The sequence below is a fragment of the Anabrus simplex genome, chromosome 8, assembly GCF_040414725.1.
Source record: "Anabrus simplex isolate iqAnaSimp1 chromosome 8, ASM4041472v1, whole genome shotgun sequence".
Lineage (NCBI taxonomy): Eukaryota > Metazoa > Arthropoda > Insecta > Orthoptera > Tettigoniidae > Anabrus > Anabrus simplex.
The window spans coordinates 205,973,394-206,244,047 of NC_090272.1; the positions used below are offsets into that span (position 1 = coordinate 205,973,394).

At 39.2% G+C, this 270,654-nt stretch overlaps 2 protein-coding genes across 4 annotated transcripts; both read left to right on the top strand.

The window, feature by feature from the left end:
* The first annotated feature begins 15,671 nt into the window (after positions 1–15,671).
* On the top strand, positions 15,672–47,499 carry LOC136878698 (DNA oxidative demethylase ALKBH2). 2 transcript variants are annotated; one of them, XR_010860833.2, is made up of 6 exons: positions 15,672–15,818; positions 15,924–16,125; positions 22,356–22,498; positions 34,214–34,386; positions 43,393–43,986; positions 47,169–47,499. XR_010860833.2 is itself a non-coding variant. In XM_067152123.2 (5 exons), exons 1-5 carry the CDS (start codon positions 15,793–15,795, stop codon positions 43,527–43,529), a joined length of 681 nt encoding a protein of 226 aa, XP_067008224.1. In that variant the 5' UTR covers positions 15,672–15,792; the 3' UTR covers positions 43,530–47,499. The 2 variants fall into 2 exon arrangements, 1 of the variants encoding a protein (XP_067008224.1); XM_067152123.2 differs by having other exon boundaries at positions 43,393–47,499.
* A 28,056-nt stretch (positions 47,500–75,555) lies between these two features.
* On the top strand, positions 75,556–225,732 carry LOC136878982 (rab5 GDP/GTP exchange factor). 2 transcript variants are annotated; one of them, XM_067152643.2, is made up of 11 exons: positions 75,556–75,868; positions 91,287–91,496; positions 102,145–102,272; positions 157,158–157,412; positions 157,611–157,740; positions 163,383–163,480; positions 178,102–178,358; positions 190,204–190,335; positions 199,490–199,600; positions 204,826–204,957; positions 224,741–225,732. In XM_067152643.2, the coding sequence occupies exons 2-11, from the start codon at positions 91,315–91,317 to the stop codon at positions 225,449–225,451; spliced, it is 2,136 nt and encodes a 711-aa protein (XP_067008744.2). In that variant the 5' UTR covers positions 75,556–75,868; positions 91,287–91,314; the 3' UTR covers positions 225,452–225,732. The 2 variants fall into 2 exon arrangements, with proteins under 2 accessions (XP_067008744.2, XP_067008743.2); XM_067152642.2 differs by having other exon boundaries at positions 75,556–75,780.
* Positions 225,733–270,654: the final 44,922 nt, after the last annotated feature.

The following is a 270,654-nucleotide window of genomic DNA, read 5'->3' on the forward strand; positions in this document are numbered from 1 at the left end:
TGCCTCTAAAATTCCCCGCAGACTACCAAATATTTGACTAAAAAGTAAGGTTGCCCGGCGCATGCTATGACAAATTCCAACTGCGTGCTTTTCTTATTATCACCGAATGAGAACAGACATGATGCGATCTCTATTGGAGACAATAGGAAACTTGTCTTCATCACAGTTGGCTCGGCGAATAATAATGGGTTTCGTAGGCTTACTTATTAAAAACAAAATACAAATATAATGTGGATAATCAGGCTGTTATTCTATACAACTGACCACGATGTACTGTATTCACAATGCAGTGGCGTATACTGAGGGCTACCAAGGCTATCAGTGAAGCCCAAGCCTCAAATGAGAACGATGGAAATCTAAATCTTATTATAATGTAAGCATCTGACACATTCTTCCATTTACAAAACTTGAAAGCATTGAGAAAGAACGTCGCTCGTATTTCTGAGAGCAAGGCATCGGAGACTAACATCGCAGCCCAGGCCTTCGGCCCACTCCTCTCGACCCGCCGCGCGAGGCTTGCTGGAAGAACGTCGCTCGTATTTCTGAGATGGTGATGGTGGTGATTATTGTTTTAAGAGGAAGTACAACTAGGCAACCATCCTCTATATAACACTAATCAGAGAGAAAAAAATGGAAGGGGTCCGACACTTCGAAAAATGAAGATATCGGCCAAAGGAAGACAAGGGCCACGAAGGGCGTGAAAATGAAAGACTCCCTAGCCCTCGCAAACCTAATAGCGTCGGGGTCGGAAAAGAACAAGAGTTGACCAAGAGAGGTCGGATAGGATAATTGAAAGTGAGGAACCTGGCACAAGTAAGTGGAAGCAATGACAGGACTCAGCTAAGGGCCCCGTGGTTGCCAACCCACGCTCCAAAGTTCAGAGCCCCTGAGGCCCCTTTTAGTCGCCTCTTACGACAGGCAGGGGATACCGTGGGTGTTATTCTACCGCCCCCACTCACAGGGGGATGTATTTCTGAGAGCAACGCATCGGAGACCAACATCGCAGCCCAGGCCTTCGGCCCACTCCCCTCGACCCGCAGCGAAGGCGATTGTCGGAACGGTGCGGGGAACGAGGGGATCCTAACCTTGAGCTGGGCTAGGCTTCGGTCCGTCAAATCGCCGCCGCTAACGAGAGAGACAGCGGTGGAAAGAGAAGGCCCAAAGACTCAAAGTTCTCCGGAAGTGTCCGAATTGATGGGATTCACCCATGTGCTACAGTATCACGAGTTTGTTTTTGCATGTGCAGGACATCTTATGGGTTGCTTACAGTTGGAAATTATTGGTATATTTCAGTTGATCTCAGAACAATATTTTAGTTTATCTGAAGTTATAGTGTTTAACGTGACTGTGCCCTTGTGATGTTACTTCTGTGAAATGGCTGAACCGTGTGTAAGTTGGATAAACCATTCTCGCAACTGAAATATGAAGATAAATTGCTGATAATTAAAATAATGTAAGCCTACCCCACCTCTTACTCAGTTACAGTGTGAACAGGAGGAGAAAAACAAGAATCCATACAAAGGGTATTTCAACGTAAATAAGTATGAAAAGTATTTGTGGTTATGTGGCTCATGCGAACTTCACAAACTTTATTGTTGGCCATGCTTATTGTTTGCAACTGAGATTAATAATAATAATAATAATAATAATAATAATAATAATAATAATAATAATAATGTCCGCCTCTGTGGTGTAGTGGTTAGTGTGTTTAGCTGCCACCCCCGGAGACCCGAGTTCGAATCCAGACTCTGCCACGAAATTTGAAAAGTGGTACGAGGGCTGGAACGGGGTCCACTCAGCCTCGGGAGGTCAAATAAGTAGAGGAGGGTTCGATTCCTACCTAGCCATCCTCGAAGTGGTTTTCCATGGTTTCCCACTTCTCCTCCTGGCAAATGCCGGATGGAACCTAACTTAAGGCCACGACCGCTTCTTCCCTCTTCCTTGTCTATCCCTTACGATCTTCCCATCCCCCACAAGGTCCCAGTTCAGCATAGCAGGCAAGGCAGCCTGGACGAGGTACTGGTCCTCCTTCCCAGTTGTATCCCACCGACCCAAAGTCTCACGTTCCAGGACACTGGCCTTGAGTGTAGAGGTGGGATATCTCGCTGAGTACGAGGGAAAACTAACCCTGGAGGACAAACGAATTAAGAAATAATAATAATAATAATAATAATAATAATAATAATACATAGCCTCTGGAAAGGCTTGATGGTGAGCTGATGAAATGAATGGTGAAGACGTCATAAGTACCCAGTCCCCGAGCTAGGGGAATTAAGAGTACGAGGAGGCTGATTCTTTAGCTACCATCTACAATAGCAGAGGCTAGGACTTGTGAACCATCCTTAACACAGCAGGCTACTCCGATGGCTATTAACTGCAGCTCAAAACCCTTAAGGCTTGACGTTCACTAAACCAACTATCGAAAATGGGTAACCTAAGTCTAGTGATAGCCCATGTCTTGATGGCAGCATACGCCACTGTCACAATGGCAGCTAACCTCCAACTGAGCGCGCGAGTCAACACAGCGCCATCTTATAACAGAGTATACGTGCGACGTCACATATTTAGCACAGATTTTGCCTCACTTTGAAGCCATATTTCATTTAAAAAACTACGATTCAGGTTTCTTTTCTGCAATAGGTATCCTCCCATCTGTCAATTGAGATATTAAACATAATCGTAAGTATTCTCGGCGATATACGCGTTCGAGCCAAACACTAAAAGCGTCTTAAAAGTTTTATTTCCATGTACCCGTTGTCGAGGAGCATAATTCTACGTTAGAAAGGTCGTATTTCTCAGATTTACACAGTCTCCGATGTCATTCTTGTATACGAGTAAGAATAATTCTAGGGGCGGGTTGGTACGCCACTGGTAAGCATTTCCCCCTGTGGGTGGGGGCGGTAGAATAATACCCACGGTATCCCCTGCCTGTCGTAAGAGGCGACTAAAAGGGGCCCCAAGGGCTCTGAACTTTGTAGCTTGGGTTGGTGACCACGGGGCCCTTAGCTGAGTCCTGGCATTGCTTCCACTTACTTGTGCCAGGCTCCTCACTTTCATCTATCCTATCCGACCTCACTTGGTCAACTCTTGTTCTTTTCCGACCGCGACGTTATTAGGTAGAAGTATGCAGTCGGTCGGTCAGTCAGTCAGCAGTATCTAAAGATTGTTGGTTACAAGGATAATGTCCAGATAGAGGAGGTGACTGACACTAAAGAAGTAAATTTACCTATGCTAACAATGACACAATAAGATACAAAAGTTAAAAACTAGAAAAGCGGCTGGATTTTTTTTTTTTTTTTTTTTTTTTTTTTTTGCTAGTTGCTTTACGTCGCACCGACACAGATAGGTCTTATGGCGACGATGGGACAGGGAGGGGCTAGGAGTGGGAAGGGAGCGGCCGTGGCCTTAATTAAGGTACAGCCCCAGCAGTTGCCTGGTGTGAAAATGGGAAACCACGAAAAATCATCTTCAGGGCTGCCGACGGTGGGGTTCGAACCCACTATCTCCCGAATACTGGATACTGGGCGCACTTAAGCGACTGCAGCTATCGAGCTCGGTGCGGCTGGAATTGATAAGATTTCTGGGGATATACTAAAGACAACGGGTTGGGATATAGTACCATATCTGAAGTACTTATTTGATTAATGTTTGCATGAAGGAGCTATTCCAAATGAATGGAGAGTTGCTATAGTAGCCCCTGTGTATAAAGAAAAGGGTGATAGACATAAAGCTGAAAATTACAGGCCATTCAGTTTGACACGCATTGCATGTAAGCTTTGGGAAACCATTCTTTCTGATTATATTAAACATGTTTGCGAAATTAATAACTGGTTCGATAGAAGGCAGTTCGGGTTTAGGAAAGGTTATTCCACTGAAGCTCAACTTGTAGGATTCGAGCAAGATATGGCAGATATCTTGGATTCAGGAAGTCAAATGGACTATATCGCGATTGACTTATCTAAGGGATTTGACAGGGTGGATCATGGGAGACTACTGGTAAAAATGAGTGCAACTGGATTAACAAAAGAGTGACTGAATGGGTTGCTATAGTTCTAGAAAATAGATCTTAGAGAATTAGAATAGGCGAAGCTTTACTGACCCTGTTATAATTAAGAGGGGAATTCCTCAATGCAGTATTATTGGACTTTTATGTTTTCTTATTTATACAAATGATACGAGTAAAGAAGTGGAATGAGAGAGAAGGCCTTTTTGGGGATGATGTTATTCTGTATAGAGTAATAAATAAGTTACAAGATTGTGAGCAACTGCAAAATGACCTCGACAACGTTGTGAGATGGACAACAGGCAATGGTATGATGATAAACGGGGTTAAAAGTCAGGCTGTGAGTTACAAAAATAGGGAAAGTTCCCTCAGTTTTAATTACTGTGTTGATGGGGTGAAAGTTCTTTATAGGGATCACTGTAAGTACCTAATATAAGAAAAGATCTTCACTGGGGTAATCACATAAATGGGATTGTAAATAAAGGGTACATATCTCTACACATGGTTATGAGAGCATTAAGGGGTTGTAGTAAGGACGTAAAGGAAAGGGCATATAAATCTCTGGCAAGACTCCAAATATAGTATGGTTCCAGTGTATGGGACCCTCACCAGAATTACTGATTAAAGAACTGGAAAAAAATCCAAAGAAAAGCAGCTCGATTTGTTCTGGATGATTTCCGATAAAAGAGTAGCTTTACAAGAATGTTGCGAAGTTTGAGCTGGGAAGACTTGGGAGAAAGAAGACGAGCTGATCGACTAAGTGGTATGTTCCGAGCTACACGAAGAAATGAGTACTGTCCTATCCGGCAACAGGAGACTGGACCTGGAGCTAAGCACGCTTTCACAATAGACCCCAGGCTGCGAATCGTGGAAGCCTTTCTTCCAGGGTCCTTCATGGTCTGAACAAAGATGCTTTACTTTGCTTTGCTTGTGAACATCATTGCGTCAATCCGGTCTTTTTCAACCCCCTCTAGCTATTCGTGTGACTGACATGGTTCACCGCATACCATACTTGATTCGGGTTGCACTTCTGTTGCTAAAAGTAAATCTCTAGGTGGCTTTCGTATATCGCTTAAGGCGCAGGACATGCCAAGAGCATTAGCGAGCATTTCGTTCTTTGAACACAAGCTCAACCTACCTATTATGGAGGCCTAGCGCTGCGCAACAGCATGAGTTTTTATGTAAACCCTTGGCGCCAGGATGAGTTTCTAATACACAGTCTTGTTTCTACTTCTTTGGAAGTCTGTTTTCATCACGTTTCTCAATTCCATCTCCTTGCTGTTCAATTTTACGGATTGATTGCCATGTACTTTTATGTATAATTTGTTACCATCTTTAAAAGGTAAGGAATTAATTGCATCCACTCACTCTCATAGTGAGCGCGTGATACAACTGGAAAACCTGTATTAAAGTATTCGATCCCGGGCTACGATGATTCCCAGCATCTATCTTGAGTGTGGTATTTCTCCAGCTGTTTCCATATAAATGGTGGAGCAGTATTCTAAGTTCTGTATTAATTGTAGGACCAGTCGACTTGTTAACTACGTTGGTTCGCCGTATTCTTATACTATTATTACTAGAAAATGTACCCGCGCTTCGCACGGTATTCTACAATGTATACTGATACGTAAATTACCGTTCATGCAATGAGTAAGTTTATATTAAATTACAATTCTCTTAGCGTTATCCGAGAAACAGAATGTGGAGGTCCTCATACGTTGTTTCCGATGTAAGGCGCGCGTTGGGGAGTTTGATAACAATAGCAGGTCACATTTCCTACTGCCATTCACAATCAAGTTTGAGGGTTTCTACTATAATGGCAGGCTCACTTGCTACTGCCATTCACAATCGAGTTGGGGAGTTCTCATTATAATGAGAGGACCATTTTTCTAATGCCAGTCACGATCGAGAAATACCACTCTATCTAACGTATAAGGCATCGAGATACGATAAAAAGTCATTGAACCAAAGTTGTACATCTCAACAAATTGAGTGGTGATTGTGCTATCTGCTTTGTGATACGACTTACCGTTTAGCACCACTTACCCCGAAACGAAGGTCTGCACCGTCATTAAAATTGCCTCCATATTCCGATATTTTTAGGGGCCAAAATGTTACACCTTTGAACAGCTTGCAATTTTTCCTCAAAGGAAAGAGTGCCCAGGTTTCGGGATTAGCACTCGCATACATACAGAAAAATTAAGAAAGAAAATAGTACAGTTAAGAAAGTTGACATTCATTGAAAACAGGATGATAACCGAAGACAGCCGGATAGGACAAATATGTAAATACCAAGTGGGTTTATTGGAAAAATGAAATGCCCTTAACTAAATTGTTATGATATGAGTTACGAATTTGAGAAAGCGGCAACAGAGGAGAAATTTAGGTGCAGGGATTATTAGGTAATCAGATAAGAAGATGACTTATGTTGTTATTATTTAAGCTTATAGAGGCAAGATAGAGAAAATAAATTAAAGCGGAAGAGAAATACAGCAAAACTTGTAGCAAATGCCAGAAAACACCTTACGGTGTGAATTAATGGGTTACACTCCGCGATACTGTTGAAATATTGACAGCCACCTTTAGTGCTATTCGAAGACGATTGTAACCTACAACGGTATTCCGAAAATATCCCGCAAAATGGCAGCTTGACGTCTCCCTCGCCTTCTATCCAAGGAACAAGCACGAGTTTACAGGCATTGTGACGAAAATGGCATTACGATACTTCCCTGCTGGCCAGCAGCCAGAAATGTTGCCATGGTAACTGATAGGTTCGTTGCCTGTCTGCGAGGGTGTCCGTCACTCAACGCAGAGCACGAAACCCACAGAAAATAGTAATTTTCTCCGTCATTTGAAGAGTTAGCGAAATGATAGGGATAACAAAAATATTTAAATTGAAGGGAGCCTGCCTGGTGCCCATGATCGTTAAGGCGTTGAAGTCTAAATGGTCTGACACCGTGGTTAGCCGGTTCGAGTCCCGTTGGTCGAAAACATGCTCACCATCAGAATGTTGGCCGGCAGGATAGGGGAGGTGGTGGTATACAATTTCTAATCACTAATCGCGTGCCAAAAGCCTGGATTAAATTCCAAACCTCTCCGTAGTGCTCATATGGAGTGAGGGCATATGACGCTGTTGATGGTGATTCGTCCGTCGGATGCGGACGTTAAGCCTTGAGCAGACCCCTTGGTGCTCTTCAACGGGAATAGGCTATGTGCCGGCACCGGGTTTTACCCTCTCCCTTTCTACTATCATATATCACGTCATTCATTTCATCTCATTAACTCCTCCGATGAGGCTGACGTCAGGAAGGGCATCCGATCATAAAAACACGCCGCGACAGACAGATTCATCTCACCTCGTACCCGACCCGCCAAGCTTGGTAAGTTCGTTTGTTCCTTTTATCTTTTTTGTAACTGAACTACGATCGCCTTTCATTGTAGCATTTATAGGCCTATTAATTTACGTATTGTGGAAAGTTAATTTTGTTGCAATGCTATATTAGTCGTGAACTTTCAATAATTTATGTTACTAAAATATAGATAATCATTTTATTACTGAACGAGGAGTTAGAACGCCGATAGTCTCTTGTCGCAGAGTGGATGAAAATTAAAAATCGGTAATTTGAACTCTGATTCAATTACCGCGAAAATAGATATTTACAACTGAAATAGTTTATTTCTGTCTGTCTTTCTTTCTTTCTTTCTTTCTTAATGTGTTTACCCTCGAGGGTAGGTTTTTCCTCGGACTCAGCGAAGGATCCCACCTCTCCCGTGTCAAGGGCAGTGTCCTGGAGCGTGAGACTTTGGGCCGGGGAATACAACCGGGGAGGAGGACTAGTACCTTTCCCAGACAGCCTCACCTTCTATGCTGAACAGGGGCCTCGTGAAGGCATGGGAAGATTGGAAGGGACAGGCAAATAAGAGGGAAGGAAGTGGCGTCTTTAAGTTAGGTACCATCTCGGCATTTCCCTGAGGAGAAGCGGGAAACCACAGAAAAGCACTTCGAGGATGGCTGAGGTGGGAATTTTACTTTTTTGCTAGCGGCTTTACGTCGCACCGACACAGATAGGTCTTATGGCGACGATGGGATAGGAAAGGTCTAAGAGTTGGAAGGAAGGTACAGCCCCAGCATTTGCCTGGTGAAAAAATGGGAAACCACGGGAAACCATCTTCATGGCTGCCGACAGTGGAATTCGAACCCACTATCTCCCGGATGGAAGCTCACAGCTGCGCGCCCCTAACCGCACGGCCAACTCGCCCGGTGATGTGGGAATCGAACCCACCTCTACTCAGTTGACCTCCCAAGGCTTAGTGGACCCCGTTCCAGCCCTCGTGCCACTTTTCCAATTTCGTGGCAGAGCCGGGAATCGAACCCGAGCCTACGCTGGTGGCGGCTAATCACGCTAACTACTACACCACAGAAGCAGACTACAACTGAATTTTAATTTTTTTAAATCGTGAGTAACTTTCACCAGCGCTATGTGTAGGCTCTAGTAAACTCTATTACGCTTCCGCTATGCCTTCGCGCAACATAGGGTGAAGATCGAATGTGGTGCAGCTGGGACGATATCACAGCGTGTTTAACAGGGCTACAAAGACTATCTTTACAAGACCAGGCCAGTGGAAAGACCGTTGGTCTGGATCGGTGAGGTCCGATTTGTACCCGTTGTGCTGACGGGGATTGGGGGGTGGGGGGAGACAAGCAAAGAGAGTCTGGGATGCGTAAGCTCTAGCATCCCATCTAGAGTTTTGCTAAATTGTGACAAAAAGTAAGTTTATGGGCGTATGCCACGACAATTTCAAATCACGCGGTTTTCTAATTTTCTACGAGGGTGGCAGCCTTGTGGGCACACTTGATGCAGAATCTATTGCAGGCAACAGAAAATATTCTTCATGACAGCTGACCCGGGTGACCAAAGCAGGCGAATAGCAACATATAAAATGTTCACAAATCTGAGATTTATAGTGCCTCCGTTTTAATTTTTCTATATAAGTAAGAATACTGCTGGAGGCAGCTTGGTGAGTTTCTGGCAAGCATGTAGGAAGGATCTCTCCTCTATGCTACTCAGGTATCGTTTCGCGTCATTTTCATGATTTTTTCACCCGGTGAACTCGACAGAAAACTGCCAGATTATAACTGAACATTTTGAGGACACACTTCCATGTAAATTACGAATTCTCTTGATCCTACTTTAAAGTTTTGTACTTCTAGAAACATCACCTCTAATAGTCTTTCTCTTTTTTTAATGAAACAAATGCATGTTTATACTGTCTGACTCGGCTGAATGGTCAGCGTACTAGCCTTAGGTTCACAGGGTCCCGGGTTCGATTCCCGGTCGGGTCGGGGATTTTAACTTTAATTCTAATGGCTCCGGGGCTGGGTGTGTGTGGCGTATTCAACATTAGAAATCATCGCAGATATGCACGTCGCCTAATAGGCTGTCTACGAGAAAAAGACCCGCACCAGGCCTCTCCAGAGGCCATACGCCATTATTATGTTTATATTAAGCATTATTGCCTATTAGCCCAGCTTTAGGAACATAAGAACATTGTAATTTAAGTAAAGTTTATTAGTTTTCAGATCAAATGTGAAAAAATACCATATAGATCAACATAGAAATACTGCGATGCATTTGACACGAGTACAGAAAACGTTGTCATCGCAGCTTTTCTACCAGTCCACTGTGAACAGCGACCAACAACAATTTTCTATAGACCTGTGCACTGCAATGATGGGAGCTAATATCCCCCTTGCATAAACTGGAGCATATTCAGACTGCAACAAGCTGCCGGGAGCAATCACCGAGTAGGAGACGAGTGGCTTTCCCCCGATGGAGTCATTTAAGGTTGTGGAAGAAGTCAGGAGAAATGTTGACCGAACCTCTGAGAAGGTAGCCGCTGTCAGCAAAAAGTTCCATAAGAGTCCTGCAGCAGAGTCCATGATGGAAAACGACGGTAAAAGTAGCCAGGGTGCTACGAGGTGAGGTAGATGAAGCAGTTGAACTAAAACCAGATGAAGTGGCTTCATTGAAGTTTTGTCCAATCACTTCCTATGATGATAAGAGATTTATTTCTCTTAAATATTCTGCCGGAAAGGAGAACAACATTGTTACCCGAAAACATTGAAACGTTGCTTGTTGTAAATTCATTTTATAGTAATTGAGCGTGTTATTGAATTATAAGTATTTTTTCATGCCTATTTTGTTGCCTATTTTACACGTTAGTGCCTATTTACATGCCTATTTTGGCTAATTTACGAGCCTATATGCCTGCCTATTTTAACTGTTTTTAGTGCCTACAATTCTCGTCTCTACTGATGACGTAGGCAACGGTCTGACATTAACGATTAACCTACCAAAACACACAAGTTAAGCCCGCCAAACACTAGCAACTGTGTTGTATCGTTCACTGACAATGTCGACATTATTTTGTGCCTGAAAAAGGAAATTTTCGACTCGCGTTGCTTTTCTTATTTAATCAAAAGAAAAAAGCTGTGGAAAGTCACCGTTTGCTGGTAGAAACATATTCTTACATCAGACTTTGCTGTCGACACTGTCGGCCATTTGCTGGCAGTTCCACCTGCTGGACACTTAAGAAAGAAAAAAAAAGTTGAATGTAGTTATGTATTAAGTACCTATGATGTGATGCAGGCTGTATAAAGAAGTGTTTTAACATAAAATTCAGTGCAGAACAAATTGTAAGACTTCCTTTAAAATATGTAATGGTATTACACAACACATATGGTGAACATGTGAGACATGATTTCGACAAATCGCTTCTCCAAGAAGACCATGCTCTGTGTCTGGTGGGACCAGAGCAGTATTGTGTATTATGAACTCTTGATACCCGGCGAAACCGTTAATGCACAACGCTATCTCCATCAAATGTCCGGCTCCATGGCTAAAAAATGGTTAACGTGCTGGTCTTTGGTCAAAGGGGTCCCGGGTTCGATTCCCGGCAGGGTCCGGAATTTTAACAATTGGTTATTTCCCCTGACACGAGAACTGGATGTATGTGCCGTCTTCATCATCATTTCATCCTCATCACGACGCGTAGGTCGCCTACGGGAGTCAAATCAAAAGAACTGCACCTGGCCTCTTCGGAGGCCACACGCCGTTAACATTATTACCGCCATCAAATGATTAATTTAAATCACGCATTGATGAAACACGATCGGAATGGGCCAGAAGACATGGCAAAGTGATTTTATTACACGACAATGCGCCATCTCACACAGCAAAACCAGTGAAAGACGCCTTGAAATCGCTTGGATGGGACATTCCGCACGCGCCGTACCCTACCCGAACCTGGCGCCATCTATCACCTCATCGCATCAATGGGGCACGCGCTCGCAGAGCAGCACTTCCGCAATTTACAATACAATACAATGGATTTATTTTGTCTGGCAAGATTAAGGCCATTAGGCCCTCTCTTCCATCTAACCAGAAAATACAGTATCTACATGTGCAAATTAAAATAAATAGACTTAGGCCTACAATTGAAACATCTTTCAACTACTAAACAATGCAATATTATGATGAAAATCAAAAAATTAAAAATAGGAAAAATAGGAAAATGATGATGATGATGATGATTATTATTATTATTATTATTATTATTATTATTATTATTATTATTATTATTATTATTATTATTATTATTATTATTATTATTATTATTATTTACACAATTATGACATGATTACCTCATTTCAATTAACCTTGATAATAACAGTGAGATTATATAAAGTCTATAGTTTGAGGAAGGCTAAATCTACAAAATTTCCATAACATACAAATAACAATATAGGACTTCATCTATTACTTACTAGGTACCGGTGACAAAGTTGCCTAAAACTAGCAGGTGAGGCTCCTCTAACAGAGACGGGTAGTGTATTCCACTGTTGTGCCAAAGAAATAACAAATGAGTTTGTGTATCGTATGGTGCGGTGAGGTGGAATAGATAAGAGTGTATCAGATTTTGACCGTGTTCCGAAACTGTGATTGGATGAGAGGTGGTGAAATTTACTGTACAAGTAGGGAGGTGAGCATGAGGAGAGTATTTGATGAAGAAGGCATAAAGCATGAAGATTACGGCGCTGTTTGAGTTTTAGCCAACCGAGTTCATCGTAGGCGGGTGTAACATGGTCAAAGTAACGTAGGTCACATATGTAGCGAATACAGGCGTTTTGCGCGCGTTGTAGTTTGTCGTTAAGAGTAGCAGTCAGATCGTTGTACACAGTGTCACAGTAGTCGAAATGAAGTAATACAAAAGAGTGCAAATGAGGCGTTCTTTTAATACTCGAGAAAATATGTTGCGGAATCTTCTAAGTGAGTTAAGTGTCGCAAATACTTTCCTGGAGATGCTGGAAGTTGGAAATGGTTCGACGAATGGTTTATCGCAAAAGACAAGCAGAGTTTCTGGCATGGTATGTATAACTTACCTGAAAGATGGGCGAATCGTGTAGAAGCCGATGGGCCAATATTTTGAATAAACAAAAAATGAATTTCCCTTAAAAATTACGTGTTTTCTTTGCCACAAAAAACGGTAAAAATGTATGCATACACCTGGTATGTTCCAGAGTTAACTCTGCCAGTAGCCTGGTCATCTTAGCCCTAAAAGGTAATACCACAAACGTGGTTTACAAAGAGATTCTGGGACAAGCGAAACGCAATTTTTCGGTGAGATTTTATACATACTTTAGGGATTTTCAGATGATGCGTTAGTGCAGTACTGAGGAACGATTAATTTTATCAAATTACGAAATTCTAGCGAGCGAAGCCGCGGATAACAGCTAGTCTTATTTATAAATTTACTAGCCGTAGTGAATTTTGGTGTAGGGAATTTACGTAGAATAAAGAGAAAAATCTCTTGCTTAAGTAGGCCTAGTTGAAAATGCCTTTGACCATTTGGCAACACTGGTACAATTCAGTGCTCGCTGTATTAGTGAGGATGTATTCTTTACTCCCTGAGTGAGGAGCATTACTGCCAATCGTAGCTGAATTCTGCTACATGTAACGAAATTGGACGGTTTTTATTCCCCAAATCAAAGTGTAAGATTGCTCCATACTCATCTCATCAGTCACTACTAGTCATCACACGGTCACAAGTCGTAGGTATCGGGCATGATTTCATTTGATTACACGATGAGCGATACAGCCAATGACCAAGCAATAGAGGGAGTATGGGTGTAAAATTTCGCACGAGGAAAAAATGTTGAGGAAACAGTTCTTTTTTCCAAATGAAATGGAAATGGCGTATGGCTTTTAGTGCCGTGAGTGTCCGAGTACATGTTCGGCTCACCAGGTGCAGGTCTTTTGATTTGACTCCCGTAGGTGACCTGCGCATCGTGATGAGGATGATATGATGATGAAGACGACGGCACATACACCCAGCCCCAGTGCCAGCGAATTAACCAATGATGGTTGAAATTCCTGACCCAGCCGAGAATCGAACTCGGGACCCCTGTGACCAAAGACCAACATGCGGGAATCTTTCCAAATGATAAGCGAGTATTTGCCCCAATGTGTCCTCTTGAATTCCAACTTTAGGGGAATGTCGGGATGTATCGGACAGTTTAACTTTTCTGCCATAATTGTTTTATGGAATACGAAAAAAAGCATGCATGCATTTTATAAGCATCGATATTCTTATATTAACGTACTCACTAGAATATGTTAAATCACAATTAAAAACACGGACAATATTAACTGCTACGGGGTTACCCGTGTACCAGCAGAGGTGAAAGAAGGTGCCGGGATGAATAGGTCTAACTACAAAGTCAAAGTTAATGTAAAATTTTAACAAAGGTTATATTTTCGAAAAACAACAAAACTTTAACAACTTTTCACTTAGTGAAATAACAATGACATATCAGCTACCATGACAAAGTTTAGGCAAAGCAAGAAAACTCAAACTTTAGTGACTGTTTAGTAACCAGGGCTTCCAGCCCATCGCTTTACATTACCTGAGCTCTCAGCTCAACTTTACAAAATATTACAATTTTACACAAGGGCAGAAATCCCCTAATACACGGAGTACTTGCTCCCAATTTACAATATCAAGCCTCCCAGAGGCATTCTTACAATACTTGAAAAGAGCTGACGTGCTCTCAGTATTCCCAGCCTACTCAAGGCAACACCATGTGAAAGCATAACAATCACTGGCCTTACAAGGCACTACTTACAAATAGCAATCTTATTACACAGGGGTATCTAGTACGCAACCTACGGGGCCTTAGTAAAAAAAGAACAGGTTCAATAAACGGTCCGAGTACAACAGGAATGGAGTCGGAGATTGAGCTCCACAAAAAATTTACAGACCTATAGGGCACTTGGCCAACGAAACAGGGGCTAATCCCAATCTACTGAGGTAGCGCGGATGGAAATCACTTTAATACATTGCAGAAACAAATGCGGTACCTCAAACCAAGATGAAGGGGAGCTCGAGAGGGTATATCACTCTTATCCCCGGATTACAGTTAAAGATTTATTAAATTTTACATGAGCCGAACGGAGAATTACATTTTAAGAAAGATGGTTACATAGTTAAAGTTTCGAACCTTTCCCTCGGGTTAAACTGCGGAGCTAGCAAAAGTGAAGGTGTTAAGTGGCCATACCTTGTCGGAGTACTGCTGCCTGATGAAAGAGGCGCCTCCCGCCCCCTGCTTGACACACACACTTAGTTAGATGACGATGAAAAAATGGCCAAGAGACGAGAAAATCTGCAGTTTATAAACCCTCGGGGAAAGTTTGAGACTTTTCACGAATAAAACAGCCACACCCTCACAATGTTATTGGTGGATGAAAACTTTACACTCAATATCGAAGAAGAAATACGGGATTGGTTGAAAATAAATTACAGAAATTCTTGATTGGCTAAATTCAAAACTGGCGGAAAGACAAGATAAATATTGCCAACCCAAAGATGAATGAACAAAATTTAGTAAGAAAAAACTTATGAATATACAAAATTTCTTCAGAAAGGTTTTTTCACTTCGCACCCAGGCTGCATGATCATAGTTTTCTAGCAGTGACATCTATGAGAGAATGTCCAAACTTCTTGATGAACGGAAAACAAAACAAATTGAAATTCACACAGTACTGGAAACTTCACAATAACAAAATTACGCCAAAGTTTAGTGGTGCCATCTTCAGAGAAAATTTATTAGTTGGTCCAGTTTCAAGTTCACTGTTTCTCCTGTAGAGGAGTTCTTTAAGGCGCAAGATTTAAATGTGCGGCGTAGAGGTCTACCTTCCGGTACATTAACAATTTATGAGGTCATTACACTTTCGTAGGTTTTTTTTTTTTTTTTACGAAAAGAGATATTTTCACATTCAAAATACAAACAAATTAACGTTTAGCCATGTTGAAAACATCGCACTCATTAGCGTTGAATATTCTTGATGAACCAAACAAATATTTTGTCATAAGATCTGGTACTCAGCCGTCCTCAAACGGAGGTCCTGGTGCCTCTTCATAAAATAAAAAAAAGGACTTTCCTGCCATCATTTAGTTTTATTAAACCTACGTTCATCTCTCAATTCCTCAGCAAATCGCTTGTAAAAAAAGATTGACCGTCCGATACCACCCTCGGAGTAGGTAACCGTGGAGTAGATTGGTTGGCTACACTGGCGGGGAGCGAAATATTATTGCTAGTTGCGGCGAGTTGTGAATGAACGGAAAAAAAAAGACTTGAGGTTGTGACTAGTGATTTATTTTAAAGAGAGAATACGCGCTAAGGTTGTCGCATCGTAGGATAGTGCAGTACCGGTATAAGTCACAAACTTATGGACACGAAAACGTCCTCAATCCGGTACTCTGCTTGTATACAGTGTTAAAATGTTACAAATATATTCTGTTTTATAGGTTATATTTGGGAGGTTAACAAGTCTGACCAAGTTTTTTTCTCTATTTGCAGTGCTATTGATGCTATTGACAAGTTCGGCCTTAGGTGGCAGAAGCTGTCGGCTGAGGGTTTGAACCTAGACTACACTATAGTTCTTCCACGGCTTGTAGCGGACAAAGTACTGAAGGAACTTGAAGCCGATATAGAATATTTCACCGGTGATTTGGCCCGGGTTTTTGTATTCGGCAAGTGGCATCCTATACCGCGGCAACAGGTAGGTCTCATGAAAGGATTTTCTTCCTTTTTCCTTATACAGTGGATCTATTTATAGAGAGACGACAGATTAATCACTACACTGACACTCACCTGCTTATGTTCAAGAGGAGAAGCACAGAGATGAGTTGGTAAAAACAGCTACTCGGAATCCTCTACACTAATGACCTAAACACGATACGGTAGGTTAGGAAATTAGAGAGTGGAAATTAGTATTGTAAATATCCGAGGACTAGTGCTGTACCGTACTACTGAAGAAGTTATAGAAGTCCGAGATGGTAAAATCAGGCCTACTGGTGTGCAAGGATAGGATGGGAAGATTCTGTATCTTAGGCTTAAGACGGAAACGAGATTGTTAATAGAAGTATTATGCAGGGGAAAATGTGATAAGAGAAAGTTAAGTTCTTGGGATGATAAAAGAAATAAATATTAATTTGTGATGAGGGAGTGGATAAAATAAGACCAGCAGCATCAGGCGGTATTAATCCAGCCCGGGGGCCACTACATTTCTAATGTTATAAGTGAGTGGAAATTAATGCAATCTTACGTGGAGAGCGTCTGAGAGGAGAGATGTGTTCATTGCGATGTCCAGGAACCCACCAACCCGCCCCAAGAAGTACATTTACTTTCATAACCTAATTAAGATTATTACACGCCATATTCATTTCTCAAGTAGCTTCTTGTATTCCTATTGGCCAATGTAAAGTGGCACGTGACCTAATTAAGATTATTACACGCCATATTCATTTCTCAAGTAGCTTCTTGTATTCCTATTGGCCAATGTAAAGTGGCACGTGACCTAATTAAGATTATTACACGCCATATTCATTTCTCAAGTAGCGTCTTGTATTCCTATTGGCCAATGTAAAGTGGCACGTGATCTCCTTCCCATGAAGGAAGTTAATCATAATGCGTTACCAACTGCAGCACAATAAAAGCGCAAGTGGCCGCGCTCACGAAACTAGAAGCCTAGGGCCGCTTCGCGGCTTCTAACCGTCCAGACCAATGGTCTTGTCCACGGCAAGAATTCTAATTATCCAGACCAATGGTCTTGTCCACGGCAAGAATCCTAACTATCCAGACCAATGGTCTTGTCCACGGCAAGAATCCTAACTGTCCAGACCAGTCGTCTTTCCTCACGAAACTAGAGGCCTAGGGCCGCTTCGCGGCTTCTAACCGTCCAGACCAATGGTCTTGTCCACGGCAAGAATCCTAACTATCCAGACCAATGGTCTTGTCCACAGCACGAATCCAAAATGTCCAGACCAATCGTCTTTCCTCACGAAACTAGGGGCCTAATGCCGCTTCGCGACTACTAACCGTCCAAATCAATGGTCTTGTCCATAGCAAGAATCCTAACTATGCAGACCAATGGTACAGAGGTTGGCAGCATGAGCACTGCTAGAGAACATCCTTTCCGAGTAGGCCGCGAGCGAGGAAACAAACGACAATTCCTACGCGTGAGTGGCCCCCGGGCTGGACTAATGATGCATCAGGCATTGGCAGCTATCTAGAGGTCATCGAACAAGGAGTGAGGCTTCAGGGTCAAGTTGGGGAAGTGGGCGCCACTATAGGAGAAGATTACTACCTCTGCAGCACTGCTAACCTGTGGGCTGAGGACAGTACAGCACTGAAATATCTAATGTTGCAGGGCTAATATTAAACGATATATATGCTTACATAATTATACAGCGTCTTCCGTTTTACTTGGCTCCGCAGCACTACTCAGAGCAATATATCTCTCGGCAGATGAGTCACCCAGCTATCGCCTTCCGTGCGTGTTCCCCTGACACACGGAGCAAGCCATAAAAAGACCCTGTATTATTTACATACTGTTTAAAAGGCTCCACACCGCTTACTTCCCTTTTACTGTCACCATATCTTCGCCATAATCATCTTCACTGCTGTTGCTGCTGCTGACATCACCTACATAATATCCAGTCTGCCATGCTTGTCAGTGGTTCCAGAGACAAATAATCATTGTCAACCTTTTCTTTTATTAACTTAATACAGTTGTCTGTTTTGAAAGTAGTTTTATGTATAGCTCTACAATCCTCAGTAGTTGCCCAAACCATCTTGTTTAGATCAGGATGCTACGGGAAAGTTTTACCAGTAACTTGCTGTGACCATTTTCTGATAATAGGACATCATTTTTGTACGTTTTAGTGCTGCTTTTCCTAAATTTGATTAGTTGATAAGCGTTCTGGTTTGAGCATCTTAAATTTGTCAGATGGTACATTATTTTCTCTAAGCCAGGAAATCATGTCTTTGCTGAGGTGTTGGAGCTGGATTCAATTGTTTATTGTGGTACGACACATTATTAATGACAACCACGTTCTTGAGAGGGACTTTGATGATCAGTATTTCTTTTAATTATCTTTCGTAGTTAGCACAATTCATAGCATCATGGCAGTCACTACTCTTCTGCTCAAATTTACAAGTTAATAGTCATTCTTGACAAAACCTTGTTTGCTCCTGGAATGCACATTGATGGTATATTGACCCCTCGATGTCAGAGTATGTAAACCAACATTTGATTTATTATAATTATGAAAATTATCAGACCATGAGTGTGGTTTTGTGTGTGAAGAGAGTGCAAATGTTTTGTCTGTATATACTATTGTTCTTTTGTCTTTCCAATATAGCTTTATTGCTCTCAGATAGTTCAGTCTCTATCTCTACTGTCAGATTTTACATAGGGCCTACATACATTATCATTATAGACTGTTATGCCTTTCAGCATTCAGTCTGCAAGCCTCTGTGAATTTACCAAACGTCGCCACAATCCTCGATTTGCAACTAGTGTTGTGGCCTCATTTAGTTCTATACCTCTTATCTTGAAATCTTTAGAAACCGAGTCTAACCATCGTCATCTTGGTCTGCCTCTACTTCTCTTACCCCCCATAACAGAGTCCAGTATTCTCCTAGGTAACCTATCCTCCTCCATTCGCCTCACATGACCCCATTACCGAAGCCAGTTTATGCGTACAGCTTCATCCATCAAGTTCATTCCTAAATTAGCCTTTATCTCCTCATTCCGAGTACCCTCCTGCCATTGTTCCCACCTGTTTGTACCAGCAATCATTCTTGCTACTTTTGCTACTTTCATGTCTGTTACTTCTAACTTATGAATAAGATATCCTGAGTCCACCCAGCTTTCGCTCCCGTAAAGCAAATTTGGTCTGAAAACAGACCGATGTAAAGATAGTTTCGTCTGGGAGCTGACTTCCTTCTTAAAGAATACTCTACTACGGTAGTTTTCCGTTTACTTCGATTTCCTTTGTTCCTGGATGCCCTAGTAAAGCGCAACTCCAATGGGACTCTGAGTCATGCAGTATACAGGAAACCCACACACACAGACAGGTACCTACACGCCTCGTCTCATCATTACCCATCACAAAAGCAGGCTGTCCTAACATCACTGGTGAACAGGGCCATAGCAATATCAAACGCAGAGCACCTCAAGGAAGAGAAAGAACACTTTATGAGAACCCTCAAGAAAAACGGCTCCTCGCTCAATAACATCCGACGAGTCTTTAAAAATCAGAAGAGAACAAAGAAAAGGCCGCCGTAGGAGAAAACAACGGGAAAGAAGAACTGACCCACCCGTAACAGCGATACTGCCATACATTAAAAATACTACAGACAGGATCGGCAAGATACTGGACAAATACGGCATAAAAACCATTTATAAACCTCACCGGAAGCTAGCCCGTTATCTAGCACCAGTAAAAGACACAATAGAATTACAGGCTCCTGGAGTATATCACATTGAATGTAGCTGCGGAGCTTGTTATGTTGGTGAAACAAAACGTCTGATCTCCACCCGCCTAAAAGAACATATCAGTCACACCCAGAACCAAAACACAGATATTTCAGTGGTAGCCAAGCATTCCTATGAAACAAGGCACGCAATATCATTTGATAAGACCAAGATCCTAGCAGCTATCCCTTGGAATCTAGAAAGGAAAATCGGCGAGGCTATCCAAATCAAGAAACATCCGAACAACATAAATTTAGAAGAAGGATATAAAATCAGTAATTCTTGGATGCCTATCATTCATAGTTTAAGACATACAGACCACAACATAAACACACGGGCCGAAACCCCATTACATAACAGCGCGGGCAAGCCCCCACTACCTGGCTCTGACACATACCTTCCAGAACGCTCACGAGACAGCCAGGGCTTACGTCAGCCAGAAAGACTAGGATATAAAAGGCCAAGGTCAGGGTCACTCTAGTAGTGTAAATTGCTGCCTGGGAGACTGATTACCTCGGATCGAGTAGGGGTATTTCAGTCGCCTTGACAAAGAATACTGCAATGTATTTGAAACGTCGGCAAACTGTATGTGATGTACAGACAACTACAACACGGTTCAACCCAGAAATTAGATTAAATAATTCTTCACACCGTGGAAGCTTCGCCTCTAAGATAGGGTGAGCAAAGTTGCATTTCAAGTTGTTTATTTTGGCACTTACTTCCCACAGCTCTTCAGGCTATATTTTAGAGCATTATTTTAGCCGTGTTTATCAGTCTCTAGCCATGAACTGTTTGAGAGTGCGCAGTGTTCATTTTCTAAACCTATCTGCAGCTATTAACTTCATCATCTGTGAACTAGTCTTCATGTTTTCTACAAAGTGTTGTGCTGGACAATCCTTCCTGTCATGCACCTGGTCCCCCGTCCTGTTTCCCTCCTTCAGTTAGGGTTCTACTGTATGTCTTGTTAGATTATTCAGATCTGTGTGTGATTGCACTTGTCTTCTTTGTAAGGCGATCTTGTAATTTAAACTTCGAATACTGTGTTTATGGGAATTATCCCCATTTTTCAATATTTAAATGTGGCTCAAATTCCTCATTGATAACTCCTGTTGTTGTTGTTGTTGTTGTCATTGTTGTTGGTACTTGGGACTATTCTTTACTTATTTATTATCCTGTACCTACTACGAAGACCCTGAAATACCTAGTCGTTTCCCTAATCCGTGGTGTATATTGTTGTCAGTATTTTATTACAAAATATAACTGGCACCGTGACAAGAGATACTAAACTATCAATCTTCCCCGTCCACTGAAAAATAGCCAGCTACCTACCCCACCTTCGACATAGCTCAACCTTGAAGTTTAACCACTGATTGGACTAACTCTATCAGTAAATGTTCAGAAAATCAGGGAACTGGTCAGTCAGCAGCAAGAGTCTGCAGTACAGTTTATAGGGTTAGGCCTATTATACTGTTAATTTGTACACTTTTTAGCAAGTTGCCAAATAGTGTTGTACCTTACTATGATTGTGATTAACTTTCACATAATTATACCAACTTTTATGCGTTTTAAAGACAAGTTATCTCATTTCAGAACCCTTAGTAGAAATCAGCACCAGTATTCAGGCATGTGTAATTTGCAGGGTATTTACAAATGCAAAAAGCATTGAAAGCCCCGAATCCTATATTACAGTAGAAGAGCTAAAATTTCTAAACACAGCAAAGGTAAAAGCACTCGGTCTAAACACAATGTAAATGGTGGTAAATTAATAAACACGCCTGAACCTTCAAAGAATAAGGGTATCAGGAAAAGAAAGGAAAGGGCCACAAAGGGCATGAAAATTAAAGACATCCTAGGCCTCGCAAACCTAATACCGCCAGGAGTAGAAGAGAACAAGAGTTGACCAAGGGAGGTCAGAAGTGAGGAGCTAAGCACAAGTAAATGGAAGCAGCTGGGTAACTATGATCACCAACCTACTCCCCCAAGTTGAGAACCCTGGAGATTCCCCTTTCATTTGCCTCCAACAACAGGCAAGGGATATCGTGGATGTATTCCCCTACCCGTGCGTGTGTGTGTTCAAAATATCCGCACATTATGATTTTGAGGTAACTTCAAAAAACGTTGAGATTACCTCTTGATTTACACTTTGTTTCATAAAGTTAAGCCAAAACGAGACTCTAGATATATCAGCATGACAACGTTAAAAGTCTACTGAGGTTTAAAAAGGTTTAGTTCATAAGTTTAACATATACGCTCAAATAATCTCCAGTGTAACTTGATAATGGAATTCATTTTTATCAGATTTGTAGGAAAGTGCCTTATTTTCCATACAAACATTTTTCATTTACCTTCATATTATATTTGTTAATTCTTTGTCACAACAGCATTTGTGATCACTTAACAATCTATATTTTAAAATTCCTCTTGCAATCTTCTCTTTTTTGCACTCAGTCATACATTTTTATTTTCAGGTAGCATTTGGTGATGAAGGATTAACATACACGTTCTCCGGTAACACAGTACCAGCTCGACCATGGCCGCCTCTGATAAGACAGCTTCGGGACATGGTTCAGCGGATTACAGGTGTTCCTTTCAACTTTGTGTTGGTAAACAGGTATGATCTAACTTCTGTATGTCAGTTGTATATCTGTTGTCACTTCATGTGATAGATAGGGTTGTTTGATAGGACTGCTGCCAAGTTGGAGATGGGATAGAGGACTCCCCTCTGCTAGGCAACATTGTCAAGGACAGAATGGTTTTCTTGTTTGTCAAGTCGTCATTCCAGAGGCTGGTTGAATCATGAAGAAGACACCACCATGTGGCTAAGGAAATCTCGGAAGACTCGAAATGGTAATGAGGCTTTCTAACCGAGGTGAGGAGTGATTTAGTTCGTTATTGCTTTTGTTTGCACAGAGCCAGATAGTGATGTTGCAGAAACACAGATTATCTGTCATCAAAACTTCTAAAGCAGCCTTGTCCTACATGAATTATATCAGCACCCTCCATACCTCAGCAGCTTCCCTACTATCACAGCTGTGGACTGAGACCATGAAAGCTACGATTGAAGACATGCCCAGAAAAATGGGTTAACCCTCAAAATTAAAATATTTGGGTTATGTGCTGCCATCTGTTGTTGGATACGAGAGCTGTCTTTTGTGATATTGGGCTGTCCTCCAGGGATCATATTAGGTTAAATACAAAAGGCGAAAGTTCTTGTGTTTCTGGATTTGCTCTGTATGTAATGTCAAGAACGGGCTAACCCACTGCTGCAACTGACATCCCTTGTAGTGGCAAATAGTGGAACTAGTGCACAAGCATGGTAGCCAACACTGTGTAATATGTTCTAAAAGATTAAGTATATTCAAGAATGGCTCTTATAATTAAATAATAGTTTTACAAAACACAGTTATTTTAGCAAGATAAATATAATCCACTAATTTGAAGGATCTAGTAAGTAGTTAGCCGTATCAATATTATAGTGCCTAAACTGTGTTTACATCGGCACACTGTATTGAAAACATAAACAGAAACAATGGCGGTGGTAGAAGAGGGAAGCGTGGACGAAGGTGTGAAAATTAGTGGAAATTATCGCAAAAGGAAGAATAATTCAGAAAACTGGTGCATACATGTCAACCCTTTAGATTTACCCGAAAACTTTCCGTTTTTTAACTCGTCTTCCGATTTTCTGATTTGTTTTTAATTCTTCCCATTTTTGACTAATATAACCTCGAGTACGGTCAATACTCTTCCCCTAGGATAAAGGAAAAATTCTTGTGTGCTGGAGGAGGAGTTCTGTGCGTTTCAAGAGAAAGTGTCTGGTGAACTGAAAGACATAAAAAAGAATATTTTAAAAATAGAGCAAAAGCTGGATGATCAAAGTGAACGCATTGACGAAGCAGAGCAATATAGCCGCCGAAACTGTCTAATTTTGCATGGCGTCCCGGAAGCACCAGGTGAAAACGTGTACACTAAAGTATTATCAACTATTAAAGAAAAACTGGATATCGAGCTTAATATGTCAGACATTGACCGTTGCCATCGCCTAGGTGTTCCGAAGTGAGCAACGGCTGTTGTGGTTGCCATGCGTAAACGCCCTTTGATTATTAATTTCCTGCGGTACCAGGATCGTAACCGCATCTGGAGGGCTAAACGTCAGCTAAAAGGCACGCACCTTCTTCTGACGGAATCGCTCACAGGTACGAGGAAAAACATCTTAAATCGCGCACGTGATCACTTTGGCTTAAGTTGTGTCTGGAGCCAGGACGGTCGCATTGTTGTGCTATGTGACAATGGACGAAAAGTGTTTGTTACTACAATGGTACAACTTGCTAGTTTAATATAAAACACGAGTGAGCATTGATAACTGGCTTGTTACTGTGATGCCATTAACGCGTAATGTTGTAGTTTTAAGTAAATGTGCGTGTGAGTGAATGTGATTGTACCCCTGGAAGTACTTGTGGAGAAGACAAGGTAAGTAAGCAGAAGTATTTTCTAGACAATGGCTAGTCACAATACAAGTGTTATTTCTACTGATTGTAGTGCCCTTGATGTTAGTGACCCGCTCCCACCCCCACCCCAATCTCCCCTCTCACCCTACCCTTCAACAACGTCAGCGGGAAACATTCTCAGGGAAAGTCTTGCAAGCTATCGGCGAGCCCTAACGCGCAATCGTTAATTGCTCACATTGATGAAATACAATCCCTCTTTCATGATAGTAATACCTTGCACTGCATATGTGTAACTGAGACTTGGTTACAACCCTTACTAAACTCAGGCCTTGTTGAATTAAATAACATGACTATTCATCGTCTAGACTGAAGAAAACATATAGGGGAAGGGTGTGCTATTTACTGTTGTAATGATCTCAAAAGTAAAATAGTCCCTACTTCAGACCAGACAATTCCCAATTGATCTGAGTTTATGTTTGTTGAAGTTTCAGCTAACAATCAAAAAGTACTGATCGGAGTAGTTTATAAACCCCCAGACGTAAGACATATATTGGATCTTGAACTTTGCTTAGCCCAGTTAATTCCACTGTACAAAAATATAATTATACTGGGAGATTTTAATACAAATCTGCTGACTGCGACAAATGACTCCTTACATTTACAAAATATGTTCTTTAGCTTAGACCTAAACATCCTACCTCTAAATGCTACTAATCATCTACATACAGCAAAACGGGAGGACTCATACTTTGATTAACTTGATCATAACCAACAATCCTCAGAAGTTTTAAATCGCGGACAGCTTCCAGTGCCAGGTATTTCTACCCATGATCTAATATATGTCTGCTATTCATTAAAGATGCCAAAATATGAACCCAAATATATAACACGTAGGGATATAAAAAATCTGGACAAGGAAAGAATACAACATGAAGCATATTATCTGCCGTGGAATGATATTTTACACGTGGATGATATTGACGTAAAAATAAATAAATTATCTGATCTGGTGTTAGAACTGTATGACAGATTTGCTCCCAAGAAAGAGATCTGGGTAACTTGACCACCTTCACCGTGGATGACTAGTGAGATTAAATCAGAAATGGCAAAGCGTGACTCATGGTACAGAAGGTTTAAACGAACGGGTAATGCTAATGACTTTGAAAATTACCACGTTCTCCGCAACAGGGTTAAACAGTTAATCAGAAACAGTAAATATAAACACATATGTCAAGTATCGAAATGCAAGAACTCGAAAGAAATATGGAAACAATTACGAACGATGGGTATAGGTCGAAAGTTATTAAAGCAGGCGCCGAATGTATCCCTTGATGACTTAAATTTACACTTTACGTTGGCCGAATCCACTGTAACAGCAAATAATAATAATAATAATAATAATAATGTTTCTTCTATGCCAATTCAGGATACATTTGTGTTTAAAGAGGTTGGTATAAATGACGTAAAGGAGTTATATTGTATTCTCTCAAATCAAATGCTGCTGGACACGATGGCATACCTCTGTCTTTCTCCAAATATATCATTGGCGCCATTCTGCTGATCGTAACACACATTATTAACTACTGTTTAACCCAAGGAATTTTCCCTACGGCGTGGAAGGATGCCTTCGTCATCCCAATCCCGAAAAAGGATGGACCCAGTATTCCTTCAGATTACCGACCAGTTTCTATCCTACCACCCCTGTCCAAAGTGCTGGAATGCCTGGTACATGAGCAAATCCTGACGTACTTACATAAATATGCTTTACTTGACTCTTACCAATCAGGCTTTAAGAAAAAAACATAGTACCATGACAGCTCTGCTGAAAGTGACAGACCGGGCGAGTTGGCCGTGCGCGTAGAGGCGCGCGGCTGTGAGCTTGCATCCAGGAGATAGTAGGTTCGAATCCCACTATCGGCAGCCCTGAAGATGGTTTTCCGTGGTTTCCCATTTTCACACCAGGCAAATGCTGGGGCTGTACCTTAATTAAGGCCACGGCCGCTTCCTTCCAACTCCTAGGCCATTCCTATCCCATCGTCGCCATAAGACCTATCTGTGTCGGTGCGACGTAAAACCCCTAGCAAAAAAAAAAAAAAAAAAGTGACAGATGACATTAGATATGCAATGGACAACAAACAAGTGAAAACACTTACTCTTCTAGATTTCAGTAGTGCATTTGATACTGTCGATCCTAGGTTGCTTCTTCCCAAATTACAGTCCTTGAACTTTAGCCAGAAAGTGCTGCAATTTTTCTATTCTTACCTCACGAACCATCAGCAGTGTGTGGTTGCAAATAGTAATAAATCAACGTGGCAAACAAAAAATATTGGTGTCCCACAAGGGTCAGTTCTTGGCCCTCTCCTGTTCACTTTATATATAAATGATATCACCAGATCAATTAAGCACTGCAAGTACCATCTTTATGCTGATGATCTGCAAATTTATTACCACACTAGAACTAATAATATACAACAAGCAATGTATGTATGTTCAGTCTTCAGCCCTAAGGTTGGTTGGATCCTCAACAGGTCTGCCATCAGCTGTCATAGATGGCGTAGGCATCACTGGAGAGGCGTACTAGGGAAATGAGGAGTGAGGTAGTTTCCCGTTGCTTTCCTCACTGAGCCAGAAGTTGCTACTACATATCAGTCTGCGAAGCCCACTGAAATGCATGCACCAACCGACTCTATGAGCAACATTTTCACACCATTCATAGCAGGGACTGGCTGCACAAGGAGAATGGCATTACTAGCATCGCTCATACCTCAGTCACTTTCATATTGTCTTAGCCAAGGATAAGACTCATTCAAATACTCTTGTGTACCAGGTACTTTCGGAAGGCATCCCTGCTTATCTCTCCAGCAATTTTCGTTACCTTGGTTCTTTACATCTCCATGATACTCGCTCAGTGTCCCTCCCAGAAATACCTGTCCACCGAACAACCACATACCATCGATCATTTACTATCACCGCTTCAGGATGGTGGAACGCTCTTCCCAAGGACGTCAAGGATGCTGCATCAAAAAGCATATTTAAAATCTCTTACCAGCAGTTGCTTGTTAAGTGCTTCCAGCAAGGTACGTGTATGAGTGGAACGAGTGATTGTGTGTGAAAATGATATGAGATTATTGTACAATAAAATATCCAGTTAATATGATAATTTAAATTATATTAAGAGCATCCGTACTGTATTTACGAAGTAGAAGTAGCCTAAACATAGCTAGTAGTAACTACAGTATTGAACTTAGACTAGTATTGCAAGGGTACAATTAGTTAGATTTCATTTAATATTTTTATTAAGCTTACTAGTATTTTGATATTAGTATTTCTTCCGTTGTGTATTGAAATGAGTATTTTTTCAAATCTGTATTATTTAGGCAGTTCCTTTTTCTTTTTTCTTTGCTTGTATATATTCATATTCTTGTCTTAAAAATTAGTGTTATTGTAGTTCTTAGTATTTTAAGTTAATCAGTCATCGTTAACAAATAATAATATGTGTGTGGTTAAGTGTAAGAAAGGGCCAAGAGCCCTAACTTCGCCACAGAAAATAAAGGCTGTTATCTATCTATCTATCTATCTATCTATCTATCTATCTAATTTACCCAACCTCATTTTCAAGCATATTTATTTGATGCTTTATTTTGTGAGTGTATCGTCCGTCGCCTTTGTGTATCATGTTTCCTGCTTGCTGCAGCAGCATGTATGCTTTACGGCTGGGGATTTGGGACGGCAATCGTTCTACAAGCAAGAGAGGTTAGCGTGCGCTAGCGACTCAGTTAATCGGGACGAAAGAATTAGTTTTTTATTGTGTGGTTCACGTAATTTCGTTTGAGTTGTAGGCCACGTGTTTTTACTGGCGGTTCTGTGTTTTTTCCCGTGTCAGAGTCGTATGTTAATAATGTATGAGACATACCGATCTGTTTTGTACGTGGTAGTTTCGCGTATTTCAGTGCGTTTTTGTACATTCTTACTTCATAATTTTAATGAGTTGAATGTATTTCGAGGAGTTATGTCGGTGACAGTTTCTGGTATTTTCTCTTCTTATGGCCAGAAAACATGACAAACGTTATCTCTGTAAATTTCCATTCATTTTACAGTCTAATAAAGGAAATTATTATGCGTTCTGTTGCGTGTGTTGGTGTGATATAAATACAGTGGAACCTCAATATCTCGAATCACCTCAGGAGATAAATTTTAATTTCATTTATCGAAATTTTGAGATATAGAAAATACCATTTTTGAGCATGTACAGGACATAATTGAATCATATGTATCTGTGGGCTTTTACTGAATGTTATTATATACTAAAGAAACTCTATTTTACAGCATCACATTAATTATAACACATTTTATAGTAACTTTTTAGAAGACAGGATACACTACATACCGTAGTGAAACAAGAAACATAGCTCCATTAACACGTTTGGAAAAGTGCAAATACATGTTATAAATAAACTATAACATTTTTGTATTGAAAAGGTGGACCGTTTTAAGTTTTCCTATCATCCATTCTCAGTTCAATACGGACAAAAATGAAATTCTTAGGATTAAATGAAGCAGCCAACCAGGCAAAGTTGTTAGCCTATCATTACTTGGGCTTAAAAATCAAAATCAAAATTGTGAAAATAGGCAAGGATATAGCATTTATCAAACAGTGCATTGCACAGAATTTAACCCCTAATTTTTTAAAAAGCGTCACGAAACAACGTTTTGTTGCTCCCCATCAACAAGATGTTCAGGTTAGGACAAACAAACTTTGGTTAGAAAATGAAATAAAATTTCTCTATAAGAAAAAGTCGTTTTTAAATCATCGCTTATATGAAACTCACTTAGAGGCAGCCACCTTACTCTCAAATGCTCAGTGGAATCTTTTTCAAGACGAAGTCCAAATCAAGTTGTTCAATATTTTGTCCAAAAAACAGATAACACTAGAGAAAAAACTTGTAGCACTTAAAAATAAGGTAAAACACAGCAACTCCCCTCCAAAACCTAACAGCAAGCCTAACCTCGCTAATGACACTCTACAACAATTCCACCCACCAGTTATTAATCTTTCCACCACCAACTTAGATGAGGACGATATAAGAATTCTTTCGAAAGGTCCAAAGCACAACTGGCCTTGTTTCAACTCGGCCCTTACAGTCTCCAAACTCGTACTTGAATCAGAAGTTGCTATCAGCAATATGCCATATGAACTACAAGACGAACTCAGAATGGACATAAAAAAACAATTAAACAAAAGTTTTTTCTCAAAAAATTCGCACTGCGACCCCTATCACCAAAATCAACAAAGACTCCCTCACTGAAAGAAAACAAATTCTCAATCTTAAAAAGAAAGTCAAAGACAACCACCTCATCATCACAAAGGCCGACAAAGGCAACACAACAGTCATTATGGATAAAACAGATTACATTCAAAAAACCAAAACTTTCTTAGATAATGACTCCTTTTCGATTGTTAAGAAGGACCCAACACAATCAATTCAAAGGCAATTGAAACAAATTCTAAAGGGCACATCTTTTCTCCTCACTGAGCAAGAAAAACAAAAGTTAATTACTATGAACCCAGGCCTACCAACAGCTAAAGCACTACCCAAAATCCACAAAACCGGTGTCCCTATTCGACCCATAATAAACTACAGACCAAGCCCCTTATATAAATTATCTCATTTTATCCAACAATTTCTTAATAAACATTATAAATTCTCATCAAATAAATCCATCAGGAACACTGTAGAATTAGTGAACAAACTAAACAGTTTCAAGCTTCCACCATATCATTCAATGCACTCCTTTGATATAGTCAACATGTATCCCAGTATAAACACCAACTCATTATTCCCGATCATCGAAAAGAACTTAATTGCTAACAATCAACTAAGTAAACTAGAAGTTCAAGACTTTATGACCATATTAAGATTACTAATTAACAATAACTACTTCACATTCGATAAGATCATTTACAAACAAGATGGTTTGGCTATGGGTTCACCAGCCTCAGGAATTTTAGCAGAGATCTACCTTGATTTCCTAGAGCACACCTCCATCGACAATAACATCAAATTTGCTAATATCCAATTCTGGGCTAGGTACGTAGATGACACATTTATAATCCTAGATGAACGCTCCACCCTCAAAAACCTTAATAACATTGATCATGACATTAAATTTACCTTAGAATCAGAGACAAACAACTCCATCAACTTCCTAGACCTAACAATCAATAGGCACCCCTCTTCGTTCACATATAGTATCTATAGAAAGCCCACTCAAACGGCCACTACTATAAGAAATGACTCACTACACCCCCAAACACACAAAGCGGCTACATATAATAGCTTAGTAGACCGAGCATTCAAAATTCCGATGTCAAGAAAAAACTTAAATAAAGAATTGAACACCATTCGCTCTATAGCAAAATTCAATGGATATAATGAATCCTTTATTGAAAGAATAAGCAATAAATTCAGACACCGCCCCCAAACCACCCTAATAAAAGACAATACTAGCACTGCCACGTTTTCCACATTTACCTTCAATAAAGAAATTTACAACGTCACTAACGTTTTTAAAAAACACAACGTTAAAATAGCCTTTCGTACTAATAATAGAAGCACAGAGATCCTACACAACTCTTCATCAATAAATAAAAGTAGTCCTTTTTCAAAATCAGGTGTATATAGGTTTTCTTGCCAAGACTGCAAAAGTTCTTACCTAGGGCAAACAGGACGCAGCTTTAAAATCAGATATGCAGAACATGTCAATGCCATAAAACACAACCGTTTTTCCGTGGTCGGCCTACATATAAAAGAATTTAAGCACAACTTTACTGAAATAAATCAAGATCTTGAGGTATTAGATATTCTAAACAAAGGTTCTTTCCTAGACGTCACTGAAAACCTCTCTATTCATTTAGACCAATATTTCAATCCCAACCTAAACTTAAATGACATCTCAGAGAAACCAAAGATCCTATTCGACTTTCTCATTGAATTTTTCAAAAACATGAATATCCCGAAAAACAGATCTGTCTTTCAGATTATGCATAATACTTTGTCACGCCACACACTTTCACCACATCACCCTCTATACTTCCCCTCCTTCCACTCCTCCTCCCCTACCGCTCCTCCCCTACCGCTCCTCCCCTCTCCCCTCCTAATCCAACAATGGCCGCTCCCCAGACCTAAACTATCCAACACGCTCTGTTCCTCTTCATCTCACGCCATAGCTTTACCGCCTCATGTCCCGCAATAAACATCATAGAAACCTGCCCCCACCCTACACGTAACGCTGCAACAATACACCACAAATTCTGGCACAGTCAACCTCCAAATTCTCAACAACGTATTCCTTAATACCTATTTTACATTCTTGTCGAGCTGAATACCGGACCTGTGAAGATTACAAGATTATTTTGTGCATCTACAGAATGGTGTGTTAATGAAGCTATGTAATATAGAGAGAGAGACTTTCAAAGGTGGTTAAATGAAGAAGTTATATCATGTTCAAGATCATGCTTCCACATCTCTGCACAGTATTTAAAATACAATTTACCGTTGGTCTTTTATAGCTATTGTTGAGAGTTAAGGAGAATTTCCTGTTGTGTATGTTTATCAGGAACTCAAGTGAGACTTCATTAGTTAGTCGGAACATAGAAAGAATGAAGAACTCTTCTCAGAAGAACTCTTAAGGTTTCACCTTACTTTTTCCTGCCTGCTGGCTCTTTAGAAATGTGTGCGCGTGCGTTTTGTATTCAGGAATCATTCAAGGCAAATATTTTCGCACTGCAAGTTGTGTGGTTAAGCTTATTTTTAATATGTATAACTTTTGCTTTCTCAACGTTGCATTTGTTTCTACATTCGTCCCTGTTTTTATCTCCTCGTAAGATGTGTATTGTTTAATGTAACACCTTGTGTAAAAAATGGGGTTAAATGAAGGAGTTATATCATGTTCAAGATCATGCTTTCACGTCTCTGCACAATATTTAAAATGAAATTTACCGTTGGTCTTTATAGCTATTGTTGAGAGTGAAGGAGAATTTCCTGCTGTGTATGTTTATCAGGAACTCAAGGGAGGCTTCATTAGTTAGTTGGAACATAGAAAAAATGATGAAATCTTCTCAGAAGAACTCTTAAGGTTTCACTTTACTTTTTCCTGCCTGCTGGCTCTTCAGAAATGGTGCATGTGTGTTTTGTATTCAGGAATCATTCAAGACGAATATTTTCGCACTACAAGATGTGTGGTTAAGGTTATTTTTAATATGTATAACTTTCCCTGTTTTTATCTCCTTGTAAGATGTGTATTGTTTAATGTAACGCCTTGTGTAATATAAATGCCTACATGCTGGCCTATTTTCCACATTTTGGCTGATGATGACGCAAAACAGCGTTGAAACTAGTTCCAAGTGCAAATACATGTTATAAATAAACTATAACATTTTTGTATTGAAAAGGTGGACCGTTTTAAGTTTTCCTATCATCCATTCTCAGTTCAATACAGACAAAAATGAAATTCTTAGGTTTAAATATTTCAAGATTATGTAGAGAAATGATAACCTCCTCGCTAAAAATTTACATGGGAATAGCCTTTCCGAAATTTAACTAGACACGAGAAATTATAAAGTATCCTCTGAAATCAGTGGCATACTCTGCCATATCTTGAGGTGTATCACATTCTCTCTTAATTTCAATATATAACATTAAAATTAAGTGATCGTTTACTTCAGCTTTCATTTCTAACAAGTTAACAACTGCTGTCAGTCATGTTATTTATGCATTTTACGAAAATTCATTTTGAGTTTTCTTTAGAGAACAGCAGACCAGGCGAGTTGGCCGTACGGTTAGGAGCATGCAGCTGTGAGCTTGCATCTGGGAGATAGTGGGTTTGAATCCCACTGTCGGCAGCCCTGAAGGTGGTTTTCCATGGTTTCCCATTTTCACACTAGGCAAATGCTGGGGCTGTACCTTAATTAAGGCCACGGCCGCTTCCTTCCCATTCCTAGGCCTTTCCCATCCCATCGTCGCCGTAAGACCTATCTGTGTCGGTGCAACGCAAAAAAGAAAAGAGAAGAGCAGTCGACTGGTATTACCAATTGACTCTGACATCTCCTTTGAATGTCGACGAGAGAGCTCACAAGTGTACGTAGCGTGAAAACTATACCAAAGATGTTCGATCACTTGCAACATCATCGCTGGGGTGCATAAATATCGGTAACTAAAAAATCGCGCACACTTAATCGCTTGTAATAATGGATGCGTCAGTGATAGGGCTCCTGCTGTAACCAAAGGATAGTACACAGTATAATATAGGAATTTTGAAGGGACAGACCAAAACTGCCGTTATAACAGGGTTCTCTTTATATGCCGTACTCGCTATAGCAGACTTCTACTGTATCTGACAAAAATGAAAGCACAGAAGGTCGTGGTCAAGCTCCACATCTAACTTATTCATACACTGCTGTTCACTGCTCCCTCTTCCCACTCTGACCTGCCGTTAGGTTAATACTGTTATGTTTTCTTATTGATATTCCTATCTTGTATAATCATTGTATTTTGCAGATGTAGCTTATATATTTATTTATTTATTTATATACTTCACACTAACACAATAAATTAATAGTTCAGCTTATATTAATCTATATTTTATAATGGTTGTCCCGGTCTAGGAAGCCAAGAATAATGGCCAAGAGGATTTGTCGTGCTGACCACACGGCACCTCATAATCTGCAGGCCTTTGGGCTGAGCAGCGGTCGCTTGGTAGGCCTTTGGGGCTGTTGAGCTATGTAGTTTGGTTTACAGTGGTTGTAGTGTAATTTAATAGATGTCAATAGGACCTTTCCAATGGTAAAAGAAAAGGTATAGTTCATGTAACTATTTGTTTAGGTATCGTGATGGAAATGATCACATGGGAGAACATAGAGATGATGAGAAGGAGCTAGATTGTGACGCACCTATTGCATCACTGTCATTGGGTCAGAGACGAGAGTTTGTACTTCGACACCGTGATGCCCGCGATGCTAGGACACCAGGAAGTGCCAAAAGGAATATTCCCCCTTGTGAGTATAAATTATTTTTGTTCATTATTTAGAGACTGTGGACTAATCTATCATTGGCGCTCTCTCTCTCTCTCTTATTCATACCAACCGTTCCTTTTTGTCATTTACACTTTTTCTTTCTCTCTCTCTTTTTGGCTGTGGAGAACATTTTTACTGACACATGCAGATATTTTTAACATAAGACTGAAAATGTCTTTACTTACTATCTGCGTCTGACAAGAAGTCGCGGTAACTTGTAGGTACGGCACAAGTAACAGATACTACACTCTTAGCTACAAACATTAGTCATGACAGACAATGACAGGTCTTTGAATCAATGATATTCCTTATTTAACTATTCATTATGCAGTACTTGTTAAAGTACAGTGAGTTTCTCTGATCGGTTGGCTGGCAGGTGTGCCCAGCTTATCTGCCCCCCGTTGACAATTTATTTTCTATTTATGGTCAGTTGACATGTAACACATTAATTTATTTTTTTGACATAGAAAACGTCTTTAATTTTCTTGGTATACTTTGCCCTGTTTAGAATTTTGAAAGTCACAGGGGAATGTGTAGTAAGTTTGGCATTGTAACCTTGCAACTATAAAATAATGATGGCTAAATAGTTCATGCACAGTTAGGAAGGTGAAGGATGAAAATATTATTTGAAATTAGAGTATCAGTAATCGGTGACATCATGTTTTGCCATTTTGTGTTGAAATTGATATTGCTGCGATACAGTAAAATTAGTATAGTTCGTGACTCTGTGGTGTTAGAATATTGCAGGTGGTATCATTACATTTGTCTCATAGAACACTGTCTTGCTAGCTGCCGTTGATTAGCAGAACTTCCATAAGTTAGTGACCAGGTCCGTTGAAAAGTTGAGAATTGTATAAAAATCTTCAGTCTAAATGGATCAGAAAACTCTGTAAATGCATTCAGGGGAACAGAGGGAAGCCTGAGGAATTGACTAAGCCCAAGAAGCCTGAAGCAGAAAGTGTCAGAAAGTGCCACCAGTGCAAGAAAGTGGAGTTACCCATGCAGCGGGATGAACAGCCTGGAAATTTGTACTGCACCTGAGGAGCCTGTGGACTAGGTCCGACCACCATCTTTTGAAAGGAATCTCCATTAGAATTAAAGCTTTCGGTATTCTTCAGTAGATAAGGTCCCGTTTTCCTATTCCGAGCCAAGTGTTCAAATCTCCCTCAATCAGTACACTGAAGCTACCGGCTACCGGCACTGTGTGTCAAATATCATTTAGAATCAAATTTTAACATGTGAAAAACTTTTACAAGAAAGTGATGGACAGTTTTATGGAAAAATAGTGTGTATTGTTATCAGTGTATTTTCGAACATTTCATAAAGGACATGGGTTCGTCCATTTTAAATTATTAGACAGTAATAATTATGTATCTTAATTAGTTACAAGAGGCTATGGCCGAAGAAGTCTTAAATTAGACGAAACATGTACCAAAGAATGTATAATATATTTTTATATTGAATGTGTTCTCACTTGTAAAGTGAAGTGTTGATTGGGTGGATCATTAAACCTAATACTAATTCTTAACTAAGCTGTATTAATACGGATCTATATGATGAAGTTTGTAAATTGCAGCAAAACCATGTGTCGACCAGAGCTCGCCACACGAGTGTTAGCGCTGAACGGCGGCTGTCAACCTGTTGTCGATACGCGAACGGAAAGAGTGAAGGATAGTTTACTGCAGGGTTCAATTCTTGTTCCTCTATCTTTCAGTATCTATACTACAGATCTGCCAGTTACCAATTCTAGAAAGTTTATATACTGGGTGGTTCACCAGCCCCTTATTTTATCAGAGATAGGCAACCCAAATAACGCGTATAACCAAAAGATCCTTATAATTCATTTTTATGAACACCCAATAACTTGAAATTTCTCCTTATGGTCGATAAGGCTCTCCTCTACCCATGTGTCATCACTGTAAATTGATCCATGGACCTAGCATAGGAGAAACTACTATGAACAATTCCGCACCAAATACTAAGGACCACTCTGCAAACGTGGATCTCTTTTTTTTTTAACATAATATAGCGCTTCTCTGGACTCCTAGGCCTCCACGCGCAACAATTACCTAGTTCCAAAAAACTGAAGAGCCTTTCCAACATCCATGTGTTTTGACGTCTATGAATACCTTAAAAAATGACGTAACTTCTTTGAATTTACAACAGCAAACACAAGAAGCCAGCATTCAACTGATAATTCTTCTTTATAACATCTTTTAGTGCACACTGGACTTTTAATGCTATACGGTGCACTGAACTTTATTCATAAATAAACAACATAACTTCCGCTCAGTGCTTCGTCAATTGGAAGAGTTATTATTTTTAATATATTGCTGTTCAATATCCCACATGGTATGTACTTTTAAAAAGACTGTACTTGTGTTTACATTGTTTATTTTTTCTTCGATATTTACGCTTTAATTTACTTCAGGCTGATGATGACCTATTAATAATAATAATGTTACTTGCTTTACGTCCCACTAACTACTTTTACGGTCTTTGGAGACGCCGAGGTGCCGGAATTTAGTCCCGCAGGAGTTCTTTTACGTGCCAGTAAATCTACCGACACGAGGCTGTCGTATTTGAGCACCTTCAAATACCACCGGACTGAGCCAGGATCGAACCTGCCAAGTTGGGGTTAGAAGGCCAGCGCCTTAACCGTCTGAGCCACTCAGCCCGGCGATGATGACCTATTACTAGGTCGAAACTAGTCCCTATGTAATTTAGGCCCGGTTTCATCAACGTGGGTTAAATATTCTCTAACCCTGGGTTTGTTAACTTAATATTTTAACTCATTCTTACAAGTCACGCGTTTCACCGAGCTATTCCGGCAGAGGGTTAACTAACACCGCGTTAACCCTCACAGGAAACAGCTGTCCTAATAATCAAGGAGGCAGTGACTAAAAATCGGAGATCATGAACACACTTCTTGCGTGGTTCTTTTGTTTATTTCTTGCGCTGTATTTCATTTTCTTCCTCAGGTCCGTGGTAGATATTATTCTTTCGTGATCTTGAACGAAAAATGGAAGAAGTGCAGAAGAGAAATAGTGGCACGAATTTTTTTGCTTTAGAAAAATCATTACTTATTGAATTAGCCACCGAGTATCGAAGTATTATAGAATGCAAGAAGATTGACGGTATACAATTAAAAGAAAAGGAGGATACAAGGGAAAGAATAACAGGAGAATTTAATAATATTGCCCACGTTACAGTGCGATCTATGAAAAACTAAAACAGTTCTATAAAAATTTTAGCTTTTCTGTGCCAAGAGTTGTTTTGAAAGTTGGCACACCTTCACAGCAATAACACACACGAAAGTAATGCATTTCTGTATAACCACTACGTAATACACAGTATAATGTTCATAAGTGTTGTACTATTGAAGTGGTGGTGTGCGGTTGCATTCCTATATGCCACTGAAGTGCTGTCGTTACCAATGTGAAGAATGATGTCATTCTCAGTTCCAACATTCGTGTTCCTTCTCCTTCCTGTGAGATACTTATGCAGAGTCAAGTCCTGTGGGGGAAGTTAATCTCGGGTCTCCACAGCAGTATTGTGTAATACCGCTGTTGGTATATTACGGTCAATGTAGTTTCTAGTTTAGTTCGCAAGCCCAAGTTTGTTTCGATCAGCTGTGTATTCTAACCTCTCGCGAACTTCATCGACGAATTTACTGACGACGGTTTTTGAAGTCTATCTCTTCAGAAATTGTTCCTCAGATAGATTTTCAAAGTCTTTCCTTCTTATTATAGGCCTATTTCTGTTAGGAACACCGTTTAACAAATCTAAATAAAGCAACTCTGCATCAAATGCATGATTTACTGTGGCCATGTTGCTTTTAACCTCGAATAAACAGTTTAACCCAGGTGAAAGGAGGGGTTAACTTAACTCCGGTCTTAACCTAGAGTTAAAAATTAACCCTCCTTGATGAAAAGGAATGAACAGTCAAACTCAGAGTTAAAACTGTGTAACTCGGGGTTAAGGCTTAACCCACGGTGATGAAACCGGCCCTTAAACTATTTACATTTTGTATTGAAAAGGTGGACCCAAAATAATATATTAATTTACTCTATTGTAATCACAGTTCAATACGGATCTATCATTATGAAACTTATTTCTTTTAATATTAATGACATAGTAATCAGGGAAATGCAAGGTGCATAAAAACTAGAATTCTCTTAGCCCATCACAATATCCCTCAGAGATTCTAACACTGAAGAAGCTATCATCTTTCTGAATACTCTGGATATCCCTCTTTAATATTGTAGTCTGCTGAGATATTACAAGAATTCTTGGGACCCATAACCCATATGTTAACACTAATCAGAAGAGAAAAGGAAAGTGGTCCAATTCTTTGAAGAATGAAGGAATCGGCAAACAAAAGGGAAGGGCCACAAACAAGAAGAAAACAAATGACATCATTGGCCCTGTGAACCTAATACTGCCAGATTTGAAAGAGAACAACAGTTGACCAAAGAGGGAATATTGCAGTCTGTAGTGCACAGTGCATGTACTCACAGGTCAGGTCAACTTCCAGTACTCTTCAATATCCATAAACCCCATCTCCAAAGCAAAACCACTTTGAAGAAGGAATGGTAAAAACACTTTGACAATCCAAAGCTGCCCACGCATCAGGATTGCAATCTCTAGAACTCGGGGAGATTAAAATAAATTTTTCATGGATACTGGGCAAGAGATTGGTTTAGACTCGTTCAATGTGAATCAATCTTAGTATGAAAAGTGGGCTCTTTAAAACCCTGCCAAGAAAGGTGTTGTCTTCACTTTTCTGAATTAGAAACAACATGACACATGCCAGTCTTGGCTCCATAAATGGAGGAAAATTTAGATCCCTACTGTAATTGTGACAGCATCCCTCAGAAATTCTAACACTAGAGAAACTATCAATTTTTTGAATACTCTGGATATCCCTCATATAAGTGTTGAAAGCGATTGCAGTTACTCTTGAACTGACTTGCTAGGCTTAATGTTAGAGAAGATTTTCTGGCAGGGTTATCTCCCTTAGCCTTTAGTAGTTCCCTGCCACATCTGCAAGGCACCAGCTTCCAGTCGAATTTGTATCATTGCCTACACAGTGGCTCAACAAGCCCCTTAAGGGTGAACTCCTGCCCATAGCCATTGGTTCTCCCTTGTTTGTCAGGTTTGGTAACAGCCACCCAACTCTCGGTCAGACAGTCGCAAGTAGTACCGTCTACTGTCGCATGCGGTAGCGGAATGTAGCTCTCCTGATCTGTTTATGGTTTTCCTTGACATTGAAAAGGCAGATGACAGCATTGCCAGAGAGAAGACATTGGAATGCCTGAGAAAAAGGAATGTGCCAGAGGGACTGGTGAGGAAAGTTCAGATGCTGTATGAGAACTGTTCCAGCTGTGTGTGATTGGGTAATGGTCATTTATACTGGTTCAAGACCGGAAGTGGAGTCCAGCAAGGCAGTGCACTATCCCCATTATTGTTTATCACCATCATGAATGACATGATGAAAAATATCAAGAAAACCTCTGGTGAACTAAATGCAATGGCTTTTGCTGATGATGTAATGATCTGGGGAGAAACTGAGGAATAAGTACAGTTGAGACTCAATGAATGGAAGGTTAAGTTCCAGGAGTTCAATCTCAAGATAAGTGAACTCAAAACAGTACTGAGGTTACATCGCGCATTCCTATATATGAAATGTCACTGTAAATTTGTCACAAATGGAACATAATAATTGATTTTACTTAAATGAAGTGAAAAATCTGCGGTAAATTAAGAAATACCATCGTTATTAGAGAAATACATAAGGCTTGTTGACAGGACTCCTTTATGTCATATTCCGCTGCTGGCGCCGTCTTTTGTTAATTTCTTGAGGTCCAGGGCTAGCACCGAGGAATGGGAGTGCTATGTCTGTGGATTCTCATTATCTTTGTCCATATGACTAGAGCGGCCAGTTCAAACAGCAAAATAGAGGTCAACTGCATTCACGATGTTATTTCGTTCTTCAGTGAGGCAAATGACCATGTTATAGTGATGTGACTGGAACTCTACGGAAAAACAACTAAGGACACATTCAACAACTTGGTGCTGCACATTACAGAGAAATATCGTAAGTACCACAAAAATGATTTTTGTTGAAAGAAAAATAGCATGATCCCTGGACCAATAAATCACTAGTCCACAGAATTCTTCTTACTGTATATACATTGGTCATAGCTTTTTGTCGCCTATTAAATCTTGCATATCGCGATACAATTCAGGAAATGATGTCATTGACAACTGAAGCAATGAAACGAAAGCAAATCAGTGAACACAGACATCACACACGAAATTGTTGAAAGTGTAACACAAACAAAAGACATACATGTGTTACTGTGAGCGTAGCACCAAAAGTACTTGTGAGGTAGTAAAGTAGGTATACATAATATTCTCCAAAAATAAAATATTTCTTAATTTACCGCAGATTTTAGACTTCAACTGTGTAAAAGCAATTATTATGTTCCATTTGTGATAAATTTTACAGTGACATTTCGTAGATAGGAATGCGTGACGTAACCCAGTACTGATAGCAATAAACAGAGAGGGACGATCAGCGAACATCATGCTAGGAAACCATCCTCTAGAAAGTGTGGAAAGCTTTACATACCTCGGCAGTGTAATATGTCGAGATACACAAGCCACAAAAGAGGTGGCAAATAGAGTGCAGAAGAGCTCTCACTTTTACCAGCAAGTACGAACACTCCCCTGGGATCCCAAAGTACCAACGGAATTGAAGCTGGTGATGTTCAACCAGTACTTCATACCAATCTTAACCTATGGTATGGAAACCTGCATCCTCGCTAAGAAAGACTCATCAAGTTTGCAGGCATCCAAGATGAAGTTCCTTAGGTCAACAATTCAAAAAACCTAACTGGACAAGTTAAGGAATGATGTGATTAGAAAGGAACCTGGGATTGTTACGTCATTGTTAGATCGGATCAGGATGTCCAGACTGAGGTGGTTTGGGCATGTAATGAGGATGGAGCCAACAAGGACAGCATATGTTGGCTAGGTTTGTTAATCAACTTGCTGATGCTAATTTGTAAATACTGTATTATACTGGGTAAATTGGCCGTGGGTTAGGGGCACGCAGTTGTGAGCTTGCATCCAGGATATAGTGGGTTCGAGACCCACTGCCGGCAGCCTTGAAGTTGGTTTTCCATGATTTCCCATTTTCACACCAGGCAAATGCTGGGGCTGTACCTTCATTAAGGCCACAGCTGCTTCCTTCCCAGTCCGAGCCTTTTCCTATCCCATCGTCGCCATAAGACCTTTCTGTGTCGGTGCGATTTAAAAGAAATTGTAAAAAAAAAGGAAAAACTGTATTATTTCATACTGCAGTTATAGTGTATTTAAATACTGCATATCCTTATTTCTGACAAAATAATAAAAGAAATAAGTCATACATATTACTTGGGAGCCTGATCACAGATACAATGCCTGATAGAGGATTAGGAGCCTCAAACTTCTATTTATCCCTGACACTCTGTTGAAGAATTACTTGAAGACTCTAAATTCTCATAACTTAATGGTTTTCTTTACATATGTCCCCTGGCATAAAGCTGAGAGGGCGGTAGAGGTACGGGTACTATAATTACCTCATCCAGTAGAAGTTAGACACTTAAATATACTGTAGTACTTTTTGTGAACTCTTCAGGACTTGTACCAGAAATTGCAGGATTCCTTGCTACAATTCAGAATTAGATGGTAGCCATTGCAAACTACAGAAGTTCAGTATCAGAGAAATAATTACATACGATACAGCATACAGACAGCCACAGTGTAGTTTGTTAAACTGTCAGAGTTGGCCAGTTTCGATTACATCCAAAGTCACAGTTTAGGATGCTATACTTCCCAGATGTTTGTGGGGTGGAGTACCCAGGCTATGTTTTGGTCTTGACTAGTGCTTTAAAGCTTGATGCCCATTTTGTTATTTTGTTGCCAACTGTTAATCCTATTAAAAATCCCTCCCAAAGTTGCCAGGATTCAAATTCTGAACGTTCGAGTTGGGAGTTAAGTGGCTAGATCGTCATGCCAGTACACCTCCCAAAACATCTTGAACATAACTTTACAAATTATTTCCTCTAAAATGAATCCAGAAAAATTATTGATGTCATTAGAGACTAAACAGTTTTGCCAGTTAACTGGGTATCTTCTTCATACATAAGCCATACAACACTTGTATTTATTGATCTTGTGATACTGTCAAATAAGCACAAAAAATTCTGATGGCTTCACAGAACAAAAGGTCAAAATTGTAGTGAGTTAGTCAAAAGGAATTAAGATGTTACAGCAAGAAAAGATTACTAAATTAACCCCATGGCACTACAGCCCTTGAAGGACCTTGGCCTACCAAGCGACCGCTGCTCAGCCTGAAGGCCTGCAGATTACGAGGTGTCGTGTGGTCAGCATGACAAATCCTCTTGGCCGTTGTTCTTGGCTTTCTAGACCGGGAGGAAAAGATTACAGATTTCCTATTTATCCTTTCAACAGAAGTCAACAACTTTTTATATTAACGTAGCAACTTTGGATCTTCAAATTGAGACATTTTCAACGAAGTACAATAGATCATACTAATCATTGGTGCAACCATTTATTTTCTGAACTTTTCAAGTACATAGCATAAAATATTCACCTTGTTGGAAAATGCTATTATTTGGTATACATAAATAAATAAATAAATTGGCGAATGACCTAGATGTTAGGCTCCTTTAAACAATTATCAAAATAAATATGAATGAATAAAAATGTTGAATTTGCTTGTAATGAAGAATGCTGATAACTACAGCATTTGTATTGATGTGTGATATTGTTAGAATAACAGTAATTGTTGCCTCTGTTGGAGTATGTTATGATGATGTCAGGTGAAGTGGTCTTGACTTCTAGTCATTGTCTATATGGACTTGTTTATTCTTCCCTTTTTGGTGATGTTTATCTTTTGTTTGTCTTGTATTTCAGACAAGGTGATGCTGGAGCATGGAAGTCTTCTTCTGATGAATCCTCCAACCAATCAATTATGGTATCACTCATTGCCACGCCGTAAGAGCTGCATGGGAGTTCGGATCAATCTCACTTTCCGAAAGTTTGTTACTTGACTCAATGAAAGGAAGCGGTCTGAATATTTGTTAAAGTTCTTGAACAGTTATTTCTAATAAATTCTTGGAAACTTTGTCAGAATCATTAAATTGTCAATTTTACATCATTTACTCATTTACTGGCAAAAGAAAAAGGGAAATCCTTCAAAATTGTAACCAAAATTTAATGCCGAAACAAATTTAGATATTCATGGTATTGCATAAGAGTTTGTTATGATGTGATTTTAAAGAAACCTGATGTAGCCAAAAATATTTTGTTTCAGTCATATTGTTCATTATTTCTAAATGTTGACATGACTGACAGAAAAGTAACTAGTCACATTATGCTGTGTAGGAAACTCCCATCGCTGAATTCATGACACTCGAGCTTCTTCTCTTGTTCCTGCACCTGTCTACATACTGTGTGTCAGCAGCTTCAGCATCAGTTCAGAAGTATTGCAGCTTATTGGAAATTAATGTATGCTATGCACTTCAAGTAACTTTTACTGTCAGTTTGTAAGGTTATATTCATTATTAAGAGTTTGTTAAGCTATTGGAATATGTAGCCATATTCCATTTAAAATTTGTCTTCTCCCCACTGGTGGTGGGCATACAATGTCCTCTTCAATTTGATGCCACTTCAAACTCTCTTGAAGACTTTCATGCTTCACTAGCTTCTTCCTCCTCTGATCTTTTCCATGTCTTCTTCTCAATGCTCCATGGAGATTCTAGTCTATTGTATGTTTTTTGTAAAGGACAATTGTACTACTTACCATGTGTTTAAATTACTTTCCCTACTTCATTTCAATCTTGATTGGAGCTGAAAACTATTCTAATTTCTTTGTTTAATGTAATTTCTGGATGATTTATGTTTGTTCTGTGTTTCTTTGTAAACCATACATTGATATTAAAAATGCGTATTTGTGTCCTTTTGAAAATATCATATACGGCTGTTGGAAATTTAATAGTGGCAACACTGCTGTAGAGACGCCAAATAGCTGCAGCACAAGGGATCAGTGTCTCAGTATTTTAAGGTTAGTTGAGGTTGGATGATTAATGTCATGAAGAGACGTGGACTTTCTCTTTGACAAAGAACATCATTATGCCAAAGAATGTAGAATGATTTCAATCAAAAATCATTGATTTTCATCACTTCATGATTGGGAAATGGAAAGTGATGAAATATTTGCTTTCCCAAATACAAAACGCAGATCAGATACCAAACAGTTTCGATATGCCACAAAGTTGAATAGTGGATAAGAAACAAAGATCAAGTGTTATCATACGCACTATTGGAAGTGAAGAACAGTGTACTGCATTGCTTGCTGTAATAGGTGATGGCAGAAAGTTTGTACATTATGTCATTCTGAAATGAAAAACAATGCTGAAACTTTAAGGGATCCACATTTGTATCAAAAAAAAAAAAGCATGGATGGACACGTCATTTACACAAGATTAGGTACGAATAGTTTGGGGAAATCGAGCGAGGATTTTGCTTCAATGTCCAGCCCTCAGTTTTGTTGGACAGTTGCCGAGGCAACCTGATGGAAGATGCTAAGAGATTACTGGAAATCATTTACATGGATTTGGCAGTGATTCATGGTAGTTTAATATCGGTACTTCGACCATTGGTGGTTTTGATAAATAAACCATTCCGGGGCAATGTGCGGAAGCTCTTATCAGTGCTGGATGGCAGGAAGTCTGCACGAACTTACTCCATTGGGCAAGATTTGAAAACCACCTATGGAATTCCTTTGTGAGTTGGTATTGCACATTTGGGCCATACTTTCTTCAAAGGTGATTGAAAATAGCTTCAAGAAAATGGCAATCTCGAATACGTTAGATGGGAGTGAAGGTGACTTCTTACGGAGAGATGTGAGCATTGATAGCAGCAGCAACTCTTCCTGCAGTGCCAGTAGCAATGCCGAAGATAGTTGCCTATAAATAGTAAAACAATTTTCCTTTTTGCTGGTGTGTTATTACTTTGTGTAATTGTCACTTTAGTTAATTCATATTTATTTCTCCTCATGTTGTATTATCAGCTTGTAACAAGAAGGCTTCAGGTTGTAAAGGGTGCAGTAGAAATAGCTGATGAAATTCAAAAGTAAATAACTCAGCAATGCAACAAGCCATTCACAAATTTGCTGCATAGTTTAAAAGAGAAGTGTTTGCCATTTATTTCACATACAGCAGATTGGAGCGAACTAACACCTGTATTGGCCACGGCTCTTAAGCAGGTGTTAATGTCACGGTGCGCACGGCCTTGGACTTGGAGAACACGTGCATCGCCTTGTCCGGGCTAGTCAGTCAGTCAGTTGCTAGCATGGCGTAGAATGGTTAGCATTGAGTTTTCGTGATTGAGACTTATTTAAAAAATGCCAACTCTGTTACCACAACTCAGTGTTTATTTTGTAGACACTTTGTGTTAGGTTGACATGGGAAAGTTCCAAGCAGGAATACCATTCTGTTATGGGAGAATAGTTTGAGGAAAAAGTGATTTGAGTGTTAAAACAAAGCTGTCTGGTAGGCCTCATAGCGTCCGAATACCAGATTAATTACATGTAACACCAGAGACCGTCCGTGCAGTGAGACACCGTTATGCAATCTTCTCAACGTTCAGTCCATAGGCATGCAGGTGGTATGAGACTCTCGGATCATACCGTAAGGAGGATTTTACATGCAGAGGTGAAGTTCCATCCAAACAAAATGGTGGTTGTTCCAGAAACGCAGTAAACATGATTGGGCCAAATGCAGAGCGTGTTGTGAGACTATCCTTGAAGCTGTGGCAGCTGACACCAGTGTCCTGGCAAGTGATGGAGCGCACTTTCATTTGTCAGGCTACGTTAATAAACAAAATTTGTGGTACTGGTCCTCAACCAATCCTAAATGGATCCATTCCACAGTGAACGTGTTTGTTTGGTGCGCTGCCGCTGATTTCGGAATTGTAGGCCCATACTTTTTTGAAGAGGAGGACAGAACTGTCACAGTAACATCTGATCGTTACGTACAGCTGTTATGCAATTTCCTGCAACCAACATTCAACGATTTAGGGAATCCTGCTGTGTAATTCCAACAAGATGGTGCCACTGCACACAGCCAGGGCATCGATGGGCTTCCTCAGAGAAATGTTTCCAGGACATCGATCTCCTTACAGGATGACATTCCATGGCCAGCCTGTTCACCCGATCTCGCCCTTTGTGATTTCTTTCACTGGGGATACCTTATGAATCGTGCTTTCCGACGTAAGCCGCAAACACTACATGACCTGAGAGCTGCCATCCGTGAAGAAATCAAGGCAATACCACAAGACATGCTCAAGCGAGTCATGCGGAACTGCAGGGAGAAGTTTCAGAGGTACATCGAAAAGAATGGTTGGCATTTGGATGACATTATTTTCAAAACCTAGTGTGTGGGTATATGTATGTGACATAAATGGCAAACACTACTCTTTTAATCTGCGCGGTAAATTCATGAATGGCTTGTTGCATAGTTGAGTTATTTACATTTGAAATTTGTCAGCTATTTCTGCCACACCCTTGTATTACCAGCTTCCAACGGGAAGAATATTTTCCAAGATCCATACTTCAGATCTGTATCTCTATCTTGCCTGATGTACTATATTTGGCTTATTCTTATTCTTGCTCTATCACTCTTACACAGAGAGCTTCTTTAGGCTGTGGATCTTTGACCTCCATCCACCTCTTGCACCTCTTGGAGACACAAGAGATCCTTGTCGCTTTTGGGGTACTCCTTACATCTGTATTCTGATCCACTTTGATGCCTCATAGAAGCTATCATTACAGTGGGTGCACCACACCCACAGGCATTTTAAACCTAACTGCCAGGTTTCAGTGAGGCTGCTCCTAACCTAGAGAAATCTGTTTGACAGTTCAGAAGAAAACTTATGCTGTAATTTTAAGCCAAATGACAATAACTGCAATTGAGTTGAACTGATTTTGTGTATTGTAGGCCTGTATTTGATGTATTTTTTAAATGTAAATAAATTGTAAATATTTTTTTCTATATTTGAATTCCTTGATTAATTCAAACACCCAAATTTTTTGTCAAAAATTGTGTTTATTTTATGTGAGAAAATACACTATTTAACCGTGGCAATGTAGGAAGAATCAAGACATTGCAGAGGCTGGGATTACAACCAGGTGCTTATAATAAATGGTCAATGCAAGACAGTCTGCTGCAGCTGAATTCTCAAGGAGAAAATCAAAAGAGAAGCTCACCAGAGGGGAATATCCAAGAAAAAGGGCTTGAATCGGAAGAGAAAGCTGAGGAATATGGATATGTTCGGTTCTAGTACTCCAGATCTGAGGTAAAACATGATGTGACCTATCTAGAATCTTTGATTCAAGTTTTTTGGTAACATAACTTTTTACTGATTTGATGTACCTTTTCTCCTAAACTATCCAAGATACAGTGATAGACATTGATATGTGGCTATAAAATGTTATTTTGAATCATTTTTTGAAGCAAATTTCCATTAAACAGAATAGAATGATTTAAAAATATTATTTCCCATTAGGTTTAAAGGGCTGTAAAAAGGAAATACAAAACAATATCAAAAGTCTATTCCATGGCTATTTTTAGACCTTTCTGTAGATCTTTTATGCAAAATTTTGTAACCTACCATATGATAGTTTTTCCAAACAGGTACATTTTGATGTTACCACTTTATCCGAAAAAAGTATGTGTGTACATACGTTTAGCTGAAGGTCTATGAAACTGACAATCATGAAAACTGCCGCGTAACTGCAGAACACACTTGTACATATGCATGCCAAATTTCACTATGGGTATTTCAAAAATTGTGGGTGAAGAGGAAGGCATATTTTTTTTAATAGAGTGCAGTTTTGCATATGTTCTCCCTCCCTCCATAACAAAATCTTAATAATAATGTTATTTACTTTACGTCCCACTAACTACGTTTACGGTCCTTGGAGACACCGAGGTGCCGGAATTTAGTCCCGCAGGAGTTCTTTTATGTGCCAGTAAATCTACCGACTCGAGGCTGTCGTATTTGAGCATCTTCAAATACCACCGGACTGAGCCAGGATCGAACCTGCCAAGTTGGGGTTAGAAGGCCAGCGCCGTAACTGTCTGATCCACTCAGCCCGGCTAACAAAATCTTAATGATCAAATACTGTTCATTATGCAAACAGTAGAACATGTACAAAAAGAGATAAACAATGAAGGATCTCTGTGGCACATACAGCCCATTAAGGGCATAAGTCTGCCAACTGCTACATAACCAGATGGTCTGCAGATCCACTGTCTTCAAATCAGACAGCTGCTCACTTGATGACACAAGCCTAAATGAACCCTGTTCCAGCTTTCAGTCCAGGATTAAAATGATTAAAATTCTTGGATGAGTTGGGAATCTAACACAGGTTAGGGGTGCGCAACTGTGAGCTTGCATCCGGGAGATAGTGAGTTCGAACCCCACTGTCGGCAGCCCTGTAGATGGTTTTCTATGGTTTCCCGTTTTCACACCAGGCAAATGCTGGGGCTGTACCTTAATTAAGGCCACAGCGACTTCCTTCACGCTCCTAGGCCTTTCCTATTCCATTGTCGCCATTAGATCTATCTGTGTTGGTGTGACGTAAAACAAATTTTTAAAAAATGTTTTATTTCGATTCAGCCAGCTACGGACCACATTATTTCAACTGTTAGCTTCCATGGTTTTTAACCTTTGCCCATTATTCCCGCATTCCTTTCTGGTGAGTTTCCTTTCCGCTTCTTGCCTATTTTGAGTTTGGGCTTCTTCTGGAAGCCAGTGTCCTCCAAGTTTCTTTCGAAGATGATTACATTTTAGCGTGTCATCATGTGTGATCTCCAGTTCTTGTAAGTCATTTTCTTTTATATTTCGTTTGGGCCGGCTGAGGATCACGGTGCTTGTGCATTACCTGTGTTATTGTTGTTGTTTTCTATTTTTCCCACTTCTGGTGTTCTTAATGGTAGGTTTGGCTGCTGCCTTCTTCTTGGTACCTTGACCTTTTATGTTTACCCACTATGTCTTCATCTTCCTGCTGAACTCTATTTTGCGTTCCTCGGACCATTTCCTAGTCTCATTTTGGTTAGCTTCTGGAAGGATGTTCGGAAGAGTCTCGTTTTGATAATTGAACAGTAGTTGCATCTGTTAATTATGATGGCATTATTAATATTAAGTTCTGCCAGATCATTTCATTCTCTACCTGATGTTCAGTTGCATTTGGTGGCATTGCTACCCAAGCCTAGTGACCTTCTGAATGTCTTCATTTATGAATACTGAGCTCGATAGCTGCAGTCGCTTAAGTGCGGCCAGTATCCATTATTCGGGAGATAGTAGGTTCGAACCCCACTATTGGCAGCCCTGAATATGGTTTTCCGTGGTTTCCCATTTTCACACCAGGCAAATGCTGGGGCTGTACCTAAATTAAGGCCACGGCCACTTCCTTCCCACGCCTAGCCCTTTCCTGTCCCATCATTGCCATAAGATATATCTGTGTCGGTGCAACGTAAAGCAACTAGCAAAAAAAAAAAAAAAAAAAAACAACATAATTTATGAATCCCTCAAATCCCTATTCAGTACTTTCCATAAGTTTCTAAACCTGAGCTCGATAGTTTCAGTTGCTTCAGTGCAGCCAGTATTCGGGAGATAGTGGGTTCAAACCGTACTGTCAGCAGCCCTGAAGATGGTTTTCCGTAGTTTCTCATTTTCACACCAGGCAAATGCTGGGGCTGTACCTTAATTAAGGCCATGGCCGCTTCCTTCCTAGCCCTTTCCTGTCCCATCGCTGGCATAAGACCTATCTGTGTCGATGCAACATAAAACAACTTGTAAAAAAAGTTTCTAAAACCACTATTTTCTCCAGTTTGATGTAAGGTGTTCTTAGCTGGTGAGGTGCATCATACAGCTGGTAGGTAATTTGTTCTAGTGTTCCTACCACTATTGAAACAATGACAAATCTGTCTTGATGCCAGATCTATCTTAACTTCATTGATCAGGTGCAGGTGCTTGTGGACTTTTCTCCTGGTATTCTTTTGGATGTTCTCATGAGCTGGGATTGCAAAGTTGGTCATATAGGTGACTTATGATTCCTTGTCTATCACTACAATACTGTATCAGGTTGATTGTGACTCAGTCTATCAGTCCGTACTTTCCTTTTCCAGCACACTTTCCACTCCTGATTATCTTAAACAGGTTGCAGATGGTATGCTATAGTAGAATGTATTGTTGGCGTTAAGACCTTTGCCCAGACATAATCATCCAGCTCCACCCAGGTTGGGATGTGTACCTTCCCACTGTCCTTTATTCAACCACCATTCTTCCTCCTTAACTGTGTTCCAATCCAGGTTTCTTATATACTATTCTTCGTTTTCAATCACCGTAGTATGGGTCTCCCTCTTGCCCTCCCTTTCTCTATTTGGGCCTCTTATCTGCTTTAGCATCTTTTCCTCTTCCATCTTCTTAACATGCCCAATTCGTCTAAAGTTCACCCCTCTCCATTCTATTGAAAAAGCCTTTCCACTCCGATTTCCATCCTGACATCTTTTTTATTTACATTTTTACAATTTGCTTTACATCGTATCAACACAGATAGGTCTTATGAAGACTATAAAGTCCTTATTTTTTTACTCTGTCCTTTCTTGTCTTTCCTATCATACGTCTTTAAAATTTTATTTCACTGGCCTGGATTTTATTCTCCGGTATTTGTCAATGTCCATGTCTCTGTTACAACTGTCAGTATTGGGCAGTAGTACATCTTATACATCACCTCTTTACACTTCATTGGTACTTTCTTCCTCCACATCAGGTTTTTCACACTCTGGTAGAATGCAGTTCCCTGTTGAATCCTTTTACTAATCTCCATATCCAGCTTTGGATCCTGCATCAGTCACTTTGCAAGAACTTGAAACTCTCCACAATTTCAAGGTTTTGTCCTATTACTTTTATAATTTCTTTCTCTTCCCTTTCTCTAGCAACACCATTATCTCGCTTTTCTCCACACTGATTTTCATTCCATAATTTTCAATAATCTCACTCAAAATGTTGAGTTGCCTGTGTACTTCCTCTCTATTTGCTTCCCACACCACAATATCATCTGCAAGCAGTATTACTTTCAGTTCCCTGTTCCCATATTTTACCTTTGTCTCTTTCATTGTTCTGTCCAGAACCATTATGAATAACAGTGGTGACAGTACTCTTCCTTGTTGTAGTCCAGTTTCATTCCAAAACCACTCTGTTCTCTCTACATGTGTCTGAATACTATTGCAATATTTTTTGTACATTACTTGCTCATATTTTATCATTTGTTTTCCCAAATACTTTTGGACTTATACACATAAAATTACAATTATAAAATAAAAAAATGAAAACTATCAAATCCTATTCTCTATGTATTGTATACTGAATAGTAGAATCTTAAAGAGGCTTTGTTATGAAAAAGAACAAAATTAACAGTGCTAGAGTCAAGAATGAAGCCCTGTAAAATCACAGTGGCCTGCTAAGATGTAAACTCATTACCGAAATCAACTATTTTGGAATGAAAATTTGTTTTTATATTCTTTGCAATGCATCCTTTAATTTGTACAGTATTTCTTGTAAGTTGAAAACTTGGTTTGCTTGTGGTCATATTATGTTAACAGCAACAAGGGGAGGATCAGACCTTCAAGACACCGACATTAGCGAGGAATTAGCATGATAATTAATACTGAAATGCATACTTTCAAATTATGTAATTTATTATCATATTTTTGTCATTTGTCACCCTCTGGTGAGATGAAGTTGAATAAAATTCCACCCTCCCCACACACGTGTAGAGGACCCAGAGGACAATATAATGCACAGGCCAGGGTTGCCAACGTCAGTGGTTTCTCACGGAATCTGGTGGTTTTCTATAGCTCACGGTAGGGAAAAAACTGAGTCAGTGGGAAATTTTCAAGGGTTATGAATTTCATGTTGCTGGTACGTATTGAACTGAGATTACATATAAATTATAAACAGAAAAGTTTTCCACCTATTCAATACTTTTAATACTTAGTTATATTTACAATGCGTGTATTTACATTACATGGGACTAGTTTCAACCCTACTCGGGGTCATCATCAGCCATATTTAAACAATACACAATATTTGACAAAATCCTAAAACATGTTTCTAAGCAGTAAGAACATTATGAATATATAACTAACACTATGATGTGTGGTTGAATTAGGTGAAGTGCTATAGTGCTCAAAATGTTGCAAATGAAACTGAAATATTACGAGTGACATAGGTGAGCAATATATAATACAGGTACACCAAACACGTTAAAAAGTCTGGGAATAAAAGTGCAAATGAGATGCTCTATGTTGTAGACAATACTTGCCGTGGTAAGTTCACGATGATATAACCCTATGTCACTTGTAATATTTTACTTTCATTTGGAACATTTTGAGCACCATAGCACTTCGCCTAATTCAACCACACATCATAGTGTTAAATATATACCGGTATTCATAATGTTCTTACTACTTAGAAACATGTTTTAGGATTTTGTCAAATATTGTGTATTGTTTAAATATGGCTGATGATGACCCCGAGTAGGGTTGAAACTAGTCCCATGTAATGTAAATACACGCATTGTAAATATAACTAAGTAATGAAGGTATTGAATAGGTGGAAAACTTTTCTGTTTATAATTTATATGTAGGTGAGAAATTTGGTGGGTTTTGCAGTGATTTAAAAATGTGTTTGATATTTATGATTGTTGAGATTTTTTTGTCGCTTGGGTTAATGCATAATGTAGTACATGAACATGACAAGAGATCACGTGACATTTGAAATGGAGCAAATAGCTATGAATTACTAGAGCGGGATATTATGTAGCATTGTGAAATGTCCGTGGGGGAGTCCACTCGCCCAGGTAAGTTCATGATGATATAACCCATTGCTTCATCATAGTGTGAAATCAGTTCGATGACCAGCACCCTACGGGAAGGAAGTGCCATTATTCTAAATATATGCTTTTCGAAGAAATGGGGAAAACAAAATCCCCCTTATATACAAAAGTTCTGATTGGAGTGGAAAAATGATCCGGAAATCAAAAACTAGATTTTAGAAGTGCCAGGTGACAATACAGTGGCTCATTGTCATTCTTGTGCAACTAATTTGAAAGCAAGATAGGTTGACCTTGTTCACCATAAAAAACTAAAAAACATATGCGTGTCGTCGAACCGTTTCACACTCAGTCACAAAGAAAAGTTGTGTTCCCGAGTACAAGTGTTGATTTAAATAAAGCAAGAGCTGAAGCTGGATGTGCTTTATTTAGTGTGTGTCACTGTGTGATCTGGAGTGTAGATCATCTTAGTGATTTGTGTAACAGGTGTTTCTAAGTGGTTCATTTAAGTTAGAGTTACATCATACAAAATGCAATGTGTTGATAATCAACCTCTTGCATCCTTACTTCCGGAAGGAACTTGAAAAAAGATATTGCAGAAAGTCCTTACAGTTTGTTAGTTAACAAATCGAAGGATGTAGGGGTGAACAAACAGTTAGGGTTGTGCATCATTTATTTTTCCGAGACTCAAAAGGGGATAGTATCGACGTTCTTGGGTTTGTATGAGTTAGGCTCAGATGATGCAGAGTCAATTGTGAAAGTAATAAAATTAGCTATAGTTGATTATGGACTGAATCTACAGATTTTTAGAGGCCTGGGAATAGATAACACTTCTGTCAATGTAGGGATAAACAATGGGATATTCCAGAAACTTAAAACAGATGTAGGTCATCTTATTCTGGTTAAATGTGTATGCTATTTTTTACTACTGGCTGTGTCTGCTGCACCTACTGAAACTTTACCTAGAACCTTAGAATTTATGATAAGTGAATCATACAATATTGGTTTCCCAAGTCAGGTGCATGTCAGAAATTATATAAGACCCTGTTCAGAACAGTAAACCCACTCAAACTTATTCAGGTCTCTAAGACAATGTGGCTTTCTTTTGAATTGGCTGTGAAACTTCTTCTTCCTCAATATTTGGAACTAAAAGCTCATTTTCAAACTGTCAGAAATAATGGAAAGTGCTACACAGGAGAGATGTTGTATCAGATGTACAAAGATGAGATTGATGAATTTTATTTGTTACTCTTAAAACCAGTGTTAAGTGAGGTACAACATGTTAATAAAGCTTTCCAGGCTCAGGCTGCCGATCCCAGCAACTGCTTGAAGATATCATCATTTTAACTCAGGGTTTGGCCAAGAGAGTACTCCTCCCTGCCTGTAGAGCAGATTTGTTAAGGGAAAACATAACAAAATTTCTTGATCCTAAGCCATATTTGGGTTACAAGGCAGGAAAGAAAGTGGAAGAACTAAAAAAATTGGGAATAGTGTCACAGGAATAGAAGCTGGGTTGAGAGAAAGATATGTGAATTTTTTAGTAACTCTTGTATCACAGCTGCATCAGCGCCTGCCATCAAATGTTGAAAGTGTTTAAAGAGACAATAGTCCCCCTTTTGGAACTAATGCACTTTTTCTCTTGAAGACACATCGAAAATTGAACTACAGTGGACTAAATTAACTTTGATTGGAAGGACATTAACAGTTCTGCAGCATTTTGGACCGAAGTGTCACAGTATAAAGATGCGAGTGGCAAAAATCCTTTTAGTGAATTTAGTAATATTGCCAGGTGTTTGTTTGTACTGCCTTGGTCAAATGCCGAAGTAGAGCGCATTCAGTCAGCTAAATTTATTGAAGACGGGGCTTAGAAATAGGATAGAGAATACGATAATTAATGCTATTCTGACTATCCGTGCTGCCTTAAGAAGACTAGGGAATTGCTGTCATGATTATGAACTTCCTGACAATGTGTTAAAAGTTGTAGCTAATATGACTAGAGCTACATATACTACAGACGTTGATCCTGTTAGTGAAAATGATAGCGATGAAAACGAGGATGAAGAAATGACATTATTGTATCAAAGGTAATTCTAGAGTATAGGTATGTTGCTACTTTCTCTTGCTGTGAAAATGACTAAACATTTGAGGTGCTATTAGCAATGTGACAGACAGTACTTTTGTTGTAACATTTTTTTTTAGTATAAATATTTCCTAATGAAGTCTACACACTATAGTTTTACTAGCAGTATATTATTATTGTACTGTGTTATGACAATTGAGTTACATATTCATAGAAATATTTTTGCTACAAACAGTATTTATGCTAAATAAAAGAGTTGCTGTAAGAAAAATATTGATGCGTTTTTAAAGGGAACTTCATTAATTTCAGTGGTTTTTGGTGGGATTTTACAGTCAGTTTGGAGGTTTTTGGAATAATGTCATTGGCAACCCTGGCACAGGCAGTACTTTGCACCTCTCAACCTCTCAAGCTTTTTTGAGAAAATCAAGGAGTTTTACAAGATGAAAATTTAAAAAAATTAAATTTGAATATTTGAAAAGTGTTTTCTTAATATTGTGTAATATTATATAGTAGATTTATAATGAATAATGAAATATTATGCACATTGTAATGCAAATTATAATTACAGGGTCTTGGTACATTTACTGTTAAAATTATTGATCCTCAATGTACATCTCTTTGTCAACCATGTGATGTTTAGTTTTCACACACATTAAAAGTTTAAAATGTAATCAAACAACTGGAAAACTGTGCATATTTGATTGAAATTGGACAAAAAATTTCATCTTGTGAAGATGCTACCGATTTTATATCATCAGTTGTCTCTGCTGATATTAAAATAATTATATTGAAATACACATGGTTTGCATCAAAATGTCTGACAATAGGGAAGTTTTCTGGAATGTGAATGAAAACACTATGTACATGTGAGAATACTGCTTTTATTAAAGGCAGTGTATGTCGTCAAAATTTATGTTTTATTTGTTTGTACTATGAATATCGTCCAACAAAATGTATATATATTTTTACAATTTACTTCACATTGCACTGACACACATAGGCTTGATGGTGACTATGGGGTAGGAAAGGGCTAGGAGTAGGCAAGAAGCGACCATGGCCTTAATTAAGGTTCAGCCCTGCCATGTGCCTGGTCTGAAAATGAGAAACCATGGAAAACTATTTTCAGTGCTCCCGACAGTGGGGTTTGAACCCACTATCTCCCAAATTCAAGCTGATAACTATGTGACCCAAACCATGCAGCCACTTGCTCAGTAATTGAATTATTCCAAGGCAATTAATGTAAGCTTAATCACAATCTTTTGTCATTATTTGTTGTATAAGAGGTTAATTTTGGATTTTGAATACATATTAAAAAGCAATTGCAAAAATAAGAAACTGGCCTTATATTGTATGTAAATTTCCATTGTTCATTGTAAAACTGATGTCAGATGTTACAGGATATTAACAAAAACTTGTGATTTCCATATAAATTTAACTTTAAAAAATACGTTCTTAATTCTTGAAATTTTTCTCTCTTTACTTTCTCGAAAAAACTTGAGAGATGCACTGTACTACCTGTACACTATATTGTTTTAAGGATTCTGTATACTTGTGCCCTGAAGGTCTGATCCTCTCTTTGCAACTGGAAAGAAAAGTTTGCCACCGATATGGTCAGGGGTGTCAGCAAAGCAAGTATAGTGCTTTGTTTTCTTTCTCTGGGCTGTGTTTTTAAATTATACATATTTTACTGAACTGTTTGTTGGCTTGTAATTTGGGAATGTGGAATGTAATAATCTGGGAGTTAAAGAGTTAAATTTTGTTTTTTCATCAGTTGTATACCTATTAGTTTTAATTCTGATCCTCTTTGCTAGCAGTGCTCTTTGTGTTTTGCTGCAGCTTATTTAACAGATAAGATTATATTTTCCTTTAAATGGAACCATTCCTGATATGAGATAAGCTTTGAGTGTAACATTAACTCCAGACTTTGATACATTAGTCACTGCTATTATTTATTTTTACTGGAACTCTGAAGCTGTAGGACATTTAGTATTAGTGAGTTCTGGAAAAACGCTATTGCTCTTGAGATTCATCTAGTGTGCTGTTATACAGTTTTTAGCTGAAACTAGTTATTTAATTCTTAATCACATATAAAGAAGAGATAATTAAGGTCAGTGAGCATTTCCAGTGTATAGACTATTAATTTTATCATGGATATTAGAACATCAAAATGGTGACAGCAAGTATGAGGAGAAAAACAGTAGTATCATCTGCCCCATCTTCAATGTCAGAGAAAGAGAAAGAGTTCTGACTTCAAAGAATGAAGGTATCAGCTAAGGAAAGATGCTATGGAGGAGTCCACTATTACTGACACTCTGTTCCACACTCTTAAAACCAATCAATACAGTATAACACAAAACTTGTCCAAAATTCAGAAAATTAGTGATAACTAGAGATGAGCTTAACAGATATTTCAGAATATCGGTGTCAGGCATATCTGTGACACAACAATATTTGTGACTTTTATCTGTGATTCAGTCACAGTAAGCACGAGCATATGGTTATCGTCACGGATCATGGTTGGAGATGAGCTTAAATGATATTTCAGAATATCTGTGACCGGCGTATCTGTGATACAAAAATATCTGACTTTTATCTGTGATTCAGTCACAGGAAGCACGAACATATGATTATTGTCACGGTCACTCTTTGGTCGCAGGCAGCCAGTATGGAAATACTTGTAGTTGATATGATGACAAAGTCGGGTAGTATTTTTTGGAAGATCCGGGACATTAGAAGTGGGAGAAATAATATTCACATTTATAATTTGAAATTTTAACAATGCATAGGAAAAAGGTTGTTAACATGATGCACAATAAATTAACAAGCAGATTGTGATTACCGTGTCATGTCTCTGGGATACCAGTTATTTATAGTACTTAAAGTAGGTTTAAGAGTAAAAAGACTGAAAATAATAAATTTATGAACTTAATACAATCAGACTTAAAGTAAATACTGTGTCATGACTTTAATATTTTCTGGGATCATGGTACTAACTTTGCTATTTTTAAACAGTACCACACTATTTTGTACACATAGCCTTAAATCTACAAACATTACAAATTCAGCACCATGATTATTTTGAAAATCGGACAAGTACTTCTCTAAAAAACATTATGTATTCAAACATGCCTCATTTGCCAGCTGAGGACTAATCTGTTTGATTCGCGCTACGTATGAAACATGAGCTAGCTATTGACATATAGAGTTGCTAGACTGGTATTCTTTCCACTGTGCTCATAAATACACCATGATAAAATGTATTTATAATAAAAATCTTCCGGGCTATTATGCCATGGTCCACTCCTCTCGTTTCGTCCAGACGTTCCGACTACTGCTGCGGTAGTCATCTTCTGTGGCGTTGTGTAGGTACTCTCTCCTGTATCCGGTTGGCGACTACACGATGCCACAGAAGATGACTACCGCAGCAGTGGTCGAAACGTCTGGACGAAATGAGAGGAGTGGACCACAGCATAATAGCCCAGAAGATTTTTATTATATTGACACTGGCCGTGAAAGCCATCATACTTTGATAAAATGTATGATTTAACACCTTTAATATCGCCTTAGGTAACTGGTAAATGAAAAACGGATATAGACCTTGAGCTACAGTGGATAACATAGCCCAGTGAGCATGATATTTTGCCACAGACACTTCCGTGACAGCATATCTGATATTTCAGTGACAGAAAAATATCGGTGACAAAGTAACAGGCTGTGATTTATCGACCATCTGTAGTGATAACACGGAATCTACATATACAGTATTAGACACAGGAAACAAATACACTAATATGAACATACATACATTTTTCTTTCTCTTCCTGTTCTTTCTGACTTTTCCCAATTATTTGGAGTCAATGTTGGCCGGATGCTATTCCCGATGCCAACCTTCTGCTGACAATATATTCACTATTGTTTGTTTGTATGGTGACTGGAAATGTGATGTGTTGTGTGTATATGAATGTACATTCACTGAGTAAGTTAACCATGCAGTTAGGGTAGGATAGCTGTGAGCTTGCATTCAGGAGATAGTGGGTTCGAACCCCACTGTCTGGAACCCTGAAGATGGTTTTCCATGATTTTCCATGGTTTCCCATTTTCACACCAGGAAAATGCTGGGGCTATACCTTAAGGCCATGGTCGCTTTCTTCCCATTCCTAGCCCTTTCCGATTTGATCATCGCTGTAAGACCTAACTGTATCCTTGCGACGGAATGCCAATTGGAAAAAAAGAACGGAAGGTATTTAATAAGATGAGCAAAAGCGCCCATCCTGGTCCATAACTTGACAAGGGCTTGCTCTCTCCTGATGGGAGGTGGTGTGAGGCTGCTAATTACAGGTAGCCATCGGACTGGATGGAAACCAGTGTGCCAGAGATGATACTCATTGGGTGGTGTGAATAAAAATGAGCCTAAGCGAGTGAGCGTGTGATCGCTGAGTGCCTGAGTGTCTCCCTGTCGATGAGCTTCCACTCCGCATTTGCGGTGAATAAAAATATAGAGCAGAAGCACAGCGTACACTCGAGTGTCTTGAGCAACCACTCAGTGTCACTGATCAAGGTCATGCACGTGCCATTATATATAACACCTTAGACTGTGATAACACTTCGATGACTTCCGGGTAGTTCAATGCTTAAGATGGCAGATGACATTGTGGAATTCCAGTCTGCTTTTATCTCCATTTTAAAGAAACATACAATTATGCTTTCAAAGTCACAGTTGCCGGATAAGAAGCACAAGAAAACAAGTACAAAAAATGCAGTTCAGTGTGAACTACTCGCTAAATTTAACTTAAAGATTTCTGTCCAACAACTGTATGATTGGCTGAATGGTCAGCATTGAGGCCTTCGGTTCAGAGGGTCCCGGCTGGGTCAGGGATTTTAATCGCCTCTGATTAATTCGTCTGGTCCGGAGACTGGGTGTTTGTGTTTGTCCCAACACTTTCCTCTTCATATTCGTACAACACACTACGTTACCAAGCATCACAGAAACATGCAATAGTGATTACATCCCTCCATCTAGGGTTGGCATTAGGAAGAGCATTTGGCCATAAAACAGGGCCAAATCAACAAGTGCGACACAATTCGCACCTAGGACCCCACAGAGATGGAAAAAGCGGTAGAAGGAGAAGAAGAATTTCAGTCCAACAACTGTTGGTAAAATATTACAAAACATGAAAACAAGACTGAAATATAAAGTAGAATTAAAGCGTACAGGAAACAAATGCATATCATTAAAATAATGGGAGAAGCGCCTGATGAATCTGATGCAGGGGGGGATAACCCTACCATCGGCCGTCTGAAAGGTAGGAAATCGTAGCCTGAATATTAAGACCTTAATAAATCGAGGAAAATGGTAGGCCTATGACGTAAATAACAAACATTAATTATGATGAAAATAATAATATATTGACAATTGAATGAAATTTTTAAGGAGCGAGATCTGCAGGATCCCCACTGTCAGCAGCCTTGAAGATGGTTTTCCGTGATTTTCCATTTTCACACTAGGCAAATGCTGGGGTTGTACATTAATTAAGGCCACGGCCACTCCCTTCCTACTCCTACGCCATTCCTATCCCTTCATCGCCATAAGACCTATCTGTGTCGGCGTGACGTAAGCAAGTTGTAGAATCTGCAGAAGTTGTCATCCCTTCGACTTCCTACATAGGTGTCATAACTCTGCAAACATCGGAGTTCCTCCAAATTCGGGAGTCATAGACAGAGAGTCAGGCTGTGATACATCTACACTGGTTGAATTCTTCCTTTCCATTGCAAGTGGCCTGTACATTAATGCTAGGGACGCCTTTGCTGTAAATGTAGTCATTCTCATGAACATGTGGCTTCTGAATTTGTACATGAGTACAGTGTACAGTTCCGACAGCATAAGGGAAGCTCAAACGTTCTTGCCACTTAGCCCGTGCTTCCTGCATCTAAGCAACATTTGTTGGAATTTTATCTAATAATCTGCTTTCATTTCTGTTCAAGTCAAAACCTGCAAAAATGTTTTTGACACAGTTCTCCGAGATGTCTTTACCAACTCCACTCTGAAACCCAGGGTCACCAACATAACGCAAGAAGATTTACATTTTTTCTTCATTTGTTAGTGCACCACTTCTTGTTTCTTTGGAGTGCCCAAGGAAATGCTCCGCTTACCATTCACCATGCTCCTTGAAAATCCACAGCCTGTTTCCAATCATCTGACCGGGTCAGGAATGGAATGGATGAAGCAGTGAAGATAGAATCGTGCCAGCTGCCAAAGCCTGTCGCACTCCTCTGAGGCAATGATTAATGACTGACAGATGAAATGTAATGATATTGGAGAGTTGCTGGAATGAAAGATGACAGGAAAAACTGGAGTACCCGGAGAAAAACCTGTCCCGCCTTCACTTTGTCCAGCACAAATTCCACATGGAATGGCTGAGATTAGAACCACGGAACCCAAAGGTGAAAGGCCGACACGCTACCGTCTGAGCCACGTAGGCTCTTCAGCATGCTCCTCACTGGACTTTTATAACAATCTGTAATCAGGTTGAGATGATTCTCAGTGAAGTTTATATAATTTTCTTTTCAGATTAACCACCACCATTACCTCTGCCATGCTATTGAACTTGACACTATCATTTGGAGTCATCTACTGAGTTAGCTCAATGAAACATGAGCAGGCGCTTACCAGAAAGAGTGCCTGCTTTATCTTTATTCACCCGAAATCTGGAGCGCCCACTTTGCTACTCGAGCGACTGGAGTGTGCTCAAGGTCTGCTGTGAGTGACTGCTTCTGACAGGTGGTTTTTATTCACCTCATTGCGAGTGCCTGCTCTTAATTCGCGAGTAAAGAGTGCATGCTCATTTTTATTCACATCGCCCATTGTCTGTCAGAGTTGCAACTGTTCAACCACAAACCCATGCAGTATCCAGCAGGAGAATAAACCAGGGCTAAGGCAGTTGTTCTTAGCTTCAGCACTCTACAATGTCCCAGACAGCCTGCTCAATAAATTATTGTTGCTCTTCAGTAGTGTGTGATGTAATGATAAAAGTGCATTTAGACTGAACCACTTCTTATGTGCACAAGACACATGCGCATGTGATGGTCCATAGTAGGGCATACATTGAATCTATGCAAAAGGACCCATATGTGCAGACGGAAGAATGTGAAACTGTCTTCCCATTTCAGAAGGAAAGACATGTGCAACTGCTGTGGACCTTCCACAGTTCTGTCTACTTGTATGTTCAGGAAATACAATACCTGTTTATTTTTTACAGTAGATTCCAGTGTTTTCTAACTTTACCAGGATGGCAGACTGATCTAATAAAAATAATATAGATTTTTTTGAAGATAGCCAATCATTTTGTTGTTTTTGGATGGCTACCTCAAAGGACTATAAAGATAAGAGTGGAATGGAGTGACTGGCTGCAGTATGAAGAAAGAACAATGAAAGCAACCCTGAGCAAAATATACTGTAAATTCCTCAATTGTACTTTTGATGGGTGCTAAATGAATATCAATTAAAGAAGAAAAAGAAGTGTGAATTCAGGCTTGTGATGTTCCAAAGCCTTCCTGGTTCCCTTACAAGTCACTTCTCTTCATTGTGGATGGTAAAGAAACAAGGTGGTGGTGGTTATTGTTTTAAAAGGAAGTACAACTGTGTAACCATCTGCTATTAACACTAATCAGAGAGAGAAAATTGAAGGGGTCCTACACTTTGAAAAATGAAGGTATCGGCCAAAGAAAGACAAGGACCACAAAGGTTGTGGAAATGAAGTTAAGAGCCAATAATGACAAGCAGGGAATACTGTGGGTGTTGCTTTACCCCCCCACCACCACCACCACCACAGGGGGGGGGGGGAAAGAAACAAGATAAAGAAGAGAAACTTGCTATGCCAGAACCAGTCTTGATACCACTGGTGCAACTCCTCTGTTTTTTGTATTTTGACTTAGTAACAGTCATGATATGCTTGGCCCCATGGTGTAGGGATAACGTGCCTGCCTCTTACCTGGAGGCCCCGGGTTCGATTCCCGGCCAGGTCAGGAATTTTTACCTCGATCTGAGGGCTGGTTCGAGGTCCACTCAGCCTACGTGATTAGAATTGAGGAGCTATCTGACGGTGCGATAGCGGCCCTGGTCTAGAAAGCCAAGAATAACGGCTGAGAGGATTTGTGTGCTGACCACACGACACCTCATAATCTGCAGGCCTTCGGGCTGAGCAGCGGTCACTTGGTAGGCCAAGGCCCTTCAAGGGCTGTAGTGCCATGGGGTTTTAATAGTCATGATATGAAGAATTCCAAAGCCACTTGCATACATATAGGTGAAATGGGTGAAGTTCTTAAAGAATGTATCACGTTCCATCTCCACCTTCTCTTCTTTCCGTCTTCTGCCGCTTTTCCCAGACTGTGGGGTCTCGGGTGCGAACTGTGTTGCACATGTGGATTTAGTCCTTTTTTACAGCCTGATGCCAACCCTATATGGAGGGATGTAATTGCTGTTGCATTTTCCATGGTGGTTGGTAACATGGTATGTTGTCTGAACAGTGGTGGTGGTGGTGGTGGTGGTGGTGATTATTGTTTTAAGAGGAAGCACAACTAGGCAACCATCCTCTATATAACACTAAACTGATAAAAAAATTGAAGGGACCCAACACTTCGAAGGTATCGGCCAAAGAAAGGCAAGGGCTACAAAGGGCATGAAAATGGAAGACTGCCTAGGCCTCAATACCTAACACCGTCGGGGTCGGAAAAGAACAAGAGTTGACCAAGGGAGGTCAGATAGGGCAAATGAAAGGGAGGAGCCTGGCACAAGTAAGTGGAAGCAATGCCAGGACTCAGCCTAGGGCGCCGTGGTCGCCAACCTACACTCCCAAGTTGAGACCTTGGAGCCCCTTTAAGTCACCACTTACGACAGGCAGGGGATACTGTGTGTGTTATTCCACCACCCGCACCGACAGGGGGATGTCTGAACATGAAGAGAAGAATGTTGAGACAAACAAAAAAATAGTCCCTGACCCAGAAGAATTAATCAGACGTGATGAAATTAAATGGCACATGGTTTTTAGTGCCGGGAGTGTCCGAGGACAAGTTTGGCTCACCAGATGCTGGTCTTTTGATTTGGCTCCCGTAGGCAACCTGTGCATCGTGATGAGGATGAAATGATGTTGAAGACGTCACAAATTAGCAGCTGCTAATATTAATTTATGACAAAGATGGAATTGAAGCAAGAAACATGAGTCTATAAACTTCATGGTTTTGATCCATATTGAATTGTGATCAAAATAATAATTATTAAATTTATATCATAATGGTCCACCTTTTCAATACTATAATATGCATTATTTTTGAATTACTAAACCAAGGACAGTTTTGTCCTTGGTTGGCCATCTTCAGCCTTAATGTGATACATCTAATAACTAAACAAATGTACAAACACACAATTGACATAAAAACAAATGTACAAAAATACAATTGACATTAAAATCTGAGATGAACTATGTGTAAAATTTGAAAAAAATGTCAAATGAAGATGGCCAGCCAAGGCTGAAACTAGTCCCTAGTTTAGTAATGTAATTAAAAAATATTTCATATTATAGTATTGAAAAGGTGGACCATATTGATATTAATTTAATAACAAAACATGAGTGCTGGGTTAATTGATACCTCTCATATCACAGATTACATATTTGTGTGATAGAGAAGGTAGAGATGGGTCCGACTCCTTGGCTGAATGGTCAGCATGAAATAAGTTTCATGGTTACAAGCCTGTATTGACGGTGATCAATTATATTGTATAAATATTTTGAGAGGTTCACCTTTTTTCCGTACTAAAAACAATGCATTCATTTATTAAAATAAATCTCTTCTTGTGGGACAACTTAAGCTACTTAATGAGTAAGAACAATTCCAAAAACACAAAAGATATACTTTGAATAAAATTATAGGACACAAGATAATGCACTATCTGTCCATTTTATAGTCTTAACAACATGTCACAATAATATAGGCTATCTCACATTTAAAAAGTCTTTGATAACACGATTCTTGATGTCGAAGGACAGTCAAGTAAGCTTATGTACCTAGGGCAAATATGTTATTAGCATAATTGCTCTTGAAGTACAATTAAATATTAAAAACGTATGTTTATGTGAGTTGATATTTTAAAAATACAGCAGTATGTTCTTAAACAAGTGATGTGTTACATTTTTATGTTCTTTGTTGGACCAGCATAAACTCCTCTAAAAAATTCAACACAGGAAGTTCCTGCAGAATGAAACTGGTGAAAAGTATATCTAATGTATATGCCAGCCAGCACAAGGAGACCGGTGGGGAAACTTCTCCTCTTTCATGCAATAATAACATACCACATTATGCATCTTTTATGACACAAGATAATGCATTGTCTGTCCATTTTATAGTTTTAAAAACATATCACAATAATCACAATAATGTATAAATATAGAAGAACAAATTTTGTCTGTACATTGCTCAGAATTTAAAGAGAATGGTATTTCTTTATCAGTCATGTCCACAGTAACAAGGAAATGCACTTTTTAAATTTTCTGTCAACTATGTACTGTATGTATGTACGGGCATCACGAGAAAATGGCTGAAGAAAATTTAATGAAAATCGGTATGTAAAGTCGGGGAATAAGGCACTACAACCTAGGCTATAAATAAGTTTATTCACGTTGAATGAAAGGATAGTTTACGGGAAGGCCTAAAAATTAATTTTCAAATATCCATGTTATTAATAGTCCTATCGATAAATATTACATAACTAAAGTTGTATAGAATTACATTTCTGATCATTTATGTCTGATACATTTTTACCGTACCGGCTATGATAACAGAGATATTAATGAATTTCGATTTTTGTTGCTAAGTCCATACCAACAACGAACCATGAGAAAACGGATGAACAGAATTTAATAAAAATTGGTATGTAAAGTCAGGGAATAAGGCACTACAGTGTAGGCTATAAGTACTTTTATTCACTCTGGATGAAATGGTAGTTTAGGGGGAGATGCCTAAAATTGAATTTAAATACCTATGTTATTGGTCCTATCGAAAAGTACTACATAACACAAGTAACAACTTCCGATCATTTATGTCTTATACCAACAGTTTCACCATACCGAATATGATAACAGAATTCATAAATTTAGACTTTTGTTTTTAGTCCATATCAATGCCAGGCATTGCTAACATGGAAATATTGTTCAATCATGTCAACTGGTGATGGTTTTTTTCACGATTGTCTTACAGTGTAAAACTGTGTGGTCATAGGTCCATATGGACAATGAAAATCGTGAAAATTACTATTAAAAATGAGAAAAAGAATCATAAAGGAACTATTGCGTGAAGGATAAGACAAGAGGATGTCGTGAAAAAAGGAAGGACTTCCTTTACACTAGACATATCCTACCATCACAGACTCGGAAGAAAACTAAATATGAAGGCCTACATATTGAAAGCTCATAAAACTGATTAACAGTAACATTACATTGACCATTGTAGTGATGTGGTTAGTCTCTTCTGCTGCCACTGATCTCTGATAGATGGGATTACTGTTGCGTCCCAAGTAAAACAGCATGCCTGAGTGGTGGTGGTGATGATTGTTTTAAGAGGAAGTACAAAGCATGCCTGAATATTGGTGGAAGGTAGCTGGGGAGTTAGAGAACTTTGCACATGCTATATGATTGTTCCATCAATGACAGGTACTACAGCTAGTATAGGCTATCACACATTAAAAAGTCTCAGAAAACATTATGCTTGATTACAAATAATCAAATTATTCTTGATGTCGAAGGACATGTGGAACAGAAGCTGGCCATGCAGTGTAGAGGTAGCTTGCTTTCCTCTTATCTAGAGACCCTGGGTTCGATTCATGGCCAGGCCAGGGATTTTTACCAGAATTTGAAGGCTGGTCCGACGTCTGCTCAGTCTATGTGATTACAATTGAGGAGCTATGATAGCGAAATAGCGACCCTGGTCTAGAAAGCCAAGAATAAAGGCTAAAAGGATTCGTTGTGCCGACTGCATGATATTTTGTCATCTGCAGGGCTGAGCAGTGGTTGTTTGGTAGGCCATGGCCCATTGAGGCTGTTGCGCCATGGTTTTTATTTTTATATGGGACAGACAGTTGTAGTTCAAGTTGAAGATAATTAAGTGGAAGAGATTGTCTGTTGGCAGTGCAAGTGAAATTTGCTCAGTGTAGCTGTATCTTGTGCTTTGTGAATAAATAAATAAATAAATAAATAAATAAATAAATAAATAAATAAAAATTAACTGAGAAAGCCTTGGAAAATTCGAGGGGATTTGTACTAGAGGGGCAGAAATAATTAAGACCATCCAATATGTAGATATATGGCAGTGCTGGCAGAAATGGAAGAACTACTGCAAGTTATGATGGAAGGTATTGTAAGAGAGGTGTAAGAATTTGCAATAAAGCAGAACATTGACAAGACAAAAGGGTTCATATTTGGAAAGGAAGTGGATTCTGTCAATGTATTACTGGATGGAATGCTGGTGGAACCAGTTATATTGTTTCAGTATGTAGAAAGTGTGGTGACTTGGAATGGAAGCTGTGTTGAGGAAATAAGAATCAGAATTTCTGTAGGAAAGAGAGGTTATAGAAGGGTAAAAGTTTGCTGATGGCCAGGAGCATCCCAATTGAATTAAGAAAGTAATTTGCTAAGTGTTTTCTGAGGAGTGCAGTGTCTTATGGCTCTGAAATGTGGACAGTCAAAAAGAAAGAAGAGAAGTACCTGGGAAGATTAGAAATATGGTTATGGAGAAGAGTGGAATAGAATGAGAAAATACTTGGGAGGGCAAGAGGGAAAAGGAACCTGATGTGGATGATAAAGAAGATGAAAGCACCTTGGCTGGGCTACACACTACAAAGAAATTGTCTACTGCAGAGGATGCTGGAGGTGAAGATAGATGGAAAGAGAGGAGGAAATAGGAAAAGGTTTGGAATGCAAACAGATGTGAAGAAAGGAAGAAGTTACTTACAAATGAAGGAAGATGCTCCAGACCAAGGAGAATGGAAGATGTGCAGTTGATACCTGTGTGAGGACAGAGTTAAAGAAGAAGAAGGTTACAGTATTTACGTTATTACAAACAGTTTCTAAGAATGAGCGATATAGATGATATTGAAATTGCAGCAAATACTGCCCTTGAATTTTTTATACTAGCAAAATCATGTATTAGGTATGAAATGTAATAAATACTGTTGTGCTGTATGTACAGTATATAACTATTGATTTTATATATGTGAACTTTTTTTTTTTTGCTAGTGGCTTTACGTTGCACCGACAGATAGGTCTTATTTACATGTAATTTTAAGATAGGTCTTATGGCGACGGTGGGATAGGAAAGGCCTAGGAGTTGGAAGGAAGCGGCCGTGGCCTTAATTAAGGTACAGCCCTAGCATTTGCCTGGTGTGAAAATGGGAAACCACAGAAAACCATCTTCAGGGCTGCTGACAGTGGGATTCGAACCTACTATCTCCCGGATACAAGCTCACAGCTGTGCGCCCCTAACCGCACGGCCAGTGTGAACTGTTACTGCACCACAATGGTTAGATAAAGCAACAATGGTGTAAAGTAAGCCATTAACTTAAAACAATTTTTAAATGGTATGACAGTAAAGTAGATAAATAAGAATTTAATTCCATTGCTACTTGGGTGCAGTGTTGCTGAGAGAATTTTGTAAAAAGTTGTAATTTTCCAAACCAGTATGGCAGCTATCATTCTGCTGTTGTGTCTTTGCTTAAAAGTAAGTTTTATTGATAAACTACCTGGTGTAGACCCAGAGATGTCTTTGATCAGTCCTTCGTAATAATATCTTTCTTTCTTTCTTTCTTTCTTTCTTTCTTTCTTTCTTTCTTTCTTTCTTTCCCTTATGTTTCCTTTTTAAACCTCTCCATTGATGTTTAGTTTCTACTTTTCTGTGACTGACTTTCTTATTTGTTATAATTTTTAAGGTGATATTTACTGTAACTGAATTATACACACTTATATGATCACGTACTCTATTTATAACACAAAATGCAAAAGAACAACCAGTTTATTAGGCTTATTTTTTCTCTCAAAATGGTACTCATGTCCTTAAAAATAATTACAATACACCAAAAATTCTAGAAATAAGAAACCTAGTAACGCAAATCAAGTTTATTTTTGCTTCATTTCTACTTGTTAATCAACACGTTAGAACCAATCACAAAAAAAACACCAAGTTTAGCTAGTTGTTTGCAAAATTAAAATATTGTGATGAATACAAACATTAAAATACAGTTTAATGACCTCTGTCTCTCACATTGAGGAGCTTAAGACACTCACGTTCATAAGCAGAACACGTTGAAAGACTAGAGATCCATCCATCCATTATCTTAAGGCTAAGCCTTGTCGCTGCAGCCACATCCCACGGTCTTCAGCAGTCCTTTTCATCGTGACATACAGTAGGAAGCAAAACCCAGCTGAGTGATTGTGTTCCTAAGGTATGAGAGACGCAGTCTTCCTCTCAACTTCTTCCCTAGGACCTTTCCTTCGGAGACATTCTGGAGAAACGTGTTATGTTGTAGGACATATCCAAGAAATTTAGCTTTCTTCTGCTCTATTGAATAAATTAAGGAAGTTCATATTCACAGGACATGTTCAGAAGCATGTTCTGCAGAAACGATTAGCATTTCAGTCACCTAGGTTCAGCATGTGTCCTGTTGCCTAGTAGGGCACTGGGTCCTCTATGGGCACTGATAACTTGTTCCATGAATGATGGCATCGTGCGTATAAGGCGCGAATGGCGTCCTGGGGTATAGCCATCCATGCTGCATTCACCTGGTTCCACAGTTCATCATTGGTGGTTGGCAATGGGTCACAGCATCGCACCCATCGTTTCTCCATATCCCACACATTTTAGATTGGCGACAAGTCCGGTGATCGGGCAGGCCAAGGCAACAGTGCGACATCCTGTGACAAAAAGGAGGCACGTGTTTGTGCAGCAAAATGTAGTCTCGCATTGTCCTGCTGAAATATGGCGTCTGGTGTGTCATGCAGAAAGGGTATGGCTATGGGTCAAAGGATGTCATTCACGTATGTCAAACTCGTCACAGTGCCCTGGACACGCACCAACTGTGATTTGAGGTTGTACCCAATATCACCCCACACCATAAGGCCTTGAGTTGGTGCTGTATGTCGTGTGCGAATGCAGTCAGTGTGATACCTCTCACCCTGTCTGGGGCGAACCAAAGTGCGGCCATCATTTTCAAACAAACAGAACCTGGATTCATCCAAAGACACTATCTGCTGCCATTCCTGTCCCCAGTGATGTCGTTCCTTGCACCATTGCAGTCTAGCCTGTTTATGCACATTAGTCAAAGGTAGGCGGAGAAGTGGACGACACGCTGTTAACCCAGACTGTAATAAATGGCGACAGACTGTCACTCCAATAGTGTACGATGTGTTACACTGTTCCACTGTTGCGCCAGAGCCAAGAGGATGCAGATCTGTCCTGCAATGCCATTCGAATGAGGTGTCGATCTTCTTTTGGGGGGGTGTTCTGTGTGGTGCGACCAGACTCATCTCGTCGTGGTTTACGCCCTTCTGTGAACCGTTCTGTACACACCCGTTGCACTGCTGACACACTTTGTCCCACACAAGCAGCAATTTCCCGGATAGTTGCATCACTTTTCTTCATGCCTATTACGCGCCCTCTTTCAAACTCGCTCATTTGATGGTGCGGTTCCCGCATACATCTGCGAGGCATCCTGCACGTCTGCTCAAGTCACACTGATCCATTACATTTGGTTTATAGCGACAATGAGAACCGCAGGCACATTTTACCAGTCGGCGGTGGTGCACCGAGATATCGATGTGGACTTTGAACCTGAGGGCTGACGTGGTTCAAATGCTAATCATTTCTTCAGAACATACTAATGCACATGTCCTGTGAATAAGAACTTCCTATTCTAGTCTTTCAAGGTGTTCTGGTTTTTATGAACATGAGTGTAACTCCCAACACAGAGAACATTCACAGTGATAAAATGGAGCAGATGTTAACACAACTATTGCAAGAAGATACACAAACATGTACCAATTGCATTTTGGTGGATGATATTTAAAATGGAATTACCTTGCTGTTCAGTCTGAAGGACTGGGAGTTCCTAATGGAGAGTTAAGACTGCACTTTTGAAGAAAATAAAACAGAATTACCTATCCTTAAAAATTAGTAGTAGAGTTCTGTTTATAATTTGAAATTCATTCCACTAGAGAAGCACAAACATGAAAGAAACATTAGACAAAGTGTTACAAAGTTTGTTTCTTCATTTAAGAAGTGCTATATCATTTAAACCCAAAACGTATGAAAAGGGAATTTGTTTATTCATAAATATCTGTGCACAAAACATCACCCAGATTTTTTAAGAGTTTGATGAAAACTAAGTATTCTTGTATACCAAAGCAAGAAGTGAGGAGTTGACCTGTAGATATGCCAATCTTTATCATTCTTGACTTCTGTCATTCTGGTTTCAAAGTATTTAGATTCAGAAGAAAATAAAATTGTCAAAAAGGAATTGTATTTAATCACTTGGCAACAGTCAACAATATTTGGAGGACAACACAATTAAAGAAGCAATGAATTATTTCTAAGCTGATTTCATGGTTATTCTTCTGATTAAACTATACTAAAACAATGAATCTCGACTGTCTCTTGATAGGGCTATGCTAATTAATGCTCTACTATTTTCTGTAATTTTTTAATATACATTTTTTTGATAACTAGTTTTACAGATCAATACAATAATTTAAAAAAATAAATTACCTCATTGTTGTGCTCCCTGCCATTAATACGACCTTTTTTAGGAAGTGATCTATATATAATGGAAATCAATGTTCATCTCTTTGTATGGTTATGAGAGAGTTTAGGGGTTGTAGTAAAGATTTGAAGGAGAGGGCATTTAAATCTCAATTAGAGTATGGTTCCAGTGTATGAGACTCACACCAGGATTATGTGATGCGAGAACTGGAAAAGATCCACAATAAATGTATTGATCGGTGGAACATTTTTCTTATCTATTACAGGAAAGACAAGGACCATGAAGAGCGTGAAAATTAAAGACTCACAAACCTCATACTGTCAGGGTCAGAAGAGAACTAGTGTTAGCCAAGGAAGGTCAGATAGGAAAGATGGAGTGAGGAGCCTCCCATAAGTCAGTGGAACTAATGCCAAACTCATCTAGGGGACCATGATCCTTAAATTATAGCCCCTGGGGTTCGCCTTTAATTGCCTTTTACGTCAGGCAGTAGATTTCGTGTATGTATTTTACTACATCCACCAAAGGGGGTCTGAAGATGGTTTTCCATGATTTCCAATTTTTACACCAGGCAAATGGAGAAGCTGCATCAAAATTAAGGCCATGAGCACGACTTTCCCAACTCTGCCTCTTTCCCAATCGCGTGTCACCAGAAACCTTCTGTGTGTTATTGCACTGTTAAACCACTGGCTTATTATTTCCTCAGTTTTTCCTCCCTGACTACCATTTTTCTCTCTTGACTACTAGCATTATGCTTACAAGGGTCAATTCTTTCAAGACCCTACCCTTTTTTGCCAATACCTTCATCTTTCAAAAGATTTCTTCTCTTCTGGTTTGTGTTAAGTAGTGGTGGTGATAGTGATTATTGCTTTAAGGAGAAGTACAGGTAGATAACCATCCCCTCTTATCACTAATCAGAAGTAAGAGTATATAGAAGAGGTCGGATCCTATGAAGAATGGAAAGACCTCTGGAGGGCATGAAAATCAAAAACTCCTTAGGCCTTGCAAATCTAATACCATCAAGGTCAGAAGAGAACAATATTTGACCAAGGGAAGTCTGATAGGAGAGATGAAAGCAAGGAGACTGGCATAAGGAAGTGGAAACAATACCAGACTCACAAGGGGAGATCATGATGTCCGCATCACCAATTTTGTTCAAACTTTGTAAGTTGGTGGTACTACATCACAAAAATACACTGGTAAAGTAGTAGTGCGCAACTCTCAAAAATTTCTAGAAAAAAAGCAATTTTGAAACTGTCAAAAAAAGTTACGAGAGGTTTAGCATGCCACATACCATCAAGCAGAGACTGTGGCGCGGTGGTCGAGTGGTTAAGGTTCATTACAAGTAATGAAAATCATTGCGAATCCATATTGAAAGTAATGAGTTGTATTGAATAGGTGGAAGAGAAATAAATTTCTTACATTTATCATTTCAGTTATGAAGATGGTGAGTTCAAGTCATGCTGCTACCAGTGTTTTACCCCCCACCCTTTTACCCCTTTTTTTCATCTATTACAAATTTATTTTCTTCTATTATTGTCAAAAAAATTTAAAATTTTCTCTTCAATAATTCGGCCTCTTCTGTAATCTCTACAGAGTTGCCGGAATCCAGTAAGCGATTTATACAAAGAAGGTGCTCGATGTAAGCCATGGTTCAACTGTTTATTTGTTTTTTGCTCTCCCAGGAACTTTTTTTTTTTTTGCTATTGGCTTTACGTCGCCCCGACACAGATAGGTCTTATGGCGACGATGGAAAAGGAAAGGACTAGGACTGGGAAGGAAGCGGCTGTGGCCTTAATTAAGGTACAGCCCCAGCTTTCGCCTGGTCTGAAACTAGTTTGCACTTCATGTAGCTTCACATTCAAAAACACTTCTGTTCAAACATAATTCAACATGCGAGATCTCCATGCCGATCGAACTTATGATGAGCACGTCTGGTTACATCGCACACAACTGTTACACGACACAATGCGATCAGACAGTGACTAACTGCTGCTCTCATTTGCAACACGAGGATAAAGGGGATCAGGAAATGTCAGGAAAAAAGAGTTGAAATGAGTGTGACTCGAACTTGCCATTTTCATCACTGAAGTGGAGAACCTTAACCACTCCACCACCGTGCCACAGACTCACGCTTGATGGTAGCTGGCATGCTAAATCTCTCGTAACTTTTCTCAACATTTTCAAACTTGCTTTTTTTTTTTTTTTTTGAAATTTTTGAGAGTTGCACACTACTACTTTGCCAGTGTGTTTTTGTGATTTAGTACTACCAACCTACAAAGTTTGAACAAAATTGGTGATGCAGACATTGTGACCTTCCCTTGTCAGCTGGGGGCCTCATGGTCACCAACCCCTGCTTTCAAGTTAAGAGTCTCTGGGGCCCCTTTTACTCTCCTCTTACAAGCAGGAGATTCCGTGGATATACTAAAACATCACCGCCCACATGGGGTCCAACCCTTCAGAGAAGAAGGTATCAGCATAAGTAATGTATGGGCCACAAAGGGCATGTGACCTCTGGAGAGGCCTGGTGTAGGTCTTTTAAGCTGATCTGCATGTCTATGAGGATGTTGCCTACCTAGGTTGAATTCTAATGTTGCAAAGATGGCACAAACATCCAGCTCCTGAGCCAGAGGAATTAACCAATGAAAGTAAAAATCCACGACCGGACTGAATATCGATCCTGGGGCATCTCGGACCCAAAGTCAGCATATTAACCATTTAGCCATGGAGCCAGATAGTAATATAGTGCAAGTACTGTACAATGAATGCCAAACACAACTAGGGAGCCAGTGGTCAACCACCTATGCTCTCAAGATAATAGCCCCTGATAATTCCCTTTTCAGTCGCCTCTCATAACTGGCAGGGGATACTGTAGATACATTCTACCGTCCTCACCACAGTGGTGGTGGGGACTCCGTATGAAAAGTGCCGGTTATTATTTTAAGAGGAACAACAACTTGGCAACCATCCTCCCTTTACACTAATCAGGGGTAAAAAGGAAGAGTTTCGATCCTTCGAAGAATGAAGGTATCAGCAAAAAAAGAAGGTAAAATGATGAATGGCGTTATAACGAAAAACACCCCCTCGCAAAACTCATAATCAGGAAAGAAAGAATGAAAGAACAAGGGATGACCAACTCCATAGGTTCATATCGAGAGCATCATAAACCAGAGAGTAATCGATATCTCAATGTCTATGTTCTATCGATAATTTCAATACAATCGATGTCTCATGCGGTATACTGCGTACCAACTTCGGTCGATTGTGTCAGGTTTGGGTCGATATTTATTACGAATTGTAGTGAGTTCTTTACCTTTCTTAAAAATACATATTGATTGTTTTTGTCACGAAACGAAGACAAAGAGAGTGATTGGACTGTTTTATGGACGAAGGATTCATCACCTGGAACTGGTCGACATACATAACTAATTTGAAATCATGTCAAATCGATACTGACTGAAGTGAACATCAATATTAATAGGTGTGTTTTAAAATGGGATCGGTGGTGAGAAATTAACTATTATAAAGGCAAGTCACCGTTGATTATTTTGAGTATGTCATTTAATTATTCACTGAAATTACGATTAACGTTTCAGAGGAGTATTTTCTTACGTTTGTTCGTATATATTTACTTTAATGCTTTTCTAAATAGGTTGGTCAATTCTAACCTAACTTCTCTTCAGAGTTCCATGCAAATGTAATTTAAACTAGAGATACAATGATGAAAACAACACCAATTACTTTTCATTTTTCTGTTATTAGAATATTGATTTATTGACTTAACAGCTGGATGAACGTGTTGTTTATCAGAATTGAAGAGTAAAATAAAAGGAGGGAGGGGTGACCTTAGGACGTTTCACCTGGTTAATTAGTGCTGTTTCATGGTTCTTTGATTCATCACTTAGACTCCGCTTCTAATTTGTGTTGATGACAGCGTTGCTGTTGTTTAGTAGATTGAAGAAGTGAAGACCAGAAGAATTGAACCTTTGTTGTTATTAGACTATTGTGTTATAAAGCAAAATAATTAACTTACAACTCCTGATTAATGACGTCTTTTACATTTTTTACATGATAAAATGAATACATGTGGTCTCGTCAAATCAAAACTAAGTGTCTTCTTTTCTTTTTATCACTGTATGGTGTGCAGTGGATGGGTTTAGTGAGTAAAAGTTTAACTCCATCTTTTGAAGTTTCTAACATAATGAGTTGAATTTTAAAGAAGTAATGGAAACAAATGTATTTAATGAGACCAGGCTTTGTCACCAATAAATTATTTTCTTGCAGTTACTTTTGGTAGTGATGGTAATAGTCTTATTGATTTGCCTCTTTTGACAGCCAACAGCCTCTGTTATTAACCCTGACAGTAACACGTCTATAAATATCGCTTTAGTTACACCACACGTCTCGAAGACGTGCCACTCAAAGTCTATTATTTAAAGTTACGTTTCAGTAGGCGTTATGCTCTAGAAATAGTTCGCACCAATTGCAAGTTTTATTGAATTTGATCATTTTAGTTTACAAGGAAATGGAGCGACTGAAAAAAAAAAAGAATTGTTGCAGCTAGCATATCTATATTACCATTTTATATTGAACAATTTAAAAACTTTTCGTTGTAAGAAGTGACTACAATAAAAAGTCTGAATTTGATATGGGCAAATGAGAAAAAACTTGCTAGATGGCGTTCATTCGCACAACACGTCAGAAAGTCGTATGGTGTAATTGTCAGGGTTAATTCAACAGTTCCTAACTTATGAGGGTGTAATAATCGAGTGGCATAGTCACCGTTTCTCACCAGGGTGGCTGCAGTTTGAATCCTGGCCAATGTGTGTGGAATTTTTAAAATGAAGAGGCAGTTCCGTTTGGTCGATATCACATTTCCAATTTCTTTGAAATCATTTAAGAAAAGGCTAGGAAATAACAGATAGGGTACCTACTACCTGGGCAACTGCCCTAACTGCAGATCAGTATTGACTGATTGAACAGTTTCATAAAGCTACAAGCTTGCTTCTAAGAGTTTTGAACTCCATAAAGGGGGTATCAGAGAAGACTGCATAGCTGGGCCTTAGACGGGAAAATGAAGCAAGCAAGTTTGCAGTTCCTTGTGACAGTTGAAATTATTATAGGCATGGGACCTCCAGTTTTACGTGAAATCTGAACCACAAAGGCATGACTTTCCATCACAACAAAATCCCATTTGCATTGGCTGGGATTCCAACTGTGGACGCCTTGTTGAGAGCCAGTGATGATGTCGCTCAGAGTCATGCTCTCATAGGAAAATTAAATTACAATAATAATGACTGGATCTCTGTGGGGTGGTTTGTGGCTGCGGTTTTATTAATTTTGTCCAGCAACAGCAGATAAGTCATGAGAGATCTTTTACATGCCAACATCGTATTACATGGAGTGTCCAATGAACCTTTTTTCTACCGGGCGAGTTGGCCTTGTGGTTAGGGGCGCGCGGCTATGAGCTCGCATCTGGGAGATTGTGGGTTCAAATCCCACTGTCGGCAGCCCTGAAGATGATTTTCCATGGTTTCCCATTTCCACACCAGGCAAATGCTGGAGCTGTACCGCAATTAAGGCCACGGCTGTTTCCTTCCTACCGAGCTCGATAGCTGCAGTCGCTTAAGTGCGGCCAGTATCCAGTAATCGGGAGATCGTGGGTTCGAGCTCCACTGTCGGCAGCCCTGAAGATGGTTTTCCGTGGTTTCCCATTTTCACACCAGGCAAATGCTGGGGCTGTACCTTAATTAAGGCCACGGCCGCTTCCTTCCACTTCCTAGGCCTTTCCTATCCCATCGTCGCCATAAGACATATCTGTGTCGGTGCAACGTAAAGCAAGTAGCAAAAAAAAAAAAAGTTTCCTTCTTATTCCTAGGCCTTTCCTGTCTCATCGTCGCCATAAGACCTATCTATGTTGGTGCGCTATAAAGCAGATACCGGTAGCAAAAAAGGAACCTTTTTCTGCCCTTCAAAAATTGGATTACCTCTGCCAGGTTTGAACCCACAATCTTGGGATCCATAGGCTGATACTCGGCCACTGATCTACAGAGGGATTTGTTATGTTATGAAATGGATGGCATTAATCCTCACGAATCTAATACCATCTGGGTAAGGTAGGAAAAATAAAAGAGAGGAGTCTTCTGCAAATGGAAACGATGCCAGTCACAGTTGGGATTTCATAGTCATCATACCTTGCCATATCTGAAAAGTTGTATGGGAACTCTACTCATAAGGAAACTGTACTGTAACAAATCACACTGTGGATCAGCGGTAGAGTGTTAGCCTCGAGATTCCAAAATCGTGGGTTCAAGCCTGGGAGAGATAGTCTGATTTTTGAAGGGCGGAGAAAAGTCCATTTGGCTCTCCAACTAGTTTGATATCAGACTGTAAAAGATCTTTGTTTACATATTTGGTGTTTACCTGACAGAATTAAAATTCGGCCACAGATCGCTCAAGCGAGATCTGTTTCTCTGCTCTGTTAAAGTATTTTTTTTTTTTTTTTACAAGTTGCTTTACGTCGCACGGACACAGATATGTCTTATGGCGACAATGGGAGAGGAAAGGGCTAGGAGTGGGAAGTGGCCGTGGCCTTAATTAAGGTACAGTCCCAGCATTTGCTTGGCGTGAAAATGGGAAACCACGGAAAACCATCTTCAGGGCTGCCGACAGTGGGGTTCGAACCCACTATCTCTCGAATACTGGACACTGGCCGCACTTAAGCGACTGTAGCTATCGAGCTCGGTTTAAAGTAAATTAGAACGTCGAATTTGATATGCAGACAGCCTCGATGACATCAAATCAAAATTCCTATACGCAGTAATTGAGGCCATATTATTATTGTTGTTATTATTATTATTATTATTATTATTAGTGAATTCTCCCAGTATTGGAAGACGTTAAGCAAATAACTCAGTCAGTTTTTCTGTGGGTTCTTCTTTTTCCAATAGGTTTTTTAATTCTTTCCGAGAAGGCTTGCTGTGATATAGCTTTTCAGTTGTTTACTTTTTGTCTAAAAATGTCTCTTTCTAGGATGTCTGTTGAACTTATGTTTGCATTTTTTAGGTCCTTTCGAAGTTCGTTAAGCCAGGGTGTTGAGTTCTTAAGCGAGGTTACATAATCTATTATGCGTTTTGTCAATCGAATTTCTGGTAATCCGGTCCGATGGCCAAGGAATTTCATTTGTCTTTTCCTAATGTCAATTTCAATGTTTGAGAACTTTTCTGTTGTTTTGATTGATTGTAATTGTCTTGGGTGTATCTTGCTCCTAAGATTTTCCCAATGATCTTTCTTTCTTCTTTTTTGATTTCTTCAAGTTCTTGTTTACTGTTGAATGCCAGTGTTTCACTTACATAAAGGAATGTTGGTTTTATGACTGTGTTGTAATGCTGAATTTTTGTATGTCTTGACATGGATTTTTTTGTTGTAGATGTTTTGGACTACCCTAATGCTCTTTTATTTTTTTGTGAATGAGTTTGTTGTGAGATTTTTTCAAGGCCTGCTGGTTCGAGAAATTCTCCAAAGTATTTAAAGTAAGGGACGCTGTCCGTTGTACCAAATTTTGCTCTCAGGCTCTTGATATCTGTCTTTGAACACAAGAATTTAGTTTTTCTCGAACGATATCTGAAACCCCACCTTTTCTGCACTTTCTTTAAGTATCTCAAGCTGTTTAACAGCAGTTTCCTCATCTTCTGTTAGTATAGACAGATCATCTCCAAAAGCGAGCGATGATATATAAAGGTTATATTTGGGAAAGCCCAGTCAGATTGGCTTCCAAAACTTACATTTCTTGAATTCTTTCTCTCATTCTTCCATAACCTTGTCTAGGACGACGTTGAACAGAATAGCAGAGAGTGCATCACCTTGTCTCACACCTGTTGGAGTCCGCCTCCGTAGCGTAACGGTTAGTGTTATTAGCTGCCATGCTCGGGGGCCCGCGTTCGATTCCCGGTACTGCCAGAAATTTAAGAATGGCAGGAGAGCTGCTATGGGGTTGAAATGGTACACGCTGCTCACCTCCAGTGGAGGTGTGCATGAAAAGAGCTGCACCACCTCGGGATGAGGACACGAGTTTACTTACTTGCACCTGTTGGAATGTCGAAGGGTTCTGAGATTTCCCCCATAAATTTCACTTTAGATTTTGTGTTGGTCAGTGCTTGTTTTATGAGTCCTCAAGTTTTGGGATCTAGTCCCCTCTCTTCAAGAATTGAGGGCCTGTCGATTGAATCGTAAGCCTTTTTGAAATCTACAAATGTGCATACAAGGGTTATTTTTCTGAGAGCTCGCATTTTGAATATGGTTTTGAGGTTAAAAATTTGTTGCTGGGTTGCGTTCGATCTGAGCCACGATAATAATAACTATAACACCTGCACACAAGTATAGATGAGGAAGGAGCCTCTACCATAATCTAATATAAAACAACTCATGAATGACCAGGACCTCATCATCTGCTTTTAGCTTAAAGAGCAAGACTCCACTTACAGCAGAGCTGCACATATCTACCTTTATCCACATAACCGGATCTTGTTAACAACGAAAGTATTTTATTATATGTACACATGAAGACATCTTTTAAGCACTAATAGGTTACTTTGAAAGACACACATCATTACCTACAATCGCAAGCACCAATTGATGCACAACTATGGATAAAAACTTTGACACAAGAGTCAAATGAAGAGATACGCAATACACGCATATTCAAACCTATGAAGTGTTTTTACACATGTTGTTTTAATATATTTTAATATGTTCAGTGTATTTTAATGTGTGTATTGTATTTGTACATACAACTTAGATTTAAGCATTAGAATAAGTTGCATAGTCAAATTCCAAGTCTTAAAGAAGACAATTTAATACCCATGTACCAAATGATAACGCATATTCAATTTTACATTTAGTATGCCCAATTTGGACACATTCAGATATGATGTTTCCTCATGGCATCTCCCTTTAGAAATAGTTATGTCAATTATTGCCTAACATAGCCTATATGTAAAGGTACAAACTATGTTCGGCTGATGATGACCAGATAGGTCAAAACCAGTACTGTAAGATAATTTTTTTTTTTTTTTTTACAATAAACAGTAAAAATAAAACACTACAACACAGTTATACAACCGGAAGCTACATATGCAGCAGAAACACTCTTTTACCTGAATAAACAATCAAAGACTGACAGACTTCAGAAAATTGAAAGGAGGATTGGAAGAACCTGTATCAACAAAAAATATCAGAAAGATGGACAGTGGCGGTTAATACCTAACAAAGTCGTGTACAAAGAGCTAGAACCCATTACAGATACTATGCGTAAGAGGAGACTGGGATTCTTTGGACATATCATGAGGATGCAGGACTCGAGACTTCTGAAACAACTAGTACAACACAATCTTGTCTCAAAAAATACCACAACAGGATGTAAATGGATCAGAGAAGTAAGAGAGGATCTGAAGGAAATAGGCCTTACAACAGAAGACACCAAAAATAAGATAAAATTGAATACAAAACTCAAGAATACAAACCTCCGCTTTACCCTTACACAAAACAAACCAACAACACGCACATTTTCAACTGAGGAAAGGGCACGAAGATCGGAGCGTCTGAAGAAGTACTGGGAGGACCGCAAAGCCCGAACAATCCCTTCAAAGAGACCTGAACGACGGACTGACTAAAGTGATCCTATGTGGTCATAAAAGAAGAAGAAGAAGAAACAGTATTGATAAGGTGGAAACCCTTTCTTATCTGTATATGTGTAATCTGTCAATATGGACATGAAACTCATAAATCATGATGGGGGGTCCTAACCGGCTTGCTGGCGGACTTGAGCAAAATAAAATAGCTCTCACGGACCAAACACACAACCATCTGTTTGTGGGGATGCAGATGAAGAATACACCCACGGTATCCCCTGCCTAGAGTAAGAGGCGACTACAAGGGGCAATCAAGGGATGATTAAGAACCATGTGACTACTTGTGATTAGTACCATCACACGGGGAACACCATGGGCCGCCTTTACTTGCGAGTAGTACCACTATGTTTGGTACACAGTAGGTTTGTGATTAATAGCAGCAGAGAGTGGTTCACAGTGGGTTTACAGTACCTGTGATTAGTACCACTATATGCGGAACGACACAGGCTTATGTTGCCTGTGATTAGTACCATTATGTGAGAAACACCACGTGTCAGGGTGTTGACTGTAATTAGTGTTATCGTGGTTTGGTGGATCAGCAGAGGTGAAAGAAGGTGCTGGGATGCATAGGTCTCAATCTACGAAATTAAAGTTAATTTAAAATTTAACAAGGTTATATTTTCTTTTTAAGATCAAGAAATAACAAATATAACAGGTACTTAGTAGCCTAGCAACAAATCGAGAATGTACAATTACAGTGGTTACAGGATTTGGGCTCTGAGAGCCAGACACACAATTCTTGAGCTATAAGCCCAACTTGACCCATGTACAAGATTCAACAAAGGGGCAGAAGATCCCAATCATGCCCAGGAGCTCTTGCTCCCAATTACTCAGTAAAGCCTCCTCGAGGCACGCAGAAACAAATTTTTTTTTGGAAGAGCAACCTGCTCTCAAAGTTCCAGCCTATCAAAGGCCACACCAAATTCCACCTTCAAGCTGTCCTCCAAGGACATAGACACAGGGGTAAAAATACCCAACCTCCTGAGGCCTATTCACCAAAGAAACAGGACAATTACATGGCCCCAAAATACAAACTTGAGTGGAGGCGTAACTTGCACTCCGAATATACTTTTAAAAACTATTTGGCTCTAGGCCGCTTATGCAAGGGCTAATCCCATACTACAGAGGTGACTTATATAAAAATTTTATATTACATTAGGAAGGGAAGAAACGGTTGTGAAAATAAGTTCACCTCAAAGCAATAGGAGTGGGAGCTCGAGAGGGTTAAGCACTCTCTATCCCAATATGTAGTTTAAAGAGAGAGAATTTTTACCAAGTGTCTTTTACATGTTAGAGGAAAGTTACATGGTAAAGGCTTCGAACCTGCCCCGAGAGTTAGACTGCTGAGCTAGCAAGAAAAGAAGTTATTAAAAGGCCATTACCTTATTGAAGAACTGCTGCCCGACGAAAGAGGCGCTTCCCGCCCCCTGCTACATAATTTACACTATGATAGATGTTACTGAAGTGGCCCGGAGACCCGAAAATCAGCAGTTTATATACCCTCGTGGAACATTCGAGACCTTTCAAGAATAAGAACACCCGCCCACAAGTTTTTTATTGGACGGCCAAAAGATTACATGTCAAAACTGAAGAAGAAAACCAGGATTGGTGGGAAATTAATTACAGAAATTTGCAATTGGCCTATTTCAAAACTGGCGGAAAGAAAGGGTTAACATTGCCAACTTAAACAATGGCAGAAAGAAATTTAATAAGGAACAAACTTATAAATACTAAATTTCTTCAAAAAAAGGTTCCTACACTTCGCACTAGAGTGCACAATTGTAGTTCTTAAGAGGTGCCATCTAGAAGAGAATGTTCACACTTCTTGCTACAGGGAAAACAAAATACATCGAAAACAACACAGTTCAGAACACTTCAAAATTTACAAGTAGGGACATCTTCTGAGAAACTTGAGAATTAACACAGTAGTTAAAGTTCAGGCTTCCTCCAGTAGAGGAGTTTCAACTGGCGCAATGTTTGAATTAGCGGCGTGGAGGTGTACCGCCCGGTACAATTAGTACCCAACATGCGAGGAACACCACGGGAATACCGGCACCCGCGATTAGTACACCTATGTGAGGAACACCATGGGTTTGTGTTACCTATTAGTGGTGCCATTATGTGAGGAATACCATAGGTCTGCGTTACCTGTGCGACGTACATTACTTGTGAGTAGTACTATAATGTGTGAAGCACTGTGAGGTTGTTACTTTTGATTAGTACCGCTACATGTGAAATACCATAGTTCTACTTTACTGTGATAAGTACCATTATGAGGGGCCGTTGACCTGGATTTTGCACCCCTTTAGACAACAAGCATCATCGATTCAGGATTGTGCTTTGGAAGCAGTCCTTTAATCAGTAATACTATTCTTTTAAGATAGATTGTGGGTTGGATCCACTGATTGTTTTAAGTTCATAATCATTGTTCATCGTTGTCTTTTTGAATTCTAGTCAATGGATCGATTTTAGAATAATTTTTAACTTTCAGTATTGTGATTATTTTAAATTCATATTCATCCATTCATTCATTCATCATCACATTTTGAATTCTGGTCATTGGATGAATTTTGGACTGTGAAATTGTCATTACATTTTGTACCATTAAAGGCCAATGACCTAGATGTTAGGCCCCTTTAAACAACAAACATCATCATCATCACCTTAGTGTGGTATCTATATTTCCTACAGCTCCCTATGTGGATCAGTGGTGGTGTCGGCCTCTGGATCCCAAGATAGCGGGTTCAAACCTGGTAGATGTAGTCGGATTTTTGAAAGGCAGAAAAAAGTACATTCAACACTCCATGTTATACAATGTCGGTATGTAAAAGATCTCTGTTGACACATGTGTGTTTACCCAACAAAATTCATTAAAACTTCGCCTTAGACGTCCAAGAGAGATTCGGTTTACTCTGTTATCTAGTAGGCCTAGAGCAAAATAGAATGTCGAAATTGATGAGTAAGCAGCCAGATGGCGTCAAATTAAAATGCTAGCACATGTTAGCTGAGACCATATGATTATTAATTTTTATATTTCCTACAAACATCAGTATCTTTACACTTTTCTTTTCACTCTTCCTGCATATCTGCCTTGCACTTTCTGTCTACTTCATTGTTCAGTCACGTGTAGGCTACTCCATCTTCACTATTTACAATCTTGCACTTTGTTAGTTCATCAATCAAATCCAATATCTCATATGACTTTATTAATTCCTACTTGATATTACTTTCTTCCTATCTTCTCACCTTCCCTTTCTCTCCCTCTCTACTTTCATTATAAATGAACTACCAGTAGCTGTTGAGTACCTGTCACTGATTGTTAATTTGTGTAACTGAAATGGCAAGACCTTCACGAATAGCCTGCAATCTTAATCCATGTTCTTTGTTTCCAGAGATTTAATATCTTTTTTTTTTTTTACAGTTTCTTTTATATCACACTGACGCAGATAGGTCTTATGGCGACGATGGGATAGGAATGGCCTAGGAGTGGGAAGGAAGCAGCCGTAGCCTTAAGGTACAGCCCCAGCATTTTCCTGGTGTGAAAATGGGAAACCACTGAAAACCATCTTCAGGGCTGTCAAGAGTGGGGCTCGAACCCACTATCTCCCGGAAGCAAGTTCACAGCTGCGCGCCCCTAACTGCACGGCGAGCTTGCCTAGTTCCAGAGATCTAGCTAAAGCATGATGTTTTCTGTCTTGCAAAAATTTTATGAAACTTTCTTCTACAATTTCCAAAGACCTGTTCAGTGTGTGTCATTCCTGATGTAACATCAAACAATTCTCAGTCGTAATGAGAAGATAAACTAAACAAAAATCAAAATAAGGTCTTGTTACAGACAAATCAAATCGAGAAAAACACTAAACCTGGTCATATAAAATGTTTGGGGCATAAGTCATTGCAACTGGTTTTTTCTTCACATATGCACGGTACTAGAATTTATAATACTGAGTGTGTTGGCCATGCGGTTAGGGCCACAAAGCTGTGAGTTTGCATTTGGGGGGATAGTGGTTTCAAATCCCATCATCGGCAGCCCTGAAAATGGTTTTCTGTGATTTCCCATTTTCTCACCAGACAAATGCTGGGGCTGTACCTTAAATTAGTCCATGAACGTTACCTTACCAATCCTAGCCTTTTCCCATCCTTCCATCGCCGAAAACTTGCGATGTTATAAAAAACTAAACTGTGAAGCAGTGATTTTTCTGGAAAAGGACTTTATGGAAAGTTGCCGATAAACTATTCAGCTCATTAAACGACCCCTAAATAATTTCCAAAACCATTTAAAATACAATAATTAAATAATAATAATAATAATAATAAAGCTACAAGTACAGTTCCACTTAAGCTATTGATGTCACCGGAACATAACATAATTGAAAGTTACCGACAAACTAGCCAGCTGGTCTCACGACAGTGACACTGCATTGCACCACCTTGGACTCTTTGCTGTAGTGGCAAAGAGATAAAAATTGCTGTGGAAGCACTTCATGAAGATCAAGTTATGATATAATTTTTTCATGTATAATCTGTTAATATATGATTTCTTGTTTAGGTATTTTTTAAATTTGTTAAACTGAATTAGTTTTCAAGGGCTGGAGAACCTCACAGTTATAAATTAACCAAGTCAAAGTGTGTTGGACAGGTACCATGCACAGGGCGATGGATGGGTGCACAATGGATGTGACGAGGTAAGGATAGCGTGTGTATATCAAACTGGCCATTTGTCGGGGTTGCAATGCCAAAGAATGTCATAGAGAGCATGAGGAAGCAGCAAGGAATGACGCCCTTCCATATTGAACCTTTGCGAGATGAGCAGTAGCATTTCCACGTGAAGCAATGGTCCGGAAGACCTGTTAGTGTCTGGACTGATGTATCGCATGCAGTAATTACCCAGTGCAGGGATGTGAACAAAAGATGGGCAGTACTTGAGTTACAGGCCAAAACAGGCATCGAAGAAAGAACCATCCAAAGAATTTTACGGGAAGATCATCTGCGTAAAATTACATTGTGCCACATGCACTCACTTACATGCAAAGGTGGACACAGTATGCCATATAGCACTTGGTATAGCAGGAAGCGAGCAAATGGTGGAGAGAACAGTGACCGTGGATGAATTTTGAGCCAGAGCTCAAATGCAAGTCTCCAGAATGGCAGCATGCAGGATCACCTCAAAGGCAGAAGTTCCAGCAAAAACCTTCCCCCATGAAGCTGATGGTCATTATGGTTTATGACATCAGAGGCGTGATTGTGTGTCATTTTGTTCCACGTGGCATAATGGTGACACCAACGTACTACAGAACCTTCCTGCAGAGACTTACGTCTCTTCTCAACAATGTCATCCTCCATGACAACATTGCTCTGTATGCAACAGAGGTTGTACTGAGGAAACTTCAGCTTTGGGGTGGGGGGCAGGGTGGAAAGTAACGGAATACCTGCCATACTCACCAGACCTGTCCCCTTGTAATTTTTACCTCTTTCTCAATGTGAAAGAACCATTGCATGCGAGACGGTTTAGGGCACAAGAAAACATTGCCAATGTTGTGAAACATGATGTAAAATTCACACATGGTGAGGCGACTGGTATCTGGTGTCTCCTGCATTATTGGCAACATGTTGTGGACAATCTACGGGACTACTTTGAGGGTTTGCAGTAAATGTTACTGTACTCTCTGAAAAAAATAAACATTATGTAGCACAATGATTTTATGGCTGACTGTTTTCTTGCTTCATATCCTACACCTGGTAAACCTGCTCGGCATTATACATACATTCCATAACACTTTACGCTTCCCACTCCCATCTGTATATTTCCATTTATCTGGTAGATCCTGCATTTGTGTGAAAAATAATAGTTGCCATGACTATTACGACTCTTGTAACACCACGATTGGCAAGAATCGGCACTACTGGAGCCTTGAAGCAGTATATCCACCACAAAAACTGAAGTATCACAACAACGTGTGATGCAAGAGTTACAGAGGTACAGGTGTAAAGAAATAAAATTGAAAAATCTCAGTGAAACAATGATCAGAAAAGATAAAATGTCACAATTAATGCACATATGAAGGATATTAACCCACCGTTGGTTGCAGGGTGAGCACCGCCCTCACCTTCATTTTCAAATATCTTTGGAATCAGCAGTTATTGGGCTAGAAACCTGAACCCCAACCTACCTTCCCTTTACAGTGTAACAAGCAATTAAACACACATTGTTAGAGACCAAGTGAGAAACAATTACCTGCAGACAGCCACATTCAGTGTTGTGTCTCTTAAGTGAGCGCAGCGCTCACCCGCGACCAATCGTGTTACATTGCTAGCAAGCTCTGCTCTTGGTTAGAACTGATTAATTAGTTGGTTTATTGGTCAGTAGTATGAATATTCAAGAAAGTGATATACGCAGATGTCTTCAGGATTCATCTGATGATGATGATGATGTCACAATGCCAGATTCTGATGATAATTTTTCTCATGTGAATATGAGTCATGAGACTGCTTACTCCGATAATGAAGCTCCACAAGAAAGCAACCACGATAGTGTGAGTGAAGTTTCGGCGGATGAAGACGCCTTTGATTTTAATTTAAATCCTGGGCCACAGTATATAGGACGTTACAAGACTACTTGGAAAATGTATGCTCCCCCAAGAAACAGGCAGTGGAAAAAAACGTAACATTGTTCTCCATCCACCAGGTGTTAAAAGTGCAGGGAAGGTTGCAAATACTATTATGGACTGCTGAAAGTTGTTCTTTCCTGATGGAATGCTAGAGTGTAAACTGTATAGAGGATAATATCTTTTGTTTATTTCCACCTATTCAATACATTACAAGATGTTGGCATTTATGTTAAAACATTTTTCAGATGAGACATGTTTCGCCTCCTACTGTGAGGCATCTTCAGTCATTATCAAAAAAACCTTATTATTTTACCAGGCATCTGGTTAAAGATATTCTAAAATGTGTTTGATGATTATAAGAGAGATAAGATTTACATTTGTTATAAACATGTTCATGAAGTAACTAAAAATCCAATATAATGATAAAAACATATGTAGTTCTTTGTTGAATAGGACTTCGTTCAATTGTACTATAGTAAAAAAGGTGGCTTGAGGCCGTAATCATTAATAGATGTCTAATACATAGTGGAAGGCATAAAATATCAGTTCTATGAGAATATACATTACATTCAAATGATACTAAAAACTGGTGGATTCATAGGTAGTACATATAAAATGTTCAATGAAATAACTAAAGATCTAATATAGTGATAAATATAGTGATATTTTGTCTTTATCACTATATTAGATCTTTAGTTATTTCATTGAACATTCAGTTCAAACAGCTTTATATTTTGCACAGCGAACAGAAAGCACGATAGTACCAAACACAGATGGCTATTGTTAGCAAGAACCCAACAGTGGACCTGGGCATGGTTTTGGTGACCTGCAGGGGGAATTGCTGAACTCTTTGTTTCCCTATCGTTGAGAAGTGGTATTCTTGAGGTTAAAATATTATTTCTTAGCTCCTGCTTCATAGATTTAAAGAAAAAACAAGTGTAGGGAAATTCAGGAAGTGTCTTACTTTAATATTGCCAAGTTTCATACAAAATGGATTAGTTTTTACATGTATTCAGCTTAAAGAAAACGACAGACAGACCAACTGACAGGACTTTCAGAAATTGTGGATATTTTCTTTGCTTCGTGGTTTGGATACCATCGCCTATGAACATTGCTTCATGTGATCAAAGTACCAGTGCTGGAAAATTCGGTCTTTTACTGTACTGTTGGAGGAACCACCAGCAGAATTTTTGTCATGTGGGAAAATCCAATCCGTAGGTTGCAGGGTTGCTTTAGGGGATATGAATACAGTTGGAATTCTCGCCAATTTAATCAGATACTGATGTGAGGAAAATTAATCTGTCTACCTAAGCTCCTTGTGTTGATCGTATGCAGTTAATTTCATGCTGATCTGAATTGAAAAGCAATTACAAGTAGAAAAGGCAACTACTGGGTGAGTTGGCCGTGCGGTCAGAGGCGCACGTCTGTGAGCTTGCATCCGGGAGATAGTGGGTTCGAATCCCACTGTTGGCAGCCCTGAAGATGGTTTTCTGTGGTTTCCCGTTTTCACACCAGGCAAATGCTGGGGCTGCACTTTAATTAAGTTTAATTAAGTCCACGACTGCTTCCTTCTAACTCCTAGGCCTTTCCTATCACATCGTCGCCATAAGACCTATCTGTGTCGGCGCAACATAAAGCCACTAGCATAGCCTATATATCAGAAAAGGCAACTGCTCAAATGGTTCATTTGAGCAGTTGCTTTTTCTACTTGTCCTTGTGCTGATCCAAGGATTCTGGTCTTCAGCTTCAACATTATCAGGGATAGTCCTTCTTGACTGTCCTCGGGTGCCAGGTGTAGTTGTTAACTTGCCATGTTCATGTAGGCAGCGACGGACACTTTAGAATGTTTTTCTACTGGTGCATTGGTGATTCAAATATAATTTTTTAGATGCAGCATGCCTCCACCACATTGCCATCCACCAAACCATACACAAAATGCATGTCTGCATACTCGGCATTGGAATACCTGTACATTGTCTGGTAAATGCAGCAGAATGAATAACTGCACTCACATAAAGCACAACTTCAGTAGCAGCTAAGAAACTTAAGAATCGTGTGAACAACATCCACTTTTCTACGGTACATCAGCAGCAGCAAACAATCATCCAAACCATCTCTAGAAATATATACTGTATGTTGTCACCATTGGAAACCATCATAAACTGAATCCATTTGTGTGTGTTAACAGATTCTGTTAAGCGTTGGTCCTTTTAGTCACAATTAGTTATACGTACTGTACATTATTAGGTGTTTAGACCATTAAATGCCAGTAAACAACATTCCAGCTCATGGCATTTGAGGGTTCGATATCTTGGAAAGTACAAATTTCTGGACCCATGTTTATATACTCTATTTTACCTTCTCTATCTTCAAACCAACCCTGAAATTATAAAGTGTGAAACATTCTGTATATAAGAATTGTATTCTTATTTTATGAGTAAGATTTCTGGCACTTGGGTATTTGGGCACTTTTTTTTTTTCTACTTTGAACAACGATATGACTCTAATATGCAACCATTCAAATTACTCTATAGGCAGGTTGGAGATTTGTGTATGAAAATGAATAATTTGAAAGAAAGAAGAATCATAATAGAAATATATTACAGATAGATTTTTATCTTGGTATAGAGGAGGTGAAGTACATCCCTCTGTACCTTTTGATGTGTTAAGTAAAGAGATTGTTAAAAACTGTACTGAGGCAAAGAAAACTAATTATTCTCCTTTAATCACTTTGCAGGTTTTCTGTGAAGAACTAGACTACTAAAATGTATGCTACCAAAACTCCAACACTCCGTATTGATGAAGCTGACCTGAAATGTAAGAATGGTTGTGGCTATTATGGAAATGCTGAATGGGCTGGTTACTGTTCTAAATGTAATCGAGAATTACTACAGCGAGAAAGGAAAAAGAAGGGTAGTGGTTACTCTTCCATGCACCGTGTGGATAGGTAAGTAATAGTCTGGTTTCTGGTAGTAATTTTGTTGTGTATTTGTACTGGTTGGGGTCTGGCACCCTTGCTGAATGGTCAGTGTAATGGCCTTTGGTCCAGAAGGCCCCGGATTTGATTCCCATTTGGTTTTGGAATTTTAACTTTGTTAAATCAGTGGGATACGGTGTAGGAGGGATACTGACTTGAGGGTAATCGGGGATTTAAATGAGACGATGGAATGGGTATGTGGGAAATTGGGAGTCTGATTTTTGGGTAAGAGATAGGGATCTACACTCAGATGGCCTTCGCCTGAACCACAGTCGTACATATAGGCTAAGTAAGTTAGGGGGTTTGTTTAGAAGAGTCATAGGGAGGTATATTCAGGGAAGAGGGTGGGCTAGGGAGGGATGATGAGAGTACCTATAGAAAGTTGAGTAAGGTTGACCTATAAAGTTGTTAGTGTTGAACTGTAGGAATATTGTAAATAAAGGTATAGTGAGTAATTTAACAGATACTGTATATATATTTACCGCATATTGTGTGATGCCGACACTGATGCGGAATTATGAAATAAGATAATCAGCTATGTAGGGAACAACACAGAAAGGAACATTATTGTTGCGGGAGATTTCAGTTTACCAAATTTTACCTGGGAAGGAATGACAGAAAGCACAGCCAACAAATGATGAATAAGTTAACCTGGGAAGGATAGCTGAATTAGAAAGTGATAGAACCAACTAGAAGGAAAATTATTTTAGATGTGATGCTGATAAAGCTAGATGAACTCCGTAGTGAAACTGCAGTGATATATTGTATAAGTGATCGTGAAGCTGTTTTTGTCATAAAAATGAATTCAATGGAAAGGAAGGTTGTAAAAGTAGGACTACTAGGCAATACTATATGGTTGATAAGCTTCCATAGGTGCACATAGTTCTGAGGTTCACTCGGCATACACCAAAATAACAGGTTAATTCATGGGGCAAAAGCGGCCAGGCATAGAGCTTACCACTCTATCCCACCAAATGCTGAAGTTACGGTAATGAAAGCCTTTACCTTCCACCCCTCAAAGGGCCTCCATGGCCTGTTTGAAGATGTCTTTCCTTTTATATGGTTGATAAGAGATACATAGGGACTTTTTGGAAAGTAATTATGATCAGTGGAAAATGGTAAATTAACATTTAAACAGTCTAAGGGATTTGCCTTTAAAGGTAAAAATCCACAGCCTGTTTCCAATCATTCAACTGGGTCAGGAATGGAATGAATGAAGTCTCCATCTGACGGTGAGGAGAGGAATTGTGCCGGATGCCAAAGCCTGTCGCTCTCCTCTGGGGCAATGAATAATGACTGCCAGATGAAATTAAATGATACTGGCGAGTGTTGTTGGAATGAAAGATGACAGGGAAAACCGGAGTATCCGGAGAAAAATCTGTCCCACTTCTGCTTTGTCCAGCACAAATCTCACATCAAGTTACCAGGATTTGAACAACGGAACTCAGTGGTGAGAGGCCGCCTGAGTCACGGAGGCTTCCCACTCACTTTATTATAACAAAGAAATAAAGAGTTTAAGGAGAAGGTGCAAGTTAGAAAGGAATAGAGTTAGGATTGGTTGTGGAAGTAAGGAGAGGTTGAAGGAACTTACTAGGAAATTGAATTGAGGAAGGAAGTCAGTTAAGGATATCACGATGGCAAATAATTATAATATTGGCAGTCATATGAATTCTATGGAACAGTGGAAAGGTACTTTAAGGCAGAAACAGGTTCCAGGAAGGACATTCCAGGGATCATTGATGAACAAGAAGAGTGTATATCTGAGGACTTAGAGAAGGCACAAGTATTCAGTGAGCAGTATGTAAAAGAAGTAAGTATAAATAACCACCTAATCGATACTTTATTAATGCCTCAGGCAAAATTGAATAAAATTAAAACTTACAGGACATGTTTCGACCACTTAGTGGTCCTCTTCAGCTGTATAAATAAAGAACTGAAAAGAAAAACATTATGACAATAAGCACAAATAAAAGTTCTTTGGAGACTCCTTTGATAAAAATGGAGGTCATCAGAATAGGTCATCTTGCCTCTCGTTCTTGTTTGGAAAAGATGTTTATTCTGCGCTGTCTAGAGGGTCTGTCTTTGAGCGTGACCTGGTGAAGTAACGATGTGATACAGTTTGACAGTTCATGGAAAGCTCTGGAGAGAAGGGAAGTAGAGTTTTATAGTCATCTAAAATAACATGTGAGGGAGGAGGGAGATTGGGCTGTGCTTCTGCGATGTCGTGTTTGATTATATCTCTTGTTCGTCTAGTCTGTTTCATGTCTACCCATTCTAAGTATTTGCTAATATTCTCATATAAGATGTTTTTATGCTCGTTGTTTTCATTGAGATTCTCTTCACCGTTTTCCAATTTATCAAGAACGATGTGGATGTTTTCCAGGTTGTTCATAAGATTACCTTTATTAATCATACAGATAATTTGAAGGTCCTGTTTTATATTGGTGAATTTGTGGTTGGACTCTTTCATATGGGATCCCATGGCAGAGAATCTTTTGTATCTTTCAGCATTGACGTGTTCTTGATATCTAATTGAGAAGTTCCTTCCAGATTGTCCCACGTAAGTTTTTTTACATTGAGCACAAGTCAGCTTATAAATACCCGATTCCTGGAATTCGTCATCTTTAAGTTTATTAGCTTTATTATGATTAAAGAATCTATGTTTCGTGTTGTTGTTTGTAGAGAAGGCTACCTTGGTATTGTGTTTCTTGAATAAGTTGGTGATTTCGTAAATCTTCGGGTTATTAAAGGTGAATTTTACATATCCTTTTTATTTTTCTGAATGCTGTTTAAGTTTAATTTGTTGTTGGTATTTGCATTTAGTGATGATTTTATTGATGAATTTCAAACTGAAACCATTATGTAGAGCCTGTTGACGAATGAAAGAAAGTTCCTTTTTTCTGTCTGTTTCTGTTAGCGGAATTTCGAAGGCTCTGTTGACGAAACTATAATAAGCTGATTTCTTTTGCGAGATGGGATGTAAAGAATCACTTTTGATTGTAGTCGGGGTAAAAGTGGGTTTCCTGTATATTTTAAATTGGAAATGGTTGTCTTTACGAATTGTTTGGATATCCAGAAAATTGAGTATGCCTTTCTCTTCTTCTTCAGCTGTAAATTTTATGTTTGTTCTAAATTATTCAAAGTATTAAGGATACTGTGACTATCGTTTATTTCCTTGTTAATTATGGCATAGGTATCATCAACATATCGAAGCCAGAGATCGAGTCCTTTAATGTGACCTACTATCTGAGTGTGTTCCAAAAAGTCGAGGTAAATGTTAGCTAAAATTCCAGAAGCCGGCGCTCCCATTGGAAGTCCATCCTGCTGATATATTTTATTATTAAAAGAGAAGAAATTGTGGTTCAAAACGAATTCCAAGATAGTTATGAAGTTTTCTATTTCAGGTATACTGATACGTTTGTGAATTAATAAATTCGTCTTTATAATCTCAATGGTGTTCTTAATAGGAACGTTCGTGTACATGTCCTTGATGTCGAAGGAACTTGTTACATGAGATGAAGTTAACTTGAAATCTTTAATAGCAATGCAGAACTCTTTGGAGTTTTTTATCGAAGATTTGGTATAAAATACGTAGTTATGAGTTAAGAACCTATACCTCAGTATAGCTCATGAAAGACAAGTTGCAAGAATGTGACTCGGCAAAAATTGGCACCGTGGTCTCGATCAGCCATATAACATCCTTCCCATGCCAGTCATTAGTCGCGAATAATTTATTTCTTTTATTCGTATTAATAATGTACCTATTCTTGTTTGTATCGGATATTGTTAAGTGCATGCAGTATCTTAGAAGGATTTGCGAATTTGTTTTCACTTGTGATTCGCGTGTGATTTTTGTAGTACGGTATTACATTTTACGAGGGCTGTGTGCAGCAGTTATATTGCATCAGCTGTTATTGAAGCAGTAGAGTGCTTGCAGCATAGATAAGGCAATGCTCACAGGTTTTACGAACTGTCAATTTAGAAGAAAGCTGTGCGGAATTTAGGACTATTTAAAAGATTTTTACAATATCCTTATCTTTCTTCTTTTTTCAGCTAACAATATCTTCATCAAAGCCAAGGAAATCTTTGTTTAATGAAAGGTGGCTGCTTGATGGTACTTTCAGAACATGGTTGAAACCCATGCCTCAAAACAAATTTTCAGCATATTGCATAATATTGTAATCTGCATAATATGTAAAACATCATTCACTGTTAGCAACATGGGGAAGCAGGCATTAAAAAGTCACATGGGAGGAAAGATGCATGCCAGTAGTGTCAAGTTCAGCCAGTTCTCGTCATCCCTTTCAAGTTATTTTAAAAAGGAACATTCGAATAGTGAAGTAACAAGAAACTTAAACTCAGTAGATATTACCTGGCCGCGCACAAGTTGCCCTCTGCCTGCCACAGCTACTACAACGAACTTTATCACATATGACTCCACTTCTTCTTCTTCCATTAAAGAAGGTTCACCAGAGGTGAGATGTCTACAGAATTATCTTTCAAGAGAGCAAGTAACCAAAACTGAGATTATGTGGTGCATGCATACTGTCATGCAACACCATTCTTTACATGCCAGTGAAGCTAGTGTACGTTTGTTTCCAGTAATGTTTCCAGACTCTGAAACAACTTCGAAAGTTCAACTGCACAGAACAAAAGTTCCGTATAGAATCACACATTTCACCGTTGGGTTTGACGAGTCACTGAATAAAGTTTCTCAGATGGACCAAATGGATCTTGTACGGTATTTCATTGTTTCAATCCTGATACTAATGAAGTATGCACTTCTTATTTTGATTCCATGTTTCTTGGTCACTCTACCTCCTCAGATTTTCTAAATGGTTTTTTGCAAGCACAGCAAGGAATCTATCAAAAAAAAAAAAAAAAAATTTAAATGAATGGTCCAAATGATGATAAAAAGTTCCTTCAGAATTTTGGTAATTTATTAAATGATGATCTAGATGCTCCTATTTTGTTGAATATTGGATCTTGTGGCTTCCATACTGTGAACAATTCATATAAAATAGCAGTAAATGAAATCCTAAAAGTTTCAGTCAGATCTTCCATTTGCATCACTCCTTTATGAATCTTTTATTGATGATAAATGTCATGACAAGGTTTGTTAAGTCTGAGTTGCTGCAGTCTTCAGAAAATGTCCTAAAACAAATTTAGACAGTAAAGAAAATCTTCTGCCTGCATCTAAAACTGACATAGGTTCTGCTGCTAAAGCAGCATTTCGTGGCAGTCCTGGATTAAATGATAGAGATATGTTAGTGTTTCGCACAGATTGTCTAAGAGGAATGGTAGCTTTATGCAAGAAGTTACTGGAAAGGTCACCGCTGGCATATCATAGTAATCATCATCTGCAGTTTCCAGCTGTTGGCCGGGTCTGCTCACCACTGGCATATAAACTGACTAAATTAATTTCTTGTTTCGATCTAAGTGTAACCAAGTAACCTCTAAGCAGCAGGCTGCTAAGGATAGCTTTAAATGCCTTTGTTGAAACAAATGATCCTGTGTAATGAAGCCGATCATGTACAAAGGGGGTTCACTTCTGTTTGTGAGAATGATACTTTGAAGGAAGAAGTGAATTCTTTGACTTCGAAAGACGGGAGGTTAGATCACTTTTGGCTTCACACTGTTTTTCCAACAGTAAATTTGAAAACAGTAAAGTTGGCTTCATTTCTCAAAATGATACTAATATTGTTTCATGGAAATGCTTCACTTGAACGTGGTTTTCCTTTTAATAAAGAAATGATAGTCGAGAACATGCTACAAGTATCCCTTGTAGCACAAAGAATAATACATGATGCTATCCCAAACACTGGTGGAATTGAAAAGGTCTCCATTAATAAGAATATGCTCCATGCTGCAAGGAGTGCTCATGCGTTGTATGTTCAAAATCTAAAGGAGAAACGTGAAGCATTGGAAGTAGAAGATTCTTTGCACAAAAAAAAAAAGAAGAAGAAGAGGAGAAAGGCCGCTTTGTTGCTGAAAGAATTATAAGAAAAGAAGCGGAGGGTGACGGCAGAAGCTCGACAGTCGTTGGTGGCTATGAAAAAATTTCTTCGTTGAAGCAGTGATGGTAGTACATTTTTAAAAAAAACTTAATTTAATTAGACTAAATTAAACTTCCAAGTTTTGAAATTTAATATGCACATTAATTGCTTTTTTAAATGTATTTTAATAGTACTGATACTTCCATTATAATTTTGTTTTTTGTTATTTTCTGTCAGGGAAAAGACTGGTTTTTATGTCTGGAAAACAGGGAAATGTCAGGGAATTTTAAAATCTGGATTTGGTGGACACCCTGATAGAACACTACCCATATTGATATTTGTATAATTTAACTCAGATTGTTTACAACACACTTTGGGAATAAAACTAGGAAAAATTTAAACTAGCCACTAATAAACTAATAAAATCTGAAAGAGGAAATCTGTCTGATGGTTGACAGTTTTAATTTTGAGTTTGAACCACTGCCGTCTCAATCCTATACACTGCCTGCTCTATGCTATGCGGTTAACATGCTTCTCAGCGTGAGCTCTTAGTGTCACAAACCTCCACTAGGAGCGCCAGCTACCGCACCCAACTTATCTCCGTACCCACGTTATGTTCCAAGTGCGTTTGCATCGAGCATTTATGTGGGTGTCTCTGGTTGTAAAATGATGAATTGTTGTGTTCCTCTCTGTATATCATAGCAAGAAGTCCAAATTATTCAGGTGTGAGGATTCCTGAAATCCCTCCAAGTAAAGAACTTTGGGAAAATTGGTTTAACGCTATCAAGGCAAGGATCAACCAAGGGTGGTATATGGATTCAATCCGATTATTCTCGTGTTTGTAGCATGAATTTTACAGATGGAGATAAAAGATAAAACTAAAATTATACCCATTACTTTCACACCAGAAAAATAGCTCCACAAAAGACCAGACAGCGACAAGATATTTCTTCGGAAGAAATCTATGATGAAACAAGCTCTTCAACCGCAGGAAATACGTTGGAGGACGAGTACGAAATTCATGTGAACAACGGTGTATCAATTCAGGTCAAAACTCAAACGAGTAAGAATGACAGCAGTGATCAGAAAATCAGACATTAGAGGCTCCGGTCGAGAATTCTGAGACTGCGATAACAGCTGATGACTAACCATAATGAAGTTAAAAGTCTGCAGAGGAAATTGGAAGACAACCCATAAAATGATCGTCTGAATAAATTAAAGGAAGCAGCTAAATATAATGAAAAAAGACCATTTATCTTTAAAATCAAATCCATTACTTTCGCAAGACAAAATCCGTGCGGTCAGAACAAAGTCACACTGTACTATGCGGCGTGAGGAATATTATCCCAAACGGTTATGAATATGGCAGGACTCCTAGTCTAGTATCAGCTCCATCACAATGTATTCTGGACAGGTAGCCTAAATGGAAAATGTTGATAGTGTTTGTCGGGATATCCAAATTAGTGAAGGGAAGACTTGGAGCTGAATGTAAAACTCTCGGATCAACAGAGTATAACAATGATTGCCAATTAAATGGCTAATTAGGTACGGCTCCTCTACGACCGAACCAGTGATAAGTTCGTTTGCGTGGTCGGTATTGAATGTGTATGCGGCACATATATTGAAAATCTCCTGCTCTCAAGAATAAACTGTTGTGTTTTCTTGTAAACGGACTTTCCTCGTTAAAGGCTTAGAAGTCTCTGATCTATCCCATTTAGTTCAGAAATGATTAATGCCGTTGACTGACAATCATAGAACTAATGTTTAAACATTTCGGAGAGGGGAAAGTGAGAACTCATCCTTTCTATCCTAGCCGTAAACTTCTTTTCAGTTTTCACTATTACCATTTGATAAATGTGAGGTCCAGGTTCCTAGACAGTGAAATGACAGCAATGACATCATCACCTCCAAATATGTGAAAGAAGTTTTCGCCTCCAGAGAGACTTGACATCCAAGCCTGTTCGGTATTACGAATACACAGAGGAATTTGGAAAAGATGAATGTTCTGCTGTACAAATTTTTCCCCAGCAGTCACTGCTGCTGTTCGCTTCATGAAAGAAAACCATGCCCGTTTATAAATACATGTTTAGAGTTTTCATATGCAGAATCGACGGTGCGCTTCATGGAATTAATGTGCAAATTTTTCACATTCCACGTCGTCATTGACAGAACTCAGCACATTCGGCAAAACAATCCGGATTGTGTGCATTTCTATTTACCACCAGATAAAATACTTACAATTATTTATTTATTTATTTATTTACTTATTTATTTATTCATTTGGGAAACCAAAACAGCGGGAAGCTGAATTACAGAGTTCTGCAAAGGAAAAATATATTTACAGTGGAGTAGCACAAGGCAAACATAAAAAAATAAGTGGAAAAAACAATGAGGAAAAAACATCTAATGATAAAAATAGAGGAAAAAATAAAAACTAACAAAATAACAGTAGAGACACAACAATTAACAACAAAACATAAAGGCAAAAGAAACGAGGAAAACTGAAGATTGAACGTAAAACGAAGAGATGAACTTATAGCTGGGCAGTAAAAAATAAATAAATAAATACGTTAAAATAATTCATTTGGAATCAAAATGTAAAAAACTGAAGTGTCTGACTAATGAGACGGCAGATGCTGTCTCGCTAACTGCGAAATCTATAGTGGAATGTGTGCCTTATCTGTTACGAAATCGGTTCTTGTATGTTCTCACTAGATGATTTTCTGGAGACGCGACAGAAGCTCTGTTTCGTGCTGTGAAACTGGCTGGTGGATGTAATGACATGACGGACGCACGCACTGCATTATGTGCTATAAAACGTATCCTGAAATGTGGTCATGAACAAAGGGTCAGGGGAATAGTGATAGAATTTTTTTGAGTCCACTGCTGGTAAATAACTGTAAGAAATGGACTGAAAAGGTGCTCCGTTACTCGTGTCGAGAAAACTCTGAAATTGTTATGTACCATGCAGCAGTGGGATGATCCTAATATATCTACTGTAACTGGTAAGATTTTACACATTTTACGTATCTGTATTTTAAGCCAAGCTCAAATGTGAAATGTTAGTTTCTGTATGTACATTATCTTCTCAATTAGTAACATGTTAAGGATTATTTTTCCTTTTTATTGATGTTGCGGATGAACTCTCATTTAACCAGCATGTGCTCTGGGTGCGGTAAGTGCTGCCATCTGCAATGTCGCCGTAAACGCAATTCTCGCGGCACAGAGCAGGCAGTATATAGAGATTGAGACGGCGGTGGTTTGAACTCAAATCCTGCTTACACCCATACAACAAATAAAATAAATATTGCCGGGCTGAGTGGTTCAGACGGTTGAGGCGTTGGCTTTCTGATTCCATCTTGGCAGGTTCGATCCTGGCTCAGTCCGGTGGTATTTGAAGGTGCTCAAATACGTCAGCCTCGTGTCGATAGATTTACTTGCACGTAAAAGAACTCCTGTGGGACAAAATTCCGGCACCTCGGTGTCTCCGAAAACAGTAATAGTAGTTACTGGGACGTAAAGGAAATAACATTATTATTATTAAAAATAAATATTTTTCATTTTCATAAACTGATTAGGAAGCCGATCATTTTGATTCCTTGGTAGGGGTGATTATTAGGTATATTATATCTCTCAAAAGAATAATACAGTTTTTGACAAACAAACACATAAAGCAATAAAACTAACACAGTACCACTTGGAATGATATAACAAAAGCGACTGAGAGAAAGTCAAGCCATGTGAATGTAACATCCTTAAAATGTGCCATCGTTAGGATTGTTGCCATGAAAAACGGACCATTTTCGAGCAGTGTTGGTAAAGTTTTTCTCGCTGTTAATGCTAAACATCAGACACCAACTCTTGTGGGTTCTAGTATAGGAAAATAATTGACAGGCAGTCTGCCACCTGGCAACAGCTCTAAATGCAAATCAATGATGATCAATTGATGGATTTTATTTACAGCCTTAGCAGTCCTTTCCACACCTTTATGTTATGTAATGTAATGCAGTGTTAAGATCTGTCCTCTTTTCTTCTTTTCTGAATTTTAGAACATTTTATATAATCTTTCTACTCCAAGAACGAGTCAGGTTGCTTGATTCTTTGAGGGTATTTCCTTTCATTTAAGAGCTGCAGTTCTGTTAACCAACACAGAAGTAATACAAAAAACAGACTATCTCTATTGGTAATTCACAACAACAATAATTCTGTTTCTAGGACAATTCACTAGTGTTATGACTGTACCGCTCGCACTGAAATTACAGATTGCATCACTCTTTTTTTACAGCAAGTAGTTCCACTCCCTGCTACTGATAAACACTCATCAGATGCCTAATACAAATCTCTCTTCAAAAACGTTTAGTAACATTAGAAATTTAAAGTTGTTGTAGTTTGTGTTGATTTCCATGTCTTCTCATGTTCCTTCTACTTTGTACGTAAAAATCAGTCTCTCGAAATATTTTATGTGGCTACGTTTAAGGAAAAATTGTTTAAAAATACCTAAACAAGATTTCTTTTTTATTTTACATTGTCACTCTTGCATGATGTGGGTAGTACAGCACTTAATTTATCAGTTGAGTGTATATAGTGATATCTGCTGTATTAATAAAGTCCTTCTCCTGCAGGGACCAGGTTAGTGATCAGCACTCAAGATCCCCTGTGACAGCATTTTCCAAATTTGAGGAAAAGAAACGTCAACATTTAAAGAAAACTAAGCTGTTAAAATTATTTGGAAAATCCAGTAATGCCAAAGGTAAGTTAAGCCTCCTTCTGTTTTAATTGTTTTTTGTATGTTATAATTTGGAAAAAAATTATTTTTGTAATCTTAGTAGTGGTGCGTTTAACCTCAGCTCTACTGGGTTACTGATAGCTATTTTCCTCTGTCTAATTCTGCAAAAGTCCTTATTCTGCAGTGACTTTGAACTCTTCCAGTAGAAAGCAGCAAACTGGGGATCAGGTAGGGTACAAAAGCTCATGTTGCTTTCTCTGACTGCCAGCAGAAGCTGTGGAGTGAAGGAGAGGGTAATGACCTGAAAGGAGTACACTGTAGCTAGCTGGGTCTGAATAATGTCACGATATACCGTAGTGCCTGCTGTCTGTTCAAGAGTGCTCAAATTGTTGTTTTCAATGATAAACTTACTGCTCTGAAAAAAACAGGAGATAAAGAATTTGCCTTGTCAATACTATTAAAAAACTATTTAATATATGTTAATTACCCTAAACTAATGTTGGCTAATGAGTGTATGATTTGAAGCAGTGTATGGATTAATTTGAGTGTTCAAGTGTATCAATTCACAGGAACGGTGAGCTCACGGCACACAATTCAGCTGACTTGCAGCAGACAGTGCTGAGTGGCGTAATCATGGTTCAGCGAGATAACACACATACGGTTCATTATCAGCACATTGGACATTACGGGGAGCTGAACTTCTACTGCAGGCGAGACATACAGAGCCATGGCACACTGAAAGAATCGTACGCAATCACGGATCAGCGAATCACAAGACACACACAGTTAAATGTCGATACACTGGACATTACGTGTCATAAACCTCATGTTTTTTCCGTATTGAAAGTTGTTATAACTTAAAATCCAATGAAAGTGTTTATTAATACACCTATTCAATACTTTTTGCCCACTTATATGTGGTTACAAATACGAACAATCATTTATCAATTTCGGGACATGTTTTGCCCCATTTAAGGGCATCTTCAGCCTTGAATACAATCTTAAAATATTACACTTAAACACTAAAGAAGCAGCTAGAAAATAGCCTTGTAACCGTATTATATAAAATATTGGTACATATATTGTGAAATGGATTACATTTGATAAACTCATGATAAAATGTCAATGGAGCACTATCTATGGTCATTCTAAAATAATGTAGTCTGAAATGAAAACTTAGATCTTCTTCTTGGATAAAATTTATTCTAATAAAATGGTTCATTAAATTGTGTGTTGTTTCTCCAAGGCAATAGTATGTATATGCATTATAAACAAGCGACGTCACAAACACAGAGAAATATGTCTGTCAAAAGACGTGGTCAGGGTCGCAGCTTGTCATTAAATTTGAAGGTAGTTGAACATTCAAAGAGTAATTAGGCATAACGTGGAAACTGAAGCCTCGAAACACGATCGTGAGACCTTGACCACGTCTTTTGACAGACGTATTTTTCTGTGTTTGTGACATTGCTTGTATATAATGCATATACATACTATTGCCTTGGAGAAACAGTACACAATTTAATGAACCATTTTATTAGTACTTTAAATTTTATCCAAGAAGATGATCTAATTTTAATCTCAGACTACATTATTTTAGAATGACCAAAGATAGTGTTCCATTGACATTTTATCATGAATTTATCAAATGTAATCCATTTTACGATATATGTACCAATATTTTAGATAATAAGGTTTCAAAGCTATTTTCTAGCTTCTTTTTTAGTGTTTAAGTGTAATATTTTAAGATTGTATTCAAGGCTGAAGATGCCTTTAAATGGGACGAAACATGTCCCGAAAGTTACAAATGATTGTTTGTATTTGTAACTGTAAGTGGACGAAAAGTATTGAATAGGTGTATTGTTACACTGGACATTGGTGGGGAGCCGAACTTCCGAGCCATGGCACACTAAAGAATTATACACTAGAATGGACTCCTGCTCTCAGCTCATTTCAAAATAGTACCAACTTGCATTTGCTGTCCTCTTCCTACAGGGAGATTTAAATAATAGATGGATTTATTTGCAGAGTTAACAAGGTAGTGAGAATATAATTCCAAAGTACCTAGCTAGTAAATAGGTAGGCTATCAGGTTATTCTATTTTTAGTTTAATGAATCGGTATTATACCTTAGTCGATATTCGACAATTAATTCAACTCAACTCTCCAGCCTACCCTATGACTATGAGTCATGCTCATGACCACTCGCAACCTACTCTGTGACCATGAGCTATACTCATGACCACTCCAAATTGTCTGTTTTATATTGGGAATAACTGCTCAGCATTCTTTCAGTTCATATGTCGTATAATTGCACAAGACGTCAATAATCAAATTACAAGATCACCGGTGTACATGGACAGAGAGTAAGTGAGCCGACTGACGTACTAGCTTAAATGTAAAGATGTTGAATCAGAAAACCAGAGGGCTTCTCCACATCTCGGGTAGCCTATACAGAGTATGACGATTTAAAAAATCCTCTGGTGATGGAAAAAGACATATTTTTAAAGACGAGCAAGCGAGTTGGCCATGCGGTTAGGGTCGTGTAGCTATGAGCTTACATTCGGGGGATGGTGGGTTTGAATCCTACTGTTGGCAGACGTTAAGATGTTTTAACATTTGTTTTGTATTAATATGTAGGCTACTTATTGTGAACACAGATATTTTTACATCTAATTCTTTATATTTTGTGGAGTTCTTACTTTCTGAGAACTATGAAATATCACACATCTGTGTAGAAAATTTGAGTTGTGTCGGTCATGATTCTTCTTCTTCTCCTTCTTATTATTAACTATGTAAGTTTTGTACTGTAAATTTACAGTATAGTACTTCACAAGTATCTATTTTTTTCATGCATTTCATTTTTCAACTTATATATTTTGTATTATGTACTTACCATGAATACAATGAAATTTCCAAGTTCTTTAAAATCGTTTAAGAGAAGACTAGGCATACAATTGATAGGAAATCATCCACCTGGGCGACAGCTCTAAATGCAGATCCCATTGATGATTGTGTGTATAGATATTTTTGCAACCTAATTCTAACACATATTTAAAGGAGTTACCACTTGGGGAAAAGGCTTTGTGATATCAAAACTTGATGTGATGTGAAGAGGTGGCTGCAGGAGCCTGAATCTGAAAGGCAGATGGCACATAGGGAAGCAGTTCATAGAATGAAGACCAGATGGCAGCAGCGAGCACTGAATGTTATTGCTGCTGCCTTATCGGTACACACTACACCGATGCAATAGGAATGGTAACCAATGTACCATGAATCGGATCACTGTATCGATTCAGTAACATGAACGGAATCAAATGAATCGATTCAGTAAAATAGAATATTATATCACTACTCTAAACATGTTTATCGTCATTGCCGGGACAAAACCTCCTATGTGATAATATTTTTGGAGATATACTGACCCGCAGCACATACATTATGAAGAGCGAGAATGCCTTGACGATATTCACACAATATTGCACCTTAGACGACAGGACCTTACGGGCTAAAGTTCTAAGCTAAAACATTTCACATAGGAGGTTTTGCCCGGCAGCGACATTATCCTACTTCATTGCAGGCCCACTGCTTTGCATTATGCTCTCCACTTTACCCGATCCTTGGCGTCGTCTGGAGTTACAGGATGTATCCTCCCTCAGTGTGTCGAGCCATTGTTTCTTTGGCTGCTCTCCTAGTTGATGGCTCTTAGGATTCAGTTCTAATGCTGTCCATGTGACTGTGCTGCGCCTCACCATATTTTAATATCATATGATGTGAGAATGTATTAAATCATAGTATGCTGTATTTTGATGCTCAGTGTTTATATAGTTAGAAATTTGTTTAGAAATTAAGGTATTTCTCTTTATTTTCTTATAATTTAGAAATTAAGGAATTGCTGTGTATTATAATTTAACTAAATGATGTGTTCTTCCTATGTTAAATTACTATCTACTGTAATACCCACAATTTTGGTTGAGATTACTTCTTTAATATTTCACAGTCACACATAATGTTAATGTCTACTTCTGAATTGTGGATCTTCTTAAATACTAGCTGTAGTACTCGTCGTTGACGGGACAATCATATAGCACATGCAGAGTTATCTAACTCCTCAGTTACTTTCCGCCAATATTCAGGCAGGCTGTTTTACTCGGGATGCAATAGTAATCCCATCTATCAGAGATGAGTGGCAGCATAAGAGACAAATCACATCACAACAATGGTCAATGTAATGTTATTGTTTATCAGTTTTATGACATTTCGATATTGTAGGCATTCGCATTTACAGTAGTTTTCTTCCAAATCTGTGATACTAGGGCATGTAATGTAAAGGGAGTCCTTCCTTCTTTCATGACTCCTTCTTGTCTTATTCTTCAAGCGATCGTTCCTTTACAATTTTTTATAACCATCTTCACAATTTTCCTTGTTGATATGGACTGATGATCACGCGGTTTTACACCTTAAGACAATTGCGACAAAAATCATTGCCAGTTATCATGATTAAACAGTATTTCCATGTTAGCAATGCTAAGCAAAAAAACATCTAAATTAATGAACTATGTTATCATAGTTGGTATGGTAAAACTGTTTAAGACAAAAATGATTGGAAATTTAATTCTATATAAGTTTAGTTATGTAGTATTTATCGATAGGACACCAAATAACATAAATATTTGAAATTTTTGGCCTTTCCTTAAACTACCATTTCACTCAGTGCAAATACAAATTGTTATAGCCTTGATTGTAGTGGCTCATTCCCCATTGAGCCATTTTCTCCTGATTCACATACGTACGTACATACATACATAGATGATGGAGAATTAAAAAGTGCATTTTCTTGTTACCGTGGACACGACCAATACAGAAATTGTGAGCAATGTGCAGACAAAACTCTTATATGTAGCTAGTTTTGAAAGGATTTATTCTCAGGTTTTTATCTTTGAAGTACCTATTCATGTGACCAATTACATTCTGAGTTCTATTCAGTAAACTAGGTCAAAATTGAAGTATCAACAACATATAGGGTAACAGAACTGTGTTCTGGTAGTGGTTTATCATTGAAATGAATAAAAAGCAAAGGATGTAGAATGGAACCTTGTGGTACATCTTTATGAACTAGCCATACACTATAGCTCATTCCACGTTAAGAAAACAGTATTGCTCTTATAGACCTACAAGGAGTGAACACACCCCCTCTGAGACACCCATAATTCCTCGTGATTAAAGGATATTATACTGTACTTCGTATTTATTATGAAAGATAGATAAAAAGGCTGAGGCATTTTTGCACGTATGTTATTAAAATAACTACATAACATTTTCTTTTTCATAAATATATTTGTGGGGAGGAAGTACAACGGCAGGAACAGACATCACTTCATTGCCTTCTTTCATTGTCCTTCTACTGTGTTGCTCTGGTACAAGCCTCATGTAACCTCTCACTCCATGAACCGGCGATACCTCACTTCTGTAGTGATGTCATCTACAGTATTTATTTGTTGCTTGTGAGTTTTTAGGCTTTAAATCGATGTGTAATTGTCTTGTATTGAGTAACAGTTACCGGTATGTGATAAGCCTATGTGTGTGATTTCTTTCTTTAACATTCATACTGTGATCTTTTGTAAAGCCATCTACAGTATTTATTTGTTGCATCAGTTTTCTAGGCTTTATTGCCTGAAGAAATTTATTATGCAATTAAATGCATCCCTTACCCCTCAAGCCTGTAAACATTATTTGTCTATTTTCTCCCATGATTTCCCTTACACTTCAATGCTGAGGTTTTGTATGTGCCGTAGTTTACCTCTGATTCTGTACAAACCAAAAATAGACCCTGTAACCCCCACCCGTCCCCTGTAAAAGCAAAGCAAAGTCACCTCCGTACAGGCCATGAAGGCCCTTGGAGGAGTGGAAGGTAAAGGCTTCCACCATTGTTAACTTCGGCACATGATTGGGTAGAGTGGTTAGCTCTACGCCCGGCCGCCTTTGTCCCTAAGAATTAACCTGGTACTCATTTTTGGTGTAGGCTGAGTGAACCTCAGGGCCATATGCACTTCCGGAAGTGGAAATCTTGTTTCTTAAATTTTACGACTTCCTGACGGGGATTCAAACCCACGTCCTTCCGAGCGAACCAAGCACGTCTTTACCGCCTTGGCCAGGCAGCCCCTCCCCGTCCCCTGTAGTTCATAAAAATAATTTGTGGCTTAGTTTCTTCCACTTTTTGTCTTGAATTTAAATACTGAATCACATTTATGTGCCGCCGTTTTCCCGTGATGGTGTTGAGCAGAGCCGTTCGATATGGTGACCATGTTGTCATAAGAGCAATACTGTTTTCTTAACATGGAATGAGCTATAGCATGAAAAATTTGAAACTCACTTAAGAAAACTGCAGTTCTTGTCATTATTTAGGCAGCAGATTGGTGATATTTCAAGTGACATATATTTTAAATCAAAATACAAACATAGGTTTCCATTATACACAAACTGACTCATGATCAGGCAATTTATGCTTCAGAAAATTAAATGTTTTTTAAAGCTACACTGGTCAAACTCTGTGCTCATCTCGATGATTCAGAACAATACTGTCTTAACTATAGTTTATCGCATCTTACATTAAAACAAATTAAAAGTTTGTGTATTCTAGAAATCACCATGGAGACTTAACGACTGTTAGCGTCCTAGGGAATCACCTGTGCTCTCAAATATCTTTGGTGACTTCTATGCTCATCTTGTGAGGGAAGCCATAGAGATAGAGCTGAGCCCAAATAACATCAACAGGGAAGACGGCTTCAAGTTATCAAATACATGGAGACCTGTACTGCAGAAATACATGCATAACACCACCATGGCACAGCAGGACGCACTCAAACTGTCGACAGAGGGCGGTGCATCAGTAACTTCCCTCCCAACCACCACAGCACAGCGCCACGATCATTGAGTCCAGTTAGTGGGGTAGGCCGTGGATAGTACGGGCATGACTTCCATGTTCCTTCAGATAATTTCTTTGCTCACTGTCGGAGGCAAAACTTCACATGCCCTGATGAAGGCCAATGCAATTTGGCTGAAAGCTTGGCTTTATTATTAATAAATATATATAGTGGCTTTAATCCGGTTCATTTATTTCTTTATGTTGCCTGTCTTGTCTGCCTGGTTTACCCACCAGAAGAGTTCCTCAAACAACTGGGTAAATATACTTTCATAAATGGTCTACGTGACCCAGACACCCAACAGGCCCTTCACCTCACCTGCCACAAGACCTTTGGAGATGCTCTTGGCCATACGTTGGAGGTCGAGACCATGAAGCAGGTGTCGAGTGTACAGGCTAGGATGTGTTGCCTGAAAGTCAGCAAAACTCCTCAGCCAAAGGAACAGTAAGTTCCTGATCGACTTCTTTGAAGCTGCAGGAAGGTTCTATGTTGCCAAGCGGAATCCAACACATAAGGCAACAGAACGTCACTCAAGGCAGCAGATGCCCCGAGGACCTGCCACTTGCTGGATTTGTGGTAACAGGGTCCACATAAGGTGGAACTTCAAAGTCCTGTAAGGATAAAAGCCTCCTACTGATGTCAGGATGGCCAAGAGACTCATCGGTCAGAGAAATGACAATTATCCAAACTTACTGGAGGAAGGTTGGCTCAGGATAGTCATGAAGCACCATAAACCCATGCCTGCATAAGGAGACTATGATCCGACAATACCAGCTTAATGGTAGGCAGAATCATTGACGGGATAGCACAAAGCATGTTGAGACACTGGAGCGACAAGGGCCATTGTCAGGCTAACAGTTGCACAGTGGTAGAGAATTCGGCCCTTGCACATGAGGCTTAGTCTGGTGACTGGAGAAATGATACCTGTTGACGGCAATACAGTGATGGAATTCTCCGTGGGACAGACTACAGTGAGACTCTGGGTTCTAATGGCAGACATTGTCGGGCTTCCTGGATGAGCTCCAGCATGCTTCAGTATCGGGATGAGGAAATTGCTATGTGACCTGGAGGCTATTGTTTGCACTAGGTGAAGATGCGAATCAATCTGACCATCCCAGCTAGGACCAAGGTGGGCGCAGCTGTTGACATGGATGGAGTTGCTGGTGGTTTGATGACCATTGTGGAGCCTGAGTATTAGAACATTCAAACGAAGCGATTACTGATTGCCTACACCCTGATCAACACCTCTCATCAACCTTATGTTTGACTGTCCAACTTGAACGATTTTGACATCGCTGTCTACCCAGACGTGCTGTTTGTGAGTCTGTTATATGGATTGCCTGCTGTGAAGCCATCGAATCAGAACACCCACTGCAGCCAGACATATGAGTGAGAACAGGTCAGAGCATACCTGAAGCCTTGTGGAAGGTGTATAAGGGTCCAGTGACAACTTAAAATGCAGGCAACGAGAGAAGTTAGAAGACCTAATGCTGAAATGTCAGAACTATCAGACAGCAGCATGCTTCAGTATCGGGATGAGGAAATTGCTATGTGACCTGGAGGCTATTGTTTGCACTAGGTGAAGATGCGAATCAATCTGACCATCCCAGCTAGGACCAAGCAGGACAAAACTCGTTTAGCATTGGATTGATATGGGTGACTGTGCCGATCAAGGCTCTGTTCCAGTGAGTTCTGAACGCAGAACAGGATAAAGTGGGCCAGATGTGCAAATAATTTAAGGTACAGCAAGTAATAGAACTCTCAGAAAGCCCTTGGAGCTCCCTGGTAGTGTTGGTAAAGAAGAAGGATGGCTCTACCAGGTTCTGTGTTCACTGTAGGAGAGTGAATGATGTCACGAAGACAGCTACCTGCTACCCTGGATTGACAGAGAGAAGACTGCATTCTCAGTTGGTCATGCAATTAAGGTTGTGCAGTGCCCTGGCAACTTTTTTGAGATTCAGTGTTGAGAGGTCTGCATTGGAAGATGTACTAAGTTATTTAGAGGATGACATCATTATAGGAAGCACCTTTGATTAGAACCTCAAGAACTTGAATGAGATTTTAGAAAAACTGAGAGCAGGCCAACTGAAGTTAAGCCTGAAAAAATGCCAACTCTGCAAGAAGGAAGTACAGCACCTCAACCATATTGTTTTGGAGGAAGAAGTCCAGACTGATACAGAGAAAACCATGGTGATGAAAAAGTGGTCAGTACCCAAAAATAAGTCCCAGCTTCAAAGTTTCCTAGGCTTCTGTACCTTCTGCTGTCAATTTATCTGAGGATTTGCCAACATTGTCAAACCGCTGTGTTGCTTTATACAAAGAATGATCAATGATTCTTCTGGACGGAGCAATGCCAGAGGGCTTTTGACCTCCTAAAGCAATCTCTGTGTACAGCATCAGCTCCCAGAGTTGGAGCGAAATTCATACTCAACATGGACATTAGGGAATTTGGCAATGGGAGTGTGAGGGTAGTGGTATAACCCAATAAGACACTTTAAACCGGATGGAAATTATTGCTTCACCTGGAGAGAACTTCTGGCGATTATGAAGACAAGCAAGCATTTTCGTAAGTACGTATATGGCCATGAATTTTTCATCAGGACTAACCATGAATCACTCAGGTGGCTTCTGAATTTCAAAAATCTTGAAGGATAGCTCGCATGATGGGTGAAGGGTCTTCTGCAAATAAAACTATGCAATTGAACACCGAAAATGTAACCTACATTCTAACGCCGATGCTGTGTTCCGAAGATCTTGTCCACATGACTGCAGTTCTGCTCCAAGACGGAGGGTGAACACAAGGTTCTTTGCTGAAGGACCATTGTGGAGTTTGAGGTAAACTGGAGCCACGACGCCTGTATGGGAAATCATAGAGGGATGACTTGGACATCAGACTGCTGGCTGATTGGAATTAGTACCCGTGTACCGAGGCTTACTGTAGATGGCAAACGTCAGTAGCCTTAGCCTGTAGACCAAGTCTTGCTGCTCACGGTGGGATCGCTGGTGACCAGGGATGAGTTGTTGAAGTGTGTCTGCGAATGCAGTGACGAGATGATGTTCCGGGAGCAGGTGGTTGTCCCTTGAGATATGATGACGGAAGTATTTCAAGAAAGTTCATGGTGGAGTTTCTGGAGTACGCCTCGGGATCAAGAAAACCCTGGAGAAAGTTTGAGAGTTGTGAGTGGGATGTTGAGCGGCGTGGGAGACTTCTACACAAAATGCAACGAGTGTGCAGCCAACAAGGGACCACATCTGAGACGTGAAGGTCAAATGAAAATGTATAACAGGGGCACCTTTGAGAGAGTGGCAATTGATGTGGCCGCACTATCCCCTACAAGTGACGTGAGAAATCTCTATGTACTTTTTATTAGTGACTACTTCACGAATTGGCCAGAGTCGCATGTACTCCTGAACCAGGAGGCCACTACGGTGGCAGAAACCCTCGTGAATGAGTCAGCAGATACGGCATGCTGTTAAAGCTACATTCCGACCAAGGATGAAATTTAGAATCTGTATTCTTAAAATAATTCCAGCTGACTGCTGGGTATTCAGAAATCCAGAACCACACCTCTACATCCTCAATCGGACAGAATGGTAAAAAGATTCAACAGGACCATCTAGAATGACCTGGTAAGAGTCATCAGTGAACAACGGAGGGACTGGGGTCATAATCTTCCCATATTATTCTTGGCATACTGGTTTACACTGCACAAGGCGACGGGATGCACAGCAGCATGAACGCTGTTTGGAAGGGAACTGCGCCTCCTGGTGGATTTAGTGTTTAACCTACCTGAAGATCTTCCTGCTCCAGCCGACCAGTACTGTCTGGATCTTGCAAGGAAACTGAAGGATGTACACGCCGCTGTCCGGAAAAGATTGAGAATAGAAAGCAACCGAATGAAGGGACTATACGTCTGATGAGCGGACGGTACAGGATAGCATGAGAGTAACCTATTATGGCTGTATGATACCACAAGGAATAGAGGCTCATTTCCCAAGCTCCTGAAAGCATAAGAAGGCCCCTTACTGCATTCTGGAGAGCATAAATGACATTGTGTATCGTATACAATGGAGTCCATGATGCAAGATGATGATGGTGCTTTCGAAGGGGGGAAATTTTACTTTAGAATACAACTGTCAGCTCCCTCGAAGTCCTGTTCATTATTTCCTAGAAGGGAAGCAGAGCTACGGCTGGTCTCCAGGCACGTGATGATCTCTGCTTCTCTTACCCCTTTCGTCTGGTGTCTCGGTGGATTTTGTGGAAGGTGAAATTAGAACACTCATATTCTGGCCATACTCCAAAGATACTAGAACTTCATCACCAGGTATGCAACAGCAGGCTCGCTTTGGTTGTGATGTGTGGAGGAGTGTTGATTAGCCAGTTACGAATCATGAGCTTGGAGTACAGTGTATGGAGCAGTCACATTGAGTTGATTATGCAAGTTAATGGTTTTGTTTGGAATACCAATATAAATGGTCCGTTATTGGACATTATAAATTTTTCAGCTAACTCATTCTTGGTTGCCAGCGTTTCGCCCTCTGTGCTAGGGTGGTTGGAGTCGAGCCAAGTGAATAGCCGCGCGCGTGTGTGTTTTTTAGGACAAGAGACGTTTGTAAATAGCCAGTAATTAGCAAAGTGTTGTAATTAATTGTCAAACATATTTGTGTGTCTGCACTGATTGGGTCAGCCTCGATTAAGTTAGTTCAATAAAAGTTTTATTTGTCATACTATTTCGATCTTTTACGTCAGGGTTTGAATGGTAATTAGTTGGCAAGTTGTTTCCTGATTAAAAAAAGGGTTGCACATAAAACCACTCTTTTAGGAAATTTTACTTGCTTCACCATTATCATCAATGGCTGCAACTCATATCCAAGTAAACATGTTCTTTAGCAGTTTACATTTTCACACTCACAAACCTTTGTGAATATGTTTCATATGACTTAGTAGCCCAATCTTGGCATGAAACATACGTCCACACAGATCACATAAAATGGTTGGGAAAGGCAGAATTGAACTTGGCGGAGCTTCTGTGCTTGTTATTTACCCTCTTCACGTCACCGTCATTCCTCTTCAAACACCGAAACTGATATAGAAACAGTGTGGCGCCAAAGTGTACAATTCTCAGCAAGCATATTCTAGGGTTGAGGGTTAATTCCAGCTCTTTTCATAGTATGCTTTAGCTAATCCTTGAAACGCCTCAAAGGGGCTCCATGAGGTCTTGTGGTGGAACAGAGTTCACCATACAGAAGTTGATGAGGAAGCCTGGTTTCACTTATGCGATGGACGTGCCCTATCCATCTTAGACGGTGGCTAATGATGGTAGCCTCAATGCTTATATCATGTGCTTTCTCAAAAACTGCAAGGTTGGTGATCCAGTCCTCCAATTTGATGTTCAAGAGTGGATCTAAGTTTTTGCAGATGGAAGCACTCTAGTTTTTTGATATCCTCGCGGCAGAGGGTCCATGTTTCACAACCTTAAAGCAGTGTTGATATGACAACAGCATGGTAAAACATGATCTTGGTATACATTATAAGGTCCTTACTCATGAAGACACAATGGGATAAATGTCCAAATGCTGACTGGGCAGCACCAATTCTCCTATCAACATCTTGTGAGCAGTTACCATTTGTTGAGAGGATACTTCCTAGATATAAAAAGTGGTTGACCTGCTTCAGTGGAGTATCCGCAATGGAGATATTGAAAGGTGGGAGGTTCGATCCAGGTGCAGGCTGTGAGAGTACTTTGGTTTTCTGAACATTAATGAGGAGACCAAACCGTTCGCAAGCACTCTTGAAACAACTGACTGACTGTTGCAGCTCCTCAGGTGTGAGAACAGGTGTGGCAGCATCATCTGCATACTGCAATTCTGTAACGGAGGAAATCTTAGTAAGTTTTTGGGAGCGAAGTCTAGCCAGGTTGAACAGTCCCCCATCGAAGCGATATCTGACCTTAACACCTCGGTTGGCTGTAAATGTCCCATATCGCATGGCAGCTAGGTAAAGAGTGAAGAGTGTTAGAGCAAGCACACATCCTTGTTTCAGTCAGTGAGTGATTGGAAATGGATCAGAGATAATATTTTAATGAACGACTTGCCTAGACGTGTTATCATGAAGAGCATTGACTTGATCTACAAAATGCTGTGGACAGCCAAAGTGTTTCAGTACTGTCTACATAGGTGGTCTCAGGACTGAGTCAAAAGCATTAACATGTATTAATTAGCATTAATAAAACACACCTCCATCTTTTTTCTTCATATTTCACATTTTTTATTGACCTCAAATTTATTTTGCTTTAAAAGATATAAAAAAATTAATACATCACTTCTATAACGTGAGTACTAACATGATCTGTGCTAGGAACAAATCAGGTCAGTTCTTTCTGCTAACAACTGCTGAAGTTTTCAAATATCCTAAAATGGTCATTAGTGTTTCACTCTCATCGATTAGTAACGAAGTTGGACTAGGTTTTCACAACAAAAGATTTAGACTTGCTGTCGGAGTAATCTATGATCTTCCATAGCACCACAATTCTAGAGTGTTGGTTATACAGCGATCAGCCATTTTTATAGTTTGAGTTTCCGTTGCATAGGTCACAAAAGGGAAGATTAGTTTTCGAACGAGGACAAGTTTATGTTTAGTAGTGATGGAGGTGTCCTTCCAAATGTGAGTAAGTTTTGCTGTTGAATTCCTCACCATCGCAATGCATCTACGGACCTTAGGTTCACGATTTCTGCTATTAGTGTCAACGGGTCCCAGGTACTCGAAGCGAGTGGATGACCTCATATTTGGCAGTTCTTGTAGTGATCTTTGCGATGTTGACTTCAAGGCCATAAGCTTTACTCCGTTTGTCTAGCCTCCGCATGATGGTTTCTAATTCATGTTCACCTGTTGCAATTATCAGTGTGTCGACTGCATATCTGAGATAGTTTATTTTCCTGCCTCCAAATATAATGCTGTCATTTCAGTCTTCAAGTATTTCCATTGTGATAAATTGACTGTTTGTCACTCTGGCAGCAGTAGCGAGCCTGCTTGGTGGACCATGATTGTTAAGGCCTCAAGTCTGACACTGTAGTCCTGCTGTGGAAGAAATTTTCACCAGCAGAATGTTGGCTGGCAGGGTAGGAGAGGTGGTGTTGTACATTTACTAATCACTAGATTGTGTGCCAAAAGCCTGGATTCAATTCCTAACCCCTCTGTATTGTTCATACGGAGTGAGGGCGTATGACGCCGTTGATGGTGATTCGTCTGTCCATCAGCAGTGATTCCATCTCGGAATAAGCATAACAAATATAACACGGGCCTGCCTGCAGGAAGCAAAATTGGGCTCACTCAAAGAAATGGTATAAAAACTATCAATAGCGCATATACAAATTAACTACAGCAGACACAAGCATAACTTTAATGCAATCTATATCTATTTAATATAGAGGATGAACCCAAACTCCATCGACAAACTTTTGATCTTGTTCAAGGATATCTTCTAAGTATATTGGTTTAAGGCACCCGTGGTCTCCGGTGCCTGTTGCACCTGTGATGTTATTCCCTTGATCATCTTGAATGATCTAAGGTATAAACTGTTGAGCCAAATATTTCACTATATGAACGGCTCTGTATTCACATCATATCTTCAAGTTATCAATGTACAGGAGAAGCAAAATAAGTTGAAATAAACACTGCAGATCAAATTACAATTTTATTGAAACTTCACAGGTGAACATTTACAAATGGAGGGATTTAAACAGTCTGTAAGCATTGGCTCTAATAATGTTAAAAAATGGACTTTGTGGACTTACAATTTTTGTCTGGAAATATGTGCAAAATATTTGGATCGTAAATAGCCCTATATCGGTTTCCTGTTTATCATGTGATTAAAACACTGTCAAATGTCGATGTCCACTTTTTCACAAGAATACGCTCTTACATCACTGATACTGTGTTCTCATGTACAAGTTTGTCTTGAAACCAAGCTTTGATAAAAGTTTACTGCTCGTTTACTGCTTACAAGTGCAGTGTAAATCACTCTGCCAGGAGAAACCTCGTATCATGAGTTGCGATTCTTTTCGTCGGTGAATGCGTTCCTGACATGACTTACGATATTCTTAAGATGTATGTACACCTTTTTCCTGTACAAACATCGTAACTATATCAAGATGTATACTGCTAAGTTTAAGGCGCTGGAGATACGATTTTTATACAGAGAAAAAATGATTGAAGTAACGGTTTTGGCAATGACCGTAACTCATTTTGACTGTTTTTGGACTTACGATGTTTATACTTGGAGCGTTGATATAATACAGTGCTGCATTGTGATTTTGGGTTGCAAACCTCTAGCTCAGTGCGTTTCTGAATTGGACCGTTCTTGTCTTTTCTACATGCGTGCTTGATTCCATTATTCGTTCTTTTCATAAGTTTTTCATATTGTTCGGGGTCTGTTTCCATGTCTAAGAATTCTTGCTAAAGCAAGCAGCAGTGGTCTTGGAACCAGCCAACGTAGCACTTACTACACCTCCCTTTCTGTGTACAAGTGTCGCGCATGGTGTTGAATTCCGGATGTCGCAGAGAAGTTATAACACCATCATTCGTTCAGTGTGATTGGCGTAATAAAGAGGGTGGCTTTAAATTGAGGTTATGTTTTAAAACATTAATTCGAATGACTTAGGCCTATGCTACGTAGTAATATACTGCACAGGGATTTTCTGGAATAGTAATTCAACACTTAATTTATGTAGGTATTTTGCCTTCGTTCACTACATTGGGAGATGTTACGTGCAAAATTTATGCAGATAATCATAGGTGCTATGAAGTACACATATTCATTTATGAAAAATGATTTCACTGGAGGATACATATACACAGACAGGACTGAAGTTCGTAAAAGGTCAAGATGAGCTACTGCCAAGTAGAGCAACCGTTTCGGGAACACAGCCGTTGTTGAACGAAACCGTTGCAAGAAAATATCAGGTGCAGTGTCGCTCTGCTGTTGCGTTCTTCACCGGCACCCTTTCACAGTTTCACAAACGGTATATATACAAAACCGTCCTTCGCAATCCTTGTACTTCATGAAACCGGGATTTTCCAATGTAATAAAATAACTCACAGATCAGATAGGCCATTCCTTAGATCTGCGCTGCTATTGGTGATGCGCCTGACGTCACCGAGAGCGAGAATATAGTGCTACTCCAGATTCAATGCCTTGAGTATTGCAAGGAACAATTAGCCGAGTATTTTTTCAGTTAATCTGGTTAATTATTGTGTTTACACTCCACTCAGTCATGAAGTACAGAACTAATGGATCTTTATATGCCGTAACATTTATCACTTAAAACTCCGAAAACATATGACTTCAAATCGGTCTCTGTAATGATAAAGACACACACAACGGTTGGGACGGTGGAACATTGCTCTTCTGAGCCCAACTTGGCAGGGTCGATCCTGGCTCAGTTCGGTGGTATTGAAGGTGCACAAATACGCCAACTCCGTCTAGGTAGATTTACTAGCACGTTAAAGAACTCCTGCGGGACAACATTCCAGCACCTCTGGGCCTCCGAAAACTGGTTATCTGATCGAATCCAAATTTTAACAGTATGCATTGAGATGTTTTATATATTGTTTATAAATTTCAGAATGTTATGTTTCCAAGGAAAAAGCTAGAGCAATTTTGTTACTTTCATTAACCTGTCTCAGTCTTATCCTTGGCTTTGAGAACATGAAAGTGACCGAGGTATGAGTGATGCTAGTAATGCCATTCCTTATGCAGCCAGTTCCTGTTATGGAAGGTGTGAAAATATTTCTCATAGGGTCAGTTGGTGAGTTCATTTAGTGGGCTTGGCAGACTGATATGTAATAGCAACTTCTGGCTCAGTGAGGAAAGCAACGGGAAACTACCTCACTTTTCATTTCCCGAGTACGCCTCTTCAGTGACACCTTGGCCACCTATGACAGCTGATGTTGGAACTGTTGAGGATCAAACTAGCCTCCGGGCTGAGCACTTAACATACATACAAGGGAAAAAAGCAGTTATCAATTTTGTAAGGCCTTTTTTGGCTCAGGGTGGTTGGAAGAAAGCATTCTTGATCGCATGGCTGTGAAATACGAACAGTTACTCCCATAAATATTCGGTCACTCTGATTTTTGACACACTTTTATTGGATAGCTTTTCTTACACTATAATGATAACGTATAATGCAACGAAACATAGGAAAACATCATAACACGTTCTACAAACATTGTAATGTAAGTCAAACTCTTCTGACAGTCATTAGTACGCCATCCGTCGTACTTTAAATAAAAACAGTAATTCCAGTGCCGCCTTTAAAATATTCGGCTACTATACAAAAAGCAAAGTACTTTAGCATAATTGACAACGCTGTTACACATTCGGTACTTCGTAGGTCCAGCTTGATTTTTTATGACCTCTTCCAGTCGATTCGGCATACTGGCGATAACTTTCTTGGTATAATCAGGGCTAAATGCCGCCCATTCATGTAGCAGCCTTCTCTTCAATTCTATGAGGGAACTTGGCGGCCGGAATTGCAGAGCTCCCTTCATTCGACTCCACACATTCTCGATGGCGTTCAGGTCGGCTGATTGTGGTGAAGTCTCCAAAACCTTCGGGCAGTTGTACAGCAGCCACTCCCTGACAAGTTACGACTTGTGTTTAGGGTTGTTATCTTGGTAGAACTTGAAAGTACGCTGTATACCAAGTTGTTCCGCAAATTGTCGCAAACTGTTTTTGAGGATAGGCAAATAGCCGTCTTTTGTCGAAGTATGTTCAGTGAAACTGATTGAACAAACCCCGTTCGATGCTACACATCCCCACACCATTGCACTTCCTCCACCATATTTTACCGTTGCTTGTAAATTGGTTGTTTTCAGTTCCCCGTGACGTTTCCGCCACGCCAATTGCTTTCTGTCGAACCCGAAGACGTTGAACTTCGACTCATCAACAAATAACACATCCACCCACGAAGCACTGGGTTTGCTTACGTAGGTTTTTGCGAACTCTAGCTGCTTATTTTTATTTACCACACTAATGTATGGTTTCCTCCTAGCTCTTCTCTCAAAGATCTCATTACTTCGCAGTGCTCTTCGCGCGCTTTCAGTACCCACAGTCCGGCTCCATGGCTAAATGGTTAGCGTGCTGGCCTTTGATCACAGGGGTGCCGGGTTCGATTCCCGACAGGGTCGGGAATTTTAACCATCATTGGTTAATTTCGCTGGCACGGGGGCTGGGTGTATGTGTTGTCTTCATCACCATTTCATCCTCATCAAGACGCGCAGGTCGCCTACGGGAGTCAAATCAAAAGACCTGTACCTGGCGAGCCGAACATGTCCTCGGACACTCCCGGCACTAAAAGCCATACGCCATTTCAGTACCCACATTCTTTCCACACTCCTCTAAAACACTTGCTGCCAGTTTCGGGGCACTAATTTTCGGATTTCGTTTCACATTCCGAAGCACAAATGGCTCCTCTCGTTCTGTCCGCCTTCTTGGTCTGCCTGTCTGGGAAATTGAATCAATTCTGTCTTCATTTTCGAATCGTCTTAGTGTATCTCCAACTGCTGTTTTAAGCATCTGCGATAACTTTCTATGCGATTTACCTCGAGAATGATGGAATATCACGAGCTGGCGTTCTTCAAACGTGGTAGTGTGTTGTCTTTTGCACCCCATTTGATATCAGTCCGCAACACTGCAGCAAATGATTTCGGCACGACATGTCTTGCGGCACTGCACTACTGAACTGAACGTTTTGCAACACTATGAGCCCTGTCGCCGTCAATGAACAAAGCGACAATCTCGGCCTTTCCGGGTGACCGAATATATTTGAGGCGTGTCATTTCACCCATGTGCGCAATGTCCTTTCTTTTACAGCATACTGTACATCAATGCTCCGTGATTCCTCTTCTGCATAAGCAAACACATGTAGTTCCATTAGTTGGACACATTTGGTTTCTCATTCTGCCCATGGTTACGTTGTTATCACATTGCCGCGGATTTTATCAGTGGCCGAATATTTATGGGAGTAACTGTAAATGAATTCACTTCTATATCAGTTTGTATTTGCATTGGTTAGAATGATATGGATCACTGGCTGGCCGGTACCTACAGGGAAAGTCGTGAAACGTTGTCGCTTTTGATGCACAACCTCATTTCTATCCATGTCGGTAGGAGTACGTTATTTTGCAACCGTTTTAGAAAAAAAGATTGTCTCCGCGCAACTGTTGCTGTGGCAACCGTTGTCTAATAGCAACTGTTTTGCGCAGCACTACTGCCAAGCTCCATACGTGCAAACTGCTTTGTCCAAGTTTCCAAAGCTTTTCTCACACTGAAAGTGAGGTCAAGAGCTTAGGAAAAGTATCCTTCTGCATGTGAGCACGTCCCCTGTTCCCCCTTCCCGTCTCCGTTCTCCATCTTCGCCACAACCAGCTTATTATTAACGTTCGTGCGTCTTTCTGACAAGTACTTCATTCTCAAATAGTGAAGCATCAAAAGAAATCACTTCCTTTCACATAGCTGTACTTTGATTACATACCATACCTATTTATGCCTTCATTGACCATGTAAAACCTACAGATTACTGACGAATACCGAGCCAAGAGAAGCAAGGTTTATTTTTATTTCATAAAGCAATTTGTGTGAGGCACATGGGGACTTACAACATAAGTATACGATTCCGCTCTCGTGCTACGACTGCCAGTGGCAGTTTCTCACAGTTCAACAAGCTGAAAAACCCACCTGTGAGTGGGATTGCAAAATACAATGTTTCTAGGAATGATGTTAATATTGTATCTCGTCATTCAGAAGGTAAAAACGAACTCATGATCCCCTCGTGACAACATTTCTGCAGGTAGAGGACGGTTACGAATATAAAGTAAAGTACAAATTATTATTATTATTATTATTATTATTATTATTATTATTATTATTATTATTATTATTACCGAATACGCCAAGGATCCTATTCCCATACCGTGTTAAGGCCCTTCCTGTTTTATTTACGGCGAGTTCATAGTTCAAACTGAGCTGACACATAGGCCTACTGACGAACACCCAAACGAGCAAACGTTTTCTATCACATAAATGTGGCATGCAGCTTAGTTGAGTGACATTTTCCTTATCACCTTGATTGCTTGTTTATATTGAGACACTTTCTTAAAACTAAATGTTCAGCGACTTTATAGAAACGTGTCATCAGAAACACTCACGACATATACAAACAGCCACAGGAAAGCGTACGACATAGTACCACAAGAAAACATAATTCCCTTTCGACCTTCCGCTGGAGCTTGGATTTTCCGTGGAGTTTAAATTCCACGCGAGCGGCATAAACACTGTACCGGTAGGGCCTACACAGAAACGCCGGCCAGCTGCGCGGTCTTTTTCAAAACGTCTTCCACAGTCCACAGCGGATTCTAATCTCGTAGGCTACTGTTCCTACTTAATTGTTCTCCACTTTTGTTAGTTTTAAAGTATTTCACAGGAGACTCTAGCGCCACAGCATCACAAACGTGTTGCTCACAGCTGGCAGCCATTATGAATACTGAACATGCTGTTGCAACCAGTATTGCCAACAGTTTTCTTGGATCCATCTTCAACGTCGCAAATATTATGCGAACTTGTCAGCAATGAGATGAACTTGAACAAAGCTTACTAAGTACACAGTGCAATAAGATATCAATCTCATATTAAATAATGATAATTTTGCTACATGCACCACCGAGAACAATAACTATTCATAGCCATCTACCTACGTATGAAATATAAGAGTTGGTAACGAACCCGAATAACATACAACCCGTGATATATTTTCCATATTTATACAAGCAAATACAGTAGAGGCAATACGCGACACTCAGCGAGATATTGAGGGACAGCTATTAGAGCTCTCTCTAGCGGATTGATCTGAGAACTACTGATTCTGTCATAAGAGCACGTCTATTTGTGTGTGAAGTTTTTGGTGTTATTTATGCGTTTTCAGTGAGTTGACATAATTAAATAGTAGCGTGTATCATTCCTTGATATCTCCTCTCAACATGAGGGGAAAGGTATGTGCTGTGTTTGGCTGCAGTAACTATGAAGTAGAGAAGAATGCGCGGTATTTCTTCCGTTACCCTCGTGACAAGAAAATGTAAGTAATATTGTGTTTGCATATTCTTCCAGTGACAAAGAGATTTTTATAGTACTTCATAATCTTCTGACCTGCTCGACCCATATTTTAACTGGCTTAAAATATAATACGCATATTTTATTGTATAGTGCAGCAGTTAACCTTCAATACCGATGTGTTGTTGTAGGTGTGATCTGTGGGTTTGATTTTAATTCAGGAACATACATATGCATATGAGTGTGGCTGGTTGTGTTCCAAGTTACCCCATTCGGAATGCCGTAATGCGTTGTCAAGCACTGAAGAAAATATGGGTGATTTAAGAAATGTACATATTTTGTTGAAACAATATGATGCAAATTTGCTTTACCCTAATGTGATGGCATTATGGCAAGTATTGCTTATAGGGAAAGTTTGAATCTTTTTGAGGCTAAATTTATAGATTTTCATTCTGTTAGTAGGCTTCAAGTTAAACGGGAAAATTGTCCATCTTTAAAATGTAAATTAATTGAATCATGTGTGTAAGGAACGTGCCGATATTTTTGTTGACAAGTGTTTTAATATGATGATACAATGCTTTTAAATGAGAAAAAGGAAAAATCTAGCCGTGAACGTCCAGGCAGGAATTCTAACGCTAAACATGTAATGCATAAATGAAAGATCAAGCCCTTTCACAACAGTCCATTTCACATCTTGATTATATGTCTAACTTCAGTCTTTATATAATAACCTGTTAAATAATTCTTCATTCATTTATCCAGAATTGCTTTAGCAACTTTGAAGTTAATATCTTATTAACACTTTCTTTCTAGACGTAATTTATTTATCCATTTCCGTATATACATTTCCATTGATATTTGAATTTAGCGCGAATTTTCAGGTCAAGCCACTAGGAGCGCCACTTGCGACTTGTCTCCCATTTTAACAAGGCTAAATCCGGAACTGTCGCGTATTGTCTCTACTGTATTGGATACAAGGATTTTTTTTTAAATTCGTCAAGTCAGTTCACCAGAATATCTAACCAAACTGGACGAATCTCCTGATTTCAGGAACAAGTAACAAACCTAGGGAACTATTGAGCGCTGCGAAAGCCTTTTCAACACCGACCAGAAGTCTGACTAACGTCAAAGGGGCCGCTTAGGTCTTGAGTTGAATCTGTGTCAGAAAGAGAATTCCCATTGTGTGCCATTATTATTCTTCCTGAGCAGAACATTTGATACCTTGCGCCATGCTACTCGAGATAATGAGCTACTAATGAAGGTCGCTAAAACCCAGCCTGATCGCATTCCTAAAAGATTAGGTAAGAGCCATGTTTCCCTTTGAAGAAAAGTTTCCGGGTTCCTGCCACTATAATTTTAAATCAACTGTTGGCGATATATCGAGTAGGCCTACACTTTTAACACTGTATGACACTTTTGTACCTGTGCAACCAATGTCGTATGGCGATAGACGGGAATGGCATAATATCGAGGATGTAGTGACTCCGCTACTTTCATCAGAAAAATCTGTTCGTTGCTCATCGTGGGCGATAACTGAGGGTGGCGGCGATGTAAAGGGGGTTGACTGTATATTCTCCATGTGAAACTCAAAGTACTTGATGGTGTGAAGAAGGCGGAGTCAGAGGTAAGTTATCACGTGAGTGTGTGGTATCCCAGAAGGAACCATGAGGGTGGATGTAAGAAGATAGACTTAGAAGTTTTGTGGACGTGGCTGAAAATGGAATGTGGTTGCAAAAAAAAAAAAAAAAAGAAAAGAAAAGCTAAACTGGGTAATAATCTAATAATGCTGCGTGGCCTCCGGAAAGGCGTCTCTGTGATGATGTGGCCTTATCTAACATGTATTCCGATGTCAGGACATATTAGGCTCAAGCTGTGGAATTATTTAATTATTTACATGGCAACAAAGAATTTAATGCATCTGATGGATGGTTTTTGCGGTGAAAATCTCGCCTTGTTATAAGCCAGATAAACATTGAAGGGGGAGCACGGTCATTTGACAGTGAAGCTGCATCACTTTTTCCTGATACATTAAGCCAAGAAATGATCGCGATTTAAATGACTTCAGGTGTATAACTGTGATGAAACTGCTCTATATGTGACCCGTTGCGCGGAAAGAAACCTAGTCAGAATTTTTATTTTTGATATTTTTGTGGTTCTAAAATTGGCAGAAGGTACTGAACATTTAATAAAAGAGTTCATGCTTCTCGGTGCAATACTTTAGAAGATATTAATTATTGACTGTTGCTATCAAGAATTATAGCTTTCACTAATTTTCAGCATCTATAACGTCTGATGGCCAAGCAGGCATCAATTTTTGGTAATGAGACAAAGTCCCTCATAGTGCACTGGCACTGCCGGTGGCTTCAAGTAGCCTACGCAGTGGCCTCCACGGTATGCACTAGCCAGCGCCTTGGTAGGTGTGCTAGGTACCAACTGATGAGCCCAACCTAGCACACGGGGGCGAAACGCTGGCATCAGGAATGAGTTAGCTGGAAAATTTATAATGTCCAATAACGGACCATTATATTGGTATTATAAATTTACTCATTCGGGACAAATAATTCAGATTCCTTATGGGAATCAGCATCTATAACTAATTTTCTTACAAATTTTCACGACATCATGTGGTGGAGACTCGAACTGCTGCGTAACTTAGTTTGTTAAGAAGACTCCTAGGTAGCGCAAGAAGTCAAAACATAGAAATGCAATTTTTACACCCCGTACACTTTTGTTCAGCTCTGCTGTAAAATTTCCATTGCCGAATTTGGGTCCCTTTTACGCGCAACGGCTCACATATTTTCGTCTGTTTTCAACGAGATCTCCGGATGGACGTAATTCAGTAAATAACTCTGGATTAAACATGAATAAAGACAAGATTTATTCTCCATTTTACCACAAATAAATCAGGCAGCCATAAACTTAAACCTCTGTTATGGGGAAAACCTGATATCTAAGGCGCTTTGAACATGTTCACATTAGGGTTGGGCACTATGTCCCTCTTTCGGCACACTGTGCTGGTGCACAGTTATGTTCCGCTGTTCCAGAACACCGAGTGTCAGTTGTTCCGAAACATTCTCAAGCGAGACGGAGACATTGACTCGCTGTCCCGTCAGAAGCGCCACTATGCACTGCCCTTCGCCTACTATAGAGCATCCAGAGTTAAGAAAAGACTACAGGCCTTATGGGCTTTTACTTCTGTTGGTGTTACCCACTTTAGTTCTACATGTATATAAACATTATAATGAATTCCTATCAAAATGTATACTTTTTCTTATGAAACAAGGACTGGTTGTGCCATACAATACTAAATAAGACGTAAAATCATTTTGATATCTTTGAGTTTATCCTTTTAAATATCGTATATGCGGTTCAGTACACGGAACAGCCGGCCATGCTTGTCGCATTGCGCGCCACATTTCAGCGTGTAGTGCGGAAGTGTGTACAGTAGACAACACGTGTAATAACACAGCTTAACCACTGCAAATCATCATTGGTGAGGTCAGTGCGGCATGTTTCCCTTTTTGTGTGTGTCACTCATTACAATGATTGGGAGATATTCGGCAGAGTGAAGTGATCGTCTTCCTGGGGCGCATAGTGTTTTGTTATAAATACAGTATAATTTATTGTGTTTCATTTTTCGTGTATTGCATTGCTTTTGGTTGTGTGTATCGTGTATAATTTTTGTCTGTTTAGTATTTTTATATAATCAGTCAGCGAGTAATACATTTAAATTATAGCTGAACATGTGAAAAGGATAAGTAGTGAAGTTGTCAGGAGAAAGGAACGGCAAATGGTGCTTAATTCATTTTCATATTTGAAAACAAAGCATCCAGGACGAAGTGTAAACTGGGTAGTAGATAAAGCCGCAAAGTTTTTAGGAATTTCGAAGACTTCCGTCTTCAAAATAAGGAAGGAAGCCAGCGAAGGGCACTCCAGAGTCCCAGCAAGAAGCGGGAAAGGAAACAGTTAATTCGCAGTAATTCCAGACTCATTAAATACCATGATTTTGTCAGAAGTGGAATACGGCGCACTGTTCATGAATTCTATTTTAGAGATGAACCGCCAACTCTGAACACAATCCTCACTTCCGAAAAACAGCAACTCCGAACTACCTGATTTTAAGAAATCATACGAATAGGTCATTCAGCATTCCGTATTTTATGTTGCGGAAGAATATTTAAGTTATCGTATTTTGTGATAAACATGAAGCCCTTGCATCTGTTGTCACTTAGGAGTAAATTTATCTGAAATGAGCTGAAGGATACATCACCGAGACAGAGATATCTCGCCGTCAGCTTCCTGTGTTGTAACCACACAGTATATGCCTTAATAATGAAATGTTTCTGGGGGCTAATAGACTCAGCACTGCGCTCCCTTAAAGTAACAACGATCATGAAACTTTCTCAGATATAAGAAACAAGACAATCATTTCGGTTTCTGGATATGCATATTATTATTATTATTATTATTATTATTATTATTATTATTATTATTATTATTATTTAGTTCGCATCCCTGCATGTTCAAACTCTTCCTCTATTTCGAATGATACAGTCAGTGGGCTATTATCCTTAGAAACGTTATGGCAAAACGAAATTTCATTAATAACTGGAGATAATCTGGCATTTATATTATTATTAGTCTTGCAACAGCTGTACCAAGCGTTGTATAATTTTATGTCATGACTGTATTTCGCAAGCAGTGTCCGAGCCGCGCTGAGGGAGCGAGTATGGCAACAGTGGAAGGCAGCAGGCCCATAAGGCCTGCAGTCTTTTCTTAACTCTGGATGCTCTATAGCTGAACTGTGCAGTGGGCGCACGGGACACGGGACTGTAACTGCGCAGTAGAGAGAAATTCGAGAGGCAACATTACATGTTCCGCGCCAGCGGTAATGTGCCTGTATCGAACGTGCTGTGTGGTGTGGCTGTGTGTAGTTATGGCCATGTCCAGCATAAAGCTGCACGGAGCGTGAAGGAACAGTCGGAACACTGAAATTCGCGCCCAATAATCACGTTTAAAGGCTGCTTTTAGGTTAAGATTTTTCCGGCCAATATGAAATACACATAACACGGTTACATTGGCAGTGCAGGTGTTTAAAAGTAACTAATTCAAGAATATTTTCACCAGTTGAATGTATTGGCCTGTATTGTGAGTGATTAGGGCGAGGATAAAACTTCACGGCACGTGAGAAAGCAGTCGGAACTCTAAATGAAATACTCACCCAAAAAATCATGTTTAAATTTTCTTTTTTAGGATAATGTTTTCATTCATTCTGAAATACACCTGTCACAGGTACACTGGCAGTACATGTGTTTACAAATGTCACAATGTTATTTTCACCAATTAAAATTATACTCGCACAGTTGAAGAAACATGCATCAGTACTCTATTCACGTACACAATATAAAAGCGGAACACGAAAATAATAACTAACCCATACAAGCGAAACACGAAGATAAAACTTAAACACTATATACAAAGATTAAAAATAAAACTATACAAGCAGAACATGAAAATAAATCTTAAACACTATATTCACGCAGAACACAAAAATGAAAACTGTGAGATGTTTAAGTTTGAAATGTCTTGTCATTGTCCCGGTTGAAGATCCCTTTGCAGACAAAATAGAAGAACATAAATTGCATTTCACTCTGCCCGGTTTTCTTCTAATAACAAAGTCCTGAGCAGGACTCCGATGACACATTATGCGAAGTTTACCGTCTTTCGTACGGTTTAATTACTTTCGTGTTGTAATGCTCCTTGCACTTCGAATTCCTTCCCCCTCAGCGTCCATTTACCTTTTTTAATATCTCGAAAATTTCCCTCAACACTTTCTCGGGGATTGATGGTAAAAATTAATTTGGACTTGAAGGAAACTTTTAAGCCCAAGAAAAATATATGTCATCGCTTTGTAATAAAGATGTAATTGGATGAAAAAAATGTTTACACTCCAGCACAGGGCGGCACACAGCCGGTATCGACAGTCAGACACAGCCAAGGCCAACTAATCTATCTAGTGCGGCCTTGACACAGCACGTTCGGTACAGGCACATTCCAGCTGACGTGGAGCATGTCATGTTGCCTCTCGAAGTTCTCTCTACGACACAGTTACAGTCCCGTGTGCCGGCACTCTGTACCGAAACACTCCGTCTCAAGCTCCTAATGTTGCGGAACGACTGAATGTTCCGGTCTGCCCAACCCTAGTTCACATCATTATCGCATAATATGTATAGACCTCGTGCGCATGGATGTTGCCGCGCTCTGGCGGCAAGTTGCTCGAATAGTTCAGGTGACTTGCTCTCGTTAGTGAAGTTAAGCAACGCGATTATCAGGCTGCGTTTGTTGAGATACGAAATCAAATTCGAGATGGAAGAAAGTTCTACAAAGAGTAGAACAAATTGTTCTGTGGTTGGATGTAACTATTCCTATAGAAATTGTTCGCCTGGGACGAAGTTCTTCGTATTCCCAAACACATTTAGTACCTCATTTAGACAAGATTGTTCATCTCATAGGTGTCGTAGTGAACGTCAGTCCTCCGATCATTAAAGCAGACGACTAGTATCTTTATGTAGGGCCTAAACTTAAACATGATTATATAATTATTGCATTGTACATGATTACATCAATTTAGTTCAAAGTTTTTAATTGTTTTAACTTCTAATTCGAGTAGAAATTATATCCTGGTTGAAATGTCTGAATAGTGGTAAAATCTATGCATGAATATGGTAACGATGTAACACTGTATAACGCTTGAAAATTAGCGGAAGGTAATGTTCGAAATTAAACCTCTCTACCGTGAGAATAATATTCCAAAGGAATTCTTTATTTCTGGAGACACTCACTTTCACATTTTTCTTTGGAGAATATACAGGAAAGTTACAAGAGTTGTTCAAAATATACAATGATGCCTGTACCTGGGTGTAATATACGTGAGTTTCCTTTAACTTGATATCACCATCAATGTTAATGTACAAATATGGAACATTACACCCTTTCCCAACACGAGTAAGTAAGTGCGGCCAGTATCCAGTAATCGGGGGATAGTGGGTTCGAGCCCCACTGTCGGCAGCCCTGAAGATGGTTTTCCGTGGTTTCCCATTTTCACACCAGGCAAATGCCGGGGCTGTACCTTAATTAAGGCCACGGCCGCTTCCTTCCAATTCCTAGGCCTTTCCTATCCCATCGTCGCCGTAAGACATATCTGTGTCGGTGCGACGTAAAGCAAAAAAAAAAAAACACGAGTAAGGGCACTTAATGTCCAAAAGAGAGAGTCAGTCCTGACCTAGCACTATTCCATCCGGGCTACTAGGCTTGTTCTTCTTTTATTAACAAACCCAGCTGTGACACGCAATATTGGGACGATAAACAGAACTCCTGAAGTGCCCTCTGTTCATTGTCTCTGCCGTATGTTACTGCAGGACTGTTTATGTCTGTAGAAATAAGGAGCTGAATTGCTAGTTTATTAAAATCTCCACTCTACAGTGTCATGATTTGTGTACATTCTGGATGGCAGATATGTGTAATTTTCTTTGATGGAACCACGCAGGATTTTTAGACTGAGCCCTTGTCTTAATCGTAATAGCATACGTCTACGATTTTGTGACTTTTACGTTTTTTACGTTGTCATAATAAAAATTCACGACGTCATTTGGCAACGTACACTCATAATAATTGTTTGGCTCTATTGATATCTTGCCACTTAGCAAGTAATTTATTCCGTAGCATCTAAACAGTTTATTAACGTTTTGAAGGTCTAATTGCTGAAGACACTGAAGTAAAAGTCTTGTTTCGCTCTGTTCTACAGCTTCATCCACGATAGCTTCAACAATGGAATTGGAGATAATTAAGGAGTCACCTTCACACTCGACCTTCAAAATTCTTGTAAAAGCAGTCTATAATTTTAATTTTCTCATATAGTTCAGTTTTGCTGAATGTTTCAAATTCTTCACTTTCCAATACGCTACAAATTGGCCGCTTACTTAATCTGTCCTTGAACATTTTTCCTAAATGTTCACCTTTAGAATATTCCGCGGCAACATTCTTTGGTTTTTCCATTGTTGCAGGAGGATGTCTCCGAAGAATCTCTTTCTGTATTACCGTCATATAAATGCAAAGCGCAGCAATGTGATTACAGCATTTGGAAAGGCCTGCTTTGCATTCTGTAATTGTTCCTGACTCCTTTACTTACTTTAACAGTATAAAACTGCATTTAAATTGGAAAATATGGAATATCTGCATTTAAAATGGAAAATATGAAAATTAATATTCATTAAATAAAATACACAATCGTCGAACCTTGTACTCACACTTCTTACCTGCTTACTTACACATACGTTATTTGATGGGCGCCAGCTACCACTCAGTGCAGCAATAATATCTCTATAGTCCGTTTTGGTTGAAAGCGTCCTGCGCGAGAAATGGTTGCGCATGCAGTGGTGGGAGCTATCGTCCCCCCACTCCTACAGCAGGTCCAGTCACCAGGCTAGCGCTGAAGTGAAAACGTCTCTCAAGCGGCGCGTGCTGTTACGTGCGGGCTAAGTTGAAATTACTGAAGTGACGAGCATGGCTTCTAGGTCCTCTTCTAAATCTGGGAGACCACTGCGAGGCTAGGCACGTGAAAGTGTTTATACCATGAGTGAACATATGAAACATATCATCCAGATCTCAATCACACTGAGTCGGTTTGAGGAGATATCAAAGGAAAGGTCCGTGATAAGAATATATCTCACCGGGCGAGTTGGCCGTGCGCGTAGAGGCGCGTGGCTGTGGGCTTGCATCCGGGAGATAGTAGGTTCGAATCCCACTATCGGCAGCACTGAAGATGGTTTTCCGTGGTTTCCCATTTTCACACTAGGCAAATGCTGGGGCTGTACCTTAATTAAGGCCACGGCCGCTTCCTTCCAACTCCTAGGCCTTTCCTATCCCATCGTCGCCATAAGACCTATCTGTGTCGGTGCGACGTAAAGCCCCTAGCAAGAAAAAGAATATATCTCAATTAATAGTAATACAGCATAATTAGTTTTTAGCATAAAAATGTGTGCCATAGCATCTCTAATGCCTTCACTGTTCATAAATGAGGCGCTCCTATTCCCAATATAAATAAAAATGCTTATTCTGTACGAAATATTTCTCTGTCTTATAGATCACTCGTGACTTGACAGCAGACACACTCGACAAAAAGGAAGCTCTTTGCGGATATTGCTTGCACAGTATTCGCAAGACAAACGGAAAAAAATGTTGCGACCACGTAAAAGACACTGAGCAGGAATACTGGGAGCGTGACAACACCATGCATAAGGAATTAGAATTAGACCAGTCCGACATCAACCTCGGTGAAGCTTCAGATGACACTGATTCAGACGAGAGTGAAGATTATTCTGAATAATTTGTAAATAAGATCCCTGAACTCCGAATATTAAACAAACGTGATCATAGAACACGTAAGAAGTCCGATAATATTTTTGCTCTGTTTTTTTTTTAGACAGATTTATATTGTCTATTGTTCCGGAGCATTTCGTTGTTGTTTTTGTTGCTGCTGTTGCTGTAGGAGACCTGTTCTCTCAGTCATAACAATAGCAGGTTATTCAAGAGTATTATATTTTATTATATTTCTTCTGATGGACAAGAAAAGTAGACATTGTTAATGTTATTATCAAAGTAGCTGAAGTATTTCTACTAATGCTTCTTCTGTGCATTTTCCCGACAAATTTGCATTAATTAATCTCTTTTATACATATTTCACTAGAAATCACGTTAAGTAGATTATATCTCCAGGCTGTCAGTGGAAACAACTTCCTCCTATTCGTTAGGCGATTGATGAACTGATAGCGCGTACCGATGCGCCTTTCCTTGGTATACAGTACAGTACAGTTTCAAACGAACTTCCTTTATTCGCAGTATTACCAGTTACAAGTTACTGTCTTATGTTCAATTGATTTTCTACCAAATGGTTCAAACCTTTCAATTTTATATAACAGATTTCATATTCGTAAGAATGTATAATAAGAATGTATAAGAATAAATTAGAGGCTACAGAGTGCCAAAATATTGACCTCCACTTTTACTATACACTGAGATTTATTTCACGTTGTGTCGAAAGCATCATCCGATATGAATTCTTTTAGGCATGACCCTCTGATTTCTTGACGTCACCAACATTTACGACGAAAGTTACGAAGTATTTCCGTACTGGAATAGAACTGAAATTTTAGAATGTTGTGCTCAAAGGCCTGTGTAGTTAATGGACAAGGTTTTAAGGCAGACAATCGAAATATGAGACTCGATTTGTACAATGTACGGTACTATTTTATTTTCACTAGTTTATCATATTAAGTAATTCCTACACTTTTGAGTTAGTGTGATGTATGTACACCGATGAGCCATTGCATAATGACCACCGACCCGGGAACGTATCGCGCCTAAGCTTTCCGTACTATTTCAGTCAGTTCCCAGGGCTACGTCCGCTGCCTGAACTCGACTGTGTCAGCTGGAGGAAAGGTTCAAGTTCTTCCCCCACCACCAGCGCGAACGCTCCCATAGTTCCTCGCACACGAGGCCAGGCCACACCTCCGGTCGTCCAGAAAGACGCTTACTACGAAGATGGGTGTGGGGTAATAAGCTTACTTTTGACAACATACCATATACTTTCTGGGAAAAGGCGATTGGCGTTCGGTTTCCCCATTAAATGTGAGGTTTAGAAATTTTACTGTACAAATGAAACGAAAGATTAATTTGATAGAACAAAATATATTCTTGAAATTATATATAAAAATAGTGAGTCTTGTTGTGATAAAACAGATGAGAATATGAAATTATGACATTGCAACTGAAAGAAACTAGGCATGAATTTGAATTCTTCTTGACCGGACATTTAACAATTTATACGAAATATATCCCTCACGGTTTCACTTGACTGCACCTTCAACACTTTGAGTGTAATTACGACGTATTCCTTAGATCTGGTGTTTACTGTAGATGTGTCAAGCCTAATTTGGTGATGTATCCATGTGACTGCTTCTTCTGCATCCTGATGACTTCTTGGTAAGTCTATCCTTCTTTGACTTCGTGGTAAGCCTTCCCGAACGTATCTTCAACTAAGAGACCGACCAATTGTAACCTCATTCTCTCAATGACCAATGAGTAATGAATCACTGAGTCCTCTCCTTCCCGTAGACTCCCGTTGACTTAATGACCGACTGAGGCCTCTGCATCTCCTTCGCACTCCGACCAACTGTCGCCTCTGCTTCCAATTGAATAACGACTGACGCTACAATATGGAGCCACCTTATATAGACGTTAGGTTGACGCACCTACGTAACCTCCAGAAATAACAATAATCTATTCCCACCTCGCGACAGATATTACATGCAATGGTGAAATAGCCTGGGGCTCCCAGTAGGTCTCTCCCAGCAGTGAGCGCACCGCTAAATTAGCACGATGACGTAGCAATGACTTGACAGAAACGCCAGCAGTATTGCACAATGTAGCAATGTCACATCCAACATCTGATATATAACAATTCTCACTGTACATGTCTTGAGTGTTATTCTACACACACGTATATATGCATACGTTTAACTACAATTACGCAAGCGACAAGCATTGCAGAATCGAATTGAATAATGATTATATTACAATAATAGTAAAAGTAACTCTCAGAAATTTTCCTTTTGTTTATAACTATTATTTAAGTTTAATTTTATAATTAATTATATGTAACTAGAAATCCTAATACTCTGTAGTTTGTACAATGTAGTACATATGAGATGGTTTGGCATAACAGCAGGCTTCATAGCCTGAGCCACGCCACAAGTCAATAAATAAATAAATAAATAAATAGTAATCTCACAAATAAAATAATACTATGGACATAATGATAATAATAATAATAATAATTATTATTATTATTATTGTTACCGTGGTTTGGTGGATTAGCAGAGGTGAAAGAAGGTGCGGGGGTGAACGGGCCTCAAAATACGAAATTAAAGTTAAGATAAAATTTAACAAGGTTATATTTTCTTAGCAAAATCAAGAAATAACAATAATGGCAGGTACAGAGTAGCAAGGTAACAAATTACAATTACAGTATTTACAGGATTTGGGCTTCGCGCCCCGAACTCACAATTCTTGGGCAATTAGCCCAACTTTACCCCAAAACAAGTTTTAACAGAGGGGCAGAAAACCCCATTCATGCCCAGGAGCACTTGCTCCAAAATTACACAGTAAAGCCTCCTCGAGGCATACAACACTCAATTTTCAAGAAAGAGCCACTCGCTCTCAAACCTTAAGCCTATCAAAGGCCACCCCAAACTCCACTTTCAAGTTGTCCTCCACGGACACGAAAACAGGGGTAAAATACCCAACCTACTGAGGCCTATTAAGAGAGAAAAGGGTAATTACATGGCCTCTAAAATACCAGTTTGAGAGGAGGCGATCTGCACTCCTAATACATTTGTTTAAAACCTAATCTGGCACTAGGCCGCTAATGCAAGGGCTAATCCCATACTAAAGAGGTGACTTTAGAAAGAAACGATTTACATTACGTTAAGGAAGAATTGGTTGTGAAAAAATAAGTTCACCTCAAAACAATATGAGTGGGAGTTCAAGAGGGTTAAGCACTCTCTATCCCAAATTTTTAGTTTAAAAAGATAGAATTGAAACTAAGTGTCTTTACATTTTAGAGGAAAGTTACATGGTGAAAGGTTTCGGACCCGCCCCGAGAGTTAAACTGCTGAGCTAGCAAGAAAAGAAGTTCTTAAACGGCCATTACCTTGTTGTTGAACTGCTGCCCGAAGAAAGAGGCGCTTCCCGCCCCCTGCTATGTACTTTACACACTGAAAGATAGTACTGAAGTGGCGCGGAGACCCGAAAATCAGCAGTTTAAATACTCTCGCGGAAAGTTCGAGGCGTCTTAGGAATGAGAACACCCTCCCACAAAAACTTTATTGGCTAGGGTTAAGCAATATATCCCCTTTGGGGAAGATACACCTGATTGGTTATAAATTAATTAAAGAAATTCGGGATTGGCTAAATTCAAAACAAGGGGAAAGAAAGGGTTATACAGCCAACTTAAACAATAACAGAAAGAAATTTAACAAGAAACAAACTTTTGAAATAAAAATTTCTCCATAAAACAGTTCTTTCACTTCGCACTAGGGTGCACTATTGTAGTTCTTCAGTAGTGTCCTCTAGAAGAGAAAGTTCACACTTCTTACTACAGGTAAAACAAAAATACGTCGAAAACGACCCCGTTCAGAAACTTCAAAATTTCCAAGTAGTGACATCTTCTGAGAAACTTGAAAATTAATACAGTAGATAAAGTTCAGACTTCCTCCAGCAGATGAGTTTCAACAGGCGCAAAGTTTGAATTAGCGGCGTGGAGGTGTACCGTCCGGTACAGACCTCCCCCCCCCCCAAAAGTCCCTCCAGGGGTGACACATGCAATTTGTTTGAAAACAAGGTCCAAGTGATGATGTTGATATGGAGATTAATTGCAGAAGCATTTATAAAAATTTACTAAAGTTGGTTTGATCCAGTTTCAAAATTCTTGTAGTAACTGTTGAAGTAATGTCTTTATGTTTGTAGAAGTTGAATTCAGAAGAAAAATTAGTTTTTAAAGTTGAGGAAATTTTTCTAAGTCCACCAGGTATTGCAGTAAAATCCAAGAAAAGGTAGTAATGTTGAACTGGAATGTCCATCTAGATGAATATGTACTTTAAACGTTGATGAATTCGACGGCCAGACCAGCCGCCGCTGCTTGAGTTCAGAGGAGGCCGCTCGGACCCCTCAAGTACCCTGAGATACCGCTCGCCCGCACTATGAGAGGAGTAGTGGTGTAGGCCGCGCCCGCGGCGAACATATACAGGCTGCGGGCAAGTAGCAGGTTGTGCGCCGCACATCAGCCTTGGCCGGGAGGAGGGAATCCGGCTCGCCGTGCACATGTCGACCTCGCTGGAGTAGAGGGGGCCCTTCTTCTATCCCAGTCGCGGCGCGGCGCCGCGTGGCTGCGGGGGCACTGAAACATTAAAGCTAGGCGGCAGAATTTTGTTGGACCATCATTTTTTTTGAGGGCACAGGCTTTGTGGAGAGGTTGAGGGGCCAGCGGCGTGCAGATATTCATGGCATTTATAAGCCACTGTGTGTTGTGGAACAGGAGACGGGAGCGTGGCAATGGCCGTGGCGAGGACAGGATGGCAGTTTAACTGTGCGGGGAAGGTTTACAATAAATAATTACACACAAAGGAAACACATTCCAAGAGCAGAAGGCCTTAAAAGTGAAACCCCTCAAAAAAATATAACCTTCATATTTCTTTCAAAATTATATGAAGCAAGTTAACACAGAATTTACAACGGTTTCACCTGTGACAGGTGAACCCTAAATATCCTCTCGGTGGCTGGATTACTTAATAACAACGTAACCGGCGTAAGGAAATCAAGAATAGTACACGGCCCATGAAATCTGGGGGCAAGCTTGCCCGCGGGAACAAAATTCTTGACCATCACCTGGTCGCCTACCTTCAAATTGGTGGGTCTCCGTCCACGATCATATCTTTCCCTAACCTTTTCGTGAGACACCTTAAGATTGGCTTTAGCCTTCTTCCAAAGATTTTTAATGTTATTTGGGTCTATTGTCTCAGGTAGAATGTCACTTAGAGACCAGAGGTTAGAGAGCGGCGTGTTGGGAACAAACTTGAACATCAAAGAAGATGGAGTAAACTTGTGAGATTCATGAACCGCCGAGTTCAAAGCAAAAGCTAACCAATGCAGGGACGTGTCCCACCTGGAATGATCTTCATGATGATAGGCAATAAGCGCGGACCTGAGATTACGATTAACCCGTTCAGCCAAAGATGGTTGAGGGTAATAAGCAGAAGTAGTCACATGAGAGATGGACAGGTCAAAGCAGAATTTACGAAATAAATTAGATGTAAAAGCCTTAGCATTATCAGATACAATATATTGACACGGACCAAAAGAAGCAAAGATAGAATTTAGACAAGTAATGGTGGACTGAGCGGTAGCCAGCTTAGTCGGAAATAACCAGGAAAATCTTGTAAAACCATCTACGCATACAAAGATGAACTTGTTGGCATTTCCCTTTGACTGGGGGAAGGGTCCTACATAATCAATATACAGGCGTTCCATGGGGCGCGACGCTTGATGAGAAGACAAAAGGCCTACCTTGGTGGACATGGTTGGTTTACTAAGCAAACAGGATTTACAAGCCTTTACTAGTTCACGGATTTCACCGTCCATACCTTTCCAGATGAACCTTTCACGAATCTTTTCACGAGTTTTAAAGATTCCAAGATGCCCCCCCAATGGGGTCTCATGATAGTACTTGAAGATCATAGGTACAAGAACAGCTGGAACAACGACTTTCATCATCTTATCATGCCTCGAAGGGCAACATAAAACACCATTCCTCAGTACATAAGGGACGACATGTTCCCCAGAAGAAAGGGTTTCCATTATCGGCGCCAGCGTCGGATCTTCACGTTGGTATTTCTCAATGTCCCTAAAGAGCATGGGAGCATCTGTTAAGATGGCATTAACATCAGATAGCATGGACTCGGGAGGAGATGAACTATCGACCGGTTCATGGGTCTCAACGTCGTTGGAAAACATACGGCTGAGTCCATCAGCAACAACATTTTCGGTACCTCTGATATGCCTGACATCGAATTGGAAGGCAGAAATACGGATGGCCCAACGGGCTATACGACCAGTACTACGCGGCCTACCTAAGATCCAGCTTAAGGCTTGATTATCTGTCTCCAGGTCGAATTTGACATGTTCCAGATAGAGACGGAACTTTTCTAAGGCAAATAAGACTGCCAACCCTTCGAGCTCATAGATAGAATACTTGGCTTCTTGAGCCGATAGAGTCCTAGATGCATAGGCGATGGGTCGCCTCCCTAGTTCAGTCTCTTGAAGAAGGACTGCAGCTACCGCCGACGACGACGGGTCGGTTTGGACGATGAATTTCTTTGAGAAATCAGGCATAGCAAGGACAGGGGCATTACAGAGAGCTAATTTAAGATCTTCAAAAGCGGCTTGTTGAGAAGGTCCCCACTCGAATTTGATGCCTTTCCTACGAAGAAGGTTCAAGGGCGCAGCTCTATTAGCGAAGTTAGGAATAAACTTCCTGAAGAAATTCACCATTCCAATGAACCTGGCGATACCTTTGATGTCCTTAGGTGTTTAAAATCACGGATGGCCTGTGTTCTAGAATGATCGACTGCAACACCATCAGGTGACACAATATGCCCTAGGAATGACATGGAGGGCTTAGCGAAGGCAACCTTGGACAACTTAACAGTTAACCCAGCCTTACGAAGGCGATTAAGAACTTCTCGCAGATGATCTAGATGTTCTTCAAAGGTCTCCGAAAATACGACGACATCATCCAGGTAGTGATACAAGTACTCAAATTTGATGTCGGAGAAGACCCTATCTAGCAGCCTAGTGAGTACAGCTGCTCCCGTGGGGAGCCCGAAAGGCACGCGGTTGTATTCATACAAATTCCAATCCGTGGCAAACGCTGTAAGATGTTTAGACTCTTCCGCTAGGGGAATTTGATTATAGGCCTGATTCAGGTCCAAGATAGTAAAGAACTTGGCCTTACGAAACCATGAAAAGCAAGAATGAAGGTCAGGAAGGGGCACAGATTGTAACACCACCTTCCGATTGAGAGCCCTATAATCAATGACAGGCCTGAAGCCCCCTTGGGGTTTCGGGACTAGAAAAATAGGTGAAGAATACGCCGACTTAGAGGGCCTAATAATACCATCCTTCAACATCTGATCGATGATTTCTTTCAGAGTCTTCATTTTAGATGGAGATAGCCTATATGGTGGAAAACGGACAGGAATCGAATCCGTGACCTCAATTTTGTATTCAATAAGGTCAGTAACACCAAGAGTATCCGAGAACACCTCTGGAAACGACTGACACAGCTTACGAATACTATCAGCCTGCTCCTCAGGTAGATGTCTAAGGTCTAACAACATCTCATCCTGGGTAGGCGAAATAGATGAACATGATGCAGAATTACATTTCAATAATGGGATTTTACAATTAGACGCAAATTTGAAAGTGCACGACCTACTCTGAAGATCGAGCACAAGACCAGTGTGAGAAATGAAGTCAGCTCCCAATATAATGGGGCAAGACAAGTGCTTAGCTACAAACAATTTGATTTTCCATGTAAATTTAAAAATACGAATTTTGACATGTAAAGAACCTAGAATTTCTAATGGAGAGGAATTAGCCGAAACATATTGGATCGCAGACAAACAATAGTCAGGAAGCTTACAAACAGATTTCAATTTTGAATACCATTCAGCCGAAATAATCGAACACACACTACCTGAATCTAATAGAGCTGTTACAGGTTCATTATTTAACTCAATCTTAAGAAAAGGAACAGGTGCGGGGGTATCCGCCGCAATCCTAAGACATTCTTTGGGGCATTCAAAAGATGAATTTGAAGACTGATCGTTCCCTGAATTTTCGACCTGTTTACCAGGGGCTGAGCCTCGGGAAGATGGGTTAATCGACTCAGCCGAAGCCGCTAGTCACTTATTATTATTGACATTGGTGGAAGTTGCACCAGAAGTTGAGCAGGAGGGGGTGCTATTTGAATTTGGGCAATTCTTGGCGATATGTGAGAAAGCCCCGCATTTAAAACAGCCTTGTGATGAGCCAGCTCCATTATTTGCCCTACTAGATTTGATTGATGGGCACTTGTTCCGAAGATGGTCAGGGGACCCGCAAGCATAACATTTACGAGGTGTGACTGGTCGGCGAGGTGGAGGCCGAGGATTACCAAAAGAAGGAGGGGGTTCTTTCGCTACACGCAAGGAATCGGCGTATCTAACTCCTTCCGCTGAGACAGCCAATGCTTCAAGTTCAGAAAAAGTTTGCGGGCACGCCGCGAAACATAAATATGACCTATAGGATGGTGAGATACCTTCCACAATAGCGTGTACAATCTGATCCTCAGGAAAGTGAAGAGCAAACACCCTAGTATAGAACTTAATATCTTGGATGAAGTCTGCCAAGTTTTCATCCAAGCGCTGTACACGATAATAGTACTTCTGAATAAGGGAGGACCTTGCCCTAGCCGGGATGAAGTTAGCTAGCAAGTGGGCGTGGAAGTCTTCAATAGATGATTGCTCGGCAATGGCTCTTACTATTTTGTTTGAGAGAATACCAATTGCATAGGGATAGTTGATTTGCAAAATCTGACATGGAGAAAGAGAAAAAACAAGGGCATGATCCTGAAATTCAACTAAAAACCTTAAGAAAGAAATAACTTCACTGGTAGTGTTAACAGAAAACTTCGAGATACCTCTGAGCAACATTGCCAATGGATGAGGCAAGCTGCTGAACCCAGGTGACATAGTAGGTAAAGGTTTAAGTGGCAAAGACGTTAATTCAGAACGTACATTATTCAATGAGTTACGGCGTTCAGACTCGTTGTCCAATGGGGCAGAGGTGGTTTGAGCTGCAACGGTTTTTCTATTGACATCTCCCTTAGGAGGCTCTTCCTCGCTACCTACATTCACCGTGGTGGGTTGATCGATTTTGGGAGGAACTTCCCCAGTTAACAATTGGGTAACCTTACTAGATAATTCAGAAAGATTTTCAAGAACCATACTAGCTTCCTTCCTCTGAACGTCATTCAACTTTAGAGACAACAGATCGTTAACTCTATTTGAAAAATGAAATAGCCTGGCTTGCACACGTTTAATTTGATTAGGCGAAGGATCATTTTCTTCAAAAAAACTAACTACAGATGCTAGCTCAGTAGTATTATCAGTGATCGTGGAAAGAGTCGTCAATTTCTTTCTCTCCCAAGGTGGGGATGGAAATGGGCAAATCAAGGGACTCTCTAAGCTTGTTTGTGTCTACCGCAACCGTGCCTCCAGATTGCACATTTCTAATAGACAATTCATAGATCAACTCCTCCTTGCGCAAATAGTTGAGATGGAGAACATCGCGAGGGCCGGGCATGATGACAGAACAATTTTGAAAAAGGAAAAATAAAAATTCCAGCAAGTGAGAAAATAGTTAGAGTTGTAATCAAAGCAATGTTTAGCCGTCAAAAGGGGCTAAATTGAGACCCATTCAACCACGCTCTGCTACCACTTGTTACCGTGGTTTGGTGGATTAGCAGAGGTGAAAGAAGGTGCGGGGGTGAACGGGCCTCAAAATACGAAATTAAAGTTAAGATAAAATTTAACAAGGTTATATTTTCTTAGCAAAATCAAGAAATAACAATAATGGCAGGTACAGAGTAGCAAGGTAACAAATTACAATTACAGTATTTACAGGATTTGGGCTTCGAGCCCCGAACTCACAATTCTTGGGCAATTAGCCCAACTTTACCCCAAAACAAGTTTTAACAGAGGGGCAGAAAACCCCATTCATGCCCAGGAGCACTTGCTCCAAAATTACACAGTAAAGCCTCCTCGAGGCATACAACACTCAATTTTCAAGAAAGAGCCATTCGCTCTCAAACCTTAAGCCTATCAAAGGCCACCCCAAACTCCACTTTCAAGTTGTCCTCCACGGACACGAAAACAGGGGTAAAATACCCAACCTACTGAGGCCTATTAAGAGAGAAAAGGGTAATTACATGGCCTCTAAAATACCAATTTGAGAGGAGGCGATCTGCACTCCTAATACATTTGTTTAAAACCTAATCTGGCACTAGGCCGCTAATGCAAGGGCTAATCCCATACTAAAGAGGTGACTTTAGAAAGAAACGATTTACATTACGTTAAGGAAGAATTGGTTGTGAAAAAATAAGTTCACCTCAAAACAATATGAGTGGGAGTTCAAGAGGGTTAAGCACTCTCTATCCCAAATTTTTAGTTTAAAAAGATAGAATTGAAACTAAGTGTCTTTACATTTTAGAGGAAAGTTACATGGTGAAAGGTTTCGGACCCGCCCCGAGAGTTAAACTGCTGAGCTAGCAAGAAAAGAAGTTCTTAAACGGCCATTACCTTGTTGTTGAACTGCTGCCCGAAGAAAGAGGCGCTTCCCGCCCCCTGCTATGTACTTTACACACTGAAAGATAGTACTGAAGTGGCGCGGAGACCCGAAAATCAGCAGTTTAAATACTCTCGCGGAAAGTTCGAGGCGTCTTAGGAATGAGAACACCCTCCCACAAAAACTTTATTGGCTAGGGTTAAGCAATATATCCCCTTTGGGGAAGATACACCTGATTGGTTATAAATTAATTAAAGAAATTCGGGATTGGCTAAATTCAAAACAAGGGGAAAGAAAGGGTTATACAGTCAACTTAAACAATAACAGAAAGATATTTAACAAGAAACAAACTTTTGAAATAAAAATTTCTCCATAAAACAGTTCTTTCACTTCGCACTAGGGTGCACTATTGTAGTTCTTCAGTAGTGTCCTCTAGAAGAGAAAGTTCACACTTCTTACTACAGGTAAAACAAAAATACGTCGAAAACGACCCCGTTCAGAAACTTCAAAATTTCCAAGTAGTGACATCTTCTGAGAAACTTGAAAATTAATACAGTAGATCAAGTTCAGACTTCCTCCAGCAGAGGAGTTTCAACAGGCGCAAAGTTTGAATTAGCGGCGTGGAGGTGTACCGCCCGGTACAATAATAATGATAATAATAACAATAACACAGACATCACCTTGTAACGGGATTTGAACCATTACAATTCACTCAGCTAACTGAACATTCCTGTTGCAATCTACCTGTTAAATATTAAAATAAGACTAGCATTAATTAATTAAAAAAATACAATGGCAATGGGCACGGATAATACGTACTGTATAATAAAGTTATGTTTGAAATTAAGAGTCTATATATACATTTGATTTATAGTGCAAAAAGGAAGGTAAGAATTACCTTAAGTTTAACTGCATAAGGCGATTGATTAATGCTTGTTTCTCTCAAACAGAAGCTGGACATTTCTTCTCCCAATCGTTCTTTCACCTGGAATATGTGATTACTGAAATAGGCCTATGACTTATCCCAACGAATATTCTGAAAGTCCACACAAATCTCTATGTACGACGACATTTCAGTTTTAACTAGCTTCCTTCACTGTCACACTTGATTCTCCCACACAAGCCACTACACACACTCGTCACATTACGGCCGACTTGATGCGTCGCTTTGGAGCGCAGCGAGAGATCCAGTTGGCCGTGGTCACATGTATGTTCTAAGCGAGTTGCCGCTAGGAGCGCCAGCAGGTAAAATATCGCCATACGCACGAGGTCTATACAAAGAATCCTTGGATGGCAAGTGATATTTTCTCTTAAGTGATTCCATGAAGACTTCGTTCTTCCGTCACGTAACCTCGAAGGGAAAAAAAGCCGTACTATCTTATGACTAATGCCGGGCTGAGTGGCTCAGACGGTTGAGACGCTGGCCTTCTGACCCCAAACTTGGCAGGTTCGATCCTGGCTCAGTCCGGTGGTATTTGAAGGTGCTCAAATACGACAGCCTCGTGTCGGTAGATTTACTGGCACGTAAAATAACTCCGTGGGACTAAATTCCGGCACCTCGGCGTCTCCGAAAACCGTAAAAGTAGTTAGTGGGACGTAAAACAAATTACATTATATTTATTATTACTTATGACCAATGACGCCTGCCTGCTGGTATGCTACAGTCAAGAGATTAACACACACAAACAAAGTAATTTCATAGATGGAGAGGCAAAGTGAACCGAATCATGTTCTCGTTCTGCACCTCGCGGATATAAAAACAATACGTGGGAAAGGAACACTTTGCAGTAACTTTCCAAACAGCAGTTACGTACTTTTTTAAGGCAATCGACAAATAGACCTATAGTAAATTGAGTGATTACTTTGTAACTCGTGTACTGTATTTTACGTTCCACTTTCGTAAAGTGTGTAGCTGCTAACTTTTCCTATTTTTCATTTATATACTTTGTGTTGTAATTTACATGTATTATTATTGTTATTTTTTTTAATCCTTCCACTCCGTCCGTCATCTGTCACTGTACAGGCCACCTTCAACGTACCCTGATTTAAGCTATAACATGGGAGCGAAATATATACACCAACAACCTTGCTATATCGGCCTTTTGCTGTAATTGATGTATGCAAATTTGTTCACACATTTACACGGGTAGTTTAATTATTTACCAACACTTGTAAGGGTTTAAACTCCGACATTTTGAGGCCAAAGCCAAAACCCATCAGATCACCGCATCAGAAGAATGTTTCACCATACGCTAGTGGATGAGAAGGATATTAATGTTATTTGAAGCATTATGCCAGTCGCATGCCAAGTATAATATATCCCCAGACAGGGATCCGAAGGACCGCAGGCGAGGTGTGAAGGGCCAGGGAAGGAGCCCATTGGCGAAAATGGAAAGTTGCTTTCAGGTGAACCTTTCACAACTAGTCCGTTCACCTAATATAATTTTTTGGTGACTGATTTCTATTATCACGGCCAGTCGTATGAGCGCGAAAGAAAGAGAATTGGAGCTGTCTCATCATTGTGTGTAATGTCTTACGTTATAGTCTCTTTGATAAGATGGCGTCCAGAATTGTTGTCTGTCGCTCGTGTCAGTCGCTAATTAACCACACAATTCGCATTTATCTAGCCGTAATTCACACACTCCCGGTGGGCAAGCGTACGTGTAACTACAATATTTCTTCACGTAACAATCCCAACAATCTCCCATACAAGTTTGTTTACTTAGAGAATTCCGCTGCAGTGCCAGACACTCGATTTGGTGGGCAGCATTTTTGCAGGAATAGACATTTCACGAAGATCTCTCGAATTGGGGGGAAGGACTTGGAATGTTACTCGTCACTTCCGTAAATAATAAGTAGTTTTCTATCAAATTGTTTTAACATTTCATACAGAACCTTGTAATATTTTTGTTAGGCTGCTAGGCCTATTTAGTTTCACTCTTATTCTGTACTTTGTATCGAAAATATCTTGTCATTTTTTTCTCTGTAAAGCTGGGTTCAAATTTCTCAAGCAACTAAAATCAGGCGCTTGAATTTGAGCAGTAGCAAAATGAGGAGCATGATTGAATTTTCCTTTTAAGATGGCAACTAGATCTATTTTTATGTGGAAATTTAAACATTTGCAGCCTTTTCTGGACCTGGCGTACTCCTGGAAGTGAGTGCATAGTATAAGGACATATGTGGTAACTTATACCAGTATGTAGTATTCTACACCCCGTGAAATATTGTCTTGCTCAGCCTTGAACGGAGTTGGTTGGCAGCTAAGTAGAAAAATTGGAACTGACTAACAGTGGTAAGGCTTGAGGGGAAACATATCTAGCTCATGGCAGAGCGATCAGACGTGAGAAACTACGCAGTTCGGAGATTCATAGCTCGAATTATGTCGTCGACTTTAGCTATTTTAAGTGAGTTCAATTTTCCCCCGACTTATTTTTTCTACACATTAAAAATGTTCTGCTTATCCCAAGTTCTGAGAATTTTGGATAACTAGTTGAGTTGGATGAATACAAGAGTTGGCCAGTAGAGTTTCTGTCTTCATATCTCACATTTATGATCGTCCGGCTCCATGACTGAGTGGTCAGCGTCTTGGCGTTCGGTCCTCGGAGCCCCGGGTTCCATTTCTGGCCTGATTTTTGTCTTAAGCGGTTAATTCTTTTGGTTCGAAGAATTTGTCCCCAACATTCCTGCAACTAACACGCAGTTTCCCGACATACGACAGATGCTGCCCACCCTCGTCGGAGGGTCTGCTTTACGAGGGCTGCACCAGGCTAGCAGTAGCGACACGAAATTATTACTTGCGTTTATGAACGTAAGAGAGGCAACTAATGTCCCTGGCATTGTTTGCACCTACTTTTGACTTGCTACTCTCTTTCCTATCCTATCTCCTGTGTTCAGTAGTTCTATTCTCTTCCGACCCCGACGGTAGTGAATTTGTGAGTCGTAGGAAATCTTCCCTTTTTCGACCTTTCGTAGTCCTTTCTTTTCTTGACTAGTGTTTTCTCTTTTTTTTTTTTCTTATGTTGATGTTAAGGAATGACTGATAATCTCGTTTGCGATTAATGCTTCTAAGAAGTAAACATGTTTGTGAAAAAACTTTGAAATATTCCTCCATGTTTTTAATGTGCAGAGTACCTCCGCTGGTGTGTTGTATATAAAACTCTATCATTCTGAAAAAAACAATATGCTTAGTGGTAGAAACCGAACTTAGTAAACTCATCAAAGAGTGCGGATTGCATTAAATAAGACGTTTTGCTGGGCTGAGTGGCTCAGACGGTAGGGCTCTGGCCAATTGAGCCCAGATTGGTGGGTTTGAATGTGCTCGAATACGTTCGGCTCGTGTTGGCTGATAGATTTACCGGGACATAACAAAACTTCTGCGGAACAAAATTCTGGTATCTCGATGTCTGTGGAAACCTTAAAAGTATTTAGTGTGACGTAAAACCAGTAACGTTAGGCCTAATTATTTATTAAGACAAACATTAAAGAACTCGGGTCTTATTCCCGCATTTTACGCTTGTGGGTAGGGACAGTAGAAGACACGTCTGGCATTCCCAGCTTATCGTAAGAGGCGACTGAAGGACGGACCAGGGGTTGTGATCGTGGGAGCCTGGGTTGGCGACCACGCTTCTTCAAGCTGAGTCTGGCATTGTTTTCACGTGTATCAGGCTCCTCGCGTGTCATCATTCGTATCTGCCCTCTCTGAGTCTTCCCTTGTGGGTGGCAGCGGTAGAATAACATCCACGGTATACCCTGCCTGTCGAAAGAGGCGACTAAAAGGGGCCCCTGGGGTTCTTAACTTGGGGAGCGTGGGTTAGCGACCACGGGGCCCTGATCTGAGTCCTGAGTCCTCCTCCATTTTTCCCTCTAGTGTTAGTTAGTGCCTAGTTGTACCTTCTCTTAAAACAATAATCACCACCACCACCACCACCACCACCACCACTCCCAGTCAACTTTTTACATTAAACGTGCATGTTTTCAAACACTTTTTCTTTGACCATTGTTCCCTCACACAACCACAAGGAGAGACATGGTGGTGGTAGTGGTGATCATTGTTTTAAGAGGAAGTAGAACTGGACAACCATCCTCTATTAACACTACTCGAGGGGGGGGGGGGGGGGAAGAAAAGGAAAGGAAATTTTTCAAGCCTTCGATAAATGAAGGAATCGGCATAAGAAAAGGAAGGACCATGATGGACAAACAACCGAGACGTCACAAACCATAATGCTGTCGGGTTCGGAAGAGAACAAAAGTTGTCGGGCTGAGTGGCCCAGGCGGTTGAGATTGAGGCGCTGGCCTTCTGACCCCAACTTGGCAGGTTCGATCCTGGCTCAGTCCGGTAGATTTACTGTCACGAAAAAGAACTGCGGGATTAAATTCCGGCACTTCGTCTCCGAAAACCTTACACGTAGTTAGTGAGCCGTAAAGCCAATAACATTAGGCCTATCATTAGATCAAGAGTTGACCAAGGGTCGTCAAATAGGAAAGATGGAAGTGAGGAGTCTGACCCTGTGTGTGTGGTGGTAGAATACATCCCCGAAATCCCCTGTCTGTCGTAAGAGGCGACTAAAAGGATGACCAAGGACTCGGAACATTCGAGCGTAGGTTGGCGACCATGGGTTGCCTAGCTGAGTCTGGCATGGCTTCCGCTTACTTGCAGGCTCCTCATTGTCGTTTTTCCTGTCCAACCTTTCCTCAACACTTGTTCTCTCCCGACCCAGACGGTATTCGATTTGCGAAGCTTAGGTTATCTTCCATTCTTATGCTCTTCACGGTGCCTTCCTTATCTTATGGAGATGATTTCATTCTTCGAAGGGTTGGACCTTTTTCCGTTTCCTTAATGATTAATGTTAAAATAGGATGGTTCTCGAGTTATACTTCTTCATAAAAGAATAATAATTGCCTTCGGCGGTATTAGGTTCGGGAGGCGTAGGGAATCTTTCATTTTCACGCTTTTCACGGTCCTTCTGTTTCTTTTGCTGTTGCCTTCATTCTTTGAAGACTCGGGCCTTTTCTTTTTCCCACCTGATTATTGTTAAGAGAGGATCAGTACCCTCTTATATACTTATTGTAAAACAATCCCCACCATCATCACCACCCAATTGGAAGTAGTGGCATCTTTGCTGTCTCTTGGTCAACACTTGCTATCTCCGGACCCCGACGGCATTAGCTTTGCGTGTCTCTCATTTTCACGCCCTTCTTTAGAATTCCTTTTCTAGGGAAGTTACGGGCCGCGTAGTCACCATCCTACCGGTCCAAGTTTAGAGCCGCCAGGGGAACAATTTTCATGATATGGCTGTACAGTACCGAGCACGTGGCCGCGTGGTTTGGGTCACGTAGCTATCAGCTTGCATTAGGGAGATAGTGGCTTCGAACCCCACCCTAAGGTGGGTTTTCCGTGATTTCCCCGTTTTCACACCAGGCAAATGGTGGGGCTGTACCTTAATTGAGGACACGGCCGCTTCCTTCCCACTCCTAGCCCTTTTCTATCCCATCGTTGCCATAAGACCTATCTGTGTCGGTGTGTCGTAAATCAAATTGTATTGTTGTACAGTCTGAAATAAACATGTCCACAAGGTGTATATTATGTCGCCGAGTGAGTGAGCTACACGGTGCGGTTTGTGAAGCTCAAAACTTCAATTTGGGAGATAGTGGTTTTGAACCCCGCCATCGGCAGTCCTGAAGATGGTCTTCCGCAGTTACCCATTTACATACGAGACAAATGCCGGGAGTAAAACTTTAATTATATCCACGATGTTACGTTTTCAATGTAGTCCTTGCTGAAAGAATGGCATGTGTTAGGCTAGGCGCGCATGGACGATTTTGTAGTCGGTCGATCCATCAGTTGGACAGTAATGACTGTAGAGTTATATTAGAGAGCGCACCGAGAAAGTGGCTTCATGGTTTGAGTCACGTAGCTATCAGTTTGCATTCTGGAGATAGTGGGTTAGAACCCCACTGTCGGCAGCTCTGAAGGTGGTTTTCCGTAGTTTCCCGTTTTCACAAATGCTGGGGCTGTACCTTAATTAAGGCCACAGTCGCGTCCTTCGCACTCCTAGCCCTTTCCTATCCCATCGTCGCCAAAAGACATAGATGTGTCGGTGCGACGTAAAGCAAATTGAAAACAAAAAATGAGAGAGCGCGCACGAATGATCGTAAAGTCGGTCGACTTGATAATTTGTCTGAACACTGATTTCCGATCGCGATAGGTCGAGTGCTGTGAAGTGAGCATCGCGCGTTTTGTAGACGCAGTATAGACTTATTTTCACTTTGCTTTCCTGAACGTAGTTATAAGACCTTCACTTGAAAGCATTTATGAACGTCGTTCTCATTTTGATATAAGAAGTTCCCACTTCCAGCAGTTAATCACAGTTGTTAATGGATATTCTGTATAGTTATAAATGTTGAGTGTATGATCTTAAGTCTCCATATGTTTTATAGATTATTGTACTTTCAGTAATCGAGTACTTATCACAGGATGTGCCCAATATTTTCTTTATTTCTTTTGACGAAATCTCAGTAATGGAGCAGCAGCACAATGCTACTTCAGTGGCCATTCTTGCTTTGCATCTGATCGGGCGATTCACTGCGACTCATACGCGATTAAACGGATCGGGCGAGAGTAAAGTCGGTTCATTTGCACGGAAATCAATGCTCGGCCTACTAGTGAATCGTCCGTGTGCGCCTTTCCTTAGTACGACGTTAAACCGCTAGCAAAGTGGTATGCCGTCTTCGTTCGCTGTCACGATGGAGCCATTGAAATCCTTTATGTCGGTGAGTTCATCCAGTTGTGGTGGTGGTATTAGTTGCATAAAATGAATTGCGTTGCAAAGCGCATATTGTCGATAGTGTACTTCTTAAAGGTACAATCAAAGGTTTCATCTTTACAATACTAAAAAAATTATGCTTAATTAGGGTGACATTAACAAGTGTCGGGACATGTTTCGTCCTTCTTTTTGGACGTCATCAGCCGAAAATACTTGTAAGATGAGGAAAATACGTCAAGCTAAAATACATGATACAATTCGAAGAATGTTCTTAAAATGCTGGAGCTCAGTTGCTTTATTGTTCTGTTCAAATGAAGATAAAATTGGTGAACACACGTAATAGTTCCGTTAAAGGTTCGATGATCGAATTGTTCTTATATTCAGTCAGCTGTAACACATGCATCGAGCATCACCTCTGTGGGATAGACGAGGACGTATATTCAACTACGGCACAACCTTTGTCCTTGTGTGCACTTACAGTCAAATATTCTGCCTACCTCATAATCTCTTAACTAAAAATTATTAACAATACATCACACCAATATAAGAACAACTCGATCATCAGAGCAGACTATGGCTAGAGAGCTAAGTTTGAGCCATGAATCTGTTAGTACAAGAATCTGTCAGTGGTGGTAGTTAGTATAGTGGGTTTTAGTATTATCATTGTATTGTTGTTGTTATTACTCCTTAATGTAATTAATTATTAAATTGCATTTAATGGGTCAGGGTCCAATAGATGGAATATTTCTTCCTCAGCTGCTGGTATTCCATAGCTGTAGGATTAGAACTTTCATTTAGTAATGCGGGCTCTCTCCGCAGTTACTGGTTATCTATGACTGGGAATTTCAGTTTCCTTTTCATGCATTCATTCATTCATCCGTTCAGAATGGAATATTCTCTCTGTTCAATCTGCAAGCCTCTGTGAATTTACTAAATGTCGCCACAGTCCTCTGTTTGCAACTAGTGCTGTGGCCTCATTTAGTTCTATACCTCTTATCTCTAAATCATTAGAAACTGAGTCTAACCATCGCCATCTTGGTCTCCCTCTACTTCTCTTATCCTCCGTAACAGAGTCAATTGTTCTTCTAGGTAAACTATCCTCCTCCATTCACCTCACACGACCCCACCACTGAAGCCGGTTTATGTATACAGCTTCATCCATCGAGTTCATTCCTAACTTAGCCTTTATCTCCTCATTCCAAGTACCCTCTTGCCATTTTTCCCACCAGTTTGTGCCAGCAATCATTCGACTACTTTCTTGTCTGTTACTTCTACCTTATGAATAAGATATCCTGAGTCCACCCAGCTTTCGCTCCCGTAAAGCAAAGTACGTCTGAAAACAGACCGATGTAAAGATAGTTTTGTCCGGGAGCTGACTTCCTTCTTACAGAATGCTGTTGATCGCAATTGCGAGCTCACTGCATTAGCTTTACTGCACCTTGATTCAATCTACTGACATCAATTTAGTCTTCAAAAGGCTAATTTTCATATCATACTCATTGCACCTATTTTTAAGTTCCAAAATATTAGACTGCAGGCTTTCGGCACAATCTGCCATTAAGGCCAATTCATCAGCATAGGCCAGGCTGCTTACTACATTTCCATCTAACTGAATCCCTCCCTGCTACTTTATTACCTTTCAGCAGATGATCCATGTAAACTATGAACAACAAAGATGAAAGATTACAGCCTTGTCTAACCCCTGTAAGTACCCTGAGCTAAGAACTCACTCTACCATCAATTCTCACTGCAGCCCAATTGTCAACATAAATGCCTCTGATTAATTTTAATAATCTACTCTTAATCCCATAATTTCGCAGTATGGCGAACATCTTTTCCCCCGGTACCCTGCCATATGCTTTCTCTAGATCTACGAAACATAAATATAACTTTCTATTCCTCTCGTAGCATTTCTTAATTACCTGGCGCATACTAAAAATGTGATCCTGACAGCCCCTCTGTGGTCTAAAATCACACTGGTTTTCATCGAACTTCCTCTCAAACACTGATCGCAACCTTCCTTCCAAGATGCCATTGAAAATTTTGCCGGGTATACTAATCAATGAGATACCTGGATAGCTGTTGCAATTCTTCCTGTTCCCTCGCTTATAGATAGGTGCAATATTACTCCTTTTGTCCAATCTGAAGGTACCTTACCAACACTCCATGCTAATCTTATTACTCTGATTCCATTGCTTCCCTGCCTTCCCACTATACTTCACCATTTCAGATCTAATTCCGTCTATTCCTGCTGTTTTATGACAGTGGAGTTTATTTACCATCCTTTCCACTTCCTCAAGCATAATTTCACCATCATTTTCCTCCTCTCCATGAGCTCCGTTGTTTGCGACACCGCCATTGTGAAGATTTTCAAAATATTCTCTCCACCTGTCCAGTGATTTCACTAATCAGAAAAAAAAAAAAAATGGAAGAGATCTGACACTTCGAAAAGTGAAGGTATCAGTAAAAAGAAGGAAGGACCATGAAGGGTGTGAAAATGAAAGACTTACAATTGAAATAAAAAATCTTGTAAGTTCCGCCTTGTTCAATACAAATACACTGTTGTTAGATGGTTTTTACAACATATATTTTATTGCAGAACTAGTTTCGGCGCTCATTTAGGCACCATCATCAGCTGCATAATAAGTCAAGAAAAACTTGGAGATACAACAATATAAAACAACATATTAATACAATTAACTCCTTAATATCTATCTAATGTTAGGTTTAGAAACTCTAATTTACAACAAAATAACCCTTGTGAGTCAAAAATGTAAAATTTCATTTCTGAGTGATGAATTGCCTTCAGTATTCTGTGATGTCTATTATTCTATACACTTGTAAAAATCGAGTTCAAATACAATCTTAAAATTTAAAATTAGAGTTGAATCAAGTCCTATAAGAGCCTCCGTGGTTCAGGCAGCAGCGCGCCGGCCTCTCACCGCTGGGTTCCGTGGTTCAAATCCCGGTCGCTCCATGTGAGATTTGTGCTGGACAAAGCGGAGGCGGGACAGGTTTTTCTCCAGGTACTCCTGTTTTCCCCTGTCATATTTCATTCCAGCAACACTCTCCAATATCATTTCATTTCATCTGTCATTCATTAATCATCGCCCCAGAGGAGTGCGACAGGCCTCTGCAGCCGGCACAATTCCAATCCTCGCCGCTAGATAGGGGCTTCATTCATTCCATTCCTGACCTGGTTGAATGACTGGAAACAGGCTGTGGATTTTTCAGTCAAGTCTTATAATGTTAAAATGTTCATTTCACAGATGCAGAACAAGATTTGACCAAGGGGAGGAAGTAGGAAAGATGAAATCGAGGACACATACAGAAGCAAGTGGGAGCAATGCCAAGATCACCTAGCGGAACTGTTGTCACCAACCCACGTTCCCAAGTTGAGAGTCCTCGGTCTCTCTTTTAGTTGTCTCTTGTGGCAGGCAGGGAATACTGTGGATGTTATTCTGCCACCCACCCACAGGGTTTATGGGATTGAGAATGGAACCGGAATAAAGATGTGATGGTGATGGTTTTACGACATATCCATTCTCGTATTTGAATAAATATTTTGAATTATCCTGAAAATAACAAAAACTCAAAAGTGACGGTTACATTTTGCTTGGAAGCAATCATTTTGAAAGTCTGACTAGTCTCGCCTGGTGATGATAGCCACATAATATCTTTATGTTAGAAAACACAAAATTGAGTCGTGTATTTTTCCTTGCGAACTTTGGTATCATTCTATCCCCATGTGAAAAAAATTTCAGTGATTCCCTGAAGACTTGTGCTCTGTGAAGTAATTGTAATTTTACTGATTACTTTTTGAAAAAGTAGTTATAATTGAGTACTTTTTTTCTCAGGTAACTGTAATTGAGCTCAATTACTTCTATTTTATAATTTTTCCATCACTGTAAATGATGATGATTTGTGAACTTCGAAATTTCACGACCACAGTAACTGAAGTTTTCCACAGTAGATCATGTAATGTACATTACGTATATGTCATAGAGATATTGTAGTACAGATCTGAAATGGCATTACATGTCTGGCAGTTGAACCTACAAGCTCTTCCTTCCTGAACAATTAAGCTTCTGTGAGACATCATTTGGTTCTGTTGGCTAAGGTACTTGGCATGAAGATTTTTCATTTTCCTTCAGTCATTCACCACTGATCTGCATTTAGGGCAGCTGCCTAGATGGCAGATTTCCCTATTAGTTGTTAACCTATTATTTTCTTAAATAATTTCAAAGAAGTTGGAAATTTATATCAAACACTTCCCTTGGTAAATTATTCAAATCCGTAACTCCTTCTCCTATAAATGATTATTTGCCCCAATTTGTCCTCTTGAAGTCCAAGTTTATCTTCATATTATGATCTTTCCTACTTTTAAAATTACCACTCAAACTTATTCGGCACTAATGCCATTCCTTGTCATCTCTTCACTGACAGCTTATTTGAGCAGGTCGTCTCCTTTCTCTTGAGTCTGCCCAGTCCAAACTTTGCAACATTTTCATAACGCTACTCTTTTGTCGGAAATTATCCAGAACAAATCAAGCTGTTTTTCTTTGGATTTTTTCCAGTTTTCGATTCAAGTAATCCTGGTGAGGGTCCCATACACTGGAACCATACTCTAATTGTTGTCTTACCAGAGAATTAAATGCCCTCTCCTTTACATCATTGTTACAATCCCCAAATACCGTACCGTACAAAGAGATCTGTAACCTTTATTAAAATCATGTTTATGTGATTACCCCAATTAAGATCTAATGCTAACAGCTATAATATCATGGGCCTGCTGAATGACATTTCAGTGAACTTCGAATTTTAATGTCCATATTTACTTCTATGGACTTTTTTAGCATTTTGACTGTTTAGTGTAAATTATGTATATGCCAAAGAGATACTTAGTGTGGAGCTAAAATGGTGCAGCACAACCTGGAATCAAACTATGAACCTCTTCCATATTCTGTTCTGCCCCACAAAAGCAGCCAATTATTAGATAAAGGTAAGCTCTTGCAAGCAGTTGATTTCAGAAGAAAGCTAATTATGAAAATGAAAATCTATTAGATGAGATATATTGTTCAGGGTTATTCAGAGGTAATATTCTGAGATATTTTCTTAAATTGTAATGCTTGAATTAAGGTAGTTTTTCCTATAGGATGGACGTGCATCTTCTGTTTCACAGAACCCCTCTGTGGATTGGGTATAGAATACATCTGTGGTATCCTCTCCCTGTCATAAGAGGCAACTAAAAGAGGGACTTCCCAGACCTTTCAGCTTAGGAGCATGGGTTGGCTACCACATGTCCCCTGAGATTGACTGACTTGTGCCTGCTTTCTCACTTTTATCATTCCTATCCAGCTCCGTTGATCAACTCTTGTTCTCTTCAGACTCTGATTGTGTTAGGTTTGGGAGGCCTAAGGTCTCCTTCATTTTCACTCTTCCATTGTCAGATTAGTGGTAAGACAGAATGGTTGCCTGGTTTTACTTCGCCTTAAAGCAATCATCATCATCATCATCATCATCATCATCATCTCCACCTATCATTTTTTATTGTATCACTGAGAAGATGCAGTTAGATGTTAACTGTGAATTTTAATATATTTTTGGGACTGGTATACTCAAACCATTTTACCATTTGTCAGCATATGGCAAAATACCTTCAATATGTCTACCTCCAATTGTATATGCTGGGATTTGAACTTGGAATTTATACACTCCAGACTTACTTAGTTTTGTGTATACTCTGTATATACAGTATGGTATATACTGTGGGTAATTTGATTACCAAGAGGTATTCTTATTGTTATACTGAAGTCTTTCAGTTATGTTATTTAAGCAAAAGTTCTGATTTATTTATGGTGCATATTTATGATTTATAAAAATCCTTATTCTTTTCATGGCAGAAGAAATCTATCTTAAGGTATTTTTGTCTTGGTATTAACTCGCCACTTTTGGTATTAAATTATATTGAATGTGTATTTCACGTTTTGTACAGACTTGTCCATCCTTCAAGTGTTGTGGAGGTTTATTTGTAATCAGAACAAGTAGGTTTATTCCATTTTATTCTCTAGCTTAGTTATATCATATTTCTTTTGCTGAATCTTTAATTTCGTGCTTACAGATGTTGTCCGGCCTGAACCAACACCAGAGGTAGTAAAAAGAAACCCTGAAGTAGAAAAACTGAGACAAGATTATCAAGAAGTCTTCGCTGAGCTAGGCCACAAAGTGGACGCTGATGTTCACAAGCATGTACAACTCTTTTGCAAAACTATTGCAGACTATGCAGATTCTGATACAGTTGGTGATTTGTCTGAGCGTGTGCAGAACTTATACCAAGTATTTGCAAAACGCATGGATGCTAGTGGAACCTACTTAGGCACGCATTTTTATAACTATTCTGCTTTCCACATAAACCAGAATACAGTAGTATATGCATATACTAGTGCTAAAAATATTATAAGTACATGATTTGTGAAAATGTTTTTTATTAAAGTATGGAGAAAAATATTGATAATGAATTAAATAAATAATGGTATCATTATTTTGCTAACAAATGTATGTATTTTGTTAACAGATGTGAGTCCTGAGAAAAAGGAAATGTTGCTGGACTATCTAGAGAAATATATAATGACTTGTCTCTACAGGACTCTGTTTTGTCCTGCTGCAACAAGTGATGAAGAGAAGGATTTGGCCATTCAGAATAGGTGTGTGTTATTGGAAGAAATATATATATATATATTTTTTTTTTTTTAATTTTTTTTTTGAGTATTTGAACATAATTTAAGTCTGGTTTTGTTAGGATTACTGCTAGGGATAAATGAACTCCTTCCATTATGATTTTTTTAAACAATTTTTTGGTAACGGTATATACTGTATCACTAATCTCTCTGTCCTCGCAAGTTACTTTATGAAGCAACTGTGTGTGAAAAGAAATTAATATTTATTGTGGCAATACCACTGATTTATATGCCCTATAATTAAATACCTGCACTGAGCGAGTGCCTGCGTGGTTTGGGTCATGTAGCTGTCAACTTACATGCAGGAGATAGTGGGTGCGAAATTCACTGTTGGCAGCCCAGAAGATGGTTTTCCGTGGTTTCCCATTTTCACAACAGGCAAATGCTGGGGCTCTACCTTAACCCTCTCGAACTCAGCATGCTGATCTATCGGCACGAGAGGTTATAATACCATATAAATGGTCCGTTATTGGACATTATTCATTTTCCAGCTAATTCATTTTTGGTTGCCAGTGTTTTGCCCCAGTGTGCTAAGTTGGGCTCATCAGTTGGTAAATAGCACACCCACCAAGATGCATGGCTAGTGCATACCGTGGAGGCCACTGCGTAGGCTACTTGGAGCCACCGGCAGTGCCAGTGCACTATGAGAGACTTAGTCTCATTACCAAAAATTGATGCCTGCCTGGCCATCATATGATATACATGTTGATTCCCATAGGGAACCTGAAATATTTGTCCCAAATGAGTAAATTTATAATACCAGTATAAATGGTCCGTTATGGGACATTATAAATTTTCCAGCTAACTCATTCCTGGTTGCCAGCATTTCGCTCCAGTGTGCTAAGTTGGGCTCATCAGTTGGTAAATAGCACACCCAGCAAGACGCATGGCTAGTGCATACCATGGAGGCCACTGCGTAGGCTACTTGGAGCCACCGACAGTGCCAATGCACTATGAGAGACTAAGTCTCTTAGTCTCATGGGAATCAACATCTATATCACGAGAGGTTATGGCGGGAATGCTCACGGCGTCGATACGTCAGCTCTGCTATTTAGGGATTTTGATAATGTGTGTGGCTGGTAAATGCTAACAGATGATCGTGAGAGTAACTTAAAGCATTGAATTTTCATTTTACTCAACAGATATATCCACCAGCCTTATGAAATAATTTTATTTTCGACAAATGAAATCTGTCGACCGTGAATGTTTATGTTGTGGTTGTTTGAAGTTGTTATTGTATGGATCTGTTTTTGGTTGGCTTATGAATACAACACTTTGATCATGCTCTCAGTTTAGTTTAGAGTTTTTTGTTTCTTTGGTATATCGTGTGTTCGCTGTACTTCCCAAATTATAAATATACATCTTCTCATTACTCTGTCGTTACACGTGCTTGTGTCATCTTTTTCTTATAATGGCTGGGCCATGTTCAAGACTGAATGATTCCAACATCCTTGAATTTTCAGAGTAATAGTGACATTTTTGTTGAAAGTGATTCCCATTATGTGGGAAGTGACTATTTTACTCCTGAAGATTTTCGCACAGTCACAGCTGCTCACCGTGCATCGGACCGTGAAGAACCTGACATCGATGACAGTTACATGTACAGTGAATAACTTTGTCATATTTCATGAGTGAATTGCATCACACACATCATATTGATACCAAATTATACAGAATTAAATGTTCTTTCTTTCCGGTTTAGGAGTAAAGAAGAAAGACGCAATAAGGTCTTATCTTTCTTACCTCTGTGGGTGGGGGTGGTAGAATAACACCCACGGTATCCCTTGGCTGTCGTAAGAGGCGACTAAAGGGGACCCCAGGGGCTTTGAACTTTGGAGCGTGGATTGGCGACCACGGGGCCCTTAGCTGAGTCCTGGCACTGCTTCCACTTACTTGTGCTAGGCTCCTCACTTTCTTCTATCCTATCCGACCTCCCTTGGTCAACTCTTGTTCTTTTCTGACCCCGATGCTATTAGGTTTGGGAAGGCTAGGGAGTCTTTCATTTTCACGCCCTTCATGGCTCTTGTCTTCCTTTGGCCGATATCTTCATTTTTTGAAGTGTCGGATCCCTTCCCTTTTTCCCTCTGATTAGTGTTATATAGAGGATGGTTGCCTAGTTATACTTCCTCTTAAAACAATAATCACCACCACCACCACTACCACTCTTTTCTTTCATTCAAAACTAATTTATTTTTCAAATTTTTTTTAAAAATGTAATATTTTTTCGCGGTTTCACCAATAATAATATGTCCAAAGTATATTCATTTCCGTAATGCTCATAGTTTCCTATGTTAGTTTCCTATATTAGAGTGATTTAATTTAATATGTGTTAAACTGTTTATGTGTTGATTTTTTGTAATTTGGTTCAAAAAACACAAAAATTTGTTTGAGCTGCTTCGAGCAAACCCCTGCATATAGGCTGAGTGCAAGAGGGTTAATTAAGGTCACGGCCACTTTTTTCACATTCCTAGCCATTTCCTGAAATATCGTCGCCATAAGACCTATCTGTATCGGTGCGACGTAAAGCCAATTGTAAAAACAATTTTTTTTGTTAGTCCCGTTCTGTTTCTCAAAAATTTCATCTCACTGGCCTGGGTCCTGCTTTTCTCTCTTCCCCTTATTGCCTGAGTTTCTGAAACAAATGTCAATATTGGGATATATATTTTCATAAGAACATCAACACTTGTACTGTGTTTGAGATCACAAGGACCCTTAATTTTACAGAAACACCAGTAGATGTAATGTTACAATTTGAAAAAAAGAATCAAATATATCATATACACAAATAAAAACCTGATTGGACACACTTAAAACTCATACTTCATGGGAGAAAATTTTTTTTCTACTTGTTTAATGTTGTACTAACACATTGAAGGTTTTTGGTGACGGAAGGGTGGGAAGGGGTTAGGATTGGGAAGGTAGCGCCTGTGGCCTTAGTAAAGGTACAGCCCCAGCATTTTCCTGGTGTGAAAATGGGAAACCACGGAAAACCATCTTCAGGACTGCTGACGGTGGGATTCAAACCCACTATCCCCTGAATGCAAGCTCACAGCTACACGACCCTAACTGCATGGCCAACTCGCTCGATGGGAGAAATATACAACAGTTTCATAGTGATTATGAACCTGCAATATACAGTAACGGGGTAGGTTGGAAAGCCAGAGTTCATGTTGCATTTCATTGCTTGAAAGCTTCATTGTTTTGTCACGACTATATCAGAATATAGTAACAAGCTTAGTGAAGTATTTGAATCAAATTCAGACCCTCGTTCCATTTTATATAATTATATTCTGAAGCCTGATGAGACATCTCTTGTGAAGTTTATCAAATCTATTTTTATTTAAAACAAAAACAAAAGTCTTAACTTGCTTGCTTGTGCATGTAGGAAGCTGATGGTTATCATTTGTAGTAACAAATCTCTCCTGTTCTTCTTCTTTTTCGCATCTTGTCCCTTGTGTGGGGTTGGCACCTTGACAGTGATGTTTCCATAGCACCGTGTCTTGTTCACCCTCAGTAGTCAGTACGAGTTCTACCACATCCATTTTGATCTTCCAGTCCAAAGTCAGTTTCGGTCTTCGAAAGCCTCTTCTTTCTCCCTTCTGCTTCTCCATAACTCACCTCCGGGTTTGATTCCCAGCAGGATTGGGAATTTTAAGGGGGGACGTCCAATATGCATGTGCACGGAAAATATCATATATCTCCCATACCACAGTTCACATACACATGAAAATTGACAGGCCCATTACTAGTGCAATTAGCTGCAAGTTCTGCAATTTTCAGATTTCTACCTAAAAATTTTGAGTTTATGTTGAAATTCCAAATTTTAATTTTAAATACTAATTTATGTATCTTTTTTCAGGAAACCTTCAAATCAAATTTTCTGAAAATAGAAATTTAAACTCAGTAATAGTGTTTAAACAAATAGGCGCAAGGATATTTTTCTTTGTATAATATCAACATTCTAAAATTTTGCATTTAAAAACTTAGTGAAAAATGTTTAAAAAAATGCCATTCTAAAATGTTATTTTGTCACATATACCATTTCTGTTGCAGTAAAACATGTATTCTTATTAGTTTATTAAGTGTAAAAAATTTTGTTCAGCTACCTTTCATAATGTCAGAAAAAAAATGAACATTTGTTAAAAAATGGAAATACCGGAAATCATCAATGAAAGTTTTCACTCATAAAACTCTATTTATTGAGCTAAAATGCTCCAGGACTGTAGTCTTGTCTTCTGCATATCCTGCTCTTCTCTTTTCACCCCTCTTTTGTTGCTTTCTTTGTTTCATTCCAGCCAGAACCTCAGTTTCGACTGCAGCTACACTATTTTGGTCGATAGTTCTGAGGATGCGGCATGTGCAGATTCCAGTCTTGAAGTCCATATTTAGAATGGTATTAATTATTCCTTCATTTTCATCATTGTAGACAAGAACAGTATCATTGTGGTAATTTTGACAGTGGTGAAGGAGCAAAAGGACATCGTATCCATATCATTGACATCAGGGATTCATTGTGATTTTCTGTTTTCCTGTGGAGACATCGGCGAAGAAGGTGGGATTTCGAAAGGGCTTGGTAGACTGGCTTTATTGCTGGTTCAGGTATACTGTGGTACTGGATCACTATCTTCTTCCACTTCAACACTGTAATAATTTGTCACTTTCCAAGCGTTTCTTAAGCTTGTGTGGAGATACTAGCCACAACGTTATTTACATGACTTTTGCCAGGTTCACATTTCGTCCTCTGAACATTATTGATCAGAGATTTCTTGTGTTTCCTAAAAATTCTGTTACTTCTAGGCATATTAGTTGTTACCCAGAACACTGCTCAGATAAAGAATCAACAATATATAGCAAGTCACATGGCAACCAGAGAGATGTCAACTAAAGCAATACTCGCACCAATTTCACAGCCTTCTAAATCATAAACACAGTTGTGAACTTTGTGGTCACATTGTAGTTATATTATACCTTCTAGTACAGAATTCTGCTAATATGCAAGGATAAATAGCAATAAATACAAGAAAACCTGAACTGGTACGACTGCATGTTGTGAAAAGTGGGTGTGGCCTATGTGTATGTGCATCAACAGTTTTAAGTTATTTAATAGACTTAGAGATTTAATTCACATTCCAAACTTTGGTAATATAAATCTGTAAAGGCTAAGCAACGAAATATGAGAATATAAAAAAGTTGATATTTTGGTGTATTTCATTGATAACCGTCTTTGATTAATTTTGCTGGCACGAGGACTGGGTGTATGTATCGTCTTCATCATCATTTCATCCTCATTACGACGCGCATGTCGCCTATGGGCGTCATACCAAAAGAACTGGCGAGGCAAACATGTCCTTGGACACTCCCGGCACTAAAGCCATGTGCCATTTCATTTCTCCTGAGCAAGTGCCCTTCTTCCCTTCTTTGCACATAGCCATACCAGAAGAGTTTTGTCTCCCTTACCTTGTCAGTAATGCTTGTGGATTTCATTTCTGCCTGAATGTCTTCTGTCTCTCTATTAGGTTTAAAATTACAAATAATGTAAAGCATTTATTTGGGTTATTTTTTTAATGTTTTATTTGGTACCAAAATAATTTTGTGCTTTCCTATTTCAGAATACGTCAGTTAAGTTGGGTTAATGCTAAGCATTTAGAATGTAGAATAAACGAAACTCAGTCTGAAGTATGGGACTTGGTGTACACTGCTATAACAGGTGAGAAAAAGTGTAGCCGTCATTATAATATTTTAAAACTTTTACTCAATTTTACATAATGAACTTATGAAATTTTATATTTATTGAATAGATTACTAATATATCATCATCATCATCATGTTGGCCTTTGACAAAATCTGTTGGGACCATAAGCCTCTCCACTGTCTTCTGTCTGTCCACATTCTGTTCTCTTCTATATTTCTCTGTCCTCTGGCCTCTATACCCTTCTTAACTCCTTGCAGCTGTCTGTGAAAGATCCTTCTTGGCAATCCATCCTCATTCATTCTCTGCATGTATCCTTCCCTGTAATCTCGATCTTTCTGTTGTGTGTGTTAGGGTTTTTCTCTTCTCTCTCTCTCTATAACAGATGAAAAGCATCTGTTCATACTTGTCACGCCAGTCATACAGTACTCCTATAGAACCTCATCTCTCAAGCCTTTATTCTACTATTATCTCCTTCAATACCCATGTCTCTGATGTGGAAGTCAGTATGGAAACATAGTAGGTGTTATGTAAAATCTGTCAGCTCCTCCATTGTACTTCTCTTCTCCCTATAAAAACCTCTTACACACTTAAAGAATTGGTCTGCTTTTCTGCTCTGTTCATTTATTTCCCTCCTGTTTCTACCACTTTCTGCAATGACACTTCCAAAATATTTAAAACTGTCTACTTTCTGTAGTTCCTCTCTTCTATATATTATTTCTATGTCTGGTGTATTCTTATTTCGTGTTGTGATGGCTACTTCACTCTTATCTGTTGAGAACTTCGTTCCATATATGGAGACTACCACACTTCTTCTCATGCTTCTTGTATTTCTTCCTCACAATCACCTGATATGATCAGATCATCTGGGAACAGCATTGCTTTCATTTTATTTTCTCCAGATCTTCCAGCTTCTCACACCTGAAAGAAAGATAGATCAGGATCCCGATCACTGTAATGAATAATAGGGATGAATGAGTCTTTTCTTTCCAAAGCCCACTCGCTAACTTGAAGCTTGCTACCTTCTGTCCTGCCACCTTCACACAGCTCTCACTTCTTCCATATGTGCTCCTAACCCTCTCAATGATTTACTCCTTCTTACCAGTCATTGATGTTATATTCATGATTTCAAACCATAGTTCCATCCATCCAGATTATTGTTGCTTGTTTCTCAAGTGATTGAGAACATCACCGGCTTGCTAAGCCTGTTGTAACTTCTCCAAAGCACTGTTAGCTGCCATTGTGTCAGGATTCCTGTAGGGATATCACAGCTATCATAGTGGCCCTAGAACACACAAAGTCGTTGCTGTATTTCACCCCTACTGTTGGATCCCTGCTTCGTGACATTGCCCGTCTCCCATGAAGTGTTGAACATTACATGGTACAAATCTCATGTTATGGTCCGTATTGAAATGTACATAAAGTCAAATAATAATACTAGATTATAAATTCCACCTGTTCAATACATAAGAGTTTTTAATTTAAATTTAAGAAATATTTCTTAACATATTAGATATAGGGACATGTTTCATCCATAATGAGGGCATCATCAGCCTAAAAATCTCACACCTGAAAGAAAGATAGATCAGGATCCCGATCACTCTTACTGTCCAAAACATAAACAAGAGGATACTGTTTTAGGTACAAATGTGTATAAAATGACTTGTTACCACATTTTTAAAAGCAAGACATTCGTAGAGATCTACAATAAGGATTGATTGTGGGACTTTATCATAGGTGTGCTTATAACTACTATATTCTGCTTGCTAGTCATTTTATACACATTTTTACTAAACAGTATCCTCTTGTTTATGTTTGGGGCGTGTAAGAGTGATTGAGATCCTGATCTATCTTTCTTTCAGGTGTGAGATTTTTAGGCTGATGATGCCCTCATTATGGGTGAAACATGTCCCTATATCTAATATGTTAAGAACTATTTCTTAAATTTAAATAAAAAACTCTTATGTATTAAACAGGTGGAATTTATAATCTAGTATTATTATTTGACTTTATGGGAGACAGTTTATAAATATACAGTACAATACATAAAAGTAGAAATTGCTTTTCCAAAAATGAAATATATATTTCTGCACATCAAACCAGTTTTGCATCACCTTTGTAGTTTATAGCCCATGACAGTTAACACAGCAAATGAACCTGATTCATGTAAGTATACATTTGCATATTCCTGCTCAGCAAACCTAAACTGAAAACCAGATAACATCAATTGGCTGCTCAGTTGGAGTTTATCAATCTTGACGGTGGATAACTCATCTCGTTTGTTCAGATGCATGCTTGAATCTATCTTGGTGTGCTGTTCACGAGGTCCTCGAACTGTTCTTTGGCCAGTTTGACCCATTCGTTAATGGCTATTCCGTGTGAGTTTTACAGGTTATTTGGCCGTTCAAGATGTGTACTTGTTTCAATTTATCTGAGACATGTTCAATAGGCTTCATGTCTCAATACGTCCGTTTGGATGATGCAGTACCACCGTGACAAATGAAGTTATTAACACTAACTGCTTAATGGACATGCAAGTTATCATCCATTAAGATGAACTCTGATACTGTATGATTTCCTTTAAATATGTTAGTCTGCTACTTTGATCAAGTGCAATAATTTAAGTAAATAGGGAAAATATTGAACTAAAATTCTCAGTATTCTCTCTCTAGAATCTTATAATGTCAGTGATCCAATTTTTTTCCAACAGCATAATTTTTTCCTTTTTTAGATATGTTAGACTGAGTGGCTCAGACAGTAGGCTTGACCCCAGATCGGTGGTATTTGAAGGTGTCCAGATACATCCGCCTTATGTCAATAGAATTATCAGCACATTTTAAACTGTAGTGAGGCACGCTTAATTCTGTAATACTAGCGGTCGCATGTTGGTCATTTTCCCGCCCTTGATTTTTGTGTCGAAATTGCTGCCTACATTGTATACATGGCTCATACAACCTTGTAAGTCATAAAGAGGATTAAGAAATGAACTACAAACTGTTTCAAATGATGTCACTACTTTTTCTTTCTTTTATGTTTGTTATTGCCTCCTCTTGTGTGCGTAGTAACAATAAAAGTCCTACCGGTATCTGATAAATCACTCCCAAAGTTAGCCTCCTCATCAGAAAATTCGTTCTTGGTGTCCGTGTTATGATCACGTTCTTGCAAAATATTTTCTTGCCCTGATTCATATCCACTAATTTGGTCTTTATCAAGGATATCTTGTTAAGGCTTCATAAAATCAAGGAAGTCCACCAACTATAAAGAAAATGTACAATGTAGTACTCGGAATTGCAGAATGAAAACTCTCCATTGCTACAAAAATCTTACCTTCCTTACAAGGCGCACCACAGGCTAAACAACCGGCCCTGTGTTTATCAACACTTCGCTCAAGAACAAAGCAACAAATATAAATAATATTGACTGGAATTTATAGTTTAACAAAGGAACAGAAGCTACAGTGGGAAACAACAGTGTAGGAGAATTTGATGAGTATTATCACTGAGAGAAGGAAAAATGGCAGCGAAGGGTCTGACGTGCAACTAACTAAGGGTTAAAAGAACTCCTGCAGTTCAGAATTCTGGTAATTTGGCATCTTCAAAAACTAAGTAGTGAGGTGTAAAACCAGTAGCATTATTATTGTAACATAACTTCTCGGGAATCTCATTCCTGCTGCCTGTATTCAATGTTTATCCTTTATCATTGACTATGTCTAGGCTGCATATCGTATTAGGTATGAAATATGTCTTGTACATTATTTCTGTAGCCTTTTTTGGTACATATCTGTTTCATAAGTGGAATGATAGAAAACATTCTCTACTTATATTCTCCTGATGATTTCTGTATCAACTCATGAATTTTCAGGATGAACTGTACTGTAAAACACCCTATACCCTTTCTTCAGGTTTCTTTCCCCTCTTCCTCTCCATTTTGTTTCACTAAGACCAAGGATAGCTATGTCCTTCTCTTTCATGAACTCTGTCAGTTATTCGGCCTTATCTGTCAAGGTTAGGGTGTTGATCGTTCTGATATCAGCTCATACCCATGTAAGTTGTCGGCAAAGTTGCTGTAACTGATCATGCAGCACATGCCTCAAATTCTGCAAGCAGTGCCTTGTACTGTGTCACGTGAATTATCTCTCCCCTGGTCAACAATTCACAAGATTTTGTGGTTCATTTTATACTTGTATCCCTACAAGATTCATACTACGCACCAATTGAAACCCATAGATATTCAACAATGTCCTCCAGTTTTTGGCATGCATGGAAGTGGATACCATGTGGCCGGGGAATATTCTGTGGACTGACGAGGTGCATTTTACTCTGGATGGTCCAGTGGATTCACAAAACTGTCGCATATGGGGTTCGACTCATCCACATGTTGTGCTGGAACGTTGTCTACGAGATACATAAGGCCGGGAAATACAGCTCACTAGACTCGGCCTCGAGATACTTCCGACAAGCGCCGCTAGAATTCTCTTTACTGATCTGTCTCGTCCGTTCATTGCAACACGTTCCAGTATGAAAACCTATAAAAATTCATTAAAACTAGCAATTTCACAAGACACCAAACAGATGTGTGATTAAAAAAATGGATTAAGAGTAGTTGTATGACTTAACTTTCTACAATGTATTTCTTACACTTTGCTTAAACGAAATAAATAATTCACGAAAGAAGCAGGGAAGTCTATTAGCGAGTTTGTCACTTCTTCCCGTTTTCTCTAAATCTGCCTCAGTGTACCCGGTCAACTGATCGAGATTGCGCTCATAAATAACTTCGAATTTAATCACCATCTTTTAAATTATCAGCTATCCTACCTTTTCCTCCACACATCTGATGTTGCGACATTTGTATTGAAGCCAGTGTTTGGAGAGCGATGTTATGCCCGTTTCTCCATTAGAAAATCCTGTATAATTTTTCAGAATCTTCTGATGTGGTACAATTAGACAGTGCAAGGATCTCAAATCTATAGCCGTAGGTGCTTTCCTGTGCCAGAGGACACAAATTTTTAGCGTCGTTTCTCCGTATTTCACTTTTTCTTTCCGTAAGATTCAGTTTATTCTAACAGGAATAAAGCTCCTAAATGATCACTTGTACTATTATTTTCAACTTGGTTTACTTTTTGGTGAAGTTCAGATACCGGTACCTTAAATCATTTTTCTGATTTCATTACCGTATCCTACTTCTCAAGATAAAGATTGTTTTCCATAATCTGGCATTTGAAATCTCATCAACATATATTTAGATTTCCTTGACATAGAAACGAGACTTGTAGGTACTTTATTTGTTTGTTTGTGGGTGTCGTAGATCTGTTATCTGGTGAAAATATGGTATGTGTCTCGTTATCTGAATCAGAAATTTGACTAAATTTTGATGGCAATACGTCATTTCTTGGAGCTGGAGCCTTCCTACATTTGACACTTTCCTGTTATGAACAGGATATACACTAAAAACAGAAAGAACTTCGTTGGGGAGAATTTGCTTGATTGAAATGCTTACACTGAAATCTGATGTATTAAAATGCAAGCTATATACTCGTGCCTCGAAACAGCTTTCTGCATTTCCCTCCTAAACTGCACTTTGAAGGGAAATTATGGAACGTCACATTTTCTTGCCTTTTTTTTTGCTATTTGTTTTACGTCGCACCGACACCGATAGGTCTTATGGCTATTGTTTATAAGTTTCATTTCCGTATTGATGGATATTACTTTACATAAAAACAATATATATACAATTCTCCACCTTATCAATACGAATTTATTTTACATTACAAATATTCAAGACTAGTTTCGACCCCTATGGGGTCATCCTCAGTTGACATGCATTGTAAATTGTTCATAAAAACATCACGTATAGTGGTAAAAGTTAGACTAGTTTAGGCTGATCATTAATGTTTGGTATGTCTAGTACATGACTAGTGTGCATTGTTCATAAAGACATATATTACCTTACTGCTACTACTATCCAAATTTAAATTATATAGTATGGAACACAGATATGTTTGTGTAACTCAACAGTGACAAGTTCAAATATTTACAGAATTGGCTGTTGATTAGTCACATGATATTACAGAACACAGGCTTGAACATTTTTGATTTAAGTGTCAGTGCAACATCTTGCTTTTATACATACTAGAAGCTAAATTCATTTTGTAAAGTCATTACATTCTGATTGGAACTTAGTGTGAGGTTAAAGTTGAATAAAATATATGCTAATGTGGACATTAAAATATTGTTAAAATGGGCATATAATCAAAAACAATGGTATGTATGCCACACATGTCTAGTATAAAAACTCATTACATTGATGCTGTTAGTGTGCAGTACAGCATATACACTGATTTGGCATAAATGGATTTGTATATATATTGTTCCAACAAAGTGGATCCATAAAAAGTATAGGTAATTAGTATTATAATGATCCACTGCAAATTAGGTAATGCTGTTGTATTATCTGAAGATCTATTGGCAGCTACAGATATTAAAGTTATTAAAAATGTTAATGGAACATGTTTTCTTCCGTAGACGCGATGTTTAAGATTGGTGGCATTAGTCAAATATGATGAAAGTTATGCGTCTTGGTGCACGTTGGTTAGTTCTGGAAGCTTGTATGTAATGAGCAACCAAGGTGGAGTGTCTGGAAATAGAAATAAAAGTGTGATAATGTTGTGGATAGAAAGTGTGATAGTGAAACGTATGTCGTTTACTTACGTAAAGTGCTGGAGCCGTGCGTTCTTAGTAGCTGCCTGTTGGGATCTGGTGCGCGTAGCTCTGAGATTGTAGTTAGCGGCGGTGGAGGGGAGGTTTGGGGGGATAGGTGGAGTGTTAGTAATAGGAGTGGGGTTGGAGGGGGGAGGGTTTTTAGGCGGTTGATTTGAACATATCGATTTTTGCTTGTTTATTCTTTTGATATAGAAATCTTTTAATAAGGGAATTACTGCATGAAAAAGGATGTTATTTCTGTCTATACTTTCATTTAGGTTGGAGTTTGGATTCACATATTTGTCTAAATTTATGTAAAATTCTTCTATTATACTGAGTAAGGGACTTTTTGGGTTCATGTTAAGGATTTGCATGTCGTTCTTAATGTCTGTGAAATTATGTTTTTGATCGTCAATATGCTGACCCATAGCCGAAAAATGTCTGTGCTTGACGGCGTTTACATGTTCATTATATCGTATTAAAAAACTTCTACCGGTAAGTCCTATATAGCTGGCTTGGCAGTCGTTACATTTTAGGCGATAGACTCCTGAATGATTGTATTTATTCGTGTTATTAACTAATTTGGAATTGTATAGTATGTTGGTGTTGTTGCGTGCCGTTTTATATGCTATTTTTAGGCCTTGTTTTTTGAAGATGTTTGTTATGGGATGTATATGGTTATTGTTATAAGTAAACAGTGCATATTCTTTTTTATTTTTAGTGATTCTAGTTAGCTTGGTTTTAGGTTGATTTTTGACTTTATTGATGATCCGGTTTATCATTTCTCTTTTGTATCCATTTTGTTTTGCTATTTCAGCAAAACAAAATGGATACAAAAGAGAAATGATAAACCGGATCATCAATAAAGTCAAAAATCAACCTAAAACCAAGCTAACTAGAATCACTAAAAATAAAAAAGAATATGCACTGTTTACTTATAACAATAACCATATACATCCCATAACAAACATCTTCAAAAAACAAGGCCTAAAAATAGCATATAAAACGGCACGCAACAACACCAACATACTATACAATTCCAAATTAGTTAATAACACGAATAAATACAATCATTCAGGAGTCTATCGCCTAAAATGTAACGACTGCCAAGCCAGCTATATAGGACTTACCGGTAGAAGTTTTTTAATACGATATAATGAACATGTAAACGCCGTCAAGCACAGACATTTTTCGGCTATGGGTCAGCATATTGACGATCAAAAACATAATTTCACAGACATTAAGAACGACATGCAAATCCTTAACATGAACCCAAAAAGTCCCTTACTCAGTATAATAGAAGAATTTTACATAAATTTAGACAAATATGTGAATCCAAACTCCAACCTAAATGAAAGTATAGACAGAAATAACATCCTTTTTCATGCAGTAATTCCCTTATTAAAAGATTTCTATATCAAAAGAATAAACAAGCAAAAATCGATATGTTCAAATCAACCGCCTAAAAACCCTCCCCCCTCCAACCCCACTCCTATTACTAACACTCCACCTATCCCCCCAAACCTCCCCTCCACCGCCGCTAACTACAATCTCAGAGCTACGCGCACCAGATCCCAACAGGCAGCTACTAAGAACGCACGGCTCCAGCACTTTACGTAAGTAAACGACATACGTTTCACTATCACACTTTCTATCCACAACATTATCACACTTTTATTTCTATTTCCAGACACTCCACCTTGGTTGCTCATTACATACAAGCTTCCAGAACTAACCAACGTGCACCAAGACGCATAACTTTCATCATATTTGACTAATGCCACCAATCTTAAACATCGCGTCTACGGAAGAAAACATGTTCCATTAACATTTTTAATAACTTTAATATCTGTAGCTGCCAATAGATCTTCAGATAATACAACAGCATTACCTAATTTGCAGTGGATCATTATAATACTAATTACCTATACTTTTTATGGATCCACTTTGTTGGAACAATATATATACAAATCCATTTATGCCAAATCAGTGTATATGCTGTACTGCACACTAACAGCATCAATGTAATGAGTTTTTATACTAGACATGTGTGGCATACATACCATTGTTTTTGATTATATGCCCATTTTAACAATATTTTAATGTCCACATTAGCATATATTTTATTCAACTTTAACCTCACACTAAGTTCCAATCAGAATGTAATGACTTTACAAAATGAATTTAGCTTCTAGTATGTATAAAAGCAAGATGTTGCACTGACACTTAAATCAAAAATGTTCAAGCCTGTGTTCTGTAATATCATGTGACTAATCAACAGCCAATTCTGTAAATATTTGAACTTGTCACTGTTGAGTTACACAAACATATCTGTGTTCCATACTATATAATTTAAATTTGGATAGTAGTAGCAGTAAGGTAATATATGTCTTTATGAACAATGCACACTAGTCATGTACTAGACATACCAAACATTAATGATCAGCCTAAACTAGTCTAACTTTTACCACTATACGTGATGTTTTTATGAACAATTTACAATGCATGTCAACTGAGGATGACCCCATAGGGGTCGAAACTAGTCTTGAATATTTGTAATGTAAAATAAATTCGTATTGATAAGGTGGAGAATTGTATATATATTGTTTTTATGTAAAGGTCTTATGGCGACGATGGGATAGGAAAGACCTAGGAATGGGAAGGAAATGGCCGTGCCCTTAATTAAGGTACAGCCCCAGCATTTGCCTGGCAAGAAAATAGGAAACCACGGAAAACCATCTTCAGGGCTGCCGACAGTGGGATTCGAACCCACTATCACCCGGATGCGAGCTCACAGCTGCGCGCTCCTAACCGCACGGCCAACTCATCCTGTTTTCTTGCTTTTTAGCTGTAGCTGAAGTACATAGAGGTTCACAACAGTGCATCATGCTTTTCAACCTCACAGACACTCACCAACAGAAACAATACGCACAATAAATTGCATAAAATCAACACAACATCACAATTACTCCATACATCACAATGTTAAAGTCCACCAAGAGCGGAACAGAAACCTGACATCTAGCGGCCTAACCATGAACACAGTCGGGCCCGTCTTCAGCAGCAAATTAGTAGCTATGTCCCGGCGTTGTATATCTCGTAGGCAACGGCTGGAACAACCATTACACTCAGCTTATGTGACTGTTTGGTGTGGTTTCACAAGTTCCTACGTTCTTGGTCTGTTTTTCTTTGATGAGATGACACCTGATGAGCTGGCGCATTAGACGTACATCCTTGTGCAACACATGATTCCAGACCCCCTGTGGGTGGGGGACGCAGATGAAGAATGCACCCACGGTATCCCCTGCCTTTCGTAAGAGGCGACTAAAAGGGACCCAAGGGACTCTCAACTTGGGAGCGTGGGGTGGCGACCACGGGGCCCTTAGCTTAGTCCTGACATTGCTTACACTTACTTGTGCCAGGCTCCTCACATTCATCTATCCTGTCCGACCTCCCTTGGTCGACTCTTGTTCTTTTCCGATCCCGACGATATTAGACTCTGTGGGTGGGGGATGCAGATGAAAAATACACCCATGTTATCCTCTGCCTGTCATGAGAGGCGACTAAAAGGGGTGGCCAAGGGATGATGGTTTTAGAATCATGAAACTACTTTTGATTAGTACCATCACACGGGGAAAACCATGGGTCGCCTTTACTTGCGAGTAGTACCACTATATTAGGTACACAATAGGTTTGTGATTAGTAGCAGCAGAGAGTGGTTCACTGTGGGTTTCCAGTACCCGTGATTAGTACCCTTGTGAGAAACACCATGGGTCTGCGTTACCTGTGATTAGTACCCACTATATGAGGAATACCACGGGAATACCGGCGCCCGTGATTAATACACCTAGGAGAGCAACACCATCGGTTTGTGTTGCCTATGAGTGGCGCCATTATGTGAGAAACACCATAGGTCTGCGTTACCTGTACGACATACAATATTTGTGAGTAGTACCATCGTGTGTGGAACATAGTGAGTCAACCTTACTTTTGATTAGTACCCCAACATGACAAATACCATGGTTCTACTTTACTAGCGACAAGTACCATTATAAAGGGCCGTTGACCTGGATTTTTGGACCCCTTTAAACAACAAGTATCCTCGAATCAAGATTGTGCTTTAGAAGTGGTCCCTTGGTTAGTAATATTATTTTTATGATAGTTTTTGGGTCGGACCCACTGATTGTTTTAAATTCATATCCATCCATTCATTCTTCATGACCGAGCTCGATAGCTGCAGTCGTTTAAGTGCGGCCAGTATCCAGTATTCGGGAGATAGTAGGTTCGAACCCCACTGTCGGCAGCCCTGAAAATGGTTTTCCGTGGTTTCCCATTTTCACACCAGGCAAATGCTGGGGCTGTACCTTAATTAGGCCACAGCCTCTTCCTTCCCACTCCTAGCCCTCTCCTGTCCCATCGTCGCCATAAGACCTATCTGTGTCGGTGCGACGTAAAGCAACTAGCAAAAAAAAAAAAAAAGCATTCTTTATGACGTTTTTTATTTTGGTCAGTGGATGATTTTGAACTTTTAATTTGTTATTTCATTTCATACCATTACGGGCTGCTGACCTAGATGTTAGGCCCCTTCAAACAACAAGCATCATCACATGATTCAAGCCTTGCAAGAATGCAACTGTGACCATACCGTTATTTTCATGCAAAGTGGGATAACACTACATGTTGCTTGCCAGATTTAAAATTTGCTGCTAGAAACCTTCAGTAATGATTGCATCATCTCTAGGCACTTTCCACAAGCATGGCCTTCCTGGCCAGTAATTTTCAACTCTTTCCATATTACCCTCTTTTATACACCACGTTAGCACTTTTCCACTTGCTTGGCACAGCACGGTACAGCATCTTTAATGATGGAGTAGTTGAATATTGTGCACAGGGAAGCCGCTACTTTTTCCGCCCATTGCTGTAATATCCGTCTAGTTATGTTGCCTGGGCCTGTCGTAGCATGGGCCATATTTTTCTTTGGCTGGTACGCTCTGGCTGTGGAGAAGAAAAATTTGCCAAGTGTGAGGTGATGACTTGGCCAAGTACAAGTGAATGGCTGCATTTGGCGTCACATAGCTCTTTTTAAAACTCTCGCTGAAAGCCTCACACATGTGTTCTGGGTTATTTAGAACTTTACTGTTAGCATGGAAGGAGTTAGGTTTTGAGTTGTCACAATTCTTTGCCAAGAATTTTCACATTACTGTTGCTTATTTTGTGGGTGTAGTTATAAGTTTTGTGAATAAGCTGCTTCTTATCATTCCTTACTCTCTTGTACCCTTCCATGTAAGTTCTTTGTGATTCATGAGCAGGTAAAGGTTAGTGTGATATGTGTATCTTCTGTTATTAGCTGATAAAGAAACAGATCATAGAATATAGTAAGACAGTTGTTCGCAAAAATCCTCTCGCGAACAACTTTAAACCTGGAATAGGGGCTGAATATTGCCAGTCTATATTTAGATTGAATTCACCTATTACATAAATAGCCTTGTACTGGGGCTGGATTTGTTGCATACTGCTGAGTGATTGTAAGAGTTGATCATTGCTATGCTGTTCAGATTTTGGGACACTGTTTACTGATTCTGCGAGAAACTTTGCACCATTGCTTGTAAATTCCACCCATACATTCTTGGCGTCGGTCTCAAGAAGCTTCAAACGAACAGAACACAGTTCTGGTTTCATGGCAATGAGCACTTCACCTCCTGAAGTTCCTGTCTGGTCTTTCTAGAATAGAGTTTCCAAGTCCAGGAACACTTCTTAATTGTGAACGGATAATCCCAGCCATGTTTCTCCGACACACCCTATAGCTGGATTTAGCATGCTGGGCTTCATTGAGGTTCGATCTCGAGAATTGCTTTGTTGGAGCTTCAAGTCAGATTTTGAGTTTTTGATATTTTCACACTTCTCTGTGTTTTTTTTTTTTTTGTTATGTTCTTTGGTGATATCCATTGAATCTATGAGGTCATTTTGGTTACTGAATTTTGTGATTTCTATTTTCTTGCTAAGTCTCAAATGGAATTTAATTCAGGTAAAATAATACATTTTCAGCTACACAGCATTATTCTAGACACACTAACAAACCCACTGAATAATAATTGTAAAAATAAAGAGTGAGTTGGCTGTGCGTTAGGGCGGTACAGCTGTTTACTTGCATTCGGAAGATGGCAAGTTTGAATCCTACCATTGGCAGCCCTGAAATTGTTTTCAGTGGTTTCCCATTTTCAGACCAGGCTGTACCTTTATGAAGGCCACTGCTGCTACCTTCCCAATCATAGCCCTTTTTCCATCCTTCCATTGCCTAAAACCTTCAGTGTGTTATTGCGACGTTGAAACAAGTAGCAACAATAAAAATAAAAAATCTTATTCTTAGAGCAGATAAGTAAGACTGTAAGGTTGAAAATTTTCACATCTCCTTTTCTCAAAAGTAAGTGTTTTGACATAATATGTTTTGCTTGTAAACCCATGCTATCCCTTTCAGACCGTGTACGCACAATTGTGCGGGTTCGTATTTTATTTATGACTGAGCTTATTTGACGTTTTCTTGGTGCCAGACCGGACTGCAGTGCTTGTGCGGGACACGTAGTATGTACTTCAGCTGTTTTTATTTAGTACTTGACCACCAGGGGGCAGGAAGAAGAGTTTAAAAATACAGTTCATTAGGAATATGGCGGGAAGCAGTAATGCATAAAGTAAGCATTTATTTATTGCATTCATATTAATCTAGAAGCTTTACTGAATATGAGAATATAATCAATGAAGTGTGTAGATTGTGTAGCAAACGTAAATTGTGAACTTACAACATCGTACGTAATACCATGAGGTTTTGAATGTTGATACGCACAAATGTGCGGGCTAGTTTCCTTACAGTCAATGCATGCAGGAGTGCTGGGTGCTGTCACGAAAAGGACTGTGAAAGAAAAACTCGTACTCCAAATGAGAAATGTAATGTATAAGATGTTAATTCTTTAAAATCGTTCCACACTGTAAAATAGAACATTTGATCATGTACACGTGCATATTCACATGTACTGAGTTGAATTTTTTTATTTTTTTATTTTTTGCAAGTAGTGAATGAAGTCCTGACACGCACAATTGTGTGGGTTCTGTTTTTCAGCCGATAGTTCTTATTTTTTAAAATAAACTGTAAAAACATGTATTTAAGAGCATTTTAGTAAGTTTCTGATGTTTAGACACCTCCAGATTTCCTTCAGGTCTGATGACAAGCTGCTGCTGCTGCTGCCAAAAGGGCAGTAATTGCAAAACTCCTCCTCAATGTGGAAAATCTAACATTTACTTGTGTTAGAACGAAGATTTAATTGTTTTAAATTATTCCCCACTATAAAATAGAACATTTGATCATGTACATATGTATATTCACATGCATTGAGGTAATTTTTCTTTTTTGTAAGTAGTGAATTAAGTCCTGACACGCACAATTGTGCGGGTGCTTTTTTTCAGATGTTAATTTTTATTTTGTAGAATAAACTAAAAATATATGTATTTAAGAGCATTTTAGTCAGTTTTTTACATACAAACAAAAATTCACACCGCCAGTTTTCTTTCAGGTCTGAAAGGGATATAGGCCTGTTCTGTTTTATAAATAATACCGGGAGACCCAATGTTTCCGCTGTTTTATTTTTAGGAGTTTGATTTGGTTTTGAGCTCTTCAAATGTTTTATTATTATTATTATTATTATTATTATTATTATTATTATTATTATTATTATTATTAATATTATTATTATTATTCTTTCGAATGGGCCACCAGAGGACCCCGTGTCAATTTCAATTCCTTCTTCTTTGTTCTTTCCTTTTCTTCCAGTACGCTTTTATTATTATTATTATTATTATTATTATTATTATTATTATTATTATTATTATTATTATTATTATTATTATTATTATTATTATTAAGTGAAGAAATGTTTGAATTATTTCTTTCAGATATGTTGGGCATGGACTCTGCTAAAGCTCCTCAGGATAAGCTTAACTGTGTTGTACGCTGTTGCCGGAACATTTTCCTATTGTTGCAACAGTCTGTTGGAGGACCTGCATCAGCTGATGAGTTTCTACCTGCCCTCATCTTCATTGTGCTGAAAGCCAACCCAGCTAGACTGAAAAGCAATATTAATTATATAACAAGATTTTGCAATGCTAGTCGTTTGATGTCTGGTGAAGTCGGATATTATTTCACAAACCTTGTAAGTAAAGTACTATAGTACTAGTGAAGTTAGTTGTAATTCTATATCTGTTCTTTGAAATGCCTTATCCATCCTCCACATAAACTTTCAAGTACAGGTTCTTCATTATGTATCTGATTCACTATTCTGGCAAGTCTCCCTTGTGTGAGATACTGTACATCACTTTCCAAGGCTTCTTCTGGCACCATCCATTGCAACATTTGACTCTTCTACAGTCTTCTCTATCTGATTGCCAGTCGAGAGACATCAGTTGTCTTTAAAACCCATTAATTAACTGGCTAACTCATTTGCTACCGGGCGAGTTGGCTGTGCAGTTAGAAGCGCACGGCTGGGAGCTTGCATCCGTTAGATAGTGGGTTCGAATCCCACTGTCGGCAGCCCTGAAGATGGTTTTCCCTGGTTTCGCATTTACACAGTAGGCAAATGCTTGGGCTCTACCTTAATTAAGGCCACTGCCGCTTCCTTCCAACTCCTACGCCTTTCCTATCCCATCATCACCATAAGACCTATCTGTGTCGGTACAACGTAAAGCCACTAGAAAAAGAAAAGAAACTCATTTGCTTACCCTCTTCTTCTTATTCTTATTATTGTTATTAAGACGCCGTCTCTGAGCGGAGGTTGGCGATTCACGTAACTAGCTTTAATCTTGATAGTGCAGAATGGAATGCCACTTCTGAAGTACAGCAGTGCCATCTTCAAAGGTCTTTCAGCCATGAATTTCTTCTTCTCCCAACAGATCTCTTCCCCTGTATCTTTCCATTGATAATAAGCTGTAAAAACTGATACCTCTCATCTCTCATGATATGTCCTAGGTATTGTGTGTTTTCCTCTGTTTTATGGTGAGCAGTAGTACTTTTTTCTTTTTCATCTGATGAAGGACCTCGGCATTTCAGATTTTCATCACCCAGGATATCCGCAAGAGACGGCGATACAGGAACATTTTGAAGGCATCAATACGTTTTTCTGTGATTGGATTCAGAGTCCAGCTTTCACATCCATATAGGAGAACAGAAAATATATAGCAGGGGATCATACGGATTCGTAGTTGGAGACTGAGATCTGACCTCACAAAGAATTTCTTCGTGGTAATGAATTGTTTCCTGGTTTGCTCAATTCTAGAAATTATCTCCTGTTTGGAGTTACATTGGTCATCCAAGATGGTACCTAGATATTTGAAAGAAGGCACTTGCTCAACTATTTTATCTTTTATTGTGAGATTTGTCCAAATTGTCTTCTTAGAGAACACCATCAGTTTCGTCTTTGATGGGTTAACATATAATCCAAACTCTTCACTGTGCTGAACTAAGGAGTTTATCATGCACTGAAGGGCAGGCATGCCATCAGCTATAACAACAGTATCATCTGCATATCTGATGTCGTTGATGATTTTCCCATTAATTTTGATCCCACCATAGTTTGCCAATGTTTCTTTAAAGATTGCCTCTGAGTAAATGTTAAACAACAGAGGTGACAGTACACAACCCTGGTGGACGCCCTTGTTGATCGAAGCAGTTTCTGAAGTTCCTTGATCAGTTTTGACATTTGCAAACTGATTCCAGTACAGTTACTGATTATACGTAAGTCACTGGGGTCAATACCTGTTGATCTCAGAATCTCTATCAGCTTATTGTGACGGACACAATCAAAAGCTTTCTTATAGTCTATAAAACAGGCACAGACATCAACTTTCATATCTCTGCATCTCTGTAACAACACATTTAATGAGAAGAGTGCCTCACGTGTCATCATCATCATCGGTTTGCCCTTCCAGCGAGCCGGGTAGGGTGTTTGAAAATGAGCGTCTTCCAAAGTTACCTATTCAAAAACATTTTGTTGTCCAAGACAGATTCCCAATTCCATCTTCTTCTCTCCACATCTTCCCTCAGTTGGTCCATCCATCTTCTTCTTGGTCTTCCAGCTGGTCTTCTACCTGTTATTCTCTTTTCCAAATAAGCACATGGTAACCTTGTGCTATTCATTCATTTAACATGCCCAAGCCATTTAAGTCTAGATGACCTAAGTCTTTCCTCCATCGATTCATTTAGACCTAGGTTAGATTGGATCTCATCATTTTTCACATGATCAAGTCAGGTCTTTTGGAGGGCAGTTCTAAGAAATTTCATTTCAGAGGCTTGAATCCTACTACAATCCTTTGATGTTAGTGTGCAGGTTTCCAGAGAATATGTAAGGATGGGAATGAAATATGACTTGTACAGGGTCAGTTTTGTTCTTTGTGGGACCTTCTCATCCCATAGTAGGTGTCTAACGATACTGTAAAAGTTAGAGCCTTTGGTGGTTACTCTGTTAGTTATTTCTGTCTCAGCTCTGTTATTACTGGCCATTACGCTTCTTAAATAACTGAATTGGTGTACTACTTCAACTTGGTGTTCCTGTGTTTTTATGTTTCATTCTGTATTATGTCTGCTGATTTTCAATGCTGCTGTTTTTGATGGGTTCAGTTTCATTCCATAATCATCAAACTTCTTACACCATGCATTCAGATTATTTTGCACTCCCTCCTCTGTTTCATTCCATATTGCCACATCGTCTGCAAACACCAGAGCCTCACGTGTACCAACGCCATTTCGGAAACCGAACTGATTCTGATCCATGTGGGATTCACTTTTGTTATATTCTAGTGTGAATGATTCCCAAGAATATTTTGAGCACATGAGACATCAAACTTATCATACGATAATCATCGCACTGAGACGAGTTAGGCTTCTTCGGTAGAGGTATGAGGGTTGATTTCAGCCAGTCTGATGGTATTTCTCCTGATACATATATTTGATTGAATAATGATGTTAAAATTTTGAGGCCGGTAGATTCCTGTTCTGTTATTACTTTGAAAACTTCAGCGTACACACTGTCAGGTCCAGTTGCTTTACCATTCTTGTGAAGTTTTACGGCATGTACAACTTCACTTTTTGTTATTTCAGGGCTATTTTCATTTATTCTCTCGTCAGGTGATGGAGGATAATTTCTGTCATCTTTGAAGAGATTTTCTGTATATTCCTTCCATCGTTTGAGTTTCCCTTCCACACCCAAGATGATTTCATTATTGGCATCTCTCAAGATTTGACCATATCGTCTTCGTTGCAAACTACCAAGTTCTTTCACTTTCTTATGCAAGTTAAAATAGTCGTGCTTCTCTTGAAGGATCTCAATTTCCTCACACTTGTCTGTCATCCATAATTCTCGGGTTTCTTTGCACGTTCTGCGTACAGCTTTGTTTAGAGTTTTGTATTGAATGTGATCTGTATTTTTGTGTTTTCTCCTTTCATCCATAAGTTCTAAAATTTCATCTGTCATCCGACTCTGTCCCTTGATGTTGTTGCAGTTTCCAATTTCAGTTTCCTGGATTTCAATCGCACTGTCTTTAATGGATTTCCATGTGGATTCTACCTCTGATGATTCAGTGTTTCTTATTCATTCCATCTTCTTTTCCAGTGCAGTTCCAACATTAGTTCTTACTTTGGGATCCAATAGTTTCCTAATATCTATTTGCCTGGATGGTTTAACATTTCTTTTTTCTAAAACATATCATTTTAAGGTCCATTACAACTGGATTGTGGTCACTATTTACATCAGCACCGGAATACGTCTTAACGAATGTCACATATTTCTTTAGTTGTTGCTTTATCAAAATGAAATCAATTTGATTTGTTATGATCTTTTTGTCGTTATCGGCGGGTGATATCCATGTGTAAAGCCGCCGAGGAGGAAGTTTGAAGAATGTGTTAGAGACAAACAGATTGTGCTCCATACAGAACTGTACAAGTCTGTCTCCTCTTATGTTACGTCCACCAAGACCATATCTGCCTACAGTATTGCCTTCAATGCCAGCCCCTATTTTTGAGTTAAAATCACCCATGACCAATGTTATTTCTCCATTTTTATTTATTTTCATAGCTTCCTATAAGGTGTTATAGAATGCTTCTACTTCATCATCATCTTTATTGGCAGTTGGTGCATGGACCTGAATAACGTTCATGATCTGATGTGATGTTTGTAACCTCAGCAACATTACTCTATCACTAAGTGGTACAAAATCTAAAACTGAATTTGTGATCATTGATGAAATAAGCACAGCAACTCCATATCTGTGATTGGTGTCGGTTCCTCCCGAGAAGTACATATATTCTTCCTTCGTGTTCTGAATTCCTGATCCAGTCCATCTTACCTCCCTCAGTCCAAGGATGTCTACTTTCAATCTACATCTTTCTGCTTCCACATTTGCTAGTTTTCCACTCGTATACAAACTGCGAACATTCCAAGTAGCATCTCATAATTTCTTGTCATAGATTTTGATTTTCCTTGCACTGTCAAGTACACAACTATGTTCGCAGCATTTCTCCCCGGAGATCCGATTGGGGGAATAGAAACTCCGGATACTAATTTCCGAGCCATGTTATGTGAATTTATAGGGATGTCCTTCAGGACCTTTAATGCAGTGGTTTGCCGTTGCCTTCTGCATTCTACTGCCGTTGACCAACATTTGGTTCCTCTGCCTTTTGGAGCAATTTCTTGCCTCTTGGACAATAGAGTGCCCAGACCTACACCCGCTCATCCACTCTCAAGGAGACTATTGGCATCTGGTGTAGGGGATCTCCTTATACCGGGAGATATTCAGTCCCCTTTTAGTCGCCTTTTACGACAAGCAGAGGTTACCGTGGGTGAATTCTAACCTGCAGACCACACCTTCCAAAAATGAACTGTAGAGTAGACACTGTCAATAAAATATTCTACAATTGATCAGTAGTATCACTTTATAAGAGATGACAATTTAAATTCTTTTATGTTTAATACTAGTTACAAGAGATATAGCTTTATATCTCTTCAGCAATCCTCAGTATTATCTCCATGCTCCATGAAGCAATGACATACCTGCATCTGATGTTCTACCTGTTTCTTGATAAGGTTTACTCAGGACTATACTTTCCATGCAGTAGTAGTGAAATTATTTTGGAATACCAGGGCTCTGTCCACTGAGGTATTTTGGTATGCTATTTAACAGTGCCTAGAACACCAAACCTTGGAACAATCTGAGCTGATGCCTAAGTTATTTGAAAGGTGGAAACATATCCTTGGAGGTATGTGAAGAGAGCCTTACATTTAGTCTTGGCAAACTTTGTAATTACTTCATAAGATGGCAGCTTGAACATAAATCATATATGTAAAGTAGTTGAAGTATTTCCCTTTTACAGCATAGTAGATAAACCCAAGTACCTGGATGTCAATTTTTAAACATCTGATGAAAGACTGTTGCAAAGCTCAGGTCACATAACATCCTTCAGAAAGTGTGTGGGACAGCATGAGGCTCTTGTGCAACAACTCTTCGTTGTTCAGCTGTTGGCCTTGTTTCCTCTACAGCTGTACGGTATTTTAAAGTAGCTATGATGGAAATGGTGCAGGCTTTCAAGGCTGATATTAACTGACAAAGTGTTTTGAAGTTCTTCCAGGATGTAAAGCAGTGTTGATGTATTAAGTATGTTGACATTTCAATTACTCTATGATAGCTCTTCTTTTCCTTCTTCCGGACTGCGTGGCTCAACCGGTTGTGTGCTGGTATATTGACCCGAACTTGGCAGGTTCGATCCTCACTCAGTCCGGTGGTATTTGAAGGTGCTCAAATAAGTCAGCCTCGTGTCGGTAGATTTACTGGCATGTAAAAGAACGCCTGCGGGACTAAATTCCGGCACCTCAGCATCTCCAAAAGCCGTAAAAGTAGTTAGTCGGATGTAAAAATAAATAATATTATTATCTGTATATTACATACCTGCCAACTTTCCCGATGTAAGCAGGAGACTCCCGATTTTCGATAATTTTCCCGCTTCCTGATTGTTCTATTATTTCTCCCGATTTTAGCTTATTTTTTGGTGAACTTCAAACATTTGTTTTCAAATCCTGCCATTTCAGCTTTTATACACCAGTGGCCGGAAGTCCTTCGCTCATTGGCTGCTTTCAAATGAAATATCAACGTTTATTAATACTAGAAATTTGCGCATATGTACGATGTTTATTGTAACCTGTATATCGCAATGTGTATATCAATTGTCAATCTCTCGTTCTCGTGTGCTGTGTGCTATGTTCGTGTTCATTCACATGCAGTCTAGTCGATTCTAGAGACTAGTCGCTAGATTTGGAGTCTTTTTTTTTATTAATTTAGTGACAGAATTTCAAAGATAGTGACTAGTGACTTCTCTAGAGATTTTAGGAGCCAGTTGGAGACAATTCTGGTGAATTTTAATTTATTATTTAAAAATAGCAAGCCTCCGTGGCTCAGACGGCAGCGTGTCGGCCTCTCACCGCTGGATACCGTGGTTCAAATCCCGGTCACTCCATGTGAGATTTGTGCTGGACAAAGCGGAGGCGGGATAGGTTTTTCTCCGGGTACTCCGGTTTTCCCTGTCATCTTTCATTCCAGCAACACTCTCCATTCTCATTTCATAGCATCCATCAGTCATTAATAAATCACTTTGGGAGTGGCGACCCCATCGTACTAATAGCCTATATCTGCTTCATTCATTCCATTCTTGACCCGGTCAGTGACTGGAAAACAGGTTGTAGGTTTTCATTTTCATTTAAAAATAGCATTGCGCTTCGCATAGTCACGCGGGTGCATGCAATATATTAATCTATGCATTTGCTTAGTAATGGCATCCAAGTGCTTGACTGATTCACACATGAGAAGCATGAGTTTTAGGAAGGCTTATCAGAGACTGATCATCTCACACACATATTCCTGTGAGGGCATGGAGATGTGTAATTTTTAGCCTTGTAGCCTCGTATAGCAACAGTCTGGTTTTGAGACTGTATACCATATTATATATACCATAGTACTCCTGTATTGTTCAAGACATGTAGAATAAGCATTTTCGACCCATTTGATTTCTCCTGATTTTCGTATCTGAATCTCGTAATTTTTTATTTTGTAAAGTTGGCAGGTTTGATATTAAAAGAGTTTACTAAACAGCTGTGGCAAATCCATCTGTCCGTTCTACTTCATTTTGCTTCATTTTTGTTTTATTCTTTCCGGAATTACCTGCCGGTGAATAATGAGACATTGATAAGTCTCTTAAGTTCATCCAACTTTGAGTAATCATAAAATCAAATCATTAAATGATCACTCCAATAATTGCAGATGAAGGCTTACCTTAACCCATCATATATTCTGTACCTAGCATGTTGCTAAGCGACTAACACTTTCATTAATATTCGATTTAGCCTATGTGATTTTCATCCTAAGTAATGATATTGCATGCAGCCATGTTTGATTACTACTTGTCAAACCAGAGAGTTCTTCTGATTCCGGAAGAATACCATTCCCTTCTAAATACTCTGTAATTCTCTAAGCTTTCCCAACTTCCAAATACAGTATATTCAACAGATGGCAGACTGTCCCTTAATAAGTTACATGCTGATAAGAGAAAAAAGTCTGTGTACAAACAGACCTCATCATGACATACGTCTTAGACATTATTTGGGAACACCCATCGAAGGATAACCTAGCTACACTAGAAAGAGTGAAGGCCATGTATCTATGTCTGGCAAAAACCACTCCTCAGTTCAACAACAATAAAGGTGTTTTAATTTGTTCCACCTATTCAATACTTTTATTTTCACTTATAGTGGTTACATAGACAGACTCTTAGTTAAATGGGACATGTTTCGCTCTCAATTAAGGGCATCTTCAGCCTAAAAACAATCATCAAGAATACAACTAATATTAAAAGTAGAAGCTAAAAGTTTAGCCAGTTATTAAAATTTGGAACATAAAAATGTGAAAAACGATACAATATATAAAGATGCTAATGGAAAATTGTCTATGATTAAACTATAATCTTGTCGGAGACTAAAACTTCTTCCATTAAAATTCTAATTAAAAACAGTGAATTTAAAATATTAGTGGAAAACCAAAGTGGTAATAATATAAAGTCAACGACATGAGGGCGTGAACACAAGCATAAACATGATTGTCATAAATACAATCTTTCCAAGGCCGCTGATGAAATTCGTCAACATGAAGTGAGACAGAAGCATCTGTTGAAAAATTGTAAGTGGCCCTTAGCACCGGTAGGTAATAAAATAGGCTGAAACCTTGCCAGAAAATGTCAGTTGATGCAGAAATAATGTTTTCTGTAAGAGAAGGAAAAGAAGAAGTAAGAAGTTGAACGTAAGGAGAGAATTCGGTTTACATAAATTGATTTGTTTGTTTTCATATGTTTTCATAATAATAATTACATTCATCCATATTACATACAGGTACAATTAACATGAAATAGGTCAATAACATCTCTCCCCCTCCTCCAATGTTGATGGAAAGTTCCACAGCGCTCCAGCCGCTCCGCCCTACATCTCTCCCCCCCCCCCCCCCCCTCTCCACTCTATAGTCTACCCGATTTTATCATCCAATAGGAGAGATCCACATCGATCTACTAGGCCCCTCCCTGTCCTGCCCTCCCCTCTCCACGCACAGCGTGGCTCACCACAAACTTTCCATGACCACAGTCCTGAAATAGTGTTTGGTGACAACAGACTTAACATCGGCAGTCTAGATAAATACGCAAGTTTTTCACTATATTATAATTGTATATAATTTATTTTTTGTCATTACTGTTTCATGTTATCACTTATCTCTCTATCATTGACAAGTTTACGCTATGTAAACAATACTACATCTATAAGCTTATTTTAAGTGATTTGATAGAATCTGAGGATGTTCTTGTAGAACGAAACATGTCATTCTTTGTATGTTAGTGTGTGTTTTACAGATATGCTTTTAGTGTTTTAATTTACATTGTATTTGCTATGTGTTTGACAGACTGAAAAGCCTTTGCTACATTTTACATTATACATTACATAAATTGAAACAAGATGAGGACTTACATGTTAGTGGAAGTTGTTATTTGTTATCTACTGTTGTGTTGGTTGCTGCCCGTCTGTTGGCTCTGAGTCTGGTGTTGTAACTGTGCTGCAGAGGCGGCAGTGAACTCGGAGGGGAAGGAATAGGGGAGTGTGGAAGGGAGGAGAGGATGGGTGGAGTCAGTTGTGACGAGGCTGACAAAGGGGCGGAGTCAACCGTATTGCTGGAAGCAGGCCTTATATGTGTAGGTATTGGAGGAGTATTAAAGTTTAAAGAATTAAATATATTAGGTATCCTAAATTTATTCGAACTAACTGACTTTAATAATTTGTTGGACAGACTGGGAGAAGTTTTATGACAAGATACATGGAACATGTTAACGCGGAAAAACATAGGAAATACTCAGCGATGAGTTTGCATATGAGGGAGACTGGTCACAGATTTGAATCCATAGAGAAAGACTTAGCGATAATTAGAAACATACAAAAAGGGAGAATGTTGAACGAATTAGAAAGTTTATACATCTATTTAGATCAGACGTACAATAAGCAACAGAATCTTAATGAAACCACGGACAATAAATGTATGTTACATGAATTAATGCCGAAATTATTAAAGTCAGTTAGTTCGAATAAATTTAGGATACCTAATATATTTAATTCTTTAAACTCTTAATACTCCTCCCATACCTACAGATATTAGGCCTGCTTCCAGCAATACGGTTGACTCCGCCCCTTTGTCAGCCTCGTCACAATTGACTCCACCCTTCCTCTCCTCCCTTCCACACTCCCCTATTCCTTCCCCTCCGAGTTCACTGCCGCCTCTGCAGCACAGTTACAACACCAGACTCAGAGCCAACAGACGGGCAGCAACCAACACAACAGTAGATAACAAATAACAACTTCCACTAACATGTAAGTCCTCATCTTGTTTCAATTTATGTAAACCGAATTCTCTCCTTACGTTCAACTTCTTACTTCTTCTTTTCCTTCTCTTACAGAAAACATTATTTCTGCATCTACTGACATTTTCTGGCAAGGTTTCAGCCTATTTTATTACCTACCGGTGCTAAGGGCCACTTACAATTTTTCAACAGATGCTTCTGTCTCACTTCATGCTGAATTTCATCAGCGGCCTTGGAAAGATTGTATTTATTACAATCATGTTTATGCTTGTGTTCACGCCCTCATGTCGTTGGCTTTATATTATTACCACTTTGGTTTTCCACTAATATTTTAAATTCACTGTTTTTAATTAGAATTTTAATGGAAGAAGTTTTAGTCTCCGACAAGATTATAGTTTAATCATAGACAATTTTCCATTAGCATCTTTATATATTGTATCGTTTTTCACATTTTTATGTTCCGAATTTTAATAACTGGCTAAACTTTTAGCTTCTACTTTTAATATTAGTTGTATTCTTGATGATTGTTTTTAGGCTGAAGATGCCCTTAATTGAGAGCGAAACATGTCCCATTTAACTAAGAGTCTATTTATGTAACCACTATAAGTGAAAATAAAAGTATTGAATAGGTGGAACAAATTAAAACACCTTTATTGTTGTTGAACTGTAAATTTTCAATACGGACCTAAAATGAGGTTTATAACATGTAATAAAAACCACTCCTTCGAGACTAACCTATGAGCTCATAAAATAACCGTTCTATGTTGAAGAACTGCGATTAAAAATATGACACAATACCAAGCTTTACATCAAGAACTGCAGGATAAAAACGAACATACGGATAGATTTTTACCAAACAATTGGCATGATGACATTAGAATGGATGAATTCCGACTACGAACTGCGGTATACCATAACGTCCTTCTTATTAAATGCTCATAAAATCATTGAAAAGGGCAGGCAAAATAATATGTCTATGACAGGCATATCAAGACGAGTTATCTGACATATTTATAATGAAAGCTGCGGAGCAGCGCGGGTCCTCTAGTTATTATAATATTATTGTCTTCTTCCTCTTGGGTTGAGCTGTGGATCATTGACCTCCATTTCACCCTCTCCTTGATCCACTTTTATGCTTTATGTAGGCTGTCATTATGGTGAGCTCGCCACACCCAAAGGATCTTTTTATATCTAATTGCCAGGTTTCAATGAGGCCACCTCTAACCTGGAGAACAGACACTATTTGCACTTGCTGCTAACCTGGAGAACAGACTCTGCTTGCTGGATTTTGGTGGTATTTCCTCCAAGTTGCTTAAAGGAACTAGTCTACTTGAAGCCGTTGACTACTTTATAGAGTTGGGATTTTTACCGCTGCCGAACACTTAAAGATAAAAATTTCATTGTTCCGTATTGAAAGTATTAACGTTAAAAATTAAATAAATAATTAAATAATTGTATTGAATAGGTTGAACCTCTTTTTCAATTATTTAATTTTTAACGCCGAACACTTGGCATTGAGTCGCTGGCGGTATGGTCTACTCCGTCCTGTAGCAGGTAACCATGGCCAGGCATGGCAGCCCTTTTCAAGACAAAATGACACATGTAGATGGTCACTTATACTTTTATAGCTGCAAGAAGGCTAGTTGGTGGCACCAGCATCACCTTGCCTCTCTTCCAAATTCATGTTCCTAGGATCTGTATAGTGTGATATGATGCATTCATTCATTCTTCTCTTGTCTGGCATGAATTAGCCAGTGCTAATTTGCAGGTTCTTTCCTGTTGAAACAGTTTTCATATTTCTTTATCTCTACAGCTTTCTGCTTGCTAAACCTTTCTTGTGCTAGTATCAACCAACAGGCTAGTAATGATTCACTCTTTCACAGTAATGAATTGACAAAGGTCTATATGTCTTCCAGAATTATTTGCTTCCAGTTATCTGTGAATGAACTGGGTTCTGTGAACAGTATAAATTATCTAAGGCAAATAAAAATATTACCTCCTAAACCTGTTGAAGTAGATTCACAAGAGTGTCAGTTAATCTAGAAAATGTGGTGTTTTCTTCATTTTGCTTTCAGTGTTGTGCTGTGTCATTCATAGAAAACTTAACAGCTGAATCTCTCAATATGCCCATGGATGAATTTGAGCAGTATATGTCTGGCAAAGTTGTCCCTCCCAACACTTGGGAATCAGCTCTAATGATGTGCGAGGTAAGTGCTTATTTTTCTGTGTAAAATGGTGACCTAATTCTTTTTTGCGTAATCAAGTAAGAATTAATGTATGTATTTATTAATTTATTTGCTTGTTTTTATGGTTGGTTGGTTGGTTTGTTTGTTTGTTTGTTTGTTTGTTTGTTTGTTTGTTTGTTTGTTTGTTTGTTTGTTTGTTTGTTTCTGGTGTTGTGCTGTGTCATTTCTATTTAACACCCATGGGTAATCTGCATCTCTGGATGTGGGATGATGTTGGTAATGAGGCAGGGAGTGAGCGAAACCCATGTTGGCACATAGCCTACTCCTGTTGGAAAACCCCAAGGGATCAGCTCAAGGTTTTAACGCCTCCATCCTACTGACGAATTGCTATTAAAAGCATCATATGCCCTCACTCCATATGAACACTGCAGGCAGGTTTGGAATTGAATGCAGGCTTTTGGCACGCAATCTGGTGATTAGAAATTGTATATCACCACTTCTCCTTCTAACGGGACTTGAACTGGTTAACCATGCTGTTGGAATATACATACTTGACCCCTTGACGATCATGACCTGCCAGGCTGAGTGGCTCATACGGTTGAGGCGCTGGCCTTCTGACCTCAACTTGGCAGGTTCAGTCCTATCTCAGTCCGGTGGTATTTGAAGGTGCTCAAATACGTCAGCCTCATGTCGGTAGATTTACTGGAACATAAAAGAACTCCTGTGGGACTAAATTCCAGCACCTCAGTATCTCTGAAAACCATAAAAGTAGTTAGTGGGACGTAAAGCAAATAACAATATTATTATTATTATTATTATTATTATTATTATTATTATTATTATTATTATTATTATTATTATTATTATTATTATTATTATTATTAATGGTCATGACTGCCACGTGAGCTGTCAAGTAAGAATATGAATAGGAATGCATAATAGGAAAACACAATGTCAGGTTCATTGTGGGAAGTGGAAGTCACTTCTAGGAGAGACGAGGATTAACATTAAAGCACAAAAGGACAAAGACAGTCTCCACATCTTTGTACTCTGCTGTATGGACTTTGTATGGGGTCTGTTCCTCTATATTTCTCAAGCTCATTTCTGCTTCCGAACTTCCATCAGGAGGAAAGACGTCAACACTCCTTTAAGGGCCATTTCCATATAACTTACCAGCAGTCTTGATGTGAGAATTGTAGTCGGCTGTAACTCGATCCGAGTATATATAACTTCTTCCTGCATACATTGACCAGTTCAACTCAGTTTATGGATGTGTTTATGATGACTAAACAGACCAATCCTGGCATAAAACATACACCCACACAAATCACACTGAATGGATGGAGGAGAGCAGGGTTGTAATTGACGGAGTTTTCTTGCTTGGCCTTTTGATGTCTGCGGCGTTCTCTTTCAAACAAGTTGACAGCAGTGGATGTAGTGTTCCGCCACAGTGAGCGATCCACAGCACATTCTTCCCATGTCTGTATATCTATACCAGTTATCTTCATGATGTGTTTCAGCTGGTCATTAAAACGCTTAAGAGGGGCTCCATGAGGTCTACTGCCGGAGCAAAGTTCACCATAAAGATTGTTTTTTTTTTTTTTGCTAGTTGTTTTACGTCACACCGACACAGATAGGTCTTATGGCGACGATGGGACAGGAAAGGCCTAGGAATGGGAAGGAAGTGGCTGTGGCCTTAATTGAGGTACAGGATTGAGGATTTGCCTGGTGTGAAAATGGGAAATCACAGAAAACCATCTTCAGGGCTGCCAACAGTGGGGTTCGAACCCACTATCTCCCGGATGCGAGCTCAATGCTGCATGCTCCTAACCGCACGGCCAAGTCACCCAGTCATAAAGAATTTGGTGGGGAAGCCTGGTATCACCCATGCGGTGAAGTGATGGTTGTTGCCTCAGTGCTATTTAGCTGCACTTTGTTGAGAAATGCCGTGTTGGTCACATAGCCCTCCTACTTAATGTTCAAGATGAATCTCATTTTCTGTTTGTGGAAGCGCTCAAGTGTAGGATAAGGAGAAACTCAGATAAATTCAGGAGAAGGGAAGAGACAAAGATAAAAGTGAATACAGATGGTAAAAGATCTTAGAACACAGGAAGAGTAAAGGAGTCCATTGAGCCTCCATGGCTTAGGCCGCAGTTGGCCAGCCTCTCACCGCTGGGTTCAGTGGTTCAAATCCTGGTTACTTCATGTGAGATTTGTGCTGGACAAAGTGGATGTGGGGCAGGTTTTTTCTCTGGGTACTCTGATTTTCTCTGTCATCTTTCATTCCAGCAACTTTCTCCAGTATAATTTCACTTCATCTGCCAGTCACAAATCATTGCTCCAGAGAAGTGTGACAGGGTTTGGCAGCCGGCACAGTTCCTAACCGCGCTGCTGGATGGGGGCTTCATTCATTTCATTCCTGACCCAGTCGAATGACTGGAAACAGGCTGTGGATTTTCAGTAAAGGAATCCATTGGGTCAATATAAGTAATGAAAAGGAACAAACAAGCGACAAATCTAGTCATATATAGAAATATAGGAACATGGATATAAATACCTAATAGCGTGAACACAGTGACAGGTGAGTGTGGGAAGAGTAACTTTTGTAATATTATACAGTACATAGAGATCTGTTAAAACCTCAATTTCATGTTACTGTAATATTTTTGAGGTCTTAGAAATATAGTAGTATGATTAGGGAACAATTTGGAGGTAAACAGAATTGTGGGTTCAAAGCCTACTATCGGCAGCCCTGAAGATAGTTTTTTGTGATTTCCCATTTTCACACGAGGCAAATGCTGGGGCTGTGCTTTAATTAAGGACATGGCTGCTTCCTTCCAACTCCTAGCCCTTTCCTATCCCATTATTGTCAGTGCGACGTAAAGCAAGTTGAAAAAAGAATCATCATCATCATCATTACCACCACCACTGAAGGCAGCAACATCAAAGTCCAATCTAGGGAGCTCGTAAGTGACAAGTGCTGTTCTTCTTTCAAATTTGTCGTTATACATATATCCAGGCATTTTCTAATATTCCATATTCCAATTGTATTTGATTGATGATTAGTTTTCTGACTGCAAGTGGGATGATCTGCTAAGTGCAGCGACCCAGCCAGGCAAGAAGTGTGGCTATCAGTGTTTAGCCTGCATTTTCTATTGTCTTCCGGATGTGCGGTGAGCAGCAGTACTCATAAATAGGCCTGCCCAGACACAGACGCAGGACTGAATTCCTGAGTATTCGCCAGTCGTAGATTAGAAGTTCCCACTTTAATTTGAAATCTGCTCATACTGTCCTTATCCCATCACCGTTCGACTTCAGAGAGTGAGGGATAATATGCAGGAGAAAGGGCCATTTGTGTGAATTTATTTAAGATGGATCCCAACTTGCCAGGGAGAGATCCACACACTATGAACTCGGAGCCAGATCCTGCAGCACACATGAAATGAGACGTGCAGGGTTGAACACTGGGACTGCAACAGACTGCCGCACACTCAAAATATAGTCGAGATGCATCCTCACAGTGTGACCACCTTGTCCACTTCCATGACCGTTGGGAATTGAATAGTGAAAGTTCCTCCTCTGTTGATTTTACAGTTGGGCCAAAAAGTGTAGTGGCTTCCGGTGTCATTTTCTCTGCTGAGGGGGCCATTGCCCTCTAAAGGGGCTCAGATGCCTGAAACTGTTGGACCGCTTAGGGAGTCACTTTTTTTACCGAGTGCCCAACACTTGGTGTTGAGTCATTGGCACTATGGTCTGCTGTATTACCATATTTAAAAAAAACTGATCAGACATAAATAAATAATAAAACAAAGACAGTGAAACCTCTTTAATGCGTTCCTCATTAACACGTCAGGGTTCCCAGTGACTTGGAAAGTCAGGGATTGTCAGGGAATTCTTTTAAAAATTGGTGTGTGTCAGGGAAAGTCAGGGAAGTGGACTCAAATTTGTTGTGTGTCAGGTAATTCATACTGATGACAAACTGAACCTGTGAATCCTTTGAAGCAAGGAAAAGTGATCAATTTATGAGGTAAGTTGAATTTTTTTTTAAATTAAAAATTGTACATGTTTTGGGCTATGAGTTTGTTGAAATGCTGAACAGTGTGTGGCAGCTCTGGCCCTACCAAGCTGTACCTTTTTATCCGAGCAAACTATCTTTACATTGCAGAGATAAATGTATTTGTGTTTTGATATAGTTTTTGTGTACAATTAACATGCTTTTCCTTTGTTTCAGATTAGGCCTATGCATTAGATAAGATGGCAAGAAAAACAACTTTCAACTATCGTTGGCTGGATTCAACCCTTAATCCAGAGTTTATAGTTTGGCTCAGTGATGTACCAGACAATAAATTTGAAGCCTACTGTAATGTGTGCAGAAAGAAGTTTAAACTCAGCAGTATGGGGTGCCAGGCAATTAAATCACATAGAACTGAACCAAAACACACTCAACTTCAGAATATTAAATCAGGACAGCCATCATTGTTGTCATTTTTTGTCAAACCTAGCACTAGTTCAACATATTTAAGAAGTGTAGCTACTAGTTCAACAGAAACAGTAAGTGTAGACATTGGACATGGATCTCTTAATAATGCTGCTGTCGAACCGTGTGTTAGTTCAATAGAAACGGTAAAGACTGGGGCACGAATTGAAAGTGGAAAGTCGGTACACTGTGCTACTTCTTATTTTAATAACAATGAAGTAGCCAAAGCAGTAATTTTATGTGCGTTAAAAGTTGTTGCTAGTAAATACAAGAGGAGTTCATGTGCAGATATACAGTGGCGGTCAAAATAATAGAGCCACCTCTATTGACGAGATTACGAACTAGGATATCTATTAGTTTGCAAAATCTCCACGAGTGCCGTGTTGTCAGTCCCTTTTAGACAATATCAGGGAAGACGTCACTGCTGTCTGTAGTCGTGCGAAAGTAAGCGTTTGAGCTAGACGTTCGAAAAGAGGCATAAAGGTAAGAATCTTATGGGTCAAAATAATAGAGCCGTTTTACAGAAGTCCCATTCAAATTGATTTTTTGCAGTTGTTTTGGGGGCTAGCGATATTATTTGTCAACAAACCTCCACTCAATATTATTTTGTATGTAAACTGACGTTTGGTTTTGTTTACATTCTTCTAGATGGGCAGAGCAGAGCATACAAGTGATGATGGTCGTATAGTAATGTTCCGGATGTTCAAAAGTGGGATATCTTTGAATCAAATAGCCAAAGATTTATACGTTTCGCAAAAACGAGTCCAGAACGCCATTAGACTGGCAAAACAAACAAAGCCGCAGGTGGGGAACAGGGGGCGACCTCGTGTAACTACTCTTCGCGTAGACAGACTCATCACTAGGGAAGTAAAGAAACCCATTTTTGTCACCACCACGACTGAAAGCCATTTTGTTTAGCGACAAAAATGATGTTCAACCATCAACTTCAACGATTCAAAGACGACTGAGATCCGCAAAATTGAATGGGCGCATTGCGAGACAGGAGCCACATGTTTCAAAAGCTAATGTTCGGAAAAGGTTGGCCTTCGCCCGGAGAAATGAACACAAACCCAATATTTGATGGAGGAACATCCTTTGGTCCGATGAATCCAAGTATAATAGGTTTGCCTCAGACGGAAAAGTCTATGTGCGCCGCCCACCAAACCAGGAATTTAATCCCAAGTACACTTTAAAAACTGTGAAATACGGTGGCGGAAGTGTTACGGTATGGGGATGTTTTTCATGGTATGGCCTTGGTCCAATACACCGTATCAACGGCATAATGAACGCAGAAATGTACAACGACATCTTAGCAAATGTGATGCTGGCTTATGCTGAAGAGGAAATGCCGCTGAAATGGAAATTTCAGCACGATAATGATCCAAAGCATACTGCAAGGATCATAAGGCAGTTTTTTCAATATCACCGTATTGAAGTATTAGAGTGGCCACCTCAATCCCCTGACGCATCATCCATCGAGAACTTATGGGAGATCGTAGACAAGAGAATTGACCGCTCAAAAGCTACGTCTTTAGATAAACTTTGGGAAGAAATCCAGAGAGCCTTGTATGCGATCAGCAGCGACGAATGCAGGCATTTAGTCGACTCTATGGGTAAGAGGTGCAGGGAAATCCTCAAAAAATAAGGGTTACACCACGAAGTACTAATGCACTCCTATGCAAAAACGACTGTTCCTGTAAATTTCATAAGACTTAGATCAAGTACAAAATATTTGTGTCAATTGGCTCTATTTTTTTGACCCTGTGGTCTGGTATTATTTTGAATATTATTGATTAGTTTCAGTTGTGTTATCTATATAACTGACTGTGGTACAATGTGACTCTGTTGTAATGGTTCCAGTACAACGTAAAATTTTTGTTTCCATCATAGTACAAACATGTCTAGTAATAAATTTGCACTTTATTCTAAACCTTTGCCAGGTGGCTCTATTATTTTGACCACCGCTGTATGTGATACATTTAAACTTTCGTTCCCAGATAGTGCAATTGCATCAAAATTCACCTTTGGTGAAAGTAAGTGTTCCTACATGATTAATTATGGTATTGCACCATATTTCAGTGAGTTGTTAACAAACAGTTTGAAAACTTGTGAGGACTATGTAGTTTCTTTTGATGAGTCACTCAATAAGGTAATACAACAAGGAGAAAATGGATCTCATTGTCAGATTTTTTTAATATCAACACCCACAAAGTGGTTTCTAGTTATTGGAACAGTGTTTTTCTGGGTCGTGCTACTGCCCAAGATCTGCTGTAGAAATTTAATCATGGACTGCAACCTCTTCAAAGAAAAAACTTGTTGCAGGTCTCAATGGATGGGCCTAATGTGAACTTTTGCTTTCTCAACAAGCTTGAGGTGGAAATGGAGACAGAAAATCCTGATGGTAAAAAGTTATTGAATCTGGGAGTGTGTGGTTTGCATTTCATCAATGGAGCTGTTAAAACAGGTTTAACCGGGCGAGTTGGCCGTGCGGTTAGCGGTGCGCGGCAGTGAGCTTGCATCCGGGAGATAGTGGATTCAAATCCCACTGTCCACAGCCCTAAAGATGGTTTTCCGTGGTTTCCTATTTTCACAACAGGCAAATGCTGGGGCTGTACCGTAATATTACAGCCATGGCTGCTTCCTTTCAACTCTTAGGCCTTTCCTCTCCATGGCTGCTTCCTTTCAACTCTTAGGCCTTTCCTCTCCCATTGTTGCCATAAGACCTATCTGTGTCAGTGTGACACAAAACCACTAGCAAGAAAAAAAACACAAAAAATCAGGTTTAATGATTGTAAATTGAGACCTTAACTCATTCTTGTGTAGCATGTATTATTTATTCAAAGACTCACCAGCTTGCCGGGCCCAGTTCACTGCAGTGACTGGTAGTACAGTGTTCCCACTGAAGTATTGTACTGTTCGATGGCTTGAAAATGTTCATTGTATAGAACGAGTCTTAGAAGTATTTCACCATATCAAGGCATATGTTGCAAATGCTAAGTTGCAAGAAAGTAAGTCCTGTAAAAATATTAAAGAACAAATCCAGGACCCTTTAATAAAATGCAAACTAGCATTTTTCAAAACCATTTCTTTGGAATGTGAGCCTTTTCTCAAGCGATTGCAAAGTAACAGACCGCTAGCTCCATTTTTGTACTCCTATCTGAATGAACTATTAAGAAGTTTGATGAATCGCTTTGTCAAGTGTAGTAAAATGGGAAATGCCATTGATATTAGGAGTGTGATTTTGCTTGATCTACAGGACCCAACAAACTTAATTGAGGTAGGTAAAGTTGATGTTGGATTTAGTACGAAAAATGTACTTAAAGAACTAAAATTGTCAGAAAAAGAAATTCTTGGCTTTAAACATAAATATCAGAAAATATTAGTGGCATTTGTGACAAAACTGTTGGATAAGAGTCTTTTATAGATTAGTGAAAGGTCTCTCGAGTTTGAACCCACACATAATAATATATCAGCAACCATGGCTTGGTCAGACCCGAATGGAATATGTCTTGGAAGTGTTGCATGAAGCTAACAGAATGACTGGAAATGTGGCCGATAGGGCTAAAGCACAATACATTTCTCTGTGTCGTGAATCAAAGGAAGCTCTGGAAACTAAATTCAAAGAATATATCTCAATTTCTGATGATAGTATGGGTTTAAACATTTTCTTTGTTGACATTTTAGCAGAAAACAAAAATTAGTGCACTTTGGCAAGTAATAAAGCTTTGTCATATACAGTCTCATGGAAATGCTGCAGAGGAGAGTGGCTTTTCTATAAATAAATCAATGTTGGTAGAAAACATGCATGAGGAGTCAATTATTGCACAAAGGCAAGTGTACGATTCCATTTTGTACTATGGAGGTGTCGGATGTGTACCAGTTAATCGTAGAATGTTGTTATCGGTGAGATATGCTCATAAGAAATTCCAGGATTACTTGGAAAAGACACGTCTGAAGGTCAAAGAAGAGGAGTTCCCTCTTGATGTGAAGTGGATAATCATTCTTGAGAATGAAGCTAAGTGACCTGTATTTCTTCTAGGCAGTCTCTGTTTCTCTCCTGATCTCACTATCCACTCTGCTCCAGAAGTTGCCTTCCGGCCTAAATAAAAAATGTATTCTTCAACCTATTCTGTTGCTGCCCCTTTCACTTTTCTTGGTTCCTGAAGTCTGCTTGTCATTAACATGGTCTTGACTTCATTAGTAATCCCACTTGTTTAATGTGCTCATACAGGTTGCTCTACTTACAGTGAAGCTTTGAGTGATTCTCTGAAATCAGGACATCATCTGCAAATCTTAAGTTGAAGAGTGAAGAGTTTTCCACCATTGATGTTAATGCCATATTTTTGATCCCATTAATTTTAATTATTTAAAATTATTTATTTATTTATTTATTTGTTTATTTATTTATTTATTTATTTATTTATTTATTTATTTGTTTATTTGTTTATTTATTTATTTACAGTTTCTTTTAATGTTTTAGAGTGCACATAATCTTGTTTTATCCATAAAAACAACACTTACTGACTATCAAAAGATTTAATCTTTGGATATTCTTACTACTTTACAGTGAAGGAATATTTGTGGAGCAGTCTATGAATATACTGCATCATATTTGTGTGCTTGAAGTATTTGCCTAGGCTTACGTTTTATGATCGTTTCTTTTGTTTTATTTATCATATCAATTCTACTTTTTTGCAGGGTATGCATTTAATGTATGAGCATTTAGCAGTCTTAGATGATCTTAGGAAACGCCATAGTTGCCTCATGCAAGGCACAACAGCTTTAAAGGAAGAAATTAGTAAGTTCAAGGTTAGTGTGTGATACTGAGTCTGAATATGAACATTTAATTGATGTTAGTGAAAAAATAATTTTTCTTTGTCTTCATGCTTTTGCAGTTGTTCAGTATTTGGGTTTATTTTGTGTAAATGGAACAAAATGATTGAAAGCTTATCAAAGTTGTGGAGAACTGTATACAGTATGTTAGAAAGAACCATTATTGTAGATTTTAACTTTGTGTTTTAACTTTTATTCATTTATTGTAATTTTAAAGCTTGTACAGTGCATTCATACTGTAGTTTTTCGTGGTGGTTTATACACAGCCTCTCTAGAAGTTATGAGATTTATGAAATTCTAGGCTTTACTATGTAGGGAGTAACTGAGAAAATTGATTCCTGTTTACTTCAAAGACAAACAAACCTGTGGTACATGCAGCCCATTTATGACGTAGCCCTGCTATGACAGCTGCTGTCCATTCATATCTCTCACATCAAGAGCTCCTCAGTTGATCTCACAACCCTTACTGGAGATTAACATTTTTAGACTGGCCAGAGTTTGAACTTTCTTCAAGGCAGCCACAGTTTGAATCATATGGGATTTTTAAAAACTAAAAGTAATGACCATGTGGTTCAGATTCTACATAAAACCAGAGGTCCCATGGCTGTGATCACAATATCAACAGTCATGTAAGATTGTATTGTATTATCATTATCATCAGCTATTAGAAAGAAGTGAGAGATTTGGTTGCTGTGTGCCAACATAAAAAAGCTTTATTTTTAATGCTTCATATTGGGAGGAGCAGGAGAATTGAGTTACGTTGGCCCTGGCTACTTACTAAAGCAGCTGTGGATTGAATTCCTGCAAATATGGGTCATGTCATCAGATAGTGATGCTACTTCTGACACCTGGATGCGGATCAGCTCAGCATTATCCAAGTATGTCGTATGTACGCCATCATACACATAACCTATCTGTTGTAAAACCTTCAATTATTACATCTAATATATTTTAATTATCTTTTATTAAATGCTAAGTATGACTATACCCTGTAAATACGTATTGTATATTTGTATAACCTCAAATACGTATCGTGAATACGTCTGACCTCAAAATCTGTGTAGTCAAAAACTGTAAAAAAACTCCATAATATTCGTATATTGGGTATAATCCACTATCATTCTGATGCATATGGAGGGTTCTGGAAACTTACTGTAATGATTTATTATCCAGATACATGTAAAGATATTAGGAATTTTGTAGACTTCTCCATGTATGTTTGTAAACTGTAATTGAACATTCGAGTTTGATCTTCTCCAATCGAGAGGCCAGTCGATCGATTGTTCCTTGTATGTTCCGATGTGTTCCATTTAGAGTGTTGCAAGAACATTTCCAGTAGTTGATATTTCTAGACTATTTGTCGAACAGTATATATATCGAGCTAACAGGATGAGAGGCCCAACAGTGGAGTGTGGGTTACAGTGTGTCGCACGAAGACTTGATTGATGTCTGAAGTTGTCGGAATCAACTTGAGTGAGAAGGTAGTCCGTCTTGCCGTATGATAGAAAAATGAATAACCCGTGTGAGGACTGTTGATATCTGTACTTGTCGGAATTGGCAGTAAATTGCTTCAGTGTGTTTCCCTTAATATTTTGTGTTGTGCATAGTTGTGTATAACTATGTGTTGAGGAATAGACGTAGGGGCACATATGTGGTTTTATGCAAGGAAGTGAACGTATCTCGTGTGATATTTGTTTACACCAAAATAAAATAGCATTGAGAACAATAAGTGGAGACAGGTATTTATGTCCTCTGTGATAAAAAGATGCCCGAATACCTGAAGGTTAATATTTACAAGACACTGATAAGACCAGTTGCTGTCTACGGAGTAGAATGTCACCTTTCGATGAGGAAACATGGACAGATCCACCATGCTATGGAGATGAGAATATTATGCTGGTCACTGGGGCCATGTTAGAAATGAAGATGTGCGACGTAAACTTTGTGTGCCCTCAATCGTAGAGAAAACAAGGGAGGTTCGACTTTGGTGGTATGGCCATGTCATGCGAAGCATTGATAATTCCATGATGAAAACACCCCTCCAGCTTGACACCGGGGGATGCCGACCTTAAGGCAAACCACCAAAGTAGTGGAGGACAGCATCCTGGAAGACTTAATGCTGTTGACCTCAACCCTCAAAACATTGTAGGCAGGGCTAAAATGTCAAAAATGTAGAACAGCGGATATCATTTGGTAGGAAAAACACTAGGAGAGAGGCACACACACCCTTACATCTTGTGGCTGTGATCACAATATCAACAGTTATTTAAGACTACAAGCTTGTTTCCTTCATATTGATCTTGATGAGAATGAGAGGGTCAGATTTAAGATTCAATCATCTCATGAACTTGAAACAGTGTTGCTTTCCGTATTTTGTCAAAATCAGACTTGGTGTTGAGTGTCCCTTACGAGTCATAAGCACGCTCTGTTCTTTGCACCATTTAATATTAAGCATACACGAAGTTTTGTAAGTACGTTAACATAAAGGTCTCTTTCAGATGGCACGGATTTGACCCGCTTCCACGGTCAGCCCTGGGTCCGCCTAAACTAAGAACCGAATTCTCAAATAAAATCTTTCAGATGACATGGAGGGGGAAAGTAACTGCATATTGGACATTACTATTTATGAATGTCATCACACATAGCGGGTCAATCGCACCTGTGTAGTCGGTAGTCCTATTTATGAATGTCATCACACATAGCAGGTTAATCGCGCCCGCGTAGTCGGTAGATCTGCACCCTCTCAATAGAAGTGTTGCTAAATATGGTATATATATTTATTTATTTTCAGTTTATCAATTTATTTGTGTGCTTTTGTCTGTATGATTTACTGCAGTTGTTATGGAGCATAAAGTAGACATTGGGAACTTAATAACTTTAGTGCCGAAAAGAACAATGGTGTTGGACCAATCTTTGGTAGAATACAAATCCAGAAGAAACACAACAGAGGCATGATGACAGATTTGCCGCAAAATCTCTAGTGATTTCGAGAATATGTCTGACAAGGAAATAAATACATTTGGTAAGTAGTTCAGGCGTTCAACAGGTTGTATGGAATCCCTCATTTCGGTGTTTTCCCAAAGGAGATGGTTGTGTAACTTATGCAGAAGTTCATCAAAGGAGGATATTGACATCCAAAAGTAGTGGCAAATGCTCTCACCTGACTTCTCTATCCTATCACTGGGTGCACCCACATTCTTCGGTAGATCTGCTGAAAAGCACAGGGAGTTCTGGACGGCTCTAATTTACCCACTGTGTGTGAAAGAGCCAGTGGAAGCAGGTGCAACCACGCAAATACGCAGGCACAGTTTATTCTCGCACCGTCTGAAAGAAGCCTAAGAGATACTAATGTCACCTGGAAACAGGCTGTAGTAAGAATGATACATTGAGAAAGTCTATCCAACAGATTGTCTTTCTTATCTTTTAACCCGTTTCGCTCTGGGCCTGAATATCTCTAACAACGTTCTGGACTGGGCATTTCTAAGAATTTGAAAAATATTATATGTCTGTACCTGTAGGAGATATTTGCATGATTCTTTTTTCTTTGTGCTTGTTTGAGCATATAGTTTTTAAAAATGTTGTTAGTTTCATGGCAGCTATCACTGGAGATTTTAAAATTGTTTATATATTATACCATATTTTGCGAATGAAAAAAGTCTTAACGGATTATTAAGTTTTCTGAAATACTGTTTTATTTTCTCTAGATTGATCATGTAAAATGTGCATTGCAATTATAAAACAATAATGAAAATGATATAAAATAATAACTGTTAAGTAATAATAATAATAATAATAATAATAATAATAAAAATAACAGTAATAACAACAACGAAAATGGGAGCTCTTATGAAATTTTATTTATATATTTTTATGTGACGATACTGAATCGGAAGGTGAGGTTAGCAAAGATGATATTGAAGGCATCTAATTGTAATTTTATTCACAAATGGAAATATTGACATTCAAATAGGAATTTGAAACATCATCTTGCATTTCATTATGATTGGAATTCATTTTACAGTTTACCATATGTTCCCACGTGTTTCATAACTGTGCGAATACGTAAGAATATCTACACATTAGTAAAGTTTTCTGCTGTTTTTAGATGTGAGGGATTACGATTTCATAAAATATAAAAAAAATATCTTCTATCAAGCACTTGCTTGCCGCAAAATGCCATGTTTTAGAGCACATTGAGTGACAACACCTACTAATGCACACTTGTCAATTATATTGTTAATTCTCTGACTTAGACAATACTGCCATCTGTTGAAATACTCTCATAAGTAACACATGAAGAAACACGATGTAGTCGGCAGAATGTGTGCATAGCTCGTTCTCGATTTTTAGTAAAATGTCAAACCTTACTACGGACTATGCTCGCAGTGCGGCGTGAACGTAATTTTGGCCGCTGCTCGCAGTTAGACCAGAAAGAATTAATGCTTAAGTAATATTTTTATACATTAAATTATGCGTTCACCGTGATATATCCAAATATTCTTATAGTTGTTGGCTTGAAAGATTTTTTTTTAAACATTGGAATGGAAGTTGTTTTCCTGTTCTCTCTTCTTTGTTTCATGACTTTCACTCTGTCACTATAAAGAGCTGCTTTTCTTTCTTCATGAAAACAGATAGCTGGATGTATAATTAATGCCTGTTTGTTAGGATGGATTTTGCTAGGTCATAATTCCATTTCTTACATTTTTCCTCTCATTACTACAGTGAACCTAAGTGATTAGTACTTTTTAATGGATATCAGAGGAAAGACATTAAAAAGCAAAAGTTTCTTTTAGACCTTCATTAATTACACTGTCTGCTGAATAACTACTCTTATTGAATAGGCTTTCAAATTGGAAAACAGAACTGAGTAAGTTACTTACAAGCAACATAGTGCAACAGGATTAATGTTGGTGAGGTACTAGAAGTACACTGTGCAAAATAACATGCACATTATGGCAAAATATATGTTATAGATTGTATGTGACAATTCTCTCCAGAAGATAGACAAATTTCAATGCAAGGAAATCAGTAAATTTTCATACTCCATGTCTGATACATTAAAACGTTTCAGTTCTCCTAAAAATTTTTGGTTTGGTCTTGATGTGTTGCTCTGGCTTTTTTTCAAATACATAAAATTGAACCAAAATATTTCTTATATCTTCTGTGGTTGGCTTCATGAGAATTCTTGTTTCATTTCACAGAATGACATTGCATTAAAGATAGATGCTGTATTAGCTCGCACGCCATTGACTATTCGTCCAAGGAAGACGCCTACCGATATAGACTCTGAAGACCCCACTCTGGAGAGCCTACCACCTCCTATCGTACCTCAGGTATGGTATTCTTACTTGAGAGAGGAAAGATTGAAGCATAAAGTTCTATTAAGATTAGTGATTTAAAATTGTTGCTCTCTTTTATAGGAGAATATTCATCATAATGTGTAAGTTGGTAGTATGGACTTATTCTGTCACATCATAATAAAAGTTTGGAAGTTTATATATGAATGACTTAGTAGCCTCGTAAGCTGTACCAAGAATCGGGATACTTGTTACTGTCGGTTGCCATCGAATTAGGACTGGAACTGCAAGGTATGCCTTCAAGACAGATGCATAGTTTTGTTCCTTGGACTTGATTGGGTAGAACAGGATGGAAATGTTGTAATGGAAGTGTCTTCTAGAATTCAGTCAGGGTAGAGAAGCTGGAAAGAGATGATGTCAGTAGTGATGTGTGATAGGGAAGTGCTAGTCAAACTTGGAGTGGTGGTGGTGGTGGTGGTGGTGGTGGTGGTGATAATTGGTTTAAGGGGAAGTAGAACTAGGCCACTATCCTCTAGAGAGAAAAATGCAAGGAGTCCGACACTTCGAAAAATGATGGTATTGGCCAAAGAAAGGCAAGGGCCACAAAGGGCATGAAAATAAGACTCCCTAGGCCTCGAATGCTCTAATACTGTTGGGGTTGGAAAATAACAACAGTTGAACAAGAAAGGTCTGATATGATAGGTGAAAGTGTGAAGTCTAGCGAGTAAGTGGAAGCAATGCCAGAACTCAGCTAAGGGTCCATTGTCGCCAACCCACGTTCCCAAGTTAAGTTCTGGGGCGGAGGGTGTCTTTTAGTTGCCTCTTACATCAGGTAAGGGATACCATGGGTGTTATTCTGCTGCCCCCACCCACAGGGGGAGCAGTCTTTTAGGAAGTGGGTCATGGTGAAACCAACTCCACAGTGGTGTAGAAATGTCCCTCACAGAGTTGATGGGTACATGCATTTCAATGGGCTTGGCATTCCGATGTGCAGTAGCAACTTCTGGCTCAGTGAGGGGAAAAGCAACAGGAAACTACCTCGCTCCTTATTTCTCTAATATGCTTCAGTAATGACACCTTTGCCATCTATAACAGCTGATGGTGGAGCTTTTGAGGATTCAGCCTTGGGTTGAATACCAACATAACTAATGTCATGGCTTTGGAAGATGCTGACATGCCAGAATTTTATCCCGCAGGAGTTCTTTTACCTGCTGGTAAATCTACCGACACAAGAGTGACATACATGAGCAGCTTCAAATACCCTTGTACAGAGCCAGGATCGAGCCTACCAACTTAAGCTCAGAAGGCCAGTACTCTACCGCCTGAGATACTCGGCAGTGATGTGTTGTATGCGGATGAAGATAAACATCAAGACAATCACAAACACTCAGTCTCCACACCAGAGGAATTAATTGTATGAAGTTAAAATCCTCAGTCCTGTAGGGAATTGAACCTGGGACCTCTGAACCAAAGGCCAGTATGCTGACCACTTAGCCAAGGTGATGCACTCTCTAAAGCATACCCCCTCTTAAAATATAATAGTGAAAATCATAATTCATTGTGTAAAAAAAAAAAAACCACCATATTTTGAGGTTACAGCTCTATATTGTATCCGGTCCGTATATATAAATTGCAATGACTGGAAGTAACTAACTTCTTACAACGTAAGTTATATTGAAAATTACCTAGATTTCTGTCTACTGAAATTTATTTATAGTTGATTAGTATCTTGAGAGAAAGTTGAAAAAGGTTTTATATGGCACTAGATTAATAATTGTACCTTTTGTGTCAGGGTTTATTCAAATTGTAATAAGTAATTTGTCCTAAATTAAAAAGAGCTAATGTAAGAAAAATAGCACTATTCTCTTAACTCTCAACTATACATTCACCGTTCATTGATATTCATAGCCTGTGATGTAACCACGTCACTGTGACTGAAGTACACACACTGATCACCTGCCTGTGCACTTGTGTGTTGTGTGCTCACAGGACGAAAAGACCAGCATGACCAAGACTGGCATACAGCATAGCTGGCCTCAAAACCGTTTCATAAATTTCTCCTTCCAAGTTTGACTTCCCCCCTGTGGGTGGGGGTAGTAGAACAACACCCGCAGTATCCCCCGCCTAATGTATGAGGTGACTTTATTATTTAGCGTATGACTTACATAAAGCACAAAACAATGGGGAATAAACAGAGAAAGAAAAATAAGTTAATGATGGACACTTTCCAGCAGCCCTTATAAATTACAGTCCAGGTTCTTGAGCCATTCAACTATATCAGGTGTTGCATCAATATAATCTTGTCTCTCGCTTGGGTAATACCTGATAGGATGCTCAAAGCTGATGTGGTAGATTGTCTGACTGTCATTCCCACAGTCGCAGGCAGCTGATGGTTTCCAACCCCATTTATATGCCAAGGCAGCATAGCATACATGATTAGTGCATATCTGGTTTAATCGGACCCATAACTGATGGGGTAGCTGGAATCCTGGGGCCTGTTTGACTCTTTGCCATTGTGGAGGTGCCTTGGTGGACCATTCTTCATTCCATTTCTGTTGTAGCTTGAAATTGTTTACCGAGTGAATCAGTCCTGCTGATATTGGTGGGTTTCTTGATGCTATTCGGTGATGTAGTATCATATGATCTGAAATATCAGCATTGATTGGTAACTGTGGATTGGACACATTTTTTTTTTAATGTCCTCGGATTAAGCTATTTTGTCTCCTATGATGTGGAGGAGCAATATCGCAGAGAGTTGGTAACCAGTAAACTGGGGTGGATTTAATGGTCCCAGATATCAGCCTCATAGTTTGATCAAACTGGACGTCAATCTTAACACATTGTGGACTGGGTCCTCATCACACTGCTCAACCCCTGTGCCCGGCCACTTTCTATGCAACTTATTGCTACAACGCATGCACATGTAATATCGGGCCCATAACTGATGGGGTAGCTGGAGTCCCGCGGGCCTTTTATTGTGCTGTTTGACTCGTTGCCATTGTGAGTCTAGCTTCACTAACCTTGTAAGGATTATGGTGAAATTTACTGGAGACATTTGGTAAGGGTCCTAATAATGTTTCCTGATGTGCTAGGCTGTGTAGCACTGACCTCTGTGAAGGGGCACACAGCAACTTTTGCAACTGTACCTTTTTTCACTTCGTTTGCCCTTGCTGGAACACACACTGCACTTTCTGGTTTGATTTTGTTTCACTCCTGTAGCTGGAATTTTGACTAGAACATGGTCCTTTATCTGCTCTGACAGCCTCCCAGGTGGGTCCTTACTTGGCTCCCTCTTGGACAGATTTGAAGAAGTGGATGGTTGGGGATCAGCAACACCTCAATTTTCAGTCAACCAGGTCCTGGCCACTGCCATGAGAAATTGCATGTACCTTAACTTATTACGAGTGTTTAAAGGCACAGTACAGCGTAAATGCATTAAATAATGCACAGGTCACTTAATAGAACCTCACTTTTTTGCTCCACTTGATTGTCTTATTACACAAGAGAGTAAAATAAGACAAGCACCGGTCTGCTTGATCAACTGCTTTCATATACATATTGTACTCAAACACTTTGGTTTCATAATAACTTGCCCAGTCTTTCTGTCCTGTTTACCAGTGCATGCCATAGAAGCATCATGGATGGCAGATACCATTCTAACAAATTTTTTGTCCTTTCAAACTATGAGCAAGACCTCCCCTTTCCGCACAAATGTCATCTCCCCTTTTGACAGTTCCCTTGATCTAAATTTTACTTCACCTGGCAAACCACGATTCTCACTAATTGTGCCACAAACTCGTGTTTTGTGTTGCAGAAGAGTTTTGAGTTATGGACACGCTATTATAATAATTATCTTGGTATGTGTGATGCAACATACCAAGGAAAGACCTCATAACTGATAATTGGTTTCTCCCAGTTTCTTACCCCCTCCTGTATATATCTCCATATTGCAGATATACCGCATTTATGCGAATAATACATGCATTTTTTTTTTTTAATTGAAGCACGAAATTGGGTTGCGGGTTGGCATTTTTTTTTTTCAAAATCAGCCTTCCTAAAGTTGGGGTACAGGGATTATTTGGTGGCGGGGATTATTCGCATAAATACAGTAACCTGTGTCACTCTCACAAACCATTCTCACCAAAATACCATACTTGGTCAACTTTCCTGGGTTGTATGTCCTAAACTTGTGGTGCCCTCTTTATGGGATCATTCCTTCATCCAATGATAGTTGTTGTTTGGGTTTATGTAATGACTGAAATTTTGGTAGGAAATAATCTAAAAGGGGCTGAGCATTGTGAAGCCTATTTGTGGCCTGACTGTTGCATTGTTATGAAGGAATGTGAGAATCTGCTCAAATATATTTCTGCTCATTGTTTTGGAGTATATGGGAGTTTCAGTGAGGGGATCAGTTGACCAATAGTCTTTCCAACATGACATTTTTTTTTACCTGTTCCATCAATATAAACAAAGCAAAAAATGTTTGCATCTCGCTCCTAGTTACATCAGTCCACTTCAAGCTCTTCGGGGATATTTTGTGTGATGAAGCAGTTTGCTGGTGATACAAGTTCGTCTGCTTGGCAACAAGTTCAAAGAAATCATCACCAAAAAATAAGCTCTACTACCTCATCAATGTTTTGAGATTCATCAAGTCTTGCTTTTATGCCAGGAACTCCTGGGAAATCCTTTAAAGTCAGTGAACTATTATTTTCTACCCATTCATAAGAAGAAATAGACATATCACTTCCATTTACACTGACATCACTTTCAGCCTCATTCTCGACCAACACTACTTCATGCTCTTTTTGGAGGGCGTACATCATTATCACCTGAGACACTTTTATCAGAATAGCTTTCATCAGCAAACTCGCAATCGTCAACATCACTGGGGCAATCCGAATACTTATCCGCTTATAATTCATTAAAAATCTCGTCTACATCTTAACTCGTGTTCAGTCTGGGAAACGCCATCTTACCCACCACATGGCTCCTTGAATGATGTAAACATGAGGTCGGAAAACCTAGCAAATGAATCATAAAACATAAAAAGAACGTACAGCAAAGCTAGCATGGAATAAACAAAAGCTTCAACACCCAGATTGTAGTAATCTTGACCGCCAGCTAGTTTCAGAAGTTTCGACAGATGTCGCCGAACGTTCGAGTCTCGTATAGACAAGTTAACTCGTCTCCCATCTGCAATGTGTTTTAACATGGTAGCTGTTGAGCCAAGCTGGTGCACAATATTCAGCCACAGAGTAAACTAGGCCAAGTACAGTCGTCCTTTCCTTTTCTTGAGCGCCCCATGAAGTTGCCGTCTGTTTGCTCAGGATGCTGTTTCTTGCTCCTAGTTTAGCTCAGGTCTGTAACAGGGGTAAAACTGGGCTTAACTGAACCCATCAAAAACAGTAGCATTGAAAATCAGCAGACATTATGCAGAATGCAACATAAAAATACAGGACCACCAAGTTGAAGTGGTACACCATTTCAGATATTTAGGAAGCGTAATGGCTAGTAATAATAGAGCTGAGGAAGAAATAACAAACAGAGTAACCAAAGGCTCTAACTTTTACAGTATTGTTAGACACCTACTATGGGATGAGAAGGTTCCACAAAGAACAAAAATGACCCTGTACAAGTCATATTTCATTCCCATCCTTACATATTCTCTGGAAACCTGCACACCAACATCAGAGAATTGTAGTAGAATTCAAGCCTGTGAAATGAAATTTCTTAAAACTGCCCTCCAAGAGACACGACTTGATCATGTAAAAAATGATGAGATCTGATCTAACCTAGTTCTAAATGAATCAACGGAGGAAAGACTTAGGGCATCTAGACTTAAATGGTTTGGGCATGTTAAACGAATGAATAACACAAAGTTACCATGTGCTTATTTGGAAAAGAGGTAGAAGACCAGCTGGAAGACCAAGAAGAAGATGGACGGACCAACTGAGGGAAGACGTGGAGAGAAGAGGATGGAATTGGGAATCTGTCATGGACAACAAAATCTTTTTGAATAGGCAACTTTGGAAGACAATCGTTTTCAAATACCCTACCCGGCTCGTTGGAAGGCCAAACCGATGATGATGATGATGATGATGATGATGATGATGATGATGATGGTGATGAAGAGACCAGGAAGGAAAGAAGAGAGATGCTTTGGAAACATTCAAAACAAAATAAGGAATCGAGCAGATAAACTATGGCTTGTGCTTGCTTGAGTTTAAATGATCTGATATACTTGCCAGCAATCCAATCAAATTTACTGGAAATAACACTAGTGGCCTCCTCTGCGAACCATGTGACCTTGCCGCGGTGGGGAGGCTTGCGTGTCCCAATGATGCAGATAGCCGAGCCGCAGGTGCAACCATATTGGGTGGGTATCTGTTGAGAGACCAGACTAACTAATGGTTCATCGAAAGGGGGGTAGCAGCCTTTCGATAGTTGCAAGGGCGGCAGTGTAGATGATTGACTGATACGGCCTTGTAATAATACTCAACATGGCTGCCATGTTGATACTGCTACACGGCTGAAAGCAGCAGGAAACTACAGCCGTAACTACCTCCCGAGGACATGCAGCTCTCTCTGTATGAATGATGTACTGATGATGGCTTCCTCCCGGGTAAAATATTCCGGAGGTAAACTAGTCCCCCATTCAGATCTCCGGGTGGGGACTACACGAGAGGGGGCAATCATCAGGAAGATGGATACTGACATTCTGCGAGTCAGAGCGTGGAATGTTAGAAGTTTGAATCGTTGTGGTAGGTTAGAGAATCTGAAAAGGGAGATGGATAGGCTAAAGTTAGATGTAGTTGGTAGGAAGAACAAGATTTTTGGTCAGGCAACTACCGAATTATCAACACAAAATCAAACAGGAGAAATGCAGGAGTTGGTTTAATAATGAATAAGAAAATAGGGCAGTGGGTAAGCTACTACGACCAGCATAGTGAAAGAATTATTGTCGTCAAGATAGACACCAAACCAACGCCCACCATAATAGTGCAGGTCTATATGCTTACTAGTTCAGCGGATCGTGAAGAAATTGAAAGAATATATGAGGAGATAGAAGATTTAATACAATATGTAAAAGATGACGGGAATCTAATTGTGATGGGAGACTGGAATGCAGTGGTAGGCCAAGGAAGAGAAGGTAGTACAGTAGGAGAATTTGGATTGGGACAAAGGAATGAAAGAGGAAGTCGGCTGGTTGAATTCTGCACTGAACATAATTTAGTCCTTGCCAATACTTGGTTCAAACACCACAAATGACTGCTGTATACGTGGACGAGACCTGGAGACACTGGAAGGTATCAAATAGACTTAATTATGATTAGGCAGAGATTCAGAAACCAGTTGTTGGATTGCAAAACTTTCCCAGGAGCAGACGTGGACTCTGAACACAATGTGTTGGTCATGAAATGCCATCTGAAGTTGAAGAAATTGAAGAAAGGAAAGAATGCTAAAAGATGGGATCTAGACAAGTTGAAAGAAAAGAGTGTGAGGAATTGTTTCAAGGAACATGTTGCACAAGGACTAAATGAAAAGGCTGAAGGAAACACTATAGAGGAAGAGTGGAGAGTCATGAAAAATGAAGTCAGTAGGGCTGCTGAAGAAATGTTAGGAAGGAAGAAAAGATCAACTAAGAATCAGTGGATAACTCAGGAGATACTAGATCTGATTGATGAACGACAAAAATACAAGAATGCTAGAAATGAAGAGGGCAGAAAAGAATACAGGCGATTAAAGAATCAAGTGGATAGAAAGTGCAAGGTAGCTAAGGAAGAATGGCCGAAGGAGAAGTGCAAGGATGTCGAAGGCTGTATGGTCCTGGGAAAGGTAGATGCTGCATACAGGAAAACCAAGGAAACTTTGGAGAAAGGAAATCTAGGTTTATGAATATTAACCCTCATTCGGGCGCGCTCTTCCGACGAACACTCTCGGGCGCGCGCGGTCTTTTAGACCGCAGCGATTATTTTCATAATTTATTGTACGGCCTTGGAATCTAATAAAAATGTTGAAGTTTAATACTGTTGCAAGTAAGTTTACTATTATTTAGGTAATATTTAAAACATTTTACGTACTCAATGACCGCATTAGAAAAATAAAAACTTGTTGAAAACTGAGTTGATTTACAAATAAATTTTGAAAGCTTTGAAAAATAATTTTCCGTTCTATTTATTTTTTCTGGTTTGTAAAATGGAAGCTGTTTGAACTAGATATATATTTATCCTCCCCTTCATCCATTGTCACTGTAATATTTCTGGCATAAGTAATCATAAATTAAAACACCGTTTTTCAGAAATATTTGTATTTCAAATGATAAAAAAACTTCTAATCTTACAGCATAACTACCACCTTTGTGAAAAACATGTATATGAGAGAATTATACAATATTTTATGTATATTTGAGTTCATATTCAAGTTCAATTTTGCACTATTTTCTTTATGTGAACACACTGAAGAATTATTGTCATTGTTTTAACCAAATATTGGTATAGTCGACAATCTTTTGTACAATATCGTCTGGAAAAAATAGCTCCCAGGTTCAAATTTGGAGTTTTAACATTCCTGGCTAAACCTTTAGGCCTGTAAGGTGTGTTACAATATTATGACCTGGTCCACGACCAGTCCTTGCGAATGTTGGGTGCGCATGCCGTTATGTCTTACCGTCCTTGCCTGTCAAATTCACTTCAGAAACACAAGCAGCGCATCCATTATCACCAGATAGCTCACTATTTGTATCATGGTCAGTAACCTGAAGATTGTCAGTTTCACTTACATCATCACTTTGTGGCTGCTGTCTGGAAGTATCTTCTGCTGCCTCATCAACTTCTTCCAATAGGCATCCTACTGCTTTGCCTCTGTCTTTCACAAATGCAGTTGTTCGTTCACTTTCTTCCTTTTCAACACTCTCTATCAATAATCGGATCCTTTCCTCTTCAGCAGGATCCATATTGAGATGTATATGCACATGAAACTAAACGAATATAGTAAAACACAACCGGGCGCGTACTGGTCACAATGACCGAGACACAAGTTACACTAATGGGCGCATCGGTGTAAAAGACCGCAGACTGACTCGAACATCTACCTTTCTGTATACAGGATGTCTGACGAGGGGCCGCTCTATCAGGTGGCTAGATGATCCCTTGGGGGAGATAGTCTGGAGGAGGGGGAGCATAGCTGACCTTCAGACGGATTCCCTGACCAAAACTTTTAGAGGTCGGTCGTTTAGACCGCCACGCGCCCGATTAAGGGTTAAGAGCTCTATGGAAAGCCACTTCTAGGGAAAGAAGACAAAGCAGAAAGATGGCAGGAGCATATCCAACAGTTGTATCAAGGTAAAGATGTAGATAATTTGGTTCTGGAACATGAAGAGGCTGTTGATGCTGATGAAATGGGAGACCCAATTTTGTGGTCAGAGTTTGACAGAGCTGTGAGTGACCTAAATAGGAACAAGGCACCCGGAATTCATGACATTCCCTCTGAATTACTGACTGCCTTAGGAGAAACCAGCATGGCTAGGTTATTTCATTTAGTGTGCAAGATGTATGAGACAGGAGAAGTCCCATCTGATTTTCAGCAGAATGTTGTTATACCTATTCCCAAGAAAGCCGGTGCTGACAGGTGTGAAAACTACCACACCGTTAGTTTAGTATCTCATGCCTGCAAACTTTTAACACGTATTATTTACAGAAGAATGGAAAAACAAGTTGAAGCTGAGTTTGGAGAAGATCAATTTGGCTTCAGAAGAAATGTAGGAACACGTGAAGCAATCCTGACTTTACGTCTGATCTTAGAGGATCGAATCAAGAAGGAGAAGCCCACGTACATGGCATTCATAGATCTAGAAAAGGCATTCGATAATGTTGATTGGACCAAGCTATTTATAATTCTGAAGATGATAGGGATCAGATACCGAGAACGAAGAATTATCTACAATCTGTATAAAAATCAGTCTGCAGTGATAAGAATCGAGGGCTTTGAAAAAGAAGCAGCAATCCAGAAAGGAGTTTGGCAAGGCTGCAGTTTGTCCCCTTTCCTTTTCAATGTTTACATAGAACAGGCAGTAAAGGAAATCAAAGAGAAATTTGTAAAGGGAATCGCAGTCCAAGGAGAGGAAATCAAAACCTTGAGATTTGCCGATGATATTGTTATTTTATCGGAGACTGCAGAAGATCTCGAGAAGTTCCTGAATGGTATGGATGAAGTCTTGGGTAAGGAGTACAAGATGGAAATAAATAAGTCCAAAACAAAAGTAATGGAGTGCAGTTGAACGAAGGCAGGTAATGTAGGAAATATTAAATTAGGAAATGAAGTCTTAAAGGAAGTAGATGAAAATTGTTACTTGGGTAGTAAAATAACTAACGATGGCAGAAGTAAGAAGGACATAAAATGCAGACTTGCACGAGCAAGGAAGAGCTTTCTTAAGAAAAGAAATTTGCTCACTTCAAACATTGATATCTGAATTAGAAAGATGTTTTTGAAGACTTTCGTGTGGAGCGTGGCATTGTATGGAAGTGAAACATGGACGATAATTAGCTCAGAAAGAAACAGAATAGAAGATTTTGAAATGTGGTGTTACAGAAGAATGCTGAAGGTGAGATGGATAGATCGAATCACGAATGAAGAGATACTGAATCGAATTGGTGAGAGAAGAAGAGATAGAATAGGACACATCTTAAGACACCCAGGACTTGTTCTTTTGGTTTTTGAAGGAAGTGTAGGTGGTAAGAACGGTAGGGGTAGACCAAGCTATGAATATGACAAGCGGGTTAGAGCAGATGTAGGATGCAATAGTTATGTAGAAATGAAAAGGTTAGCACAAGATAGGTGGCATGGAGAGTTGCATCAAACCAGTCTATGGACTGATGACTCAAACACAACACTAGTGGGGTTATTTATTTGAAGATGTATAGTGGAACCTCGTTTCTCTGTTTTTCGAGGGACCATGAAAATAAAACGTACAACACGGGAAAAACGAAAAATCCAGGAATGAATGAAAACCATCAAGAATTTGGCTAAACATCACAAAAATGGAATGTGTATAATTATAATAACTCCTAAACCAAACCAGACTACAGCCCCAATGGGACTTTGCCTGCCAAGCAACCGCTGCTCAACCCGAAGGCCTGCAGATTACGAGGTGACGCATGGTCAGTGTGACGAATCTTCTCGGCCGATATTTCTCTAGATTGGGTTCGCCATTTCACCATTAGATAGCTCCTCCATTAAAGGTAATCACGTAGGCTGAGTGGAGCTGGAACCAGCGCTTATATGCAGATAAAATTGCCTGACCTGGTCGGAATCGAACCCAGGCCCTCTGGATGAGAGGCAGGCATGTTAGACCGTGAAACCGCATTAATTACCGGTACGCGAGTTCAAAATCTCGATACTTTTTATTCAAATTTACAGGGGAATCTTTGTCAGTTTCCCGTGAAAACTTGTCAGTTCAGTAACTTGATTAACCAAACTCTTCGAAAAGTCTAATAATGCCAAGCCAAACGACACTCGACCACAAATCGTTTTTAATTCTCTCATCTAATAAAATAAAGCACATTAGATACAAAAGTGCCCAACATGATGGCGAAATCCCCTTCTTTTCTTAATCTTTCATTGTAATTTGGTCTCCAGTATACTGTTCGGAGTCAGTTTCTGAAAATCTTTACCGCGTAAATTACGCCTACATCGACTTTTAAAGGTTATATTGAACTCGAAAACATGGTTTCGAATGTAAGAATCGATTCTCAAGAGTTCTCGAATGCATTATATTAGATTCTGCCCATCACTAATCCAATCAAATTGGAAGGAGAAAAAAATATCATAAAAACTTCAGAAATTACAGTTATTCGTGACCTTAGGTCATGTGGAAAGCGTGCTCGCTGCACATGTCAGTACGAGTTGGAAATGATACAAACCATTTAAATGTAACGTGCACAAATAAAACGACTGCAGTTTTTGGCATTTTAACACGAAAACGTAAAATTCCCTGTCTTACATTAGGACCATAACCGTAATAGGCAATCCCAAGACCTCCCATGGCTTTCTTTTTTAATGTAAGATGCAACATCTATTCTGGTCTCGCTAACATAATCGTGTACGATAATATTAAAATACAGTAGAGTCCCGCTCAACTGACCTTCGCTTATCCGACATTCCATGTTAGCCGACACTGGTAGGCTTAATTTGAACTTTAGGTGGAGGCAATTCTGTGACATCCAGTATGGAGGGTGCGACCATGGGACAAGCACTAGCAGTCGTGCGGTAGGACCGGTTTTTTCTCATGAACAGGTACAGCGAGTTTTCAGTCATTGTTCACTGTAGTATTGGTTGGGTGCGGATAGTTTTCATATCCTCTGTGAGTATGGCGAGTAAAGGGAAGAAAGTGATTGTTTCTGTGCAAGACAAGTTGAGTGGGGTAAGGAGACTGGACAAAGGGGAAACTCTTCGAAAAGTGGCTTCAGATTATGGTGTTGGACGTGTTACAGAGGGAGACTGGAAACATAAGAGGGAAGAAATTGAAAACTGGTACTCTACCAGAGCAACACGTGATGCACTGAAAATTATAAAAACAATGGAAAATGTGAGTACAGAAAAGTAAGTGAAGCGCTATTTCTTTGGTTCACTCAAAACCGGGAAAAGGCCTGTCAATATCTGGCCTCATTCTGCACAAAATGGTGGTCTATTTTCAGAAGGAGTTTAATGAAGGGGACCCTAATTTTACTGCCAGTGCTGGGTGGCATGATTGGTGGAGAAAATGGTACGGCATTGGGCAGCTGTGGAGAAAAACTGTCAAGTAAATCAGATGAGGTTGTGAAATTTAAAAGGGAATTTCAAGAAATAATTCTTGCTGAAGGATTAACTGGTGAAATTTTTAACTGTGATGAAACCGGGCTGAATTTACAGTGAAGAATTATCATCGATGGCTGGATCTCGCACCAAGAAAACGTGAATTAGCAGGCGAGCAGACATTGTTGACAAGTTTCTTTTCCTAAGACATTTGGAATGTGTTCGTTCAACAGTGCATCTACTGTACGATTGAATTGATAAGTCAACAAATAGAATATTGTAAAACATACTAATACAGTATAGCCTTCCTGTTTGTTTCAGTTCATTTTCAAAGTTATTCTGTATTATCCGACATTTTCGGTGATCCGACATACTCCAGGTGCCGTTTAGGTCGGATAATCGGGACTCTACTGTACTACATTTGTCTTAAGAAGGAGTAGTTTTGATTCCTGCCTGAAAGCCCAGTTACTCTACAGTGCCCTGAGGAAAGTGCCGAAAACCTGTTCGGCAGTACGATCGGAAAAGAGTAAAAGTATAAACATCTAACCCTGGACATAATGTGGACGTTTTATAAGTGCGAACATTTGACGAAACTCGTTCCGTCTTCAAGCAGAGCTGTCGAAATGCGCTATGTCTCCTTACAATATTGTTGTGGCCACTCTCTGCTTTATGATTTCCGACATTCTCTAAAGTATAACACCCGAATGCGATACTAAGATGGTTCCTTATGCAAGTTCACCGCCGATCGCTTTTCCAGTACAGCACTTGCTCTAATTATCGCAATGACGGGGCGTTAATGCCAAGATCCTTAAGTACCGGTATGCCATAGCTGTCTTTCCGTGAGATACAGTTTATTAAAAAAGATTGATCGAGGATTTAGCGTTGATGGAACTGAAATTTCTGGTCGGTTGATACGGGAAATCGTTTCTTCGAGGAACGGATAATGCGGGATTTTTACAACGTGATTTAATTACGATGCTCGCGGGACCACGTAATTTGAATGCATATTCCGGGAGGACGTAGTTTCCGGGAACGGATAATCGAGGTTCCACTGTACTGTATATCTACTTGGTTTTGCATTTACAGTGTTGTTGAACTTTAATCTTAGTAAATATTTGTCTCTTCTTATGCTATTTAGAGGCTAGCTATTATCATTGGGTGTCTGATAAGTGTTAAATACTATTTTGAGAGACTCAGTGAACAGGGAACGTCACATAATACTACAATACTGTGCAGAATCAAGTATTAAACTTGTTGAATTTTGTAAACGTTTTAAATTTTACCGAATGAATGACAGAAATTGAACTTTTCTTAGTGGAAATTCTGTCATTCACATCCAAGAAATTGTAGGTTGTAGTTTTCATGCTTTAACCCCATATCATTTTATATTGTAATATGAAAATTGTAATGTGTCAGATTTCTTTGATTATGTAACTATAGGAAAATAAAACCATGTCTGTTAATATAGAGTGCATTAAATCAAACATGAATATTTAAAAAATAGCTAGTTATTTTTGATTATTAATCGTCATCTTCATTATAGACTGTTATGCCTTTGAGCACTGTCTGCAGGTGATTATTGTGTCTTTTTTTTTTTTTTAATACTGTACTCCGATCAACATTTTATTGAAAATAGTGTGAACAAAGCTTTGTAGTTACAATCCAACGTCCTATGTTAACCTATTAAGTTTTACTGACTAAATAACAGAAATGTTACTTTTCTTAGTGGAAATTCTGTCATTCGCATCCAAGGACATTGTAAGTTGTAGGGTTTCATTTGTAACTGCATAGCTGTATTCCCCCTTTTCATTCACATAATCACAAGCCTACTTTTGATGTCCGTATGCTTTGCTTTTTGGCCATGAAACACTCCTGTGCTGTGCCAAGTGTGTTTGCTCTCTTGCTTGACTGTTAGGTACACTTGGCATGCAAGCTGCCCCCATTTCAGTCAAGCCAGCCTGGTTGCACTGGGCTGGTCTCACCGGGTGCCCAGCTGTGCAGCTGTACTGTTTGCCATTGAAATGTGCCTCTAAGTAAGAACAGTATTAGTAGGTTAGAGGTGGCGAAGATGAGGATGCTTCAATCAATGTGTGGTATCACAAAGAAAATCACTTCTGAAATTACCACATACGGGCACACTGAAAACTACCAACATTGGGGAAAATTTCAGGAAGCAAGAGTAAGGTGGTTTTGTCATCTGATGAGGAGGGCCTATGATGAGGGAAGCTGTTACATGATGCTAGTTTCCTTCCAAGTGCCTAATCAATTGTGATAAGAAAAGTCTTAGTAGTCAGCCTGTGTTGCCTAGTTCCCTGACTATAGCTAAAGATTTTAGCTGCCAGGGTTTCATTTGTAACTGCATAGTTGTATTGCCTCTTTTCATTAACATAACCACAAGCCTTCTTTTGATGTCCGTATGCCTTGCTTTTTGACCATGAAATGCCTGGCGATTACTTTTCTTTCTGGAAGTAGAGTTTTATTTTTCCAACAGTCATAAGCTTAACTTTAGCTGATATTGTATCTTCTTCTTGCTGTGCAATTTCCAATATTTTCTGCATCTTCAGGAATGCAAGGCTTTTCTTGAGCCCTGAACAAGTGATAACGACAAAGCATCCAAACATTTCTGTTCTGCCCCCGTTATTCCCGACATGCTCAGCTGGAGAGCGAGAGTCCCAAGGGTGGACCGTTCGCTGACTGACTTCGCTTATTTTTGAAGGCAGGGAAAGAGACAAGGACTAGCGACAATAATACAAAAAGGATTTAAACAACAGGTTTTGACATTTATTTACAACTAGCACTCAGTAACAATTAACAAATTAACATTAATAAATCTTGATGGTAATTTAAAATTAAAAATCTTCTCAGCCAGTTCCCTTAGATACAGCATTTCATTTCTCCGACCCTTTTGAAGTTGAATGACGCTGTAAATATACAAATTTATATTAGCCTACTTCTGGCTCAACGAAATAAAAAAAAATAAAAAATGTATATTGGGAGGACCTCCTAATAATACCGTAATTATTTACAAATTGAAAAAAAAAAATCTTTGAGCTATCTGACTCATAAATGATATTAAGCATTTAAATTATCAGATCTATTTATGACAACATCCATTCCTTCAAAATGAAATTTTAAATTCTTTAAATGAATGACATAAATTATGGCATCATAATTTTACAAAAAATATTTAATCATGTTGTTCTACTCATGGATAATCTTACATTACATCGTCTCATTCATCAAATATGAGATCCATTGAACTAGACTTAAACATTTATTCGGAGGAAACATTAGTTAAAGATGTCTCTATCAGACTTACTTCCATCAAATTGTACTCGTACAATAATTATTTCAATGAAACTTCCTTCAATATTTGACTGAACAACATGTGAAGTTAACCTTTAACATCTGATGCCTTGAGAAAAATTAACATTACAAGCTTTACAATAACAGTGAACTTTGTCCAGACGCATGAAATAATCCCTCCTTATTCATTGGTGTTGGATACTTTGACCTTATCTCAACTTAATTTTAAAATAAAATTTACTGAAGATTTAACTTCCAATAAAGCAAATCAACTCAAAAACCGGGTTGATAACCTGGCCCAACATGATGAACACGTGGCCTGGTCAAAACCACATTTCAAAAAAATATCACAAGTCACTGAAATTGCTACAACACACACACAGCATTCATACAAAGACACACGCGAATTATTTACATTATTTACAATGAATTCTAGACTTTGAATTTTATATTTTGATTTTTACCCTAGGCACATGAAATATCACGATGACAGTGTCAGTTAAAAATCCATTTTACGACTCTCAGAAATGTGATGAAATCTGAGTGATCACTTAGTCAAAGATGATGAAAATTTCACATTGTTGGTCATAATAAAAACGTAAACTCGTGTCCTCATCCCGAGGTGGTGCAGCTCTTTTCAGGAACACCCCCATTGGAGGTGAGCTGCATGTACCATTTCAACCACATACCAGCCCTCCTGCCATTCTTAAATTTCTGGCAGTACCGGGAATCGAACCCGGGCTCCCGAGGACGGCAGCTAATAACACTAACCGTTACGCTACGGAGGCGGACGTTGGTCATAATAACATCAGCGGTTGATGTCTGGAAGAATTGTCGTCTACAGATACGCACATAGTACAGGTCAAACATTAGCATTCGCATTTATGGTTCATGAGTCACAACATTATTATTACTTAAATCTACATTTATCAATCAACACGTGCTCCACATTTGAAGAAATTAAGTTTCACCAAACATGTATGATGAAACTGGATCTCTGCCTATGATCTGCAATTACTGGATCACATGTTGTTGGTTATCTGCTTCTGTCGTTATCTCCCCATGTTAGATGTTGCCTACATTTTAGTACTCCATTGCAGCAGCGAAGTCCAATGCAGAAATACTGTAGGTTTCCTCTTCAGATCGTTGAAACATCTTGACGAACTCCAATAACCACGTGGCGATCCTCTTCTTTCTTCTAGTACGGTGAAGGCTGAAACTGACACAAGTTTTTAGGAGATATTCCACACACAAATACATTGAGTTTTAGATATGAAAATCTGCCAGACTCGTTGACTGTTGTGCTATGAGAGGGTAGTTGATTTGTAATGCCGTCGAGTATAAATATTGCAGAGTCCAATGATAGAGTGCCTGCGCCGTAAAATCCCAGGAGAATGCAAGTAAGTCAAGGCAAATAAGTAAGTAAGAGAGCATTTCTTCTGAAAACTGGAATATTTAAGCATTTCTCAAGGTGGGTGTGTCTCCACATCGACTCGTAATTGGCCGTCGTCTTACACCTGATAGGTCATTACAATTCTCGAAAGTACTCTGACTCAGAAATTCTGGCTTGCGCTATTCACCTTGCAGTGGCCTTGAAAGTTTCTACTGGGTTATGTGACGCAGCTGACTAGTCGATCAGAAAATCAATACTTCGCTCTCGGCTGGTGAGAACCGGTTCCGTGCATGCGAACACGTCTCTGCAACCCAGGGCTGGAAATATATCACCCGTGCTAATGAAATAATAGCCTCTTACTTGAATACACAATAAAATATTTATTGTAGGCCAAATTTGAAGAGGACAGTACATATCCTAACAAGTTCTTAAATACATGTGTCAGTTTCTCAGTGGTGAAACTATTCCTAATGTCATCCTCGAGTTCCTCAATAGTATAGAGATTTTGCTCATGCACTTTTCCCTTCAAGTATTCCCCTAAATAAAAGTCACATGTTGAAAAATCTTATGACCCCAGTGGCCACAAGCCCCTGCTCACAGTCTGCTCGGCAGTAAACATCTAATGAACACAGGTAAGTGACCTCTCAGATGTGTGACATGTTGCAGGAGAAATTTATAGGTTTAATATCCTTATTGGGCTCCTTCAGTTGTTGCATAGCTGTCACCCTGTATGACTTGAATTTCAAAGCTTCAACAGCCATCCCCACGTTCTACTCGCATGGACCTGATGATTGATCTAGTCTTGTTGTGGACTCTCAAACACTCTTTAGTCATTATTTTATTAATTTGCACCATAAGTTGAGGTATCTGGGTAGAAGGCATTCTGTTCATTGGTGCATTTGCAACAAATAAGCTTGAGTGGAGCTTTTAAAAGTAGGAAAGATCATAACATGAAGATAAAGTTGGAATTCAAGACAACAAATTGAGGCAAATATCCATTTATAGGAAGAGAAATTAGGGAATGGAATAATTTATCAAAGGAAAGGAAATTATTTAAGAAAAGACGTGGTAACCAACAGATAGGTAATCTGCCACAGTCCTAAATGTAGACAAATCGTGATTGATTGATTGATTGATTGATTGATTGATTGATTGATTGATTGATTGATTGATTGATTGATTGATTGATTGATTGATTGATTGATTCAAGTAAGTTTGTTCCTAAATTAATCCCATGTTTCCTATATAGAGCTAGTACGTATGTATACCTTTACTATGAATATTTGCTCTGGTTTTGAATGTCTCTTACCACTCTCAAAATACCTGAATTCCATTATGCAGAGTTGAGCTCGAATAACAGGCCCAGCCCATATCAATTTGCCAGACATTTCCCTTCCCTTTTAGTATTTCTTTTATTTTCTCACTTGTTACTGTCAACTGTTTGTCGTATTGTTATGAAGATAGTTGTGGATAAGCATATTTATGCTTCAGGTATTTTCGACGTTGCTAACAGTCTCATCCCAAATAATCCACTCACCTGCGTTTTTCAGTAATTAGCTTTGAAAATTAATATATGCAGATTATTCATGTATAAAAGGTAATAAACAGCTAGAAAAGAATTAACCAGAAATGAAGAGTAACGTTATCACACAGTCTTCAGGCACGGCCGGTCTGCTTTAAGCGCTCTAATCTGTTCAAAGTAAACTTGCCGGCCCACCTCGACACTTGACAAAGAGCACTGCGGTAGGATTTCATCAGGGTCCGCTTACGGCTTGCAGGAACTGCACATAGTTTAACCACGGTGGCCGCACGCTTTCGACTCGCTACCACCGGCAGTACGTTCCACAAACCATGCCAGTTAGACACCGATGAGCGATGAACCAACAGTGTTTGATAAAAACATACATCACAGAGAAAGAGATGCAAACAAGTAATGCAAAAAGAAATTAATGGTCTTTTCAATATTAACAAAAAAAATTTGGTATGTCATTGCTGACTTCATCGTTTCTTACTTGTCTGTCCACCCCCCACCAATCACCAACTCGCACCCACTCGCATAGTAATTTCCCTCCCTTTTAGTGTTCCTGTTTATTTTGTAAAACATGTACTATCTAGATAATATAAGGTTTTCAGTAATCAAAGCTGGGAGATTCAGAGCATCTTAGTGATATTAGTTATAGTATGTTGTATTTATCTCATCCTCCCTATTTTTAAGTAGGAATATGCTACTCTGCAACTGTTTTGTTTCAGGTGAAAATATTTTCTTCTCTCCTTTTTTTTTTTTTTCTTTCTTATATGTTTATATTGACCATTGATTTGATTTTGTTATAGATTGTTGCACCTCATGTAGGAGGAGATACAACAGATAATCAAAGGAAACTAGCAGCAGTTGGAGGAGACAGCTCTGACAGCGTACTTTTATCCAGCCCTCGGTCACCCTCTGCACCTCCAGGATGTCTCACTCCATCACCCAATCTTAGTCTCAGTGCAAGTTTAGATGAGATTACTACTCCTGATGATATCTTTGCAGCTCAGGAAAGTCTTTCTTTTGTGCAGGGATTGACTGCTGTAAATTATGACATTGATCTGTCTGACATCAGTGCTGATAACAGTTATGCAGAGGACATAGGTTTGACTGAACCCATTAAGGCACCTGTTACACTCCCTCTTAGGTCTCAAGTTCTTGACGAGATGGCCTCTTCTTTGCTGGACAGTACAGAATCTCCAACAGGAGGACTTTTACCATCACCCATAAAACCTGTACTGTCTGGAGAATATCAGGGTTTTACAAATCAAAGTTGGCAGATTCAGAGTATTCCATGTGATACTGCTGATAGCAGCAGTAGGTCGTATTCATCTCATCCTCCTTCACTGCCAGGGAAGTCTAGTCAAGGCATACAGCCTGTGAATACAGAAAATAAAGAAGTGAAAACATCTACAGATGCAGCTACTCATGGAGGTGCTTCAGGGTCCAATCAAGTGGAAGAGACTTTGGTTAAGGCTCTTAGTGGAGTTATGAGCACCTTTGATAGGTTATTCTGAGGACCCACAGTCACTAGATGTCAGTGGCATAACATTAGCCAGTTATCAGTGAGGTAGTTTATCATACCACAGTAGTGGGTTCCCTTCCTAAAGTACAAAGTAATATAGGAATTATAGTATGTAAAATATTACCTTGTAGATTATACTGTACATTTTAAAGTCTGCATCTATTTTGATTAATGTTATTTTATAAACTAGTAATTATCTTAAAATATTGTAGCTTCATGTAAAGCACTGTCATGAGGTTTCTTACAGTCTTTCTGAAAAATGATATATATTAATTTGTTACTTTCTATATATGCCTATAATGTGTTTCTGTAATCATTCAGCTGCATATATGAGTAATAATCTTGGGTTTCCGAATATTGTGTGTTTTATGAATCCACATTGTGGCACTGGATAAACTGATCAGTGAAATTGTAGATGGTAACATATTTTTTTCTATCATTTAGTTCAACATAAAGTTTGAATAAAAATATGATCCAGTAAGTTTCTCATAGCTAGTCTTTCAACATTTCTGAGAAGAAAATGGTTACTCAGTTAAGATTCTCCTAAAACAATACATTACATGTTTCAGTTATATTCCTTTAGCTAATTTGTTCTAATTTATTGTTCACAATCTGGTATTTGATAAAATTGTTACTACACTATTCCTCAGTTATTTATAACAATAAGACTTGTCTGTTAATTTCTATACATTTGTTGCTTATACAAGACATTGTTTTATGAGCATTATTTCTCCTTACTGGTTGCTATTAATAACAAAACACTCCTTCATCAAATATTTTCTTACGTTTAGACTATATGTTATGCTCTTATTTTATTCTGAATATTCTGTATACAATACTGTGATTAGCTTAAAATTAATTTTCATCTGTTAAGTGGAACTTTTTTTTGGAAATATACATATTGGATTCTAGAGAGATGTTCCTGATAAAAGAAATTTAATGGAAACACTTTAGTCATTATTTTAGATATTCTCTTCATGGCACTGCTTATTCATATCACAAAGATTTACCAGCTCATGTATTAAAAGTTTTAATGTATAATAGCCTGTCTAAGGGTGTTTGAATATGTGATATATGAAAGTTGAGTGCTTCTTGTAATTGGTGCTGAAGGAACAGCAACTTGGTTGGGGGGAAAGGGTGTTAGTCATTTTATTTGGCAAATTTTCCAGATTTTTCATTAGGTGGCTCATCATTTTAAAAATAAAAATAAATTGAATATTCTTTAGAATATTCAGTATTAAGCTTTTGTAACTTTTAATTAGGTATAATCATGTTTATCTTCAGATTATATTTCATTTGTCAGTTTAAACCTCATTTTAATCTTTTTAATGAATAATCTGGTTGTGGTGAAAAGCTAAGAGAAAATTTAGCTGAAACATATGAGTCATAGTTTTGTATTGATGTTAAATCAATATGTACTATATACAATATTTATTTATTGTGTAATTCTATAGTAACATTCATTACCTATACCTAATGGTTTCATCCTAAATATAAGGATTTTGTGTATTGGAAAGGTGGTTCTTTAATTATAATAATTTGATACTCTGAACTCCAATACGGTTGAAAAGAAAAATGAGATTTATAAATTGTAGAATTAGAGGAATGCCGCAGTAACAATAATTCATTGTTGAAGGTTTCCTCAGCAGCGTTTGAGGGCTCAAATTTCATACTCTAGTAATAGGTTTAAAATATGATCTACAGAATTTTCAGGCATTGTGAAGGAAAAAGTTGGAAAGAAAATGAGTAACTGAAGTTAGAACATTTTGGAAGCAGACTGAAAACAGAAAGACACCTTGTAATATCCAATCTTTTGACATGTTGATCTGAGAAATATGAAACATGAAAACATTGTGCAAGACTAAAGACAATGAAGTGCATACAAAGCAAAATTAATATTACAGAAGACACGAGACTCCAAGTACCAAAAAGAATACAGTGGAATCCAAAGGGAGACATCAATGTAACTATGTAAAATCATCAAATTTTGTATCAAGCAGTTTTGATTATTGTTTTACTTTACAGCTTATTTCATTCTCTTCAACTGATAGTAAATATTCACGGCAGCCTGTTATAGTGAACTACAGAGGGTGCAAAATACTACCTTATTTCATGGAGGTACTCTTTACTATTTTTAACGTTTTTTGTACATCTCGCTTGCAAGAATTTTGCAAAATGAAAATTCCAAATCACCAAAACTGCTTTTATACTACCTCTGGGCATTCATAGTACTGTGATATTCTATTTTTGCCTGCATTCAATAATTAATTATTGCAATTTGACTTTCTGTTGATACTACAGGACTAATGTCTTTGAAGATATAAAGGTTAAACCATCATTTAACTTATTACATACAGTTCAAAATTTCTGTTAACATACAACTCAGAATATAAGTTACTTACAAACCAGTAATCTGTAATAAAAGGTTGGCAGCAGATACTGCTTGTTTTGTTTTCAGGAGAGTTTGTTTAAGTTTTGAAGGCAGAAAGTTACACTCAGGTAATTCGAGTATATACATTAAAATACACTATTTGTTTTCCTGGACTAGTAGCTTAAGTTTAGTGTTTGATCAGCTGGTACAACATGTTTGGTGCCCACATGAATGCTAAGGAGATTTGCATTGTATTTTAGTTTGATTTGACTTGATACAAAATACAAAGATATTATACTGGGAAGTATTTTAACAGATGTCTTCTTTTTATGGTGTGCTACTGTTTGATATTGTGTGAATTTTCTTCCTGATATTTTGTTTCACAATAAGCACTTGTTACAGGTGCCACTGTTCTATCTTTTAGTCATGGGAATTCACTTTGTAGTTTATGTACAATGAGAATGTTTGAACTAAGAATCAGCTGGTGGTTTTTTTCCTGTTGGTGAGCATGACGTTTAATTGTTGCCGAGTTCACGTGTCCATCTCTCTTGGCCATGGATGCAAGTTGAGCTTGTTAATGAACGAGTGGTGTTTGAGGGTTTTAAGCTATTTTGTTTCGTTTACTAAATTGTGAAGTGTATTATGACTGTGTATGTTTACTACTGCACAACTTGTGTATATTTATGATTCATGTGTGTTAACTCAGTGGCCCATCAAGTCCAAACTTTATTTCAATAAATATTGCCTGGTGTAAAAGTTTCCTGGTTGTACAAAATCCATGTTCAGGCTATGGAAAATGTTCAGCCTAAGAAACCAAACAGGTGATGTAGACTTCTCACTGAAGAAAAATTAGATGACATTGGTCATCATTTATGAAATTCCCCAAAAAGTTTCCTTAGGCATCCTTCACAATAAGTAGGAATGTTTTTATGGTTCTGTGTGAAAGGCATCTAAATTGTTAATTCTACATAGACAACCATTTTGTCAGTTGATTCTGTATAGTATAAATATTGGGAAGGAACAAACAAATTAATTTATAACTGTTAGGTTCTTCACTCTGCTGAAACTAATTTTGAATAAATCAACTTGTAAACTATCTGAAAAAAAAGTAACAAATTTATGCCTGAAAAAGAAACTACTTAATTATGTGTTCTGAGTGGGAGTATTTAAAAATCTAGCCTTCACTGGATGTGGGAGGAGCTTTCACTGGACATTTAAAGGCTAGCTTACCTGTTTTATGATATCATATCTCTCTTAATTTCCAACCAGTTTTAATTATATTGGAAATAGCTTTTCGGTCCACCATATATATAGCGTGTTTAGTCTTATTGTCATTGAAGTGAGGTAATTTGCATATGGATTCAAATTTGTCTAAAGATATGAATCAGATAAGGGGCCTGACACTGGTACAGTTTTTTGGGAGTAAGACCTAAAATTTAGTTTCTGTACTATTCCCATCTCATACGCCTAATGTTAATTGACAGGAATCAATTCTCTTACCCTAGAACGAAATGAAAATAACATTTCTCGGGACTTTATGTACCACGAAGTGTTGTAGCGATTTGTTTCCGTTGCACTTAGCAGGACGTGTTCAATTGAAAAAAAAAAAAAGATGAATGACTTTACTAGTTGCATGGCATTTTAGAGTTAAACCTGGGGTAAAAAGATCTTACATAATTATCCATGTCATCCCATCATCATCGTCATCATCATCATCATCATCATCATCATCATCATCTTCTTCCTTCCAAGTATTGGGCCATTTGTCCCGTTACGGTCTTGCATTTTCCCTCCATCTCTTCATCGGACGTCCTACAGATCTTCTTCATCTGGGTTGGTATCGAAGAATCTCTTTTAAGCAATCTACCAGGTTCCATCCTTTGTATATGACGTTTCCAGCTTTCACTTTCCAAAGGTGAAAAAATGAGTGTATCCTTCTAATTCAATACATCATATATTCCATCATTCGACGGAGTAAACAAATTCAAACATGTTTCGGCTCGTTTGAGCCATCTCCAGTGAAAAATGAGGGGGGGGGGGGGGTTAAAATAGTTTACATAATACAAGTTTAAAAATGCCAAAAAACATAATGAAGAAACAAATCAAAAAACAAAAGAGAGCCTAGACGGCAACAAAATTAGCACAATGTACAATATTTACATCATTATGTGGAGCAACTCACTGCGACAAAATTCATTGACACAGAGGTTAATACAGAACAATAATTGAAACTTAAAACTGAAAACAAATGATACAGATGGAAATGAACAACAAGTACACATAGTGAGGTTGCGGACCTCATAGTTTACAAAATATTGGTTTGGAACAATAACAAAACAGGATGAAATTCAGATAGAAAATCTATCTTTGTAGAAACCCATCACATCAAATTGGCTAGGAGGGGAGCAGGAACGAAAAAGTTTGAGAAACCAAGCCTGATATAACGTGCAGGCGAAAAGGAAAAACACCGATGAAATTTAGAGCTTTAGAACATCTTCTCAATCTAGCGATCCCTTTCTTGATTATTGTTTGGTTGGTTTGCCTTATTATAAAAGGTCGGAAGGGCCGCGACATAAAATTGAGAAGCCGTGTTAGGGAGATGACAGACGCATGGTAAACTGTAAGTGACCTAGTGGAAACAGTTCCAACCTGTAATGGAAAAAATGAGGTTGTGTAAGAAACTTGGGCTGGTAATTAAAAAGTGTGGAATGGTTGTGTAAAAAGCTTAAACTTACAGTGTTTAGCAGGTGGTTGTTCTCTCAAACGACCTGGCCATTTCAAAGTAACAGTCTCGTCTGCACGATCGAGTCTGTTGTTGGTTCAGCTGTGTTTGCGAGGATGGAAGGAGCATAGGGGGGAAGGGGCGGTGCAGGGCTGGTGTAGGGAGGGGGGAGTAATGGTGAGTTGGAGAGACAGAGGTGGGGTTGGTTATATTATGGAAGTTCTGACAAATATATGGAATTAATGTTTCAAGTAGAATGTTCTTTTTCTCGTTGACTTCATTTAAATTGTGAGAGGGGTTCATAAACTGATCTAAATCGATGTGGATGCTCTCGAGAATGTTGAGCAAGGTGCCTTCAAGATCTTTATCTATTGAAGTGTATTCGTGGCTGAATGCTTTATGATGTTCACTAATAGCTGAAAAACGATTATATTTGAGAGCGTTGCGATGTTCGGCGTATCTTATGACAAAATTGCGGCCTGTTTGACCAATGTAGCTGGAATATAGCTGGAATGTTTCCAGCTTTCCTGATAACTGTAGATGTAGTCTGTTATCGGTGGTACTTTCTGTTCTTTTAGCACCTCTTCATTCCTTTTGTGATCCCATTTTGTATACGCTGCTGTACGACGCATGAATGTCATTTCTCGTGCTGTAATTCGAGAAATGTATTGAGATATTAACGTCCATGCCTCGCATCCATAGCAAAGTGTTGGTTTAGCTAGGGTATTATAAGGGTGCTATCGAGTATGTTTCTGAACAGGTGATGGTTTCATGATGTTGTTTATTATTCCTGTAGTTTGTGTGAATTTATTAATTTTTGCTGGTATATCTAATTCTGATTGATATGATAAGTTGTACCCGAGATAATTGAACACATTTACTCTTTCCAATGTTGTATTAACTAAACATATTTTACTAGGAATCAGTTCACTTCCCTTGAAGGCCATTATTTTTGGCTTTTCTGTTGAAATAATCATATTAAAATCTGAGGAAATATTTTCTAGATTGAAAACTGATTTTTGTAGATCATCTTCTGTCATAGCCAGCAATGCAACATCATCAGCATATAATATGGCGTCTAGGTGTTGAAGGCGTCTGTTGATTGATATTGATCCATGGTGTCCTTGTTTCCAAGTTTCCATTATTGCATTCATATATATTATAAAAAGTAGAGGGGAGAGTCTGCAGCCTTGTCTTACACCACCATTTATTGATTTCCACTCGGTGTGGTTCTTGTTCAGTTTTACAGAAATGAGATTGGATTTGTAGATGTTGTAGATATTGTAATGATATAGATGTTGATTCCCATAGGGAATCTGAAATATTTGTCCTGAATGAGTAAATTTATAATACCAATATAAATGGTCCGTTATTGGACATTATAAATTTTCCAGCTAACTCATTCTTGGTTGCCAGCGTTTCGCCCTCGTGTGCTAGGGTGGGCTCATCAGTTGGTACCTAGCACACCTACCAATACGCTGGCTAGTGCATACCGTGGAGGCCACTGCGTAGGCTAACTGGAGCCACCGGCATTGCCAATGCACTAAGAGACTTTGTCTCATTATCAAAAATTGATGCCTGCTTGGCCATCAGATGATAATGAGACAAAGTCTCTTAGTGCATTGGCACTGCCGGTGGCTCCAGTTAGCCTATGCAGTGGCCTCCACGGTATGCACTAGCCAGCGTATTGGTAGGTGTGCTAGGTACCAACTGATGAGCCCACCCTAGCACACGAGGGCGAAACGCTGGCAACCAAGAATGAGTTAGCTGGAAAATTTATAATGTCCAATAACGGACCATTTATATTGATATTGTAATGGTTATAGCGTCCGTCATGGCAACTTGCTACAGGCCGAGCTCGTCACCCATCGCCCCATCCCCCTTACACTCGACCGCGCCTATCGCGAGCAACACTTAAGCGCTGGGCCGGCCCTTCTCTCTTCTATCCGTGGTCGCGCCGCATGGGACGAGGGAAATTACTCGACTATTAATCTGGAGTGTTCCATCTCGCGAGGTTCCTGGATCCATCGAACATCCGGACGATTCTAGAAGGGCCAGCGCAGGTATATAAGAGAGGAACAACCTGCCTGCGGAGTGAGAGTGAGTTAGTGAGTGAGTGAGAGCGAGATTGAGTTCGCTGGTGTGGAGTTAGCGAAGAGCGCAGTCAGTGATAGCTTGGGCTGAGATGTCAGCCTGATGGAGTATCTGCCTGTTGGAGCCGAGGACTTGTTCCTGTTTCCCTGATGTCGTGTGTGTGTATGTGTGTGTCCCTTGAGGCCGGCTGCTGGAGAAGAACCTTGGGTGTTCTGGAGCAGAGCGAAGGGAACACTGGGTGCCGACGTGTGCCAACTGTGAACGGGGTTCGACGGATTGAGTGAACAGGGGACACTATCCCGACCTGCGAGACTGACGTGTAGGCTGTGGACCGTGACAGCGCTAATGAGTGTGACTGAGTGGCTGAGTGAGTGTAGTGTAAATAATCGATGATTCTGTGTGTGTATCATTGTAGATGGAACATGGAAAACTAAGATAGCGCGAACCGTGTAAGTGTGTAAGCGTATATGTGTGTAAGTTGTAAGCTCGGCTATCGTCTGTGTGTGTGTAAATCTGTAATTGTAGTGCTTAGTTAATAAATCTTAGAAATAGGACGCTACCAGGTTCTGTACTCATTTATTTACTTATCTAGCCAGCCATCACGCTACAACTGGCGTCAGAAGTGGGATTTTACAAGTGTGATAAACTGGTGGATAACTGTTACGTTAAAACTGGTGTTAGAATCTAGTACCTGGTAGCGTATTTTGTAGCCGGCAGAAATTTCTTCTAGTGAAATGAATTCCGAACAGCTCCAGATTTTTCTAAGCAAGTTTAGTGAACTTGAAAATAAAATTTTATCTGGTTATGGCGAACTCATTAGTGAACTGAGATCTGAACGGAGATCAAACCTGGACCAGCTGAAAACAGACTTAAGTGAACGGAAGAGTGAGCAGTTAAAGGCAGAAAACGAAGTGCGCTCTCTCGAAACTGAGGTCGACTATGACGAAGTGCGGGACGACAACGAACTGGACAAGAAATGGTCCGAAGGGTACAGAACCTGGTAGCGTCCTATTTCTAAAATTTATTAACTAACCACTACAATTACAGATTTACACACACAGAGACGATAGCCGAGCTTACAACTTACACACGTACACGGTTACACACTTACACGGTTCGCACTCTTTCTCTCTTAGTTTCTCATGTTCCATCTACAATGGCACACACACAGAGTCATCGATTATTTACACTACACTCGCTCAGCCACGGGAGTCTGGAGTTCGAGGCCCAGTGGTGGAAGTGGATGCCCTGCGTGTGGAAACGATGGCTGTGGAGACGCGAATGAATCCTGCTAGTAGTGACGGCGGCTCCACCATCGTGAAGTTGAAAACTCCACGGGTCGACGGGATTACCTCCAAGAGAACATGCTGGACCTAGTTCGAGACCGGATCGACGTCCAAGAAGAGTGCCGAATATCCGATTGCCGGACTACGTATACAGATGATGACAGTACAACGCATCCCTCAGTCAAGTTCGACCTACGAGGAGGTTGTGGGAGTGCTCGACGTGCACTGCGGCGCCCAGCAATCGGGAGCTACCTACCGAGTCCAGCTGCAGAAGGGGACTCAGCGCACCGATATAACGCCGCGGGAATTCGACGCCGAGATCGTGCGACTAGGTGACGTCATTGTGAAAGAGTTATCCCGAGGTGACACCAAGCTCGAGGCGGCTGACACCTGTGATAAACTACGTGGCGCTGAGATCCGTCCAGGGAGGACGATCGGCAGGAAACAGAAATACGAAGAGGTTCTGACGAAGGCCCATGAGACAGAGGCAGTGATTGTATCAGCACGGCTGGAGGGACCCCTACTAGGAGACGGAGCACCAATGGAAGACAAACCGATGACCATTGAAAGAGGATGCCACCAGACCAGGACACTTGTTCCGGCACGAAGCTGCGTGCCAGTACGAACATCAAATTCCGCAACCCGGAAGAAAAGGAAATTCAGCAGGGCTAAATCTGGGGCGAGCAAACCAGTCCCAGGCATTGCACCAGAGGACTACGAAGGCGCTCAAGCCCTGAAAGTAGACGCGGGTGTGGACGAAAGGAAAACCACTGAAGTTCCAGCTGCCACGTGAGGACTTGCTGATCGTTATCAATGGGGACGAGGACACCGTCGACCGGACCCGGCGGATCCCCAATGGGAAGGTGGTGGCCAACCAAACAAACCGTCTTGCAGAGTATCGTGGAGCAGCTCGGGACGAGTAGCCTTAAGGAGGGGGCAATGTAATGGTTATAGCGTCCGCCATCAACTTGCTACATGCCGAGCTTGTCACCCATTGCCCCACCCCCCTTACGCTCGACCGTACCAATCGCAAGCAACACTTAAGTGCCGGGCCGGCCCTTCTCTCTTCTATCCGTGGTCACGCCGCATGGGACGATGGAAATTACTCGACTATTAATCTGGAGTGTTCCATCTCGCGAGGTTCCTGGATCCATCGAACATCCGGATGATTCTGGAAGGGCCAGCACAGGTATATAAGAGAGGTACGACCTGCCTGCGGAGTGAGTGAATGAGGAGTGAGAGCGAGATTGAGTTCGCTGGTGTGGAGTTAGCGAAGAGCGCAGTCAGTGATACCTTGGGCTGAGATATCATCCTGATGGAGTATCTGCCTGTTGGAGCCGAGGACTCGTTCCTGTTTCCCTGATGTCTCGTGTGTGTGTGTGTGTGTGTGTGTGTGTGTGTGTGTGTGTGATCCATCGAACATCCGGACGATTCTGAAAGGGCCAGCGCAGGTATATAAGAGAGGAACGACCTGCCTGCGGAGTGAGAGTTAGTGAGTGAGTGAGTGAGTGAGTGAGTGAGAGCGAGATTGAGTTCGCTGGTGTGGAGTTAGCAAAGAGATGTCAGCCTGATGGAGTGTGTGTCTCTCTCTCTCTCTCTCTCTCTCTCTCTCTCTCTCTCTCTCTCTCTCTCTCTTCCCCCCCCCCCGCCCGTTTAGGCCGGCTGCTGGAGAAGAACCTTGGGTGTTCTGGAGCAGAGCGAAGGGAACACTGAGTGCTGACGTGTGCCGACTGCGAAGGGGGTTCGACGGATTGAGTGAACAGCGGATACTATCCCGACCTGCGAGACTGACGTGTAGGCTGTGGACTGTGACAGCGCTAATGAGTGTGACTGAGTGGCTGAGTGAGTGTAGTGTAAATAATCGATGACTCTGTGTGTGTGTCATTGTAGATGGAACATGAGAAACTAAGAGAGAGAGAGTGCGAACCGTGTAAGTGTGTAACCGTGTACGTGTGTAAGTTGTAAGCTCGGCAATCGTCTCTGTGTGTATAAATCTGTAATTGTAGTGCTTAGTTAATAAATCTTAGAAATAGGACGCTACCAGGTTCTGTACCCATTTATTTACTTATCTACCCAGCCAACACGCTACAATATTGTTAATAGTCTGTTGAGAGACATTGTCTTGTTTTAGAATTTCAAGCAATTTGTATCTGTTTACTTGGTCAAAAGTCTTTTTCAAGTCCACAAATGCATTGTGTTTCCAAATTGAATTCTCTACATTTTTCTTTTAATATCTTCATAGTGAAATATGCGTCAGTGCAGGAGTGCCCTTTACGGAAACCTTTGTTTTTCATTCCCCAATTTATCTTCATAATGTTGCTACAACTTATTTTAATGATATTTGCATATATTTTATAACCTGAGTTGACAATGTTAATTCCTCTGTAATTTTCATGGTTTTTTATGTCACCTTTTTTATGAAGAGGGATAACTATTGCTTTCTGCCAACTTTCTGGTGGATTGTTGTCTTACTCCGAATTTGATTTAAAAAGCTGAGGAATCTTTTTTGAAAGTTTTACTTGAATATTTGAACAGTTCAGCATGTATTGCATCCTCTCCAGATGCTTCACAATTCCTTAGTTTCTTCAAAGTTTGGTCTAGCTCTTGTAATGTTATAGATTCCAATGTATTGTTGTTAGATATTGGCAAAGTGAACACTTAATTTTTTGAACTTGATCAGAGTGTTTGAAAATAATTAAGCCAGTCATTTGGTGGTATTGTTTCAAGTTTTACCTCTTCCTTAACTTCCCTGTTTAATTTCTTCAGAATTTTATAAGTTTGTGGTTGTGGTCTTGTTAATTACACACAGCACTACCACATCTAGTACAAATAGTGTTGGAAAAAGCCGTCTCTTCTGTATCATTTCAGCCTCATCACGGTCTCATTCGGCAATATCATCGCTGAATTTATAACTACTATCCTCATAATCACTAAAACATTCATTTAATATGCCTTGTGTAGCATCGCTAGAAAAATTATCCTTGTTTACCAACGTCATACGGGAAGAGTACACGAGCGAATAGCCGATGAATTTTACACATCGATAACGAAGTGAAAAATTGTTAAACTGAATCGATAGATATATGAGACGAAAGAATGAGGCTTTGTCTAGATGGCTGTGAAGAGACCTCGGACATATTTCAAAGGAAACTCGCGAGATGGAACGACTACTGCTACACATCACTTCACGCTATTGGGTTAACTCATTTAAATGACCATATCTTTTCTTTTTCAGATAGTTTGTAAATTTATTTATTCAAAATTAGTTTCAGCAGACTGAAGAACATAGCAGTTATAAATTAACTGAGTCGAAACTGAAAAGAGATGACTTCAGATATCACAGGGGAAAAAAAAGAAGTAATGAACATGTGTCAAATCAAGTCTTGTATAGAGAGTTATAAACAAGAAGAGGAATACATAATAGATTGAATAGCAGGTCAGTGTGGGAAGAGCAGAAAATACAAAGGGACTAGGACTGTCCTCATACATCGCCATTTTTGAATAAGGTTTTTTCCTCATCAATATCCATCTCTACTCAGTCCTCAATGAGCTAGTTTCTGCTTCCTGGCTTCACCAGGAGATTGGGCATCAACACTCAAGGGACCATCTTGACACACCTATGTTTGTCTTACGGTTTCTTCCCTTTTCCTCCATATTTCGGATTTTCTTCTTTATCGTACACTTGCTGCATGAAGACTTCCCACACTGACTTGTCATTATGTTTGTTCTGTTATGAGTTCCTCTTCTTGTTTCTATCTTCTAAACATGACCAGATTCTGGATAATCCGTACAATGGCAAAATGGGCCCAAATATAAAAAATTCTCAGATGAGGCTTGATTCTACCTCCATGGTTATGTGAGTATGCAATTTTTATTGGAGCACTGCAAACCTGATATTTTTACATATGAAACATGAACTACAGTGGGTGATATATATTGTTTCTTCATCCATAGTAGTCCAGAGTCCAGGTACACTCAACACTGAGGTCTGTTGTTTTACATGTCACTTGGTATTTATTTTGGCAACTGTTTTCAAGTTATTCGTTGATTTGTTTTTGATAGAGTGGACTTCGTTGGGTTCTCAGGACAAATTAATGTCTTTTGTTATTTCTGTGAAAATAGTATGAGAAACAGTTCACTGTGTATTGGCACATTTTTGCTACTTGGTCAGCCACGCTTAGCTTTGTTTACATCCTGATGTAACTATTACAAACAGATTTGTTGATATTTTTTGTTCACAGCAGCATTTATGCAAAATGTTGAAATATATTAGTGATTCAATATGAATAAAAACTATACAAGGATGCAGATATACTTAGTGTGACAGATGGTAGCAGATTTGTGTGTGGTTCGATCTTACTGAAAACAGGACTTCCGGCAAGGTAAAGTTGGACTCATTCCTGTAGTCAACTCTGTTCTTGTTTTTAGAACTCTTTGGCTGATTCATGTGTCGTGGCATTCTGTTTTACTTTGAATTTCAGTTCATCTCATTCTGTTTTGTATCCTTTTACTGTGTAATTCTGTGTTTTGTTACTATTGTTTGGTGAATATGAATACTGAAACTTGTTTTCAAATACGGAGAATGATAATACTGAAAAGTATAGCGGGGACTGCAAGGTGTTCCATGGCAAAATGACCATTAGGAAATTAAGTAAGCGGTTGGAAGTAGCCTTAGGAAAGAAGTCATGCGAGTCCGTAGGTACTCAATCCTCAGAAGATTTAAGAAAGTACAGTGATATGAAATCTAACTATGAGTTACGTAGAAAAGAGTCTCTGAGTATCTTGATTTATTTGTACCAGTCGTCCCTGCGATGTTTGAGGATCCCGCTTCAGACCGAGGAACTTAAATTCTATCTTGGAACGATTTCATCAGGGAGATCAAATCTCGTTTCTGCTCCTCTGACTTGGACTTTAACTTGAAACAGTAAATAGCCTGGCACACTTTAGGCTTAGAAGAAACTGTGGACTGGCATTTTAACCCTTTTCTCCTGTCTTAGTATACCTGCACTCGATAGTAAATGTTTTAATATCCTCTCCATCAACCTTGCACCTAAGTACAAACTGTATGCAAAATGGTCTGAAGTGAAATGCTCGGACAACATCATCGCCCAGGGGCATGAGTCCACCACCTTCCAAAACAGTTTATATCGGCCCCTTCCAAAACCTTCAGATTGCTCTTTTCCCAACGTTGCTTGTCGTACTCCCTCTGAGTCTCTATCTTTTGGTCCTTTGTGTGCCCAGCAAAGGAACTTTAGTAACTCTCATCTCCTTTCTGATTTGCTGTCCCCTCTGGGTCCGGTTGCTAGTGTGGCCCAGACACACGAGACAATAGGTAGGAAAAATAGAAGTCATATTGTTTGTTGTATCTGTGGTTATTTGGGGCATATATCCAGACAGTGCAGTAATAAAAAGGTTGATGTCTACGACCTATGTGGTTTACATGGAGTAAACAGAAATCTGTGTCTCCGGTGCAAACCCAGTCAGGGAAACTAAATAGAGGTCATCATGACAACCCGGTGTGTCCAAGTCTGAGAATAGACTAGATCAAGTGTGTGGATTGCCTTCTCATTTTGTGTGGTTCTCTCCCTCTCTTTGCCTCATTGGACACTTGTGTAAAGTCCTCCTTTATCAATCAATCCTTTCTGATGGATGTGAAATTCCAACCGCTTCCGGGAATAGATCATTTACCTGCCTATACTTCCACCAGTGGCCGTAATGTATCTCCTGTGAACCAAATCAAATGTCATTGAAAATTCACAACATGTCTTGGAACTGGGTTTTCAGTGTAACCCCAGTTTGTCCATACCTATCATTCTTGACGACGACTTCATGTACTCAACTGGTTTATCAATTGATTTTATATTTCTCGCCTTTGCCTTCCATTTTCGCTCACAGGAAGCCTTTCCCTTTGAAAAACCCTCTGAAACAGCTGTTGCTGATCCTGAATAAATAAATAAATAAATAAATAAATAAATAAATAAATAAATAAATAAATTTGTCTGTTCTGTGTTCAATAATGATTTGCTATCACCCTTATATGACATCCCCGAGGAGCAAGTTTCCATTTTGAACAGTCTTCTAGACTGACTTCCGACTTGCGTTGTGCTAAGAATTTCACATATCGGGTGACACTTCAGCAATCCTTACCATGTATTCCACCCTTACAATACAATTTGAGTCTTTATTAATAGACTACATTAAAATCAATACAGGTTTCATCCCTAGCGGGACATCATCAGTCGACACATGAATAACAGACCTTATAAAAATTGTCACATGGATATTGGTACATATACACGGTGAAAAATACGTTCACTTTATAGATAAAAATAGCGTACGACATCTTGTCATTAAAAAATCAAATGTGAGTGCAACTTTGTGATAAAAATCTTGAGGATTCTGTCCATATGTTGAGCATAATTGATATTGATGGATTGACTTGTTCAAAAACATGGAACATTCAATTTATAGGTGGAACATTTGACTAGGGCTGCATGGTTGTTGGCGGAGTACTGCATAAGTGTGTAAGCTTACACAAGTTCCCAGTACGTAAATGTTTAATTTGTATCACACCATTTTTTCTATTTTTAGACCTGAGGGTTACTTGTTTATTGTAACGAGCACTTACCTATTTGACTTAGTACGGCCAGCTGTTGCTCCGCACATCGCCTGACTTACTCAACATGCTGCTACATACTGATTGCTATTTCCTATTGCCCATGGCTTACATCACTCGCCACGTTAATGTATGTGTTGTTTCTCGAAGTTTATTGTACTTCAAGAACCTTCCTTCACCCTATAAATTCTTCACCCAGACCGCGTGGTCTTCAGTCCAGCACAGACTCTGAATTAGGTTGGAGGGTCATCTTACCTGCTACTGCTTGAACAATATTGGGTGAGCAACAGAGTGTTATGATTTTGTCATTTTGCCCCCCGAACTATATTATGCCGGCATAGTTCTACACTATGTTCCTTTTCATTTACAAGAATCGCAGCCCATATTATGTGCAAGTATTTAGCATCAGTACTTCTCTTGACTAGTTTAAAAAACTAAGAAAATGTATCTCTGGTTGAGGGTGAGTTATGAAAAGTGGGCCCGGACTTCAGTTTAAACGAACCATTCAGCAAGTGAACTTTTGAAAACTGTGGCACTTCATCTAGTTATTTATGAACGATTCCTGGTGTTGTGATTCAGCCCCTTCCTTCTCCGACCTTTCCTGGTGCAGACTTACTTACTTAATTCTTCTGAAACTATTTTTTGTAGGCTAAGACTTGAAAAGTCGTAAGATCTTTTGTTATTGTAAAAACCTTTTATAAGTGGTCTAGAACTCTGTACATAAAATCTTGCTGTAACTACGCCTTTTTTCTCTAAGTTCATCCGTCGCACTACCGTCATTTCTGTGTATATCGTATTGTATTTTAGTTTTGAAATTCGTAAGATACTGAGTTCAGTTTTGGTTGTGTTTCAAGTAGAAAGAATACACAAATTTTGTTAAAAATTACACTTATTCTTTCTTATACCATCCATAGATACCTCACTGTTCCCATCCTGCTTCCAATTCAGTTGTCGTTTGTCATCCCTTTGATTATTCGTAGTTGGCTACACGTAAAGCCCGTTATTTATGAAACCATTATGAATTAGTATACGAGTAACACACACCAAATCTACTGCGGGAACGTGACATGTATTATACCATGTTATGCAAATGAAAAAAAAAGTCAGATGTATTACTAAGTAAGTACAGTTTTCTGAAATACTGTTATATTTATCCTGTTTTGATAATGTAAAATGTGCATTGCAATTACAAAACAACAACAATAATGAAAATGGTAGCTCTTATGAAATTTTATTTATATATTTTTATGTGATGATAGTCACTCGGAAGGTGATGTTAGTGACGATACTGAGAGTGAAGATGATATAGAAGGCATGAAATTATAATTTTATGTGCAAATCTTGCATTTCATTACGATTGGAATTCGTTTTACAGCCTACCACATGTTCTCGTGTGTTTCATATTTGCGTGAATACATAAGAATATCTACATATTAGTGAAGTTTTCTGTTTTTTCTAGATATGAGGGATTACATAAAATATCGAAAATTGTTTGCCACGAAAAGCCATGTTTTAGAGCACATTGAGTGACATCTACTAATACACACTCACCAATATCATAAGTTCTCTGATAGACAGATAATACTGCCATCTGTTGAAATACTCTCGCTTGCAGTTAGACCAGGAAGAGTTAACTGCGTATGGTCAGTTCCTCTGCTTTGTAGACTGGATGTTTGGGTTCGTCTTCATGTACACACAACACATCACACTACCGACTACCACAGAAACATGTGATAGTGACTGCATCCCTCCGAATCCACATGAAGTGCCAACCCCCAAGACTCTGGGAAGGAGGAGATTGTTGTTCAAACCTTGCATCATCTTCAAACTTCAGGTCAATTTCTATTCTTTCTTTTACCTATGATGATAATGCAAAATTAATTAGGACCAGACTGATGGAACATGCTATATAAACTGGACCAAGAAGTTTTAAAGAGGTGCTAGTTTCATAATGTTGGTAACAAACTTCTTAAAATTGTTAATGATGCTATTGCATGGTTGCATCACCGCCATTGAACTCTCTTGACACAGCAGTGACTGTTGTGCTCGCTGATAGGAAAAATACTGTGTGACTGGTTCCTACTTCACATGCTTTCATTGTAATTTTATTTTGTTGTGAATGTCTATTGAACTGAATTTTATACGTTGCTTAGTCTTTTTCCTTTTGGTTAGTATTAAGGCATCCTTGTATTAGATGTTCTCTTTCATTAAGACTGCCGTTCATTTACTGGTACTAAATTGTAATATGGTTTGTGCAACACTGGTGTTGCTGAAATGAATGTATTCACAGTATTACTCTGTTAATTGAAATAGTAAAATAAGAGAGTTGTGAAGTGCAAATTTGAGTATGACTGTAAAGATTTCACTTACTGATCTCTTTTCTATAAAATAATCTTCTCTCCTCTGTCCTGGGGTTATTATTAGGGAAATTACTTGTCTTGAACACAAAATGAGAAAACTTTCACAAAAGGAAAATAACATGCATTGAATATTCATCCATAGCTATTAAATCAGATGTTCCTGAAATTATATGTTATTTTGTAGTTTTGTTCCTGTGTGAAGTTCAACCTGTAGGTAGAGAATGAAATTTTTTACTCCTATAAACTGAAGTATAAATATTTTTCACTGGGGGAGTTGGTCGTGCGGTTAGGGGCGCACGGCTGTGACTTACATCCGGGAGGTAGAGGGTCAGCAGCGCTGAAGATGGTTTTCCGTGGTTCCCCATTTTCACACCAGGCAAATGCTGGGACTGTACCTTAATTAAGGCTACGGCCGCTTCCTTCACACTCCTCGGCTTTTCCTATCCCATCGTCACATTAAGGTCTATCTGTATCGGTGAGACATAAAGCAAATTGAAAAACAAATTCAATAAAATTATTAATATCCCTATCGGGAACCAAAATTTAATTTCAAATGCTCTAACTACAGTTAATTTAAATTTAATTTTAAAAATAAATCAACAAAACTTGAAAGTATTTCAGGCATTTTCAGTCATGGCCTGAATGTGACAGTTTTCTTGTTAATGTTGAAGTGTTCTAATAAAAGTAGTAGTCATCTTAGTTACACAGGCTAACATTTCAAGACTTGTTTTTGAGAAGGTCTGTTTATATAATTCCCCAGCTCTACTGGCTTGTACATTGCAGCTGAGCTCATGGTCATGAATAAACCAAAATTTCTTGACCTTTGATGATCCCCCCCCGCAATTTGGAGCTTGTGATTTCTTGTGCTTGGGCTGATGTCATTATGTTAATGCATTCAGTTTTGGTCCCTGTTCCTGTCATGGTGGATTGAATGGAAAATGGAGTGTATTTGTCACTTCAGTTAATAAAGGAGAGAGGGGTTATGATATAGACTTCAAATTGCAAGTTTGTATAATCCTCCCTTTCACTGATAGAGAATATCATATCAACAAAACTTGAACATATTTATGACATTTTTAGTCTTCAAATACCATATTGGCCTGAATATAATATGATGGGTTTTCTATGTATAACTCTCTCTTTTACCAGTTGACGTCCACCTCATGTTCAGGACCTTCTGTGAGGAGCTTTCCCTTTCAGTTTTTCATTTTCCATAGTATAAATGCCAAAAAATAACTTGATCGTGGTAAATATTATTAGAGATTTGTGTACGTTAAATTTAGTACATTCAACAAATTTCAAATTGTATGCATTAAGGCAAAATGTACCATACTAATAATGGACAAGTTGCAAAAAAGTTTGGTGTTTCCATTGGCTGAAAACTGAAGGAAAGATAAAGGCTGTGATTAGAGAGATGTTATTAAACCATTTTTGTTTTTATGGAAATAAACACGTTTTATTCCGTTCACCTTGGCTAGACCATATTTAAATAACACAGTTATCTGTGCGTGAAATTATGATGGTTTCAGACCTTGCCAACTACACAATGTACAGTACTTTGAAGATACAGTGAAACCTGTTCACAACGGAATCTGCACATAACGGAAACCTGGTGTTAATAGAAATATTCCATGGTCCCATATATATATATAAAAGAACCTGTACTTAGCGGAACCTACCCAATGCGGAAATGCAAACAGTTTCTCTGTATACAGTGGAAAGTATTATACAATTTTATCTGTGTAATTTTTCATTCATGATGAGAGCTGAATTGTGTACAAGTTTCACACATTTCTGAATTTCTTAGAATTTTCAAGTTATATCCAGAAATCAGTTATTGTATGTTTAATACTTGTGAGAAGTTTGATTTCCTTGAAAATGTGAAAAGCAGTGGAAAGGAAATTTATTGTAGTGTCTCTTGTGTAACGATTAACAAAGTAGATAGTGTTATGGCATGCAGTAGTCTGTTCTTTATCATAAGAGGTCCACAATGCAGTCATGTGACTGGAAAATATCTCGGACTACTGTGCAGAACCCCAGTGCATAATACACGAGTGCGATGAACTTTATATCGCACATTTATCTGTTCTCAACAGAAACCTGTGTACAGTGGAAAAGAAACATGGTACCGTGAATTTCCATTACATACAGCTGTCACTCTAGTTGCTTTTGTTGTAAGGCCCTGGTGTAGGCCGTTGTGCATTTTGGAAGAAATTAAGTGTTATGAAAAGTCATGACAGAATAAAGTATAGTATCAAAGTCGATTCTTTCATTATTGGTTTTTAGATAATGACAGAGAAAGTCGTAGATACATTCAATAAAATTGGTGACTGACCCAGTCAAACATACTCTTCGATACATGACGTATGTGTAGCAGCTAGAAAGAATATGGGTCGCAATCTGTCTTGTGACCTTGAGGACAGCTTTGTACGTCACTATTGTGCAATAACTTCCAAAATGTCTAGCCGTGCCACATTTTATTCCACACGTCCATTATTCTTGAAACATTTCTAAAGAAGGCTAATCGTTTTCAAAATGTATACACAATTTGGCTTCATATAGTTCTCTTCCAAATTCAAATGAAACTTGCTTTAAATTTAGTTTTGAACATTTTATGTCATAACAGCTTTTTTGAGTAGCCTCCGTGGCTCAGGCGGCAGCGCGCTGGCTTCTCACCGCTGGGTTCCGTGGTTCAAATCCCGGTCACTCCATGTGAGATGTGCTGGACAAAGCGGAGGCGGGACAGGTTTTTCTCCAGGTACTCTGGTTTTCCCTGTCATATATCATTCCAGCAATACACTCCAATAACATTTCATTTCATCTATCATTCATTAATCATTGCCCCAGAGGAGTGCGACAGGTTTCGGCAGCCAGCACAATTCCTGTCCTCACCGCTAGATGGAGGCTTAATTCATTCAGTTCCTCGCCCAGTCGAATGACTGTAAACAGGCTGTGGATTTTCATTTTTTCAACAATTTTTTTCATTAAGACCGGGCCTGACTACCACTATTGCAAATAACGTAGGAAAAGGTACCACTGTTGGTTTTGAACCTATGATCTTGGGATCTAAATGCTGACACTCTACCACTAATCCTCAAAGGGAACCCCTGGAACTAATCAACAACAATAACATTTCACTGACTTAATATTGTTAATTAACATGTGCATTTTCTCTTTTGCCGGACTGAGTGGCTCAAACGGTTAAGGTGCTGGCTTTCAGAGTTCAAGTTGGCAGGTTTAATCCTGGTTCAGTCCGGTGGTATTTGAAAGTGCTCAAATACGTCCGCCCTGTGTCGATAGATTTACCAGCACGTAAAAGAACTCCTGTGGGAGACAATTCCAGCACCTTGAAGTCTTGGAAAACCACAAAAGTAGTTACTGGAAAATGAAACCAATAACATTATTATTATTATTATTATTATTATTATTATTATTATTATTATTATTATTATTATTATTATCATCATCTCTTTTGCTCCCAATCACCTCCACTAGATAACATTGCTGTTGCAGTTGTACGGAAACTAACCCATCAACAAGTACACCAGCTAGTGCATGCTGTTTTCCATTTGTGTAAATTTTCTTCTGCAGAGATAAACTAATAGTCACTAAACTATGACTATACAGTAATGTTTTTTCAAGTACAGTATATTACATTCTTCGTTTTTAAAATTATTTATGTCTCTCATCCTGTCTGTTTCTATTTTTATATTTTATGAAAAGCCTTTAGTTTGGTGATTTTTGAAAATGCCATTGATTTATAGTGGTGTGTTAGTGAAATAATAGACAATTAATAATAATGCTAGCTTCTTCCATTGCATTATGTAACCAAGCCAAACTTGTGATCATTAAGAAATGCATTAACACCTAAAGAATGGGTGCTACAATTATTTAGTGTATTAGAGCCTTTGTCATATTTGGAATATATGTAAATATTTAATCAAATGTTGCTTACTAGCTCATTAAAGACGTCTGGTAAGTTTTGATGGTGGAACAATTATAACAGATGTACAGTATTTCTGAAATATTATTGGTAAAAGCTTATTATTTATCCTACAGAGAATAATTAAATTAGAAAATTGTATGGTCTCATTTTTTGATATTTCATCAGTTTGATTGGAAAGGGGCCTGAGTATTAAAGAGGAATAATCAGTCTTTATCAGTATGTATTACTAATAAACCTTCTTTTTGCTTGCCATTTATTGAACCAAGCCTGCTAATTACATGTGTGCTGTTGAAGCTTTATGAATGATAAGGGTGAACTTATACTGTACTTGTTTTAAAGATTGGGCATTTAACAACAGAATTATTGTAAAATCTTGGTGTACCGTATTTTCTACTATTCTCTGTTTAAAATACGATTGCACTTGACCATGCCAGAAGCTACTGCTTGTTTATCACTGGTGCTCTGTCACCAGGTACAGTAGTGGATTAAATCTATGACTCCTGAGTTTGTTTGTCAGCTCTTAATGAGACAGAGATTCTTTTCCCTCTAATGTCCTGTGGATGATTTATATAGTATTGTTTGTGTAGGTTTTTTTTTTTTTTTTTTTTTTGCATTTGTCACTCTTGTAAATTCTTCTCTAAAATTCATCTTGTCCTGTCGGTAATGAGAGACCCACATGATTACTTGACTTGGACCACTGACGTGCCTGCTGCTTGCCCTGTTGCCTTCTACCTGTTGTGATAAATGAACACTAGCATCACCTTGTCCAAGTGCAATCGTATTTTGAATAATATTAATTTTATTGTGCATGCATTGATATCCACTTAACTGCTAATGATAGTAAGAATGTTGTTGATAATATTGACTACTTCATTACATGTTCATTTTTTCAGGATTGAGACTAATTAATTTGTTCCTGGGTATTATAACAAAAGAGTAACTGCTGTAAAGTTTACCCTTCTTGATTGACCAGAAGTGAAATTTTGAGAGGAATAGAGAATTTCTAATATAATTTTCTTTTGCTCTCAATTACATTTTACTGATCGTAACAATTTTATAAATAGATATATTCATTAGTAAACATAATTAACTGTTCTTTCGAGTTGATGGTAATAGGAAATACCAAAAGAACCTCATCCTTTTCATTATATTCCTTGTTTCACTTGCACTTTTCCCATGTTACTTCTCTTCTTACAAGAATCTTAGAGAGACCTTCATTACTGGGGTTTATGTCAGCCTTTCTTCACTCTTGAGACCTTTCTTCCTTATAGTGTTTCACTGTTACGTTTAGCCAGCCCCTGAACATTCTTATGTGTTAATGAATCGTATCAATCTCTGTCTGGATCACAGAACACTCACCACCAACACCAGTACAGATATTTTCCATTAAGTTTATCATGGCTGCATCTCAATCATCATCATTAATCAACTCCACTTCAGAATGAGCACAGCCTCCCTCCTACAGGGTGATTTTTTTCCACCGTGTACAAACTCTAGGGATTGATCGAGGAGAGGATACGGAACAGAAAAGGTCTCATGAACGTATGTCCGGAACTGCATGGTTGGTTTGTTAGGGACCATTTATTCAGTCATCCTTTGTTCCAGAGACGACGGTCTCATACGTGCTGTACCATGCAGCCACAGTTAGAGTATGTGTTGAAAATGGTTTCCGAGTGCCTCCACGTTTGCGTGTACGTGCCGTAGCATGTTCTGTTTCACACGTTCCCATCGGCCAGGCTGCATCCGAACAGTGTCAAAGGCAGCACTGCTCCAGTGTCTTCTCATCTGGAATGGGCTCTGCATACACGATACTTTTCAGATGGACCCATAACCAGGAATTGCACGGGTTGAGATCTGGTGAACGAGCAGGTCATGCAACTGGACCTCCTCGTCCAGGGAAGACACGATTGAGATGCGTCCAGATGTTCACGGCAAAGTGGGCTGGAGCACCATCATGTAGCAGCCACATAACCCTGCAAATCATCAATGGTACGTCTTTTCCAGCAAGGGAGGCAAAGTCACCCACGAGAAACGCCGATAGTTCTGGCTTGTTAGGCGACGTGGAAGGAAGACTCTTCCCAAAACACGGTTGCCAGTTATCCCGGCCCACACATCCCGGCTGAACCGCTACTGATGATTCGCTGGCACCAAACCATAGGCGTTCTGCATACAATCGCACAGATGACTGTTATGAAAGTTGAAGATATCACTCTGCGTAAAGGTGACCTCATCTGTGAATAGGATAGATGCCACAAATCCTGGAATTGTGGTTGCGTGGTGAATAAACCAGTGACAAAACCACTCCCGATGTGGAAAGTCTGTCGCTAGTAAGCCCTGCACATGCTGTAAGTGATTAAGGGTAGTAACAGCTGTCATGGAGAATGTTCCACACGGTCGTTTGGCTTACCCTGTACTGCCTGGTATTGACACAGCGTTCGTCTTCCACATTGTTAATCACATTTTCCTCCACGTCTGGTGTCCGAACAGGGCGGGTACATCCTTCATAATTTCCTGCTTCCTTAAATGACCCTGTCTCAGACAAGCAGCGAAACACTGTTGCAAACATTGAATACTGTGGTTGTTGTCGGCGGAGATAGGTCTTCCGATATAACGAGCTCGATAGCTGCAGTTGCTTAAGTGCGGCCAGTATCCAGTATTCGGGAGATACCGGTAGTAGGTTCGAACCCCACTGTCGGCACCCCTAAAAATGGTTTTCCATGGTTTCCCATTTTCACACCAGGCAAATGCTGGGGCTGTACCTTAATTAAGGCCACGGCCGCTTCCTTCCCACTCCTAACCCTTCCTTGTCCCATCGTCACCATAAGACCTATCTGTGTCGGTGCGACGTAAAGCAACTAGAAAAAAAAAAAAGGTCTCCCGATACAAACCTGCTGCCCGCCGGCCATTGCCATTTGCCTTGTCGTAAGTAAACACCTTGTTGACAAGCTCTCGAGTCGAATACGGAACCCTTGTGTACAACGCTGTAACATATCCACTACTCGGTGAGTCAGCACGAGAAGTGAATTGGACACAATGGTACCAATGTCTATGGCAGGAGAGGGCACTAGGGCATGACATATGAAGAACAGTACCACCCTACAGGAGGAAACCACGCGTACTTTAATTGTGACGGCATGGTACAATGCGTATTGGCCTGCAGTCTCTGCAACAAAGTATGATTGAATACATGGTCGCTAGCATGGACACCATGCATTTCTGGACATACATTCATTAGAACATTTTTGTTCTATATCCTCTCCGCAACCAATCCCTAGAGTTTGTACATGGTGGAAGAAATCACCCTGTATATTGCCCTGAATAGTTATACTCTCATTACATGACTATGCGATCATCACGCTACCTGCAAATTTATTATTTATAAGCTTCATATCCGTATTGATTGGTATCACTATATAGAAATAATATGAGTCACCACCTTATCAATACACTATTTTATTTACTACCAAACCGGTATTGACCCTATTTACCAGTTTGGTAGTAAATAAAATAGTGTATTGATAAGGTGGTGACTCATATTATTTCTATATACCTGCAAATTTATCGATCTACTGAGGTCTTCTGCTCCCCATTCACATCGGGATAAAAAAAACCATGTTTGATGGTTATTTCACTGACAAATTCTTGAAATGTTACTTATTTCCACCATTAAAGGTTTTCTTTGTAGGTTTGCTTTAAAAAGTAAGTGAAACAAGCTTCTCAAATTATTTACAGGAAATATCAGATCTCTGCATTCTTCCTTACACCTCACAGTTTAGAGCTTGTTTGGACTGCATGTGCTTGTGGCCTTTAACATCTGAATCCTTTGAAGGAAGGGGTAATAAGTATAAAAATAATATTGTTGTTTGATGTGAGAATGACAGAAATTGAGCTGATACAACTGTAAGGTAGCTTATGCTGTTAAAATTTCATTTTATACCATAAATGCTGTTCTTTTCACCCATCTTAATGTTTGTTTAAATACAGTATATGAACATATTGGGGTTTCTGCAAGAAGTAATTGGAGAATCAAAAAAAAACATCAACATTGAAATATTGTTAATACACTAAAGTCCCGTTAATCCGAAAGTCCAGTTAATCCGAACTGAAATATTAATTTTTAAAAAAATATCTGTATTGAAATGAAATAACATACAGAATGAAGATTTACTTGCATTTTATTAGTCATATTCTACTAGAATAACTTAATGTGAACATAATTACACATCATAAACCATCAATCACTTGTCGTTTATCTTTACAAAGTCTGTTAGTTTCTTTTGCCACAGTGATTGGAACCTACTCGAGGATGCAAAAGTGTAATCCATTACCGTATTTTAGCAGTTTTAGGAGACAAGTTTTAACCTAGTTTTAGTCGATTTCTCCTCTGTGTTCTTAACTACCCTACTGTAATTTTATACAGTATTTTATTAATGTAACTGCTAAGGAATGGCCATTTCAATGTAAGTTAGATTTACTGGCTCGTAAAAGAACTCCTGCAGGAGAAATCCCAGCACCTAGGCGTCTCTGGAAACTGTAAAAGTAGGTAGCGGGACGTTAAAACAATAACATTATTATTTTTAAAAAAATCTGGTTAATCCGAAAATTTCGTAATCCGAACTGATTCCGGTCCCAATTAGTTCGGATTAACGAGACTCTACTGTAGTTAGTAATCAGCACATTTTGTGATGCAGTTAAGTGAAACACTTTTCACAATAAGTATGAAAATGTAATGATGTCTGCCAACTCATATTCTGTAAATATACCAGTGTTACTTTTCCTCCTAGATAACTATGAACTAAAAAAATTAAACTCCCCAGCTGCTTTACTCATATGTAGGGACCTGCATTTTTTCGTTTTAATTTTTGGTTAAAATCGGGTTTTGAAGAATTTTGCAGTTTTTATTTTTTTTATTTTTAGAATTTTGCATTATTTTTGATCATTTTATAATCATATTTGGGGATTTTAAAGGCGTAATACTAGACGTAACAGAACACAGTGAGAAAATAAGGCTGTTACTGACGAGCTTCTTAAGCAGAATGACGCACGCACATGAGTCGAGTTGATGGAGTGGGAGAACAAGTTGACCTTGTAAGACTGTGATGGACACAATAGTCTATTCTGGCGGTGAAAAAACATTTATAAGAAAGCAAAAACTGTGAATTCGCATTATTATGCATATGAAATGTATTAAGTTGACATACTCGCGTTACTGTCTCATTTAGTTTTATTTCGCAAAAAAAAAGCTGTCCAATTTTTGATTTATTGTTAACAGCGTTATGTATAGGTAACTCTTTCCCAAGCAGTTTGGGGAATATTTTTTAAAACTTGGTGTTATCACAAACACGAAAAATGCAGGTTCCTACTCATATGTGATCAGATGATATTGGTGTGACAAATTCTTAAAAGTAATTTCTCTTTTACACAAGTAACTGAAATAATGTAATGACTGCCATTTGTTATTTCTCTGAATACTTCAGCTGTTTTTGAAAAAAAAAAACCCCTTTCTTTTCAAGATTCCAGACAGTAATGCCATCTGAACATACAGCAGTCATGGAGTCCAAGATTTTAAATTCATAGTTATCTAGAAGGAGAATCAATAATACTAGTAAACGGTATTTATAGAATAGGATTTAGTGGACTTAATTTAATACTTATTGTGAAAAATGTTCCTCTTTATTATGCAGTATAGGATATTTTACCCGTTGTTGAATAAACAAAGCCATTCAGAGTATGTCCACTTATGATTCTGAGGTAGTGCCACAGACTTATGTAGGACATTGTTTCTGCTTCTTAATCTTTTCCAGATATGGTGCTAAAACTGTGAAGGAAACTGAATTCCAAGGAGATATGGCAGGCAGACAATCCTCATGACACTTCATCTGCTACATCATGTTAGATTTACATTCACATAAAAGAACTCCCACAGGAAACAATTCTGTTGTTTCTGAAAACTACTGTATAAATAAAAGAGTTAATGAGACCTAAAACCAACAATGTTATCGATTATTCAAAAATGAATTTTCACCTCTGTATGATAAGAATGATCAAACTACATGATTTAGGGAATGTATGATTGCTTTGGCTTGCCTTTTATTGAGAGATCTGTGTTGCAGCAGATGAACACAGGTCAAAAAACTCGTGGGATGAGAAGATGAGTAATAAGAATGATGTAAATAAGTGTGATGTGAATTATCTGGTTCTTGCATTGAAACTGGTAATAAACAGGCAGCAAATACTGTACATTGTTTTTATTTTTATCTTTCAGCATCCAGTTATCAGTATTAAGATAATAATAGGGATCCCAGATTTTACAAATCAAAAAGTGGGACTCTTTAAATTTTATGAGCTACCGTCTGAACTGCACTTCCAGTTGTACTGCGCTTGCATGTCACAGGTCTTCCCTCTTCTGAGAACTAACTGTGAACTGCATACTACAGACCCATGCGTGCGAGACAAAACTGTAAGATTAATTAAAAATTTAAAAAAATCAGTGAAGTGATCTTTCGAGGATATTAATATTCATATCATTTTGGTTCCTTTATCGAAATTACACTCTTTATGTTTCATTTTTGGGATACAAAATGAGAATTCCAGTAGGTTCTTGAAGTTTTCATCCATGTAGCGTGAAACACATTTTCATTTTTTTCAATTTGCTTTACGTTGCATCAGCACATATAGGTCTTATGGCAACAATGGGACAGGAAAGAGCTAGGAACAGGAAGGAAGCGGCCGTGGCCTTAATTAAGGTATAGCCCCAACATTTGCCTGGTGTGAAAATGGGAAACCACAGAAAACCATCTTCAGAGCTGCCGACAGTGGGGGTCGAACCACATACTCATCTAATGAAATATGTAATTTTGTCTGTCAAACTGGAAAAAAGGTCTGTACATGTTCTCATAAATAGGATTACTTTAGGGATGTCCACAACAAGCAAGCTCTGGCCTACACTTTTATTCTTTGAAGTTGTCATAGAAATTTTGGGAGAATTTCAAACTTTTGCAGACTGATCTAATCTATGGCTTTTGAATTTATCAAAAGCATTTTGTCTTCCAATGTGAGTAATTCTGTCAAAGTTGTATTTAAAAATTATACAAATGTAGGTCCTGTATGACACACATGAACTGAGCGACTTGGCTACATGGTTTAGGTCATCTAGCTGTTAGCTTGCCCTCTGGAGATGGTGCGCTTGAACCCCACTATAGCCAGTCCTCAAGATGATCTTCCTTGATTTCCCATTTCCACATCACATAAATGCTGGGGCTGCACCTTAATTAAGGCCATGATTGATTCCTTTCTAATCCTATCCCATTCTTGCCATAAGACCTATCCATGTCAGTGCGATGTGAAACAAATAGCAGAAAAATAAACTATAGATCAGACAAATATATTAAAATGTCACTTTACCCCAAAAATCAGTATGTCTAGGATCCCTAGATAAAGGACTAAACAATTATGGTGAATTACTTTCATATACAAACTTGAACACTACATTTATATTAAAACAAATAACAGGGCTTTTATTTTTGTTTAACCCAACTCTGTGTACATTATTTGGTTCATACCCCTGCAACAAAATGATTTCACTTGTGAATCAGAATATGAGTATCCTATTTCGAGTGCAAAGTATAATTTGAGTTGTAAACAGACATATAAATTCTTTGAAATTTCAGCACCAGGAAATTATGGTATACTTAGAGAGAGTTGTTTGAAAAAGAGAAGACTTATGCAGTGTGAGGTAGAAGAATACATTTATTGTTATTCTAGTAAGCAAGAACATTCTTGTATTTATTTGTTTTGTCTTATCCAATCTGTTGTCCTTTTTTCATCATGACATGATTCTGTCTTACAAAGTTTTCTTATTATACTGATCTGTTATAAAGATTATAAGCTAGAAATTAAATTTTTGTTCTGTACTGAAGTGCAATTATAATAATAAATTGCCAATTTTCAATACAAGTAATATGTAATTTTATGTAGTATCATTTACTTAATATATTGTATTGAAAAGGTCAATTTATTAAGATAATTACTGTTATAAAGAGGCAGATCATTCTATATTATATTATTGATAGATGTGTTTTGTATTATTAGTTCTTCACTTTGAAATATGAGAATGAAACCTTGCTGCACTCTGTTCTAGTGTTTCAAAGTCAGGTGATGTTTAAATGTCTTCACACATCCAGAAACATATGTATGAGGAAAAGTCAGAAAGTAAGTTTCCCTAGTGTGTTTTGTTGGTGAACAGGTAAAGATAAAGAATACTACTTTATTTTGGTGTCACTCCTTTATTTTCTGACATAATCACCAAAGTTATTCCTGCACTTGCCAAAGCATAAAATGTAACTAATTCAGCATTATATGCATGTTCTGTACTGTTTCATCAATGGCGTTGATGAGTACGACTCATGGCCATTCTTGCTCTTTGTTTTATACAGTCGTTGGAGCCTCTACAAATTCACGGCATAACTTCAACACTTATTTGATATATATCACTCTTTTCCTGTACAGACACAATCCTCCTGGACCCTCTTCTCTTGATCACTCGTTCATTAACTTTGCCATTTGGCTACTGTCTCTATACCAATGTTCTGTGTAGTGCACAATCTATTGGTGCGACTATGAACTATCAAATACGTAAGTCGGAACTAGCTTGGTTGCTTTGTTTGTAAGCTGTAAACTAGGGAATCTTACTCTTTGACGGACACAAGGAAATTCACAGCATTAAATAGCATAATTTAGGGGTAGTCAGGTCCCTTAGTATGTGAATTGGAAAGCTCTTTTCTTAAAGTGGCATGTTACTGTTAGTAAAACATTTTCAATAAGTACATTAGATTGCAGAGTTATAAAGAAACTTAACTTGGATTGGAGGTGCTGTTTTAGGTTACTGTATTTGGGTGAATAAATTGTGATAAATAATTTAGTCATGAATATATGATTGTTGAGAAAAATTAGAAATTTATTTACATTGTTCCTAAAACTCTTGTGTTGTTGCATTGCATAGATGAGTAACTGGCTAATGAAACTGCCACTAACGTTCTTCATTAAACTTCATATTTTATAGATGTACATACCTGTTGGAATATAAAAACTTCTTCTATCAAGACTGTTTTTATGTTGTTTGGTGTTCAGTCATTTCATGTAGCATTGATTACCTATTATAACTACCTCTGTAAATAATAAGTATTACTTCTTACTGGTCTTTTCCCAATTTTTGGGGTCAACACTGGGTGTGGATTTGGCCAAGTTTTATGGTGGGATGCCCTTCCTGATGCCAACCATATGAAGAAAAATGTATTAAGACAAACACTAACAACCAATCCCTGACCCAGAGGATTTAAACCATATTGAGTTAAAATCTATGGCCCGACTGGGAATGGGACTCAAAAGCCACCTGAACCAAGGGCCAGAACGCTGGCCATTTTAGCCAAGAAGCCAGACTGTAAATAAGAGAGAAAATCCACATCAAAATGATCGGCCTCCTGATCAGGTCATATGAACAATATTATTTTCTTTTATCTGTTCACATGTGAGTGGGGTTTGAGTTATGACTCAAAATTTAAATTGTCAACCATCGGCTAGACTTTCTCTTTGATTTTATTGGAAAAAACAAAATCCAATACAAGGTATTTTAGTTCAGGGAGTACAAATGGTGTCTCAACAATCACCAATAAATGTTTCATTACAGAGTCCGCTACGGTCTGGATAATTATGTCCAGGATTTGTTTTATTCTTAGGAAGTTCGGTCTCTCCTTAGGAATTAATAATAATAATAATAATAATAATAATAATAATAATAATAATAATAATAATGCTATTTGCTTTACGTCCCACTAACTACTCTTTTACGGTTTTCAGAGATGCCGAGGTGCCGGAATTTAGTCCCGCAGGAGTTCTTTTACGTGCCAGTAAATCTACCGACACGAGGCTGACATATTTGAGCACCTTCAAATACCACCGGGCTGAGCCAGGATCGAACCTGCCAAGTTGGGGTCAGAAGACCAGCACCTCAACCGTCTGAGCCACTCAGCCCGCCTCCTTAGGAATTGTCCATCTAGTACCCATCATAAGCCCAATGCCTTCCCATTTTAAATCCCATACTTCTGAGATCTTCAATGCGTGGTTCATGTATGGCCTTTTTCTGCCTACTTCCCCCTATCCTAGAATTTGCTGAAGTGGGGGATCTGTCTGTAACAAACTCCCTTTCTTAGAAAGTGGAATTCACACCTTATCACTTACTATAGTGGAAGCCAAATGTCCAAACTTGACTGCTGGATGACAAGACAGAGACCTTGCGATGGTCAAGGGTACGAAGGTGATCCTGTACGACAGCGTTGCTCCTCATCACCTGACTACTTGTACTAGATAACCACAGTCCATATAGATTATGTACCTGTGAGGCCCAACACAAAAGATTGAACACATTAAATGGTAGGGACTATACGCAATACACAATACGCTTCGAGTCGCACGTTGGCCAGGCCGAAGAGGTGGACGCCGAAAAGAAGTCAATTTACCAGCCAACTGTAAACTACTATAAAGATAAATATCACCTAGACAATATTTCCGTCCATGGACTCATGATCGGAGCTCGAGGCACAATCCCTAAATTTCTTGTACAGCTATGGGATTCTCTCGGTCTCAGCCGGACACGACTCCACGACATCGCTATCACCGCAATACGAGGTTCAGTGACCATACTCCGCAATCAACTATATAACATCTGACGAACCGTATTGCAAATCTATTCCTGAGCCTTTTGGGGAATCTTCTACCTGGCACACTAGCAAAGTCAACAGTAACTTAGAAGACAAAATACTGTGTAGTCGACATACTTTGTCCTTGTGGCAGCCTCCGCATGGGGGAAGTTGTAATAATAATAATTGAGCTACTGTCAAATCAGCATTGAAATCTTTGATCTCAAATTCTACAATGTCATGTGTAGGAAGATACCTGGAACACACTGTCTGAATCCATCAAGACGTGCCACATCCACCCTACACGTCACTAAACCAAATCAACACCTTATTGATAAGCATACCTGCTGGTGGAATGATGATGTGCAGCAGGCAACCAGGAAAAGAAGGCCGCTTGTAAAAGACAACACCAGACATCGGCATGGAGGATTCAGAAAGGTACTGGGCTAATAAGTCCACTGCAAAATGAGCTGTAGTAACTGCAAAAGCAGCACATTACAAAGTCATCTATGACAAGCTGGATAAGCTTGGCAGCATGAAAAGAATCTACAAACTTGCCCTTGCTCACAATTATGCCACACAAGCTGTAGGTCATGTAATTAACATCAAAGACAAAAATAGGCTTCTACTATAAAAGGTACATAAGATACATCGCTGGAAGAAGTATTTTGAGGCTACAGTACATGCAACAAGGAGTTCCCTCATCCACCTCTAACTACACGGCGCTGTGCCTACTATTACTTCGGTAGAAGTGTACGCTGCCATCAACAATGTTATCCTGGCCGAAGTATGCAATATTCTTGAAGTACAAGGTGTAGTATGGCTTACCGACTCCAAGATTATTAGGGAGGACACAGTACCAGAGGTCTGGCAGACCACTATAGCAATTCCAGTTTGGAAAGGAAAAGGAGACATATGATTACTCCTCTTTTTTTTTTTTTTTTTTTGCTAGTGGCTTTACATCGCACTGACACAGATAGGTCTTATGGCGATGATATTACTCAAATTATAGGCCAATCTGCCTCTTGTGCCATACCATGAAACATTTTTAATGTTTTTTTTTGATGTGAGATTATGAAACATCATCACCAGTGTCAAGAAGTCATCTCCGTACAGGCCATGAAGGCCCTTGGAAGGGTGGAAGGTAAAGGCTTCCACTATCCGTAACCTCGGCACTTGATGGGGTAGAGTGGTTAGCTTTACGCCCGGCCGCCCTTGCCCCCAGGAATTAACCTGGTACTCCTTTTTGGTCTAGGCTGAGTGAATCTCAGGGCCATGTGCACCTTCGGAAGTGGAAATCTCTTTCCTTAAATTTTAAGACTTCCTGACGGGGATTTGAACCCACGTCCTTCCGGGCGAACCGAGCACGCCTTTACCACCTCGGTCAGGCAGCCACTTCTAACCAGTGTGGCTTTGTTAAAAACAGTGGAACAACATACACCATCTGTGCGGTTTGTCTACTGATGAAAAGACACCATGAGAAAAGGAAGAGAGTTCATTTGGCCTTTCTTGATTTGGAAAACGTGTTTGACAGTCCACAAGTTCGAAATCAATGTTATGGTAGTGTCTATCAAGAATCAGCCTTGTCCTTATTACTCTTCATACTCTGCATGAATGCTATCACAAATGGCATTCACACAAAGCATCTGTGGACGTTCTATGCTGACATTTTCATGCTAGCTAACAAGACACGTAAGGGCCTTGAATAGCAAGTACAAGTGTGGAAGATGCGTCTCAAAGAATTTAGGATGAAATTAAATCTGAGGACGACAGAGTACCTGGAATACGGTAACCAAGCTGATGGCACGATCTCGATCTCTCTCTCTCTCTCTCTCTCTCTCTCTCTCTCTCTCTCTCTCTCTCCTTCTGTGTGTGTGTGTGACTGCAGTACGATTCCAGATATCAAAACAAGACAGTTAAAAGAATTCACTGTATTGAATAAGTGGACCTTCCTTTAATTCTTATAATTATGAATGTTTATCAATACGGAATATAATGAAATTCCTATCGTACGATAATCAAAACAAGAGTCAGTGCCACATGAATTAAATGGCCCTTTATGGAGCTGAATGCTGGCCTACAACACTGAAGCATGGACAGGCACTTCATGCAATGGAAATTAGGATGCTGTAGTGTTCAAATGGCTTGACTCGATTATACCATATCAGGAACAATGCTGTGCGGAAGAAATTCAAGGTTTCCCTAATCACAGTGAAAATGCATGAATCACGCCTGCGATGATATGAGCATATACTCCGTAGCAGCGAAACCGCAGTTGTAAAGACTGCCCTTCAACTGAACGATGAGGGTTACCAACCTCAAACACGCTGGTTGGACCGGGCGAGATGACATGCGGCTCACCAAACTCTGCCCCTGGGACTCTATGGATCGACTGAAGTGAAGGAAACATTGCAAGAAGGCAGACCCCGCCTAAGAGAAGAAATGTAAAGAAGGTGATATAGATTTTATAATTTATTTTGTCAACCATTTCTTTCAGCATATCAAGATGTAACTTCATTGTAGCATTTGATAATTATTATATTCTTAAGTTCTATTTTCTCATTTTAAAAAACTTTGTTGATTTACTACTGTTCACTATAATTTTTGGCGTGCTATAAAATCAAAGATAGTAGGAAATAGGGATAGGAGGATAACCTCATTGACTGGTCAGTGTGTGACAAAGGCACATGATAACCAGACATCCTCGCTGACTTCTCATCAAGGCATCAGTTTGAATCTCGGCCAGAGAATAGAGAATTTTCGTAAAGAATAGTCTAGTTCTTATGGTTTGGATTCTGTGTAAAAATGGAGATCCTGTGACTATTATCAGCAGTCACGTAAAACTATGTACTTTTTCTCCACTACTTTCTCCTCTCAGATGAACTCTCTCCTGGTCCCAATTCTGCTTACCGTATTGTTGAGTTTCTAAGATCATCATCTTCCTTCCAAGTATTGGGCCATGTGTCCCGTTACGGTCTTGCATTTTTCTTTTTGCAAGACTTGAAAGCAATCAAATGTCCTTCCGATGGGTTGCTAGCCTGAAGGAAGTTAAGTTTCTGAGATGCCGTGTATTAATCTGGAGATTGGACCTGCCATAAAGCAGAACAGCCCATGGTGAACCAGGAGAAAAATTATGACCAAGATTGTCGCTAAAATTCCTATAGCTTGTGTAAAATGATGGTTGGTTTTTTATTATTTTTTTTTATACAAAATGCTTTATGTCGCACCTACTTATGGCGACGATGGGAGTGGGAAGGAAGCGGCTGTGGCATTAATCAAGGAACAGCCTCAGCATTCGCATGGTGTGAAAAAGGAAAACCATGGAAAACGATCTTCAGGGCTGACGACAGTGTGGTTCGAACCCACTATCTTCCAGATACAAGCTCACAGCTGTGCGTCCCTAAGTGCATGGCCAACTCACCCAGTAATGATGAAAAAAAACCTAACAACCCCATAGGCTTCGTACAACCTTCTCTTGGTTCCGAGTCTAGTAAAATGAAGCGCATGTATCGAATGTGGCAAATTTATTCGTAAGTCACTGAACCAATTGAATGAAACAATGTTTTCTATCACTGCACCTGCACTGGACAGGCTAGGTGTGTCACAAGATGGAAGCACAGGCGACGTCATATCAGTGCAGTCAGCGTCGGACATACCAAGATCATCGTGTTGGGTGCATTTTTCTTAAACAGATAAGAGATATCTTAATTCCTTCACCATCAAGTTTGGCTTCATGAGGTCTAAGTTCAACAGTTCAACAATATGTGGACAATAGGAATGGAGACCAGGCCTCAATGGTCACTTTTAGCCTTAAAATTCAACTTTTGACATGTTTCAAACGAGTGAAGCATCGAGTCAAGAACAGTAGCTACATCATGATATTGATAGGCTGTTGTCACAAGGCATATTTTCACTGCACAATGTTTCAGTACGTATGTCCAACTCATTGGCTGAATGGTCAGCATTGAGGCCTTTGGTTCAGAGGGTTCCGGGTGGGATTCTCGGCCGGGTCGGGGATTTTAATCGCCTTTAATTCTTCTGGCCCAGGGACTGGGTGTTTGTGCCAATACTTTCCTCTACAGACAACACACTACACTACCAACCACTGCAGAAATACGCAATAGTGATATATATATATATATATTACTTTCTAGGTACCATTCTGACATGTTTGCTACTGATTTTCTGAATCTTCGATTTTTATACATGGTTTTCATCATAATTTAAAAACTATTGAAATTACTTGCTTAAAATTTTCTGTGGTATTGTATGAACAATATGCTGTGGTAGGCTCTTTTCTTTGGCATTAGTAATTAATTTTTTTTAAATGGCAGTGCAAAAATGAGAAGAATTCGCATGAAAATAATTATTTAGGAAAATTAAGAAATATTCAAGGCTGAACCATATTAGAATTCCATTGCAGGTTATTCTCAGAGGCATTTTAAACCTCCTACCAGGTTTAAGCTAGGCCGCTCCCGGCATGGAGAAGAGGGCCTTTTGCAGCTACCCTTAACGTGGAGAACAGTCTCTGCTGGATGTTTCTGGTGGCATTTCCTCCACCCAAAGGACATTATCCCACCTAAAAGGTGTCATCCACTCCAAGCTGTTGGTCCCCTTAGGGAGTCTAGTTCATTTACTGCTGCTCAACTCTCTGCGCTGAGTCACTGGCTGTAGGGTAAACTCCATTACTGTAGCGGGGATGACCCTGCCAGACTTCAAAGGATGATTGAACAATAGGTGTTGAAGATTAGTGCAGAGAAGAGTAAATGACCAGAGGAGAGAGGGAGGAAAGTTAGGAAGGAAGAAAAGAGAGGAATAAAAATTTGAGGCAATAATCAAGAACAAAGGAGCTCACACTGGACATTCCATCCTGCGAGTGCTCAGTACTGTAAGCGGGTGAAGTTCTCCCAGTCACTCTCAATCACTGCAGCGATACCAGAGTTTATAATGGAAGTAGAAAATAATGAAAGAGGACAGAAATCCAGGTCATTTTCAATTTACAGTGTAAGAAGTAAGTTATTTACATTCATTGCAGTTTATGTATTTTGACCGGATACAATAAAGAGTTACGCCTACAAACTCAAATATTTTTATAATTTACGTAATGAATTAAAATTGTCACTATTAAATTTTTGGAGGTGCTTTAGAAATATTTCTAATATAATATGGAGTTAGGTGGATAAGGTCTGGCTTGTGGTTTTTTGGGTTTAAATTATCTGATAAACTCATCGACAATCCAATCTTGTTTACTGGGAATAACATCCAAATAATTGGAGGCAGACTGTATACCTTATCTGGTAGATATATTTACATTGTTGTTGCAATTTAATCTTGGATAGTAAATATCTATGCCCTCACTCATGATGAAATTCCCTCTCGCCATTTAGAGGCTGTTATTATTGGATGCCTGTTAAATTTCAAATACTATTCTCAGAAATTCAGTGAACAGAGAAAGTCACACAACACTACAACACTGCAAAATCAAGCAGTTAACTTGTTGAATTATGTAATTATATGACCTTTTTGCTTAATGAGTAACAGGAATTTTATGTTTTAAATGGAAATACTGCCACGTCCATCCAAGGAATTGTAAATTATAGCTTGTTTGCTTAAACACTGTACCTTTGTAATTGTAACAACAACAAAATTATAATGTGCCAGTTTTCTTTGAACGAATAAATATAAGAAAATAAAACTGACTATATCAAGGGCAGTATAATTCAATGTATAATATCTTGAAAATTGATGGTTATGAATTTCATGTTTTTGGTCCGTATTGAACAATATATAAGTAATAATAATAATAACTTAAATGTTTCCACCTTTTCAATACAATATATTCACAAGATTACAAAATTATACGGTACTAGTTTCGACCCGTATTGGAGCAAAGATCATTTCTTTAAAATAATATTGTCTTAGGATTTCGCCACAAATGATCTTTGCTCCAATACGGGTCGAAACTAGTACCGTATAATTTTGTAATCTTGTGAATATATTGTATTGAAAAGGTGGAAACATTTAAGTTATTATTATTATTATTACTTATATCTTGAAAAGGTCAGTTTTTTGCGATTATAGCATTTTATTTTAAATACTGCACCCTAATCAGCATTTCGCTAAGTAGTGGAGGAGAGCTTCGTAATCACAATTGAACATCAATGCTCCCTCCCTTCCCTGTAAAGTGTGCCCACTCTCTCGCTTCACTGTGATGTGTGCTGTGTGCTCGCTATGTAAGGCACCCGCTTTTACGTCGCGTCAGCCCGGCCTCAGTGGGCTCCTAGCTGAGCACCTCTGATCTAGAAGTAGTAGGGTACTGTAAGTACTCAAGAAGTGAACTAATGGCAAATGTTAGATTGGATGTGGAAATATAAGGGGTGATGAAAAAGTTCCCATCGGGATGCTAATCAGGCAAAATCGCCATGAGCATTGAGGCATTCATCGCACTAGCCTCCCAGATCGACCAGCATCTTGTGTCGAAATGCGACTCGCACGGAACTTGGTGCACCATTCCACAACGGTGGTTTTTGACAGACATGCTGCCCCATACACAGTCTTCATTTTCCAATGGATGTCCACTGGTGTTTGTCCTTTGGCAGCCAAGAAGAGAATAACAACACGTTGGGCCTGTTTGAACGCATTTGGTAATAACTTTGCCATAGTTCCCTTGGCTGCATTTAACACACGCACCTTGGCACGATATGACTGCCACACTAATTCCTTTGCCTGTATGTCCTTGCTTATATACTCGCATTGGAGTCGTGCTATGTTGCATGTCTGCTGCAGCAACACCCTCAAATGGAAACTTTTTAATCACGCCTTATACAAGTGGGAAGTGTTACCTACCACAATGTAAGAAACCTGTTGTGGAATAAGGCTAAGGAAATAATGTGCAAAATATATTTTATCCCTATAACAACATAGGTGTCAAAGACTTGACCTATCATTTAGTCACCACTGATTATGTTTATGGCTGTCACTCAGGTGGCAGAATTCCTATCAGTTGTTTAGGTGGCTTTTTCTTCAATAAATTATTCAAAGCGATTGGAAATTTATTGAACATCTCCTTTGGTAAATAATTCCAATCCATAGTTCCTCTTCCTGTAAACAAATATTTGCTGCAATTTGTCTTCTTTAATTCAAACTGTCTTCATATTATGATCTCTACTTTTAAAAACTCCAAGCGCATTCATCTACTAACAGCTCGAAATATACCACGTGATCAAGCAGCTTGTTTCCATGACAGAGAGATTAAAGCTGTATCCAGGCAACTGAAATGAAGATTTAGAGGGACATGGTTCAGAAGATAAGGGACTAAGGCAAAAATGAGGACATAAGGAAAGCAATTAAAGTGGAGAAGTTGAATGTTAAAATAGAGTGTTGATATGTTCTAGACATACAAAATGGATGAGCAATGGAAGGACAACAAAACAGTTTGGAACAGCAGCTGCAAATTTGATAAAATATTTACAGGTAATGTATAGATTATTGATTATATTTAGTAAGAGCTGTAACAAAGCCTTTGTATCGCACATGGATATCAAACTACAGAACTGTGCTTGTGTTCAGTATATAGATAGCTGAACAGTATATGCAATAACCAACTATCATCCACAGACTCAGGAAAGAAAAAAGAGCAGTGCTTTTAATCCTCATTGTTCTTGAAAACTGGACATGTGTGTCCTTCAATGAAAATCTTGTAGGAGTAGAAATGCTCAATGTTTGACTGAATCTGGACACAGTCAGTTGGCAATATAACAAGGCCAAAATTTGACCCTTAACAAAGATTTACCCACACACGAGGGGGTGCAAAAAAGTATGTATATGTATATATATTTTTCAAAAGCTACGGTATATATTTTAAAATTTTTCACAAAAACGTATTCCCTTCAAAATACCCTCCATTACAACTAATACGTTTGTCCCTCCAGTGCTTCCTCTGTTCGAAACATTTTTTGTAGTCATCTTTAGAAATGGCTGACAGCTCTTCCCTCGTTTTCTTCTTGACCTCTTCAATGTTGTCATATCAGTGTACTTTTATGCTCTTTTTCATGCGCGGAAAAAAGAAAAGGTCGCACAGAGCCAGGTCAAGTGAGTAAGGTGCGTGGAGCAGCGGAACCATGCCAATTTTAGCCAAAAACTGTCTAACAGAGATGGCTGTGTGTGCAGGTGCGTTGTTGTGGTGGAAGAACCAGTCTCCTGTCTGTCACAAATCACGTCTTTTTAAGACGAACACTGTTGCGCAATCTTCTTGAAACTTCCAAATAAAATGTTTGATTGATGGTCTGACTTGGGGGAACAAACTCTGAATGAACTACGCTCTTTGCATCAAAAAAGTAGATCAGCATTGTTTTGATGTTTGATTTGACATGACTTTTTTTGGACGGGGTGGCAATGATGTCCTCCATTGGCTTGACTGTTGCTTTGTTTATGGTTCGTAACCGTAGTACCATGACTCGTCACCAGTAATATCTTTGACAGAAAATCTGGATCAGTTTCAAGCTCTTGTTTCAAAACAAGACATGTTTCAACTCTACGTTCTTTTTGATTGTCAGTCAGAACCTGAGTAACAAACTTGGCAGCAACCCTTTTCAATGCCAAATCTTCCGTTAAAATTCGCTGAACCGAGCTCCGAGATAAACCACTAATCTCTTAACAGTTGATCAATTGTCAGTCGATGGTCAACATTTTCGTCGATTTGGGCAGTTGATGGACGTCCAGAATGAGGTTTGTCATCAGTCGACATGTCGCCATTTTTAAACCGAGCAAACCACTTGTAGATTTGAGTTTTTCCCACAGAGTCATCTTTGTAAGCTGTTTTGAACATTTCAGCAGCATTTTTACTGAGTAGAAAACAAAATTTCACAGCTGCACGTTGTTTACTTAAACTTGCCATCATAAAAAACAAAACAGCACTAGCAAAAACAATCACTGCATATGAACAGAACAAGCCAGGTCGACAACACAGGCGACACTGAACTGGCAATGCATTGCACTATACACGCCTAGCAGCAGAAATCACAATAGTAAAATTGAATTTAAGAGCCCACCTTTTAAATACAATACAGTTCAATACAATTTTACTATTGTGATTCTCGGTTCAATACGGAACAATAATGAAGTTTTTAACTTTGAATAGCAGCAGAAATGGATACTACACAAGCTTTGTCCATGGCAGTGTTATTCCGGTTATTTTGGGTACCCCTTCGTATTGTGGAATTATTTTCCAGACCAAAACTCCAGCACAATAATAATTCTTAAATTAATGTTGTAATGGTCCATCTTTCAATACTATATATGCAATATTTGTGTAAGGGTAAAGCGGAGGTTTGTATTCTTGAGTTTTGTATTCAATTTTATCTTATTTTTGGTGTCTTCTGTTGTAAGGCCTATTTCCTTCAGATCCTCTCTTACTTCTCTGATCCATTTACATCCTGTTGTGGTATTTTTTGAGACGAGATTGTGTTGTACTAGTTGTTTCAGAATTCTCGAGTCCTGCATCCTCATGATATGTCCAAAGAATCCCAGTCTCCTCTAACACGCACATTTTCAACTGAGGAAAGGGCACGAAGATCGGAGCGTCTGAAGAAGTACTGGGAGGACCGCAAAGCCCGAACAATCCCTTCAAAGAGACCTGAACGACGGACTGACTAAAGTGATCCTATGTGGTCATAAAAGAAGAAGAAGAAGAAGAAGATATGCAATATTTTGATTTACATTAATTAGGGACTAGTTTTGGCCTGGGATGGCCTTCAGCCTTAATATAAAACATCTAATAACTAAACAAATGTACATACACACAATTGACATAAAACAAATGAACGAATATATACAATTGACATTAAAATTATGAGAATAAACTAGGCTCTAAATTCTTAGTATCCTGACTATGCTCATCATCGAGATTCGATCACACACTAATATTCAGAGAACTGTTAGTTCCATCACTGCTAATCATTGCAATTTCAATTGTAAACCGAGAACTGGTAAATATTGATCCTGTAGTCAATCACCATGGACTTCATGGACACTGCATTGAATTGCAAATTTTATACCAGACACAACGTATCTGTTTTAAGCACATCTTTATATGCCGTCCTGACAGTGACCAACAACATTTCAACATGATTTTAACAAGCACTATGAGAACATTTCATTTTATTAGGTTGATTGTTGTTGAAACACCATCTAACACAGTGGCGGCTCGTGAAAAAATCGTCCTACGTGCTACAAAAAACAAGCTAAATACGCTGTTTTAAATCTGCATATTGCCATGATGAACAACGCATACTTCAAAGTTAATAATAATAATAATAATAATAATAATACTTTTCTCACAATTTATAACTCAGAACAAACAAAAACAACATAAATTTGGAAGCAGATGAATTCTTCGACAACTGTCTACGAGATAAATAATTCATTCGAGAAATATTGTTTTGACTAACCTAATGGCGCAACTTACATCAGTGCAAATAGAATCGTGGGAATATAGATCCCCACTAAGAACACTAATTTAATTTTACTTTATATACACTGCAGTGGATAAATAATTTTATAAATCTCCGTATAAACTTCAGCACTAACACAATGACAGAAAAACACGCACCAGTAATATAACCGCGAGATTAAAAACCGCACAAAGCAACTGAAAGAGCTGCCAACTGATTCATTGAGACCTCCCCTATTACCAGAGTAAATGTCTGGCTCCATGGCTAAATGGTTAGCGCGCTGGCCCTGGTCACAGGAATCCCAGGTTCGATTCCCGGCAGGGTCTGGAATTTTAACCATCATTGGGTGTATGTGTTGTCTTCATCATCATTTCGTCCTCATCACGACTCGCAGGTCGCCTACAGGAGTCAAATCAAAAGACCTGCATCTGGCGTGTCGAACATGTCCTCGGATACTTCCGGCACTAAAAGCCATACGCTATTTCATTTCACCAGTAAATTACATTGTAATGCGGGATAACATTTAGGGTCGGTCAAAGATTCTTTGACTCACCTACGAATTCCTTATTTTTGACACAAAAGGAAGATGGATATTTTAATAAGCATGTGTGAGATAGATTGCCTCCCCTTACGCTTTACTTTCGAGCCCAGACGATGCTACTCTCTAGTGGCAGACTCGCTTACCACGTTCAACATCAAGGTAGAAGGAGACATCGAGTACTTCTACCCCCTTGCGGGAGAGGAAGTAACTATAGACGGGATCAGTGAAAGTTGATCCCGGTTTATGGTATACTCTGCCGGCTAGGGGGAGTGTTGCAAGCTTGGCTGCGCCTGCGTATTGCTTCCTTCAGGCTACAGGCAAGGGCTCGCTTCACATGAGCACGAGCCTTGTTCCCCGGGAGAACGGCGCTAGGTGTTCGACAGATCTCGTCCTGATTTTCACAAAACACACATTCATATCGTACTCAAAACAACGAAAAGGCATCAGGATAATTGTACTGTACATAAATAATATTCCTTACAGTTCCAAGCTACGTGCTGGAGCCCAGTAGCACGTACTGACCAGCCGCCTCTGATCTAACAGTTCTGCATCAGCTGGTGGTTGTTTACAGTGGAGTTCAGTGACAAGCATACAGCTAACACCACTCAAGTACATTTGGTGATTGAGTACAGGATCAACATTTACTAGTTCCTGGTTTACAGTTGAAATTGCAATCATTAGCAGTGATGGAACTAACAGTTCTGTGAATATTAGTGTGTGAAAGAGTCTTGATGAGCATACTCAAGATGCTAAGAATTTAGAGCCTAGTTTATTCTCAAAATTTTAAAGTCAATTGTATATATTTGTTCATTTATTTGATGTCAATTGTGTGTATGTACATTTGTTTAGTTATTAGATGTTTTATGTTAAGGCTGAAGATGGCCAGCCAGGCCAAAACTAGTCCCTAATTAATGTAAATCGAAATATTGCATATATAGTATTGAAAGGTGGACCATTACAATATTAATTTAATAATTATTATTGTGATTACAATTCAATACGGATCAGAGCCATGAAGTTTACATCCTATGAAAACTCCAGCACTCTTAACGGTTTTTAAAGTGTAAAACAATTGAAGGTATGTTCTTTTTTCTGTCTAGAGGTTTAATGTCACACCAACGATTATTATTATTATTATTATTATTATTATTATTATTATTATTATTATTATTATTATTATTATTATTATTATTATTATTATTATTTTGACTTGGTTAAGAACCATACAAAAAAAAAAAAAAAAAGAGCGAGTGTGTGGGTACATATACTGGAATCACAGATAAGGCATTTTGTAGATGATGTTATACTCTATAGTGTAATAAAGAAGATACAGGATGTGAGTGACAGGAAAAAGACCTTGACAGTGTTGTGAGATGAACAGCAGGTAATGGTATGATGGTAAGCAAGGTGAAAAGTTCAGGTTGTATGTTTCACCTACAGGAAAAGTCCTCATGAGTTTTACTACAGTGTTGATGGAGTGAAATTACCTCACGAGATCACTGTAAGTAAGCTACCTAGGTGCTAATATAAGGAAAAAAATCTTCATTGGAATAACTACATTAACAGAATTTCATATAAAGGTAATAGGTCTCTATGGCTATAAAGATATTTAGGATTTGTAGTAAGGATGTGAAGGAGAGCACAAATAAGTTAATAGTAATACCACAAATAGTGTATGGGGCCCTTATCAGGATTATTTGATTCAAGAACTAGAAAAGAACCTGAGAAAAGCAGCACGATTTATTCTGGATGATGTATGACAATAGATTAGTGTTACAAAAATTTTGCATACGTTAGGCTTGGAAGACTTGGGAGAAAGAAGACTATCTGCTCTACGAAGCATCATGTTCCATGCTGATGGTGGAGAGATGGCTTGGAATGACATTAGCGGATGAATAAGCTTGAGTGGAGTTTTTAAAAGTAGGAATTCAAGAGGAAAAATTGGAACAGATATTCATTTGTAGAAAGAGGAATTAAAATTATTTTTGACCAAGGGAGATCATCAATAAATTTTCAAATTCTGTAAAATCATTCAAGGAAGGGGTAAGTAAACAACTAATATTGAATCTGCCTCCTGGGTGACGGCCTCAAAATGCAGATCGATTCATTGATTG

Bases quoted from the DNA above. Each gene is read 5' to 3' on its own strand.
- LOC136878698 (XM_067152123.2), top strand. From the start codon at position 15,793: ATGGACACGAAAACGTCCTCAATCCG. The intron at 15,819-15,923 runs GTACTCTGCTTG...CTCTATTTGCAG, and splicing joins ACGAAAACGTCCTCAATCCG to TGCTATTGATGCTATTGACA. The intron at 22,499-34,213 runs GTATGATCTAAC...CTATTTGTTTAG, and splicing joins AACTTTGTGTTGGTAAACAG to GTATCGTGATGGAAATGATC.
- LOC136878982 (XM_067152643.2), top strand. From the start codon at position 91,315: ATGTATGCTACCAAAACTCCAACACTCCGTATTGATGAAGCTGACCTG. The intron at 163,481-178,101 runs GTGAGAAAAAGT...TATTTCTTTCAG, and splicing joins GGTGTACACTGCTATAACAG to ATATGTTGGGCATGGACTCT. The intron at 178,359-190,203 runs GTAAGTAAAGTA...TTTTGCTTTCAG, and splicing joins GATATTATTTCACAAACCTT to TGTTGTGCTGTGTCATTCAT.